This window comes from Aythya fuligula, chromosome 6 (assembly GCF_009819795.1).
Source record: "Aythya fuligula isolate bAytFul2 chromosome 6, bAytFul2.pri, whole genome shotgun sequence".
NCBI classification, from domain to species: Eukaryota; Metazoa; Chordata; class Aves; order Anseriformes; family Anatidae; genus Aythya; species Aythya fuligula.
The window spans coordinates 22,745,465-23,000,864 of record NC_045564.1 but is presented as its reverse complement, the minus strand read 5'-3'; the positions used below and the strand labels follow the sequence as shown (position 1 = coordinate 23,000,864).

The window sequence follows — 255,400 nt, the reverse complement described above, 5'->3', positions numbered from 1 at the left end:
GTCCTCGCTCCCCTGGCTGTCACAGCTCTTCCGCACCGTGCACGTCCCCACCCCTGCCACGTCCCCCCTCCCCCGGGTGCTGAGCGCCCGCTGTGCCTCCCCCAGCCTGGATGGGGTCAGGAGGGTGCCCCGTGCCCAGCACAGCCCCGGGGGGGGTGGCAGGACCCCATCAGGACCCCCCCGCCTGGTGACCCCTTCCCGTAGGACATCTCCTCCTCCCCCTCCACTGTAGCAGACACCAGCGCAGGGCAAACAGCCCCAAAATATCTCAGGAGGGGGGGGCCGGCTGGCAAAGCCCCCCTCGACACGCACACACGGCAGAGAGGGGGACCCGCGGCAGGAATTGGTGACGTCGGGGGGGAGATGGGATGGGACCTAGCCTGGCTACACCCCCAGTGCCCCAAGACCCAAGAGGGCACAGCTGTGCCGTGGCCAAAGCCATAGCTGCAGGAGGAGCCCCTCCACCACTGCGTGTGCCCGGGAGGGTGTCCAGGTCCCTGTGGGGCGGTGGCACGCGTGGCGTGGGACCCCAGCCCCAGGGAACGGCCACCCTGTGCCCACCCCGTGCTCCTGCACCAGCAGCTGGGTGCAAGCAGAAGCATCCCCGCAGCGATGCCAGGCCCCCCACCAGCACCACAGGGGGAAGGAGGGTGCCTGGGCACCGGGTGCAGGATGTGGCCCCCTCCCTGGCAGCGGGAGCGAGCCCCGGGCAGGGCGGGCACGGGCAGGGCGGCGGGAGGTGGCCGTCGGAGGTGTGCGCCACTGTTTTATAAATGTACAAAAGCTCCCTAATAAAGAGGCACAAGTAGGTCCGGAGCTGCCTGCGTGGCTGGGGGGGCACGGAGGGGTGGGGATCCTCACGCCTTCCCCAAAAAAGCTGTGCTCTGGCTGCACACCAGCACCAGGAGCTCTCACGTCGTCTCCGTGGGCCGGAGCGCAACGGGTGTGCCGTGGCAGGGCGGGCGCCCCAGCAGCACCCTGCTGGGCTCTATCAGCCCCGTGCAGGCGGTGCTGGGGGGGGAATCAGGCTCTGCCCACCCCGGGGGCTGCCAAAAGCTCCCTGGGGAGCTGGGGAGGGCAGGGGGGCTGCGGTGGGTGCTCCCCACACCGGGGCTGCAGCCCGCAGCCCTGCCCGTGGCCAGGGCTCTGCTGGAAGGTGCTGGGCATTGGGGTGCCCCCAGCAGCGGTGCTGGCTGCCCCTCAGCTCCTGGGCGTGTTATCAGCTCCAGGCACGGCCCCTATCGATGAGAGGCCGCTGCTTTCCCCGGCACTGCACTCTCACGGGGCTGACGGCTGCCTGATCCTCCGTCACCCGTCCCCCGGCTGGGGGCACGGTGCAGGTGAGGTCGGGGGCACCACGGTGGGGCCCTGGGGGTGCTGGTGGAGCCCTGAGGTGGGAGGAGGAGGATGGGGTCTGGGCTGGAAAGGGGGGCAAAGCAGGAACAGCCCTGGTGCTGCAGGGAGGGGGGCTCTCCTGCCTCCTCCAGGCCCTGCTCTGTCCCCCCGTGGCAGAGGCTGCCAGCACCGGTAGAGGTCCCCTCGGGGGCTTTGGGTCCCTCCGCCACCGTGCCCTGAGCCAGCTGCCCCTGCAGGATGTCCCCCCGGAAGGCCACCCTCATCCACACCAAGGCGGTGACGGGCAGCTCGTGCTGCGCCCTGCCCTGCAGCGAGGACGTGTCGGAGGAGCTGAGCGAGGAGGAGAGCGGCATCGCGCGGCGAGCCCAGCGCGCGGCGCTGGAGGTGCTGGAGGACGCGCTGAGGAAGGAGCGGGTGCTGATGAGGAACCTGAAGGACGTGGTGGTGCTGGCCGGGGAGGGCCAGGGGGGCGAGGGCTGGGTGGAGCGCTACGCCATGCTCACCAAGAAGCTGCTGCGCAGCCTCGTCTCGCAGCTGCAGCAGGCGGCTTTCCGCAAAAACCCCCGCCGGGCCGGCTCCTACGCCTACGTCAAGAAGAACGCCTGCGACCGCACCATCTACCTCTGCCCCCTCTTCTGGCAGGCCCCCAGCGAGCTGGAGAAGGACTCGCAGCCCGGGACGCTCATCCACGAGGCATCGCACTTCCTGGGCTTGCACGACATCACCTACGCCACGGCCAGCTTTCGGGCCGGAGGCGGCGGCGCGGCCATCTGGACCGAGCGGCGCGTGCCCCTCTTCGAGTCCCTGCGGAAGGCGCTGCTCAACGCCAACAGCATCGAGTACGAGTTCGAGATCGTGCTGAGGCACCGGCAGCCCTACCGGGCCGGGCGCTACGCCTGCTGCGGGGAGACGGCCAGGAACTCCGTCTGCGAGAACGCCCTGCCCCACGGGGGGCTCTCCTGTGGGGCCCCCGAGAGGTGAGCGCGGCCCTAGGGTGGGCGCTGCCAGCGGCGGGGGGGGACAACGGGGTGGCGGGGTGGGAAACGCATCCTGGGCACCCCCAGCCCTGCATCCTGCCCCAACCAAGGGCCAGGTCCCTATATCTCACGGGTTTTGCTCCCCTGGGACCTTACACCCTGGGCAGGTCCTGCTGATGCCACCCCATACTCACCCCCCCGCTGTCGCCCCAGCCCCGCAGCCAGCCGGAGCACCATCGGGGACACGGTGCGGCTGTCCCTGCTGCCCGCCCGGGACGCCATGCGGAGCTGCCTGCAGGACATGCGGCGCGCGGCGGAGGCCACGGAGCGGTGCCACCGGGCAGCGGCGGTGGCCAACGTCACCGGCGGGGTGCTGGGGGTGGCGGGGGGGGCCACGGCCATGGCGGGGCTGCTGCTGGCCCCCACGGCGCTGGGCACGGCGCTGCTGCTGTCGGCCGTGGGCTTCGGCGTCTCGCTGCTCGGGAGCCTCGTCGGTGCCACCGCCACTGTCAGCGACAGCCTGGGGTGCCTGGCGAGGAAGGACGGGGCGGAGGCGCTGCTGGAGGAGTTTGGGGCGCAGGCGGAGGTGTTCACGGGCAGCCGGGAGCACGTGGAGAGGACACGGAGGCTGCTGGAGGTGCTGGGGAAGGACGAGAGCCTGGACGTCATCCTGGGGGTGTTCAGGGTGGTGACGGGGCTGGGGCGCAGCGTCCTCAACGGCAGCAGCGTGGCCAGGGCCAGCGCGGCGCTGGCTGGGGCCAGCCGTGCCGTGAGCCTCGCCGGGACGGCCGCGCAGCTCCTCCTCGGCCTCTCCTTGGCCCTGGACATCTTTTTTGTCACCAAGGACTCGGCTCACCTGTCCCGCGGCGCGCGGGCAGAGCTGGCGGGGAGCATCCGCGCGGCAGCAGGCGTGCTGGAGAGGGACTTTGGCATCATCGACGAGTTCTGCCAGAAAATAAACCTCATTCTGGAGGAGCAGGAGTGAGGCCGGGCGCGAGGAAAGGCCGAGCCTCATGCCTGGCTGCTCTGGGACGGCTGCCAGCGAGGCGATGGGATGCACCCCGGGAGCCCTCTGAGAGCGTGGTGTGTGACCCAGCACGGAGCCCAGGGCGAGCTGTTCTCACCTGCCCCTATCCTGCTCCCAGGGCCAGCCCCAAAACCAATGCCGTGGTCCCAGCAGCCCCATCCATGGGCCAGGCTGCCAATAAACCCTTCCAGAAGTGCCACAAGAAGTGTCATTTGCTCTTAGTTCACCCGAGCAGGGGGTGGTTTGGGACTTGGGTAGTGCATAGCTCTAAGTACGCCAACAGCTCTAACTCGGCATGGGTAAACAGCGAGGAGACAGCAGCTCCATCCAGACCGCCTTGCCACGACTAAGTGACAGCCCAGGGTTTCTTTTCGCAGCCAACTTCCTTTGACGCTAGTTTGCTTTACATTAGCATCGGATACTCCTCCAACGTGTGATCAAACGAGGCTCCTGGGTCTGCTCTCGGGAGAATAAATGTATCTGTAACGCACCTGCATCCGCCTCGTCCCTTCTGTCCCAGATTCGCATTTAAAGGGAATTAAGGATGTGCTCGGGGAAGATCAGAAATAGAAATATTTGGGGCGAGCTAATGGTTAGCATCCGAACTGTAACAACCATGCATTAAACACATGCGTTCCCACGCCTGGTTACGGGGAAGGGAGCGAGGACACCTGCAGAGCTGAGAGATCTTTCCTCGGGCAAGGACTGCCACACAGCCCCGGGGATTTCCAGAGGGCTTGCTGAGCACTTGTTAGATAAAAGCAAGCAGGTTTAGTTAATTTTCTGGGGGATTTCTCTTTGATATGGGAATTTCATGACCAAGTGCTGAAAGCAGCTGCCCCATAAAGTGCATTTGCTGCAGTGAGCGTGCCCGTGCTGGGGACAATGAACAACCCCACTCCCCACCCCGTGAGATGTCGGGGAGCAGATCAGGGAGCAAAAAGGGGTGGAGAGGGCAGACCCAGCAGTGCTGATTCACAACAGCTCTCAGATGGGGATTTTGGCCCAGGAGCTCCCTTGGAGCTGGTCCTGGAAGGGCAGAGCAGGGCTGGTCCACGCTGTGCACCCCCTGCACATCTCTGTGCTGCGCACGCCTGGCTGCTGCCACAAGGTGGGCTGCGGGTCCTGCGCTACACAGACAGCCCTCCCGAGGGAACAATTAAACTCCCTTATAATGCTGTTTCATGAAGGCCTGCAAGCCAGTCCTGCGGGAATTTAGGGCACCAGGGATGGCACAGCACAGCCCGAGCTCTGCACCCCTGGGTACAGCCCCAGAACGAAACAACCCCTCACCCCGCAGGGTGTGCCCGAGCCCCTCACACACTCAGCAGCAGTGCCCCAGGGAAGAACCAGGCGGAGGCAGGCGTCCATCTCTCCATTTTATTAGTGTAAACACCCCCCACCCCCTCTCCCCACTATTAAATACAATCCAGGAGCACAGAGCAGCTCCTCAGTCGCTTTCTCCTTAGGAGATGCGCAGCTGAACCGCCCCTGGAGCCCCTCAGCCCGGGGAGCACAGCAGGGGCCCGAGGGGCAGCAGGGGGGCAGCACGGCCTGGGGGCACGTCCCACGGGCAGGGACGGCTCCTGTCGGAGGGCTGCGACCTCCCTTGTCCTACGGATACTGCGAAGGCCGAGGCGGCCCGGGTCAGGGTTCCCATGGGGAGCAGCTCACGGTACACGAACACGGCAGGAGCACTCCCTGCGCCCCTGGGGGCCACAGCTCCCCCCCGCCCCAGCAGCCAGGGGCGCTCAGGCAGCTGTCTCCCTGCCAAGTGGCATACGCTAAAACCAACCTCGTTATTGCTTTTTTTGGGGGCCGGTCCCACTGTTCAGGGCTGCACGGGCACAGGGAGGCAGCCCTCCCCGCAGCACAGGGCCGACGCTCCAGTCCCTTCTGCCAGAGGGTGCCAGGAGAGCCGAATGAGCACCAGGAACAGCCCTGCACTGGGGGGGGAAAGGGGAGACGTGTGTGGGATCTGCCCCAGCCCCGGCTGGTCCCTGGCGGCAGCCACAGCCCCGCTGTGGGGTCTCAGTGTCCTGCAGCAGCCGGAGGTGGAGCAGTTCGCAGGGCAAAGCAAGGGGCAGCGCGGCTCCGCTCCTCCCCGCCGGGCCAGCGGCGAGCGAGGCAGCGGCCGGCACTGCTTGGGGTGAGGACGCGGGGGTCCCAGAGCTCAGCTCGGCTCACCCCATGCTGGCAAACCCCAGCCCTGCCCGGGCAGCATTGAGGCCGCTCTCCACAGCCGCAGCGGAAGGAGGAAGACAGATTTTGGGCAGCAGGTCAGGCGGGGCGGGCAGGCAGGCTGGGCAGGGCCAGCCCCTCCGCGCCCCGGGCTCAGGTGCTGTTCCCCTGCTCCTGCTCGAAGAGCACCATGGCGAGCTGGGAGCGGGACCCGACGCCCTCCAGGCTGCTCTGCACGCAGCGGTGGTAGATCTCCTCGCTGAGCCGCGGGTTGCAGGCCTGGTGCCGGTAGCGCTGCAGCAGGGCAGGCTCCACGGCGCGGAAGACGTGCAGGTTGGAGTACTTGATGAACATGTCGTAGATGTCCAGGGTCTCCAGGATGTCCTCGTTCTCCTGCACGTCGCCGGCCATGCGGGTGCGCGCCGCCATGTAGTCGGCGTTGTAGAAGCAGGCCTCGTGGAAGACGTCGCGGTCGAAGCGCCCCGCGTCCCGCAGCAGGTCCAGCGTGGGGGGAGGCACCTGGTTGTGGTAGGCGACGGCGGGGTTGTAGCCCTGGAAGTGGATGGGGAAGAAGACCTGCCAGTTGTTGATGGTGTTCATCCGGCAGCGGTTCAGGAAGTCGACGGTGACCTCCGTGCCCACGCCCGCCACGAAGAACAGCGTGTCCACGGGGTGCTTCTTGGAGATGATGTCCATGACCTTGATCTGGGAGGGGGCGTCCGTCTTCACGCTGATCCAGGGGATCTTCACCCCGGCGTACTTGCGCTCGTACTCGGTGATCTGCGCCTTCACGGGGGCAAAGATGTCGTTCTGGGTCACCTGCTGGGCCTCGAAGGGGTCGTAGATGAAGAGGAAGGTGAGCACGGCGTTCTCGTTGCTCTCGAAGGCGGCTGCGGCGTAGGTCTCCAGGAAGCGCGCGGCGTGGTCGCGGTCGTGCGCCGTGAGCGGCAGGATGACGTTGATGCGGCTGGCCTCCGTCACGTAGGGCATGGGGATGATCTCCACCTCGCTGAGGGGCCGCACCAGGTGCACGCGCTTGGTGACGGAGCGGCTGTGCCCCTTCTGCGTCACCACCTCCACCTGCAGGTCCAGCGTGTACTCCATGCCGCGCGTGGGGTCGAAGCGCCGGTACCCGTTCACCAGCTGCTGCTTGCGGACGTGCAGCACCGGCTGGTACTTGCGGTTCAGCTCCTCCATGGCCGTGGCCACCACGTCGGCCACGTCCGCCAGGTCCACACCCTGCAGCTCGCACTTGGGGGAGCCGTCCACGCAAGCGTAGACCTGATCCTCTGTGAAGTAGTCCCAGCGCAGGACCTCGAAGCGGGTTTTGGGCTGGAACGGGGGAGGGATGCCCACAGGCCACGTGGCGCTGTGGTCCCCGTCGGCGGACAGGCTGCTGGCGTTCTGGATTTCCAGCTGCAAGGAGAGACACAGAGGAGTTAGAGAGAAGTGTGCATAGAAGCATGCACAGCACGCCACCTTCAGCAGCAGGATCTGCACCTTGTCCCAGCCCGTGCCACCTCTACCAGCAGACCTCAGCACCCTGCCAGCTCCAGCACCCTCAATCGCCCTAGCCCCAGCACCCATCTGGGCCCAAAGCTGCTCTCTTGACACCACTGCAGCCACAGAAGCTGAGCTGATCACACCGCAGAGCAGCTGCAGGTCAGAAAGCCCTCACACTAGAGCAGAAAGCTGGGTGATGCCAGGAAGTGATGGCAGGAAGAGCCCAGATCCTCCCAACCAAGCCCCATCTCACCTGGAGCTGCTCTATCTCCAGGTACGTCCTCTCCAGCTCCACCTGGGCAAAGTACTTGTGCAGCCGGTACATCTGGACAGGATCCAGCACAGGGTGGACGGTGAAGGCGCTCTGGAAACGGTGGTCGGTCTCATGCTCGGGGTTCACATTCTTCCCCAGCTCAAAGTATTGGTAAAGCAGGCCCTGCGTCAGCACGGGGAGAGAGGTTACGGCCAACCCAGACCCACAACCCCACCCCGACACAAGCAAGCACGGCAAGCCCCAAGGAAAGCAGCACACGAGGGCTGGTCCCATGGCCCTGGGGAGTGGGCAGCACCCGTGAGACGCTGCCAGGGGGCTCTGCTCCGTGACAGCAAGGAAAGGGAGAGCGGCAGCCCGTGCCAGGCTGAGCAGGCAGGGATCAGGCTCTCAGAGCCCATCTCCGTCACAGGACCCACCTCGTGCTCCTCAGTGCAGCTGACGGCCGTGTGGTCGATGATGCAGCGCCCCAGCCACTCGTCGGGCCGGGAGCTGAGGATGTCGTTGCGGCAGGACTCCAGGTGGGGCTGCAGGCGCAGGAGGAGGCTGCGGGACAGCAGGTACCCGAAGCCCCCGTAGCAGTAGCGCCCGTCGGTGTCCCCGCCGATGAACTCCTCGGGGCGGCCCAGGTAGAGGAGGGTGTCGATGCTGAGGTGTGCGACCAGGCGGTTGATGCGGTGCGCCTCGGTGTAGGTGTCGTCCTGCACCAGGAAGAACCAGTCGAAGTCGTTGACGTAGTGCTCCAGCAGGTACCTGACGGTCTGGTACATGTTCCAGATGGGCCGCTCGTCGCCGTGGGTCACCACCGTCATGCCGTGGGGCACCTTGCGGCCCCGCGTGCCCGTGAAGTACACCAGGCGCTCCAGGCGGTGGGCCAGCGTGCGGTTCACGGCCACCGCCAGCGTGCCCAGCGTGCTCTTGGAGGTCAGCACGCCCACCAACAGCCGCTGCCGCATCCCCAGCTCCGTGCTGATGTACCGGGTCCTGCGGGAGGGACAGCACCCCTGAGCCCCCGCGGCGCCGGGCGCGAGGCTCCGACGGGGGAGCGTGGCCGCAGCCCAGCTGCTGGCACCGGGAGGGCGCAGCCGCCCCCAGCTGCCGCGCTCACAATGACTTCCAGGTTTAATTCTTCCAGCCGGCCCCGAGGCAGGAAGCGACCCCCCCCCGGCTCCCACGCTGCCTCGGCTCACACACTGGCCCCATTCAGCCCCACGGCTCCCCCCCCGTCCGCCCACCCCCCGGCGGGGACAAGGAGGCCCTTTCACCGCCCGCGCCGTGCCATCGGCGGGGTGAGGGCTGGGGACACGCCACCGCAGGGACGCGGCCCTACAAGGGCTGGGCGTCGTGCAGAGCGTGCTGCGCCCGGCCCCGCAACCTTTGCACTGCGGGGATGAGGCGCCCCAGCGGTGGTGGGCAGGGGGAGGCAGCGGGAGGCGGTCACGGGGAAAGGGTCACGGGGAAAGGGTCACGGGGAAAGGGTCACGGGAGGGGGAGAAGGGGAGAGGTTGTGAGGAGAGGTTATGGAGAAGGGGGCATGGGGAAGGGTCACAGGGAGGAGGACACGGGGAAAGGGTTATGGGCAAGGGTCACAGGGAGGAAGATACGGGGAGAAGTTATGAGGAAGGGTCACAGGAAAGGGTTACAGGCAAGGGTCACAGGGGGAGGTCATGGGGAAGGGTCATAGGAAAGGGGCCATGGGAAGACGCTATGGGGAAGCGGTCATGGGGAGGGGTTATGGAAAAGGGTCACGGGGAAACGGGCTATGGGGAAGGGTTAAGGGGAAAGAGGCCATGGGGAAAGGTTATGGGGAAGGGTCCTGGAGAAGGGTCACAGGGAAGAGGACACAGGGAGGGGTCCTGGGGCACTGCTGTAGCTCAGGTCCCCCGAGGAGCCCCCCAGCAGCCCCCAGGGGGATGACCCGAGGGCAGCAGCCCCCCGGCAGCTGCAGCTCGCCCCCAGCGCCCCCATTCCCGCCCCCTGTCCCCGTCCCCGTCCCGGTCCCGGTCCCGCCCCGCACCTGACGGCCTTCTTGGCGGCCCTGCCGGGGCTGGGCGGTCTGTACGGCACGACGCGCGGCTCCCAGCTCTCGGCGCCCAGCCCGGCGGGCACGGCGTTGGGCCTGCGGGCCGCGTTGCCGTTGTGCCTCCCGCCGTCCTGCGGGCCGCCCACGGGGCCCAGCGGCGAGCCGGCGGCGGCTGAGGAGGAGGAGGAGGAGGAGGCTGAGGCTGAGGCGGCGGCGGAGCGCGGGCGGGCGTCGGTGCGCGGCGGCGCCCCGCAGGGCTCCTCCACCCAGGTGACGCTGAGCAGGCTGAGCGTGAAGCCCAGCGACACGCCGATGGCCACCGGGCCCGCGGGGCGCAGCAGCGACAGCAGCAGGGACAGGCGCATGGCGGGGGCGGCGCGGGACGGGGACCGGGGACGGGGACCTGGGACCGGGACCGGGGCCGGGACCGGGGGGCGGCTCCCGCGGGCGCTGGCGGCGCCGCCGTCCGACGTGTCACCCCCGCGCCCCGCCCCGCCGCGTCACCGCCGCCCGCCGCCAATGGGAGGCGCCCGCCCGCAGCGCGTCACGGAGCGCGGGGAGGGGGGGGGAAGGGGATGGCGGTTGCTAGGAGACAGAGGCGGTTGCACGGCCTGCGCGGGGGGCGCGCGGAGGCACAGAGCCACACAGACACACAGGGACAGGCACAGTTAGATAGGGTGCACGGCACCCCGGGAGCCCCCAGTCCAGCCTCTGACCTAACACCGACCGGTCTGACACTAAATCGTATCACTGAGCTCTACAGCTACACGTCTTTTAAAGACCTCCAGGTTTAAAGACCAGCGCTGCACTGCACAGCCCAGCCCAATGCCTAACAAACCTTTCCATAAAAAAGTTCTTCCTAAAGTCCAACCTGAACACCCAACATCCAACCTGACCTCTAGTGTCCAAACTCACCACCTAACGTCCAACCTCACCACCTAATGTCCAACCTTACCACCTAACATCCACCTTCACCATCCAACATCCACCCTCACCACCTAATATCCACCCTCACCACCTAACAGTCCAACCTCACCATTTAATGTCCAACCTGACCACCTAATGTCCAACCTCACCACCTAATTAGAAGTTAGGAAGAACTTCTTTATCGAAAGGGTTGTTAGGCATTGGAACAGGCTGCCCACGGAAGTGGTGGAGTCACCATCCCTGGAAGTCTTCAAAAGACGTTTAGATGTAGAGCTTAGGGATATGGTTTAGTGGGGACTGCTAGCGTTAGGTTAGAGGTTGGATTCGATGATCTTGAGGTCTCTTCCAACCTAGAAATTCTGTGATAATGCCCATCCTTACCACCTAACATCCAACCTCACCACCCAACATCCACCCTGACCACCTAATGTCCAACCTGACCACCTAACGTCCAACCTCACCACCTAACGTCCACTCTCACCACCTAATGCCCAACCTCACCACCTAATGTCCAACCTGACCACCTAATGTCCACCCTCACCAGGCACACGGGACAACAGACCAACCCCACCTCACTGCAGCCTCCTTTAAGGTACCTGTGGACCACAATAAGGTCGCCCCTGAGCCTCCTCCTCTCCAGGCTGAACAACCGCATTGCCCAAGTGCAGCTCGTTTCACGGGCCTGGTTCCCCTGAATAGCAGGAGGCAGAGGCAGCCACATGGAGAGCAGCTTAACAAAGAGCACATCAAAAACACAAACAGTGGGAGCACGGCAGGGCTGGGAGATGCCAAGAGGGAAGAGATGCAGAAATGAGCAGAGATTTTCCATGGGAAACGGCCAGAAAGCAAGCGTGGTTGTAAACAGCCAGAGTTGCCTTTGTTTTCTGTACACAAGGAAGCGCAATAGAAATAGATACTTTTGATTTCCTTCCCAGATTAAAATAGCTAATATCGATTGCCTTACACGAACCCTGATAATTTTACACTTGTGATGGGAAAAGGGGAGCAGGGAGGGGTCATTCTGAAAGTGTTGCTGCTGATCTGGGCTTGCAGGTAGGGGCCAGGAGCACGAAGCCTTCACAAACAGGACTCTGAGTTAGGAAAGCTGAATGGAGACAAAGCCACAGGCACGGCAAGGCTCGTGCCAGCTGACAAGTCTTGGGGCAGCCTCCCCTGCCCTCGCAGCCTTCCAGCCGTGCTCTCCCTGCAGCTCCAGGCTCCGTCTCTCCCCACACACCAGGCAGTGGCCGAGGTAAGGGACCCAAGCACGGCCCCGAGGAGCTCTTGGGGGGAAGCAGCCCCCAGGCAGCTTTGCCGTTCCTCTGGCAGCCCCTGCAGCCCCCGCCAGCTGCAGCTCCGCGCTTTGTCTCGGGCTGGCACGGGGCTGCGGGGGGCTGCCAGGGAACGGCTGTCGCTGCCAAGAGCCTGCTCCCTGCCAGGAGGGGCCGTGCCCGGGGGTCTCAGAGCCACAGCCGGGAGATGCAAGCCCAGGGGGGTTCTGTCCCTGCAGAGCCCCGTGCTCTGCCATTTACACCCTGTGCCTGCCTCTGCCGGGCTCTTGCAGGGGCGGGCAGCCTCCGGATGTGCACCTAACCTGCTTTGTTAAACGCCCTGTGTGTCAAATTCCCCATGGCCCTGGGCCAGGCCACCTTGTACTGTGGGGCCATGTGTGCCCTGCACCTACTATGGACGTCCATAGTGTGTCTTTCCCTGCACGCCCCAGGTACCGTACCCCTGCAGTTTTCACACCCCAGCCCTGCACTGTGCCCCCTGTGCTCAGCACCGCTCTGTCCCCTTAGCACGGAGCCTAGGGCCCACAGCCTGTGCAGCCACCTCCCACCATCACAGCATCACAGGACGGGTTGGGTTGCAAGGGGCCTTAAAGACCATTCAGTTCCAACCCCCTGCCATTGGTTAGGGATGCCACCTACTAGATCAGGCTGCTCAAGGACTCATCCAACATGGCCTTGAACACCTCCAGCGATGGGGCACCTGGTGCTTCTCTGCTTCTCTTGCTCACTGCTTCTCTTGGGGCAGCCTGCCCCAGTGCCTCATCACCCCGAGTGCAGAATTCCCTCCTAGCCTCTAACCTAGACCTCTTGCCTTTTAGTGTAAGGCCACGAGGCGCACCCTGCGCAGCGCACAGAGCAGCACAAGCAGCACCACGCCGTGCACACAGCATGGCGACACTCCCCAGCACGTGTCCTGGGGCATATCCCACTACCCACCCCATCACCCACCCCATCACCCACCCCACTGCCCACCCCATTCACCCCCACGGGCCAAGCCCCGCCCCCTCCCGCAAGCCCCGCCCCCTTCCTCCAAGCCCCGCCCCCTTTCCTCCAAGCCCCGCCCCCTCTCCCCAAGCCCCGCCCCGTGACGTCAGGCGGAGCTGTCCGCTCAGCACCATGCGCGGGGCCGGGGCCCGGGGCCGAGAGCGCCGCGCACCGCGGGGCCGCCGCCGCTGCGGGGCCGGGAGCGGAGGTGCGGGGCTGGGGGGGGGGGCGGGCGGGAGGGGGGCGGCGGGGAGCGGGGACCGGGCACGGGCGGCGGCCCCCGGGCTGGGAGCGGCCCCCGGGGGGGCGGCGGCGGCGGGAGGGCGGCCCCCGGGGGGGGTGCGCTGGGCGCCGGGGCGGTGCCGGTGCCCCCGGGGGTGCCGCCGGGCGGGGCGGTGCAGCCGGGCCGGGGGCTGGCGGCGGCCCCGGGGCCGAACAAAGAGCGGGGCGGAGCGGGGCGGCGCGGGGCGGCCCGGCAGCCCTTGCGGCCCTGGCGGAGCGACGCCGCGCCCAGCACAACGGGGGGCCGGCAGCGGGGAGGGGGCGGCGGGGGGCGCGCGTGGGGACCCCCGTGGGCACCCCCGTGGGGACCCCCGGGAGCGGGGCCGGGGGGCAGCCCCCCCGCCCGTGGTGCCCGCGGCAGCCGGAGCCCGGTGCCGGGCTAAATTGGGATGGGGACGCTTTTGGGGTGCCCCCCCGTGGGGTGCCCACGCGTGGGAATTGGGGCTGGATGGGGCTGCGTGGCCCCCAGTAGGGCGGGGGGCACTGGGCTGTGTGGCACGGCCGGGGGGGAGCCGAACAGGGACAGGCGTGGGGCAGCGAGGCCCTAGCAGGGGGCTGCGGGGGGCTGGGGGCTGCACGGCGGGGGCACGGCGCTGTAGGGGCAGCGGGGGCAGCGTGGGGGCCCGTGGGGTGGCAGCAGGTGGGCGAGCGCTGCCGGCGCCAATGAGCAGGCGCTGGGCTCCCCTAGCAACACTGCCCGCGCCAATGGGCGCCGCAGCCGCTGCAGTGCTGCCTGCATCGCTGCCTGCGCCCCGACCCCCGGGGGCACGGCCACGCGTGGGTCAGGGGGCGCGGGGCTGCCTGCCCTCCTCCTGCCCCGCACCGCGCCATCGGGCGTCGCGCCCGGGCTCAGCGGTTAAAGTCCAATCCTGCTTAGCGTCCTCCCCCGGGATGGAGAGAGGGGCTTAGGCAGCCCCCCTGATCCCCCCGGGATTAGGCGCTGTGCTCAGCCCTCCCTCGCAGCCTGCTCCGGGAGGGTTTGCCCTGCCCTGCCTGGCCCGACCGTGGTTTATCCCCAAATAAAGGGGCTGGTGGAAGTGGGATCCAGTGGTGCAAGGATGGGGTGAGAGGGCAGCAAGGAAATGTGCCCGATTGCTGCCCTGGGGAGGAGGCGACATGCACAGAGAGGAACAAAGTGGAGCCTCGGGGGGATTAAAGCACAGGGCGCAAGGCTGGCGGCAGCACTGGCAGCTGGGGCTGCTGCTGGAGAGCCCGAGCCCGTGCCGGCCCCACAAAGAGATGACAGAGAGGCACTGAAGTCACCGCAGGTCCTGCGTGGGAGGGCGTCCTCGCCTCGTCGTGAGCTGCCCGTGTTCAGGGCAGGGGGGGAGACGTGGCGTAATTGCAGCCTGTGCCCTCTTCCCGGGCCCTTCCCAGTAACTTGGTGGGGTGGTTGCTGTTGTGGCCGGCCCCGAGCTGGCTGCTGTAACGTGGCACTCGGAAGGACGGAGCTGGCGCGGGGACAAGTGGTGACATTAGGCTGATCCCAAACAAACCGAGCCTGGAAGCGCGCCAGGGGAACAAAGAGATGCTGGAGCGGCCTCCAGGTGGGAGCGGGCAGACAGCAGGCTTAATTGGGCTTAGGCTGGAGCTGGATCAGTCTTTGCGAGGGATTATGACCCCTCCGTCTGTGGAGGCACTGCGGGGGCCCCCGGGTCCTCCTGCTCAGTGTCCTGGCACGGCTGTGGGCAGCGTGGCTGTGGTGTGCCCACGCTGGGGGAAGCCCTGGGGCTATGTGGGAGCGGTGCGTGGGGTCGTGGGGAAGGGGCAGCAGCTCCCCGTGGGCCCCCGCAGGTCGGCGTGGGAGGGCTGGGTCTGGTGCGGGGACCTGCTGTTCTCTGAGGACGCTAGGAGCTGGAGCGGGGATGAAAAATAGCCAGAAATATGATTAGGGGATTGGTGAAAATGCCTTAGAGTACAAGCGTTAAGAGCTCAATCTGTTTGGCCTATAAAAATAGAAGATTGAGGGGTGACTTAATTACTGAGCATAATTACTTCGCAGGCAGAAAATACCAGGTAGTAAAAGTCTCTCTCATCTAGCAGGGAGAGGACACGCGGGAGCCGGGGGCAGGAAATGGGAGCTGCGGGCGGGTTACGAGGCGCAGCACGCGAGCCACAAAGCTCCCCGGGGACGGGCACGGCCTCCCGGGGACGCAGCATCCTTGCAGCCACCTTCTGGGCGATGGCCAGCTCCTGCTCGGCGCCAGGGCGGCAGCACGGCCCCGCTGCTGTTCCCAGCTCCCTTTCTCCCCAGCCCAGTGAGCGCTTGCCAGCGGTGCCCACATCCCCTTTCTCCCCCTCTCTCTCTCCAGCTGGAGCCGGTGCCAGGGCGCAGCGTTGCCCGCAAGCCATGGGGCAGGAGCGGAGGTTTTGACGCCATCCCCAAGAGTTCCCAGAGCCATGACTGCAACCGTGCAGACGCTGCGCTTCAAGCTGCTGCCGCCGCACGACACGGGCCAGGAGTGGGCGCACAGCTGCCAGCAGGAGATCGAGCGTCGCTACCAGGTGGTGCCCTCGGTGGTGTGCGCCATGTGCTGCCTCTTCGGCATCATCTACTGCTTCTTCGGTGAGCCGCCGGGGCGAGCAGAGAGCGGGGCGAGGGGCGGAAAGGCGATATTTGCCCTCGTGGTCCCCGTGGAGGCGGTGGGGCGCGGGGCTGGCCGTGGCCCCGCTGACGGTGGGGGTCTCTCCGCAGGGTACCGCTGCTTCAAGGCCGTCATGTTCCTGACGGGGCTGATGTTCGGCTCCATCATCATCTTCATGCTGTGCTACAAGGAGCGGGTGCTGGACACGCAGCTGAGCGTGGAGGCGTCGGTGGGCATCGGGCTGGGCATCGGGGTGCTGTGCGGGCTGGTCACCATGCTGGTGCGCAGCGTCGGCCTCTTCATGGTGGGGCTGCTGCTGGGGCTGCTGCTGGCGGTGGCCACGCTGGTGGTGATGGAGCAGTTCTACCACCCGCCCACCGTCTGGATCCCCATCGCGCTGCTGCTGGGCGTGGGGATGCTCTTCGCCGTGCTCACCCTGCAGTGGCAGCGCTTCTTCACCACCCTCTCCACCGCCGTCTTCGGCAGCGCCATCATGACCGTCACCGTCGACTACTTCATCGAGCTCTTCCTCCTGGTGCAGTACATCTACGAGCGCATCAAGGTGGCCCCCGCGCGCCCCGTGTGCTGGTACAGCTGGGTCATCCTGGGCGTCTGGCCGCTGCTCACCACGCTGGGCGTCCTGGTCCAGTGGAAGGTCACGGCCGAGGGCTACTCTCACACTGAAGGTGCGCAGGGGACGGGGCGGGGAGTAAAAACGGCGACGGGGAGGGGCTGGACGCGGTGTTTTGGGATGCAGCGCTGACCGCCCCCCTTGCCCCGCAGTGATCATCAGCCGGCAGCAGCGCCGCGTGCAGCTGATGCGCATCAAGCAGCGGGAGGACCGAAAGGAGAAGAAGAAGAAGCGGCGGCCCCACCACCCGCCGCCACACCAGCACAAGGCACACCCGCCCGAGCCCGCCTACCGCCGCAAGCCCAACCCCGTGCGCCGCTTCGATGGGGACGTGCTCTCCCCAGTGAGTCCCGCGCCCAGGGTAGAGATCTCCCCGGGCCTCGGCCGCCCCTTCCTTCTCCACGCGGGTGGGCTGGGGCGCAAGGGGAGAGGTGCCCAAGGGCCAGCAGCGTGTGCTGGGCTGGGGGCGCTGGGTTTGGGGGCTGGCAGAGCTTGGGGTGGGCTGGGGTGGCGCGGGATGGAGCGGGCCGGGAGCAGAGCCCCCTGACCTTCTCTTCTGCCCCCTCTCCCACGCAGAGCTACATCCAGAGTTTCCGGGAGCGGCAGACGGGCCCGTCCCTCACCAGCCTGATGGCCAGCTCCCACGCCGTGGTGGACCTGGACTATGACTGCAGCTCCACCGTGCCCCTCACCACGGGCTCCGGCCCCGCTGTGCGGGTATAAGCCAACCCGGTGACCTCGAGCGACACCAGCACCCCAGCCCGCTCCCGCAGACCCCAGGGACACGCGGGGCTGCTCCTTCGGCCTCGGGCGGCCGTGTGCGGCCCCGGGGTAGTGGAGGCTGCGGACGGAGACCCTTGTCGGGGCAGCGTGGGACTTGGCTAGGCGAGCCCAGGATGCCCGCGGGTCCAGCGGTGCTGGGGACACCCTTGGGCAGGGACTGAGCCCAAGGACTGGGGACACGAGCACCCGCGGACTCGTGGGGCGCGGTGCGAGCGGCTCTGCTGCGCCTTTCTCCATGGCCCAGGCTCGTCCTGCACCCTCACACCTCCCTCCCCATACTCGAGCCCCCCGTCCCCCAGAGCAGCTCCCCGTGCCTGTTCCCTCCCCGTCGTGCCCCCACAGCAACTCCCCAAGTGCCTGTGCCCCGCGTCTCTGTCTCAGAGAGCGCCTCTCCGAGCCCTCGCCCCGAGTGACCCCCGAGCATGTGCGCCCCATCCCACCCCAGCCCCAAGAGCAGCCCCCGGGCAGCGCTCCCCAAAACCTGCCTCCTTAGGGCCCCCCTGCCCTAGCCACCCTTCCTGCCCCCAGAGCAGCTTTGCCTGCCCCTCCTCGCTTTTCCTGGGCTGGACCAGGGCAGTCCTGGGGCAGCAGCTGCCTGGGCCCAGCGGTCCCCGTGGGGATGGTGCCGTGGGGTGGAGGCACCGGGCAGCAGGCAGCACCCATCCGGCATGAACTGCGCTGGTGGGGCACCACGTACATCTCCCTCAAAGGTTTTGGTGGGAGACAGGACGAGGGATGCAGCTTTTGGGTGAGGCCGGGCTGCCTCAGGGACCCCCACAGCACCAGAGGCCATCGTGGTGCTGCTGGCGACTGGATTTTGTAGCGGCTGGGGGGGCCTGGGGGCAGCACCTCTGCGGGGCAGGGCAGGAGCCCCTGCCCAGAGCGCTGCTGCGGACAGAGGCTCCTGCCTTGTACATACTTCTCTTGCTGTGATTTGTATTAATTTATTACGGAGTGAGCCAGGACTTCCCCGCAGGCAGGACGGCAGTGGGACCAGAGCAGGGTGCCCCCCCCACCCCGGGGTGCTGTCTCATCCCCGGCTGCTGCCCCAGGAGCTGCATGTTTCTGCCACACCGTGTCCGCAGCGCCGCGCCGCCGTCCCCCTTCCCAGCCTCTTTTGTAAATGTGCCAAACGCTGCTGAGGCCACGGCCGCACAGTAAAGAGCCTTTCGGAGCCGGCGTGCCACGGTGGGGGCTGCGCCGGGGGGCAGGGGGGAGAGGGACCCCGAGGCCTGTGCCCCGTGGGGACCTGCTACCTGGCTGTGCTGGTCTGGGACCCAGCGCTGGGGAGGAAGAAGCCACGTCAGGAAAAAAAAGGCTGTTTAATGCAGAGCCATGGGGCCGGAGCAGGATGGAGATGGTCTCCCTGTGTCTGTGCCTCCCGGGGGAAATGCGACCCTGTCTCCCAGCACTGCCATCTGTCCGCCCATCTGCACGCAGCCCCCGCGCTGCATCCCGGCTCCTAGCTCCCTGCGGGCACAGAGCCAGTCAGCATCCGTGGGGGTAGTGGGCACACACGGGGTGTCCCAACAAGGCACCACGCCAGGCATCAGCCCCTCCAAGCGACGGTGGGTGAGGGCAGGGTGCCAGGGGTGGGCACAGGAGCCAGGGAGGCCGTGGGGTCACTGCTGGGGGCTCCCAGTGTGACCCTGTCCCCGTGGGGCCCCCTCCCCGCTCACCCTCCACGAGGAGCCGCGCGGTGGAGCGGTCATCGAAGGCGTCGCAGGTGTACGAGTCCTCGTCCTCGGGGCCCACGCGGTGGATGATGAGCGTGCGGTAGCAGTCCAGGTTGCAGATCTCGTACTTGTCCCCGGCAAAGATCTCGGTGTCCCCGCGCAGCCAGCGCACGCGGCCCCGGGCGTGCGACACGGTGCACTCCAGCGTCGCCTTGTGCCGCGCCAGCACCGTCTTGTCCCGCAGCGGCTTCACGATCCTGATGGGCAGCGCTGGCGTGCGGGGCAGGGACATCAGTACGGGGACCCCACGGGGCAGGGACATCAGCACGGGGACCCCACGGGCCGACCATGTCACCACCACGGCGCTGGAGCCCAGCCACCCCGCGCACACTCTACCTTCCACCTGCAGGCTGGCCTCCGAGGCGGCCGTCCTGGCCACAAAACGGATGCGTCCCGCGTCCTCAGGGCGCACGGCGCAGAGCAGCAAGAAGTGCCGGGGCCCTGCGGGGGGTGGAGATGGGCACCGCAGTAAGCAGGGTGCTGGGACCCTGCCCGGCCCTACAATCCACACCAAGCGGAGCTCTCCCAGCCCCAAAACGGGGCACGCAGGCTGCCCGGTGCGGGGTGCATGCGGCACCTTCTTGCCGTATCTTCACCGTGCTGGACACCTTGATCTTCTCCCCGTCGCGGAACCACTCGCCTGCCACGTCCCCGTGGGACACCTCACACGTGAAGACGGCATTGTCACCCTCCCGCAGCCGGGCGTCCTGCAGCTCCTGCACCACACGCACCTGGTGCTCTGCGGGACAGGGGCAGGGTGCTGGGACCGGGCGGGCAGCCAGCACCTTGGAGGAGAGAGGGTGCCCAGGGGCCGTACCGTGGACGTGCAGTGTGGCGGAGGCCTGGCAGTCACCCGCATCGCAGGTGTAGACCCCGGCGTCGGGCAGCTCGCAGCAGCTGAGCTGCAGGAGGCGGCGCCGACCCACCGAGTAGATGCGGCAGTGGGGCCCCGGCCGCAGCTCCCTGCCGTCCTGTCAAGGGGTCAAGGAGTGTCAGGAGGGCTGTGTGTCCCCCCTGCCCTGCCCACAGCCCCAGCTGGGGGATGAGGGTGCTGCTGTCAGCCTGGACAGGGTGGTTGTGGGCGCTCACCTTGAGCCACTTCACCTCGGCGGTGGGGCGAGACAGCTCGCACTCAAAGGTGGCGACCCCCGACTCCGGGACCCCCTGATCCCACGGGAGCTTCAGCATGGTGATGGGAGGCTCTGAGGGGAGAGGACACAGGGTGGAGTGCTCCAGGGGAGAAAGGTTTTGGCTTTGGGGTGCAGGGATGTGGAGCGGTGCCTGGGGATCTCATCGTAGGGCTTCCAGGCACCGCTATGGGCAAGCTCCCCACGTGCCCGGAGTGTCCCTGCTGAGCGCTGCCACCTCCCCAGCTGGAGGACAGGCAGTGCTGTGTCCCCGTGTCCCCCAGTGCCGTACCCCTCACGATCAGGCGGGCGCTGCAGCGCAGGGTGTCGGTGGTGAAGGTGATGGTGCCCGAGTCCTGCAGCGTGAGCCCCTCCAGCGTCAGGCTGTGCGTGCAGCCCGTGGCACTGATCCGGCACGTGCTGCTGGGCTTCACCCGCACGCCGCCCCGTGCCCACACCCCGGCCACGCCGGTATGGGACAGCTCCAGGAGGAAGGTGGCCGTCTCCTTCTCGAAGGTCTCCACGTCTGCCAGAGGCCTCCGGATTGACACCTTCCGGGCTGCGAGGGACCACGCTGATGAGCGGTGCTCACCCATGCCCCTGATCCTCCATCTCCCAGTCCTTGCTGGAGCAAGCCCCACATCCAGCTGCCTTCCCTCTGCCCATCCCTCTGCCCACCTCCCTGTCCGAGCACAGCCCTTCCCTGCAGCATCCCTGCAGCAGGAGGTGCCCCCATCCCCGTCCCCGTCCCCGCGGGGCCCGGCGGCACTCACGCTCCACGCTGAGCTTGGCCTGCGTGCGGTCGTGCAGGCTCTCGCAGCGGTAGGTGCCGCGGTCGGAGGGGCTGACGCTGCGGATGGTGAGGGTGCGCCGGCGCCCTGATTCCTGCAGCTGGTGCTTGCCGCTGGGCTGGAGGAGGACGCCCTGCTTCAGCCACTGCACCTCGGCCGCCTCGTGGCTCACCTCCACCTCCAGGCACGCGTCCTGCTCCTCCTCCGCCACCACGTCCTGCAGCTTCTGCACGAACAGCACCTGCGCCTCTGCAGGGACAAGGTGCGGGCACGGGGTCAGCGTGCGGCCCCGGGGCTGCCCATGTGGGTCCGTCCCTTCATCCCCTTCACGCTCACCTTGCACGCTCAGCCGGGCCGTGCTCAGCAGCCCCTCGGCGTTGGCCGTCACGGTGGCCGCGTCGGCCGGCTGGCAGCGCCGGATGGTGAGGCTGTGGCACAGCCCGCTCCTGGCCACCAGCAGCCGCTCGCTGGGGACCACGGGCTGCCCGTTCAGCTGCCACGCCACGGCCACGTCCTCGGGGGACACCATGCACTTGAAGGTGGCGTCGTCCCCCTCCAGCACCGTCAGGCTGTGCAGCTCCGCGATGATCTCCACCACCCTGGGCACTGCAGCGGGGGCGTCAGGGCAGGTGCCCCCCGGCACAGGGCGGGTGCAGGAGTTTTGGGGGTCCCCATGCAGGGGGCTGGTGCTCACCCTGCACCGTCAGCGTGGCCAGAGTCCGGTCATCATTGGACTCGCAGCAGTACTCGCCGGCGTCCTCGGGCCCCAAACGGCTCAGCACCAGCGAGCGCTCTCGCCCCTGCACCCTGATCTCCCGGCGGGTGTCGGGTGCCAGCGGCCGCCCGTCCTTCAGCCACACCACGTCGCCCCTGGCCTTGCACAGCTCACACCACAGCACCACCGTCTCGCCCTGCCGCGCGCGCACGTCCGAGAGGCCGCGCAGGAACTTCACCTGCAGCTCTGCACAGCCGGGCCCATGCATCAGCAGGAGGGTCCCCACCCTGCACCGTGGTGCGTCCCCCCCAGCGATGCTCACCCCTGACACTGACGTCGAACTGCATCTGGTCATTAGGGGACAGGCAGGTGTAGACACCGGCATCCTCCTTGGCCACGTTGCAGAGGACCAGGCTGTGCACGCGGCCGTCCTGCCGCAGCTGGCAGCGCTCGCCGGCCACCACGTGCTGCTGGGGACCCAGCCAGGTGACATCGGCTCGCTCCTTGGACACCACGGCGGAGAGCACGGCGCTGCCGCCCTCCAGCACCAGCAGCTTCTCCCGCTCCTCCTGCTTGTTCACGAACAGCACGGGCGCCTCTGTGACAGGGAGCAGGGGCTCAGCTTGGTGTTGGGACAAGGAACACCATTCCTGCCCCCTCAGGGGACACCTTTGCAGGCTTACCCTTGACGTGCAGCGTGAAGTTCACCTCGTCGTCACCAGCATCGCAGAGGAAGACGCCGGCGTCGCCCAGCTCCGCTTGCTTGATGGTGAGGCTGCGTGCAGGGCCCTCGCTGCACACCAGCAGCCGCCCGCCTGAGCGCAGCGTCTGCCCGTCCTTCTGCCACCGCGCCGCCGCCGTCTCCGGGGACAGCCGGGCCACCAGCGTGACGCTGTCCCCCTCCAGCACCTCCAGCGGGCTCTGCGCCTCCTCCTTGTTCAGGATGCGCACGGGCTGTGCTGTGGAGAGCAGGGGACGTGGCACGGGTCAGGGGTGACCAGCGCAGGGACAGGGCAGTGCTGCTGATGGTGGGGACTGCTGAAGTGCCACAGCACGTCACCACAGAGCAGGGGCAGTGGGGTGACAGTGCCAGCAGCTGTGGGGTGCCTGAGACACTGGGGGTTGCTGTGGGTCACAGCGGGGCTGACTGGGGGTGTCTGTGGCAGGCTGGCCACGTCTGGCAGCTAAGCTCCCCCCAGCAACGGGGCCCCAGGCAGGAATGCTGACAGAGCCCGCTCCTGCATCCCCCCCTGCACAGGCAGCCCAGCTGCTGGGTCGGGGCCATTAATTTCCACCCCCTCCCCAGCCCAAGCGCCTTGTTGGGATCAGGGATACCTGCCTGCGCCACCCCCCTCCCACCCGCACGGCCCGCTATCCCCAGCTGATAAAGTCTGGGGCTGAGCTCAGCCCTTGGCAGCCAGAGCAGGAGGAGAGGCGCCTGGGAGCCGGCCAAGGATAAATTTAACCAGCGCCTGCCTGGGGAGCCAGGAGGTACGCGTCTGACGGCCCTGACATGCCCCTTCCTCGCCGACAGCTCCAGCAGGACTTGGGGACAGGGCTCCCCCCGTCCCCTGGTGCTGCTACCCTGTCCCCTGCCACCAGCAGCAGGTCACAGAGCTGTCCCCTCCCCTCTCCGGCACTGGGTTAACCTCAGGAGCACCCGGGGAGCGAGGGACACCCGCCCTCTCACCTGCCACCTCCACGCTCGTCACCATGCGGTCGCTGGCAGCGTCGCAGACATAGCACCCCGAGTCCCCGGGCTGTGCCGCCCGCACCGTGAGCTCCCGCAGCACCCCGCGGGACACCGCCTGCACCCGCTCCCCCAGCTGCACCTCCCGGCCGTCCCGCAGCCAGCGCACGGCGGCATCGGGCCGGGACAGCTCGCAGGCCAGCACCAGGTCCTCCCCGGCCACCAGGCAGCGGTGCTCCGTGGCGCCCGTGTTCCCCACGATGGTCACCGGCGGCTCTGGGGCTGGAGAGAGACGCGGTGTGACACCGGGAGCTCCGGCTGCAGGGTGACGTTGCGGGGTCGGGGCAGAGGAAGGCTCCCTGCGCCTCATCCTGAGCATTCAGCCTCTGCCAGCACCCAGTGCACCCTTGGGAGGACCCACTGCAGCCGTGGGTGGTGCCGTCCCGCGAGGGAGCTCCCCCTCACCTTCCACAGAGACGCAGAAGGTGATGCTGTCGTCACGGGTGTCGCAGAGGTACTCCCCCGCATCCCCACCCGTGGCACCCAGGATGACGAGCGAGCGGCGCGCCCCGTCCTCCTCCAGCCGCACGTGCCCCGTGTCCTGCAGCTTCTCCCCGTCCTTGTACCACTTCACCTCCCCGTGGGCGTGCGAGAGGAGCACCTCCAGCACCAGGTCCTCCATGGCCCGGCAGCGCCGGCGGGTCAGCAGCGCGTCCCTCTCCAGAATCCTGACGGGGGGGGCTGCGGCACCGCTCAGCACCACAGCTACCATTAACCACGGCCAGGAGCCCCTCGTGCGAGGCCTGGCCCGTGGGGAGCTGTGCCAGGGGGCTGCCCACGGCCAGGGTGCTGAGGGGAGGACCCCACCACCCACCACCACAGCCCCCCGAATCCATGGGTGCATGGCACCCCATGTGCACACGCCCAGCTCCCATGCCCCAGCCCCTCGCTCACCAGACACTTGGACGGTGAAGGTGACCGTGTCATCGCCAGCATCACACACGTATCTGCCGGAGTGCTCGGCTCGAGCAGCGGGGATGAGCAGGCGCCGCTGGGCGCCCTCCTCCTCCAGCACCAGGCTGCCCCCAGCCTCCAGCCTGACGCCCTCCTTGGCCCAGTGCACGGGCGCGTCCGCGCGGGACAGCTCGCAGGCCAGCGTCACCGTGTCCCCCGGGGAGGCCTTCACAACGGGGGGAGGTCTCCGCGGCTGCAGGATCATCACCGGGGGCTCTGCAAGCACAGCGGCACCCACAGCTCCAGGCAGGAGCCGGTCAGCCTCAGCCGGGCTGGGAAGGGCTCCCTGCTCCCTGCTCCCCACTGACCTGACACCTTGACGTCGAAGGAGACGGCCTCGTCCTTGCTCTCGCAGATGTACTCGCCCGTGTCCTCCGCGCTGCTCCTGGGGATGAGGAGGCAGCGCCGGGCGCCCTCCGCCAGCAGCCGCAGGTTGTGGGACTCGTCCACCTCCAGCCCGTCCTTGAACCAGCGCACGGGGGCGTCGGGCACGGACAGCTCGCACCGCAGCTCCACGCGCCCCGGCGCCTGCACCGCCAGCTCCAGCGAGCGCTGCGCGGGGTGCAGGATCCTGACTCGTGGCTCTGGCAGGGCACAAAGAAAGGGTGAGAGCTGCTCGCCATGCTGCTACTCCCACTGCTTACCCTCACCTGTGTCCCCATCCCCGGAGCTGTGCAGGTGCTGGTCACAGCCTCTCCGCCCAGCACATGGGGACAGAGCCGCTGGAGGCCAGGAGCAAAGGGCACATGTTGCAGCCCAGCTTCCCCTTCCTATGGCATCCCAGCTGTGCCACCAACCTGCCACCACAACGTGGTAGGACACAGAGGTGTCCCCAGCTTCACAGATGAACTCTCCTGTGTCCTGCAGCTGGGCGCAGGGCAGCACCAGCCGGCACCGTGGCCCCTCGCGCTCCAGCACCAGGCTCTCGCCCTCCTCCACCTCCTGCCCGTCCTTGTACCAGCACACTGGGACCTCAGCACGGGACAGCTGGCACCACAGCTCCACGCGCTGCCCGGCCGTGTAGGCGTGGGGGGCCCCCTCGTTGGAGCTGACGATCCTCACCGGCGCCTCTGCCCGGGGACAGGGGGCTCAGTGCGCTGACAAGGCAGTGCGTGAGCCCCATGCCCCATGTCACCCCCAGCAGCTCACCGATCACAGTCACCCTGAAGCTGGTGGCATCGTCCCCGGCATCGCAGGTGTACGTCCCCGAGTCCGACAGCGCGGCGGTGGGGATGTGCAGCCTCCTCAGGCATCCCTCCGACTGGATGGCCACGGTCTCGGAGGGCTCCACGGCCTCGCCATCCTTCAGCCAGCGCACGGGGGCTCCCTCCGGGGACACCTCGCACCCCAGCAGCACCGGCAGCCCCGCCGGCACCTCCTGGAGCCGCTGGGCTTTGGGCACCGGGGCGATGCGGGCTGGTGGGGCTGGGGGAACCAAGAGGATTGGGGCTGGGGCTGAGTCCCCATGCCTGGCCCACAAACAGGGTGGGCTGTGGGGGCTCTGGGTTGCTCCAGCAGGAGATGGAGCAGCCGGACCTGCCGAGGAGCTGCAGCTGCTGCATCCTGCAGTGGGACAGCAGGGAGACAGTGCAGACAATAAAGGGGGAAGCAAGGGCAGGAGGAGAAGGGCAGGGTGCCCCTGTGCCGCGCACCCACCTGCCACAGTGATGGTGTAGAAGACGGAGTCGCCACCCACGTCGCAGACAAACTCTCCCGCGTCCTGCGGCCGGGCACAGGGCAGCACCAGCCGGCACCGTGTCCCCTCGCGCTCCAGCACCAGGCTCTCGCCCTCCTCCACCTCCTCCCCGTCCTTGTACCAGCACACCGTGGCCTCGGCACGGGACAGCTGGCACCACAGCTCCACGCGCTGCCCGGCCGTGTAGGCGTGGGGGAAACCCTCGTTGGAGCTGACGATCCTCACCGGCGCCTCTGCCCGGGGACAGGGGGCTCAGCACGGGGCGATCAACCCGAGCTGACGGTGGGGCAATGCAACCCCCTGCGTGGGGCAATGGCTTCGCCTGCTCACTGCTTTTAAAGCTGGAAGCCACCACCTGATCCATGTCCTGCATGGCACAAGCGTTGTGCTGCCCTGCCCCGGGGCTCCCTCTGCTCTCACCCCTCTGGCACCCCAGCTCCCAGCCTGGCTGTAAATCCCTGCGTGGTGCCAATCCCCATCCCTCCTGCTCACCCAGGACACCCTGCTGAGAAGCCTTCAGGAGGTCAGGATGCGGCCCCTGTGTGGCCACGGGTGCTCCCACCACCACGTCCCCAGTTGCAGCGGGCTGTATTTGGCCAGGGCCGTACCGCAGGCGCTCAGCACAGCCGCAGGCGGCACGGGGCACGGCTGGCACTAAAGCACCCGGCACAGCGACCTGCCCTTGTCCCGGCCCCGTGCTGGATGTCCTATCTGCCACCATCTGAGGGGTTTTTGGCCCCGTCAGGGCTCGGTGCCGGCACTCGGCAGCGCACCACAGGGCAGCAGTGGCAGGCGGCCAGCTCGCAGGGGCCGACCTGCACCACGCCGAGCCCGCATCCGCCCCGAGCCCCGATCAAACGCCCCGCGGCTCCCTGCCCAGAGGGGCTGCTAAAAGCCATCACGTCGCTGGGGACATTGAACCTGAAACCCCCCGACCTCCTGCTTGGGCCCGCTATTTCCCCATGCCCCCAGAGCCCTCTCAGAGCAGCGGGCGGTGTTAATCCCTTGGGAAGCGGGCAGCGAGCCCACGGCGGGGCCAGGCGGAGTGAGACGGGCTGAGAGCTCCAGCACGGGGACCAGAGGTGGAAATGGGGCCCACAAACAAAAGCCTCTGAAGCTGAGGAAGCACAGCCACGGTGCAAATCCACCCACAGCCACCTCCTGGAGGGCTCCACATGAAGCCCTACTTGAAGGAGGAGGGGGCGATGCCCCAGCCACACTGATGGTCCCAGGGACCCCCAGCACCTGGCAGCCACCAGAAAACCCGGAGCTGGTGGGGCTGTGGGCAGCTGGGCTCGTGCGCTGCAGCAGCCCGGGGGATAGCTGGGATGCCTGGGGGAGTCCAAGCGTGCCACAGCAGCAGCACCACTGCCCCCAGCCAAACCTGCCCCCGTGCCAGAGCGGGCACAGCCCCAGGCTGCGGCACCCCTCGCGCCCCGCTGACACTGGTACCCGTTACCCGGTGACCCAGCTTCGAGCTAACCGAGCCGGGCTCCCTAAGACCCTTTGAGCCTGAGGCATGCCAAGCTGCCGGGCTGAAAGGCCGAGCTGCAGCAGCTGGTGCTTCCCCTCCCTGGCCTTACGGGAGCTGAACTCCCCATGCACCAAAATGCTGCGGCACGGACGGTGCCTCCTGCATCCCAAGCACTCCAGCCACTGCCTGTCCTTTCCGTGGGTGATTTTGTCTCCATCATGCTAAAATCCCTTCCTTCTTCCCCCTCCCAGCAGCTACCATTTTGCTGTTTCTCCCAGCCTCTCCTATCACCCGTCACACCGTGCACCTCCATCCCCTGCCATGAACTTCCCCCTGCAGCCACCTCCTGCTGTTGCGGAGTGCTTTTATCTCTGCCCTCAGACTGCCCTGCCACCAGGCTTTCCCTCTGCCCCCGTGCCCTTCCTGCGTCTGCAGGATTGTGTGTTTTGGGGCCAGCAACAGGAAGCCTTTCACTCCTTTTCGGGTTTCATTATCTTTTACCATCTGAGCCGCCACCCACCCGTGCCAGCACCCCCCCTGCGGCCGGGGGAGCCGCTGCGTGGTGCCGGCCCCGCGTGCAGGCAGCAGACCCGGCCGGATCGCCAGTATCCAAGCAACCACTAATTTTTAGGTCAGCAATTAACGCTGTCCGTCAGCTCAGCCTCCAGCTGCGAGTCACCCCACGCCAGGTGCCGGTGCTCCTACCCACTATTTTTAGGCCCTTGAGGGAGGTTTTGTTTACCGGGCAGCAAACGCCCCAGCGCGGGGATGCTGGGTGCCAGCCCGCAGGGCTGCAGGGTGACCGGTAAGCTGCCCGGTTTGCTGCCAGTCCCGGTGGTTTTACACACCAAAGCTGCCACAGAGCCCCCTGCCCAATGGGTGTGCTGCTGAACATGCACCAGGAGCATCTCTGACATGCCACCAACATCTTTCCCCTTTGGTTCTGGCCATGCACCACCCCGGGATGTGTCCCCACGCACCCACCTGCCACGGTGATGGTGTAGAAGACGGAGTCGCCGCCCGCATCGCAGACGAACTCTCCCGCGTCCTGCGGCCGGGCGCAGGGCAGCACCAGCCGGCACCGTGTCCCCTCGCGCTCCAGCACCAGGCTCTCGCCCTCCTCCACCTCCTCCCCGTCCTTGTACCAGCACACCGGGGCCTCGGCACGGGACAGCTGGCACCACAGCTCCACGCGCTGCCCGGCCGTGTAGGCGTGGGGGAAACCCTCGTTGGAGCTGACGATCCTCACCGGCGCCTCTGCCCAGGGACAGGGGGCTCAGTGTGGGCACTCAAAGTGTGCCACATGTGCCAAGTGCTGCTGTGGTGGCAGCTCCCAGCCCTGCCACCAGGACCCCGGGGGATAAGGAGAGGGGCAGGACACATGAAGTCACACCCAAGCTCATGCCCGCGGTGCCCAGCTCACCCGTCACGGTCACCACGAAGCTCACGGCGTCGTCCCCGGTGTCGCAGGTGTAGGTGCCGGCGTCTGCAGGGGTGGCCGAGCGGATGAGCAGCCTCCGCACGCAGCCCTCCTGCTGCATGGCGATAACACCGTCCAGGGGCACGGCCTCGCCGTCCTTCAGCCAGCGGACGGGGGCTCCCTCCGGGGACACCTCGCACTCCAGCAGCACCGGCAGCCCTGCCGGCAGCTCCTGGAGCCGCTGGGCTTCAGGTACCGGGGCAATGCGGGCTGGCGGGGCTGGGAGCCAGTGCAGAGGATAAAAACATTAGGGGCAGCTCCCCACCTGCTGCTCTTTCACTCACAGGACCCCAGGGTGAGTGCCTGCTCACCTTGCACGTGCAGCGTGGCCGAGTCCCGCACACTGCCGGCCACGAAGGTGACCGTGGCATCGCTCTCGGCCAGCTGTGCTCCCCGGATCAGCAGCGAGTGCTCCATCCTGCAGTGCTGCACGCCGTACCGGCCACCCTCCTCCTCCCCCAGCCTCACGCCATTCAGGAACCAGGCGCCCTGCACCGAGGCCGACAGCTCCAGGGAGAAGCGTGCGTCCTCGCCGTCCCGCACCCACGCGTCCTGCAAGCCCCTCTCCAGGCGAGCCGCGGGGGCTGCAGCACAGCAGGAGCTCAGCTCCGGCAGCCTGCCAGCAGCCATCACCCACACACAGCTCCCACGCTGCGGGACGCGGGGCACCCCACAGCCCCAAAAGGGTCCCCAAGGGGCTCTGCGCCCTCACCGAGATGCACGGATCCGGGGAACTCCACGGGGCCGCTGCGGCCGTGCCTGTTGACGGCGCAGACGCGGAAGCAGTAGTCGGCCTCGCGGGGCACGCTGTCGCCCAGCACCTGCACCCGGCCGGCCAGCTCGGTGGTGAGGCACTGCACCCACTCACCGCCCGCCGCCTCCCGGCGCTCCAGGACGTAGGTGCTGGGCGGGCGGTGGTGCACGTCGGGCGCGGGGCACCACGTCAGCAGGGCCGCGTTGCTCTGCTCCGTGCTCATCTGGGCCGCCACCGGCGCGCTGGGGGGGTCGCGCTTCACACCTGCAACACACGGCCTGCGTTGGCTGCAGGGGGGCTCCCAGGCAGCATTTTTCACTGGGGTGTGCTCCAGTGCAGCACAGGGGCGCTGATGGGGCTCTGCAGCCTGCCAACGAGTCTAGAGCCATGCTCAAAACCTTGTCCCCAAAGTGCCACCGCAGCCATCCCACCTCTCCCCCGTGTCAGCCCCCGGTGCATGGAGGGTGCGGGGCTGTTCCATGCAGCCTGGCCCTTACACTTGACGCGGAGCTGGGAGGACGTCTGCGACTCCCCGATGGTGAAGGAGATGACGCCGGCGTCCTCGCGGGTGACGTGCACCAGCACCAGGAGGTGCGTCCTGCCGAAGCTCTTCAGCACGATGCGGGGTGTCTCGTGCAGCTGCAGCCCATTGTGGCTCCAGCAGATCCCCTCCACCGCCTCCCGCGTCTCCACGCAGAAAGCCGCGTTCTCCCCCTCCATCACGTCCAGCTTCCGCGGCAGCCTCTTCACAATCACCCCTAGGAGAAGAGACGTGTGAGGACGCTGGGGAGCGGGCTGGGCTGGCTGGAGAGCAAGGAGCAGGGCTGGGACTGAGGAGGAGGTGGTGGAAAACAGTCACCTCGGACGGAGACCTCTGCGATGCTGCGCCCCTTGTCCTTCATCTGGCAGAGGTAGATGCCGTCGTCGTCGGTGCGGGCGTCGCGGATGGTCAGGCGCCGCACCACGCCGTGGTCCTCCATCACATACTTGTGGCTGGGCTGCAGCTCCCGGTCCTCCAGGAACCAGGCGGTGGGGATGGTCTCCAGCGGCACGTGGCACTCCAGCACCGCGTCCTCCCGCTCCGACACCTCCACGTCCTCCAGCTGCACCTGGAACCGCACCCGGTGCTCTGCCGCCGGGAGAGACGGGCGCTGAGCACCCTCCTGACCACCTCCCTGGGCACCAGGCACCACCGCCACCAGCCTGCCCACCCCCGGGAGGCTGCGCCCACGTCCTGCTCGCCGAGTGTGAGCACCCACGTGTGCAGGGCCCCCGCATTCCTCCCGTGTCAGGAGCACGGCTGCGGGGGTGGCAGACGGCAGACCCCTGCTCCCGACAGCTATTTTGGGTCGCAGCAGCTGGGGAGGAGGAATTTGGTATGGGGAGCACCCGGAGCCTCAGGAAGCAAAGCCTCCCCGTGCTGAAGCACAGCATGGACTGGGGAAACAAAAGGATGCCACCACCGGCACCTCGGCAGCGAGTTGTTGGGGCTGCAGGAGCGGGCACCCAGCACGGTGCGGGGAGCAGGGCAGTGCTGGGCACAAGGGAGGTGCGGGGCAGGGATGGTCCCATAGCCACGGTCCCACAGCCCCATCTGGGAGGGACTCCACGGTGCTGCGTGCTCCCCAGGTGCCCCGGCACACACAGATGCCTGCCCGGCAAACCCTGACCCCACAAACCCATCCCAGGGCGCGCACCTACCCTTCACCCGGAGCTGCACGGCGCTGAGGGTCTGCCCGGCCGTGTTGGAGGCGGTGCAGATGTACAGCCCCTGGTCCTGGGGCTTGCAGTACAGCACCTTCAGGATGAAGTAGCCCTCCCGGTCCTCGTAGATGAGGTGCCGGCGGCTCGGGGCCAGGGCCTTGCCGTCCTTCTGCCAGATGATCTCCGGCTTGGGCTTGCCGGTGACGTAGCAGCGAAACTTGGCGTGCTTCCCTGCGCTCACAGCGAACGCCTTGGCCCCCGGCACCCCGTTGGGCACCGGAGCCCAGGTGTCAGACCCCGTGTGCCGGTGCCGCCGCGACTGTGGCTCGGCCAGCAGCTGGGGGCCGTTGGAGGGGGAGCCCCCGGGGGTCCCATCCGTCGCCCGTGGCTCCACCAGGAGCACGGCCGCAGCCAGGGCCTCCTGGGAGCCGCTGCGTGCCCGGCACACGTAGACCCCCGCGTCCGGGGGCCGGGCACCGAACAGCTTGAGGAAGTGCCAGTCCTCCGGCGCCTGCCCCACCGCGAAGTGGCTGCTCTCGAAGAGGTCGCCGAGCTTGTGCCCGTCCTTCTCCCACTCCAGCAGCGGGCAGGGCTGCCCGGACACCCGGCAGGAGAAGGTCACGTCCTCCCCCCGGCACACCCGCAGCGACGAGGGCCCGACCAGGAAGGTGGGTGCCTGGCTGCCCGGGCAGCCTTCCTCCTCCTCATCCTCCTCATCCTCCTCCTGCTGCGACTCCCCCGCCTCCACTTTGAGCGTGGCCGCGGCGTAGGTCTCGCCAACGCTGTTCTTGGCCTTGCAGACGTAGAGGCCGCTGTCCTGGGGCGTGACCCGGGACACCAGCAGGCTGTACACGTTCCCCTCGGCCTCCACGTGGAAGCGTCCCGAGGGCTCGATCGGGGCCTTGTCCTTCTCCCAGAGGATGCTCGGGCGGGGCTCGCCCATGATCTGGCACCTCAGGACGGCGTCGGCGCCGCTTTGCACCGTGAAGGCGCGCGGGTAGGCCAGGAACCGGGGGGCTCCCCCAAGCCCCTCCATCGCCGGCTCAAGGCAGGAGGGCAGCGGGCAGCATCAGCCTGGGGGCGCAGAGAGCAGGGAGGGGGCTCAGGCTGCGGCAGAGGGACCGGCGTGGAGCATTGTGGAGCCACTGAGCCCAGGGGCAGAGAGGGGACCCTGCCCAGAGGGGCGCAGGCAGCCGCTCGCTGCGCCCTGGGGTGCTGGGGATGGGGACGGCCGAGGAAGGACTGGCCCAGCACGAGCCCGTCCCCACCCGCTGGGGCATTCCTGCAGTATCGGGTGGTGGCAGGGCCGCATTCCTGCAGCATCTGGGCTGGCTCAGCACACAGGTGCTGATAAGGGGCTGTCATGGGGCTGGAGGCATCCGGCCACATCCGTGCGCTTCCCACCGGGCTCAGTGGGGCAGGGGAGCTGGGGCTCCCCGGGAAGAGGTGGTCCCACGGGCAGGATCCCCACCGGGGGTGGCCAAGGCCAGGACTGGACAAAATCCATTGCTCGAGCCCCGGGGGCACAGGGGATGGCCGGAGGGACGGGCCCTGCTTTCAGAGGGCACTGCCTCTGCCCCCAGCGCTGCAGGTAGCCGTGTCCACCGGCACAGGGCAGCGTGCTCGGTGCCTCCCCGGGGCAAGCATGCACTTTGGCCTCTGTCTGCACCACGGCCAAGCCGGGCAGAAGCCTCCATGCCTCCCTCGGGGAGAGCAGGAGCAAAGAGAAACCCAAATATTCCCTGGCTGGGCCAAAGGTGAAGGTAGGACAGAGCCCGTCCCCGAGGGCCAGCTTCTGCCCCAAGCCCTACCCCGGTGGGTGCACCCACGCAGACACATCCCTGCCACCTCCCCCTGACCCACAGGCCACCCCCTGGCAGCCCCCCGAGGCAGACACAGGCAGCCCCGATGGCTCGGTGGCTCCTCTCCCCCCTCAGCCACCCCTTCCCCAGTCACCCCGCCACCCCCTGCCCCGCGCACACCTCGCTCCAACGCCTCTTCCCCCGCCGGCACCCTGCTCCTGCCGCTTCCCCAGCTCCGCTGCCCGGCGTCAACACGCAGGGAGCAAGCGTTACGAATGCCTGCAGCTGCTGTCCCCAAAAATACCCTCTGATGACACGCCGGGTTGATAAGGCTGAGCCTGCTCCATTCAGCGCCTCGGCAGGGCAGGGCCGGCCTATGTATAGCAGCGGGCAGCAGGGCGCCGCAGCACGGAGGCTGTGGGGTGCAGCACCCCCATCTGGGTGTGGGCTCAGCCTGGGGCAGCCGGCAGCGCGTTGGATGGGGCGCACGGCGTGGGGACGGGATGTGCCGTGCAGGGTGTGGGACGCACGGCTGGCAGGCTGCAGCCGGGGTGTGTGGGTGCAGACCCGAGGCCGTCCCTGCTGTCCCCGTGCCCTGGTGGTGCCGCAGCCCCCCGCCCTGCCACCTCAGGGTGTCCGAGCCACCCGCAGCAGCAGGGTGCCCAGCCTGCCTCCCCCGTGTGCCTCCCCACGCTGGGGCCTCACGGGGCTGTGCGCACCATCACCCTGCCCAAAATGCACTCTCAGCCTCCTGCTGTGTCCCCCCAAAAACACAAATCTGTATCTCCCCCAGCCCGGGGGCACCCAGCAGCAGGAGCTGCAGGGCTGGTGCAGGCACCCCATCCCTCCCAGCCTGCCCCCCCAGCAGCATCCCCCCTGCACCCCCCTGCTCCGGCGCCGTGCCCCCCCGCCCCCCCAGACCACACTGTCCTTGCAGTCCTCGCATTCCAGACGTCTCAGCGCTCTCGCTGCCCAGAGATAATATTCAGGGCGAGCAGACGTTTGCGTCAGTGTCAGATACGTCTCAATGCCACCCTGCCCCGGGCGGAGCGCGGCGGGCAGATGGGCTGTGCTGGCAGGCAGCGCCCCACGGCAGAGCCCCCCGAGCCCCCCGGCCATGCTGCTCCTCCTGCACCTGCTGCCCGCCGTGCTGCCCCCCGCCGCCCTGGCCAGCTGCAGCGGGGCCGGCGCCGAGCGGCAGCTCGTCCTGGCCAAGGTGCGGGCGCGGGTGCTGGAGCACCTGAGCCCCCCCGTCCTGCAGGAGGAGCCCCAGAAGGAGGCGAGGAGGCTGCACCGCAGGGACGTGCTGGACAACGCCGAGGTGCAGCCCGAGGAGCCGGAGGACACGTCGCAGGTGATCCTCTTCCCTTCCACAGGTGAGCCCTGCTGGGATGGAGAGGGTGGAGGCGTGCTGCGCTGGGGCATGGGGTGGGACGCTTGGGAATGGGGCAGGATGTAGGGAGATGGGGTGGGATGCTAAGGGATGGGGCAAGATGCTGAAGGATGGAGCAAGGTGCCCAGGGACAGGGCAGGACACTGGCAGAGGGGGCAGGGTTGGGGTGTAGGACAGGATGCTGTGGGATGGGGACATGTTAACAGCATTTGACGGCACAGGGGGCTCAGAGACCTCCCTCTGCAGCTCAGCCAACCCCATTCCTGTCATGCACAGCCCCAGCTGCTCCGGGGGGCTGAATCCCCCTGCCCCTAGGCTATGGGGTTCAGGGTGCCACAGCCATGAGGCTGGCAGCACGGCAGGGCTGAGCAGAGCCAGGCAGAGCCATGCCGCAGGGCTGGGGCTGCAGCAGGGCTGCTGGGTGGCACTAGGTGCCAGCTGCACGGTGCCAGCAGCAGGGCACCCCCCGCAACACCCCCGGATCCCTCCACGCCCCATCCCCTGCTCCAGGCACGGCGCCCTGAGCCGTTTTCTCTCCCCACAGACGTGCCGTGTGAGCCCATGCAGCCGGACAAGCTACTGGAGGAAGAAGGGATCTTCACCTACCTCTTCCAGCCCTCGGCGCACGCCCTGAGCCGCACGGTGACCTCCGCCCAGCTCTGGTTTTACACCGGCCCCTCGGCCGCCCCCAACCACTCCGCCCCCGCCGTGCTGACCCTCTCCCCGCGGGGCCGGGTGCCGGTGGCGGCCACGGTGTCCCAGACGCCCGAGCACTGGACAGTGTTTGACTTCTCCCCCGCCGCGCTGCCCCACCTGGTGCAGCCGCTCTTCGTGCTCCTGGTGCGCTGCCCCGGCTGTCCCTGCCTGGCCGACGGGGACAAGATGCCCTTCCTGGTGGCCACCACACGTGCCAAGGGTGGCCAAAGAGCTCGCCGCTCCGCCGTGCCCTGGTCCCCGGCCGCCCTCAGCCTGCTGCAGCGCCCGTCCGAGGACGTGGCCGCCCACACCAACTGCCGCCGGGCGTCCCTCAACATCTCCTTCGAGGAGCTGGGCTGGGACAAGTGGATCGTGCACCCCAGCAGCTTCGTTTTCCACTACTGCCACGGGAGCTGCGCCGAGGGCCACGGGCTGAGCCACCGGCTGGGCGTGCAGCTCTGCTGCGCCGCGCTGCCCGGCACCATGCGCTCACTGCGCGTCCGCACCACCTCCGACGGCGGCTACTCCTTCAAGTACGAGACCGTGCCCAACATCCTGGCCCAGGACTGCACCTGCGTCTAGTGCCCGGCACCCCACATGGGGCTCCCCCTGTCCCCAGGCCCCCTGCAGCCCTGCCCCAGCCCCAGATGATGATCCCATCCCAGGGGATGGAGGAGTCGCTTGCCTGGGAGCTGCACGGCCCGGGGGAGGGATGAGAAGGAGCCGGAGGGGAGGTTTCAGGGGAGGTTTCGGCGGTGCCACCCTCACCTGCACCAGCCAGGGTTTCGTGGCTCCAGGCTGCCCTGGGTGTGTTGGTGCTGCCAGCCCTGCCCCGGGGCTGTGCCCAGCCTGCAGCAAGCTGGGGCACGGGGCTCAGGGCTGACAGCGCCTTCTGCAGAGCTGCCGGCACGATGCGTGCCCCACAGAGGCAGCCTTGTTTCTGTCCCCACCCCGAAATAAAAGACTGAGGCTGCAGGAGCGTGTCCCTGCTGCTGCAGCAGAGCACAGCCACAGGGATGGGGTGGGATGGGATGGGATGGGATGGGATGGGATGGGATGGGATGGGATGGGATGGGATGGGATGGGATGGGATGGGATGGGATGGGATGGGATGGGATGGGATGGGTGTGCTCGCACAGGTGGCAAGGCCAGCGGCACACAGTGCTGCGAGCCAGCCCGCTGCCAGCGGCACAGCCTGTCTGTGAGATCAGTGGGATGAGTGAATAAACCTGTTTTTACAAAAACGGCCTCAAAATGCCAGCTTCCACAAGAAATGGCAGTGTGTGGTTACACAGCGGGATGCAAACTGCCTGGAGGCTTTAGGCTGGAGGGGACAGGCGAGCTGCAGGCATCCAGCACACAGCAGCAGGGAATGGTCTGCTGAGAGGGGTCCGGCTCCAACCCAGTGTCCCAGGGAGGGAACAGGGTGAGCTGGCCAAAAACAGGGCTCAGGGTGGCTGGTGGGAACCCGGGGTTTACCCAGCCGTGGGGCAGGATCCCTCCCCCTCTGGCTGCGGCAGAGCGGGGTGCTCGAGGAACCCCCTGCCCCAGCTGTGCAGCACGGGCTGCTGGAGCAATCCCGCAGGCCACGCCAGCACAGGCTGCCCCAGCCGAAGCCGCCCCCGCACAGCTGGAGCAACTGAGTCAGCCCAGGCCAAGCGGGGCCGGCCGGGACCCACCACGGCCCCCTGCGCCCCTTCCCTCCCCTCGGCGGCGTCAGCCGGCCCGCCCCAGCCCAGCTGCGTAGGATCCCCTTCCCACCCCTTCCTCCCAGAGGACCGGATGCAGAAGTTCAGTACAAAACGTCTCCAGCCTTTACTGAATATAGATATTAAAAAAAAAAAAAAAAAAAAAAAAAAGTCACAATCATCCAAGTACAAAACGACGCTACAAAATGACCGTGCTGAGATGATGAGAAATGCCCAACGGGCTCCCTGCCGCCCCCGGCTCGGGCACTGCACAGCCCCGCCGTGGGACGGGGATCCAGCCCCACAGAGGGCCCCCAGCCCCACAGCAGGAGGGGATCGGCTTTGGTCCAAAGAGCTGCTGGCAGGGAAGCGGAGGAGACGGGAAGGCCGGCCCCTGCCCTCTGCACACACATTCCCGGCAGGACAGCCCCAGCCACTCGTACGTACCGATGTGTGAGGGTGTCCCACGGCTCTGCCCCCGCAGGGACAGCGTGGGCTCCCCCGGAGGGAAACCCCTGCACCTAAAAACTTCCTCACCCCCTGGAAAGAGCAGCCGGGAAGGGGAAAGGCAAGGAGGAGGCAGAGAGGGACATTTGTGTCCCCACCACACCTTCCAGTAGTGGTGCCACCAGGACATGTCCCTTCCATCAGGGAACGTTCCCGCTGCCACCTCTGCTTCCAGCCCCATGCCCTGCCCCGTGGGGTGGCCCGGCCAGCCGGACCCCGGGTGCAGCCCCCACGCCGCAGGGATCAGTGCTGCTGCCGTGGCCTGCACTGCTCAGCAGCAGATGATGGCGAGCACAGGGGGCACAGGGGAGACACACGTAGGAGATGGGGCACGGGAGAGGGAAAAGGGGGAGAAATGGGAGACAGGGAGGGGAGGTGCAGGCCTAGAGTGGGTTTCGCTAAGGGAGTATAAAAATGCCAGGGTGCACGCTGCTGAGTTTATAAAAATGTACAAAAATAAGATATTCCCTTTGTTAAAAAAATTAAGAACAGTGAAGGAAGGTTCCCCAAGCCCCAGTCCCCATAGCTGCCTGCTGGGACAGGGATGCCCCAGCCCCACGGGACAGATGCACGTCGCTGTCCCGATCCAGCAGCCGCATCCGACCGTCCGATCCCGCCGTCCTCCGCGCTCACAGCCCTGCGGGAACAAGAGGAGGGTTAGCAGCCGTGCCTGGGGGTGCCCCGCCACCCCGCAGCTCCATCCCATCCCGTCCCGTCCCGTCCCCTCCGGCTCACCCGTGGTCCTCTCGCAGACGCTGCCGCCCTTCTCGTGGGCCAGGTTGAGGCGGTTCTGCTCGGCGGCGATGCCGTTGGCCTCGGGGCTGCTGCTGCGAGAGGGGCTGGGGGGCTGCGGGGGCGGCTGGAGGTGGAAAGCCATCTCCAGGTGCTCCTGTGCCATGCGCAGGTGCTTGCGCAGCCGCTCCAGCTCGTGCTCGGGGGGAGCGCCGGCCAGGGCGAAGCGCTCCGCCGCCGAGTTGGCCAGGTTCTCCCTGTAGTCCAGCTTGCCGTTGGGCAGGGGGGACTTCAGCGTCTCCTTCTTCAGCGAGTGGTAGGTGGGGGGCGCGCTGGGGGCTTTCTTGGCGTACTGCGGCGTGGGGCTGCCGCCGGGCGGGTGCGGGGGGCCGGCGGTCTGGCCAAGCGCGTCGCGGATGCGCCCCACGCCGAGGTGCAGGAGCTCGCAGAGGTTGAGGAAGAGGCAGAGCCCGCTGACCGCGTACATGATGAGCAGGAAGATGGTCTTCTCGGTGGGGCGGGAGACGAAGCAGTCGACGGTGTGCGGGCAGGGGCTGCGGCTGCAGACGTAGGACGGGCTCACCTCGAAGCGGTACAGCAGGTACTGCCCGAAGAGGAACGCCATCTCCAGCAGCGAGCGGCACAGCAGGTGCAGCACGTAGGCGCGCATCAGCCCGTCCTGCTTGATGCGACGCCGGCCGTCGTGCTTCTCCCCGCCCTCCGTGCTCTTCTCCTTCTCCACCTCGATCTCCTCGAAGATCATGGGGTCCTCTTCGTTATCGTCCTCCGCCTCCTCGTAGTCCCGCCCGGCCCCCCGCCGCACCACCGGCATGCGTCCCCGCAGGGCCACCGGCGCCCGGCGCCGCGAGGACTCGGGCATGCGGGCGATGCGGTGCATGGCGAAGCCCAGGTAGAGCACCGAGGGGGTGGCCACCATGATGATCTGGAAGATCCAGAAGCGAACGTGGGAGAGTGGGGCGAAGGCGTCGTAGCACACGTTCTCGCAGCCGGGCTGCTGCGTGTTGCAGACAAACTTGCTCTGCTCGTCGTAGTAGATGGACTCGCCCCCCACGGCCGTCAGCACGATCCGGAAGACGATGAGGACGCTGAGCCAGATCTTGCCCACGAAAGTCGAGTGGTTGTTGATCTCCTCCAGGAGCCGCGTCAGGAAGCTCCAGCTCATCCTGACCAGGCAGTTGGCTCAAACCCTGCAGGAAAGGACAGGCAATGTGGCACGGAACAAACCACAGCACACCTCATCCAGCCCTCCTGAACCGGCGTCCTTCACCGTGGCACTGACACCCCTTCCCCTTCCCCTGCCCACCAGCAGCATCCGGGCGGCGCTGAGCGGGGAGCACCCGGCAGCACCCAGCGCCTCCTCCCCGTGCTGCCGCCAGCCAGGGGAGTAGGGGAAAAGCCAGGACAGGACGCTCACCGGCCCTTACAGGACACATCTGGGGGAAGAGTCAGCATGGCCAGGATAAATGAGGGAGCCTGGCCAGGAGGCGGGCGAGGGGCAGCTGCCCCCACCCCATCCCGCTTGCCACCTGCTCCCGGGCAGGTCCCCGGGCGTGCCGCACCCTGTGGCACGGGCAGGGCGAGGGACGCAGAGCGCGGGGAAGGAGGGCGATGGCACAGGGCAGCACGGGGCGCCCGGGGAATTGCAAAAAGTCCCAGAGAAGCCACTGGCAGCAGGGATCGGGGAGGAAATCTGGAGGAAGGCAAGCCAAAGGCGTGAGAGGAGGCACCCGCCGCCCCATAGCAGCGCGCTGGGCTGATGCAAGGGAGGCAGGTGGCAGGGCGGCTGGGGGCAGCAGCAGGGGGGCAGCAGCAGAGGGGCAGCAGCAGAGGGGCAGCAGCAGAGGGGCAGCAGAGGGGACGTGTCCCCAGCCCCGGCCAGCCCCTCTCCCCGCAGCAGCCCGCTGCCTCCATTGTTCTGCTCCCCGCCCTCCGCCACAGCCGGGGGGCTGCGTGGCCGCGCGCGGCGCCCTCCCCAGGGCGCCCCCAGCCCAAGCCCTCGCCCCTCGCCCCTCGCCCCCTCTCGCTGCCCCCTGCCCCCCCAGCCCCCCGCCGCCCCACTCACGGCGCCGCGGGCCGAGCGCGCACAAAGCGGCGGCGCTGCCGCCTCCCGCCGAACAAAGGGGCCCGGGGCCGCCCCGCCCCGCGCCCGCCCGCCCGCCGCCGCTCCGGGCCCCCCCCCCGCCGGCCCTGCCCGTGGGGAGCCGGAGGGCTGCGGGCAGGCAGCACGGGGGCTCCGCCATGGGGCACGGCGTGCACGGGGACCCCCGGCTCTCCAGAGGTTGCGGGGTGCTTACCTCCCCCCCCCCCAGCCACCTCCCCGCTTTGAGGCACCCCATGCACCCCGCACCTCGTGCTTGGTCTCCCCTGCCCAAATTGTCCCCCCGAGGTTTTTGTCAGGCTGGGGATCCCCGCGTCCCGGGCAGAGCAGCCCCGCTCCTTGTGCAAGCCGGGGAGGCTGCGTGAGGTTGTGAAAGGGCACTTCTCCCTGCTGGAGCACGCTTTTGGGGTTATTTTGGGCCCGCTGAGTAACAGTGGCCTTGTCACTTCCGTGCCCTAAGTCAGCAAGAGCCACGGCAGCACAGCCCCAGGCACGGGGAGAAGGGGGAAAACACAATCCAGGGATGTGGGGAAACACCGCAGGTTGAGAGGGACCCGCAGGCAGCGCCTGCCCCCATGGTTGTGGCCTTGTTGGTGCCACAGGCACCTGCTGATGAGGCTCCCAAAGCCACGGTCACTGCACCACAGGGAGCTGCTGGCTGCCAGGGCGGGCTGGGAATGCCCCAAGGCCAGCGCCAGCCCTGCCTCATGCCAGGGATCACCGTGTCTGCCTCCACAGCCATCGGCTTCACAGCCCTCTCCCTGCGGCGGTGTCACCAGGCCTTAGCCTCGTTGTGTGCTTGTGGCAACAGAGCCAGAGGCATCGCCCATTCCCCCAGGGCAGAGGGCAAAACCACAAGAGCCCAGGAAGGCAGCGGGTGAAGGGCGCTGCCCACCGCATCCCTCCCCACATCAGCTGAGGCTGACAGGGCCGGGCCCCCCTCGGGCAGGAAGGATGTGTGAGAGCGGGGTCCGGCTCACGAGGAAGCAGGAGCTCAGTCACCGACCACAAAACCAGGATCAGCCCCAAGCCACCACATCTGCAGGACAAAGCCTGCCCTTGGAGCAAGTGCACGGCCTGCAGAGCCATTGGGGTGATAGTGGCTGGGGGGGAGCGCAGAGGAGGCTGTGAGCACAGGGATAAGGAGAGCTCCAGCCATGGGGACAGCGCCTGCCGCTGCGAGAAGCCCCAAGGCTCATGGAAACGACACCGTGCTGGGTGCTCAGCCAGGCGGAGGCACCCTCTGGGACTCGGCCACCACCAGGCCGTGCCTCGGGGTGCCCAGCATCACCAGCAGCCTCGTTTCCCCGTCTCGGCCCTGCTGTGACAGCCTCTGCTCCTGCTGGTGGGGCAGCTGCCCCTGTGTTTGCTGCGGGTGGGAGAGGAGCCCGCCTGTCTGGCGGTGGCGCGGGGCGAGCCAGCTCCGCCTGCTTGGCACCATGCTGCACGCATCCTGTCCCAGCGGCAAATACGCTCTTCCCAGATTAGACAGCACTGGCACTGGGACAGGGAGCAGACGGCTCCATTAGGGATTGTTTGTCCTGATACGGGACAGCCCCACAACCCCTTTAGTAGCCTTTTGATAAGGAGTGGAGGCATGCTCCATCAGAGAGGCACAAAGGGCAATGAACAGCCTCCACGCCACAAGCTGGTGCTGAGGGAAGGCTGAGACCATTCGAAATACGTCTCCTTCCCTTTCTTCTGGCTTTATTATGAAGCACAACAGCGGGTATATGGCACCATGCTCACCTGCCAGGCTCTCCTCCCTGGTTCTGGGCACTGCCGGCACCCCACGGCAATCACGCCAAGCTCGCAATCCCAGAACATCCCGAGCTGTAGGGGACCCACAGGGATGATCGAGTCCAGCTCCTGGACTTACACTTGCTGCTGTCCCCCTGCCCTACAAGCTGTAGGGCAGCCCCACGGGAAGGGGCCTGCCAGCAGCGGGGCACGCGTGCCTTTTGCTGTCACATCTCCCTATCCTGCAGGGGCTGGAGCTGAGGCTGGCAGGGAGGGCCTGCTGGAAGCAAACAGCCAGTCCCTCCTGTCACGCAGCTTGATAAGGAACAAGGCTACTTGAGATAGATAGAGCATGAGGAGCTGACAGGCAACCCACAGGATACATATGCTCATGGCACAGCTGCTTTAGAGGGCAGAGAGCAGGAAGTAATTCTGTGAGCCTCTAAGTGCCTAAAGACTCAGACCCACGGCTGAGGCATCATCCTTATCAAGGTAAGGCAGGACCAGTTGTAACCCCAGGGAAGCAGGGTGGTAGCTCCAGGCTAGCAGCAATGGCCAGCCTATAGCCTGAGCCTCGTGGCTCCCTGCAGCCTGTTTCCACAGAGCCCTGGAGTCCGGCAGCAAGGAACAGAGGCCACCCCTGGTCCTGGGCACCCCTCCGGAGCAGCCTGCTCCAGGTGGGGAAAAGCAGAGATTCAGGCAGTGCTAGCGGCTGAGTACTGGAGCCAAGTACACACAGAAAAGGAGATAGGGAGGGTGGGAAGAAAACTGGTGTCTAAGATGAGGGACTGCGTGCTCAGAGCTGTGACAAGCAGCAGATGTCTGCAACTGGTTCACCAGATGTCACACCTTTTGCAAACCTTGGCTCACCGGCACAGCCCCTCTTCTCACACAAAGCTGGAGCGCAGGAGGACGTGGGGCAAGCCCCTGCACACACCCCGTGGGTGCAGTGAGAGCAGTTATCCCACCACTAGTTACAGCCTTGCAGAGACAAGGCAAAGAGCAGGAGCAAATAGGAGCAGTTACCTCTATGGTAAAACAAAGAAATAGCTTGAGAAGAGCTACGGGCAGGCAAACAGCTGAAACCTTTGGTTCTGGCAATGCATGCTTTGTCAGGCCCCTCAACACGTGCCCAGGTGCAGCTCCGAGGATGGAAAAAGCAAGCTGGGGGTGAGCTGTGTCAGATCAGCTGGCACAGAGGAGATGTCAACAAGCTGGTCCAGTAACTCCAATTTTCACTCTTGCCCTTTTTGAAAAATGCAATTATGGAAGGGGAAGTGTGTGCTTACACCAGCTCCTTAAATGGCAAGATGAAGGCAGAAGAATCTTACTGGTCTTTACTGGCTCAGCTCTGAGACTCCTTGCCCCAGACAAAGCGCTAGGTGCTGGCAGTGCTTTCACTGAGCTCACTGCTTCCCAGCCTGAGATCACTCCAAAGGAACGGAGAGCAGCAGCCATATGCCCATTTAGGAAGCGGGGACACAACGGAATGTGTTGTGACATCTGCCTCAAGACAGTATAGATCTTGTCAACCCCGTCTATAGAAGGCTAGATAAAAACATCAGCCACTGTGAGCCCTCAGCAATTTAACTGCTTCTCGAAGTGACAGGAGAAAGCCTAGTAATAAGGAGATTCCAAGAAAGCGCCCAACAGTGCGCTGTGAGGTAGCCCTTAGACCACTACAAAGTAGAGAAACTGAACTTCCCCCTCCCCTAAGGCTCTGAGGATGGTATAGCTGGGCGGGTTGCAGCCTTGTCCCTCGACCAGCCCCAGAACTGTCTCCTGAAGTAGATGATGATGCATGACCAGAGGACTTAGCGCGCTGCAGGGGCAGGTATTCACACCTCCACAGCCACGGCTGCAACAGCTCCTGCAAGAGGCATGCCTCTGAGATTTGGTACAGCCAGTAAGCAACCTGCTGGGGTGGGAGCACAAAGATAATAACCACCCTAAGGAGGATGGGGGGAATGGCTGTGGGATCTTAGGGACTGCTTGAGGCTGCTGTACAGCTAGTATGCAAGACATTACAAGGACAGTATAGTGAGACAAGGCAGCGAGACAAGAAAAAACCATGGTGATTCAATAAATATAACCTTTTATTACAATAGAAAAAAGTAAAACTCATGTTTAAAATAGACTCTTGCTTTTGGACTGCTCAGAAAAGCCTAAGCCTCACTTTTACCTGCCAGTGCCCACGAGGGTCCTGACCCCTCAGCGATGAGCAACACGACTGTGCTGTGAGCTGCACAGCTCCTCCCTCCCCCGTGACAGTGAAGGACTACAGCAGCAGACTGAGCCATGCCCTGCCACGCAGGTGTGGGCTCTCTGTGGGGTTACCAGTACAATGTGCCTTATCCCTTTGTGCAATAGGCTCCTGATTGAAGCAGGCAGCTTTAGGGAAGCTGTGGATAAGAGGGCAGGGGGAGAAAGAAAAAGAAAGAAAGTATTAGCAGCAGATAATGGCAGCTGTTCTGAGACAGCTAGGAAGGCAGCAAATACACCTGCTGCAGAGACCGCAGTGTGCAACTGCCTCTGCCCTGCTGATTGCCTGAGTACCACCGAACATGCTCTGGCTCGGCTCCCTTCTTCCTCCAGTCACCTTTCGGACTATCCTGAAGGAAACTAGCAGACACCACCAGGTTAAAACCTTGTAGCTTGCAGCGTTACAGGGAACACCCTCCACCACCTCCTTCCACGGCCAGCCCAGTGGCAGTGAGTGACTGTACAAAGCCTGGACCATCGTGTGCTCACCTCCTCCTCACCAGAAAGGGCCAGGGGCAAGAGTAGGTTAGAAGGCAGAGGCCACAGGACAGCAAGGTCAGATGGGAGGGGAGACATTTGTGCGGCACTGCCAGCACAGCAGCGCTTCTGGCTCCAGGTCCTGCCTGCCTACAGCGGGCAGGCTCACTCCAGGCCCTCATACACAGCCCTCCGCAGCTCGATAGAGAACATCTCCTCCCAGGGCCCACGGATCCACTCCACCAGCTCTACCAGGAGCTCAGGGCACTCGGTGCGGATGTGCCACGTGCTCTCCACCTTCAGCACCTGGAAAGGAGGAAAGAGACAGAGGTGGATGAGCAGGGCCCAGACTCAAAAGGCACTGATCAGCCCCAAGCTGCCACTCCCCAGTGCCACAGCCAGCTCTTCCCAGTTTTTTTTCCCAGTTTTTAAGTGATATCCTCCTCTCCCTCTGCTGCCAGATGTGAGAGCATCCCTACATAACTTCTGCACATCAGCATTTCTCTGTGCTCCCCTGCCTCCGTGGTGCAAGGCCCTGGGTTAGGATGGGAGATGACAGCCCCAACATGCTCTTGGCAGGAACAGGATCTGAGCACAACCCAGCCCTCAATGTCTCGTGTGCCCCATGACCTCCTTTTGGTTACCTCATCATACAGCATCAGCTTGATGTCACAAGGACACAGGCGATAGGTTATGACATTGCTGATACTGCTGATCGGCTGCTTCTCCTTCAAGTGGATATTGCTCCTGGAAGGCATTTCTGCCTCACGATCTGCATCCAAAGGAGGCTGCACCTGCCACTGGTGATTCTCCTCCAGCAGAAACAACATGCTTCGGGTGCTCAGCAGGGTCACAGGGAAAGCAGATGCCCCTAAAAGGATACAAGGGAATATGAGAGGCTTTGCTTGGAGCCTGAGTCACCATAAAACAAGCTTTGCTTTCCATTCCTTCCCTGGGGAAACCCTTTTCAGCAACAGTAACTGGGTGACCAGCTTAATGCAATTTCTAGACTAAAGGCAGAGAGCAGGGTAGTAAATAGATGTACCTGGGCTTGACCAAGCTCATTCCTCGAGCATACATATGAAAGACCATCACCCAGCCAGCTTTTTCTAGGCAATATCCACATATGAGGCAGGAAAAGGAACTCAAGTCCTTTGACCTCATAAACAACACCACTATTCCTTATTTAAGTCAGCAGCTCCAGCTAAAAGGCCACCCTTTTTGGCCTTGATTTGCCTGGCTGCAGATCTGATGGACAGAACACAGCATAAATAAAGTTTAAGATGTGTTCCATCTCGGTAGTAAGTACAGCAGAAAGCAGGAGAGTTTTGATAAACTAGAGGGAGCATAAATATCCAGCTGACTTCAGTGGATGCAAATAAGAAGCACTAGAATAAGTCAACAGCACAGAAGTAGGGAACCACTAGCTGAGGTCACAGGGATCACAAGCTGCTACAGCAACATGTTGTTTTTCTTGACACATCTCACTCTTGGGAATTAGCAGGAATATCAGAGATGGCATGTTTAATTAGTCCTGTCTACTTGGCAGCGAGGCCTCAGCTGGAACTGTGTCCGGTTCTGGGTGCTGTACTCTAAAAAAGGAGAAAAACGTACTTTAAGCTCTCCCTCCCACCCTCAGATACCACATTTGGACCTCAGCAAAACCTGGCACAGAACTTGGTGGACTCCAGCAGGCTCTTCTTGTCCTGCTGGCGAGGGGTTCAGACACCTGCTTCTGTTCTCCCAAAACAGGGACCCTTTCAGCTCCCACACACTAACCAGCTATGTGTGACCCCTCAAGCTCGTGGCAATAACACAGCCCCTGGATCACTTCCAGCTTCTCAGAAGCTGTTCTGAGTTTTCACCAAACCTGGTGTTCAAGACCAAATGTCTGTGAGACTCTGTCCTGTGTCTCAACGCTAAAAAAACCCTTACCCATGCCCCTGCCCCATCTCGCTGATGGAGCCATGTTCACTCTATACTAAGAGCTCAAGCATGTAAGCAGAGAGCACAGTGTGGGAAATCTGGCCACGGAGATCTCCTGTACCTTGGATCAGGTATGCCAGCAGGTAGAAGAAGCAAGTGCCATCTGCAGCTGCAGAACCTGTGGTCTTGGAGTCCAGCAGAGGCCTGGAGGAGATACAACAGTGGGGCACTCAAGGAAGAGCATTGTTCCCAGTCTAGGTTTGCTGTGAGCTACTTTTTGCTGTCTACTCGAGGAAAGGAGGGACCCATCTCTCACAGTTTTTCCAAAATACCTCTCTCCCCTCGTATTTTCTCTGCCCACCACCTTGCTAACTAGGAACATAATGCTCCCCACAAAGAGGGAGAGAGCCCTGTGGCTCCCCCTTTTGCCCCTTCTGTTGTGTTCTGCTCAGGTTCCTCCATGCGAGCTGGAGTTGCAGCCCCTGTGCAGCAGGCACCTGAGCCGGCTGCCATGAACCTAGCTCCCAGGCCTGGCTGCCACTCGAGCGGTGCCTCCTGCTGCCCTGTTCCGAGCACTGCATTTCCCTGCTGGGGCTGGACACGCGCCCTTTTCCATCCAACCCCCCACCCCAGAGGCTGCTCTTACCAGAGCCAATGTTGTGGATTCATTTCCACAGTGGGGATTTCCTTCACCTTATTGCTGTGCTTGGCAGGCAGCTCTTGTATGAGACCTAAAGAGGGGTAGAAGGCAGATGACTTATTGCAAGCCCACGGGCAGTACATAACAGCTCAGGAAAGTTCTTCAAGTTTATAAGAGAGATATTGGAAGGTATGATGCCAGCGGGGTCCTCCCCCAACTTCTTTCTGAGCTGGCAAGAAATGAATTTGCCATGTACATGCAGCTACAGATCTCCTAGTAGCTCTTCTAGAGAAAAATCCTCACCCTCCCCTCTGCTACAGCCCTACTCTTACATGTCAGGGTCTGCAGAAACTGGTCACAGCAGCTTTGGTTCCGGATCAGCAGGTTGTAGGAGGCTTTGGGGTTCTCAAACTCTATTCGCAAGCTCTGGTGGCAGAGTCCCACTTCCAGATGGGAAACATCGGACAGGTAGTGAGAGTCGTTCTTCTTCAGCCACTCCGCAGGTTGTCCCCTAAGCACAGAGCACAGCCCTCAGCTGCAGCAGGCTGCCCCATCTCCCACCTCGGATTGCAGCAGGGGGGTTTAACCAGCAGAGCCTTCGCATGTAATCACACCTGCAGGGTAAAGCCAGCAAAGGCTGGCACCACCCAGCGCTCACAGCCTTGCTGCAGGGTCTCACTGCCACTGCTCTCCTCACCTGATAACCCCAGTGACTTCCAGCACATAGATCCTGAGGTCAGAGGCAACCAGGATGGAGAGGAACTCTCCTTGTCGGCCGAACTTCACCATGGCCACCTAGAGCACAGAGAAGGCAGTGACAGTGCTGGCCTGCTCCTTGCCTGCCCACCCACGGACAAGACTGACCCAGGCATGCTGCAGCCCCCTTCAGACTCCAGTCTCCAGATGCCACCCCCGAGCAGAACGTGCAGGGTGGCGAGAACAGCCAAGGAGCAGGGCCGTAGGATTGGTGCTGCAGGAGCTCACCTTGAGGAAGCACTGGAACTCCTCGTCGTTCTCCTCAAAAACCTCCATGTCCAGGTACAGCTTCAGGCGGTGATCCACTGAACGGAAATCCCTCATGTTCAGGGCGCCATTTGCAGCTGAGGAGAGCAAAGGGTGGGATCAGCACGCTTCCCACTAACCAGAAGCTGCCCAAAACATACAGGCTGGCACTAGCGCAGCAGCATCACCCCTGCTACACACCCACCTCCATCAAGCCTCTCCTCTATACAAGGGGCTAGAACTAATGCTTCCCAGGCCACAGGTCTCAATACTGAAACATGAGGGGATTCCAGCATTGACATCTGCCCTTTCAGGTGCACGAGGCTTTTCATACTAATACCCAAGCAAAAGCAGTCTCTGCCTGTATGTACAGACCGCCTGTTAACTGCTATCTTACAGGACAGGTCTCACAGCCAGCACGCAGTCTCTTCTTTTGGACAAGCTTTGTCATCTGAGCTCACAAAACCCACTGGGAAGAACACAAGTGTCTGTAAAACCACTAACCACAGCCTCCTATAAACATGCTAGCCTCACACCACGCTTAGGCCAGAACCTACAATCAGAAACTGACTGCTGTTCTCCAGCAGTGATGCTCCAGCTGGCAGCCTGCTAGTGCCACAGGGACCCAAGTGACTGGTGTCACAGAGCTCCCACAGCAAGATCCAATTACTCAGTGTGAGCGATACTCGGGATTAGGAGCTGACTCAGTTTTCCCTACCTCCAGGCATGAGAGCTGAACAGAGGGGCATGAAGCACCCAGCTCACAAGAATCCATCACTGCTGTTCATGTATGATGATCTCCTCCCACACGAAGCAGGAGGCAGTGCAGCCAGCAAGCACCAGCACCCAACACCCCTAAACCCTGCACAGCTCTGACATACTCACGGGGACTGAGGTTCCACGTTTCCTCTGACTCGGAGTTCAGAGAGAGCTGGGAAGGAGTGGGCCCGCGAGAAACGCTGTAATGATAGCTCCCCATCATGCTGCCCCCGTTGGTGTCCGTGCGGCTGAGGGAGAAGTGCTGGCTCTTCATGCTCAGCTCCTTATTCCCACAGACCCCGTCCAAGCTGCGGGAAGCGGAATGGAGAGTGCCGTCGTGCTCGCCACTCAGCTCCGGGGTCCTGGTGCTGGTGCTGGTATCCACCTCCGAGCTGTCCTCCCCACCGATGTAGAACTTCCCACTCTCACTGGCCAGAGCAGGTGCTTCCTCTGGGCCCTCCTGCTGGCTGCCCCCTTCCAGGAGGGAGTTTGACAGGTCCTCACTTGTGCCATCACGGCTGGGCGGCAGGGGCGTGCTGGAGCATACCTCCGAAGGCAGGATGACCACATGGTCACTGGAACAGCTGGGACAGGTGATGGGCTCACCACCTGCTGCAGCATCTGTGGAAGATTTCAGAAGGGATACAGAAAAACACAGCATAGCTCTCATGCAACAAGATTCTCCTTTCCTCTTAACCTCTGCAAACCACAAGCAACCCCTTTCAAAGCAGATTTTTAAAGCTGGTTAGGTATAGCATGACCTAAGAAGCTTGTTGAGCAGCTCTATTCAGAACCTATATCTGACTCACCTCCTCTTGGCAAATCTATGAGAAATTCTAAATCAGTGTCAGCATCCACCCAAAACAGCCATGTTCGGAACTAGGGTGACCAGGGTGACTGCAGCTGAAACTGAAACTACCATCAGTTCTTTGACTCACCTCTTTCTTCCACTTCACATCCACAAATGCTCACACTGCCTTTGAAGCCCCAACTCACACTCAGTTAATCCAACCATTCTTAGTCACCTCCATCCCAAATTGGTTTATCCTCGGCCAGCCAACCTACAAGCCCACTGTGTCCGTTCTCCAGCTGTCCTCATCCCTCCTGACCCCAATTCCTGAAGCTCACTTCACCCACACCACAGTCTGAGCTGGATCCTGGAACTCCCACTATCTCTGGGGGAAGAAGAACATGTCCCAGGATAAAGGAAAGTGCAGCCACCAGGACAGCACCTCTACCCTCACTGCAAAGTTCTCCAATCTCAGGATACTTCCACATACCAGAAGCATCTTCCAAGCTAACACTCCTCTGACACTTCAGACAAAACCTGAGCTTTGAAAAATTCGGCAATCAGAAGATGCTTATTCAGCACTAGCAATGCCTCAGCGAAAATACCACATCTAATTTCAAACAGCCAAAGAAAAATGTGGACAAGTGGGGAAGAGTACAGAGGAGACCAGCAAGAATAACTGGATTGTATGAGGTATGAGTGACAAGCAAATTATCTAGGGAGTTGAGCTTATTTAGTCTAGTGGACAGAACACAGGACTAGCTGTGGGGGGAGAACAGCCCTCCAGTACAAAAAAAGAAATAAATCACTCCCCATAAGGGAAGCAAGAGCAAGCTCAAGATTACAGCTAGGAAGACTTAGGCTGGGGTTGTTCTTCTGACACCTAACAGCCAAAGTTGTATCTGAAGTATTGGAGCAGATTCACCAAAAACCTCCATTAGCAAAGGTGTTTTAGAACAAACTAGTCTCTGTGCCAGAACTGGCCATGGATTCAACAGGATGAGACACAATATCACCTTTAAGGCCTCTTCCAGACTTCTGCAGACCACTTGGCAGTTTCCAGCACCCCTAATTTTCTCCTAGACCCCAAGTGCCCTACAGTAGTTGGGTGGCCCTTGATTAACAGTAAGAAAGTGACTTATTCCTGCTGGTGAAGGAGGCAGGCTCTTCCCTAGCCCAGTCCCCGTGGGCTGACAGTACATTCCACACCAGGCTGTAATTCCAGTACAACCGGGGCATCACCTTCTCCTGTACGTTCTATGCTCTGCACCACAGCTGCCATCCTGGTAGCCTGCTCGGGCACTAGGGAGTATCCTTTCTCCAGGGACTACAACCTACCTTGATTTGAGGCAACTAGGGTCTCCAGGCTTTTGGTGTCTCCAACTTGTGCAGGATAAGGACCTTGCTGCCAGGGAGACAGGGACTGCAAAAACTCATGCTTGCATTTCAGGCACTGGAGCCTCATGGATCCTTTCTCCTGGTCCTGACTTTGCCGATTCTCTTCCACAGCTGGGGACAACACTTCAAGCACACACTAGAAGTAGCAAGACAGGGAAAGAGCGTTAGCAGGCAATACAACTGTCCTTCTTTGGGGACATGCAACATAGTTTGACTACTAGAACTCAGCAGCCCTTTTCCCAATGGGAGAAAACTGCAAGGTTTTCCCCTTGAGAGCACCCTTTATGCTCCAGGAAATCTACTGCTCATGGCCACGCGCACAGGGCCCCTCACAGGTCATTTGTGCAGCAAGAGATCCTGAGCTTACAAGCAAGGCATGGGCTACCTAGATAGTTACAGGAGAGTAGATGTACGTGTGCTCTAAGAACAGAGGCTCTGTGCTGGCAGACAGAATCCAGCATCTTCCAGGAAAATTGTCCACCTCCCCATGCTTCTTCCCAGCCCCTCCAACCTGCAGGCACTGCTCCGGGCAGTCATCCAGCACCACGTATTTGCGCTTCTGCCGGTCCTTGCGAATGTAGCTGAAGTGCAATGTGAGGACAGGGAAAACTCGCTCCAGGTCCTGTAGGAGACAGAAAACACCAGTTCCAGAAAGATGGCGCAGCATCCAGACTGTATTTGTTTGCAAGTGTTGGAAACGTGGACGTACAAGTACTTAATTCAGTGAGCCTGGAACAGTCCTCCCAGAAAAGCCCTGATAGCATTTGGTAAAATAGGAAAAAAAAAAAAGTTCATATGTGCTAGGTACAACTGTAAATTACAAGGCCCAGAATGAAGCACCTCAAATCAAGCCACAAACATTCAAGAGGTAGAAGGGTAGGAAGAAAAAAAAAAGTTTGAGCTTTTGGGGAACAACATTAGAGAAGCCTGTGATCAAGTTCATGCACATATTTCATATTCTTAAAACCCTACTGTGAGGAAGAAAGGTTTCTACGCTCCCTTTCTAAAAGGCCACAAAAGCAAAACAGGGCTGCTAGCAATAAAACACACATCTAGCATGGATAGAGAGCTGCCCACTGAGCTGCCAGTAGCTTTCCAAATGTCACATTAGACTCAGTGCTGTGCTGTCCAAGAAAAAGTACAATCCACAAATAGCTCTGCAAGGCCAGGACACTATCCCGGTAAGGAATGGATAGGAAAGTTCTCCTTCGTTTGATTTAGGCTCCCCTCAAGAAGTCTCTTATTCCAGTCACTGGGACAAATCTTTTTAACCCCAGCTTTGGAACAGAACTGGTGCTGACTTCTGCTGCATTATCACAGATACTGTAAGCAATACTGATGCTGTTAGGTACATACATATAGGGTGGAACAGATGATCAATCAGGCTTTGCAGGCATTAGGAAAACACATGCAGGGTACTCTAACTGAAGTCAAAATCCAAAATGTTGACCCATACAGGGAATAAGAAGCCAAAAGCTCACGCAGAGACATGACTCACCATCCTCTTCCAGTTCATCTCAGAGGTCTCTATCTTCTGCAGGCATTTCAGCTCCAGCTTGTGGAGGACTCTGGCAGCCTTCAGTTCCACCTCGATCACATGCCTAGCTGTGACCCGCAGGAAGATCCAGTCTAACTCCGGGTCCCCTTCACCTTCTATTTGGCTCACCAGCACTGGCTGGCAAAGGTCCACTGTCAAACAAGACACAGCACAAGTCAATACACACAGCAGGCCTTCAGACCTGCTTGAACAAAACCTTTAGAAGTCCCACATTGCAGGGCAGCACGATAAAGCTTCAGGGATGCCACATTCAACCCACCTATTCTACCACCACCCAAGCCCTTGCACAAGGCAGTGAAGACCCATTTACCTTCTGGCTTCTCATCTTCTTCTTCCCCCAGCATTAGCTCATCTGCCTCCTCTTTTCCTCTCAGCTCTCCTCCCCCATGCTCATCCACTTCAAGGTCTTCCTCCTTCTGAGTATCATCCACAGCAGGAGAGGATTCTTTCGGGGATTCTTGGGGTTTTACTTGCTCTGCTTCAACGTTCTCACTCTGCAAGTCTGCTGCTGCAGGTCTGCCTGAGATCTCATCCGCAGAACGGCTCCGGCAGATGACAGGTAGTTGGTCACGCTCCTCCAGTCTCTTGTACTGCAGCCAGTCAACACCGAAGCGATCTCTGAAGCTGTCCATGCGTTCCATCTCCTTCTGATGCTGTAAAACCAGGCCTGCAGAGAGAAAGCTTGGGAAGTATGAAAATAGTCACCACGCCAGAGCACCCCTCTGACTGCAGGCAGTTCAGCTGCTGTGTTACTGAGAAAGAAGACAAGCCTCACCAGCAGAGAGAGGCAAAGTCTGGGACTCATGTTCCGTGTCACTGGGCTCTGAAATGCTCGCTCTGCGCACTTTGACTTTCCCCTGGAACAAACAGGATAAGAATAGTTGGAGGGCAACAGAACAACCAAAACAGCATCTGATCACAGCCTCCTCTGACAAGCCAAAGGACTCATGGCTGTTACAGCGCAGAAGCACACCATGAAACATTTGTTACAGCACATCAAGACTGACTTTAAAGCAAGCCCCTTCCTAACACAGAGCAGTGTAGAGACTCAGTACAAAACCACATCCCACAGCATGGGGTGTTCATGGTGCTGCAGCCCCCTCACCCAACACGCCAGCTACATGGCTAAGCAGCTGTCTCAGTACCAGACCTTGCACTTCTTCCGAGGGAGCCTGACAGCCACGTTCTCTGCTGGGGACTGGCTGTCACTGAAGTCTGCAGCACAGGAACTGTCCAGAGCACTGCGGTCCAGCAAGGTCCTCTCTGAGGTAGATGTGTGGATGGACTGGGATACACTTTGCACAAGTTTTGGAAGGTGCTGCATCCAAAAGAAGAGAAAGCTGTCTACTGAGTGTGAAGGGGAGACACAGTAACCAGGACACAATTCAGGCTAGCGATTTCCCTGGCCCTCACCCCAAACTTCCACCATCTCAGCAGAAGCAGTGACAACAGATCCTACCCGGTTGATTGGACTGTTTATTGTGGCTGCTCCAATTTAACTCAACCTCTGTGTCCCTTAAAAACAGCAGATGGGATGTTGAAAAACATTTGTTTTGCTAAAATGTAATTCAAGTGTCAAGTGCCAGATAGTACGTGAAAGGGAAAGCGGCAAGGCTCCAAGTTCAGCAAGGGTACTTAGGACAGAATAAGTTACACCAACAGTCCCAGCAATTACTAGGAGTCAGCATGGACTGAGCCAAAACAAACTGCTTCATAGGGAAAAGGCAGCCAATACAGATTTTATGGGACACATGAGGATGCAAGAACCTGTCAGACTTCCCACCCCCAAAGGCAGTAAGATCAGTTTACAGCGATTGTACTTACCATTAGGTCTGAGGAAGAGAGCGGTTCTCCGTCCAAGAGGAACTGTAATTAGAGACCCATTTGCAGTCAGATTCCACTTGCCTGGCACATATTCAGGACAACATCTACTGATTCTGTTTCCCTTCAGGTCATCATAGGGTTGGGATCCTTGGCACAAAATTGCAAAGATTTCCAGAAACAGCCCTGTTCCTGCCTATCCATCGGGCCTTTACCTGTAGCTACCTAAGAGTATATAAGGCCAGAAGGGACTCTTGTGGTTTCCTGTTTACAGACCTTTTAACTCCCAGAAGCGTATCCAAGAAGGTTTGCAGAAGAGATCTGATAGATTCTTCTGCAAGAACTCAAATTGTTTTGGCAGCTACTCACTGCTTCCTCAAGGTTGGTACCCTACTTCTAATTTGAGTCTACCTAGCTTCCAGTAACTGGAGCTCACTGAAAGCTTGTTCCAATTTGGAGTTTGATGACAACGAATGTAGCAATTCGCTGCTAACATAAATGGCAGACCAGCTCTGGAACACCTCTGACCCCTTAGCAAGCCAATTTACTTTGCTAAATTGGCAGAACACTGTCTTTGCTGGCTTCATTATTTAAAATCAGATTACCAAGAACTGACTTAAGCACCAGAGCACAAAGGAAACAGTGATGACACCTAACTGAGAGCAGAGGAATGTGGGGAAGGAAAGAGGTGGTCATGGCTGTCAGTAGAGTACATAATTAGGCAAGGTAGGCTGAGACCCTGAGTTTCTTTTTGCAGAGTCCAGCCACGTAGTTACTATCTGGCAGAACACAGGAAAGTTTTGGAAGCTTCAGTGAACAAAATTGATGAAGTAGACAGGGAAGAAATCTTGAGATCTGAGGTCTTGCAAATCTGAGATCAATATTCAACTGTGCCTGCCTTGGCCAGCACACCTTACAAAAAGGTAAGGTTATTAAAATTACCCTACCTAAAACAAACAAACAAAAAACAAACAACCACACGCACCACAGAACCACTGAAACTGGTTTTCAGGTTTACAAAATTTGTTCCACTCATTTGCCCATGAACACCGGAATACCCCACACCTTCAGCAAGCACTGGCAGACGGTCCGTGGCTGATACTCACATTGGAGGAAGCTGCTCTGGGAGACAAATGTACAAGGGTTGCAGACCGGTGGTTTTGATGGAACCATAATGGGTTTCCCTCTAGGTGCAGCTGGGTGGAGGAAATAGAGAAATAGTTATTAGAAAGAAACACGCTATACCTTGATTTAATCTCCCTGGAGATTCCAGGATTTCTCTCTGCCTCAGGAAATATCTTTGTAGTGGAATGCTGATCAACCCAGGAGAGGACTAAATTTTCACAATGCTTCCTGAAATTTGTTCAGCAAATGCAGAATGAAATTAAAGTATTTTCTACTCAAGCCCCTAAATCATCACAAGCCTCTTCAATACTGACTTTGAGAAGTCTTGGGAGAACAATCCTTTGTAGGCTATTTTCCTTCACAGACACTACAGTGACTGTAGTTATCCTCCTTCAGACTTCTCCAAATGCTACAAATCCACAAAAGCATTAGGAGAGGATCCTCATTGAACTTGGTGTTAAAATTGGAAAGCGTGAAAAAAGGATGTGGGAATAAGTATACAGAAAAATGAGCAGGGGCCAGAGAAAACAAAGACTAAAATGCACGTGTCTTTCCAAGGTTCCCCATCAGCTTTCCTTGTTAAAATTAAATGCTCAAGAGTTGAATTTATCTTCCAAAACTCTCTTCTTATCACACAGTCTCTCCTCTGCACCCTTCCAGCCCACATCTCCGATCTACCAACTCACCAGGTTTTGTGCTTACTTTTTTTAGATAGTGCAGAGTGGACAATGATGCCAACTGGGCATGCTCCAGCAGCAGGTTGTAGGCCACATCCAGGTGCTGCAGATTCACCAGCTGTTCAACCCCTGCAAACAAAGCAAGAAGCCATCAGCATAATAGAAGACATGTCTTAGAAAACTTTCCCCTGTCCCTCTCCCCCAGAATTGAACCCTTGTAAAAATAGCTGTGCCCAAGATTTCAAGTTCCACTCCTCCTTGAGGAAGAGAAAGATGTCAGACTCAAGTGTTCCCCCACTGCTCGCTCACCATTAATGCTGTCAAGTTCATTGTTGCGCAAGATCAGAGTCACCAGCTTGGATCGGCTGAAGATGCCAAGGTTTGGCACTTTGGACAGGAAGTTATAAGCCAGATTGAGGTACTCAAGTTCTGTAAGGGTCTGTTTAGAGAGAAAAGCAGCACTGGATCAACCGAGACCTGAACTCGAGACAGAGCACTCGTCCCTGCCATTCTCTCCATCCCACCAAGGCCACTTAAAAATTGATTTTCTTCAGACTACTTCTGCATCAAGACTTCAATGTTCACATTTGGAGTGGTATGTCTAGAGGTGCTCTAAGTGCTTTAAAAAAAAATTGTTAGGAGCAGCTTTTCCCTTCCCCAGTAATTTTAATGATAGGGACTGGACACCCTGCCTCAGGCAAAGAGCTGAACTTGCTACCAAAAGAAGCCCTTCCCTACTTTTGGGAAGACAATGGTGAAGGACATATTGTGAGCCTTACCAACTCTGCGAAAAGCTGTTTCACAGCTTCTCTTAAAAGAGGCATATCCAGCCCAGCAGAGTCTAGATTTCAGTGCCTTTCCCCAGAGACCCAGACATCACTGTGATGGATTACCACCTCCCTAAATTAACTGACAGATTTCCAAGAGTAAGAAAAAATTGCTAGTGGCTGCCTGGATAAACCAAACAACAAATCTCAACAGTGCCTGGCTACCTCATTCTCACCTGCTGCACAGAGTACAGCAAAGCATCACCAACACTGAATAGCAGCCAAGTGATACGCACGGCGATGCGCACAGCAGAGGTGCCTGTCTCAGAGCGATGAGGCACGCTGCCTTCCCTGCCTCACCGGGACAGGGGCTGCACATACAGGGAAACAGTTTCAAGGTTGCAAGCACTAGCTCTAAATCACACGCCTGTTGGACCGTGTCTCCAATCTCCTGCGTTATACTTCGCTTAGCAGGCTCACACTGACCTAGCAGGTCAATGATCACAGCACTTCAGCAGTGTCCTCTCCCTGCAAGGAAACTGGCGCTCAGCCCCAGATACTCACCGTTAAATAGAGCTCGCAATCCTGGACCTTGTTATGACTCAAATCCAAGACTCTCAGAGCATTTAGTAATTGCTGGGGGATGAAAAGACACAAGATCAGATCCTACAAATGCCTTCACTGCAGCATGGAAACCCTGTCCTGCTGGGAGAGGCCAGCAAAATTAACATTGCTCACTCCCTCCCACCCAGACCCAGCAGCATCAGTCAAGCAGTGGCCAATTTCTGGCCGTGATCATCTCTCTTCCACCCAGTCACGCAGGAAGGATGCCCCGCTCACCAGTGAGTCATCCAAGGCAGTGATGGAGTTGTAGCTGAAGTTGACAGTATGCAGTTCCAGCCAGGGGAGAGCACAGCTCAGATCTCCACCACATGCTGAAATGATTTCCTAGGAAGAAGCGAGGAGCCGTTCCTTGGTTCGTACTGACTGTTACGGTAACAGCAGATGAACAAAGGGGAACAGCTAGTCTAGAACAGGGATGGCATATTGTGCCTCACAGACCCTGGAATGGATCAGCGACTTAGAAGTCATTGCCAAGTATTTGGAGGTGGTGGAAATTCCATGACTAGATATGCTGAAAGGAGATGCTCTTGCTTCCTACACACATGTGGCAATAGTTAACCTAATGGTTACAAGTTGGAGACTGAAAACTAAGCACAGAGACTCATCTGCACAGAGACTCATCCTAACAAAAACTTTTTCAGACCTTCATCAAAGCACCCAGCAATAAGACACACATGTTCTGGTCAAACAACTCATGCTTTGGCAGGCAGAAGAATCTCTCAAGGCACTCCCTGTCAGCAGCCACTGTTCCCCAGCAGGCAGCTGCTTCCATGCCAGACAGAAGCCCAGAGCCCCACTGCTAACACAAGCCACACTATTAGCTCTTTGTGGTTGGAGTTTCACATCTCAGAGACCTGCTGGGCACAAATGCTGGGACACAGCAATTCTCCCTTACAATCAGCTCTAATTTACGATTGCTAAGGTGCAACCAAATAAACCTTGATCAGCTGCAGGACTTTGAATGGAGAAATGGGTAAACACAGAGCAGTGAGACTTCGCAGATATGAATATTGGCTGGAGCCAGAAATCCTCAAGCAGCTAAAGAGGAGACTACCGAGCACATAATTAACCAGGGAACACTTCTACAGTATTTGAATCAGGGGTAGGACCCCAGAACGGGGAAGGGAGAAAAAAACATACAGAATATGGATTGAGAAGGTGGTTAACATGGCCCGTCTGGGTCCTACAACCCTTCAGGTAGGGAAGATAAGGGAGGCATTCTCCTGTGTAGCTCCCCACGGGCTGCAGAGACACTCACCTCCAGTGTGCTGATACATTTGCAACAGGTTAAAGACTCCAGCTGAGAATAGACAAATCGCAGACCCCGCAGGCAGTGTGGAGGGACAGACCTCAACTGCAGCAGTGATGAGAAAGTAAGGACAAAGTACATCAGCACATTACAGTGCAAGAGCAGCTGCCATCCCAGACCCATCTTTATAAGAGATCTATTTCCCTCCTGGAGCCTCCCTCCCCAGCACTCTAGCCATCGTTCACACCCAGCTTTACCCCAAGCAGGTGTTGCAGGAGTTCAGACTTCCCCTTGTAGGAAGGCCACAAAAGCCTACCCAGTTTTTAGGAGTAGAGGCATTCTGCAACCACGAAACTAAGTAAAGAACAGCCAAACAGCAAGGCTCAGAGCCCATTCAGCCTCCTGTACTTACTTCCAAATGCCGGAGGGACTTGAAAGGGAAGATCTTCACAGTAGATTGCAAAACACAGTTTGGAGCATGAATGAGCTAGAAAAATCAGAAAAGAAGGCTCTTATTAATCTCAGTTTGTGAAGCAATAGCGCTGCCTTGATGCGCCAACTGCAGCACCATGAACAGACTGCTTCTCCAGCTCAGGTGTTAACTAACAGAGCCTGTTATTTAATATCCCCTAATGCTCTCCGTGCTGCCATCTGCACTCTCGCAGTCCCACGGTTCAATAAAGGTCAAACAGAAAAGCATGCTAGCTAGCACAAGACTGCCAGACCATTCATCTCCATTTCTTCTCCTTCGCTCATGTGGCATCACCACTGTCAGAGCCACAGGGAGATCTGACAGCCGGGTTCCTCATCAGCCACCACTAACTAAATAAAGACAGATCTAGCCGCTGGAGCTATGTTTATCAAGCAGCTGAGCTGAACCAGCACAGTGGTGGGAGGTATGCACGTGCATTTCACTAAAACAAGCCAAATAAGGCAAGTCACAAGCAGATACAATGGAAAATAGAGCTGGTCTCCAAGACACAGTTAACATTAGGCTGAGGTAGCTGCAAACCTCCTCTTTGCATTTTACAGGGCAGCCACAGGCTCTTTCACCACGGGGTAGGTAAGACTGTGCTCATATGCCACAGAGCTTACGAAACCCAGCTCCTTATGCCTTCTGTGGACGCTGCATAAGCAGGGGGGGTTCAGACAAAGCGGTGATGAAGCAGGTAACGCTCCCACTGTGGAGTACAACCAGAGAGACCATCTCTGCCAGCCACACGCGCAGAAGTGACTCATCAGGTGCAGAACAGACGTCCCAAGGCCTGCTCAACGCTTCCACAGCCACAGCCACGGCAGTGATGAATCACTGCCCCGCTTCTGCCAGCACTAATGCAGCATGTTGAGCAGGGCCATTCGCAGGGGAAGGCTGTTCTGGGAAGCTCTGATGGCCAGTTTTAACAACGCGTGTGTCAGACGCCAGCCTCGCTCTGTGTCTTGACAACTTGTCTCCTTCTCTCCTCTTTCCACTGTCTGAAGAATCTGAGCAGGCTGCTACAAATTATTAGTTTCCCCAAGCAAATCGGTTCCTGCACCGCAAGGAGCAGCTTCTCCTCTATTTTGGGCATGTTACAGAAGGAGCCCATTACTTGGTTAACACGAGCACTCACCACAGCAGTCTCCTGACTGCAACATCTTCCCCTTCCTTGTCCTGTCAGGGGACCTCCACGGGCTCTGGGCCCCCACGCACAGCCTCAGCGCATTGTTTTACAATCTCCCACAACACTCAGATAGTGGTCTGGTAGAAAACACTTTTAAGGACACCGCAGGCTGCAGTGCTGAAAATTTGAAGGCCCAGCCACAGCACCTCCTGAGCACCACTGTGGGACCTCGGGGCAGGTCACTCCCCTTCTCCTCCCTGGTGCAAACCTCTAGTTTCTACTCTTCTCATGGTACCCCAGTGCCAAGCAGAATCGTGTGCAGCCTCCTAACGCATGCCAGCTTGCAGAAAGCTCCCTGAAGGATCCCTCTCTCCATGCTTCTATTCCAGGCTCCCTAAAATGAAGGAGGACAGCTTACGAGCTGTGAAACAGCTCAGATACAGTCTCAGCCTGGGCACGAGCGTGTAAAACACGAGCTATCCGCGGGGGGCCAGGGGGCTGAGCTGCTGCGCCCAAACCCCCCCGATTGTGCCCAAACCCCCCTGATTGAAGCATTCTGGGGGGCGCCCCTTCGCCTCCCGGGCCGCACCTTGAGGGATCGCGTCTTCTGCAGGACGTCGAAGAGGAACTGCGCCTGCAGCACGGCGGCCGTCTCGGCGGGGTGCGAGGGCAGCGCCACGAAGCCGCGGGCCTGCTCGCGGGGGCCCAGGAGCTGCTCCAGCAGCCGCGTCAGGAGCTGCAGGGTGCCGGCCGGCAGCGTCAGCGTGCTCGAGCCCTCCAGCACCAGGTCCCCTGCGGGCGACAACGGGACGGGAACGGGGACAGCGGGGCCGTCAGCGCCGCCGAGGGGAGGGTTTGGGGGTCGGGGGGTCGGGGGGGGGGGCGCTCACCCACCGGCGTCGCGCAGCAGCAGCGCCAGGCCGCGCACCGCCGCCTCCGCCATGGGCAGGGGCAGGGGGCAAGGGGCAGGGGGCAGGGCCCGGGGCCGTCCCGGTGCCGGTGCCGGTGCCGCCGCCGCTGCCTCCGCCGCGCTTCCGGCCCGGCCGCGCCCTTCCGCCGCGCCTGCAGCGCCGCCGCTGACATCCGGTTGCCATGGAGCCCGCCCCGGCGTCCCCCGCCCCGCCGAGGGACGGGAGGGGACGGGAGGGGAGGGGAGGGGGGCGCCGCCGCCGCCACCGGCCCCGGGGGGGGAGCCCCGCGCCGCCGCAGCCCGAGCCGCGAGCGGGGGCGGCACAAAGCGGGCGGCGGGCGGCGGGCAGCAGCAGCGCCGCCTGCCCGGGACCCGCACGGAGCTCTCCGCCTCCTCCTCCTCCTCCTCCTCCTCCTCCTCCTCCGGCGGTGCGAGGTAGGGGCCCCGCGGGGCCGTCTGTCCGTCCGTCTGTCCGGGTGTGTGTGTGTGTGTCCGTGTGTCCGGGACCCTGTGCCGCGCTGCCCCCCCGGGCTCGGCCCCTCGCTGTTTCGCTCTCGCCCCCTCCCCGTGCCGCTGTGACAGACAGACAGACAGACGGACGGAACCCGGACGGGTTCAATCTCACCCCAAAAGTTTCCGTCCCTTTCTGCCCGTGCTGTCAGCCCCCCGCACCCCACCGCTGGCTCTCCTCCTCTCCCAGCACCAGCTCCCTGCCTGGACACCCCGCAGCTAAAGGGTCCCCAGCCTGGCTGCTGGAGCTAAGGGAATAAATGAGAGGTTTCCCTGCTCACCCCTGTGTGTGGGACGGCCGGCTGCAGCTCTCTGCCCAAACTCAACCTGCCAAGGGGCACCGGGGGCTGCTGGCCTCGCCCCTGCTCAGCGGGATGGCACAGCTCCATCAGCACGCTGCTGCGAACGGGCCCCTGGGGACCAGGGGAGCCCTGCTGGATGCATGGCAGCAACATGTGGCCCTCGGGAGATCCCTTCGCTGCTGGCATCGCGGGACGTGCCTGCCTGGTTTCCTCCTGCCTGCCTTTAGCCTAGGACATGGTTCGAAACGGGTGAGTGCCGCGCTGCTTGCTGCTGCCCAAGGCTGCACTGGGAGGGGAGAGCCCCCGCAGGAATTGGCATGAGCGAGGGCAACGCACTCGTGGAGAGAGAAGGAAGGTGCGAGCGCGCACTAGCCAGCGGTCTGTGGATTTTTCCTGGTCTCCCTTCGAATCTGGCCTGCTGGTGTTATGCTTCTGTTGCTGAAAATTACTTCTAGCGGGAATGCTGAATCACGTACTCCTGACACGCGTGAGATAGAGTAGGATGGAGGTATCATTCATTCAGCTTTCTTTCGGTGTATTGGTTTTTAGCCCCCTTTTGTCTTGTGTTCTTCTTGTGACAGCCCAGGCAGCGATCCTAGCAGGCTGGGTGGTTCAGCATGATGCTTATTAGCAGAATTCTCCCTGATGTTCTTTTTAAATTTCTCTTTTAAATTTTAACCCATTTCTGAGTCTCTCTGTGTGGGTCCGCCTGAAAAAAAATAATCTTCATTTGTGTTCTACACCCCTGAGATCCTTCCAGACTGCTGGCACGTCCCCTCCCCATCTTAGTCATCCCATCTTGCGCTAGACAAATTTAGCTGCTAACCTTTCCTCATAAATCAATCCCCCTGGCCTACTGGCAATTCTTGTTGCTCTTCCCTGAACTCCTTCTGTTGCAGGTAATAGAAAATGCCAGGCTGGATCCGAGGCGATGTCTCGCCAGCCTTCCTATGACAGGTTGCACCAGGCGCTGCAGAGTAAGGGGCAAGTGGCCTCTAGTGGCCAGCCACCAAGGAGTGCACCGAATCGGCGCTCCGAACCGCAGCGCTCGGCTCTTGGCATCCTCAGAATCCCCTCAATGCTGGAAGTGATTTGTAGTGTTACCAGTCCTTAAACAGATTTCCTGACAGCAAGGCTGTGCTGCAGCTCCTGGGGGCCATCCGGCACCTTCGGGACGCCGGGTGCCCCGTGGGTAGCACGTCTGCCCTGGGAAGGGATTGCTGCCTTCGGAGGAGCATCTGTGCAGCATTTGCACGCAGGCTTAGTTTTTCCTGGGGGGGATAAATAGGGAGCCAAAGAAGCTCATGTAGTCTCAGTGTGCCCGTTAAATGTGTTATTACAGTGTTAGGATGGGAAGAGGACATAGGAGACCTTGTATGGTTCAGATCCCAACATGTGCTGGGGGCTGCCATGCCTCACCTCCTGCATCTACAGGGTGAGTAGGGATGGGGGAAAACCCCCGCACACCACATAGTCCCCCTGAAATCTCAAAGCGGGTCCCAAGGGCTTCCTTGTTTTACTGCTAGTACAGCTGTCTCGCTTTTAGCTGCTCAGCAGAGTCATTAGAGTGACATATTTTCAGCATGTTTGAGAATACGCCGCTTGGTTGGGTAAAGAGAGACTAAGCGTTGAATTTTCCAACCCTTTTAACTTCATTTAGGCAGTCAGGCTGGAGCTGTAAACTCAGCGTCATGTTTTGCAGAGACCATGCCAGAAGAGCTCGTCGCATCCAGCAGATCTCCTGCCTGTGGGTTTCCTCCCACCCCGATCTTGAATACCCCTGTCAGCCTTTGCGTAGCTTCAGAGCAACCTGCGGCCAACCTGAAACAACGCACATTGTTTTCCAACAGTGCCGGTAGTTTGCAGTTTCTGTTCAAGGTCCCATAAGATGCATTAGTGGCACAGAGGTGGAGCTGAGCGTTGGTATTTTTTATTGTTAAATTACCATTATCATTTTGCTAGTTTTTAGGGATTCTGCCACTAGCAGAACTGCCTTCCAAAGCTGTGAAGTAGTAGTACTTGTAGCATGTTTTTGCCGGCAGTTGTCTCTTCTGTGGCTGTGGCTGTGGATGTTATGTTCCTCGCAAATCCCCAGCCCCTTTTTTTTAATGCACACGATGCCTTGGCCCTGAGGGACTGCAGAGCCAGGGTCCACCTGCCAGCTCTTCTCACTGTAATAAAGCGTTCCCTTCCTTCAGTTTCAAATTTGCTGCTGTTTGATTTCATGGAATGATACCCTTTTTCTGAGTTAAAAGCGAAAGGAAATAAAAGACATGTATTACCCTTCTCCCTATCTTGTCTCCTACCAAAAAAGCAGCTCAGTCTCCTCTTACAGCTCATTTCCAGACCTTTCTCCTTTTTCTGTTTTTTTCTCTCTGAACCCTTTTGCTCCATCTGTCTTGGAAAACAGAGTGGAAACCTGAAGATTACACCTTAAAGTAGAAGCCTTAACAGATCTGCAGAGTGAATTGGGTATTTTCATTGTTTCACCCTGTTCCTTATGGTTTGGACTCTCCATTTCCTTGTCTTGGCAGCGTATTTCTCTTGAGCTGCTCAGGTCTCATAGAAGGGTTCAGTTACTGTAGATTTCAGTCCGGTGTATTTGAGGAATTTCATCCACTAAGTTTTGCCTTTTTCACGATAATTAGGATGGTAACGTTCAAAGGGAGGAAAAGAACAGCAAAAATCTCAGGTTATTCACCATAAGTTTTAATTGTCCTATCCCCATCCACGTAGCTGTGTTAGTGCCTCCAGTATTCCTCATGTTTAATAAAATTTGGTCCTTTCACGCTTTTTCTCCCTGTCTGGTACTGAGCAAACATTGCATGTGGAGTCCTCCTGATACCACAGGAAGGAACTGTTGTCATTCATGCCTGCAAGGCCTGGGTGTGCAGCCCCAAAATCGCGCTCTAGCTGTTTGCAGCCCTATCCTATTGCAGCATGTCACTTGTAGCTGTACCGCTTCTGGCACTGCTCGATAGTTTGTTCATTTGCATGACTGCATCCTGAGATAGCTGCTAAATCTATAAAAATGGTTTGAGAGAAGGTGGCTTGGACCGAGAGAACGTGCTTCATCAGTGATGACATTAGCTCCTCAAGAAGTTGCCTTAGAGATGGCCCCAGAATTTTTTGGCTTCATAAATGTGTGCCTTTGGGTAGGCAGGATAAGCAGAGCCTGCAGTAGCACCTTCTGAAGATCTTCCAAGGTAGGAGGAGGGGTGATGAAGTGGCCTTACTGGTGTCACCTTTAGACCATCTGTTTTAGTGTTGTGTCTTGAACAGGGCCCCTGCGAGGTACTTCAGATGAGATGGTAAGAAGTGCTTTAGCAGATCTCCAGGCTGTGGCCTGCACTTCTCTACTACTTCTTCCAAAGCTTCATAGCTACAGAATAGCTTGCTCTGAAAGATGTGCTTTGTAATAAATATGACTTGGTACCCAGAGAGATGCCCAAGCTGTCCTCTAATTTTGCAGTATTTTTCCCCCTAATGACATCAATGACAAAAATCTTCTCTTTTGCCAGTTTTCTATTAATTTGTATTCTTCCCTTGCAGTTTTAACGAATGTCCCTTTTCTTGCTCCATGAAATGAGAACACTTTGCTTAGCCATCCCTCCCCAAACTGCTGTGGATGTGCGTGCACCTTCTGTCTGCCTCCGTATGAGTTCAGATGAGTTTTCAGAGGCCCAGATCTCCCCCGTGCCAGTCTCTGAACCATCTCCAGCTCTCCCTGATGTGACAGCAGACGAGGCAGCCCATGCTGAGCTCAGCCTGCCCTGTTGCTGTAGATGTGACATGACTAGAGCTGTTTCTGTGTTACTCTCAATCCCATTCCTGATGAACTGTGGAACCTCGTTGCCTCCTTCCCTTGCAATTGAACGCTGAGCAGAGCGCTCCCTCGGGCTGCCCACGGGGTTATTGGTCCCTTAACCACGCTGGTGCAGGCAGTGCACATCTCTGCAGTCCGGGTGGGCCTCTTCCCCTGTAACACTTATTGCTTTGTGTCTGTTGTATGAATGCAGAACTGTTTGTCCTCGTGCCGTCTCTCTGCCCTGCATGGATCTTTCTGAGGCTCCTCGTGGCTGTTTTGGGGCCTGTCCGTTTTTAAGGCTATGTGGCACAGGACTGCTCCGTGCTGCCTGCTGCTGGCATGCCCCCTCAGCACCTTGCCTTTCCCATTTTACCCTTGCCCGCTGCTCAGCCACACTCCAGCTTTGCCCAGATGTTCTGGTAGGGAGGTGACTGAGCAGGAAACCTTCCCTTCCCTGGCACAGCACGGCTCGGAGCAGCGCCTCGTTCGGAGGAGGACAGGGAGGTGTCAGGGCCTCCCCTGGCCTTGACCTGGCAGAGCTGGCACCAAAGCAGCATGGTCCGTGCCATTCCCACCCCCTCACCGCACCGTGCTGAGGGACAGCCCTGTCCTGGTGGTGCTGGGGAGGTTCCCCAAGGTGGCCTCTCTGGGTTAGGAGCCACGGGGGCTGAGGGCAGTGGGTGGCAGTCTCCCACGACATTCCCTTGTCCTGCCCTCTCTCCACAGGTTATGCCACTCTCCAGGTTTGCTGGGTGCCTGCCGGTGAAAGAGAAGGGTTGATATTTTGCCCAGGCCCTTAGGTCCTGAACCAAAATGGCAGCTGGAGAGTCCCCTCCCATAGGAGAAGTCTTCATCGACCTGCAGCAGGTGAGGTGGGAATCCAGCGGCAGCGGTGCCGTGTCTGCCCCGGGAACCGCGCTGCTGCCAGGCCGTGCGTGGGACCCGCGTCCTGGCAGCCTGCAGCAGCACAGAGCCTCCGCTCGCTGCGGCTGTGTCGGCACCAAGGGTGCCCCGAGGCTGCCCACAAGGCCAGATCTGCTCTGCTGTGGTCAGGAAGGCCAGAGGGTGCCTTCGGGTGCTGATGGGTGCAGTAGGCGAGTGGTAGGAGCCTCTGGGAGCACATGGTGCCTGCAGCTCCATGATGCTCCATGCAGCTCCATGGTGCTCCAGCCAGACGGTCTCTGTGAGGAGCTGGGCAGCTCTCAGTTAGACTCTCCCTGTTTTTACCATGTTTGGGACACCCGTGCTGAGGTGGGCAGTGAAGCAGCCTCATCCCCACGTGCACAGATATGTCCGAGGTACAGACCTGAGAGCGCTGTATCTGGCACCGCTCACCCATGGGCCCTGCCTCCATCCCCAGCCCACTCCCCAGCTCGTTTTTATTCTTGCCTCTCCCTCTCACACCTCCTTCGTTACCCAGGCCCCACCACAGCCACTGCTGAGTGCCCGGTGCTCCCTTCCCACAGCCGGCCTGCAGAGACGCTCGGTGCCCCCGCAGCACCCAGCCTGGCCGTGGAGGGACGTGGGGGGAGGCAGAACGCGGCCCAGGCCGCCTTGCTCCCTCTTTCCGCCCAGCACAGGCAGATTTGTCACAGTTGGGCCTCCTCCTGTTTCCATGGAAACGCAGGAGTCCACAACAGCTCAGCACTGGCATTTCGGCTCTATTGACGGAAAATTTTACCAGCTGCAGCTGCTCAGGAGGCAGAAAGGACAGGAGTCACCTGGCGATGCTCTTCTCAGAGCATCTCTACCAGCAAAAGGCAGAGGAGTGCCTGCAGCCTGAAACGTGAGGCTTCTCAGGCAGAAAAGCCTGAAGAAGGCATGCTAAAGGAAACACGGGAGCCCCAGGATTGCAGGAGAGGTGGGGGATGTACAGGGTGGTCAGTGCCCCAAGGGCAGCTCACCAGAGCAGTAAGAGCAGCTTTGAAATCTGCCTCCCCGGAGCAGGGATGCCGTTTCCCAGAGAGAAATCTCAAGAGGGAGGGCTGTCAGACTGAGCAAAGGGAAGGCCGGAGGGTAGCAGTAAGGTGTGAGGAAAGAGAAATCCCAGCTAAAAGAAAGCTGCATGCCTCAGCTGGTAGCTCAGAGGCTTGCTGATCTGTTCTGACTCTTGACTCTCAGTGGAGCTGTGCCCATAAATGAGTAACTGTTCCCCAGCCCTGTGGTGTGATGCCCACTGCTCTTCAGCAAGCTCAACCCCATTTGCAGGACCCAGAGGACTGTAGGAGTCTGCAGTGTTTGATTGTTATCTGGTGATTTCTGTGCAGGGCAGAGATCATGCAGAGAAAGCCTCTCCTGGTGCCGAGGACGATGAGGACTTGGATAAGACCTTGTCAGTCGAGAGATTTGGGGACCTGATAAGCAAGTCAGCATCAAGCAATCTGGAGAAGCAGAGACGCAGCTACAGTGAGAGAGATTTTGAATGTACGTAGGTCTGAACCACCATACCCACTGCCACCCTCACTGCTAACCCTTGCTCAGCCTCACGTGCTCTGCAGCCTTGTGCTGGGGTCCCTGCAGACCCTTCCTCCCTTCAGAGCAATCCCTGAATGCTATGTACACCCAGTGCCCACTGCCTCATCCCAGTCTGCTCCCAACCAGTGTCCCTTGTCCCTGGAGGCACAGCTACTGCCCAGCCCAGGTGACAGCATTGCTCAGGCCTGGGTGCTCGCTCACCTCCCCACCCAGTGTCAAGCACCTCTGCAGCCACTTCCACCAAACTCAAGTTTCCAGTTTGAAACTATTTTTCTTCCATATGGCTGCAAAGAAACATCCAAACGTGGCTAGGAGCCAGGCTGTCCTCCCCAATCTGAAAGCAGATGGCTCCAGTCAGACATGCCTGTGTATTTCTAAATAGCAACCACGAAACCATCAGGTTTATCTGCTCAAAGAAAGGACAGAAAAATAAAAACGGAGTGTGAGTTTAAAATGCTGTAGCTGTCTCCCCTGAAATCCTCTGATCAGCACATTTATTCCACCAACCACCCTTCCATGAAGGTGGCAACAGTGAAAGTCACTCTGGCTGTAAAATGAGAGTGTGCCCGCAAGAGCAGCCATAAGCTACTGCCTGCTGTAGACTGGTTGCATTAGCTTGTAGTAACAGTAACGGGCAGGAAGAGGAGTACCCCAGCCAGCAGGCTGTTTGTATGGAAGGCGAGTAGCAATGGCTGGGTCAGTTTCCCAGTCTCCGGCTCTCCACAATCAGATGCTGCTTATTTTACAACTTAACTGTGATAGGATGCAACCTCAGGAACATTTTGTCCTTAGGACATCACCAGGCTGCTTGCTGCTTGGCCACTTCTTTCCAGTCGGTGCTGTAGAAGTTTGCTAGTAGAAGTCTACTACTATAATGCACCCCAGCTGCTACTTTCTGCTTGTGCCATTTCTCCACAGAGGCTACACTAAAACAGCACTTTGCACCGAAGCACACAGTCACTCGCACACGTGGCTGCAAGGTGCTGATAGCTTTGCTGCAGGTTGAATACCTGGACTGTGCTGCTGGGACTTACCTGCTCTGGAGCTCTGCCTGTGGGCACAGCTGTGCGAATTGGCTCAGAGTACACAGATGATCTGCTTGAGCATGCATGGCAGAAGCTTCTTGGAAAATTTGCCTACAGGCTTGTACTGTTTTGCTTTTTTTTTTTTTTTTTTTTCTCAATAGAAGTATCCTCTCTTTGTCAGAATCAAGCTTGTTTTCCTTTGAGCTCCTGATGTGTCCCTGTTATCTAGGACTGTGTCAAACCTGGCTATTGGAAATTTTATGCACTTTGTATTCATGAAGTGGGAAGATCTGGTTAGGCCATTAGACTTTGGAAGATATTCTACGAACCCATAGAAGTGAATGCTCCTTGGGTTTAGAAATGTTTCCTGCCACTCTCAAAGCCAGGAATCACTAACATGATCCAAAATGCAGACGTTTCTGTCTTGGGCTTATGCAGTCAATCCAGGAGTGAATGAGCTGTGTCTTCAGCAGCAGCTTTGCTGTAGGAACAACGTATGCACAGCTGGGGCCTTCCTTGCTTCTTGCTACATTAGAAATTAATGCCTGAGCTACCCATGGCAGGCAGAGCAGCGCTAGGCAGCACAGTAGCAGGACAGGAGTGCCAAAACCTGCCAGTGAAAAGGGTACATCTAAAGGGTACATTTAAGTCAAAGAACTAAAGAATGCTTTGGAAGAAAAAGAGTTTATAAAGAGACCAAACTCTTCCCACTTTGCATGTATGGCCATTCCCAATCTCTTCTAATCTTGCCACAAGGCTCTCCTGCTGAACCAGGGGTGTGTGTGAAATATTCCGTCTGTTCCCAAGGGGGGAAACAAGGGAGAAAAGACTTGAGAAACCAAAGGAAAGGAAACATGACACCAGAACAATGAACCTGCCTGGCTCTCCCAGGGAGAAGGTTACAGCTTCCATTGAAAACGTCCTTTGAAGGTAGTTTTCACTATAAACAGATTTTGCTGCCATGTCACAGGAAAGCTGGGAAGGAACCAAATCAAAACAGACTGGAAACAATTCCTCAGGAAGAGCTGCTGAGCAAAGCCCCCTTGCAAAGCGGCTGGTGCCCCCGTGATTTCAGCTGCTCCGGGTGCAGCCCCAGGGTCTGTGCATCCTGCAGGCTGTCTATGGGAGGCTTTGTGCCTGCAGATAGACCAGGCAGAAATGGCTTTCTATCTCTTGCAGGGAGGTGCTGAGCTTACCCTGCTCCCTGCATGGTTCATTATCATTGTTTTTGAGTGATGGCTCAGAAATGCCATTAATTTCTTCTCGCTGTGTAATTCCCACGACACCCAGGTCAACTCTGTATGAATTTCTCTTTGTAGATTAGTTTGACGAAAAGTCCTTCTGCCCTGTTTTTTACCCTGGTTTATAAAGAGAACCTCCTAACTGAACCTGCATTTCAGGGGCTGATAGGCACAAGCCCCCCCCAGAACCTGGGACTTGGATTTATGTTGCATCTGCGCTAAAAGACTTGGTCTGTAATTCCTGTCAAAGCCTGCCAGTGAAATAAGGCACATCTATTTAAGCTGAACTAAAGAACACTATGCAGGAAAGAAATGTTTGTAAATGGCCCAAACTCTGCTTATTTGATAAAGTGAGAAGTATTTCCCTGTGTTTAGGAAGGGGGTAGTGTCCCTGGCAGGTCCCTGCAGCTCTGCCTAGCCGTGCGAATGGCTTTCAGCAGCCCTGGGAGAGTCCTGCCTTGCCCAGGGCGGTGGAGCTGGGTTGGGGAGGTTTGGCACTGCATGAGGGCTGCCTCCATGGCCACGCCAGGCTGGATGCATCAGCCTGCCACATCGCTGAAAGAGCTTTGCTGTGTCCCTGCGGGCTGGTGGCTCTCCTTGCCCTTCCTGGCCCTTGATCTCCAGACCATGCTGTTTCCTGGAGGGGCGTCTGGCAGGTTCCTCCCAGCCTTTTCCTGCCCCTGACTCTCTTTTTCTCTCTCAGTCCACCGCCAAACCTCGCACCACATCCATCATCTCCTTTCCACTCACCTCCCTTCTGCCCTCAAGTACCAAAAGAGGCCCCCCCGTGCCAGCAGGAGGAAAAAAAGGAGAAAGAAAAAGAAGAAAACCTCGGTACCCCCCTCAGAGGTCACCCCCACCATCCAGGAAGTGGACGAGGAAGGGGGAGAAGAGGAGGAAGAAGAGGAAGAAGAAGAGGAAGAAGGAGAGTCTGAGGCGGAGGAGGCCCAGGAGAAAGAGATCTCTGCAGAGTCTGAGGGCGAAGCTCGTGGGAAGGACACGTCCCCTAAGCTGGAGCCCCCAAGCAAACCAAAGGCAAGGCTAGGGCATCCCTGCCTGGGTGGGTGTGGGAGCCTGGGGGCTGTGGAGGGAAGGTCAATAAAGGGTTTGTGGTCAAGGGAGTGAGCTGCTTGGGTGGAAGAGTTTGTAGAGGAGAGCCCCAAAGCTGTGGGATATTGTGGGAAGAGTGGTTCTGTCCCTGCCTAGCAGAGATGGGCACCAGGGGACAATGACAGGTAAGTCTTTGCCCAGGGTGGATGCTGGGGAGGGTGCGCATGGCCATTTTGGGGTGTCAGACATGGGGGAAGATCAGTGTGTCTGTTCCTGGGTGTACCAGATGGGGGGCTTAATATGGCCAGTCCCCGGGTGTGTGTGGCACATGGGGGATGTTGGAGTGGCCTTTACTAGTCTGTGGGGACACAGGGAGGATCTGTGTGCCAAGGGCTGTGCCAAGGGCTGCCTGGGCTGGCTCATGCTCTCAGGGCTGTTGTCTCCGCAGTTCACCATCGGCAGCGATGAGGACGAGTCCGGCAGCGCTCTGGCCCCAGCGCAGTTCCACGTGGAGGAGGAGTGTGGCATCCTGTCCCCCGCGCCGTGCTTCACCGACCTGCAGCTGGACAAGAGCTCTGCCTCCCTCCCCAGGTAGCAGAGCGCAGCTGAGCTGCTGCCACCCTGCACGGGCTGGGGGGTCACTGCTCTGCCCCTGGGGTAGCACGGGGAGGTGTGTGGCTGTGCCCAGCCTCTGCTCTCCTGCTGAACCACAGGGGCCCCATGGCTCAGTGGCTGCAGCAACACTGCTGCTCCCCAGCAGGATGGTCACTTCCTGGGATCTCTTTAGCCCTATGGGATCCCCAGGATGTGGGTTTAGGGGCACTGGGCTGTGCATGTGGTGTGTTCTTTCTCCCAGCTAGCTCATGCTGACCTGCAAGCTCAAAAACCGGGTAAGGACCATGAGGTCCTCGTCCCCTGCCAAGGGGCAGAGCCTGTCGCCACTCCCCCTGTTTGCTACCATCAGTCTCTTTGGTCCCTGCAGCCTCCCGGGGCCTCGGGAACGTCTGTCCCGAGGGTGGGAGAAGCGCAAGCCTTGGGGCCAGGTGGCGAGTGGGCAGCGAGTTACCTACGACTTGAAGGAGAGAATGTGCATCGGCAGCATGACCACGCTGGAGAGCGCAGCATACCAGCGTGTCCCCACGGATGAGGCTGAGGCCCAGATGCTGGCATCCGCTGACTTGGACGGCATGAAAAGTGAGGCTCTGTGGTACCACAGTGCGCGTGTTCCTTGCACCTCTCTGCTTTGCCCTCTTTCCTGACAGCTCCAGGCATGGTCATCAGCCTTCCCCAAGAACCTGGTCCTCATCTCCCTGTTCCTCAGCCCCTGCTTTTCTAGCTCTGACTCCTCTCTGTCAGTTTTGCCAGAGCACCAGTGCCCGTGTTTCCACATGAGCCCAGCACCTCTCCTCCCACCCAAGCCACAGGTGCCGGCCCTCCTCCACCCACCCCGCTGCCCTCTCCGTTTCAGGGCTCCCTGCGCTTCCCTGAGACCCAGCTCTCTCCTTCCCTGACACACTTTCCCAGTTACCAGCCCTCCGTGTGTCACGCCAGCTCTTACACGGCAGACACCCGATGTGAGGAGCCTCCCCTCTCCTCCGCGCCGCTCACCGAGAGGCGGCTGCCCCTTCCCAAGCGCCTCCGAGGGGCCTGCCCCCGTGCGCGCGTGAGGGCAGACAGCAGAGACGTCATGGAAATGCACGCTCCGGGCCCGAGGACATGGAGAATTCAATAGGTTGCTCTGCAGGCTGGAGAGGGAGGGAGACACCAGAGGGGAGTGAGGGAGAGGAGCGGTGCTGCGCGCGGAGCCGGGCTGTCCCTGGGCAGCCAGCGACAGACCCCACGGCACAGCGAGGATCCCGCTCCCGAGGAGCCACTGGGGCAGCCCCCGCAGAAACATCCCTGGGTGGAAATATCCTTTCCAGGACCTGGTCAGTCTGCAGGGGCTGCTGCAGCCAGCACCTTCATGCCCCGTGCCCAGGGGAGCGAGGCACCGGGGCTGGCCCCAGGGCTCCGGTGAAGCCCTCCCGGGGCAGCTCGCCTTCTGCGCTTCAGCCTGGCTACCCCAGCCCCTGCTCTGAAGGTGAGTGGCTCATGGCGCCTGACCCCTGACCTTCGCAAGGACAAAATGACAACCCCGCAGAAGGGAGAGGAGGCAGCGAGGGAATCGGAAGGGGGCAGCAGCCCTGAGGTAGCAATGAGCACCTGCATTCGCAACTCGCTCGGCTATGAAGACTTGGATGAATTTGCCTTCAATTTTGAAGACTATGATTTATGGGAGGCCATCAGAAACCATCTGGGCTACCCAGGCGGGGAGCCCACCTGTAAGTACCAGAGCAGTGACCCCTGGTTGCAGCTGTAGAGCCCCGATCTAAGTATCCCCCACCCTGTGTTTGCTGTCTGCTGCCCCCTCTGTGTCAGGTTTGTCTCCTGGTTTAGAGAAGGGATTGTCTGCCCCGCTGCATGCAGCCCTGTGCCTGGGGATGCTGGAGGAGCTGTCTGTGTGTGTGTCTGAGGTCTGTACAGATCCATTTCATAGTGTTGAGGTGCTTCCCTGTGTGTATCTTGCTCGAGTAGTTCTGGAGGCAGCTGCATCTTTAGTTTGTGCTTCTCGGGATGTAGCCCATGCTGTGGCCAGAGGAGAAGCTGCTATGCATAAGAACAGAGAAATTTTCCTTCCATCTGTGGCACAGAGTGACAATGAGCTGTTGCTCTTTGCTGGAATTTGAGCTGGGCCACAGATCCGAGAGAAGCAGAAGGTATCAGGTTCTCAGCTCTGCACTGGGGAGGACATAAACTAGTGCCTGTGTCTGCAGGCTTGAGTGTTGTTTGTGAAATCAGCTAATGGCAGGCTGGCTGGGGTGCCTGGAAAGGGGAAAGGAGGAAGGAAGTGAGAGTGAGAAAAGCAGGGAAGGAGAGAATAGGAATCCCAAGAGCAACGAGCACCTTTCTGTTCTCTGCATCTGTTTCCTTACCCGTGCAGCCCTTGTGAAAAACTGGCTCTCTGAGCCATCCCAGGGACTGCACAGGAACCAGAGCCTCACTGCACCTTTCTTTTCCTTTCTTTTCTCAGCAGGCAGTGGTCACTCGCAGTTAAAAGGCAGCTTTGTGTGTCACCTTGGGAGTGACACCATTCACAGTCGTAGCTCTGTGGCAGCTGCCCAAATGTCCTCATCTAGATCGTGCTCTGATTTTTCAAGGCATTGTACAAGTGCGCAAGGGAAGGTGACATGGCCCCAGAACTAGCTCGCTTGCAGGCGTTGCAAGCAGGAGTGGGGAGGCAGAGTGCAACACGGACTCAGGAGGCTTGGTTCAGTTTCTGGCTCTGCCACAGCGTGCCATTATGATCTTAGGCAAAATATTTAACTTGCCATTCCTCCCAGTCCCAGCATCATTTTCTCTGTCTCAGCTAGTCCATCTTTATAAGCCTTGCAGCCTCTGGGGAAGAAACGTCTGGCTGTGTGCTTGTACAGGGACCGGCAAGTGGGGATTTGCCTCTGGCTACGTCTGGTACTTGTTACTGTAAAGTCACAGACAATTCAATAGGAGCAAAGTTCAAAACACAAACCTGGAGCAAATTGTCACTGTCAGCTGTCCCAGGCTGAGCAAGCTATGCATTAAAAGTGGGAGAAATTGCCCCAATTTCACCCAAGAAACAATGGCAGCTCTTGGGAAGGTGGAAGGGGCAGATTGCTTCTAGAAGGTGTGATATGCATCACTTATGAAGGGGGGATATTGGGCTTGCTAACAGTTAGCACATTCATTGATTGCTACAGCTAATGCTGCAGGTGCTCGAAATAGGATGTGCTGCCCAGTCAACTCTTAATTATTTCTGCACAATAAATCCACACTGTGAATTAATCCCGCAGAGATACGGCAGAGACAGAGAGAGCAGACACAACAATGTCAGGTCTGTACAGAGGCAGCTCGTGTCCAGCTAATGCCGCTTGCTCAGCTACTTGCTACGTGGCAGTTGCTCTTCCAGGATCATCTCTGACTGAGGAGGAACAGATTCTGCAGGGCAGAGTCCTTGTTGGACCTGAGCCGGTCTCTTTATACTCCTTTTAGTTACTGGAGCATGGGGGCACTGTGCGGGGACACCTGGGTGGTAACAAAGATTAGCTGGGGTCCAGCTGGCTCTGTTACCTTGAACTCAGCACCAGCCAGGACAGATTTGGGTTCTGTGCCAAGCCATTTGGGGAGTCTGTATTGCATTTCCCTAGTATCTGCTCTATTCGTGTTTTTCCACGGTGCAGTGCATGCTGACATCTGAATGATGGAGAAGTGACAGGTCTTCAGTCTGCTATTTCTGCTTTAGGTGGTCTGTGTTAGGGGAAAAAATACATCCTGTCTTGGCTGAGTATGCGTGCAAACAGCACCCAGGAAAGTTGTCTTGCTCCTGCTCTCTATGTTGTAGTTGCTTCTCCCCCTGTCCTGGGGTCCACAGAGCTGATTCCTGGTCCCAGGCCCCCATACAGGACTGACAGCATGCCTCTTGTCACAGCCTCCAGAGATGCGTGGCAGGTTGCAGGTTTGTTCTTTCTCTGATGCTAGCTGGCACCTGAAGCACAGAGAGCTTGCATCTTCACAGCTCCTCTCGTGTCTTACTTAGCTTCCTTTTCACAGTGACACAGGTATTCTATAGACACAACTGGCGTGGCCCAACCTCATCCTCACACACCTGTGTGTGTCTGCACAGGTCTGTCCTGCCTCTGTCTTCACCTTCCCACTTAGACATGCTCTGCTACCTGTCTGCACGCACTTGGCCATATAGCTGTAATACACATCCCACATGCATGTACATACTTCAGGGTTGGTGGTGTTAGTGTGTCTCTGTATATCCATATTTACTCACAATCGTACTGTCCCACTCCAGCTAAAACTGGGAAAGCTGTGGCAAGGACAATAGCTCTTTTCCAGAAGCCAGCACAAGGCTTTTTATATGTTGATATATGGGACTTTTTATGTGTTGAGTAACATTTTGTTTAGTCTAACTTTAACTATTCCAAGCGATAGGGTTTCAGTCTCTTCTTCCTTGAGGTGATGCTCTAGCTTACCATTGAGGCAAATAGGAAATGTTCACCCTTGCTGTGATGCTGGGCCAGCAAGTTGCTCTCTAGTACTGATACACCTACCCTAATGCCTCGTTCTGGTCTTTCTGCTTGTGGACGGAGGGTAGAGGAAGGAGGAAAGTGGGAGCTAACACATGGGTTGAAGGCATTCTGCTGAGTTGGATGGGCTAGGACTGATTCTGGAGGAAGACATTAACCAGTGGACAGTAACACTTGTCATCTTCAGATTTATCTGGAGGAGAAGATACTTGGTCAGCCTGAGAAATCTGACTGGTGGAAGCCAACGTGGCAAGATCATCTTCTGGAAGAGACTGTGGGAGATGCTGTGTGGGAGGGTGACACACCAGGCTGTTGTAGTGGAGCCACCGTGAGAATCATGCTCCATAAACTGTCCTCAGACACTGTCACTGTCTCGTGCTCTGCTCATGGGGAGCTACTGGAGCTAGCTATGGCAAGAGCCGTACGTGGTGAGAGGGAGCTGCACTGGACAGTTTGGTTTCAAGCAAGGAGGGAAGAGCTATTCTCTGGGAACATCACCCTTGGATGTCAGTCCAAGATTGTACCCTGAGTAAGGACCCCAGGCTTCAGGCTCTCACTTGAACATGACATTCGTTTGGGGGAAGTGGCTGTGGAGCACGCAGGAACTACGAAATCTATGCATAAGTCTGAGGAAGCCCCCCCAGATGCACAGCTCCCAGAAACGTTTGTGTCAGTGGGCGGTTATTGGCTCCTATTGACATTGCAGTGCAGTAAGTGGAGCAGGGAGGAGTCCAGCTGACAGCAGGACTTGCATCAGCAGGGCAGCCAGTGGGTGAAAATCCCCTGAGGCTCACTATTGATTCATTTTATATTTAATTTAGCAACCCAGATTTCCAAGAAGCAAAGCCCTTGTTACGCCTGGCCTGGTGCTGGGCTGTTTCTTTCCATGCCATAGATGCACAGATACCTTCCTGCAACGTCAAGGAGAGCGTGTGGCCTTCGAGCCCAATGCTTTGCACTACTTCTCATGCCCAGAGAGCTCATGGTCTGTATGTTCTGTAGGTACTTGCTCAAGCATCTTGTCCAAGCACTGTTTCTCTGGCATTGCAGATGGGGCTGGCCAGATCTTGGTGAGCGCTGGCTAGCTAATAGCCCTGGTGTAGCTTGGTGGTGGGTCTGTAAGTGCAGCCTCTCTGGAGGCTTCAGGAGGCTGTGATTCAGCCAGCCAAGCCCTGTAACACAGACCTTTCACGGGGCACTGCAGCAGCACCGTGGATCGTCTGCAAACAGTGATAGCTGGAGTTAGTTGCACAGCCTACATGCCAGTCCCGGGTCTGCTCTGTTACACTGCAGTCTCACCACACAATTAAATAAAACGGCCATCGATATTTCCACGCGTCTCCCAGACCAGCAGCTAAATCTCCTTCCCTTTCACTGTCCTTTATGCTTGCTGAGCACCAAGCCTTTTTCCAGGGGGAGAAATGAGCCCCAGCCAGCTGCCTGTCCGTGCTGTCGGGGTGCAGAGCTGTGCGGTCAAGGCTTCGGACTGCTTTTTGTTGGGGCAATGTGGGGAGGGTTCGCCCACCGCTCATGCAGGTACCGTGGATAAGCTTTTGCAGTGATGCCCACAGCCTGGGAGGAAACCTCCTTCTGAAGGCATCAGGAACAGCTGGACGTAGGCAGGTGAGACAGGAAAGATCTTCAAAGGCCTGGAGGGTGATGGTGAGTGCTCCAGCTGCCAGGGCTCTGCTGGTGTAATCTGATGGGAGGAGGGTGGGCTGGGATGTGGTTCTGTGCCAGGCAGTGTGTTTCCACTAGACACACCGGTGGGCTTTTCTCCTTTCCCTTGTGCTCAGGCCACCGTTTTGAAGATAACCCTGGTGTGAGGAGGCATCTGATGAAGAAACCGTCTCGGAGCCAGATCACCAGGACAAGCAAAAAATTAGCATCAACCCCATCTGTCAAGAAAAAGAAGAAGAAGAAGAAGTTGGATAGAAAGCCTCATGAGGTATCCATGTGGTGTCCTCCCACACTTGTTCAGAAGCCATAAATCAGGATGAGAAACAGGCATTTTATAAAGTGACAAATGTAGTTTCATTATAATTATTTTTTACATGGCCTTGGGAGTAACATTTCAAGCTCTTATCCATTGTCGTGAGGGCTGAAAAAGTACTTTTTCAATAAAAGTTGAGATTTCTCTGAAATCACAGAGCCTCAACTTTAGGAAAGACATTAAAAAAAAAAAAACAGTCAGAGAAATGGTAGTGCTGTTTTGGAAGTCGGCAGCACAGTGATTTCACCATCTCTGGTAAAGAAAGTTAGTAGAGGAAACCTGGGGGAAAACTTATTCTAGCCAAGAAGCAGGCAAAGGAAAAAGATGTGAGTTTTGGTAGAGAGGGGTCTAGGGTTGCACCATTCTCTCTCTTCTGCCTGTGTCATCTTGAAGCTTTCTGCTTCTCCATGTGCTGATGGAAGCTCTTGCTCTGCTGCCAGTGATATTTGTCCCGTCTGTTTCCGTTCTCCAGCCCTCTGGTTAACTAAGGCAGGTTTACCCAGGCATTGCTATAGACCAAGCAGCACACTGAGGACAAAGCTGAGGCTTTCCACATACTGCTCATAGAACTCTGCGTCAGGGAAGTCTCACATCCTTGCTGTAATCCCTGCCAGGTTTTTGTGGAGCTGAACGAGCTGGTGGTGGATAAGAACCAGGAGATGCACTGGAGGGAGACAGCCCGCTGGATCAAGTTTGAGGAGGATGTGGAGGAGGACACAGCAAGGTGGGGGAAACCCCACGTGGCTTCACTGTCCTTCCGCAGCCTGCTGGAGCTCAGGAAGACAATTGCCCATGGTGAGTCAGGAACTGCTTTGTGCCACCAGCCAGGGTTTGTGCATTGCTCTGGGACAGGCTGTGCTGGGCAGCTTCTGTTGCCAGTCACTGAAGACATGCCAGCAGTGTCTCTGCCCATGCTCCTTGTAGGGTGTGGGGAGACAGACAGTCCTGCACCCCATTCTCCAGGGTAGCCCGAGGATGTCCATGTTGGTTCCTTGCTCTGTTTTGCTGCTCTCAGGCACATGGCAGCTGCAACACCCAGTTGTGTGTGGGCTGGAGATCTTTTGTGTGAGAAGGCAAGACCTGTCAGGGTGATTGAGGGGGAGCTACCAGAGCTACCAGTGCTTCTGGGCATGGGTAATTCACCGGAGGGAGACATTTTCTCCCTGGAGAGCAGAGAGAGATCCCCTTGGGATGAGAGTCTGGAGTCAGAGCCCACGCAGTCTGCTGCACGCGTACATCCCACTGAGTGGGATGTCTTGCTGTTTGTATATCGGCATGGTGTTTGTGCTATTTCAGTGAAAAGTGCTCACATCCCACAGGTGATGGGGCGGCAAGTTTTTCTGAAAGCTCTCAGCATGCCAAGACAGAAGCTTGTGGTTTCTCTTGGTCCAAAGGTTTACGTGGAGGACATGGGGCACTTGGGCTTGGGGCATTTCTCAGCTGAGAGCATTAAAATCTGTACCCCAGACAAAGCCTGGCTCCTAGTGTCCCCACAAACACGCGTTTCTCAAGAGCACAGACCAAAATGCCCTGGGGAATGTCCTCAAAATGCCCTCAGACCAGGTGGATGGTCTGAGGCCCCTGCCCTGTGTGCTGGCACTGAGACTGGCTGCAGAGGGGAAGCAAGAAGGGCTGAGAGGTGCCTCCAGTGCGAGGAGGGCCTGGTGCTAGGGGGGCTGTTGCGGGATGGCTGTGTCCCCAGAGCACGTGTGCAGCAGGGAGTGCTGCACACTAGGAGCAGGGCTCTTCCCCTCCTGCTGGCAGGTGCCGTCCTTCTCGACCTGGAGCAGACCACGCTGCCTGGCATCGCTCACCTCATGGTGGAGACCATGATCATCTCCGACCAGATCAGGGCGGAGGACCGAGCCAACGTGCTGCGTGCCCTGCTGCTCAAGCACAGGTGGGTGAGACACAGACAAGGGCTGCGGGAGGCTCAAGGCTTTATCTGCAAGCCCCAGGCAGCGAGGGAGGCTGGTGAGGATCTGGCTGTACCTCAGATAGCTGGATCACTGCCATGGCGGGGCGGGTGGTGGGATAGGGCAGGGAGACTATCTGGAGCTGGATAATGAGGCTGTGCCACTCCGTCCCCCAGCCACCCGAATGATGAGAAAGAGGGCTTCTTTCCAAGGAACCACTCCAGCTCCAGCATGAACTCCATTGTGGGGAACCACCACCACAACCACACCACGGACACCTGTGTGCCCCTCATGGGGGAGGAGCGCATTGAGATGGCTGACCCCAAGGCCCATGAGACCGAGTGCAAGGAGGTAAGAGAGATGTGAGGGGTTACCACTCTTATTATCCAAGCACACCCTAAGGTCACCCTTTGGCCTGTGATGGCACACAGCAACTCCTGATGCCCACTTCTAGGCCCTGTCACAGGAGGTCTTATCATTGCAAGGGCTGAGCTCCCCTGGATCACCTGGAGCGCTGGAAATCAGGTCACTGCGTTATGATTTTGGGACCTAATTATAGACTCACACTGTATGTGAATGTCTGCTGGAGCTTGCGATGGCAGCAACAGCCCTGGCGTTTGCAGGATGACCTTTCACTGCAAGGAAGCCCTATTAATATAGGGAAACCAAGGCACAGGGGCACTGTCCTTACTTGTTTGTGTTCTCCCCGGCAGAAAAACCTGCATCTCCATAACTCTGAGGGGCACCGTAAATACCTGAAGCTGATGGAGAAGATTCCTGAAGATGCAGAGGCCACAGTGGTTCTCGTGGGTAAGAGGCAATACATGGACTCCCCTGACACCAAGAGACCAGTTCAGGGCCCAGCTGTGGGTGCTCTCTCTCCTGATCTGTATGTGAACATCTAGTACATGTTCGCAAAATTTAAGTGAGAAGGGAGCCTTGTATGCTCTCTTCTGTAGAGATAATGCACATTTTGTTTGTAGTAGATGTAAAGGGTGACTGAGTAGTTTTTTCTGAAATTAAGAAGTACTGAACGTGAAGAGGTTGGTAGACACTGCTGTTGGGGACTGGTTTCCAGTTTAAAGGAGAAAGTTTAGCCACCTCACCAAAACATCCCATTTTGCAGCTCAGAAGTGGATAAACAGTGACTGACTGCCAGCCCTGCAGTAGGGCCTTGTGTTGTCTTCTGACCATTGCTGCCCCCAGCCTGGCTAGCTCATTACACCTTGCTAGCACCTAGGTCCTGCCCCTGGCTAGTTTTGGTTGTTGGCTGTATGTTGGCTGTATGTGCCAAGGAACTTGGAGTTTTTGGGAGCAGGGCCCAGCAGCTGGCAAGGCATCTGGTATCTGCCATATCACTGCCTAAATATATTTTTCTATACAAATGAGGGCTGTGGGCAGGCAGCCTCGAGCGTCAGTGGGTTTAGTGCCTTCTGACCACAAGACTAGTCCTTTTCAGCACTTTGCTGGCATTAACGTCTGAGCAAACAGAACTATGCTACAGGCACAGTAAATGTCAGTGCCTGTCTAGGAGATAGAAAACTTGGGCAAAGAGACTTGGCCGCTTAACCAAGCTGATGCTAAACCATGATGAGGCCAGATCAGTTTGATAAATGCACTTTGAATACTCGGATAACTACACACTGGTCATTTCTGTATCTTGGGATTCTCATGGCTGTTCAGATGGCCCAGATTTGCAAGTCTAACACAGAACACAGCTCTTTGCTGGACACAGATGGCAGAAAGATCAGTAATAATGCCAGAGAAATAGAAGTACTCAATAAACATTTGTGTTCAGTATCAGAAGGAAGCGGCTGGTATGCTGGAGGATGCGGGACTGCTTCCCAATCTGTTAGGTACCGAGAAGGCTGCCAAACACACTCATGAGACACGGACATCATCAAACAAACTGTAATTTGTACCTATGAGTCTTTAGAGAACTGGCTCATTTTTCATCCGAAAAAGGTCTAGGAATGCAGGGAACACACAAGAAAAACAGAATAAAGCTAACGGTGTCAGTGCTCAAGAAACAAAGTACAGTGATTCAGTACCTATAGGTTGTTTAACCTAACGTCCCTCTCGGCCAAAATAATGGCAGAGCTAATATGGGATTCAATTAATAAGGAGCTAAAGGATAAGAATGTAATTATTGCCAAGCAGTGAGGTTTATGGGAAATAGGTCATGTCAAGCAAACCTGATTTCATTCTTTGATGAAATTAGAAGTTTGTGTGATAAAACTAACTGCCTACACGTAAGAGGCTTCCTTCCATAAGGCAGTGGCTTAGTGGAAAACAACCTTCTGATTTAAAATCAGCCCCTTATAATGTAAGTAGAGCCTGTGTGTAGGATAGAGAATGTGCTAACTGGGAGAGCTAAAGAGAGTAAAGAGAGTGGTATTGCTGGGGAACAATCAGTGAACAAGGGACTTCGAGCAGTCCTCAGCATGAAGCTTGGTGTCCTTTCAGTGGTCTGGAAACAAGTACGGGACTGCAGGGCTCATGGGAACCTCCTACATTGCTGTTTCCACTGTTCAAGGCAGCCCAGTACAGCTCACCCCAATGATTAACTGTGCTCAAAACATTGCCTCCCGGTAGGTTGTGTGCAGTTCCTGGAGCAGCCAACTATGGCCTTTGTCCGACTAAATGAGGCCGTCTTCCTGGAATCTGTCTTGGAGGTCCCAATCCCTGTCAGATTCATCTTTGTGCTGCTGGGACCGAGCCAAGCCAACATGGATTACCATGAAATTGGCCGGTCGATCTCCACCCTCATGTCCGACAAGGTGAGGAGCTGACCAGCGACAATGCTGACACAATGCGAGGGAGCTTCAGTGGTTCCTCAGAAGTCAGTCCTGGGACAGGAGTGCTGCTGAGATGCTGTGCAAAGGCCCGGGTGGGAAAGACAGGCCTGAGCAGCTAGGATTTTTAAGAGTAGCCTGGCTAAACCAAGGTAGGGTGCTCCAGTACAGAGGGAAGAGAAGGGTAGATGTTTGGCTGGAACAGAGCGTGCTAGACTGGGAGGTGAAGAAAGGGGGGTATGCATAAAAGCAGGAGCAAAGGGCTGCCCAAGGTTAGAAAAGGAGACGTGTTCAGTTCACATTTCACAAACAGAGGAGGGGAGGCTGAGTGGTGTCTGTGACCATGACATCTGGCCTAGGCAACACTGACAAGAAGGCCTAACAATGCCTGGGAACTGTTTATCAAGAGTTTTGCCAGAGCTTTCTAAGTCCCATGGCTGCGGCGTCCATGCAGAGGAGCACATCAATGCAGGAGAGATGAGGAGGCGGAAAGGTTTTTCTGCCAGGCACAGACACTGCTAGAAGTTCCCCATCTGGCTAGATGGCAGGAAAGTGAAATTTATTATCCTGGTAAGGAATTAAAGACAAAGAAAAGATAATCTGAGCATCTGCTGCATACATCCAAGATGGAGGAGTCAGAGGTTCACAGGGACTTTCTGGCTGGTGCCATGCAACTTTAACCAAATAAGAAACTGCCACTCCTGGCATCAGTGCAGACCTCTCCCTGAAACGGGGACTGAAAGGTCCACTCAGAGCAGGTGGGTTGTGGGCTACAAGGGCCCCCAGCTGAAAGATCCCTCCCCAGGAGTCAGTTGAGACTGTGCTTAGAGCCAGAAGAGGTGAGCTGCCATATTCCAGCTTCAGTGCTATGTTTGTGGGCTAATCTCCTCATCTGAGCCCTGCTGCTCTGTAGCTGGAGCAGGGGAGTCAGCTGCTGCAACTGAGGCTGGCTGTAGCAAGGTTACTCGGTGGCTGGCGCCGTGAAGGGAGCCCGGTATCATTTACAGCTGGAAGCCGTGGCTCCAGGGAGTCTGTGCACTGCAGAGACCTTAGCTGTCGCCTACCTGCTTTACAGACAGGCTGCTCACTTGTTCATCTTCTTCTAGCCCTTTCACTGCAGCGATATGCAGGAGGCAATGCAGTACTTCTGCCCAGTTGCCAGCTACCTCCCCTACTACCTGTAGTAGCGCTGTCTCCTCAGAGACCCTCCTTGTCATCTTGTCCTTGCTGCCAGGAGCATCTCCATTTTTTTCTGCCTGGTTTCACGGGCACTGCTTCCCTCATGCTGTACACTCCCATTTTGCCTTCCTCTCCCATATTTTGTATCCTTATGTCCAAGTCTCCCAAGAGTCTCCTATGCTTGCTCCTCACTTACATGTCTCACACTCTGCTTCTTGTACTTTATCTGCAGTGTGTTAGGACTCCACCAGCTTGTCCCTCAAAACCAATCCAAGTTCAGACTAAGAGGACATCTATCTGTTGCATAGCCCCAGTTTTGAGCTGCAGGGACAGGGGACACCTGAAGTCTTTTGTCTCTGTGGTGCCTGGCTTCTGAAATATTACTGAGCTGGGCTCTGTACATACAGAGCTTGTAAGGAGGAGGATTTGGCCAAGTACAGCAAGTGGCCTGGAGTAAACACTGTCACAGGCTGGCAAAGTATAGCAGCTAACCTAGGGAATGAGGCACCAGGATAGCTGGGAAGCACAGATCTGGTGTTGTTCGATGGAGAGGTCACAGGAGGGGAGCCCTGTGGCCTGGTGGAACACGTAGCTACCAGGGATGGGCTAGAGCAGTAGGGCCTGGGGGAGAAAAGCAAGGAGGTCACTGGGAAGGATTTATAGGGAAGGGAGGATATATAGGGAAATGTCAATAGGTGGAGCAGTGGGAGGGAATGTGGGTCACCGCGTGGCAGCAGTGAAACAAGCAGTGGGTGGAGGGAGTGGGATGTTATTGAAGGGTCACAGCAAGCATTGTGATTCCAGTTGGTAGGTAGCTGAGTGCAGTCTTGCTCTTAGCCTTCTCCCTTCCTTTCTCTGTCCCTCTCAGCACTTCCACGAGGCTGCGTACATGGCAGATGACCGTCAAGACCTCCTCAACGCAATCAATGAGTTCTTGGACTGCAGCATTGTCATCCCCCCGTCAGAGGTGGAGGGCAAAGACTTGCTCAAATCCATTGCCACCTTCCAGAAGTTGCTGCTAAGGAAGAGGAAGGAAAGGGAGCAGAAGTCCATGAAAGAGGGGGATGTCCAGGAAGCCAAAGGTCTCTCCACTCAAATTTGGGCAAAAGAATTTGTGCCTAGTGCCCTCCGTGCCCCAGTGGGCCCTCCCCTCACAAAGCCTGGCAGAGGGGTGAGCGGGGCCTGGCTCCAGCAGTGGGCAGCATTGGTGGGGGGCAGCAGAGAGGGGGGCCAAGGGGAGGCAGGACAGTGGCTGGGGGCAGCTAGAGGCGATGGGATGTGCAGTCACAGGGGGCCCAGCAGGTTAGCGCTGCAGGAGAAAGGTCTCCGTGGGGTATGGAGAAAGGGCAGCCCAAGGGTGGCCCCGAATTCCCTCGCTCAAGCCCTGCCCTCCATGCACCTCCAGAGCTGTGTGAAGTGAAAGCTGAGGAAGAGGAGGAGGAAGCTGAGGACGACCCTTTGAAGCGGACTGGAATATTTTTTGGAGGTCTGGTTCGGGACATAAAGCGCAGGTACCCCAAATACCTCAGTGACATCAGAGACGCCTTGCACAGCCAGTGTCTCGCGGCCGTTCTCTTCATCTACTTTGCTGCTCTCTCTCCTGCCATCACCTTCGGGGGACTCCTAGGTAATGGGCCTGCTTTCTGGTCTGCTCTTTGCACGCTGGAACACTGGCTGTGTCTGTGTGATGCTGTGCTGGGGTGGGCTTCGGTGCCGCTTGCTGAGGGAGCGCAGCGGTGCTGCGCTGTGGCCGCTGCCTTGTCCCCTCGCTGCTGCTCGGCCTCTCCAGCCTCGGCTCACTGCCCCTCTCTGAGTGCTCTCCAGGCAGGCTGTGCTGTTCCAGCCAGAGGAGCCCAGGGCTGGAGGCAGGCACTGGGAGCCATCACCCAAGGCTCCCTGGTCTCCGTCTGCACTCCCTGCCCGGCGCAGGGGACCTCTGACCGGTGGGACAGGGACCTGCCTCCTCTGTGTGGAGTCTACAGACTACCTGTCTATGGAGACAGCGCCTGTGTCTGTCTGTGACACTCACATACTGTTCTCTTTCCCAGGAGAGAAAACTGAGGGTCTCATGGGGGTCTCCGAGCTGATAATCTCCACCTCGGTTTTAGGGATCCTCTTCTCCCTGCTTGGAGCCCAGCCGCTCCTGGTCATTGGCTTCTCAGGGCCTCTGCTGGTGTTTGAAGAAGCTTTTTACAAGGTACTTGTGAAGCAGTGTCCGTGCTTGGCACCCATTCGTTCTGCCCATGTGCTGCAGAGGGCAGCCAGCATTTCTCAGCTCTCCCAAGGGACTGTGTTACTGTGGACACCCTGTGTCCTACCAGGCTGTCCTCAGTTCAGCTGGGGCTGGCCTTATCTATGCTGACCCCTTCCAGGTTACACTGCTGGGATTTCTGTCTCCCGTTGCTGTATCCTACAGGCTGACCCTGTTGAGGTGTGACAATGGTGACAGCACTCCTTTACCCGCTGACTGCCAGAGAAGCTTTGTCCCCCAGCCCTGTGCTGCAGCCCAGTGGGCACTTGGAGCTGCTTCCTAAAATACTGCTCCGCCATCCTTCCTTGTTCTTGAGGCTTCGTCTGAAGACAGTTTCAGAACTGTTATCCATACCCAGATTTTCTTGTATGGGAACCCAAAAACATTCAGTGTGTCGCTCATTTTGGAAATCCCATGCACATTCTGCCTCTCAGGATGAGCCCAAGGGTGCATGCAGATACCTTGGTCAGGCAGGATGGACATGTTTTTTTTTCTCTAGAAGCATGATCTCTTCACTGTTAAAGTATCCTTGTGTCACCTTACCTCTAAACAGTGGGTTTAATCCTTCTTTTTTCTGGCTGCTGACATGTCTGGGTGTATAAAGCATGTTTTTTCCTACAGCTAGGTTTTCATCTTGGGGTGTCAAGAGTTTAGAGCTGGTGATGCCATTGTGCAGTGGGGATTTCTCTTCTGTTCTGTAACCTCACTTTCCATTGATGGGTTTTGCTTTGTCCAGTCATGGTGTACAAAAGTGTACCTCTGTACGCCTGCTTGGGGTGAGCTTGCTGGTGTTAATAAAAGGTCTGCAGCTTTACCTGTGATTCCAGCCTTGAATTCGCGGTCTCTGTGTTGGTTGCCTGTGGAGATGAGGATGCCTTTTTCCAGGAGTCTGGTCGATCTTAATGGGGAGGAGATGAGGGAGGCAGCCTGAGGAGGTGTGAGTAACTCGTTGCCCTTTCCATTTCAGTTCTGCCAGACACAAGGCATTGAGTATCTGACAGGCAGAGTGTGGATTGGTTTTTGGCTCATCGTCTTCATCTTCATTATTGTGGCAGCTGAGGGAAGCTTCTTGGTGCGCTACATCTCGCCCTTCACCCAGGAAATCTTTGCTTTCCTCATCTCCCTCATCTTCATCTATGAGACCTTCTACAAACTGTACAAGGTGAACCTTCCCCGGGGGGATGGGCTGCCATGTCTCTTGGGCCCCCATTTGGGTACCTTCTACGCACCCCTGTCCCCAACAGCGACAGTGTCCCCTGCCCCTTCTTGTGGTGACAGTGCCTTCTGCTTCTCTCACCTGCCCAGGTGTTTGCAGAACATCCTCTGCTGAAGTTTTACCCACCGAACGTGCAGAGCAGCCTGAATGCCAGCATGCTTTCTGCAGATGCGATGTCACTGGGAATCAGGATGCAGCCCAACACTGCCCTCCTCTCCCTCATCCTCATGCTGGGCACCTTCTTCATTGCCTTCTTCATGCGCAAGTTCAAGAACAGCCGTTTCTTAGGAGGAAAGGTGAGAGGTTTGTGGGACCCAGATGTTAGGAATAAGGGACATGCCAAATAAATAATGCTTCTTACTGCAGCCTTTTGTTCTTCAGAGTGTTTGCTTGGTGAAAATTTGAATGAATTTGACCACAGTACTCTGTCCCATTTGTGTCTTATCCAGCCCTGTATGATCACAACTGCACCCTGGAGTGTTACTTTACTCCATGTGATGCTGGTGCTATTAGGGACCATCTGACAAAGAAACACCAACAGTCTTTTAAATACTATGCAGAAGGGATGGTAATCTGACTTAGGCTGTGGATGAGAGCTGGCTGTTGATGATGGTATCTGCACTGTCCTGCTCCAGTGAGCTTTTCTGAAAAATCCCCTGGGCCCAGGGAAAGCTCATTTGGCTGGATACAAGTCTGTTAAACTAGAATACAGGAGAAAGCTTACAACTGGGTGTAAGGAGACCAACCTTTGCCCTTTGACACCGAGAGTGTTTGTTCTGCAGGCTCGGCGGATCATTGGAGACTTCGGGATCCCCATCTCAATCCTGGTCATGGTGCTGGTGGATTACACCATCACAGACACGTACACGCAGGTAGGTGCCAGCGCTGCCCTCGGAGCCCCTCCTCCAGCACAGCCAGTGATCCGTGCCACACCGAAGCATGCTCTTGTGCAACTGGGGATTTATATTTCCTGCCTAGTTAGTCATAACAGTGCAAAGCAAACAGAGACGCTCCCCTTGTCCTTACTCCCACGCTGAAAGGAAGCTCCAAGGGTCTTGCTGAGACAGAGACCAGAGCTACAGGGACCGGAGTGCCCCTGACAGCCCTCTGATATTCCTGCGGTTGGTAGGGGAGGTTTTAGAGGATCAAAGTTAAACAATGCAGTTAATTCCATGTTTGTAACTCTAAAAACTTGTTTTCATTCAACAAGACGTAATCAATTTATTCACACTAAAAGGGGTGGCATATAGAGTATTTTCAGTGGTGTACAGTCAAGTTTTCAGTACTCCCATGTGTATGCTCCTCTTAACGATAGGCTACTAAGCATTTTGATCATTTTATCTCAAGCACAGTGATCTCTTTCCTAGTTTGTGCACAAACTTAGTTATCAAACATACCCATCTCATAGGTTTCCTTTTTTTCCCCTTTTTAATAGATGCATAGTTTTATCCTTTTGTTTTGCTATTTCTGTCAACTAACGCTAGGGAGAGGGTGAAAGGTAACTCCTGTTCAGCAAGACAGCCCAAGGCTTAATGGATTCCAAATGCATTCTTTTTCATTTAAATCTCAATGTAAAATCTGGTTTTATCAGACGTTGGTGAAATCATACACTTTGTTACATCCTTTTCATACCATTCTACACTTCAACAATTAATATCAGAAGCATTATCATTTCACTATCAACTCAGCATATGTACATGGCTTTCTGAGAAAACAGTACTTAGTTGCACAGCTTAGCTCAAGTACAAGCATTCCAGAAATATTATTCATACTTATGCTGATTAACATAAATGCAAATCATAAACTCTCGCTGCAGTGTTCGTGCTGACAGTTAGCAAGAACTGCTGTAAAGCAGGGCAGAGCCAAGACTTTAAATGCTAGTGAACGCAGGGTTGGGGCCATGTACAAATAGGAGTCTGTGTGGTCTCTGATGAGAGCACAAACATGATATTCCCACTGAACATGATAAGAGTGAGGACATTTCCAGAGAATGTGTCTAGTTCTGGGGTCCCCGGTGCAAAAACAATATTGAAAAATGTCTCCAAAAAGGCTTAGTGTCTGGAAAACCACCTCAGAGAAGAGTGACCAGTTCAGGGCACTTGGATGCTCCAAGTAGAGGTCAAGGAGCATTTTAAACATGGTCTGCAAGCCCTGACATGGGGGTGAGGTTTTTGAGGGAAGATGTTGATCTTTTGGACAAAACCCAAGTGAATTCCTGTAGCTGAAAGAGGAAATGAGGCCCTTGTTAGAAAGAGGGGACATGGGATTTTTTTTACGCTGAAGGGGATTATCCATGAGAAAGTCCAGCTTGGGTCAGGGTTGCTGTCCCATCATCTGAAGCTTCAGACCAGGGAGGCCGGGAGGATCAAGGCCAGACCCGTGTGAGGCTGTGGGCATGTGAGTATTGATGAATAACTGCTCGGTTTTGCGGCTACACCACCAGAAGTTGAATGTCCCGTCTGGCCTGTCGGTCACATCTCCTCACAAGCGTGGTTGGTTCATTCACCCCATGGGCAGCAGTGGGACCTTTCCGTTGTGGATGATGTTTGCCTCTGCCATTCCTGCCCTTCTGGTCTTCATCCTTATCTTCATGGAGACGCAGATCACTACGTGAGTACCTCCCCTGCCAATACCAACCATCGCTCACCTCCAGGCAGGCAGGGCTGGGATGGGTGCTGGTGCCATTGGTGTGGAGGTGTGCCTCATATCCCGGTGGGACAGCAAGGGCAGGACCCTGCCCATTTCAGACCACATCTTCTTGGGTTCTTCCACTGTCTCGTGGCTCTCCTCCTGGGATACAGTGTGGTGGAGACCTGCCTCAGACAAGCACAGGACAAAACCTCTAATCTGAGGTTGCCATCTGCCATCTCCTGGCCATCTCCTTGTTGTCCCCACATGTGCCCTGTTCAGGGAATAATCATTGTCCCAGTTGCGAGGCTGTCCATGGGCACTGGACGCTTCCTGTGATGTATGTAGGTTGTGCCTGGCTGACACAAACTCTTGTTCCTCCCAGGCTGATTGTGAGCAAAAAGGAGAGGAAGCTACTGAAAGGCTCTGGCTTCCACCTGGACCTGCTGCTCATTGGCACGATGGGGGGGCTCTGTGCCCTCTTTGGGCTGCCCTGGCTGACCGCAGCAACCGTGCGCTCCGTCACCCACGTCAACGCCCTGACAGTCATGAGCAAGGCCATTGCACCAGGGGAGAAGCCCAAGATTGAGGAGGTGAAGGAGCAGCGTGTGACAGGAGTGCTTATTGCCGCCCTCGTCGGTGAGCCTCTGCTTGGGGGAAGGAGTGAGGGGGGGTCAGGGCCAGACACTCAGATCTCACCCTGGCTGTGTCCCTGCCCCACAGACCACATTTCACTTTGCCCACTTGCTGCAGGACTGCCCCTGCTGACCCTCACACCAGCTCCCCTCTGGAAGCCTTGGGTAACTGACCCCACAGTCTGTCATTCTCCACACCCCCTCCAGCCAGACTCCTCTGAACCCGTGCACCCCAGGACAGACAGAGAGGAGGTGGGGGAGGGCTGGGTGCATGAGAAGAGCCATGCCCTGAGCTCTGTCTCTGCAGGCCTGTCCATTGTGATGGGGAACATGCTGCGGCAGATCCCGCTGGCTGTGCTCTTTGGCATCTTCCTCTACATGGGGGTTACGTCCCTCACCGGCATCCAGCTCTACGAGCGACTGCTCCTGATCTTCATGCCATCCAAGCACCACCCTGACCACATCTACGTTGTTAAGGTGAGCGAAGACAGGCTGCAGGAGAGCAGAGAAGGAAGAGGCAGGTGAGAGAGGATGCTGGTGATGCTTAGTTTGGTGACCCCCGAGGGGTGATGTGCTGCAAGGTTGTGTCCAGAAGTAGTGCAGGATGCACATGGAGGTGATAAAATGCTAGGATAGCATGCTGACAGGCTGCACACAGAAGTGTGTTGCCAGGATATTGGATGGACAGAGTGTTCACAGGGGTAATGCATTGCTTAAATGGCTGTAGGGGCGCTACACTGATGGATAGGCTGCACAAATGCTGATGTGCTACAGGGTTCTGCCTTGCTGTCGTGTACAAACAGGTAGAATGCACAGCACAGTGTTGCGTTACTGTCCTGTGCCATGTAAAAGGGTTGTGTTCGGCCAGTTGGGCCTTTGTTAACCTGTGCGGGAGGAAAATGTGTTCTCAGACTGGATTTACCTCCCTAGGTAAAGACCTGGAGAATGAATCTCTTCACCTGCATCCAACTGGCCTGCATTGTGCTGCTTTGGGTGGTGAAATCGACAGTGGCGTCCCTGGCCTTCCCCTTCGTCCTGATCATGACAGTGCCGTTGCGACGCTTCGTGCTGCCCCGCTTCTTCCACGACAGGGAGCTCAAAGCCGTAAGCAGATAACTGTCCTCGCACTCTTGCTTGCAACACTGTTGTGAGGAGATCCTTGGCCAGCAAAGCTTTGCCTTTCCCTGCTGTTGTCTGGTGGTCTTTGTTCAACGGCAGTTAGGTGGGCTGGTGGCTTCCTCAGAGCTTGTAGCCCTGGGAATGGAACATGGGGTGGATGGGCAGCCTAGGGTAAGGAAACAGAGGATCCTGCCACACAGTAGGAGTTTTCTTTTCCATTCTCCTCCTCATTTGTGGCTACTTCATCAAGGAGACCCCCTATTTCCCCACTGAGGCAGCAGCAGGGACAGCCTAGCAACACACCAGTGCCTGCAGCTGCTTGGCAGAGGAGCACGTAACCACAGAGCCAGCACCTTTGGTGCTGGCAGCTCCCTGGGTGCTGCCAAACTCCTGAGTTCCTGTTGGTGAGCAGCCTGGAGCAGCACCCCAAAATGCTGTGTGCCTGGGTGTTGCTGGCAGGGCAGGAGGCAGGAGCTTCTGTGCTGGACCAGCGAGCAGGCACTGTCAGAATAAAATGCTGACAGCATTGGGCATTGGGCTGGGGAAGCATGTGTGGGCATGAGGGGTAGAAAAGACAGGCCTTTGGGGAGGGAAAGAAGCAAGAGCTTTGCTCTTCCCAGAAAAGAGAGCTGCCTGGCTCGCTGCACGCTGTTCCCTCGGCACCAGGTGTGCCCCGTGCTGGGGGCTGCTGTGGCCCTCAAAGCCCTGTCTCTGTCTCTCCCCAGTTGGACTCCGAGGATGCGGAACCAAACTTCGACGAGGACGGCCGGGATGAGTACAACGAGCTGCACATGCCTGTGTGAGCTGGGGCCTGCCGTCCCCACGCACGGGACAGCTGCTCACGCCTGCTCGTCACTCCCAAGGACTAACTGGAGACTTGCCGTGAGCTGTGCAGCCTTGCCTGGACCAATGGCTGTTCCATAGCCCCCGGGAGGCAGCCCTGGCTCCTGCTGCCCCATCACTCGCTCGGCAGAAGCTGTGAGTCTCTCTCTTTTCGGACCTGGTGGGCCGAGAGATGCCTCTCACACCCCGAAGCGGTGTGGTTGCAGAGTGCCCGTGGGTCAGGGGGCTGCCCACTCCCTGCTGGAGGCAGCCCGTGCTCAGTCTGCAGGCGGTGAAGGGGAGCCCTGCCAGCTGGTCCCACTGTGTCCCACTCCACTCCCACGAAGCTTGGGTGTCGCAGCACCACACACCATCGAGCAGGCACGGGGACAGGCCAGTGGATGGCCAGCGGGCTCCTCGCAGGCTGGGCAGTGAGAGCAGCCTCCATGCTCAGCTGGGCAGATGCCTTCCTCCTGCTCCCTCTGCCTTCACAGCCAAACTGCCATCCCATGCACCCTCCTGAGCCTGGGGCTCCCTGGGAGGCGCTGCCACCTCAGTGTGTGCCCCAGTACACAGGCGAGGAGGGACCAGTGCTCTTCTTCGGCCAGCACAGCTCCCCCTGCACCGGTGGGACAGGCACTTTCTGGGCCCCGATGTCTTGCAGATGAGGGGTGCTCTGCAGGCCCCATCCTCTAGGCCTTCATCTGCCTAGTCACCCTCCCACAGGACTCGTTTCCACTCTTGTTTGGCATGCAGGAGGCTGATCATTTCCTCCTAACTTTCACAACACTCTTCTCAAAAGGAAAACAGCATGGGGAGGGGATGAGCAGGTACCCTTCAGGCTGCCTTGGCTATGTGCCCTGTTGCAGGGACCAAGGAGTCCTGTGCCATTCTGCACATTTAAAAAGGTTACAGGGGTCCGAGTAAAAATTCCTCACAGGGTTACATCCCAGTTCCTGATTCCCAGCTCCCCGTCCTTGAGCACAAACCACATTTAAGAAGCTATACAAGAGATTTAGTGCTGGAGCACAAAACCGTCCTGTGGTTCCCCTCTTCTTCCCTGCGCAGTGATCCACCAGGGCTGGCTCCCTGCAGCCCTGCAGTGAAGTCACTGAGCACCATGGCCCCATTTCTGCTGACATGCTGGGGTGACTTGTCATCTCCAGGGGTCCCCGCTGACCGGGAAGGAGCAGCATTCAGTGTGCCCAGCACTCAGCACCCTGGTCACCTCCAGGCAGCTCTGAGGGATGTCTCCTGGGGTCTCCTGGACCAGCAGCCTCCATTCAGAGCTGCCCTGGACACCACTGGCAGTGCTGCTTGGGGCCAAGGCAGAGGTAGCAGCCACCCTGGCTGCAGCTAGCAGCTCTGGCATGTGGGCAGCTCTGAGGGTAGTGCCCAAGGAGATGGGCAGCCCAGCTTCTCCCTCCAGCACTCACTGGCCATTGGATTTGGGATAAGCCACTGCCCTGGTTCCTGTTTATCAGCATGGCTCCTGCAGGAGAAGGTGGGTGCATTGCTGCCGGGAGGGTCCCACATCTCCCCAGGAGGCTGCAGAAATACCTGCCAGGTATTTCTGCCCCCAGCAGCTGGCTCCTGCCCCGCAGCCTGGCCCACCGCAGGGCCCGGGGCGGAGAGACGAGCGTCTCTGTGTGTCTGTGGCCGTGTGTGTCCTGTCCTCCCTGTGTAGTGTAGGAGGCCTGTTGTCGCTGCGTGTTGTGACTCCTCTGACTGTAGTGGAAACAGCTACACCAATAAACTCTTCACAGGAACCACGTCTGGCTCTGTTCCCCAATGAACTGGGCAGCTCTGCAGGGTGTAACAGCAGGGGTGGGTTGGGACCGAGCGAAGCGGGGCAAGGGGCTGGAGAGCAGGAAGCAGGGGGGTCTTTTCCCTAACCATTTGTTTATTTGTTGTTTTTCTTTAGCACCAGAATCAGTAACTAGAAGTTTGGTAACTGGGAATAAATCAAATTGAAGTTCCCTGACAAAAAATTGTTTCTTGCCTGCACCAGCAGGCAGTGAGGGAACAAGGCTGGCTGGAGCAGGGGGTATCACAGCACCACCCGCACAGAGGTAGGCTCTGCACCATCACCCAGTGGCTGGTTACTGCACGAAACCAGGCTGGCAAAGTTGGAGACCTCATGCTGGCCAGTGGAAACAGTGGTCAAGAGCCCCCTGTTTAACCAGGAACGTTCACCCGTGCCTGCGTGCATCCGTACGTGCGTGTGCCTGCACACTCAGCACGTGCCCGTTTCTTTACCCAGCCTGTAGGCACGTGCTGAATACAGAGGAAACATCTCAGTAAATACATGTTCCCTCCACGTTTTCTTCCCAGACGGGAGCCAAACCAGGTGGACAGCACACAGGCCTGACCCAGCACCCTTCTGCATCTCCCCGAGCTGCTGGCTGCTCCTGCCGTGGGGTCCGTGTGGCACTGGGTCAGACATCCTCCAGCCACACTCAGCCTGGGGCAGGTGCTGCAGTGGGGCACAGGAGATGTCCCCCACTTCCCTCAGTCAGGGTCACTGGTTGTTCCTGGGGCTCGTGGCAGAGGGCTGAGCTTGCCCAGGTGCAGGGGTGGTGGCCACCCTGCTCCTGGGCTGGTCCCACAGCGGGACAGCCAGTGCCTGGCCCCGTAGCACCCTCTCCAGGTCCCAGCAGCACTGCTGAACGTGCAGAAGAGGAGGGAGGCAGTATGAGTGCCCAGCTACAGCACGTGCAGTGTGGTCAGATGCAGCCTGGAGCATTCATGAGCTCTGCCTGCAGGCTGCTCCACCTGCATGCTCCCCGCCGCCTTCCTCAGCTGTGCTCAGGGAAGCACAGAAGAAGGGTGGGCTCGGGGGGTACCCTCACTTTGCAGGACCAGCGCAGGAGGCTGCTGGGTGCTGCCATAAGCAGGAGGTTATTTTGCCAGACCACCGAATGCCCGTGTAGGAGAGGAGAGGAGCCGAGGGGCTGCCCCAGCCCAGCCCTGGGGGATGCCCTGCAATGTGCAAACTCCCTGGCAGGGGCTCGGTGCTGGCCCAGGGCCGCACTCTGACAGTGGGCTTCTCCCACCTCTGCTGTCTGAGAGGTTTATCTTTACAGAAGTCAGCACCCACCCTTGTCTGGAGAAATCCTAAAAATAGGAAGTCCACTCCCAAAATTATCACGTGAATTATTTTAAACCATTGTGTGTTTGGGCAAACTATTTGTGTTTCTGTTTCTGCCAGCTGGGTTCAATACGCTTGAGCTCTCTTCTCTGGCTATTTTTACTCTCTGCAGCCAGGAGGGGCTGACACATCTCTGTTAGGAGATAGCATTGGCACCATCACACGGCCCTGCTGTTGGGAAATTGCTGGTCAAGACCAGCCCCTTGGCAAAGCTTGGAGCCAATGCCAGTGGAAAAGTTTCCCCTTCCCCCTGGATCTCTGTAGGTCCTTGCCTTGGCCCCTCAAACTTCATAAATGAAACCTGAAAAATCACAAAAAGCCTGTCACACTTCACTTGGACCCCATACAACCCTGTCACAGTGCCAGCCCCCCGCTCTGCCCCCTTTCTGCCCTCCATCCACCAAAAAAATGGACTCACCAGCCCCAGGACAGGCTCCGGGGACAGAAGGAAGGGCTGAGCCGGGAGGCACTGCCCTCACAGCACGGCCACAAACCTGCCTCCCCATGGGAATGGCAGGCTGGGACCTGTCCCCGGCCTTCCCCAGAGCTGGCTGCCGTCCCCACGGGCATTGCCCCAGGGCTGCAGGGGAGGGATACTGCTGCCTCCTTCGCATGGTCGTGGCCAAGGGGGACCCGTGGCAGGCTCTCGTCCCAGCCCAGGAGGAGGAGGATGGAGCCGCCGTGCCAGGGCAGCGCAGGGAGGGGAACCAGGAATGATTTTGCAGGCTGAGGCCACACAGGAGAGATCAGGAAGAGGAAATGTCCTGAGCGCAGGCTACCAGCAGGCCTCAGCGGCGATGCCAAGACACCACGTAACCTCCCTGCTTGCCTGCCTGGGTTCATCATGCAGCTAGAGACAAAGACAGAGCTGCCCGTGCCTGGTGGAACGGCCTCGCCTGCGAAACCGCTGCACGGCAGCTGGCTGACACACTTTCTGTAGCACGAACCCCGCAGTAATGGTATCTGCGAGCACAGCCCCGCTCACACACACAGCCAGGCAGCGTCGGCGAGGCTGCTACAGAGCCAGCTGTGACCTCCGCTGCAACACGCCATTAGCAGCAAGGCTGGGCCAGGGTCACACAAAAGCAGGGCAGGCTTAATAGGAGAGGAAATTAGGTGGATGTGCTTGGCTGGCCTCATCCCCGCGTGTTCCGACTGTAATTAAAGCCTTGTGCAGCGCGGCTCCCTCATGCCATGATCTCGCCGCCGGGGCTGCATTTCTCATGACCCAGCTGGAAAAGCCACAAGCGAATATGCTTTGGCCCCGGGCAGCCCTGCACTGGCACGGCGAGAGGTGTGGTAGGGACCCTCAGCCAGGGCAAGCACGGGAAGGGCAGGGCCCCGTCTGCGGGGGAAGCTGGAGCCCCCTGCTTATGGATTTGGCCTGTCACAGCTAATGCTGGCCCCGGGGAGCTGCTCCTGTGCACACTCCTGCTCTCAGGGGGAGCAGGTGCCGCAGTGCTGGCTGTTGCCCTGTGAGAGCCTCTCCAGGTGGCCTTAATCACATTCCTCTGGAGCAGGGACACATCTGGCACGAACATGATCCTGTCCCCAGGGAGCCCGGGCTAATTCCTGCTGCACAGCCCCAGTGCTGCCCCGGGCAGCGAGAGCTTCGCTGCAGCCTTGATTGCCACCAGCCTCACCTTGCTGGGGACAGGGCTGGCTTGTGAGCGGGGGGAGAGGGAGGGAGGAGGGGGAAGTGCCATTTGCAGGAGTCATCTTTTAAGTCATTTTTCAAATGACTGTGAAAGCAGAGCTGGGAGGAGGCCAGGGCTGCAGGGACAGCGTGTGCTCTGCTCTGAGTCCCCTTCTCGCAAGGGGACGAGGTTGATTTTTGGCTGCTGCTTCTCTGTAGTCCCCCCCACTTCGGAGAAGCCTCTCCTGGGTTTTTGGCAAGGGGGGATCCCCTGACGAAGCAGCAGGGCCGCAACAGTGATGATGCACATCTGTGCCAGCACAACTCTGAGGAACCATCAGGGAGGTGTCACCCGTGGCCATGGTGTCACAGCTGTCCCCTCACAGGCTGCAGGACAACGAGCCCCGCAGATGCTCACTGCCCACAGCGGGGCCACTTTGGCCTACCTGCCCCCAGCCGTGTGCCAGACCCGTGGCAAAGGAAACCGGGACATTGTCTGGTGTCCAGGAGGAATTCCTGCCTCTGCTTGTTCCTGCCAGCCTCCCGCCAGCTCCCCTCGGTGCGGAGCCCAGCAGGAAGCTGACTCACGGGCTGCTGCCTCCGCGGCTGGGTGCGGGGCTCTGCCGCTGCAGCTCCGCAGCCCCGGGCCGTGCACCAGCCCGTGGTGGCTGCAGGGGACCTGCCATCGCCCCACGCTGCCCCTGATGTGGCCAGGGGTCGGTGATGAGTTGGCGTGTGGCCACTCATCAAAGTGCTGCAGGTGGTCACATCCACCCCTCCCTGGCGAGCAGCACTGAGGGAGAGTTAGGAGGCTGGGCAGATGTCCCAGGTGGGCCACAGGGATGTAGGGCTAAAGATTTAATCCCGTAGCTGAAAGGAGCAGATATCAGGCATGAGCTTCTCATCAAGATTCTTGAAACCTTTCCCACCAGGCAGATGAAACACTGTGCTCACAGCACCAGTTATCTCTGCTGCCTTCAGAGAACCTGGCATTTATGGCCTGGGCAGTTTGGAAAGCGACTTTGTTCTGAGGACCAGGCTGAGCCACCGGCTTTATTCTTCTTCACATGTCACTCAGACAGTGGTTAATACTGAAGATCTTCCCTTTTAAAAGGTGGGTTCCTTACCCACCTCACTGTCTGATCTCTCTTGGCATGGACTATGAGTGTCACACTTCGATAGCCTCGGGGACAGGAACCGTGGCCAAAGCTTCCCCACTGGAGAAGTCCGAGAGGGGACTTCTGGAGATGTAGGAGGAAGGAGGAGACCCTTGGCAGCTAGGCAGAAGAGGTAAAGGCCGTGTGTGTGCTCCCTGCTTCTGCCACAGCTGTGAGGGGTCTGCCAGCCCACTGAGCACCCAGAGGAGAAGCAGGGCAGCCAGCATCGCCTGCGGAAGCAGCGGCAGCGGAGGAGGAGCTGACTCCCGCTGGGGAAGGCTGGCGGAGGCACAAACAGCCCGATGACAAGTGCCTGGCCACAGAGGGGACTGTCAAGGACAAGTCAGCGTGCAGTCGATCCAATCCCCACTGCTAACAGGGTAATTGGCCTTGAGGACAGGAGTATTAGATGTGAGATAAGGAGCGGGGTTGGGCTTCTGGCACTGCCTTGCATAAGACGGGGAAAGTGGTGTAGATTCAGCTAATCCCGCACGAGCACGAAGGAGGTTGGATGGTCATGCCCAGCAAGGTGTCAAAGTGGAAGGACACAGAGCCAGTGACTCATGGCACAGGAAACCTCACCGAGAGTCCTGATAGCGAAGGCACAGCTGGGTGGCGAGGGCAGTCAGCGCAGGCTGTAGTGGCCTGGTGTGGCAGAGGCTGGGCAAGGTACTGCCACCTCCCTCAGAGCCTCCGCTGTCTTTTAAGTAGGTTTAAAAGCACATTACTCACCAGGAAAATGATAATAAAGGAAAAAAAAAAAAAAAAAAAAAAAAAAAAAAGCCTTGTTCCCCTCCTCAGTTAGGTCTCCTTCCTTCTTCCAGAAAAACAAACTAACTTCTTCCCACTGCAAGGAACACGTCCGCACACCCCACCACCCACCCCTTCCCCAGACCAGGTTCCCCGCCGCGCTTTTGGGACCCACCACCCAGCCCCTGCCATTGCAGCACCCCAACCCCAAAGCGCCCTCGGGACAGCCGCTGGGGACCCCTCCCGACCCTATTCCCACCTGCCCGTCGCCCCCGGCCCCCTGCCCCTCTCCGGGGCGAGCTGCCCCCGGAGCAACCCCCCCTCGCTCCGCTGCCCCCGGCCCGGTGTCCCCGGCCCCCCTCCGGTGCCGGCTGCCCGGGGCGGGGCGGAGGGGGCGGCCCCGGCCTCCCCCCGCTCCCCGCAAGGCGGAGCCAGCGCGGCACGGGGCCGGCGAGCGGCGGCGGGACGCGGCCAGCCCAGCCCAGCCCAGCCCGGCACGGCACGGCACGGCTCGGCTCGGCACGGCTCAGCACAGCACGGCACGGCTCGGCACAGCACGGCGATGCAGCGCTGAGATGGACGCCTCTCTCCGCCAGGTGGGCGCCGGGGGCACAGCGGTGGGATGCTGACGCCGCAGGGAGCGGCTCGGCGGGGGCGCGGGGAGGATGCTGCCCGCGGCAGCGGAGCCCAAGTTTCACTTTTATTATTATTATTATTTTTTTAAATTTTAATCAGCGCTCGGACGTGGCGTGCGGGGCTCCCCAGCACCGCCCGGGCCCTGCGTGGGGTCCGGGAGCCCACGCGTGGGCTGGGGGAGCCGGAGCCCGAGGGATGCGCGGCTCCAGCCGCTCGTGCTGCGGGCTCGGTGCGTGTCGCACCATAGTCATGGCTGCCCGGAGACGCTCGCATGCTGCTTTAATCCCCCGGGGCGACTTAAAGGTCCGGAGCCTGCTCCTGCCTGCGTCTGCATGTCACGGCTCGGCTCGCCGCGCGTGGCACCGGGCCAGAGCCGAGGCCGGCGAGGAGCCGGGGAGCGTGCGGCGTGAGGGTGCGCCCACCTCCAGCCTCTGCCTCACCGGGGCTGCTGCCCAGTCACCTTCACACCAGTGGGCTCCTCCGGAGCCAGGCTGGTCCCCATAAGACATGGGCTGTGGTCCTGTGAGTGCCTGTAGCGCTCCTTCCTCCGGTGCTCTGCAGCAGCATGCGGGGCATCCATCGCGCCTTCGGGAGATGGAGGTGCGCAGCCCTAATGCACGTGGCTGGTGCCATGTGTGCCCCAGCCCTCCTGAAATGCTCTCTGCCTCTTTGCTCGACAAGCTGCCAGCCTGGCCTGGTGCTGCCTTTGGTTGTGAGGGTGTCTCCTGCGAGGCTGGGGGCAGCCTGTGCTGGCCCTGTTGGCGACAGCGTCCGTGGTGGCTCTGTGGGGTCATGGGACCATCCTGAGGTCTGCGGCTTAGCTCTGAAAATATCACATTTGGGGCCTTGGGGCTGGGGCTGTCAGGCATCCCCTCTCTGGTCCCCATTGGTTTCCAGCCCATTAAACCCAGTGTCTGGCCCCTGCCTTGCCCTGGGTGCGCCGGGGGAACTCCAGCCCCTGCGGAGCAGCTAATGGGCCGGGGCCTGACCCTCCCCCAGGAAGCGCTGGCCTTATCGCAGCAGATGTTTTCCCAGATCTGGGAAGGAAGGAGCCGCTGCCCCTGGGCTGCACGGCAGGGGCTGCCCCGGGGCCAGCGCAGCGGATAGCCCAGGATCGTTTCAGCCATTAACTGATTAACCTGCTGCTCCTGGCAGCCTGGATCTAATCAGATAGAGGCCAGGGTTTCCCAAAGGGCCATTTCACCAGAGCCTTTGTGGCCACCCCTCTGTCACTGGGAACCGGGAATAGCCACCGAGGAGCTTGAAGTGCCTGGCAGAAAAGGGCAGTGGCAGAGAGGATGCCCGGAGGTGTGTGTCTGCAGCAGCACCCAGCAAGGCACTCTGCGCTTTGTCCAGCTCCGCACATCGAGGCGTGATTCTGCCCTTACCTGGTGAAACAGGGATTTCCTGGATAGGTCTGGGGGCAGTCCTGAAGCCCAGACTTTCTAGGACTTTTATTACATCTCCTGTAAGTCACGGGCTCAAACCCTGGTGCAGCAAGGTGGCCAGGGCTGGAGAACCAGGGCGAGCACACGTGGGAAAGCGTCGAGCCTTGCAGGAAAGGCGGTGGGGGTGAGAGCAGGGATCGTGGCTCCACTGGAGCAGGAATGTTTGGCATCTGCTGCACCCCGGCCACTCTTCCTCCTTCTCCATGGGGGTTCTTGGTGGGAGGGCAGCGCCTGAGCAGAAGGGAGTTGCTCCACCTCTTTCTGCTGCAGCAGAAGCCAAGATTGTCCCGGGGGATGAATGTCATCCCTCACAATGGATAGCTCAACCCCCAGCACGTTGCTGGTCTGGCTTCAGCAGGCTCCCACCCTGTGCTGCCAGCGTTCAGACAGCATGCGGGGCCACGCAACTGGTGTCTGGGGTTAGGTGTGGATGCTGCGTGTCTTCCCGGCTTCCCTGGTTCCCCTCTTGACTTGGCGGAGACCAGGACAGTTCTTGTGCTTTGAAGTCCACCTATGATAATCGGCTTGATGATGGGTTCAGCCCATGTGTCCTGGCTGTGGGGGTGCTTTGGGCAGGTTGTGCCAGCATGGCACCGCCGCAGGACTTCCCACGGGCTGTGCCCTCCCCTGACTGCAACCCACAGACAGTGAGCTGGTGGGATGCGTGCTGCCATGGCTTGTCCCTGCTGTGCCCTGGCATGGAAACCCTTCATCCCCGCACGTGGCAGAGCACAGAGCTCTGGACGCACGCCTGCCATCAGATGCCTGGCGCTCAGGGAGGAGGGGCCCCGGAGGGAAGGGCTGCGGCCAGCCGTGCCGGGTGGTGCTTTCCCTGCATGTCTGGAGCATGGGCAGGATGTGGGGTGACACAGAGGATGTGACTCGCTCTCCAGTCTCCCCAAGGAGCAGGAGTGCCATGACCAGGGTTAAAGGAGATGCTGCTCCCATCCTGTCCCTCTCTGAGGCCCTTTCTGCTCTCCTGTGACCAGCAGCATGGCCCCATGTCAGGCTGAACCAGGCAGCAGCATCTGGAGGAGTCACAGATGCCGTTGTCCTGTCATAGGCCTAGACATGCTGGCATTTGTAAGGGTTAAACATGTTTCCTCATGGCTCTTCTGGTGAAATGCAGCACATTTAATCCATGTTGTAGAACAAATCCGCCAAAGTCCTTAAGCTTTCTAAGGTGGGGGCAGAAAGGCAGGGGGATCCTGTGCTGATGTCCTGCAGGGCTGTGGCGGTCTCTGCTCTCCTCCCAACAGCAGGCATGGTCCTCACTCACTGACCCTGTCCTCCCCCAGGGGTGTATGGGGACCAGCCCCAGGGCCAAGCCCATGGAGGAGCAGCCTGTCTGGAGCACAGGGGCTGCCCAACTCACAACCATGTGCGCATCTGAGCCACCTCCACGGCCCCAAACTGTGCGAGGTGTCTGGCCAGGCAGCCTGGAGAATCCTTCCGCAGCCCCTTGTCTGCAGCACAGGGAAATAAATGCTCCAGCTGACTTTGATGATGCTGACCATGAGTGATGTGCTGTCTTCCCAGATAATGGTGAGATGAGGGCCTGTGTGTTAACAACTGTTGGCTTAGGGAAATGCCAGCTTGGGAAGGAGCGATAGGCAGAACGTCTGCAGCAGCAGGGCTGCTCTGTGGGGGAGAAATCCCACTGAGCCTCTCCTCCCCTGAGGACCACACGCCTCACCATGCTCCCTGATAGCTTAGCAAGAGTACTGTGACCTCCCAGAAAAGAGGATCTCAAGAGACTGGGAAGAGGAGAAATGCTGACCACTACAAATGTAATGCTCGAGGGTCACCAAGTAAATATGACACAGAGCAACCCCTCTCTGGTCAGTCTGTGCGGTTCAGCAAAAGAGAAGTATGGCTGTCCTTGAAGATACCCATGGGACCGCCTCAGCACGGATGTCCTGCATGCAGAGTCCCCCATCCCAGCTGCGCCTGCCCCAGACCTCCCAGAGCTGTCAGGAGGTAGAGGTGGGACAGAAGGACCCCCTGCCCTGTTCAGGAGCAGCAATTGCAGTTTGGGTGCAGGGGGGCCCACACGAAGCAGGCTGCCTGCCAACCCTCCTCGTGCCATGCCGCTTTCGCTTCTCGCCTCCCGTGGCTGTACCACCATAACGGTGAACCTTTCGCAACATCTTATTTCCCATTTTACTTTAAGGAAAATGGGCAAGCTATTTAAATGGGATCATTAAGATTGAAACTTCTGCCACACGAGTCTGGGTGAAGTGAACCAGTGGCGAGGCCTCTTGCAGATGCAGGGATCGGTGTCTTTGAGGAGGAGGTGGAAATTTGGGCCCTGGCATTAGGACTTAGTCCTGCTCATTCCCCTTACTTGCATATTGAACCAATGATTAAGATTTGGCTGAATCACGCTTTCTGGAAAGTCTTCTTATTTCTGGAGGATCCCCCGCTTTTTGCAGTTTCTTCAAGCGGTTACACAACCTGGGTTTAAAATAAATCCTGGTTCATTTCTGAAGTGTCTGGCAGCCACATCCATTTTTGGGTCCTGCTTCTGCTTCGTGAGAGCTGTTCCATCCCAAATATCTCTTCAGCCTGCAAGAAATCATCCTCAGGCCCCCGGCTGCCTTTGTGCTGGTGCTGCAGGGGCAGCGGGAGCGCAGCAGTGCCGCAGGGGTCTGCAAGCAGGAGGGGGCTGAGCGTGCAGGGAGCGAGGCGAGGGCTGCAGCCCGTGCTGGGCCACATGCTGCTCTCATCCCCATGCTATCAGCGTCTGGGCTAGATAGGGCAGCCCTGGCTCTGGCTAATCTACATAATGACGTTAACATTTTCACAAGTGCTTTTGCATTACAAGGGATCTGTCTGAAGAGCAGAAATGACTGAATTTTTTAGATGCTCTCTGAAAGGGTTCTTTCTCACACCTCAAAGCCTAAGTAAGCAGTAAACTTCCTTGCTCCTGTTTATCCACCCAAGACACGCATCAGCTCTTGTTGCAACCAAATGTCCTGGGAGTTTCTGTGCAGCAATTCACAATCCTCTTTGGGTCTGTGACTTTCCAGTAGACATTCCTCTCTTTGAAGTGTTCTTGCATTCCTTCTCCCCTGAATCTGACCTTTCCGTTTGGCTGTATTTTAATCCCATTTTGTCCAAACAAGCGTGGAATCCACGCTGCTCTGATGGTCTCATCCTTGTGAACACTTACTGATCTACCAGATGTTGGCATCTGCCAGCTTTAGCAGCACTGCTTTTGGTTTTACATCCTTGATGAGAACACAGAATAGTATTGGCCCTGTCCCTGCAGAGTTTTGTTAGGAACTCCCTCACTCAGTAATGATTTTCCCCATTCATAACTACTGCTTTGATGAACCTTTGCTTTTTTTTTTTTTTGCTTTTTCACCTGTTTGCTCTTCAGGACCTGTCTCCTATCAGAACACTGCTTTATGAGAGTCTATTACTGTCCAGTTTATCTCTTATGCTTGTATGCTAATAAAAGAATGAAGACATCTGTTTGACTAGCCATCTTTCCACATGCTGACTGGCACTGGAAAATGATGGACACTACACTACCATTACATTGAAAATGCTGGGGGCAAAAAACTCTTTATCTTCCCTGGGGTTGTCAGGTTAAGCAACCCATGGCTACTTGGGATAATCCTGCCAGAGCCCTCATTTAGGCTGTGACCCTTCCGGTCTCATGGAATTTCCTCTTCATTGCCAGGCTTATCAAAAATGAATATCAGCTGCTGAGAAACTTTATTACTCAGATCTCTGGGAATGCTTGGACCTGTTGATTTTTAAAGCGTTTTGTGTCCTTTCAATTTACTAGAATATGGGAAAGTTCATCAGCATCTCAATGTGATGCAAGAGGGGTGCTTTCCAGGGCTGCCTATTAAAAACTTGTGCATGTCTCCATTGTTACTCACAATGCTCTCATCCCCATCTAGTAACTGAATACTGCCACCAGTGCATGCTGTTTTCCCCAGTGATTTTAGAAGAGAAAGTAGAGAAGCTCAGACTCTGCTGTCTTTTCTGTTTCCCAACATCTTACTTATATGGGCTGTTTCCCTTTTTTTTATTTTATTTTTTTTCACTTCCACCCTTATTTCAGATTGGCTGAAAGTGCATCCCAGTTCAGAGGCACTCCACTTGCTTTTTTCATGGTGTTTGAGGCAAGGACACCAAGGACGATCAAACACCAGGAAAATGTCTCACGTGAAGAGTTTGAAACACCCGAGAATACTTTATTAGTGAGATGACAAATAGGGAGAGACATGGCAAAAGAGCAGAAAATAATGGATGAGACAGAGAAGGTGGATTGGGATCCTCTGTTCTTCCACTTCTAACCAGGAGAAAAGGGGATTTTCTGCTTCATGGGAATGAGACTGATTTAAAAACTGTGCTTTTCCATATAATCTATGACTAGCCGGTACAACTCTGCATGGCAGGGAATCACAGGAGTCAAGGATGTGGCAAGATGCAGAAAGGTATTGGCCATCATCCCGATTTATGCTTAACAGAAACTGCTGAAGAAATAGTTTCAGGGCCCTCATCTGAGAGTTTTACAAAATGCATTGCACAGACGCTGGGGCTGGCTTCTTTTTGACAGGCTGCTGTGTCCTCGTGAGGCCCTGAGCTCTCCTCTGTGGATCTTGAATGCCACGAGAGTGCTGCAAGAGTGCTTCAGTGTTGAGTGGGTTTTGGAGAGAAGGTGACACTGTCACCGTCTCCAGCTTCACACGGCAGCTGTGCTGTCATCCGCAGCAGGATGGGCAGAAACCACCCCTTCTGACCTTCCTCTGGTTTAGATAAAAACTGCCTTCCTGCTTAAGTGTCACATCTGGGCGTAGGCACTGCCACGCTGAGACGAGTGGTCACTCCACGGCCCCTTTGCCTTCGGCACCCACAGACTCACCGACCTGCAGCAGGTGCTGTGGCACTGGCGTGATTACAGGGAAAGCTGCAAGACCCTGGTGGGCCTTGGGCACAGCTATGCTGGGGACAAGTGGGAAACCTCAGTCCAGCTGCAGCTGTGAAGCTGTTGGTCAAATTGTCTCGTGGCGAGGAGCCGGTGTGCTTGCTGCAGCGGGTGGCTGCTCTTGCCTTGAAGGAGCAGGCGCATCCTGGGGGATATCTGAGGCAGGGAGACGTGCAGGAGGAGAGAGGCAGTGCAGCAGCCAAACTGGGGGAGGAGGGAGGCGCAGAGCAGATGGGAGGGGGTGGCGAGAGGGGTGGCAATCGGTGCATGTACATAAGTGACCAGAAGTGACGAACTGCTCTGAGAGGATTTAAGACATGCAACCTTTTCCTGATAACGCAGAGCTGTTATTCTGCAGATCGGCTGGCACGCTGAGGGCTTTTCCCCTTAATTAGTAAGGAGCAGGGCTGATAACTGAACTTGCCTGAGCCAGGGGCTGAGCTGGGTCTTGGCCCCACGAGCTGTGCTCGGCCCCAGGAGCTGTGCTGGCCATGGATCTCCCTGAGCCCCATGGGTACAGCCTGTGGGGCTGCAACCACGGCACATTCCCAGGTGAGATCCAGTCCCTCCTAGCGTCACAGCAGGTCATCCTTGTGCCTCACAAGAAGTAAATTATTTTTTGTTGTTATTTTTGCTCTTCCCAGCCGCTCCATGTCGGCTGCTGCTGGCTCGGCCATTCCTGCTTCTGTCTCTCTCCACCTGTGGTTTCCTGGGCTGCCCCAGGCCCCCAGAGGCACCGCTCTTGCTGGTCACACCTAACCTAGGGACTGTCTAGGTGACTTCATGTCAGACTGACACAAGAAACGCCGCAGGGTTTCTGCATCCCTTCCCATATGGATCTAGGGTGTCACAGACTCCCCCTCCCCACCAGTCTTGTGTCCATTAGCTAAGTCTCTTTATTTCTGTCCTATCACTTATTCATGATCATCTAGATCAATCTGTTGAAAAGTGCATTTATTGAAACCCGAGCCTGGCTTTGTCTGCATGGCACGGGCCTTTCCAGCCCAAGTGCTGCTGCCTGGCTTTCAACCACAAAGCCCACTGAGGCCAGGAAGAGAGCTGACTTTGCACAATGCTGCTTCCAAGCCTAGGAGCATATGGATCTGTCGGCAGGGAAAACACAAGGCTTGGATATCTAATACCTACTGAACAGCCTCAGGACAAAGGTATGCGTATACACAATGACAGATATGGCTGAAAAACTTACAGCACCCACAGTGGTGTTTATCTTGGACTCACAGTGCAGGAGAGTCCTTTTCTGAGACATCCCTGCCCCTTGCAGAATGGCTGATGGAGGAATTGGCCCAAACCAAGGCCCTGCAAGGGCTGGTCTCTAATAATATATCTCTGCAGATAGGTCTGAAGGCTGAGAGCCTTGTTCTTTCACAAAGACAACATCACAAAAACATGCCATAATGGAAACAAGCTGGGCAGTTGTCTGCATGATTCGTTCTCTGGAGAATATCTTTCAGCCAAAAGCATTTTTCCTCTTTGAGTAACTCCTGGACCATTGATAAACCCACCTGATGCACCCCTGCCAAGCACATTGCTCCTGGGAGCTGCACAGATTTGTGCACAAGGAGGGAGGATCGTGCGCAAGGATTTCCAAGTCAAGGACCCCAAAGTGCCAGGTGCTCTAAGAACAAAAAAATGTTGTCCTAGAGTTCATTGTCCTCAGTAAAAGACAACACTGTGAGCGTGAGACAGGGCTGATGAAACAGTGCTCTTGGTATGCAAGCAACTTTATTTTCTAAATTATAACTCCCTGTTATGGTGTCAGTTTTCAGGATTGTGCTTTGCTATGCACTTTGTGGTAAGGCCAGATCGTGGACAGATTGTCACTGAGACCGTAGGAATGAGGATGCTGGTCTCTGAGTTTGTTTAATATCCAAGTGACCTCTTGGTACAGGAACTCTGGTATGTTACTACTTTATTCTTTCTTTCAGTAGCTGCTGTCCTTGCACTGTTTGAGGGTGTTGGGGTAATTTGACAAAGTCCTACTTAAAAGAGGAATCAGGAGGGGAAGAGCTATTCTCATTATAAAAGGAACTCAAATATCTTTAGTATTTTACCAGTTTTATTCATTTGAAAACAGTTACACAAAATCATCACTCTATTCCTTAGCTCTCCATTAATGTATTCTTTTCAAATCAGTGATTGCTTGTCGCTTCGTTCTTTGTGATATTGTCTTGTTTCTGGATGCAGGTAAGAATTTCTCTATCCCAGTCAAAAAACTGAGCTTTTTCCATCTTGTGCTTGGAGAGCAGGGTTTTTCCCATCATTTGTATTGCCTGCGGAAGCTGGGACCCGCCCGACCCCAGCAGATTGCTGTTCTGCTTTGCTTCTCTTGCTTCTCCCATGGAAGCTTAGTCTTGCTGCCTGGCAGTTCTTAAGTTTTCTGCTCAATTTAATCCTTTCAACTGATCAATGAAATGCATGGTACTGGGGGAGAGGGGAACGATGTGAGGGCAGTTTCTTTGGTGTCACCATCTGTTTCTGTATTTAGTCAGGGCTCCTTGGGGAATTTCATGTTTAGAAAAAAAGGGCTGAGGGAAGGACATGCACTAAAACAAACTCAGTCTTTCAGGAAATGGGTGTTATGCTGGGCAGAAGTTAGAATAATTTGCTCTGTGGTTCCTAGTCAGGCCGTCTCAGCATGATGTTCCTTCTGGAAACAAAATAAATGGGTGCAGTGCACTTCTACTGGGCAGAGGCAATTGCTGTTGTGAAAACTGCTGAAACATCAAAGTGGACTGAAGTAAGTCCTGGGCAGCTGAAATACCCTAGTGCCTGGGAGTTTCATCGCTTTGCCTTCTGCTCTTGGGCAGCATGCTGGAGAAGGATCTCCCATAAGTTTGTAGAACATGATGCAATGCTGTACAAGAGAAGTAGGTCTTCTGCTTCTGGGAGTATTTCTTACTATATTTGTATGTGGACTTCTGCTGGGAAAGGGAACTGAGTTAGTCTGGACCTTCTGATAATTTCTAGGAGTCAAAGATAGAGGGATCACACTGTCTGTCTCCCTCCTTCTCACCTCTAAATGATACCTAATAAAAAATCAGAGTTGGTGCCTGTGGAGCACCTTCTGTGTAGCTGATCATCAGCTGCCTATTCCTCCAAACTAGTTTCTGAGTTTAGGGACTGGGAAGTGTGTGTAACCTGGGTTCCCTTTGTCTGCAGGTGTGCACGAGGTCTTGCAAGGAAGGCATGCTGCTAATGCTGTGTGTGTGTGCAGGGGAGGGTGTGGGTCTAGCTCCTGACTAATGGAGCTCCCAGCTGTGATTGTGTGGGTTAGTGGTGTCTGCAGGCTGTTGAGAGTGCACTGTTGAGAATGTGCTACTTATATTAGAAAAGGTTTTCTTTCATCTTGCTCTTTATTGGGAACTCCGGGAACATATTTTCAGGTTTTTGATGATGATTCTTTGCTCTTGATATTGTGATGGTAGCTAGGAGCCTTTAGTGAAAACAATGTGAACAGCAACATGTATTAGTGGAGGATGTTTGTGAAGAGTCTGAATACGATTTGGGACATGGATGATTTCTAACCACCAGTGTCTTGCCTGGGTACTTCAGGACACCGTCTCAAGCATCACAAGTTTCAGAAAATATAAGAGGATGTTGCGAAGATCTCTAACAGTCCCTCGAATTCCTTATTCAATGAATTGCTTGCTATCTCTCTGCGATCTTGAAACTCGAATCTGTAACATTAAGAAAACACTTCTCTATTTCAATTGCTCACTGGTTATGAGGGCAGAGCTTCACACACAATTCTCGCATTGGCATACATCCTTGAACCGGTGTTTTTCATTCATCTAGTGATGTGAAATCAGTCTGCCTGCTGTGGGAAATCTAGAAGAGAACATCACAGTGAAGCTAGAATTATGCCAGCTTCCTTAACGTCATTAAAACCAGTTCCTTACCTGGGAGGGCCGGAGGTTGTAGGTATATCTTCTAGAGAAAGGAAAATCCAGGGTCTTAAAGTATTAAAAGTGACCAAAGTAGTTAAAAATAGTAAAATAAACCAGTAAGAATAAACTATTGTTCCACATTCTGTCTAATGTAATATGGAAATCATATCATATCTCTTCAAATATAATAAGCCTATAAACAAGGAGGTAATGGTGCTGACATGTTTAAGAGGGCTTTCATAATCAATATCGTAGGGTTATAAAACAAATTAGGAAGAAAGTAGGTTTATGAATCGATTGAAAAAAGCGGGATGTCCTTAATATTCCTGAACAGTTCAGCACTTTGGCTTTTTCTGAATACCTAGCTAAGCAGAGTTTGATTTCTATGGGAAGACAGAACATATTGGTTTGCGATAACTGAAGAGCAGTTTGATGCTGTGCCTAATTCTGCATAATGCAGACTGTATCTGGTGGGGCAGCTTGTTCTTCTTGCATTTTATCTCTTTTTTCTAGGTGCTGACTGGCTGCTTACTTGCACAACACCATTTTGGGCATGATTCTGGTGAAAGCTCCATCAAAAAAGCTAAAGTAATTTTGGTCTTCGTGACCTTTTTATTACCTAGCCCAAATAAACATGTAAAGTTTAAGATCATCTGCATGGTTACAGAGGTGTCTTGGTGCGGCCACAGGGCAGTGATGACTACTAGGAGGCCACGTGGCTGTGTTTCTATGTAACTAGAAAGTTTTCAGATGAAACTCACACACTTTTTCCTGTATGTCAGTTGGCATCCATTAAAGTTGTATTTTGAGCCCCTTTTTTCTATTACTTTATCCAAGGACTTCTTATCCACAAGCCTAGTTTCTAATACTTTTTTTTTAGCAGTAATTCTTAAATCTATTTCTTGACTTAAGATCCATGCAATTCATACAGCTTTGCCTTTGCAGCAGCTGCTGCAGATGGAATTTACATTTGGTATGGTGAGCCCCAGACTTTGATCTCTGCTCACATCCTGACACCTTCCCCTGGACCTTCCCCTCCGCCCAGGTTTTCACAGCAAAGCCATTCACCCATCCTTTCCTGTGACACAGCCTGGCTTTGTGTATTGAGGTCTTGAAACACAAGGCTGAGAATCAGCTTCGACTGGACATAAATACGTGTTACCAGAAGTTTGCCTTTGTGCTCAGGGTTGTCTGGGGAGACACTGAGCAATTTAAGATATTGTGGTGTGTGTGTGAGACTATACACGTCAGGGCCATCACATGTACATCAGTGTATATATACATCAGAAAAACACTCAAATTGTGTCACTTACCCAAGGAAACTCTTGCAAGAGAGGAAAGCAGAAAGCTCTGTGAAATCTGCTTAGCTTTGGCTGATGGTTTCTGAGAGCATTTTGACCTACAATGACGTGTGGGTGTATGAAATTGTAAACAGGCTTTATTTACATTTTCTATTATTATTATAGCATGACTTTTGATGACCTGCTATTCTAAGTTGAAAAATGTTTAGACAGTCTAACCCACTACTCTGTGTTTGTATCTTTCCAGTACTTTCTATAAAAACTGCTGTTTCCTTATGTTGGTTTCTTCACGAAGCTCATTAAAGCTGCTTTTTGTTCCTCTCATGTTATATTGAAGAAGTTCAAACTAGCTTCCCTGAAAACTTAAATAGGACTCACTTAAAAATTGTAAGCAGCTGCAGTTTGGAAGTAGCCTTAGAACACTGCAGCTTCCTCCAGCTCTGCTTGGGTGTTCACACCCCACGTGCAGACCTTGCAGTTCTTTCTAATGGGAGGTTTTCTGATTTTTGCAGGGTGCCAGGGTATGGCTGCGGGAGCAGGACCAGCTGCAGCCATGCACTGTTGGCTCATGTGCCGATGGAAACGTGCTCTTCACCTCAGATTATGGCACGGTAAGTGGAGGTTTGCATGAGGCTGTAGCCTACGCCAAGTTGCAAGATGGAGTTCATGATCTTGCATATTTATGTTAAAAGGAAATGTATCCGTTCAAGTGCTGCCACTGCCTGAAAAGTATCCCAACTCTATTATAAACAATGCCAAACGTCTAACTAAGCTTAGAAAGAAGATTGGTCTCCCTTTCTTCTCTTCATTTGTCCACCCACCTCCCTTTGCATGGCTGTTCTTGTGCCATCTGTGATGAAGCTGCATTAATGGTGCCATCATATCGGCAAAAGGCTCCTAGGAAGGATGCAGCCCCACCAGGTAATCAACCCTTTCTGCTACGATTAAATTCTTCCAAGCCATGTGGCTGTAAGGGCTGTTCTGTTCAGCTCTGCCTGCTCTCCGCCAGCAATGGGGAACAAACCTCTTCCCTGCCCTATTTCCAGCCCTGTGCTCCTTGCAATTCCCTGGTGTGCCTGCTGCAGTGCTCGTGGAGTTCTGTTGGTAGGAAGTGACCCCTAGGGACTGTCCTAATCCTCGGTGAGTCAGCTCGGTTTGCTAACCCTGGGAAAACTATTAACTGCCATCACCAAGGGTTTTTTTCTTAGTCAAATTCGGCTGTGTGCTTTATGGCTTATGCAGGAAAAAGCACACGGTGGTGGCTCTAGGGCTTTCTCTAGTCAGTGCCCTCCACAGACCTGTCCTGTGTGCTTCCCTTGCCTTCCTTCTTTATTGCTTATTACTTGGTAACTCTAGGAGGGATCGTCTGTCTTATCCCTGCTGAAAACTCAGATGAAAACATCTTCATTTGGGTTTGGACTGGATGAGCCAGTTGATCTCTAAATCTAGTGTCCTCGTGCTTGCTCTGGCCCAGCTTCCCTGTGGCTCTGAGGTAAGGTGTCCAGTCTTACACTTCAGGGCTTTTGCCATTTGTTTTTATTTCTTTAAAAACTTCTCAAGCAACAAATCCATCAGAAATGTGACTTCCTGGAAGGAAAGGAGGAGCCGACGTTTATGAAACACAAGAGATTGGAAACTGCATTGGAGACAGACCAGCCCAAAGCTTTATGAATAAACATAACAGATGCTGGGTGGGAGCTTTGCTTGTGTGCTCAGGGTCACACTAGTGGGTGAATTTGGGGTTGAGGAGGAAAACTTCATCACTGGGGAGAAAGCAGAAATCTTTGGCTGCGTTGTGAAGTATCCATGAGGTATTTGAGGGCTTGTTTAGTTAGAAGACTAAAAGGTATTTTTCTTCCCAAATTAATAAGGAACTGCTTGTTAATGCCTATAATTTTCCGTTTAAACATTAGCTGTTTTTGGAAAAGGGGGATTCCAGAGGCAGCTCTGCTGAGAGATCAGTTTGTCTGTGCCTTCTCACTTGCTTCAGGGAAAATCAGCCAGGGGAATCAGCTCAGTAGTGCAAACCACTGAAGCCAGCCTTGGCTTACCATACCTGAGGCAGGATGGTGGGGAGGGTGCTCCTCTGAACTGTGCTCCAGGCTGATGGAGGAGTCCAGACCTGAGTGGGGGAGTAGTGAAGGCCTCTTTCCTGGCCTGGGAAAGGGCCTGGCTGGCCAGTCAGTGCAGCACCCTGCAAGCTCTAAGGGTGGAGAGTCATCGTGTCTGGGTCACGTTTGTGCCTCTGAAACGTCAGAGCTCCTCTTGGGGAAAACCCCTTTGGCGCAACAATGGGCAGAACAAAAAAACACGTCTCCTGTCCCCGGGACCCTGAATGATCCCTGGTGATACGGAGACAGGAAACGTGTCCACCCTGGAAGCCAGAGGACAGGCTAAAAGCCAGCCCTCTCCCAGTGCTAGGGAAGACCTGGAAGCTCTTCCCCATGCCACATGCCTCTGACAGGCATGGAGAAAACCCCTCCAATATCCTAATGGGGCTGGAGGACCCAGCTTCCACCTGAGGAAGCGTGAGCAGTGTTTCTGTCCAGAGGGTACCAGAGCTAATGAGCACTCCTCTTGCTGTGGCTTTGCTACAGTCCTACCAGAGCACCTGTGCAACTGTGGATTTTGGACCAGATTCTTCTTTAGGGAGGGATGATGTATAATCACTATCAAAAGCCTCAAGACAGGGTTAATAGATGATGATCTAGTCCTGACTAATCATTTAGCCTTGTGTTCAAGGCTGTGTTACTCTTCAGGGTCCCATTTTCTTCTTTTTTTCTACAGGAGGAAGTAAACAAGCTCTGACCCATCACACAATTATTGTTCAGACATAGCAGCCTCTTGGCACAGGTGCTGCCAAACGTCTGCTATCTTTTGAGACACTTGTGCACTCAGCTTTTTCCCTAGACATTTTTTTATTGTTTCTTGTCTGGCCCAAATAGCCACAAGTGCTGACGGTGTGGTGGTAAATGAGTAATTGCCAGGCAGATCGCATCATACCATTTTGGACTTGTCCCCTTCCAAAATCCGTCCAAGTCAGCAGAGGGAAGAGAGGCAGGGAGGTTTGCTGGCTCATGCTCTGAAAGTGCTGTAGTGGTTTTTCTCCTGACGTACCTTTGTAGCTTGTACTGTTCCCCAAATTTCTCTGTCCCACTCTGCCAACCTGCTCCCCTATTTCTCCCATGGAAGCGTATGCAGTGTCTGCTCCAAAGACAAAGATCCTGCAGCAGGTTATCCCTCTGCTGCTCCATCAGCGGTGCGGGTAGGGTGCTGTAAGGGGCACTGTCTGGGCGCCTGCATGGTGCTGCTGCCGTGAGCTCCCTGCCGCAGCTCCAGCTCTGGCGAGGTGGCTGGGAGGGGGCAGGGTGACCTGATTCTGTCTGCAGCTTCCAGCTGCCGGGCTGGCCTCTCCTTAGCAGCTACAGCAGCCCGAGGACTGCAAGGGAGCAGGCAGGAGAAAGCACTGAGATCCATGCTATACACCGTGGGCTCCCTCTCTGTGGGGTCCGTCAGGTCCTTTGGTGGCACCTGGTGAGCTGAGAAGCAGGGATGAAGATGAAATAGAGCCTGGTGCCTCAGAAGGGAAAGAAAAGCCCAAGTTACTTTGGAAAGGTTACTGCGGGCCAGTTTGCTTCTCCTCCAGGCTGCCTGTGTGAAGTGTCCCATCTGCACAGCTTGGGTCTGGCTATCTAGCGCAGCCTGGGAGGATGGGTGGGAGATGGCACACGGTTGAATCCAAGAGTGGGAAGCAACTGAAATAGCATTGTGAAATGCCAGCGTCGTGCCTGAGGAGGAGGAAATGAGGGCTGGGATGTGGCTATGGTGGAGGGGAACAGCAATTTAGTCTCAGCTGTGTGAACGGGGGTGAAGAAGATGACCCGATAGCTGAAGAGTGGGTTATTGAGGAGGAGGAAGCTCTAGCAGGAAGAAGGTTGCAGCAATTGAGGCAGGAAGATTGCAACTGTGTTGACAGAGGAGAAGACACTTCCCAGAGCAGTGACAGAAGTTAATAGATGTCATTGTACAAACACTTCGAAAGCCACGTCACATATGTCCATGCCAGCATGCACACAGGATGTCACTCCTTTGGCTTCTCAGCTGCTTTGCCCGCTTTCCTTTGCCCTCAACACAATATCCTCTCCCTCTCCCAGACACTGTCTGCTCCAGGGCCAAACCTGGAACATGAATAATCTTTGCCTAGACCATGCTACATACAGAGACGTGATCCCCCTGTGCTTCTTTGAAAGACCATTCTTGGTCTCCTGGGAGCAGCTGCCACCACTGCCCACAAGCATGAGCACGGTGTGTGCTACGTGCCTAGTCTGGTGCACCTCATGGGGCCCTGCTCCTGCTAAGGGGACTTCAGCAGAAATCAGGTAGCCCTGTATTGGTCTGTTCCTGGCAGCACTGAAGGTGAAAGAACAACCCAGTAGCAAAGGAAGGGTGTGTGCTCCATGGGTTCTGTCCAAGGAGCTCAAATAGGTAGGAACAAGAATAGAAGAACTACTAATATAAAAATAGGGAGCGGATCTGTGCCTTATTCATTTCCTTTTCCAGTGCTGAAGGATAAAGCTGTGGAAAAGCACTTGTTTCTGGTAGGAAATCAGACTGTATGGCCAGGTGGCATGCTCTTATTTGTCCTTCTCCCCATTCCTCCAGGTGTTCCAGTGCCCCAAGGCCTCCCTTTCCAGAGAAAAGGTCTTGCCAATGCACCAGACCAGCATCGATGGGGTAGAAGACATGTCCATGCTGGGAGATCTGCATGAAGCTGCCATCCTGCTTAACCTGCACCAGCGCTACCAGCAGGGTAACATCTATGTAAGTGCTTGACTGGGCCACATCTCTTCAGGATGATGATTTTTGTTTACCTTTGGGGCTGCCACCTTTCATGGGAAATACTGATTTTAGCATTGTTTCCTGAGCATTGTTTCGTGTGGATAAAAGGGGAGTTTTTTTCTGCTTTGTGCCTTGCCAGCTCCATCAGCCCTGTGAGATCCTACCCCTACCAGAGAGGCCTCTTTGCGTATGTAGAAGAACTTCCCAAACATGAACAAAAATCCTAGAAGCTCTAGGATCTGTGGTAATTGTGCAGTTCCGTATCCTCCATGAACATCCGTGTTTTACCAGCTGGTGTTCATGTTCCCCAGGTTCCCTGTCGGTGCAGTTCAGAGGTTACAGATGGCCAAGTAGACTGGGAAGTGCAGTGGACGTACATGTATGCTGTTGTTGAGATACCCTCCTGATTTGGACAAAGAGCCCAACTAAACTAGGAAAGCAAACCTGTTGCCTACTTCTTCTGCTTGTAGAAGCAGTTATGTCTTTTTTGAGTTGCACAGTGAATACCCAGAGCATGTCCTGATTCCCTCTTGGGTCCTCAGGAAGGAGATAAGTGGCAGGGGAGGGACGTGTGAAGGAAAGCACACCGGGGGTGAGGCTGCTGGGGTGGCAGTGTGCTCTGGTGAGGCTTGGAGAGGACAAGGAGGAAATATTGTGAAGACTGCCTTGGCCTTCTTTACCCTTATCTTGCCTGTCCATCCTGTATGTGTACCCAGAGTTTTTCAGATTATGACAGGAAAAATGTAAATCTGTGTTGCGTGGCAACTGTTACCAAGGCAACCGAACCCTATGCACCTGTATTCCAGGAAATGATCAATAAAGTGACCCGGTTTCTGAAACATCTCCCGCAGTGGGATGTGGAAGATGCTGTGCATCCTTTCTGGTTTCTGCAGACCCGTGCCTGCTGTCTCTCAGCACAGCCCCCATGTGCACACACTGTTGGGGCAGAGCCTTCCTGCTCTGCCTGGCCAGTGCTTGGCACCCGCAGTGTGTCTGTGCAGCTCTTTGCCAGTGAACCTGGCCACCCTTTTGGGTGTCCATCTCCCGTTTGCTGTCCCTCACGCTTTGCAATGTGAGGCAGGGCTGTCTCCCTTCTCAGTCAGTGCCCTGTGCCAGAAATGCCACACCACGTGCTCTGTGGCCGTGTCACAGGACCCTCTCTCTGTAAGCCTCTAGCACTGCTCTGTCACTGCTGCTCCTCTTCCAGCTCCATGCCTCCGCCAGCCGTGTGTAAAGGTGTTAATGTTCAGGTGTCATGACATTTTTCACCTGTGCCTAGTGTATGCATCTCAGCTGCACGCCTCAGATCTGAGTGTCCGGGAGGTTGACAAAGGGCCTGACTTCTGGAACACCTCAGTGAAGGACTGCAAGCCCCTCCTTGAGTTGGACTATATCTGGTGTGTGGTTGTGCACTGCCTGACCTGGCGGGCACCAAACCTGACACGTGCGATGCATTTCTGTGGTGCAGACATTAACGCTGCAGTCACCCCATCACTGGCTGTTAGTTTTGCCATAGCGCTGCTGTGTGCGGTTTTCAGCTAAGCAGAAGTTGAGAATGTCAGCTGTAGTGCCACCTAATGATTTGCAGTGATCTGTCAATACCAGAAATGAATGTCTGAGTTTATTTAATACCTTCCTCAACACTCTCAACAGATTGAATGTAGTAGGCTAAGGCTGCAGGTAAAGCTGTACTGAGTGGAGTTATGCCTATCAGTCAGGGCCAAAAATACCTCAAAGAAAATCACAGAGATCAGAAAAAAGGTGAGAAATATAATCATTTTCTGGAAAACAAAAGTACTGAAGGAATGGGTATCCTGGAAACACCAGTATTAACATAATAATTATAAATTATTAATAATAATAGTAATTTGGGCAATGATAATATTAATTAATTAGGGTAATAATAATAATTAGAGGATGTCAAATTGATATCTTTTGTTCTCCAAAGACATTTTTTTCAGGCTCTACCAAGCTGTTTCAGAAAATTATGTGAGCACAGCAACAGCCTGCAGCATTTAGCAATCCCCTTTCATTACTGCATTTCCTGAATCCTTTAAAAAAGTATATCCAACATAATGTTAGTGATGTATAAATGAGCCAGGAACTGGACCATCACATTTTGTGCTGTTTCTAGCTCTGCCATGTCTAACCACTCTTGTAGGACTTGAGATGTAGACAAGCCAAGCATGGCATGTCCTGCTCTGCAGAGTTCCCTGGGGAAGATCACTCCTTGCTAGTACAGTGGCCAGTATGTACCTGGTTGATGCACAAATGCTACTGCTGTTATAAATTGTGAACAGAAGTAATCTATAAGGGGCTTCAGGTAATAAAGAGTGCAACTGGGAAATGGAAAAGTTTCCTAGAAACACCTTTGAGAGATGGCTGCAGTGGAAGTTCTGGGAAGGGCTGCGGCATGTTCCATGGGAGAGGTGAAAATAGAGTGGGAAGTGCAGAGTAAAACATGTGAGAGCAAAAAGCTCTGTGAAGGTTTGGGAGAAGAGTTAGGATGGATTTCTGGACATCTCTGTTATGCAGTCTCCACACAGTATCTGTTGCTCAGCTGGTTGTACAGTGCTCTTTCCTAATCCATTTTCTCTTTCTCAGTGCTTTCCCATTTCCTCCCACTTTTCTTGCAAAGATCATCTGCTTGCTTACTGCTTCTATTGCCAATTAATTTTATTTCTGCCTACAAAGTTCCGTATGAGATGATCTTCAAGACTTGTTCCATGCTAGTCTGCGCATACGGGTACTGCTGATAATGCAGTTAGGTCTAGGTGATGTTTTTTCCCTGATGATCCGTGATTGCTGCTTTAATAAATGACTCATATAGTTTGGTGATTACAGCATCTTATCAGTCTGGCTTCTGGCTTCGGAGCGTAGCATTGCAGTATGTCCCCAGATTTCATTTGGAAGGGAGAATGCTTGTGTCTTTCTCAACACCACGTGTTCCATTTACAGCTTATCCAGTAGATGCATGCAAATCCCTATATCCATATGTGGTGACTGATAGTTCATGTTTTGGACATAAGACTAGATCTTGCCCCTGGCTTTTACCTAATGCAGCTCTCTAAGGGTTTCCTCTGACGCCTCTGCTGAGGTGGGTGTTCCTGGAGCAGAGCAGCCCAAGGTGTGGGAGCCCTGTGAAGGAGGCCAGCATACCAGCATTGGGGTTTAAGCTGGACTTTAACCATATTACAAATTCATTGTTAAGGAGAGAGGTGGCACCATTGCTCTGAACTGCAGCTCTGAGAATAACTGGATTTGAGCTGGTTGGCTGCACTGAAAAAGTCATGCCCTAAAAAGCAGAATGAATTTCCTTCTGAGTTCACAAAATAGAATGTTTGAAATTAGATATTAGGCTTTGGGTATTTTATTTTACATCTTGTAAACTCTTCTTAAACTGGGAGATTTTCAAAATAAATATTTTTCAAAATAGAGGGTTTAGAAAATGTAACAGTGTTTTTGTCCTCAAATCCTTGGGCTTCAGCTGTCAATTTTGATTTGGCTTTACCACTTGATTTAAGCTGCTCCAAACAGTACGTTTCAGCAGATGAATGATACGCTTTAGTGGCTCTTTGCATGTGTGTGTCTCCGTGTCCCCTCCTTGTCCAGGAACTGCTTGAACCCAGCCAAGCCCCCTCCACTTGGGATCCTGGAAAGGGTCCTTGAAGGTGTCTTCTGACCCTCCTTCAATCCCAGCTGTACTTTTCAGCTTCAAGCATATTGTAAGGTAGCTGGGTATGAAGATGGCTTCATGTTTTTGAATTGTTTAAGCATAATTTAGCAAAGACAAAAGACTAAGACCATTTTATTATCAAATGGTGAAACTCAAACTGCCCCATCCATACCCAGTGATGCAGCCCCTGCACTGGGGTTTGACATTTTTTGCCGAACTGGGGAAGCCCAGTTTCCTCACTCAGGCTTTATCCCTTCACCATGAGTTGTTTCAGGACCAGGTTTGTTGTCTTTTTTTTTTTTTTCTTCTTTTTTTTTCTTCTTTTTTTTTTTTTTTCTGGAGCTTTATTTCTTTGCTGTGTTTTGTTTTCTCCCCTTAGACAAACATTGGCTCCATCCTGGCATCAGTAAATCCTTACAAGCCCATCCCTGGTCTGTACAGTGTGGATGCCATAGACCTGTACAGACAGCACCGCCTGGGTGAGCTGCCTCCCCATATCTTCGCCACCGCTAACGAGTGCTACTGCTGCTTGTGGAAGCGCCATGACAGCCAGTGTGTTCTGATAAGGTCAGAAATGGGAGAACCAGCTACTCCCTGACTGCATGATGTGCCTCGCTCCCGCTGCTCCATGTGCTATGACTTGTGCCTAAATACCCGCACCACCCTACCCTTTGCCTCTCCCCTGCCTGCTGCAGAGGCCGTGCTGTGTGTTTCTTCCTGGAGATCACCTCTCTGCTGTGGGTGGGATGGTTGTTAGCTCAGTCTGTCCTGGAGCTGTGAGTGGAACATATGTCTTTTCCTCAACAGCGGAGAAAGTGGAGCCGGAAAGACTGAGAGCACCAAGCTGCTGCTGAAGTTCCTGTCAGCCATGAGCCAGACCTCCCTCGGGGCCCCAGCCTCTGAGAAGAGCACGCACGTGGAAGAAGCCATCCTGGAGAGCAGGTGTGCTTCACCTCCGTACCGCGGGTCTCCACAGCTGCTGGTGTGCAGGGCTGGGCCGAATGTGGGCTGGGATGGTCGTGCAGCTAAATGGAGGTTCATCAGGGAGGTGTGGAGGTTGTGGCCTCGCTGGGATGTCACCAGTAGCAGTGTGGTGTGTATGGCAGCTGGAAAATTAATATTCCAGCCGAAGCTAGGATGTCTCCATCCTTCGGTCACTCCCTTGCCATGCCCACCCTCAAGCTTGCCATCAAGGCACGGTGCTGCCCTCCACCCAGGTCTCAGGCCCATGTCTCTCATGGCACATCACCCCGCTGTGTGGGTAACCTCCCTCCCTGCAGCATGGTGAATAAAGCTGGAAACCTTTGAACCGTGTGTGTAAAAAAAAGGAAAGGTGGAAAAAAAGTTCTTAAGGGCTATACAGTCACGAGTCAAGACCTGCAAAATCTGCTTTGGGGAGAGTGGCTTAAAAGGCTGAAGCCTGCTTAGCGGTTAAGTGGTAACTTGACTGTGATCCAGAAAGCTTACCTCGGGAGGTGGTTCCCCAGCCTGCAAGACCCCACCGCTGCAAGGTGAATTAGCGCAGGAACTCGCGGCCTGTTTTGTATATGCCTTGTGAGCCATTCCAACATGAGTGATGAGTGTGGAGGACTGATTTGTTACCTCCTCCCTGCGGACAAGAAGGCAGAGGGCTATCCCAGGGCTGCTGCCACTCCTCACAACCCCACCTAGTCCCATGGTGGTTCAGCTCCTCCTAGCAGCTGCCACCAGCCTCCAACATCCATGTGCCTTCTTCCGCCACATGCCCCAAAAGGCTTCTTCATCTATGCACCTGAGCTCACAGCCAAACTAAACTATAGAGATACTTCCTTGTGTTTTGCTTGTCTAATTTAGCATGATTTAGAGCTGTAAAGATTGGCTGGCTGGTTAATGCACTCTCACTGCAACTGCGGTGTTCGTATAATCCTGTCCTCCTCTCTTCTGGTTGTTCCCATTAGTTTCTGTTGATTTGTGGTGTTAGTGAGCACAGCGGAATGTTCCTGTGCAATACCATTATTTACATACTAGTTCCAGAGGCACAGGTCTTGGGTTTCAAACACTCCAGGGCAAGGAACTTGCCTCCTCCTGATCCATGCCCGCAGATTTCTGTGATTGGATTTTCTATAGTTGCAATATATCATAACAGAGAAAATTAGTTTCTATGTTTTTGTTTGTTTAAAGTGTTTGGGAGAAATTATGAAAATACTGCCTGAAGTTTCTTAAAGGTTGTTGGTCCTTTCCCATAACCACATTTCTCATGCAGCTAACACTTGCAAAGCCTGAAACTTTCAGCATTTTTTGTGGTACCCGTAGTTGTAATTACTTGTGTTATAATCTGTTGTAATTATTACATTTTGAATAATCCTGTATCTAGCCCTCTCTTCAAGCGGAACCACACAGTAGATAGATGGAGACATTTAAAAAGCCAGTCTTTATCACGGTAACAACTGCAGTCATTTTTGTTACAAATTGTGTATGTTTTAGAATTTAGCATGACCACATACAGGCCATGCTTGTAGGATCTCCCAGACTCCTTGCTTGTCAGGCCTTCAGGTTATTTTAGAATTGGCTAAATTTCAAACATGAATATTTTAATCCTGCATTTGATGTGTCAGTTTGAATGGGATTAGGCTTTTTCCCTGGTGCTGCTCTGCGGAATAAGAACCAAACTGCATTTTAACTCACCATTTTCCATTTGTATGCTACCTCCTGAAGACTGGAAGGTGACCAAGAGACAAAGTTATTCAGCTGATCACCATTTTTTTTCCCCTGCAACTTCTTTATTTACTCTCTTAGAATGAAGTTTTCAAATATATGATGTGTATATATGCCCTCTGCTTGGAAATCATGTGGCTTGTAACAACCTAACCAAGTTTTTAAGTAACAAGAAAAGTTTGTGTTCCAGTACCAGACAAATCAGTTTAGTACTATGTTTGTTTGGTAGTTTGAAAATGTTTATTTGTAATTTTAAGAGATGGCTTATATTGTCTTCTCTTACAAAGAAGGAAGCAGAAACGAAAAAAGCATGTGCTTTAAAGCTACAGAATACTTGCCTTAAATGACATTTCTGAAAATCCTGAAAAAAATACAAGCCCATTTCATGGGATGCTGCTGTGTTAAGCACACAACCCAGCCGGGTTTTGCCACCTTTCATTTTCGAATCTGCTTTTCTGGGGAATGCCCTGGACAGCATGAACACCAGCTGCCCACACTGATCAGGGACTGATTTAATTAGCTCCAATCCCAAAGGTTTAAAATTTGTCTAGCAGTGTGTTAAATTGCTTTTGCCATCCTTCCTTGCCCTTGAGCTCTTCCTGCTTGTCCAGTCTGATGCTGCAACAAATTAATCTCACGTGGCAGTGCATGCTGTGCAAATGGCAAAAGGCCGGGCATGGGCTTTGTTGTAACGGTATCACGTCACCAGTCATGTCTTCATTGCCTTGTTCCTTGCAGCCCTATTCTGGAGGCCTTTGGAAATGCCAAGACAGTTTATAACAACAACTCCAGTCGCTTTGGCAAGTTCATCCAGCTGCACTTCTCTCAACACGGACACATCCAGGGAGGACGAGTAACTGACTGTATCCTTTTCTTCAGTGGACCACACGGCTGGAGTGAGTGAACATGAGGAGGAACTCAGGGTGGATCAGGAAATCCCTCAGCAGCATTACTCAAAGTCAGTTTATGAATGTGGGTAAATCTGCAACCTAAAGGAGAAAGAAGTGTTTGTTTTGTGGCTGTGTGGCTCCTAACTCTGGAAAATCCTTGTTTATGCAATAGGTGGGAACAGTTTTCCTTTTAACGATTTGCTGCCTAGGAAGATCCCTCATGTTTACTGCACCCTGGTTTTCCCAGAAGATCATTCCCTTATGTTCTGCCAATGAATTCATGGTTTAGGAAAGTGAAACCAAGCCAAGAGTCAGTGTATCCAGTGGAATACTTGGATGCAAAGAACAACAGGAATTCAGAGGGCCAATTGCAGCTCCTTGTTTTGGGCTGCCCATCTCCAGTGGACCTTGAAATCCTGATCAAGGACAAGAAAGAGTCAAATTATGTTGTGCTATGACCACTTTCTTCCTTGTTTGCCCATGTACCCCTCTCCCAAGGGCTATGACACATCTTTTGTCTACATGAGGCAGCTAAATTTGCCCTGGCTACATGTATTGATGTTGATGTTCAAAGCCGCCGATCACTGCAAACCACACCAATTTCCACTGGAGTAGCAGCCAGATGAATTTACTACTGCCGTAAACAACAGGCTGGGATTGTTTGGTCTCTGCTCTTTGTGTTGTCGGCAGATGAAAGATAGCTGTCTCTTGCAGAAGCAGTGAGAACTGATGCAAGACTTGCTGTATGAAACACAGACTTTCAGATTAGAGTGCTCTCTCTAATCTCTCTAGGCGGCCCTAATGTGCCTCATCCTTTGTTAGGTTACCCCACCATTGTGCAGGTCCTATGCTCTATCTGACCCTGCCCTTTTAAATGTCTCTTTGCCACATAATACCTTTGTGGACAAGGAATAGGGAGGAGTATTTATGTACCATTTGAATGTTTTTTCCTTAACATGTTGTTCAGATTTACTGGAAAAGGTGGGTGTCACCTCTACTGGCTGCTGGGTGAGCCCTCTCCTAATATCCCTGGTGGAGCAGCGCCAGCTCTTCTTCTGGTTGCTGCCTCCATCCCAGGGATGGAGAACAGACCGTAGCTCTTCAAGTGTTACTACCACAGCTGACCCAAGTGAGGAAGAGGGTGGTGGAGGAACAAGAGGTTCTGTATCTATTAAAGCGTGTTCTCCTGCCTGTGGTAAACACTGGACACAGAGAAAATACAAGAAAAAGGTGTTTGCTGAGGGGAAAGAGAGAGAGCAAGTACCTGGACTCAATTCTGTAGAGAGGCTTATGGGATTACAACTCCAAATGCCATCAATTCTGCTCTGATTTAGTTTTCTTTGGACTCAGGAACTCACTGAGGAGCAGGGCCAGAGCTGGCAAGCTGCAGTTTCACCATGAGCACACTCTCTCAGTGAGTTACATGCTTAGATACACAGCTGTGCCAGACAAGATTTTGATGTACAACTTATTTAGACAGCACCATCGCTAAGCTGGAAGAAGCCCCTCTTGTGCATTGACCATAGAGATTTACCTGTATCTCAGTCCTCTCTTTTCCTTTGAGACCACAAGTGCAATCTCTTTCTACTGGCTATGCCTGTGTTCTTTGTTTCAGAACAGAGTGGTACACCAGAACCCTGGAGAGAGGAATTACCACATCTTTTATGCTCTGCTGGCTGGCGTGAGCGGGGAGATGAAAGGTAACTTAATTTTCTGGGATAGTGCTCTTTCCTCTCTCCAGTCCAGCGTGTGAAGCCTTGGCAGGTATAAGTCAATTAGAGCACGGATATTTTGGGTACTTGATACATAACTTTTTCCTGAAGTCTGTGTGGTGATTTCATGGAAAATACAGAAAAGAGAGTTGAGAGGAAGAGGCTGAAGATGACAGAAATACTGCATGAGTAAAGATGCCTCTTCAGGAACTCTGAAATGGAGGGCAAAGTCTGTGCAAAGTGAAGAGGGGGTATAGAGATCAAATAATAAAACTGGCTACAGGCAAAGAAAAGGTGAAGAGTCTTGATTCAGATGCTAAAGAGAGCTGTTTGATGAGTTCAAGGGTTGGTCTGACAGGCATGTTTTTGCAACAAACCGTCAGCACAGGTAGTAAGAGAGAGAAGAGACCAGGGTTGCAGTGGCATCACTAGAGTCAAAACACATCTAGTATCTGAACAAAGGGTCTATAGTTCTGTACATGGAGAAGGGAGAGGAGGGTCTGGAGGAGGGCATGTGGGGAAAGCAGCAGGTGCAAGATGTGGAAGAATCCTTTTTCTAGTGCAGCACGCCTTTACACACACTTTCATGAACCTGCCCCTGGCACCGCTGAACACTGATGGTCTGCTGAGGAGGTCAAATAGACAGGCAGGAATGTGTTAATCTGCACTCAGGCTTGGGGGGGGACAGGGGAATTTCTCAATGCCTTTATTCTGTGTGTGCCAGAATAATCAGATGGAAGAACATGGAGTAGAAGGGAATATGGCTTCAGTCCTAGGAAGTTCATGCAGGAATGGCTGTGTGGCTCAATTCATATATCCATCTCTACTGCAAAGGGAAATAGTGGGGCTGTGGTTAGTACCAGATACTCAGGAAAAGCATACAAAAAAAAAAGTTCTGTTCTTCAGCAGATCTCTGCAGGCCTCTGCTATTCTTCCCCATCTCCCTTTCTAAGCTGGTGTCCCAGACTGCTTCTCTTCCCCCATCTGTAATGCATTCCTACTTCTTGATCACCCTTTTCTCCTTTCTCCATAGATCTTCTAGTTCTCCTCTGTTCTTTCTGAATTGAGAAATCAAACCTGCAGATAGTTTTCAAGATATGATTGTGCCAAAGATACACACAGAGACCTAAACCAGTTTTTATGTTTTGCTCTGTGTTCCTTCTGTGTAGTTTTTAGTAATCAGTTTTTGATTGCTGAGATGTTTTCAGAAATCTTACTGTGACTCTCTGAACTGTTTCAAGTGGTGATACCTAATTTAGAGGTCCTTGTATGTGTATATAGTTAAGACTACTTTTCTGTACACTTAACAATATTGAATTTCATCTTCCTTTTTTTTTGCGGAATCACTTCAGGATTGAAAGATTTTTCTGCGGCTCTGCAGTCAGCTTGGGATTTGATTGTTCTAAATCATTTTGTATAAACAACTGCAAGCTTTGTTACTGCACACCTTCCTCTTCCCCTTCCCAAGTGCATTCACTGTCTAGGTGTGCCTTTTGAGGCATATGAAGTCTGTTCAGATGAACTCCCCCTGTGATGAATATACCTATTGTTTTCGAGGACTAAGATCATAGAAAGAAAGCACTGAATGCTAAATAAATTGTTGTCTTTCCCTGCCTCCTTCTCCTCTGTTGCAGAGAGCCTCTCCCTCTCTGAGCCAGAGACTTACCGTTACTTGAACCAGTCTGGCTGTGTGAGTGATGAGAACCTGAATGACATAGAGATGTTCAGCAAGGTCATGGTGAGTCCTGTTCTAACACGTCCTCAGCTCCTTAGGCACAATCTCATGGACTAAGTGTGCTTCAGGGTCTAGATTTCACAGGCAGAATTTATTTGCCCTAAGCCAAAATTTGGTGTTCAATGAGCTTCAAACTCAGGTGTACCCATTCCTGGTTAAAACAAGACTAGACAAATGTTTCTAGTGCACAGAAATGGGAGAGTTTGGGAAACAGTCAAAGTTGAATAATAATTTAGAACGACAGAGCCTTTGGAGAGCATGAACCTCACCCCCACCCCATAATGATTTTTGAGAGCCCTATAGGTGGCCTGAACCAGGAAAACTCACAATGACCATTAAAAGAGGAACACTTTGCCCTAAAGGTAGTGTTCTCCAGAAATGTTTTAGTTATGTCAGCTGTATAAATGGAATATTCTGCCATTTCACACAGATATCAAAACATCCATAATTCTACAAGAGGTTATGGACTTAGCAGGATGGATATGCAATTCGTGTTTTGTTTGATAAGTGGTGTGTTATCAGCCTAAGGGTTCTAATAAGGTAGGAAAAATGAGATACACAAGGTGAGAAGAAGCAGCTTAAGATTTCAATAACTCTTGCTTAGATGTGATTTAAAGGAAAGGAATATATCCTATACAGCAGCTGTTTCAATTTTAGCATGGCCTTTATACTTCAGATGAGGAGAGAGCTCAGGGCATGCGTGTGGTTCTTGCATTGTACTGTGGCTGTACCTACAGCCAACACTGTGTGTATGGTTTTGCATAGACTGCTATGAAGGTGGTGGACTTCAGCACAGAAGAGATCCGAGACATCTTCAAACTTCTTTCTGGCACACTTCATCTGGGAAATGTTGAGTTCATGACAGCTGGTGGAGCCCAGATTACAACAAAAGCAGGTAAATGAGACCCTTGCAACTTGGTCGACCCCACAAAGCCCTGTAAGGCCTACAGCAAAGTTCACTCCACAGTCCTCTCCCCCTAGCCTGGTCAGCAGTGCCTTTGCTAGCAGATTCCCTGTAATTTAACCCCACAAAAATATTGCCACAGGACGCATGGCTTTAGAGCACCAAAATGTTTTAGTTGGGCTATGATCCATTTGTTCTGGATACTCTCAGGCTGAGTCCACAGTCTCATGGTTTCTCTTTTGCATTGAAAGAGCAGGAAGAAGCAGGAACAGGGAGGAGTTTTAGATAAGACTGTTACAAACCCTCCTCTGAAGCATCGCTAGTGTGCACTCTGTTACAGAGGACCAATCTGAGCTGGTCTGGTAAAGTCTGTCTAGACAGACAGAAGTAACAGAAGTAATAACTATGTATCACAAATGCTTTCAGTCTCAAGTTAATTTCCTCTCTTCAGGACATCCAAGTTTAGCAATCCCAAGCTCCGGCTGCGCTATTGTGCCTTTAGGAAAGCATACCTTCCTATTTAATAAATACTTTGCTGGTGCTGAGCTTTACGCAGTGTTTTGTTCTTCCTGTTGACAGCAGAAAGGCTGACCTATACAAGTATCTGTCTGTGGCCCCCAATGAATGCTGACCCTACCTTAGACTGGGTATGTAGGCTTACAGCATCAGGAATGCCAAGGGGAATTAAGTAAATGGGATCTTCCTGCTGGAATTTAGTTGCTTGACTTAGAGGAGTCCCTGGGATTTCAACAGTGAGCTGCAGAACATGCATCCCTCACAAGTGAAGGATAAAAAAGTGTTTCCATCTTTCTTATTAGTGCTGAACATTGCCAGTGACCTCCTGGGCTTAGATGCCTTCCAGCTTTCTGAAGTACTGACTCAGAGGTCCATGATTCTGCGTGGGGAAGAGATCAGCTCTCCTCTAACTGTGGAACAGGTAAGCATCCTACTATATGCTTCTGTCACTTCTACATTTCCAGGACTTTACCATCCACTCAGGTTTAGGGTTTCCTGTTACGTTCCTGCTCAGTGCTGATCTGTGTCCTCCAGGCTTTCGCCCTTAACAGTAGTTAGGATCCCAGCATTGCCTCTTCTGCTTTTTAGGCTTCACAGGGCAGGAGGAGTTCATTTGTAAAAGGCAGTGCACAATATTGGTTTTAGGTCACCTTCAGTCACCAGGAATTGGCCATGCTCATATTGTGCGGTGTGTGCATCAGATGCTTTGTGGTAATTGCATGTATGCATCCTTTCACCTTGCAGAACTCCCAGTTTATGCTGCATTGACTGCAAGGTAAAAGCTTACACAGAGTTACCACAAAACATCTGGCAGATGTTAGGTTGTTACTCCACAGCAGCTTGTTTGTGTATCTACAGGAGCAGAAGAGGACTAAACAGGCCTGTATGTATGCTCATTTCCGAACCTGTACAGCCTTTGGGGGCCAGTCCTACTCATCTGTTGCATTTCTCTGTGGTTCATTGCACTGTTGTCCCTACTAACTGTAACTTGTGATGTTGCTGATCACTTGAGGGCACTCTTGGTGTTTTAGGTCCATGCACAGATAACTGTGGAACATCATCCTATGTCATTAAGAAGATGCAAGACACTGGGAAGCAAGGGATAATATAGCTAGGATGGAATAAACATGATGTTATAGGAAAATAAACATCTGTGATGGAAAGCTTGGGCTGGCATGGACAGCAGAGAGTTATCATTCCAACCCTTACGCTAACAGAGAAACCAGTGTTTTCAGGCTCCCTCTGACAGATGTCAGTCTAACTATTCTTAAGGTCTCCTATTGAAGGAGTTTCATGGCCTCTTTAAGTATCCTTGCTCAAGCTACAGTGGAGACTAGCTGAAAAGTTATCCTGAGATTTAGATTACCTTTGGCATCCCAGCCATCAACTTTAAAAGCTTCAGTTTATGTGAAGTTTTTCACTTGGTATTGTCTTTTCTAAGCTAAACAATCCAATTCCCCCAGTTGCCTCATACGTAATTTTCTAAATCTCTTTTTCCACTGTCCTTGTTTCCACACATCTTTCAAGAACTGGCATGCACTTCTCGGACATCATATTCAAGCCGAAGTCTCAGCAGTGCCCATTTCAGCAGAGTAGTCACTTCTTTTCTTGTTTTGAATACAACTGCTAATATATCACAAGCTGAGCTTTGTCTTTAAGAAATGCCATGTTTTTGTCATAGTCCATGCAATGCTGTTGCATGACAATTATGTTTTTGCCTAGAGTCTGGAGTCAATACCCTCAATATCTAGTACCATGGTTCCTCTTCTCCACTGTCTGTCCTAGATAAACCACACCTTTCCATAGCAGCACGCAGGGATGGATAACAAATAATGCCAGAGATGTTCCATGCAGTCCAGAGCAAGAGCGTGCAGGTGTAAGTTTTACTGGAGTCTCCTTGAGCAGAGCTTTCCCTGAAAGCAAGGCCATTCCCGACATTCTTGCTTGTTGGACCCCTGCAGCCCAGTGACGCCCGGTACTAAGACTGGAAGAAAGCTATTACAGCAAGTGGATGCTACAGCCCAGGTGTCATCTCTAGGTGGGCCTGTTGCACCAAACAGCAGCCGTGTAGGGTTGTACAGGCCTGTAGCCCTCGAGTACTGTGCCCACCTCTTCCCACTTGCTGTTGCTGGAATGCAGCGATAGAGCTGCCAAGGATTTCTCCTTCTGTAACGGGCTGGTTGCCCATCCGAGCTTTGACATTTCAGTGGGTTGAATGGATGAACTGGCCTGAGGGCGGGCAGGGCTGGGAGGATGAAAGGAGCCTTTGAAAATCTCATCTGAGCCATGCTGTGGGGGAAGAAGCTTTGCTTACAGCTGGATGAGGAGGTCCCATTCCTGGGACATGAGCCCAACTTACTGTGCAGTCAGAGGCATGGCCCCGAGGGCCTTCTCCCTCCTGACTAGTAAGGCAGACCAACTGATGGAGAGAAGAAATACCCAGAAAAGTCATGCATGACTGTGCTTTGAAATGTGCTGTGGAGAAGGGAGGTTGCTAGGTCTTGGGTTGCTGGAGGAAAGTACCAGTGAGACTTGGTAAAAAGGAGGATCTTGATGGCTGAGCCTCAGAAGCAAGCTGAGCAGGGTTGGGAGGATTTGGAGGTGGCTGGCCTGTGCCTTTAGTGAAGCAGAACAGGAGAGGTGGCATTATTCAGGCTTGCAAAGCTGGAGAGGAAGAGGGTATGTTTAGAAGTCCTCTGACATTGCTGCCCAGGGCTACTGAAGGAATTACCTTGGTGTCATGGCTGAGAGTATACAGGCAATAACTGATCTAGATACCAACATTTATTTAAGAATTTATGAGATTAGAGCTTTTACCCCACTCGATTACTTGATTATTTCACTCACCACCACCCCCAGCATTATGTTCATCAAATGTCTTTTCCCAGTAGGGAGAGTACTGCTTGTCCAGGAGGGTGAGGCAGGCAGCTGTGCTGGCCCAGGCTGTGCAGCTCCTCATGTTACCCATCTCAGAAACTACCAGTCCAGATCCCTGGGCATACCCTGGCTTTTGTCTTCAGGCATCTCTGATCTCCATGGTATTTCACCCCATCCAGAATCTTCCAGTCAAGATCTTTGTCTTTCCTGGCCCCCTTCTTCTTTTTAGGAACACTTATTTTTGACCTCCTCTTCTTTTCTGAACCACAAATCCTGGTTTCCCAACCTCAGTAGTCTGTGGGCAGAAGCAGAGCATATGATCAGCCTCTTAATTTGCGGTTCTGTCTCATGTCTCTCTGTTAATCAGAGGATATGGGGCATGACACTTTTGTTTAGTCCAAGTGTTATCAGAATGTACAACCAGCCCATTCCAGTTACTTCTGCTTGAGAGTTCAAAAGTTCAATTCTGGACATTCACTGCAACACTTACATAGGAACAATTATCCGCTGCCAGTTAGTGTTCACAATTTAAGCTTTTTTTTTCAACCTATGACTCTTGGTAATGATCACTGCATGAGATGTAGGGCCAGCTCCAGAAAGGTGTCTCAGCCCACCCTGTTCTGGGGCAAGTGTCCTGCTGATGGCCACCTTCCAGGAAGATGATGCTCTTTGCAGGGAAGTTCTGGAAAGGCACCAGCTAACTTCATGACGGAACTCTCTATTAGGATCCTGTCCTGCCAGATTTTGAAAAATTGAGCTGACACCCATCACACTGCTGTATAAGGAGTACTGAACTATTTTGCCTGTCACTGCAAATGCTGGCTCAGGTGGTGCAAAGGACTGCTATGGGCTCTTCGTTGTAAGGTATTTTGCCACCTACCTTCCCCCAGTACCTGTACCAAAATATATCAGTGATTTTGCTACTTCCTTCAGCCTCTCAAGTTCAGTTACCTGAAGGTCAGTGACAATAGTATATCTGCACATGGCTGGGCTATTTGCAAATTTGAATGTTGACTGTACATATAACTATTGCACTGTGCATAACAAATAAGAGATGCTGAGGCATCTAAAAGGAGTGGAGGGACCTGAAGTCCCATAGAGATTCCTGGTGCACCTTATGCTTTCTGTTCTCCCTGTGCCTCATTTTTTCCTCTCTGCATTTACAGGCAGCAGACTCCAGGGACTCCCTCTCTATGGCACTGTATTCTCAGTGTTTCTCATGGCTCATTAACAAGATTAATACGAAGATCAAAGGCAAGGAAAACTTTAAGTCTGTGGGCATCCTGGATATCTTTGGCTTCGAGAACTTTCAGGTCAGGATTTTATCTTTTGCAGGGCGTGTTGGATTTGGAGAGGGCAGTGGATGTAGGGAGGAAGTTTTTAGGTTTGTATCTTGTGTAGGATAGCATAGGGCATTCTGGGACTTCTCCACTGCTCTCTCCCCCTGAGAGTGGCAAAATCTACTTAGCTGCCCATTTCTGGTAGCTTTAATTGTGTAGAGTGATGTTCAAGGTCTGGTTTGTGACGCAGACCTGAAGCAGACATGCTGCGGTAGGTAATATTGATATTTATGGAACTATGTTTCTTTCTTCTTAAGAAGAAGAGAAATGTGATTGTTCTTATCATTATTTACCACCATATAGACCTCCTGCATTAGGCTAGCATGAGCTACAAAAACTATTCTCCTGATGTGCCTTCCATACTGTTCTTCTCATGTCCATCTAACAATCCTTGTCTCTGTGCTCTGTGGCTTTATTGCAGGCCTGGCACCTTCCCTGTAGCTGTGGCAGAAGATCATTTATAGCCCAGGGACTATAGACCCATGTTAAGTTTTATAATCTTTGTTTCTTCTCACAGGTGAATCGTTTTGAGCAGTTTAACATTAACTATGCAAATGAGAAGCTGCAGGAATATTTCAACAAACACATCTTCTCCTTGGAGCAGCTGGAGTACAACAGGTGAGGGGGCCTCCCAAACTCCTCTACCTATTGCATGAGGAACAACCTTATTTTGTTTATTTGTTTTGATCATGGCTGTTAGCTTCATGTAATGACTCCCACTTCTTGAGTTAAAAGAGAGCAAACCATTAGCCTCTATCCATTCTGTTTGTATCACAACTTATGTTATTGACCGCCATTATGCCATGCCCCCACAATGTGTAGTTTTGCAAAATAACAACAAAACAGACCTTCACAATTTTGAAATTTCAAACATCTTATTCTAGATTTTCTTCTCTTTCTAAGCTGAACAGGAAGATCTTGGGCTCTAACACATTAGAACGCATGGTCACTTGCCTGATTACTAACTTGTGATGATTTACCTAAGGTGAAGGTATTGTTATGCAGATGCATTCTTGGTGTGTAGAAAGTAAAGTCCCTAATAGTAGATAGGTATCTGGCAGCTCTTTCTGTTCTAGAGTCCTATGCTATGAAAATGCCTCTTTTACTGAGCAAGGAGATTTAAATCACTGTTGTCTGAGCTTAAAGAGCATGGGACTTCCTGCACAGCTGATTCTCTTTTCTCTTTTTTTTTAAAGTACCTGGGATGCTCTAGATTATCTCAGCTTCTAGAGAAGCCTGCTAGAGAAATACTTCAGTTCTTGTTCTGAAACAAAAGCCTTTATGTTTGTGAATGAAGCAATTGAGTCGGGTCAGTGAGGGCAAATGAGAGCAGCTTTGTAAAGAGAGAAACTGAATAGGCAATTCATGAAATTCTAAAGATTACAAAACTGCAAGACTATTTATGTACTCACTTCTCAGGCCAATTCCACCATTGCAGGAAGCTTGTATTAAGAATGGTATCACTGCAACAAAAGATTTTTTCCTGATGATTACATAGGAGTTTAAATTCTGTGTCTGAACTTTGGAAAGGATGAGAGAATTTTATTATTAACTACTCTTCAATTATTGTAGGGTAATGTGATTAAAGCTCACATTTCACAGTAGTAGCTTCATGTCCTCAGGTTTAATAAATAGCTCCATGTATTTTGTCACTCAATTAAATAAGGGGTCTGTGGCACTAGAGGCAACTTGACTCGTGATTTCATTTGTTTCAGATAATGCTGCTTCCTTCAGTTCTGGAAGGACTTCTTACTCTCAGAAGTGATCCGGGAGGCCTTTTTGTAAAAATATATGGCCTCTCTGACACCCATCATTGCAAAGATTTAAAACATTGTGTACTGGTATTTTTTGTCATTAAGGGCATAAGATATTCTGTTCCCTTTGGAGGATAGATGCTTCTTTCCATTCTTTAGAAATGATTCTAGTTTGCTGCTCCCAGCTGTTGGCCACAAGTTTCTGAATGCTTTGAACCTGAACATACAATGTCTAGGCTAAAGGGTTTGTAGGGAACAGCTCCACTGTCTTCAGAGCATTAGCCTTTACCTGAAAGGAATCTGTATCAGTGTCAGTAAGCAGCTTCACACGTAGCTGTAGTTTTCCTTGGATTCCTGAGCACGAGTTACTCAAAGGCTTTCTGGATTCATGGGTCAGCAGTTGACTCTTGGACTCTTGTGTAGCAAATGGTCCAACATCACCACCACTTGGGCTGATGTTCATCTCTCCTGAACTAGCAGGAAGAGCTTTCCATCACCTAGAAAAAAGGGAAGCACCAGAAACTGAGAGCAACTACAATTTCTCACTGCTTGGTGTGGAATTTGCTCAATGACTGTAAGATGAGCATCAGTCTAAATCACCAGGATGGATAAAAAAGGCTGTCTCCTACTTATATCTCCTTGGATTAGCAGTGCCTTGTATATCCTATTTTCTTTCCTCAGGCATGGCGGAGCCCAATTCCTGCAAACCCTCTTCAGTCCTGGGAAAGCCATTCTCAGCCTATTCTGTTCTCAGTGCTCATGGGGGTATTGGATCTTGCTTTTCATGTTTGATTTTGATCTGTTTGTTCCTGACTTTCAGGGAAGGGATAAACTGGGAAGCCATTGACTGGATGGATAATGCAGAGTGCCTGGACCTTATTGAGAAGGTGAGCAATTATCTGGGACAGTTTCCAGGGACCACAACGGTGACTGCTGATTGTCTTGGGGCCTTCCCTGTGGTCTCCTGGTTTTAAAAACAGGTGGTTGCTTAGATCCTCTTTCCCTCATGACCTGGCAAAAGTATGAGCTGTTCTACCCCTAGTCTCAGCTCAAGAAAGCGTATCTGTGCTTGCGAGTGAAAGCAAGCTTAGGGAGGGTGTCATAATTTAAGATAGGGAGCATGGTTTAAGTAAAACCTTAATGTGATTTTCTAATAAATTCTTCGCTTCTGTTCTGCTTGCTGAACATGTTTACTAGCCAGAGTTCTGCTTTCAACTCAAGCTTTGCTGGTTTATAACCACGGGTTATTGCTCAATATGCCGTCCAAATCTCTAGTTCTTGGCTTGTTGCTGCGTAGTTAGAGCTTTTGCTGTCTGTAAAATCTTGTCTCTTGTTTGGCTGTAGAAACTGGGTCTATTGGCTTTAGTGAATGAAGAGAGTCGATTCCCCAAAGGCACAGACAACACCCTTTTGGAAAAACTTCACAGCCAGCATATGGTAAGTAAGAAAATAACCCGGCAGGCAAATGATCAGTATGTTAGCCCCATCAGCATTTCAAAGCTGAAAGTGAAGTTTTTGTTGATGTAAAATATGTTCTTTGTGCAGGAAATTTGAAATGCCCTAGGCTCGAGTCTGCAAGTATTTAATAAGGCTACATTGAACAAAAGTAGTATGTGAAGAAACTTGCAGATAGTCTCTTGCACAGAGAGAGAGGGAGCGTGCGTACTGCAGGCTGCAGGTAGAGGAGATTTGAATTTGTGGCTTGGGATGAAGGTCAGGTTCTGCTGGTCTGTGATGGGACATGAGGCAGCACCCCAGGCACAGGATGTGGGTGCACAGTGTGGTTGGTTTCTTCTGCCAGCTGACTCACAGGAGCCAGCTCCAGAGCACATCAAATCTGCCTCCTGGGGCTGGGGACAGATTTGGCTTCATGTTTTTTAATGGAAACTCTTATTGTTCCTAATTAATTATATTCTTTCCTACTCTTTCTTGTATTCTGGACATGGGAGTAGAAGGGCTTTTTCATATTGGTCTGAAAGTTACCCTGGGAATACAAAAAACACAGTGAGATCACTACAGCAGTCCCTTACCCTGTCTCCAGTACAGGCACTGATCCTCACAGTAAATAGACTGAAAACAAAGCAAGTTAAACCCCGTAGCAGGCACTTAAGGAATAAGTTACTACTTTAGCAAGGACAGAATCAGCTAATACATTACCTAGTCTGCTAATTAAGGTTTCATTGAAGCCTGAAAACATATAAATTTGTAGCCTTTATCAGACATTTAAAAAAAATTGGAATAGATGCAGATATTCTCATTTTTCAAATGTACATCTAACTCTGCTAGTAATACTCATGGCTGCAAATTGAATATAATGGCAACTTCTATTTATTCAAAGTTATGCAGAAATATTTCCTTTCTTTAGGCTTAAGTGGATGCCTTCAATTTAGTCCATTGTGGTTTTCCCTTGTATTAAAGGTCAAGGTATATAAGAATGCCTGATTTACCTTTTTTATTGTTGTCGGTATTTTATATATTTTAATGCCACTTATTGATATTTTTAATACATCCCTCATTTTGTATTTTCTTTGTGAAATGTCCCAACCTCTTCAGTTTGTCTCCAGATGGAGAAATTTCAAAGCTCCTCTTTCTTTCTGCTGTTTGTCTCTGAACTCCTCTAGGTGTTTTCTCTATTCTTTTCTGAGATAAATATTCAAACCAGAAAGCAGTTCCCTTGGCAAGAAGGTACCTGTGGTTTATTGTACAGCAGCATGAGACTGTCAGTATTATTTTGCATTCCTTTATGCCCCACAACATTTCGACTGCTATTTTTGGTGATTTTTTGTTCATTGAGTAGCCTTCTCATTAAGCTGTTCATAGTGTCACTTCTGTCTGCTTTGAGGAGATAGCAGTTAACGTGGAACCCCAGGGAGCATAGGAGAGATAGAAGATACTGAGGAGTTGGAGTGCAGGGAGGAAAGGTGAAGTAGACAGTAGTCTAGTGTTTGTGGTTTTTGAAGGCAAAGTGTTCTTCATACCACTCGAGTCTCTAGTGCAGTCTGGAGGAGCTCTGGAAGGCATCCACTTACTGTTGCTGGAAAGCCTGATGGACCTTAAAGGAAAACAAGCTGTCTTCTCTGTGTTTGTTTGTTTTTGTTTTTGTTTGTTTGTTTGTTTGTTTGTTTTTTGTGGATCACAAAATGCTTAAGGAAGAAAAGCGTGACAGCTGGCATTTAAGAAAATATGACCTCTGGGTCATATTGATGAAGAGCAACAGGGGCTCCGGGAGAAGGAACAAGGAGTGGGTGAACCATATGGGCTTGGTAGGTGGGGACTGGGCAAGTATTTGGAAGTGAAGTCCACTTTGGGTTACTAATTAGACAGACTTCATGAAAATAATCAGAGTTGTAGATAGCAAGAGAACAAACATATCATGCACTTGGCTTTTTCTTACTCTACCTTACATAGTCACTGCTGGAGGCAGGGTACTCAGCTGGATCATTCATTGATCTCAAGTAGCATGGCTGTTCTTGCATATTTAAGGGTTCTTATATAAAATAAAGAAAGAAAATAAAGGGAGAGATTAGAACAGTTAGTAAGAGAAAGTAAAAAATTATATGGAAAAAGAGGAAGAGAGGTGCAAAGAAAGATGGAAAACAGGAAAACAGGAGATTGGTATGGTACTTGCTTTGACAAAGAAAAGGTGTGTAGGTGTTCTGCAAAGCTGCCATCTTCCCTGCATCCTGATCCCGTGTACTGCCCCACGTGGTTTGTGTGGAGCCCAGTCTTCATGGGTGTCAGACATGCAAGAATTAACATTTCATCCATGGCATGCCTGCCCAACCTTGATTCTGCAAACCCTTGCTCACATGAGGAATGCCTTGAAGGACTGGATTTTTCCATCTTGTTGGAATAACATATTTGCAATATAGCTGCAGATAACTGCTGCACATGTGGTCAGGCTCTGCAACAACTAAGGTCCTTGCCATCCCAGCATTGCCATAGTCATGGCCGAGTTTCTGGCTGAGACAATGTATTCTTACGGTGCCATTATAAGAAGCCTTTTTTTCCCTTTGATTTCAGAGCAACCATTACTATGTGAAGCCTCGGGTGACAGACCATCAGTTTGGCATAAGGCATTATGCAGGGGAGGTAGGTGTTCGCGGTGTATCCGTGAGATGCTTGCACTTGGGCTTGAGGTCATGGAGCGTTTAGATTCCCAAAGTCAAGAATCTCTCTGAGCTGTGTGTGTGCTCTGATCTTAGTGCCCAATACCAGAGCACAGGAGGAGCAATGGGCTCAAAATAGCATATCATTCTTCAGCAGTATATTCTCCAACTTGGACATTTGTTTTTCTGAGGTAACTTTTTCTTTGGGGGATGAGAAACTCCTCCTTTGTTCTGTTATTCATGTTTTCTTTTCTTGGATGTTCACAAACAAACAAAACTCAAAATAAAAATCGCAAGGACACTTTCATTGTTGGGGAGGAGGAGAAATGGTTACATGCCTACTGCAAAAAGGAGAAAGTCTACAAGGTTAAATGCTGCTCTTTGTTATTGAGGGGATGGAACAGATGGAGGTGTGTCAAGGGAAGACACCTGCACCCTAAAGAAGGGTGAATCTTCTCCTAGACTCTCATCTGCTGAGCAGTGGTAGTTGGGAACTCAGGGCACTACATGGCACAGTTCGTATTTCCCGCTCACACCTCACAGAGGATTTCCCCACACTGTGACTGCAGGCATATTTCTGCAGCTCTTCCACTTAGCTCCTGGCTTTGAGTATTTTGTTTTTTTTTATTGATGGCTAAAAGCCACTTTCTTGTTAGTAACTGCTGAGCGCTGGAACTCTTTGACCCCCAAAATTAGGATCCTGGCACATGCCCACAGTGTTACTGTGAAGCACTGCTGGAGGTTTTGTATATTGGCATGTTAATGTAGAAGTGCTTAATGATTTGTACTGCTCTGTTCCAGCGGCTCTGTCTGTATTGCAGGTACTCTATGATGTGAGAGGTTTTCTGGAGAAAAACAGAGACACCTTTCGAGATGACATTTTAAACATGCTGAAAGACAGCAGGTGTGTATGTCTCCATTATGCTTGTGAAGAGGCCACAACTGCTGGGCTGGACTAAGGCACATTCATGTAATAACCAGGTCAAGGGAAACAGTTGTTTTGTCTGAACATCAGGCATCGTTCTTCACTATTCTTCTCCTTGTGCTTAAGTGCCCTGACAAAAGAAAGGAGAGCTGGAGAAGACAGATGAGGCACAGATGAATGATTTATCACTACTTTTGTCCCAGTTTTGAAAAGAGCAATGAAAGTAAGACAGAAATTCCCACAGGCAATTCTGGTTGTCTCCCTCTTTTCTTCTCCCTTTCCTCTTTTTCCTTCTGTCTCCCTGTCCCAGCAATCGCACATTTGCACCTGAACGAGTCAGGGCTCTTTGTTATATTGCCAAATGCTTGCCTTTGCACAGACTGCTTGGTTTCCATCCTGCTTGTTAGTGGAGAGCTTCCATGGTGTGCTTCATCCTTATCCTGATCCAAACTGAGCCATCACCGTGGAACCAGCTGCGGTCCTAGTATTATACCCCAGTGCCCCTGCAATGTGACCTAGAGAAATGAGCTGACTTACACCTTGATCAAGGTCTACAAGGCAGAGATGGCACGTATTAAAAAGGGAGAGGTGTTAAATGACATGGTGGGTTCCAGAAGTTTTTGCGTTGCAGCTCCACCACATGCTTTATACCACAGTTCATATATTTACTGCCTTTGGGCTCCAGCCTGATGGGGCTGTTACAGAATTGCATTTGCCCAGAAGGCAGCTGAAGAGTTTGCACTTGACACAACCTGAGCGCTGAGAGGACGAGCTGCTCTTAGCTGCCTTACTCAGACAGTGGCATCTGGGTAATATTTTACACAGGGCTTGAAGCCAGAATTGTGGTCGTCATTGTCCAGCATTACCAGAAGGGCTCAGGCTATTTCAACAAGCTAGAAAAGGAAATTCTGCTACAAACAGTCATAACAATAAATCATGATGTAGATTTCGTAAGAACCAGCACCACTGTCTAAGGAGAGACAAAATGGCATAGAAGATCCCACAGAGATGGCCTACACTGTGGGTAGCTCCAGAAGGCCTCTGGCCACAGAAGGACTGTGCTTGCAAGTGCAGGGGCAGGGTTTGGGCACCACGGCTGATAAGCTACAAGAGCTAGCTCTGGATGAGGGTTACAGCATGCAGTCTAGCTGGAATGCCTTCAAGGCAGTTTTGCTTGGGGGCATATAGCTAGAGGGAGGTGTACAGGCCAGTGCAGAATGGAGATCTTCCTTTGTGTAATATCCTATTCTACAGCCTGAGATGGGTCTCTGGCTTTGCAGCCAACTGTGGCACACAAGGCAGCTCATGTGGTCTGAGGAGACAGATGGAAAGTATTAATTTCCTCACTGAATCACCCAGCTGAACAGCTTCCTGCAGACACTCTGGCAGCAGGAGTAAAAATGAGGTGTTTTGCACTGCGATGGGGGCAATACCTAAGAATGAAAGCCATCTTCTCACGGGTGGTCGGTGTCTTGCATCTTCTTTAATTCTTTTATTTACCCTTAGGCTGGACTTCATCTATGACCTTTTTGAAAGAGTCTGCAGCCGTAGCAGTGAAGAGACACTGAAGATGGGCACCCAGAGGCGCAGACCGACTGTCAGTTCCCAGTTCAGGGTAGGATGTTTTCCAAGAGAGCAGCAGGCTGCTGGGGAAGAGCAGATGGGTAAAGCAAAGCCTGCGGCCAAGAGGAGTCATTCATCCTCATTTTGTGTCCAGCACTGGAAATGTGCAGGAATGTGGTACAGCTAAAAAAAGACAGTGCCACTGCCTGAAGGATTTCTCTGTATGGTGTAAGATGTGAGATGTTAAGATTGGGCACAGTAGCAAGAGGAAAAGAATATCAATAATATTTTGTTAAGTATCTGAAGCTTTTGATGTTCTTTGATCATTTATGTTGGTCTGGTGTTTCAGTTAGGCATATGTGTCCTATTTAGGCCACATCTTTTACAAGCATAGTGGCAATTACAATAAAACCTTGTGGGGGATTTCATAACCCCAGGATTATACCTGCAGGTATGAATTTCCTCCATTAAGATTGTCTGCAAACTTATGTTAATGTCACAGTTTTAGAGTCCTATATTAAAAGCTTGAAAGACATGTAAAAATCATTCAAATTGGCTATAAAGCTTAGAGAGCAGGGATGGCTATGTACACAGTGTTGCAATAAACTAACTGGGGGTATGTTTCAGACAGGAAGAAATCTCCTGGGTTACTGAGAGCACGCTCACTGTGTTGCAGCATTAAGACTTATAGTATAATAATAGGTTATAATGCAATATGTGAGTTATAAAACCCATAAGAAAAAGAAATCTCATGAATGAATCTATCTGCATTTTTAAAACAAGTTAAATAGTTGGAAAGAATCATGATCAGATACTCCTTGTTCCAGCTCTGAAAAACATTTTTCAGACAGAGATAGGATTTATTGTTTTATTACTTTTATTTTAGAACAGCTTTACTCTTTTACTTGATGAAAATAATGTAAAAAAACAGGTTTTTGTAGGCAGAGTCAATGGAACACATCAGGAGCGTGAGGGCTGCATCAAGACTGTATTGCGTCAAAAGTAGCACTTTTCTCTCCTATAGTGACTCAGCCCTTGGGTTTTGTCTTACTGCTTTTTAGGATTCTCTTCATTCACTGATGGCAACGCTGAGCACTTCCAACCCATTCTTCATCCGCTGCATCAAACCAAATACAGAAAAGGCAAGTCTTTCGTCCAGCAAAATGTGTACATGCAGTACAGGTGCCCATGAGTGCTTGCACAAATGCCTGCCTGACAGGTGCCTCTGTGCAGATCCAAAACCAGGAATACAAGCAGCTTGCCCTTCTCATCTGTTTTCCGTTCTAGTTGTTTTATTGTTTAGGAAAAATATGCTCTTCTGTAAGTAACCAGATTTAAAAAAAAAGCAAAAAAGCTGAATATGATATAGCCTTTCCCACCTCCTTCTGTGCTTACAAAACCTAGAAGATGAACCAGGCTTGTGTTGAAACCAAAGCTGTGGTAGAAGAAGCAATCACTCCTGCTTGTGTTGCCTGCACACGATTTGTTCTGGAATGCAGGGTTTGTGCAGTAGGAAGTGTCTCCTGCAGCTCCCTGGCTCTGAGGCAGAGGAGATGGATGCTTCATGAGCAAGTCAGAGTGCGTAGAGACAGGCTGGCTCCCGCTTGTGCTGTGAACCGTGGCAGGAGGACATGCTGCTGACTAGACTGGGTGGAGAGCCCTAAGCTGATCATTTTCTTTGTGTGTTTTGAAACTGTACGCTATGGCAGAGAAAAGCCTGCTGGGGCTTTGTGCCAGAAAAAAACATATCTGTAGTTTGTCTTCATTTTTGGCAGTAGAAGGCTGATAGGGTCTTCTACATGACTGCAAAGATAACTGAGTCAGGGTTCTGCATTTTGTATGTGTTAATATCATTGCTCTACTGCCATGATCTGACAATGACAGCACTCTGCAGACTGCTTTTTTCTGGCATCTGCCCGACTCCCTTTTGTCATCCCTTTTGTTGTACCGTGGAGAGTCATGAGGTTGCTTTCCCCTTGAGCCAAACTTTTCCCTCTTCACTTGTCACACCCAAGGGTTGGCTTCCTACAGAGAAATGGACATACAACCTGTGTTTGCCTGTGCTCAGAGAAACCATTCAAGTCAGCAAAGAACTAATACCAAGATGAACACTTTGGCTCTCTTCTGATGTGTTTTTGAATGTGGATCATAATGCAGGCACCCAACCTCTTCAATCCAGATGTGGTTCTGAACCAGCTGCGGTACTCAGGGATGCTGGAGACAGTCAAGGTCCGGAGAGCAGGTTTCCCTATACGGCGCCTTTTCCAGGACTTCCTCAGCAGGTAATTGCTAGTATTGTACCAAAAGCTGTAACGGTGCCAAGGTATACAATTTTATATGTTTGTTCCCTCTATAACTGCCATTACTGATATGGATCATTTATGTGATGTTTTTCTAACCATGTCCTTATTGACCGTATCACAGACTGACTTGGATGTTCTTTTGGAGACTGCTTGCCTTTAGGGTAAAAGTAAGAATGGAAAAAATAGCCAGACAGCCCACACTGTTTGTAGTTTTGCCATAGATTTGCTTGTGTGATGCTGTGAAATCCAGATGGTCATAGCATGTAAAAGGACAGTATCATGCCCTTTAATCTGGAAGGCTGAAGCAAATGTTAATGGGCAATATAATTGATGATTAATATTGGGAAGAGTAATTATTTCTGTTATTTATCTGCACCAAAAGGATTTCTTGAAGTTTAAGGTTAGAAGAAAGTATCTTGGAGCATTACATTACCCTATTCTGAACAAAGTAAATTGTGAATGATGAAAGCATATGTTTCAGAAAGACAGTTTTCTTTATTGAAAAATGAAGTTGAGTTTATCTTTTATTACTGGGATTGCAACGATAATAGCCAATGTGATAACAGATAAAAGTTGGGGAATGGAGGTTCCCAAATTGTGAAGAAGGGAGGTCCCAGCTGGGATTTCTCTCCCAGAGGGAGAAGGACCAATGAGAAAAAGATTACTGAGCCTGTGTGATGTGGTGAAGGTGTGCGGGCTACTGTCACACATAATCTCATGATATTCTGTTTGATTCTTAGGTACAAGATGCTTGTGAAGGTACCAAGTTCTTCAGACAACAGCAAGGCTGTATGTGCAGGCTTTCTTCAGATCTATGACAGCAGCAAGAAAGAATGGCAGTTGGGTAAAACCAAGGTACTTCATCAGTGTGACTTTGTATGAGAAATATCAGGCTATGGCTTTGTTCCAGCTGCAAGGGGATGCAGTTGTATCTGGTGAGACTTGGATCAGTAGAAAGGACGGAGTAGTGATGACCCCGTTAGACACATAGGCATTGGTCTGTGCCACTGACCAATCTCAAATATTTCCCATGTTATGTGCCTAGAGATGTAGAAGGCTTTCTGGTTTTGTCTAAACTCTCTCTCACTGATCCAACCAGATCGATTTGGTTGTGTCTGATCCAATTTAAGGATCCCAGGCAAGATGTCATTGTATGCAACTGCAATGTGTGCCGTTAATTAACTCTTGCCTCTTTTGCCTGATATTTCGCTCTGCTTGGCTACGTGAAGTTCTTGCAGGAGGCAGTGAGCTGCTGCCTGGTTTATATCTAAGCTAGGAAGAGGTAGCTAGACCACCAAATGTGTGGTCTAGCTTAGCTGATGGTTGTGCAGTTAGCACAGATACTAGCATACGTTCTCTGGAAAAAGGTATCCAAATGCTTCTTCCTACTTGCATAACTCAGATTTTCCTTCTGTTTTCATGAATGCCTAACACTTCTCTCTTGCCTGGTGCAGCCTGCAAGTTGTTGTTATTTTTTTTCTCCAGACATCTAGCTGGAAATATACCGTTATCTTTCATGTGATAGGGAGGGAGCTGATTCAGTCTGTGTTTTTTTTCAAGCTTTGAGACAGCTTCATAAAGAAAGGGGTGTGAGCTTTGTGAGGTACATTGCTCTAGAAATCTAGGAGTAGGGAATTGTATCTATCACAACTTTACACATACTCCAATAAATTCTTTGAAGAATAGATAGATAGATGGTGTCCAGTGCAGACAGCATTTCTAAGCAATGGGTATGCAGTCCATATCCAAAGCAGGTGGTGGTCTGGTTTCTAAGGCCTTCCTTTGTATGACTGCACTGATGTTCAAGAGAGAAGGTTTTATCAAGTAGCAGTATTTCCAGCCTGTGATTCAAGTGTTCTCCATCTTTGATCTGTGAATCTGTTCTCTCCACACTGATCCCTGCAAACCAGGAACCATTTCTGTCATTCCTGTCCCTAGATAACCCACATTGCTTGGGTGCCTGCCAGTCTCACAGAATTTTAGGGTTAAGGCCTGTGTGGCATGTGTGTGTGTTGCAGAGCTCTAGAAGAGGGGTGGTTAGAGCTAGTAAACAGGGAAATGGAAGTTTCTTTGTCAAGAGATGGAATGTATATTGCTGGGCTACGGCAAGGGCAGCAGGGAAATGCATGTGAGGACTGATGTTTAGAGCATAAAGGGTTGTAAGTGTAGCTGGAGTCCATGGATGGTGACAACCAGGAAATCCAGGCTGCTTTGAGCCCCTGGCAGCAACAGGGTCTCTTTTCTCCTCAGTTCCCATTGTGCATTTTGAACATCTGAGTCCATCTGACTCTTTCCATTCATGCATTGAGCTGCACAGATAAATTCTTTTGGAAAAGCAATATAGGTGGTAAATTATGGCAAAAAATGTGATTGTGTTTTACCAAAACAGTGGACATACTATAATGTAGTTTTTTGAATGATTCTCTCCTATAAACTAAAAATTGTCTGTATGGGGCATGTTAGTGAACAGCAGTCTCTCTGCTAGTGCTCTGGTTGCTGTTGTGTCTGAATGCTGTGGGAAGAAAGGAATGATTAAGAATGGCACTCTTTACATCTCTTTATTTTTTTATGGCTGAGAAGGAAAACTGAAGGGAGTCTGGAAGCAGTTGAGCTATCTCATTTGGTTGTTGAAGTTCCTTTATATGTGGCATGATTTGGATTAGAGGTGCATATCCTGGTAGAGGGGAGCAGTTTTATTTATTCTAATGTATACATCACTCCAAGGCTGTCCTGGCCTATTCCTCCCTTGCTGCCACCTCTCAGCATCCTGACAGTCTGGGCAGCCCACAGCTGCTCAAGGTGCTGTTGCCATTGCCCTGCCATTTCATTCTTCAGGTGAGTTGCTTGATGTGCTTTGTGAAGCACTTGATGAAGAAAAGAGACCTGATTTTTCCAGAGGCTTTCAGGTAAGGGTGAAGTGAAGCTGCCAGCTAAGGGGCACATAGTGTAGGTTATTATCCTGGAGAGGAAGTTCCTGCATGTCCTTGCTACCACTTTTGCTGCTACAGGTGCAACTCTGGTACCAGCTAGCCATTCCCAGCACCAGGTAAGAACCAGCCTGGGAGTACAGAGTCAGGAACAGCTACTGCAGAAAGATGTGATGGGCCAATGGGGATGTAACCTAGGAAGAAGTACAAGGGGTGGGTGAAGAGCAAGGCTTATAGAAGGGGGAATACTTCCTGCAAAATGAATGGAAGGATAATTATATCCCTAGCAATTGTTTGTAGGAGGAAGGAAAAGACTCTGTGAATTAGTACTGGGGATTGTGAAGCTTGGGAAAGGAAATGGGGGAGGAAGGGCAGGATGATCTTTGTGTTTTTCATTAAGAATAGAGCAGCTGCTGTGCTGGCAATTGTCAAATTAGTGTTTATGAAAAGTATTACTGTATAGAAGGCAGGTTTTATCCGGTGGCATGGCAGAGGTGAGGGCTTGCATGCAGACAGGCAGTGTGACGACGGCTTGTACCAAGGTGCCCTCATCTTCACCAGGGATGTGCTGGGATGGAGCATATCAACTCCTTCCACATCAGCAGCTTCTGTGTCCCTTTCCTCTGTGCACTTGGACCTTCTGCCGTATTTGCCTATACCCTCAACACAAATTTCCTAAGGCTGTTTGATGCAGTAATCCTTGCTGTTTGAATGCATTCATTTTCACATTTCAACCTGCTGTTTTGCAGGGCCTGCTTGAAAGAGGAGGATTTTGTAGACTAATTGGCACCCAGGTCACAGTGACCCACTTCCTGCTTTCCCAGTGTTTTCCCCTAAGAATCATATGATCCCACTTATGTACACATGGGTGCACGCGTGGCTACATTTGTGCCTGCTGATCTACACCCAGCTTTCAATGTATGTTTGCTGTTGCACTGACAGCGCATGCAGGCATTGAGGTTGTGTGAGGAGCACTGGTGCTGCACTGTTAAACTTAGCCAGTGTATAATATGAGCAGATATGATAGAAATAGCCTGTAGGTTTTGTCTAATCATTCCCTCCTCAGATGAAAGTGATCTCATGTTTTCAGAAAGTAACCATGAACTGTGACATAGAAATAGCGACATTCACAGTTATTGCCACAAAGCATAAAAATATTTTTGGATTCAAATTAATTTCACTTTTCCTTGCTATCTACAAGGAGGCTAAAAAAACACCCTTGGGATGCCATTAGCTTATAGACAGCTATTGTATTTATGTTGTATGCTATTTGAGATTAACATCTCAATCTATAAGCATATACAGAAAACCCATGGTTAGGGTAAGGTCTTGAACTCTGCATACTTCAAAGTTGTTTTTCCCCCCTCCTTACTGGCACAATAAAGTCTATGTTTGCTAGCAAAATACTGCTAGACTGAGTATTTTTGCAATTTGATGAAGATAATGGACTATGACAATGTTTTGCTAGCTGCCTTCTTGAAATGGGTGACTGCTGCTTGGTTCTGGAATGTAATGGAAAGAGCAATCCCTGCCTCAAAGAAGCCTTTAAAAGATTGTTGAGTTGACAGAGGGAGTGGATGTACAACTTGCAGGGAAGGATGCCAACTTCATGGTTGGCAGTACCTTGATAATGAACGTTCTTTTAAGGCTACCCACAGTTACGTAGTCATTACAAAACAGCTCGTTCCTGTGGGCCATCTTAACAGAAATGGCTCCCCAGGAAAAACTGGAGTGCAGGGAAGTCAGTGGCAAGGGGTGCTAATGCAGGGAGAGATTTCAGTACGTGGTGGTCATGGTTGAGGCTAAAAAGTGATGAGGCCAAAAGCAGTGATGGAGAGGAAAGTGCTCAGAGATATAAGAGGAGGTAAGTGGGGAAAGGGAGATTTAATGCAGAACACTGGACTAAATGTTCAAACCTCTGGACATCTCTGGCCTCTCAGCATAGCCATGCAGAACCAATAAATCCGTAAGGAGTTTCCACCCAGTAATGCAGTCGTGCAGACTGACAAGTGTCAGCCTGCAGCCCGTGTTTGTGACAGAGCGTTGGTAAGTGGGGCAGCACTCCTCTAGTGGAGCCTGTTCTGGTGCTGGCCTTGGCAGTGGCTTAGCCAGCAGCAGGCAGCCGGGCACACAGGCACACGGCAGTAGCTGCTGTGCCTGCAGCCTGCATGGACACACCGTGGCCAACTTTAATCTAGGCTAACGCTGCTAACAGCACACCCACCGTGCAGGCTGCAGACCTTCTCAAAAGGCAAAGCATGTATTTCAGCAGCTCGTGCTGAATTCTGTGTTAACATAACGCGAGCCGGCTGATTTAAATTAGCTCAGATATGTCAGCACAATTCCTGTAAACATGCCCTTATCTTGCTTGTATCTCGGTCCTTTTGTCTCCGAGATAGCACTGCCATCCCTCACGCAAGCATTTAGCGCTGAGAGGAGGTTTGAAATTCAGGCAGTGGGAGATGCTGGAGAATTAAAACACTGGACACTGAAGTGCAACCTTCAGTACTTGGAGACCTCTCCCGTGGGGGCTCTGTTCCCTCTAATGCATGCTGTAGTGCTGAACTTCAGCAAGGACAATCTCCACTTTCTGGAGACTTTCTGGAGGTCGGTGGAGGGCTTCAGCTTGCACCCAGAGCCGGGGGGAGTGGGGTACATTCAACATTGCCCCTCGACAGGGCTTTTAGCTTTCCAGCTGTCCTACCCTGTTGGGACTGCTGCTAAGATTGCTCCCTGGAGTCTGGAAAGCTCAGCATTTTTCCTTTCCTCGCCATGTGGAGGAGTTTCTTTGCAAAGAACTTAAGCGGGGAAGCAGGTACCCGTGCCTGCTGCGGGGCGGTACCAGGGCGTGCAGGGAAGGAGTTAATACCAGGCACGGGCTCTCCTCCTCCTCCTCCTCTCTCCCTCCTTCCTCTGCTCCCTCCCTCGCTCTCTTTTAAGTCTTGACCACGGAGGGAGGGCGGGAGGGAGGCGGGGGCCAGGGCTGGGTGCTGGGTGCGGGGCTCGCACCGCTCAACTTTCCCCGCAGCAGCCGGGGTGCAGCAGCGGCTGCGGGCAGCCGGAGAGGAGCGCAGCCGGGGATGCAACCTCCAGGCTCTCCCGGGACTGACTTCTTTCCTCTCTTTGTGTTTATTGAAACTCCTCCCCGCGGCGTCAGGTTTTCCTGAAGGAAGCTCTCGAGCAGAAGCTGGAGAAGGATCGGGAAGAGGAGTTGAGGAAAGCTGCTGTAGTCATCCGGGCCCACGTCTTGGGCTACATGGCAAGGTCAGTGCTGGGGGCTGCCCCACCGTCCCTCTGCTTGCCCGCCTGGGTCGCCCCGAGCCCCTCTCCAGTCCCCTCTCATCGCTCCCTTCTCTCTGCCTTCAGCTGCCCTCCCTGCCCGCACCGCTTCTGCAGAGACCCCTGTGCCTTCGCCAGCTCTTCTTGAAGCCTTGCACCCTCCCTCCCTGCTGCTGCTGATGCTTCGGGGACTTCTGCATTCACTGCTCGGCTCCGATGCCACCTTTCCCTTGCCTTCAGGGCTCTCCTGGCTGGGTCCCACCTACGCTTTGGGTCCCCTCTTTTTCCTTATGCCTGTCAACTCTGCTTTCTGCTCCTGCAAATCGCTTGCTCTCTCTCACAGCTCTGGCTTTGCTCGAAGTCTTTCCTAGCCCTGCCTGCCCGCCTCGTGATCTCCCTCTCCTTTTAATTAACTCTTCAGAATTGGTTTTTGGCCAGCTTTGCACCAGTAATCTCGTCTCGCCGCTCCCTTTTGCACCTGACTGGGGAGGGCTGGGAGAACCAACTGCAGACAAAGCACCCCTCCTCTGCCCCTCCAGTCGGGGCAACAGCTGACTCCTTAATGGCTGTGGCATGCACACTTAATCCCAGTAAGATGCTCTTTCCTGGCTGGTCTCTGCTCCAGACACCTGTCAGTCAGGGGTGCAAGGAGGTGAAATCCTGGCCAGTTCAACTCTCCCAGCAAGCACTCTTATTAGAGTCCCAGTTACACCAGGTAGCTCACATATTTTTTTTTATTTTTTTTTTCACTGGGAAATGCTTGCAGGGGTTGTGCCCTGCCTTGCCAATGTGGAATATCAGCAAAACACATGCTTGGTCTCAGGGGCTTCTACTCATTTATTTATTTCCCCTTAGGAAGACAAATGAGCTAGCTCTGTTGTTTGTACATGAGATTGCAAGTTCTTTGTGTCAGGGCCTCTGCTCTATATTACTTTGCGTCTAGCATTTGGAGAGAGGGGTAGGGATTAGCACAGAAAAATTGATTTTTCTGGGAAACATCACTGCAAGCAAACTGGATTATTGCTTTGCTGAGTTCCTGGGAAGGTAGCTGCTGCCCAGCGGGGCTGTGTCGGAGGCAGAGGTGCAGCAGTGCTCCTCTTGGGTAGAGATCTTATGGTCCTCCAGCCTGTACAGATCTGGATTCCTTGTCCCACACATTGGTCTTCCATGTCTCCTCTCTAGAACAAGCTGTGCTTGTGCAGCCTGAGTGGAAATCCTCACAAGCAGCTGGATGCAACTGGGCTTTGCAGGGGAGGATAGCAGGGAGTGAAGAAAGCGCTAGGGAGGGAGACTGGAAAACATTCCTGTAAAGAATTTCCAGTTGCATTGCACCTGTATTGGAGAAGGTCCAGCATGAGGGAGTTCATCTGGGCCAGTGATGTATGGTCTGTGCAGAGCTGGACACAGGGCAAAAGTTACCAGCATCCCCTGCCTTGGGCTTGGTACCATTTCTTTTACTATTGCAAGGACAAGTGTATTTAAATTTGCTAAATCTCATGTCAAGTGGTTGGCAAAGAAGGGTATATACGCCACAGGAAATATTTTACTAGTTTTTCCCCCTTTGTAAACTTGTTCTGTGAACCTGGAGGACCAGTCCTGAGGGGCATAAGGCTTGCTTTGCTCTCAGTCCCCATAGCCATCTCTGAATGGTCACTAAAAAAGTAAGAAGAGAGAAACAAGCCCGTGCGAATGACCTCATTTTTGTTGTAGCTCTGAGCTGCAGGTAACAGCCTCACCAGCTAAGCACACACAACCGTTCCCAGGCTTGCAGGATCTGTGAGGAATAGCAGGTATAAATTTGGCTGTGCCCCTGGATCCTTCGGGACCTTATTGCTCGGGGGAAGAAGACAGTAGGAAATGGCTCCATATTTGTTGTGGTCTCTAGCCCTTGGAGGCATAACTGCTAACTGCAGCTCAACAGAATAATTAACTAAATTCCAAATGCAGCACTGCAGCCACCGTGCTTGCCCTTGTGATGCACGGTCAGGATGTCTCCAGCTCCCCAGCACGGGCTGGAGATTGAACTTCTGTGGGCAGTGCAAGAGAGTAAGTGGAGGGCTGAACAAGGGGAATAAAATTCATGGCTTGCGTGCAGCAGCTCCAGATGAAGGGCGTCTGCGAGCTTTGCTGTGGTCATGAGGAATGAGGGGGCACTTCAGCCTGGCAGATAAGCAGGCCGAGCCGGCCTGTAGCTGGGCAGGGCTTGGCACATGTTGCACTGGACAGAGTTTCTGGCAGATGCATTTTGTAGAAGTCAGTGTGCCCTTTTTGATGCACTTGTATGTGCCTTGGCAGAGAGGGCCTGTGCAGCTGTTCACGCCCCATGTGCAGGGCACCGGGAGGACAGAGGGAGCTGGGGTGAGAGGACTGCAGCCAAGGAGCAATTCTTGTTAAAACCTCCCAATTCTTATCATCTCTCCCCTTTCCTCTTCTTTTCTCCATGTTTCCTCCCTTTGACTTAATACTTACGGAAAAAAAATTATGACCTCTGTGTACTATTGCTATTAGCATCTGTCTCCTGATTTTCTTGACTAGGCTGATATATCTGATGTGCAGGGAGGTGGCAAGCTGTCAGCATGGGTCCCTGTTGCCATCTGAAGAGGGTGTGATTGCTAGGGAGGGGATTTTGAGGTGTGCCTTTCCCTCGGGGCTGCAGAAGGTCTGTGGGAAGGATATGTGAGAATACTCCGTAATCTCCAGCATGCTTTCTACAACTACTAAGACCATAAAGGACTACTGTACCCTGCTGTCCCGAGCCCCTGTGTAGCACAGGCCCATCTCTGCAAAATTCTGCTTTGGAGTAAAGAAGATTTTGATTCAAATAGTACCAATGCCCATTTCCTTGCAGCAAGGTATTAAGGTATCTGAATATCCTCAATTGTTTTAAAAAATGTAGGCTTATTTCCAGCCTGAATAGACTTCAGTTTCACGTCAATTAAATCATGTTATGTCCCCTGCCAGATAACTAGAAACACCACCCAAAAATGGCTCTCATGTGAGTACTTTGCTGGGATTAAGCCATTCCTTAGCCTTCTGTTTCCTAAAGTAATGAAATGAGTGCCTTAAATCTCACTTTCAGCAAGCCGGGACTTCTGGTTTCAGTTCTGCTTTGTCAGAAATCACTGGATGGTCCAACATAGTTCTTGAAATGGAAGTGCTAGCACTGAACACAGGATTGAAGTAACAGCACAGTCTCCTTCAGCACAATATTTCTGCTTGCAAGTGTAACAGTCCCAGGCTCATTTTTCTATAGCATTGTGTTGGGAATTTGCATTCAGCTGATGATCCCTGTGAACCATAAATCTCTCTTTGACTTGCTGCTTCCTAACATAGTTTCACATCAGGTGTGCTTGGCCTTTGGTTCCTTGATTCAAGACCTTACGTTTGGCTCTTTTGGATTGTTTAATGTTTGCTTGAATCTAGCTTACAAATTGATTCAGATCGCTGTGTAATAGTAACCCCTTTGTTATTTGCCTGGTTTGCTATCATGTACAAACTTCTACCAGTGGCTTTTTTTTTTTTTTCCAGGTCCTTGATAAAAGCATTTAGCAATGCAGAGGCAAGAAGTGACTTTTATAGAGTACAAAAATACTGATTGATGATTCTTTTATTTTGGGTCCTACCATTTTTTTGTTGTTGTTTTGTTTTAAAAATGCTGCCGAGTTGATTTTTATATCATTACTGTTCAAGGAAAATGCTGTGCAATTTAAGTACGTACTTTATGGGAGTGCATTACAATGTTAAATTCAGCAATACTGTGTTTTCCCCTAGACAATACCAGATTAATGTGACCAGATCTTTCTGCCTCATTTTCACATTTTTTTCTGGAGTTTTTCTGTTTTTGACTACTTAAAAGATGAAGCAAACTGTGACTTTGTTCTCATATAGTAAGGCTTTTTGTATGTTTTTATATCATAAAACCACATTGAGTGATTATACTAATAGCACAGTAAATGTGTGTATGTGCAGTGTGAGTAGACTTTTGGCCAGTGGGCCTTCTCTTGTTGTTGTGAAATATCTGTTCTTCATTCTCAAAGTCTTCACAAAAGTAGGTGCCCAGGGAAACAAACCAGTGGTAGGCGTGGGACTGAGAATATCAAGGAGAATGCAGTTCATAGGTAGTAGCAGTGGAGGAAGAGAAGTTGTCATTCCTGAGCAATATTGCTCCAGGTTCCTTTTTCTGTGGATGTGATAGCACCGGTCAGCACGTTAGGGCACAAGAAATGCAAAGCATGTGGCATGTGTTGCTTCATGTTACATTAAGTGTCTGGTTCTCTTTCTAGGAAGAAGTACCAAAAGGTGCTAGCCAGTGTTGTTATAATCCAAAAGAACTACCGAGCGTACTTCTGGAAGCAGAGCCTGCTGCGACTGAAGGCGTCTGCAGTGGTCCTGCAGAAGCACTGGCGTGGCCAGCAGGCTCGCAGCCTCTACCGGCACCTGCGGCAGCAGGAACTCAGGCGGCAGCAGGAAGCAGAGGAGAGAAGGCGGCGAGAGGAGGAAGAACAGATCAGAAGAGAGGAAGAGGAAAGACAATGGCAAGAAGAGGAGGAGCGTAGGAGGAAACAGGAGGAGGAAGAGGTGAAGGAAAGGTACAAGATGGTCTCTCACACTCATTGTTCCCTAACGCTAAAGCTGCTGAGGTGTAGGAGCAGGTCTATGGCCTTGGCAGGACAAAAATGTGGGACAATAATTGCCTGCGACAGAGTCAAAGTGCCAGGGGAATTGTCAAGGTGGGCTGCACATAGCTCAGAATAGGAAAGCAGGGTGGAAAAGGAGCATCCCACTTCCTTTAGGAAAGCGTATTCCAGTGTATTTTTATCTGTGTTTAGTGATTTTCTGCTTTGAAACGTACTTTAGAAAGGCAGGTCTTCCAAAATGTGGAGGGACTAGCCCAGTGAGAAGGTACCAGAATTCCTGGGTCTTGGTGTGTCCAGTAGGCTGGGTCAGAGTGGAAGATGAGCAGTGCACCTGTGCTGCCATTGCAGCTCTTACACTCATGAGAACACACCTGCGCCCCATGTGCTGCTGCTCTGCTCCTCTCTTTAGGGACACAGATGTGTCAGGAGGAGAAAGGAAAAGCTGACTTGACAAAAAGAGGCGATCTGTGAGCAGTGCCAGCACACCCATTGAGAATCTTGCACCTCATAGATTATTTACTGCTCACTCCTTGGTTACCTGCATCCTATCCAAACTGGGTGTCTCCTGATAATCTTTTGTTTTAAGCGTACAACTTCAACTATGGGATAAATATATGCATTTTAACAAATAAATCCTGTGTTATTTCAAGCATAATATAAATAATTATTTATGTTTCTTATGATGGACTTTAGTCACATACTTCTTCTGAGGTTGGATCTTGGCAAACTGAGATTTGTGATAACAATCAGAAAACTCTGTTAGGAGCATGTCAGAAGGAAAAAAGATTGCCTACAGTTTCACAGGAGACAGTAGGGTAACATATGTGCTGGGAAAAGACATGGAGTCAGTGACCCCAGTGATGAATGGTTTGGTCAAAGAATTTATTGAACATCAGTAAAGGCTCCATTTTATCAATGTGTCAATTTTCAACAGCAGCCTCATCACCAATGCAAAACTACAAGTTCAGAATGGCAGTACCTACCTTACAGGGATCAAATGCCACAGATGCTCTCTTGGGTCTGAAGTCCTCTTATTACTATGTAGAGCTATTCCATACCTATCTTTAGATAAAAGGATTTATTTAGCTCATTATTATTATTTCTTCCCCAGCCCTCTATTTCCTTGTCACAAAGAAGTGTTTGAGCCAGCATCATTATAAAGAAATGTCAGTGTTTCTAGGAATCAGGAGAGCTCTTCATTTTGCTTTCACTTTCTACTTGGTCTCAAATGACTTGATGCAGAGTGAGTACCTGAAAAAGGTACTAGGGGACCAGCTTGTCTAAATCCTGAACTTCCACTGGACCTCAAAAACAAGGTGGAAGTCCACAAAAATTGCAAATTGGCTCATCTACTGAGAACAAACAAAAATAAAAATAAAAAGCACACATGCAGAGGCAAAATCAGAAGGACCAGGATGCAAACTAAAAGTTGACATGCAGTTATTGTGCATACGTTGTTCGTAAAAGGGAGACAAGGAGCAATTTGGTCTACTCTTCAACAGGAAGAACAAATTATGATGTTGAGAAAACTGAAGTATTTGATGCCATTTTTATCTTCCCAAAAGGCTTAGCTGCTGGACAGTAAACACAATTAGCACAGATCTGCAAGAATTCAGAACCTAGCAGGGAAAGAAGCAGTTAGTGAATGCTCATATAAATCAGATTACAAAGAAGTCATCCAGACTTGTTGAAATTAATATTTGGGTACTTTGAGAAGTACTGGGTGAAGCAGTTTGAATCAGTAGCTACTCTGTTTCTCCTGTTTTGTGGATAGCAATGGAGTTTCCATAAAACTGGAAAAGTCTAAACATAATGACCTCTTTTTAAAATAGGGAAGTGAAAGAAATGGAATTTTGGACCAGTCAGTCTAACCTCAATTTCAGGGAGATATTGAAACAAATAATGAAACAAACCTTTTTAAGTGCTTGATAAAGGAGGTAAGAGCCAAAGTAGGTTTGTGAAGAGCAAACAGCATTAAAGTTATCTGTTTCCTTCTGTGGTAGCTTATGACATATCTTGTAGATAGAGAAAAGCCACAGAGGGTAGGTATCTTGACTTCAGTAAAGGCTTTGACGTTGTGACAATACTCTTAAGACACTATAAGGAAGGTGGTTTAGATAAAAGTAGGTGAAACAAGACTAGAACTTGTTTTTTAACTGCATTGTATTATAGCATTTTAATTAGTAAACAGTAGTGGTTACTTGTTAAATAGGAGAGCACTGTTAAATGGGATTCTTCCAGGGTCTGTGCTGGCTATGGTTCTAGTGCAATGCTTTCATAATGAGTTGGATGAGGAAATACGAGTATCTTTATTAAATTTGCAGATAAAACCATCTGGTGAGGGTCTGCAAATGTATAGCTAAACAGGATTACCATTCAAATAATTTTGGCAAATTAAAGAAGTGGTCTGGAAAACATTGAATAGCATTCAGTACTGGCATATGCAGATCTACAGCTAGGAATAATCAAATGCACAGAGAGAGGAGTAGGAACAACTAGTTCAACAGCAGGAAGAAGGTCTGAAGGTTAATTTGAGTTTTAGTCACTGGTGTCATGCTGTAGTGAGAGGAGAAAGCAAATGCCATAGATAAACAAGATTGTTTCTGTAAGATATGGGGTGATTCTTCTGTTCCTCTTGGCACTGCTAAGGCTTCAGCTGGAATACTGTTCCTCGTTTTGGGTATCACATTTCAGGATGACTGTGGATCACTTGCAGATGGATGGAAAGCTGCAAGAAATATCAGAGGTTTAAAATATGTGAGGAACAGTTGAAGGAATTAGTGTGTAGATTGTAGTTGGTATTTCTGATTTCTTTTAAAATGTCTCTGCCTCTTGCACCCACAAACAATTTAAGGCAGTTTTTCAGCTCATGACTACTCTTAGAGATCTTTCAGTAAAGTTGGAGCCATCTGGATCCCACTTATGTCAGCTTTCATTTATAAATATTTTGTAGATTTATTTGTGTGTGTGAGAGAGAGTGCAAGAGTGAGAGCTTTAAGGACTTTGTGACTTGCAGCTGCAATTTAGAATTTGGCTGGAAAAAGCCGTAGGGCCTGGGAAATAAATACTCTTGCCTCCTGTCCTGCATGAGACTGAATTGTAGATTTGCAAGTTACCACTGCCAGTCTGAATTTAGCTACGCAGTGGTTGCTACGGGCAGAGTCTTCCATCCAGCCACATCCCATCCCCACCCCATTTGCATGACCTTGGCATTTGTCTGTCTGCTACATTTGTCTGTTCAGTTGCTTGTAGTGTACTTGCTATGGAGAACCTCGTCCTGGTGAAAGCTTCCCCTTGGAGTACAATCTTTTTGATCTGGGCGGAGATGCAGCACCGTGGGATAGTTTTTTCCTCTACTCGTGTTTACTAACAAACTCTGACTCTGACGGCCTTTACTAGTAAGTTAGGTTTTTGCATACCGCTGAGAAGTTAGGCAAGCTGGAGCACCCAGCTCTTCAGAATAGAAAGTCTTTAGCTTAGCCATTTAACAAATTACTAAAATCTGTTTTTGTTTTTGTTTTCCTAGGTTTAATATAGTAAATGCAAAACAAAACACAAATTCAGTGCTGGCATTGCAATAATTCTGCTTTGTTTAAAAAAAGTTTCCTGAAATCTGTCAATTATACATGTAAAACCTCATTTAATATCTGTAGATGTACAGTGCTTCCCACTGTGTTAAGAGGATTAAGTTTACATTTAACATGAATCTAAACGATCTGACTTTCTGTCACTATTTCCAATGCCCTTCTTCCTGTGTTCCAACTAATCCAATTTCCTGATTGATCCAAAAGTTAAGTGCGTAGGGAAAATCTGTTGTATCCACAAATGTCATGCAAACCACAGAGAAATTGATTTTTACTAAACTGTAAAAGCTTTGAAATCAGTAAATTAGACCAGGTACTTTTTTAACCTTATCCATGCAGGGGTGGCGTGTCTGTGTAATTCTAAAAGGCTTACCTAGGAAAACCAGGTCTGTCTCTGACTATCATGTCTTGTTTGTTTGTTTTTCAGAGAAAAGGAGCAACTGAATGCTCTACTCCAGGTGACTCAGGTGAGTTTAGGAGTTATTCCTTCCATATGGCTTCTCTGAGTATCTATAAAGGGTCCTTCATTGCCCACTCTTCACATGAAGCTAATATCTATATTATGGCAACATTTCTTATAAAATGGCTTTGTTCACTCAAAACCTGCAGGTGTCTGGCTTTGACAGAGGTGCCTAGAGCTAACAAGGTTGTTTGGTAGGGTTTTTGTTTGTTTGTTTTTCTTTTTTTTCCCCGAGGTTCATGTACCAGCTTGCATGGTTCCTATTTGAAAGTTTCAGTGTTGAACATGCAGCATCATTTTTTTTATCTCTACTGCTTGGGCTTATTGCATGACCTTGTGATGTGCTACACTGTGACACAATCTGTTTTGTTGGATTGTTGCCTATAACAGCCCAAATAAGAGTGCAGACGATAGCTACCATGGCTAAAATAACCCCCTGGTAACTGATCTAATTGTTAGTACTTGATATATCAAAGAGCAGACCACCGACCCTGAGGTGTGTGAAAACAGCTGGGTGTCATCTTACTCCTTTGCCCAGAGCATTTGTTCCCCACTTTCAGTCCAGCTCTGCTCAGGAAAGATGACAGATTAGTATACAAAAATTTATTTCTCCACAAGTCAGAGTTGAGTGGAGAACAAGCAATAGAGCAATCCTAAAGAAAATATGAGTTGTGACGTGATGGGGCCAATTCATTGTCTACATTGTCATATTTCGATTGGTCAGTATATTATATCCTTTTAGAATATATTTATTTATCTATTTATTTATTTATTTATTCTGTGTGTGTCTTTTTTAAACATCCTCAGTGGAAGGGAGGATGCCTTATCTTATAGCTAAACCGCAGTGCAAGCTACCAGTATCTCCCATCTTCCAATTATTGTGTACTTGTGAGAGGTTTCCTCAGCTATTTCAGTGTGGAGAATAGAAGAAGAAAGAGACTACAGCACACAGCTAGCTATTATCCATCCAGTGATGCTTAAGAATGCCAAGAAATTCAGAATAGAGTTTGGGTCATGTTGGAGAGGGCACAGCCCTGCTTCATTGCAAAAAATCCTTTCCAGAGCAAAATTCTGGTGGTCAGACCCCCAACTCAGGAAGCAATGAAATCCCCAAATCTTTTCATGATGTATCTGGGAAATGTACAGTTCTTTAGCAGATTATGCACATACATACTCATACATAGTTGCTTTCTCCTATATATGTGTGAGATAGTTCAAAAGGAAAGGATGATTCTATCAAAATTCTAGTGTACAGAGAGCTGTAACATGAGCAGCCAACAGAGGGGCTCTTCTAAAAATTCAGTGATCCCAGTGAGCTACTTTGCACGATTCAGAAACAAGATAGGTTGCTGGAAGAATTGAGGTACCTGAAGATCAGTTGTTCTACCTTTAGCGTTTACACTGTGGGTGATCACAGATGCCAGACAGAGAAGGAAAGGATGCTTAGGGTCATATTTTTTAGATGGAAAGTACAGAGCAAGCACAAGAGACAGGAAAAACGAAAGGTCCAATGGAGGAACACAGGTTAATGAAACTGCTTTAATACTATTACAAATTCTTTAAGGTTGAAGCAGTAAAGACTGAGGAAGTCAATATTCCCCTGCAAGAAGAAGAAAGACGTCAGATGGAGGAGATCTTAAGGCTGGAGAAGGAGATTGAGAAGTTGCAGCAACAGAAAGAGGATCACATGTCTATCATCTGTGAAAACACCAGGAATGAAATCAATCGGCAGCGGGAAGAAGAGATCCAGAGGCTAGAAAAGGAGGCATCTAGGGTTGCCCAGGAGTTTCTGGAGCTGCTGGATTTTGGCAATCTGGATGAAAGTGTGCAGAATTTAGAGCGCTCACTTTCTAGTGAGGGAACACTCAATGTTGACTGCAGCCTGGTAGCACCACTGGCTGAGGAAGAGGTGGATGAGGGGTTTCATGCTGATGATGAAGGACGGCCAACTTCCAGTTTGGTGGCTGTGACTCAACGTGACATGAGAAACAGTGATAACTACTTGGAGAAAGATGTGGACACAAGAGTTTTGCTTCTCCAGAGGGATGTGGGAGAGGTTGTCCCTGCTCCAAGACAACCTGTGGAAAGAACCACTAGCCCCAAGGAGCAGAGTGCCCTACGTGACCCAGCAGAAAGCAGTTATGGCACTGTCTCAGATACACTGAGGAGTAACAGCGGAGAGGTGGGAGAGCCGATTTACAATTCCCCCCAAGATGTGGAGTCTGACTATGACCATGAGGAGTTTGATGGCTGTGGAGACACAGGCAGTGCCTCAGCCGAGCCTCTGAATGGCGAGGAAAGTCTGAGAAACTCCCATGGCACCAGCCTGGACTCCAACCGTGGCAGCCTGGACTCGGTAAGAATCTGCCTCCATTCATTTTTCTGGACGTTAGTGTGACTTTGTTGATATTTATAACATCTTTGCCTTTTTACTGCATGCCTGCTTGCTCTGTGTATAGTTACTGATATAAATCTCTCTTACATCAGTAAACAGCATGAAAAAAGGTAAGAGTGATAGGCTGAAGGCCAGCAGGCTTTTGACTGTCCAGTGTCACTGGTACACAACCTAGTACAGAGGTACCTAGGCTATCCTAGATTGTTTCCATCACCAGGTATTAGAGTAGCATCATCTAGGAAGACTGAAAGCAGGCAACTAACATCTTGTAGGTTTGTGTCCTACCTCAGAGAGATTTCACTGAAAGCTTGGGCTACTTCTGTGGACAATCACAAGAGAAAATGGGAAAGGCTGGGGTTTAATTTGTTCCCATTACTAAAATTCTCTTGTCCTAGTCCTAGTGTTCAAAGTCAAGGGTTTATTTTCAGCTGGTGTATACAGGATAAGCTATTCTAAGGCTAGAAGGAATAACTGTGCTGATTCTGGTGTGTCCTGGTGGGCACAAACACCACTTTGCTTTCTGTTCCTGCAGCAGGGGTGATGGCAGGTAGTAAAGCTGGGCTATTAGCCTTGTACTTGAAGCATCTTGGCTCAAATTCCACACAGGGCCCTGAGCTTTGTGCGTGCCCTCGGGCTAGCTGTTTAATAATGCCACAGTAAATCCCCCAGTAGACCAGCATGTCAGATGAGCCCACAAATGATTGAAAGGAGTTCAGGTGTGAAGCCTATGATAGCCATAAAAATACCTCAGATAAATGATGTCTCTGTGCGTAGGAGCTCAAACTACAAAATACCTTTTAGAAAATTATTGATCTTTTTTTAAGGAATTCAATTTATTTCCTTTGCTTTTCTTCTCCAGTGGCAGATTTTGACTCTTGAAAAGTTGCATGTTTTTTTCTGTTTGCATTTCCCTAATGTCAGCTGCCAGCCATCAGAATTTTTTATGATGTGATTTGCTTGAATAAATGTATCTTCTCTGTGGGCAGATACTCACAGATCACTGTCAAGTAATCCTTCAAGTCACGAATCACCCTGTCACAGTGTTTATTACAGTCTTGGCCAATTTCTACCATTCTTCCTAAAATTTAAATGGACATAGGGGATTTTATTGGGCTCCTCAGTGAGTAAGACTCACAAAAAATGGAGATGCTTCTATGTCATGGCACGAGCCACAGGAAGAGATACCTGCAGCTGGCTTAGGATTGCATCAGGAGCTGCTGATTCAAGACTACCTGCTTTTTCAAACTTAATGTCAAGAGAGGGAAAACAAATAAGTGAAAGAGGAATAAGACAAAAGAGGAGGGCAAATGGATCACAGAGAGGCAGGTCAGAAAGGGAAAAATGAAAAGAAACAACATGCATTTGGAGAAGGAAAAGGACTAAGGAACTGCCTCCATATTAAGTTAATGAAGCTGATCATAGGAAGGTGTATTTAAGGCAAAGGAAAAGATAGCATAATTTGGGATTTCATGTGTGACATATGGCTAAGTGCAATTATCTAGTTGGAGAGCAAGGATGAGTAAACATTGTATTGTTATTTCAGCAATTTAGATCTTTGTTTTTAGGGTTCAGTTATTCTGGAATGTGCTTTTTTTCTAGTAAACCCAAAGCAAGGCATTTCCTTGCAAGGGTTAGGTCAGTATTCCATCTTGTCCAGCATGCTGGCCTGTCTGCCAGAAAAATCCTCTAGAAAGAAAAATTGTCTCTTAACCCCATTAAATTAGATTTTGGACTATATGCTCTGCCCTGAAATAGGAAGGTTTGCTTCTGCAGGTAACTGGAGCTTTCTAGTCATGTCCACTGCTGAATGTCACTCTCCTTTCTGGTATGAAAATTCCATGCTCTCTGGAGACTCTTGCTTTAGGCATTAATGAGTAATCTGCCAAGCCTTTAATTTTACTCTATTGCTTTTTTTGTGAAGGGAGTATGTGTAGTTTTGCACCTTCTGCTCATGTGATTTCTGCAGTCTTGTTACTTTGTTCCAGTTGTCCTGTGGGACCCAAGTAGCCAGGATTTCTTCTTTTCCTTTTAGTTTCTGGACAGCGAAGAGGAAGTGGATGTTTACATAGATACAGATGAAGAGTTTTGTAATGGACGAGTCACCATCTTCAATGGCTCAGGACCACCCTATTTTCACAGCTATCTCTACATGAAGGGTAAGCAGCTTTAGCCAAAACTGTGGAAGGACAGGATCCAGAAAACCTTCTTTCCTCTTCTGTTTCTTCAGAGTCACTATCTTCCTTTGCTCTTACTTCTCTGTTCACTCTTTTTTCTCCCCCCTCTTATTTCCAGCAAATAAAACAAAGGGCTAGGAGGTGGATGTCAGGGAATTAGACTGAACATCTTTTGCTCTGAGATATGCCCACTTGGTGTGGGCTTATATGACCCATTTTGAACTACAAGACTGAAGACAATACGAAAATATTTGAGTAAAGCATATATTTCTGTATTTTGTGTATGTTTCACTGGTTCTATTTTTCCTCTTTCCAAACTTTAGTACAGTGTTCTTTCTCTCCCTCAGCTCCCTCGTTGCACATAGGAACTGCAGGGGCAACTGAGTGCCCAAGAAGCAGGATCAAAATGGAGAAATGGCCACTGCTGCGTGTCTGATGAGATCTTGCTCCCTTGCTTTGCAGGAGGCCTCATGAACCCGTGGAGGCGGCGCTGGTGTGTCCTGAAGAATGAAGCCTTCATGTGGTTCCGCACCAAGCAGGAGGCACTGAAGTCAGGCTGGCTCTACAAAAAAGGCGGAGGCATGTCGACGCTTTCACGCCGCAACTGGAAACGCCGTTGGTTTGTGCTTCGAGAATCCAAGCTGATGTACTTTGAGAATGACAGTGAGGAAAAGTTGAAGGGGACAATTGATATCAGAAGGGCAAAGTGAGTGAGGAGTTAATTCTTTTGACCCCTAGTATTTGCTCTAAATTGAAAATGAAGTGACCGGTGCAGCCAGTTCATCCCTCTACAGGTCTCCAGTAGGGCTAGAAGAATCAGAAACATAAGGGAAGGAAAAGACGATTAGAGCTTCCAGTTCTACTCTGGAGGGAGTCTGGAATTATTTGGTAGTCCTTCTTCCAGTCTTGCATTTCATAGTCTGGCAGAAGCTCTTTCAAAGCCATGGATGGAGCCAGACCAGGAGGAGCTAATTAAGTACATACCACATGCATCCTTCCCTACCCTGGTTCCATCTGTTTCTTGGACTCCCCAGGCATTTCACTGTGATGGTATGAAGCACGCAGCGGGATTTGAATTTGGCAGCATGTGCTATGCCTTTTCCTGAGCCTTGAATGTTCTTTTTGCCACTGTAGCCAATTCCTTAGCTCCTGCTGAAGGAAAGGAGAGACTAGTCACCTCTTGGCATTCTGTGGCCCTGTAAAGTGCCAAAAAAAAGTGGCACACCCCACTTTGTAAACAGCCCTCTATATCAACCTCCCAGTTCTCTCTTCTATCCAGTCTGCTGGTGGCTTAAAGAAAATCCATTTAATTCCTTAAGTTTTGGTTTTATAGTAGGTTAACTGTACAGATCTATATAAGGGGATCCTAAAAGTTATAATGGAATGTAATGCAAAGGAATTTTGTATTTCTATCAAAGTTACAATCTATCTGAAACAAGTTATTCCTGTAAAAGGTTTTCAGCATATGTCTTGTAATTTGCTGTATTCCAGGGAAATTGTGGACATTCATGAGAAGGAGAATGCCCTGGACATTGTGACAGAAGACAGAGTTTATCACATTGTGGCAGAGTCACCAGAAGATGCCAGGTATAAGAGCGAGTTTTGTTAAGTTTGTTCATTCAGTCTAGATCTGACCCAGCCGCTCATGGGGGAGACTGGGGAACACAACCACTTTCCTTTTGCTGAAGAGAAGTGGGGATTCATTCCTGAGTGTCACCTACTGGAAGGTACACCCCTGCTTTGGGGACTCCTTGTTGCAGCTACTGAGATGGTGGTTCAGCCTAACAGTCACAGGACTACCACCTTCTGCACGTGGCTGTGAGCATGCTGAATTCAAGGGTTACTTCAGGAGACACACAAAACCTTAACATAAACTGGAACTTCTAATAGCTGATTTATTTATTAAATGGAATCTTGAATCAAACAAAAAGTCTATTCATGTTGCCTGTAAATGATTGCAAGAGCAGCTGGGTTTTATCCAGGAGACAGAGAAAAGGCTGCGGCTTATCAGAGTCTGTAATGTCATCCGATAAAATCTTCCCAGTGCAAAGCAAACAAATGACTCATGTCCTTCCTTCTTGGCGTCCTGGCCAGGCAGTAGGAATCAGTTGTTTAAGGGCAGGTTGGACAACCTGTTTGGCCTATAGAAAGCCAAGTTAAGAGGTTACTAACCCTGTCTGCTTATGTCTTCCGCACCATTCTCCCACTCTTACCAAAGCTCTTGCTAGTGTAACTGTTTCCCTTATCTAGTTTAATCTGATTCTGTGAAGTTATGTAGGGTATGTTATTCATTTGGTGTAAGGGGAGGAAGGGATAAAGTGTTTGGACACAAATAAATTAACAGAAGTAGACTACAGAGCAACCACATAAATGAGAAACAAGCAAATTCAAGGGGCAGTAGCCAAAGAAAGAGTATCTCCTTAACTCAGAACCTCCACAGTTGGAATAGTTATGCCCTAAGATACCATTACAAAATTGCTAGGACAAGCATAACCCAAATGTGGCCTCTGTCTGTGCCACAGCAGTCTCTGTTCTGGGGGAGAAGAAAGCACTAACACTTGCAGAGGACAGATGTTGTACAGTCTCCAGTTTGAGAATCCTCCACAAAGTCTAGATGTTTGCTGATCTCACTGGAAGCTGCAGATAAGAATCTGCTTGTTCTGCAACAGAGATTCAGCCTCCAGATATGCCTGTAATGAGAAGCCCTTTCACAGACAAATAGCTTCACTCCAAATGAACTTATAAAAACCCCATGATTAATAGAGAGCCATATGACTCTCGAGTTTATGAGTGGATCAGACAGAGACTAGTCAGGAAGGCTCCCAGGAGTCTCTAGGACTGAGTCCCCAAAGATTCCAACTGACCCTGTCTTTACAACTGCTATATGCTCTTATTCTGCTGACACATGCTCCCCAGTGAGTCCACCGCCTGCCTATGGTTTCTTGAATAGCAAGTAGAAAACTGGATTTTGTGGGAGCAGCTGTCAGTGGGTTGGAGAACGTGCACAGAATTTTCATGGATAAATAGGGAGGAAGGAAGATATTAGGGTATGGCGTGATCAGCCCAAGAGATGTTTTGCAGCATAGTCTGCAGGAAATTGTGAATGAAGAAATTTTCCCACTGGCAGCTTTCCAGGCTCCTTGATGATATTCCAGAGCTAGTTTCAGTACCCAAATCTTAACTTTGAGTCTGTTTTGATTGCCAGCGGTTGGTTTAATGTCCTGAGCCGAGTACACAGCGCTACGGCACAGCAGCTGAGGGAAATGCAAGATGAACAGGCCAATCCAAAGAATGCTGTGGTGAGTTACTGTGCAACCAGTCTGTGGGCATGTTCAGAGCCATCTGTGTTTAACTATTTTGTGCATGTTTTTCTAGGACATGCAGTGCTGTAGTTCGTGAGCAGTATAAGAAAGTTACACATTTTTTTAAAAAGAAACAGCAAAGCTGATAGAAAAGAGGGTAAGAAGTGAAGATCATAGTGCCTGTGGTGGGTGTCAACATGATCAACATTGGCTCTCTTCTTTGGTTTGCCTCTTGCAGATATTTTTTTTTGTTTGATGGGATTATGGGACTAGTCTGTGTCAGTTTGCCAGACAGAAGATAAACAGCTGAGAAGAACAATTTATTTATGGATTTACTAGTATTGAGATGTAGAGGCAGAGGGTATTTCAGACCGTAATAATGATCTCTGAAAATGCATAGCTCTCTTTATTGCAGTTCTCTAGAGTCCTTGCACACCTTTTCATGTTGTCTAGGGAGCAGAGCTGACTCACTCATGCCTTTCTAATATGCTCATTCCTACTCAAGTTATTGGAATTCAGAAGAATGTTTTCAGGTTCAATACTATTCACTAAGGAGAATGTCTGTAATTTAAGGTGCAAACAATTCCTGTTACCTGTCTCTTTCACTATACAGGGAACCCTGGATGTTGGGCTTATTGACTCTGTCTGTGCCTCAGACAACCCTGACAGGTATGTACAGCAATGTGGCCATCTCTCTGATTGGAAATTCCCTGACTCATTTTTGTAGGTATGTCCCGGTTAGTTTACATTTGTTTAAACTCCTAAGAATTTAACTCACAAAGAAACTCAGCTAAAAGTACTTAGTTTCTTCCAAGTTATGCTACTTCCCAGGCACAAAGGTCACAAGTGTATTGTCTTTGAGTGAAAGTTTCAGTACACATTTCCATCTGAAGAGTGTGAACAATGTAATCTAAATGTCAAGAAATTATAGTTTTATCTACTATTAACACTAAATAAAAATGTCCAGCAAGAGTAGTACTTCCAGTTTTTCAACAGAGCAATTTCAAGCTAATCTTGTAAATTTAAGGAAAAAAATAAAACAACACATTAAAAAAAAAAAAAAACACAAAACAACACATTAAAAAAAAAAAAAAACACAAAACAACACATTAAAAAACAACAACACAAAACAACATGGAATGAATTTTAAAATCTTTTTTAAGAATTTAAGAAATCTTTGTGATGCAGCAAAGCACAGGCCTTTAGTTAACAGATAAGTTAGCTTCAGATAAGAGATTATGGAGCATTTCATATCACTTTACATTAACATTTAATTATTTCCTACACTGTTAACAGGTTCAGCCAGGGCCAAGCTTCTCACTGCAGTACTGAACTAAAATGTTAGCTACTAAGCTATTTACTTCTGTGTTCTGTTTGTTGTTGTTGTTGTTTTCTCTCACAGATTGCGGGGACTTTGTGGTTACTAGTTTAGAAAATGCATATTTTGGTAGCAAACTAAGATTTCTTTGAAGCAAGTGTTTTGCCCAGCCTGGACTCCTCAGAGTTAATCTGTGTCCCACTAAAAAAAAATAAAAATAAAAGAGCACAAATAGTAAGCTGAACAGGCAGAATTTCTTCATGAATCTGCTGAGGTACACTCTTCTGGAGTGTCAGTGTTTGAGTTATGTTAAACAAATTCTGAGGAGAATGCTTATTTTTCAACCATATTTTTATGCATCTTAGTTTTATTTTCCGTAGCTTTTTTTGTTAGGATCAGCTCATCCTTCCTAAAACCAATCTCAGACCCATTTTCACTGTCACTGCTGGGAACTACATTTGCTACTGCATTACTGGTTTTAATAAGTATGAGCAGAACAGCTCTACTAGCCTAGCCCAGTGGTACTAGCACTAGCTCAACCCAATCAGAGGGTAGAGCAAAGTCCTGTGCTCTACCCAGGATATTTTACAGCTGGGCATTAGCTAATGAATGCGTTGTAGTCTTTGGAAATAGCTCTTGGAAAGTGTTTAATTCTATTTGTCTGGACTCTGCATTCATCAGTTTGCAGACCAACTGCGCAGGGGATGCTCTTGGGAGTTTCTTCACTTCTCTGTAGTTTGTATTCCAAGAATCTTTCTGCATTGCCTATGGAAAGGCAAAGGACATGGCTTTGGGTGTGCTGTGATTTTAGATATTTGTATGACTTTGACTGATTTCTGATGCTTTTATTTTCTGGCAGACCAAACTCTTTTGTGATCATCACAGCAAATCGAGTGATACACTGCAACAGCGACACCCCTGAGGAGATGCACCACTGGATCTCCCTGCTGCAGAAACCAAAAGGCGAATCTAAGGTTGATGGCCAGGAATTCCTTGTGAGAGGTAAAAGGAAATGCATGCAGTTATGACATGTGAAACTCATCTTCTGTTTGTGATTTGAGTGGGAGGTTTCAGTGTAGCTAATCCAAGCCAGTGTTCAGCTGCTTCCAAAACACAGCCATTGCCTGCCCCCTCCACCTTCCTGCCTGCTGTTGGCTGCCTCCTGTGCTCTGCTGGCACTGACTCTTGTCTGACTCCACATCAGGTGGGTTCAGAAAGATAAAACTTGAAAAATAAGTATTTCTTTATACGTTTATTTTTCTGGTGTTAGTTCCATAGCTTGTTTCAACATGTTGTCGAGCAAATGCCAGCAGGGAATAGGAGGGAGCATGGCTGTTGCTTGGGAGCAGCTGGCTTAGACCAACTATGACATGACACTGCAGCTTTTGTTTTCAGAAAGCTCTGTTTCTTCTGACACCTGTCATGTTGAGAGGGTGGGAGAGAGATCTTTGTAGGATTGCTGCTCTCCTCAGCTGAACAAACTAACCTGATTCTGATAGACATAGTGAAGTGAGAATAATTCTCTAAGGCTGAGCAAAAGATTTATATTCTGTCTCTAGTTAGACCTCAGCTGGACATAGAGGCACTGATGCATGAGTAATGTTTGTGCATATAATACAAAATATTCTCCCTTTTTTCTCAAATATTTTTAAATTTCCTCAGTACTTTTAGCTCATTACATGTTCTCTAATATACAAAGACACTCGGGTCTCAATCTGTGGAAAGCAAACATTTGAGCAAATTGCCCTACATCTTCCAGAAAATATCTATGATGGAATACATGTAAAGGTCTGAGAGTGGTCATGTCAAGGCAGGAGTAGAGGAAGAAGAGAGTCACCAAGAAGTGGCATAAGCCTTCTATAATCCTGGTCTTAAACATTTCAAGGAGATTGTCTGATAACCTATGTTAACGTTGGCAGGTGAATTCCCTTAAATTCAAAATACTTAATTGCAAGGCAACAGCTCCTTTTATTTCATTTTGTTCATTAAAGAAAAAAGTCTAAATATTCCTTTGCAAAGTCAGTGTATGCACTTCATGGTAAAACAGATGGCTATTTGAGAGGCTATTTGAGAACCACAAAGTCTGTCTCTTTATTTTTCCTTTACATGCAACCTCTAGGCTCAGTCCCACGTTCTTCAGACTTTTTGTCTTGTGGGTGGACATTGCTTTTTTCAGCTTTGAATAGAAAACTATCTATTCAACAGGTTTAGTAACACTGAGTGTAATTTTGTCTTTTATAGAACTGAATTGTTTTTTCTTCTTTTTCTTCTCCACCCCCACCCCACCTGTGAGGAATCTAAAATGAGAGAGAAAGTATTTTTCCTGATCACGGGAAGAAGACACATGTAATGCTTACAGATCATTCTACTACAAAATGTACCACCAAACCTTTTCCATGCAGGTTTGGTTAGGCATTTGGCATCTCTTTGGTAGAAATGAATTGTAAATGATTTATTCAGATGGCTGTGACTTGTGAGAGAAGCATCCTGGACAGAGAATGCCCTTATGGTGATGTCAAACTAAACCACAGCTCAATGAGAAAAACATACATAGGGCTGAAAAATAGAACAGTTCCATGAAAAAACTGTCTAATTTCTTAGAGTGACTGTGCAGGATACTGCTATAGCCAATAAAGCAGAACTGGCAGGTCCCAGTACGAAGTTTTTGCAGAGAGTTTGAGTTCTGCTCCCAGAGTTAGAGAGTCACCAGGAAGAGACAAGGTTGCTGTTGTGGTGAATGACAACCACTGACATGTCTGTGTTCCTCCCTTAGGTTGGCTCCATAAAGAGGTTCAGAGCAGCAACAAGATGTCCTCTCTGAAGATGAAGAAACGCTGGTTTGTGCTGACAAACACTGCACTTGATTACTACAAGTCATCCGAGCGCACAGCTGCCAAGCTTGGCACACTTGTGCTCAACAGCCTCTGCTCCGTGGTGCAGCCCGATGAGAGGGTCTTTAAAGACACAGGTAAGAAGAGGAGCAAACAGTCATCAGCAGGCATTGCATGGGTGGAGTTGCCTGAAGAGGGGAGGGTGCAGGAAGGTAATGGTGTGTCTTGCTGAGATACGGTCTTGAGGACTGTGGTTGCAAACTTCTTCCCCACACAAACCACAGGAGACTTGCAAAGGACTAGAGAACAGTGTGAAAGTGATGGCAGTTCCCTCACACCTGACAGAGATGCACAGTTCTTATATTTTTTCACTGAGTAGTGTCGCTCTTTATCTAAATGTTTTCCAAATGCATCCAAGTTCTTCATGCTCACATGTAACAGCACTAAGTAACTGCCATGATACAGCATGACCTATGTTTCTCTCTCTCGGATCGATGTTATTCCCTTAAATAACAATAACGTCATACACCTTAGTCTTTTTTGTAGCACTCAGCCTGCTAGAACCAAAAGATGACAAGGGCCTACGTTTGCTTTCTGTGCAGTGTGACACTGTTCTGGGAAGGCAGGGTCTGCCACAGTTCTCCATTGCTTGCACCTTGAGTTTGGGATGGAAATGAGCTTACGAGGCAAGGGGTAAACCCCCCTGACAAAGAAGGTGAAGCTTAGAACAAAATTTGAAATACTGGATTTTTGAGTACTGGAGTTGCTTGGGATATTTTTTAAAAGCTCTGGAAGCAAACTGCTAGCAGTGGGATACTGTGGTGTGTTTAGTCAAGTGAAATGAGGAAGTTTCTTCTGCTCACTTACAATAAATCCTCCACATTTATGATCTCAACAGACACCTAGGGCTACCTATAGTGGAATGAATTGTCATCGTCCTGACCTTTTCTCTCAGTTTGTCAACTACATGATTTTTAAAATTTATGAGAATTGGTTTGGCAGTGTGACTGGGTGCTGCGTGTAGGCTGGTCACTTTCTGAGCGATTAATAGCACAGTGTAGCCGAAACCCTGACTGTGAAAGTGAGCTGCCTGGTTGGCAGGGAAGTATTTATGTTACAGTGTGAGCTACTTGTGTCTTGGAAAGCTGTGCTTGTGCCAAAACCTGGATTGGGACTTTCCTGCTGGTAAGTCCATTTTGGGAATGGGGAATGTTATTGTTTACCCAGTCCATTTTAACCATACATAGCGTATGTAACAGAGTAGCAAGGGTTTTCCTCAGACAGGTGTTACAGACAAAAAGAGAAGGTAAAATGGAAGCAACTTTCACCTTCTAGCTTCTTTGTGTCTCTACAGGCTACTGGAACATAATTGTCCATGGGCGAAAGCACTCCTACAGGCTGTACACAAAGCTGCTGAACGAAGCCATGCGCTGGGCCTCTGCCATCCAAGGTGTCATTGACAGCAAAGTGCCCATAGAAACACCTACACAGCAACTCATTCGTGACATCAGGGTAGGTACCATCATGCTGATTCCCTTGTGGCAACAAACGAGGTTGCTGTCATGGGGCAACAAAAAAGTAAAAGAAACCTAAATGACTGTATAACTAAATAATCAAATTTTATTTTGAATCAGCTTGCTAACTGATCTGCTTGAGTCTAGGTTATAACTGATGTGCAATTACAAATTGCATTTATACCAACAAGTATGTGCAAGTCTCCGCTTCATCCTTTCTTTTCCCTAAGCATCCTCTGAACACATATATAGAAACTCTAGCAAATTAAATATATAATCAGAAGACAGACCAAGGCATATATCATAAGCAACTTGCTGAGGGATTGAACAGTACTAATAAAAAGGCATCTAAGACAAAGGGCTTGCCAGTAAATTGGTAGGACCAGTCAATGGAGGTGAAAAAGAAATGTGTAATAATGGTAACACATCTGAAAAACTGAATTAATTCTCTGCATAACTAATGACTACAGAGTGCAGGGAAACTCCAGTATTGCAGCCTGCCTCTAAAAGGGATGAGTTTGAGAAACTTGCCAGCTGAGGTGTCAGTTAGAGGGATTGTGGAACATATCAATAAAACAGAGGGTGAAATATAGCCAAGATCTATTGGCAATAACTCTACAGCTCTAAAGGAACTGAAACATGAAGTTACTGAATTACTACTGGCTGTAGAATGTAACCCTAGGCTACATGCTCCTAACGTTGAAGAAATGGGAGGCAGCTAATGTGACTAAGCTATACGAAAGGATTCAGGAGGGATCCGGGGAAATACAAACCAGCCATACTTGGCATATCTCCTAAAGGTCTCTGAGGGGATCAGCAAGCATGTGGATAATGGTGATCCTGGTCATAAAGTTTGCTTTAATTTCCAAAAAGCTTTGATAACTCTGTTAGCAAAGAAGGAAGGAGGAGGAATCATGCTGTATGTGCCTGTTAAATGCTTGCAGTAGGCACGAGCCACAAGCTGCATTTGGAATCAAGGCCCTGTGCTTGGTAACCCAGTATGGCTATTCTTACATTTTATTTTCAGAAATAATATACAGAGTAATTTCTATGTGTAAATTATTCTTTAGTCACCTCATCCCTCGATGGACCTTCCAGAATGTCAAAAAAGGTGGTTGATTTGACTCTAAATGTATAAAGACATCTTAGGAATGACTGTCCTCATTTGAGGATTTTGTTTTTTCCAGGAAAACAGCACAAACTTTGAAGTAGTGGAACAGACATACAGGAGGAACCCAATCTTGCGGTACACCCAGCACCCTTTGCATTCTCCCTTGCTCCCATTACCATATGGAGATGTTAGTGTCAACTGTAAGTATTTTACCCATATGACAAAATACTCTCTCATTTTAAGGATCAGTGAGGAGCCTGAGCAGCACAAAAGTGGTATATAAGCTCTCTGTGTAGGTGAAGTTCATCTGGGGCAGTGTTTCCCACAGGGTTCAGAGAGAGGGATTAGTCCCTTTCTTTTCACAGAAAAAGGGAGAATATAGTTTATCATCCATCTGGGGGATGTGCAGCCTGTCTTTGTGAGTTGCAACTGGGTTAAATAGTTCTAGTGTAAATCTTACAACAGGATTAAAACATGCAACTGGCAGCGGGATCGTATTTGTAGAGAAGCTACAAATGAATCATTTCTTCAAATACTTCAGGAACAGGAAAGAACTAGACTGTCTAATAGGCCCCCAGAAAACCAGTGTGAGAAAAAATTGAAGTCATAGCAGAAGTATGACGACTCTGTGTGTGTGTGTGTATCAACACAGAGACACCTTATGTGGGGAAATGTTATTTCTGGTAGGAAACTCTTCCTCTGCGAGATGCATCAAAGGATGCCAATTGAAGTGTCAGTAGCAGAGGTTATGTAGCAAGTCAATAGATCAGTAGAACAAGCTGACAGGACCAACTGGTCACCTACGCAGAGGAGCTTAGGAGAGCAGTAGCTGAATTATTAATAACAACAAGCAATATCTCTCTCTTTAAAAATAACAAATTCTTTTGTACTACGCATTCAGTATTGTAAGGTTCCCAAAGTGTCTTAGGAGCACAAACATAACAAACAAGAGAGACTAAACAATATACAATGTGCACATTTGTGGTAGAGGCAGACAGCAGGGAAGCAGGAAGGTCAATGCCTGGCTCTTTAAGAGGTCTATAATAGCTTCCATGACCTCCCAGAGATGCCAGATGGTTTGTTTTTGACCATATGGGATGAAGCAATATTGGAGTTGCTCTGCAGGTAGAGGAAACTGCCTGTAATTTGCCATGTTCTGAGCATGGTTTGAGGAAGTCATCAAACTTACCTTGGGGGTGGAGACGGAAGGACTCAACATAAAAGAATGGTGCCCAAAAGACCAGGCAAGAGTCTTTCCTGTTCTGTGGATGCTAAATTTTGCCTGTTGTTCAAAAACTTTTTTTTTGGGGGGAAGTAAAATAGATAAGAATAGGTTGGCAGTTTGGATCAGTTTGTCACTATTGTTTTTTTCCTTTAACTGAACTAGATTTCAACACTAATTTCCTTTAAAAACATTATTCTCCTTTTCTGTACAGGATATCCAAAAATGGATTTGCAGTGGTGACAAGTTAGATGTTGGCAAATACTAATTAAAACTGCATTTGCACATATAAAGGGGAAGCTTTAATGAATTTTGAGTAGAAATTTAGTTTGAAGAGATGAGCTAATGTAGATTCTCAGGTTCTGTTCTTCCATCACAGACTATACTATAGTTGTTTGTCCTACTGCTGGGCCTGTAGGAAATGGGGGAGATTCTTACCTGATGTCACCTTTATGATCATTCCTCAGTGCAACAAGAGAAGGGTTACAGCAGCTTACAGGATGAAGCAGTGAAGATCTTTAACTCCCTTCAGGAGATCGAGACAGTGTCTGACCCCATACCAATTATCCAAGGCATTCTGCAGACCTGCCATGATCTAAAGCCCCTTCGTGATGAAGTGTATTGTCAGCTCATCAAACAAACTAATCACATGCCACATCCCAACAGTACTGGGAACCTGCACCACTGGCAGCTGATGTCATGTATGAGCTGCACTTTTCTGCCGAGTAGAGGAATCCTTCGTTACCTCAAGTTCCACCTGAGAAGGTAAAAGCCCTTTTCATTTGCATTGTTTCCTTTGTCCCTACTTATCTTCCACTGCCTGGTGTACCTGTGTGTCTCACCCTCCACCTGTGCACATATCTTTCTGTGGTGTTGCAGCCTCCCACCTTTGTGCACAAATCTTGCTACCAGCTGTTCTGGTGTATTCAAACCCTGTCCCCCTTGCTACCCATCTGTTGTGTCAAAAGGATGTGGAAAGTAAGGCTACCTACCCAGAATACCATGAAACTGTGTTAAAGTGGATTTACAGCTGATCACCTACTGCTTACTAATGTCCTTATAAACATTCTCAGCCTGCAGGAAAGGTGAGAAACACACTTAATATTCACTGAAGTAGGTACTACCTTGCAGCAACCACAGACAAAATGTGTGTACTGTGGAGTAGCAGATATACCCTAAATCCAATTTACTGTTTTTCAGTGTTTGTTTGCTCAACGAAGCATGTAAGGCTTATAATTTGTATTTCTAATCTGCTTTAACCTCCAATTTTCATGAACCAAATTGTTTACATTCTTCCCAATTTATGTTCAGCATCTAGAGCAACTTTCTAAAGAGGTCTGCATTGGAACTAAGCTGCAGTCGTGTAGCCTCACTCCATTCATTAATGATAAAAAAGGGTTATAAAGTCTATTTGATTCCTTCCAAATGAGGAGAGAGTTGAAATCCAGCAAGTAAAAAGAGATAATTCAGAATAAATTTTAAAAGCTTATATTTGACTCCATACTTTTTAATCTCAATTTTGTGAATTCAGATAGTTAATCCTCCTATCTTCAGCCAGTACTAAATTCTTGGAAGTTTGAACTGCTAATTTCATATAGCGCTGAGAAATGCCACTGAAGTGACTTTGGAGTGACTAGTGAAAGCAGGTTCTATAGTTTGGGAAATAACTGGGCTTATTCTTGTGGTGTTTGTGTTTGACATCTCTACTGAATTCCCTGCCTACAATATTCCAAGTTACATGGCAATAAGCTTGTTTTCTGTTTCACTGTGTAATGGCTTTTTTTGCTTCTCTTTACAATTAGGGTAAAAGATCTCTTTCCAGGCTCAGAAATAGACAGATATGCACAATTCATCAGTGATTCTCTGAAGAGAACAAAGACAAGGGAGTTTGTACCGTCCCAGGAGGAAATACAGGCTCTTCTCACCCGTGAAGAAATGACCACAACAGTATACTGCCATGGCGGTGGCTCCTGTAAAATCACCATCAATTCCCACACGAGCGCTGGGGAGGTAATGCATTTACTAAATAACCAGATCTAAGCACACCTCTGTGTCTAGGTACTGAGCCTGCTGAAGGGACTCCTTTTCCCCATTCATCTCCAATTTTTCAGGGTTTAGGGAATATATTGCTGTATATTGTTTCCTTGGAACAAGATTTGAGCACTGTCAGACCATGGTCTGATGTAGATTGGTAGTTCTTATGACCTTATGACCACACTGGCTTCCATCACCCCATCCAGCTCTCAGCAGTGTATCTCCATTCTGTTCTTTTCTGCGGCTGGTCCATCTGCACGGCCAGTGATTCCGCTAGCTCAGAAACACAAAATATTTGTTTATTTTCCTATTTTTTCCCCCCAATAAGCTAACTTCAGAAAGTGTGTAATGCCTACCCTGTGATCTGTCTCTGATTTTTGCAGGTGGTTGAAAAGTTGATCCGAGGCTTAGCAATGGAGGACAGCCGCAATATGTTTGCTCTCTTCGAACATAATCAGCAGGTGGACCGTGCTGTTGAGAGTCGAGTGATTGTGGCTGATATCTTGGCCAAGTTCGAAAGGTAGAAGAATGTTTCGTAGAACCTTTACTTTAACTCCTAGTTGGTTAAGTGAGAGTACCATCAGTTAGTTTTATCCAAAGCAGCTGCAGAGTTTCAAGCATTCACTTTGGTGTGAACTTCTCTTCGGTAAGGTTCAAGTGCTCTTTTTTTTCTATGTGGAAAACTATGTTCACATCTGTTTTGATAAGAAAGAAGCATTACTTATCACGCTTGTCAGGACAGAATTAGTAGTGCCTTTATCAAATAGTAATGGTTTCCTACCAGAGCTCAGAGAAGGGTTAAGTCATTTAATTGTCTTGATCATTCTCTTTCTCTGAAAGGGGATACTGTCTCCTGGCTTGTTTGTGGTAGGACAAGTGAATTATTACATAATGTCAATGTATTTAGAAGTACTAAGGGCTATCTGCAGATTGGAACAGCTTATAAAATGAAGCACCATCAAACCAAGGTATTTTCTTGCATAGTTACTTGTGTCATTGTGATGAATGGGGTGTGTTAATTTGGGCTACACAAGCAAATACCATCTGTAAGATCCTTGACCAGCCAAGGAAGTGGTATATAATGAAAGCGTTAAGAAATGACACTGGTGCTGCTTTTCACATTTTTGGAACTGTAAGATTGTAGCTGCCAGTGTTTGCTTTGATGTTTTTCTAGACATTTCTGAGCTGCAAACAGTGACTGTTCCTTGCAGAGTTTATGAATGTGAACCCTACTTAGGGACCATCTCAGCAATATAAGTTTCAATGCCTCTTCCTTTGAAGTAATTGGCTTCATCACCACTAGTCAGACATGAAAATTAATCTATTTGGATAAATGATTCAGGGTACTCAGCTCAGTGCCCTCTACGAAAATGTCTTTATATCAACTAGCTTTGATAACATCTTGTCAATTTACCTCATAATAGCTTCATCAGAAGAGAGAGCAAAGATTTAAGTGGGCATAGAAAAGCAGCTCTAATTTCTTACTGTGGACTGTGATTTTGTGGCTAGGCATATAAAGAAAGCAGTAATTTGTAGAGAAAGCTGCCATTGTCTTATTTTATATTGGTTCTGAAGACGAAAATAAAATTGTTATAAATGGTGGCAAGATTGATGCTTTTCACAGTCACAAGACTACACAGAAACAATATGTTAAAAATGGGAAGCGCTTTGTGTCCTCCCCATAACTCTTGCATTTATATAGAACTATTGATCAATTTTTTTTTATCAATTGTATCTGATAAGAACTTTGGGTCCTGCTGAAAGCAGGTGACTCAGAGAAGAAAATTGAATCCACCGGAAAAGTCTGTTGCACAAAGATTGCCCTGATAAATGGGGTAGTTCTGTATGCTTTTTGTTTTAGAAATCCAGAGGAACTTTTATTTCATGAGCACTGTGGACATCCCAGTACCATGGTTCTTCTGGTTACTATTTTTTTTCCCCCTCTCTCATTCTCTTTCCTGTCGTACAGACTTGCTGGCTCTGAGGAAGAAGAGGAAGAAGGACAATGGCAGCTATATTTTAAACTTTACTGCTTCTTGGATATCGAGAATGTTCCCAAAGATGGAGTGGAGTTTGCTTTCATGTTTGAGCAGGTAAGCTGGCAGTGGGAGAATGATTTAGTTTCCAGGGTAGCAGAAGTACACCAGAGTATACAGAAAACTGGTTTAGCTTTACATTAGAAGTGTGAATGCTGGTCTGAACAGAAGAGTTTATTGTCTCAGACTTTTGCCTGGAATCTAACAAGCAGGTACGCAGAGAAATTCTCAAAGGAATAGGAGTATTAGAACAAAAGCAAGAAAAATTAACAGGCTTTCAAAAACTGAAGCACCAATTATAATAAAATGCTTTTAGAATTCATCTTTAATTTTGAAAGATACGGAAATGTAGATAATAATTTAAGATGATTCTGTAAAATAGTTGCTTACAGAGTGCAAGTGTAAAGAAAATTGAAAAATCTAGCTGTTTGCTAGATCCAACTTACAAAAACAGTCAAACCTTGGGTTGTTATGGAAATTTACAAAGAAAATTATCTTTCAGGCAATTTCTTCTGATTAACAGGCACCAGAATATAGTACTATTGCAAAAAGACAAGAGAATGGTGTTGACAATAGTTTGCTGACTAATTTTTTATTTAAGTCACTATAGTTTGTAGCAACGTGATGCTTGTTAGGCCAGAGATCACACTGGTATGAAATAACCCCACAATTAGGGATGCAAAAGTAAACTGAGTAGAGTAGCCAGCTGTGTGATTCAGCCCATCTTTGTTACTTCTAATGAACACTTTGATCTTGCCTCAGAATATGATATCTGTTGAAATTTAATTAATATGTGTTAAAGGGGTCAGTGTTATGAAGATTGAAACTGGCTGTTGATCAAGTTGTTGGCATGTACATCACACAGACAATTGTTCCCCGAGAGGACTTTCTTGAAATGAAGGTTAAAGTGTTGTCTAGGAAACAGTCAGGAACAGGACACAGTGCTCTGTGGAAACTCAGTTGTACCAAACTCTGAATTGACAAGGCTTTCAGTCTAGACAGCTTTCACTAGCAAAGGTTAGTAGAAAAAAGTAACAGGAGGAGAGCAGGAGTTATTGAGGTGTGTGATGGATGAAGTAAAAAAAAAAATGTATATATATATATAATAATACATTTTGGAGGAGGTGAAAGTTGCTGGTGTGCAATGAGGCCGAGGTTGAATGTCTCGAGTTTATTATATCCAACTTTATCTGTATTTGAATATTATCTCCACACAGGAGCTGCAGCTGGTAGAGTACTAAACAAACTGTCTCAATTTCTGGCTCTCCTATCTGTTACAGACCTAAAGAGTCTGTTAAAGACCTAAAGGTCCTTCTGAGATCTCCTTTCTGTCCAAGCTTGCAGAAAGACACATTCACCCCCAAGTCTGCTCATCCACCAGTTACAGACTTTGAATTCTTTATTATAATGTGTGCTTTGACCTCCTGAATTCGGTCTTTTCTGCAGGGATTGGCTTAGAATATCTACATGGACCCAGATGTCAATAGTGTGTTTCTGCCTTATAATGATTTGTTGTGTTTTTTTTGTTTGTTTGTTTGTTTTTGTTTGTAGGCTCACGAAAGCCTCATAGATGGTCATTTTCCTGCACCAGAGGACACCCTGCAGCGCCTAGCAGCACTACGGCTCCAGTACCTTCATGGGGATTATTCTAAAATAAGTTGGACCCTTGATGGGATCTATCCAGTTAACAGACTAAAATCCAAAATACTGCACTCAACAAAGAGCAGTGGCACCACCAGTCATACTCTGGAGAGGAGGCGGACCAGCTTTCTTGAAGGGACATTGAAACGTAGCTTCAAGACAGGCTCTGTAAAGAAGCAGAAGGTAGAAGAGGAGCAAATGATGGAGATGTGGGTGAAGGAAGAGCTGTCAGCTGCTCGTGCAAGCATAGCACAGAAATGGACCAAGTTGCAGGGTCTCTCTCAGCATCAGGCCATGGTGAAATACATGTCCATCGTAAAGGAGTGGCCAGGTTATGGGTCAACCCTCTTTGACGTTGAGGTGAGAGATGTATAACCTCATTTAATGACTGCCAAGGAGAGGCATCAGCCTGTAGAACAGATACAGCTATGTATATTATATTGCTCAGCAGCAGAAGGGAATTTCAGGAATTGGCTGCATTTTGTCATAATAAGCTGAGAGTAAGCCTGTAGTAATACATATACAAAAAGGTGTGATGCAGAAAGCAGTAGATTTGGGGAAACTTTTCTGGGCTTAAGAAGGTGGTAGCTAGTAGAAGTGGAAGTAAAATGAAGCCATATTGTCCTTCACAGCAAAAAGCACAACTCTGTTCTGTAGCAATGTGACCACTCAAACTGGGTCAGTTAGACCACTGGGATTAGCCTGCTACTGCAGGAATCCACAGCTTCAGTATTTTTCATTTCTGTTGCTGCCCAGATGGATTACCATGGGACGTTGCTTGCCCTTACTCTATCATCTGTAAAATAATGAGGAGAATCTTAACTTGCTAAATCTCTTTAAAATCTGATGAGAATTGTTAAGTACTACAATTATTTGTTACTCAAATGATATTTATGCGCAGCCATGTCACTTCTATATCTTTGCAGAGGAGTGCCTACAAGATTCCTTCTGTAGACATACTATTTTTTATATTGGGCTGGAGAAATTAAATATCCTACAGGAGCCAGAAAAGGAGAGCTTTTCCTTGAATCAAAGATGATTTGATACTCCACTGCATTTAAGCAAAATTTTGTGTTTCTGTTTCTGCAGTGCAAGGAAGGTGGATTTCCAAATGATCTTTGGCTTGGAGTCAGCACAGAGAATGTGTCTGTCTACAAGCGCGGGGACCCTAAACCACTAGAAACTTTCCAGTATGAGCACATTGTTTTCTTTGGAGCTCCACAACCTAACACCTTCAAAATTACAGTGGATGAGAGAGAAATGTTCTTTGAAACGTCCCAGGTATGTGAAAGCACAAGACATGTTATATTTGCTGTTTTACTAGCACTCCAGTAAAGCCCTAATTTCTAAGGACAAGACAAGGTTATAGGCAAGAACTTCTGCTGAAGGGACAGGACAGGCAAAGAAAAAGATGAAGGGACCCTAAACCTAGAGAGTCAAGGTGTCTATCTTGAATACAGAGATATACATAAAAAAGAATGATGGTTAAAAAGTGAAGGAGGTTGAGTGTCTCCCATGGCACTCGGAATTTCAAATTTTGGGTGCTCATGAGTGTGCATCCTGTCAGTTAATTCATTCCCTTCCAGTTTATAAATGTGGAGTTCACAAAATCAGAAAATAAAGATGTTTAGTAGCATTAAAGGTGCTTTTCTTTGAGCTACAAGACAGAACACAAACTTGTCAAGTACTAAAAGGTGCTGCTGTAAGATCACAGCTCTCTCCCACCAGAATCACAGTCCCAACTGGTGTATTAGCTCTATCCTGAACGTACCTCAGAGGAAACTTAGGTCTTTTTATGCACAGTGTGCACAACTAAGAACATGCTAGAGTAATCTAGAGAAGCACATATATGTTTCAAAAATGCTTGCAAATATGACAATGAATTCTGCTGTTTATGAGTAAAAAATACTCCCCTCAGTCAGTCTGCCACTGTATTTCACTTGATGTCTTCCCATTCTTGTGTTGGGAAAGACTGGAACCAGTCATTCTCAATTTGTCTTTCCCAGGCAGCCCAGGATTTTGTAGAGTTCTGCCATATCCTTCTGTCAGCTTTTTTCCATATTGAAACATCCCATTCTTTTTAACATTTATTTGTAAAGACGCCATTGCATACCTGTTACTGACCTTGTTTTCATTTCCTGTATCTTTTCTGTGTATAGAGGTAATGACTCAACTCTTTCATGCTTATCCTTACTGTCATATTCACGTTAACATTACATGCAAAATTTACAGTGCCGTGAGTTCGGACAAGGGGAAACTTTTTCTGCAAAATGTCTGGTATACATCAGTGGAAGTAGGTTTTTGATGTGCTTATCCTGTTATTGTGTTCTTTTTCTAGGTGGGTGAGATAATAAAGATCATGAAAGCATACATCAACATGATAGTGAAGAAACGCTGCAGCGTCAAGTCAGCCACCAGTGTGGACAGTCACGCTAGCGTCTGGACTAGGTGATATGAACGAACTGCCATGAGAGAGAGGCAGTTGTTTAATGATTGGTATTTGCAACTTGCCAGCACAAGTGTAGCAAAGATGTTTTTAAGAACTCTACTTGACTGACTACTGTATTTAAGAGCTGAAGTGGCATCTGCAGTACCATAGGATTTGCACTTCTGCCTAAAGACATTGAACAGTAACAACTGTTGTTGTTGAATATTAACGGCCCAAAACTTGTTTTCCCTTGCTTGTCTGATGAACAATGTACCTTAAAGAAGCAAAGTCAGAAGCATCCTCCTTCTGCCTGTCCCCTCTGCTGCTTTCACAAGTACCTGTCATACTGGCAGAAAAAAATCACAAGAATCTGCACTACAGGAGGCAGAGTTAAGCTTCCTTAAGAATTTCCAACATGCAAACATCTGGGATCAGGGGATCACAGCACAGTCTGCTAGGAGAATATTTGTTTTTTTATTTATTTTGTAGGTAGCTCCGAAATAAGTCACTCTGGAATTTTCTCTTCAGGATATACTAATGATGTCATCTGGTCTTAAAAGAAAATATCTTTTTTGTAATTGAAGCCAAACAGTCCAATAAAGAGGTCAAACCCTACACGAGAGACCATTAAACAAACAAACAAAAACACCTGAGGAGAGTTGTTACCTTCTAACAGAAGTTCACAGGTACATGACTGTAAAAAATGGCACTTTAAGTAAAAATTCTAAATACTCAAACATAGAAGAAAAGTCCAGGGGAATAGTACCACTGAAATATATCATCAGGTACCATTTTGGTAATTCTAAGTAGCACCTGTTACCTAAGAATTAATGATTGCCTTTTCACAGCCCAGAAGGCAAGATTGATGTAGTTGCATTACTAGAAAAGCTGTTCCTGACAAATTCCAAGTTTCAGATGGAGGTCAGACGTTTTTATGGCCAGCAGCCTACCTGCGTTAAGTTCCTTATTTCACTAGATGGGATTTTAGGATGACGGAAACCCCTGAACATTAGCTTTAAATGAACAGTTTCATACTGAGTGAAGAGATGCCTAGATATATTCTTATAGGCAATAATTTAATTCCTTTGTACTACTGTAAGCAGATGCCAAGTCCTTCATTCTCTGCTGAGTTTTAATTGGAACTGCTCCCATCACCAAATCTCAATATCCTCTTCCAGTCTCTCTTAGGTCCCTAGACATCAGCAAATATATATATATATATATATATAAAAATGCTTCTTGGAGGTTTTTATAGCCATTTGCAATTTGAAGAAGCAACTTTTTTTTTTCCTTCTCAGTGAAAGATGACAGTCATCTTCAGTCTCCTGATTTCATTGTTTAAAACAATATTTGGTATTGTTAGACGCATCACAAATTGGTTGCATTGGCAATCAAGAAACCTTGTGGCTAGGCCGTCATTTTCTACAACCCCTGTCATGTCAAGTCCTGAAATGCAAAGGCCCATTCAGTTTCCTAATGAAACTATAGAGCTGTGTGTGTGATGTGGACCTTGTTGCAGGATTGTTTAAAATCAGATGTTTGTATTTCTGAAGAAGTGTCAGCTTAAGGCCTGTTAGCTATAAAATAGAAATTTCATAGACAAGAAAACTAGGAGTCAGTATGCAACAGGTTCAGTTTAAATTAATCTTCAAGTTGTGCCATTTCACTAATACTGTCATGTAACACTACAGTTTTGAGGCTGACAATGCAAGAAAAAACACAGTGCATAATCTGTGCTTTTCTCACACAATACACTGCAGCATGTGCAAACACCCTGTCCACCTGCCACACATCCAGCCTAAGAGGATAGCCACTACTATATATTGTACTTTCAACTGGAGTTTTGCCTTAAATAGCTTTACTGAAGGATCGTACAAACATCCACTTTTTATCACAAAGAATAAAAAGATGGCCAGGTCGCAAGTGAGAGAGAACAGGAATGCAGAGGCAACCTGAAAAGTAACACTTTGTATTGGTCCGTACACTGACTAGATCTCTTTATGTATCAGAATAGCCTTGATTATCCCTGTCCTAACTCTGCACTATTTCTGTTCTGGCTCTTGGGTTGCTGCAGGCAGCTTGAACCCACTTGGGAATGTAACTCCCGTTAGTATTTGTTGTAATTTTGCTCATTTCTATTACAGAATTCCTTCTGCTGTCTTTTTTAATTTGTAACTGGCTTTACAAGATGAAAGTTTAATAAATTATTGGATTGCACAGGCTGTATTCACTCTCAGACATTGTGTGCTCATGTTAAGGTGTTTACTCAGTGATCTAATACTCAGAACTTGTAAGTAAAAAGGAGGTATCAATGTTATGAGTGGGTAATAGCCCTTCTCTCGGGAGGGAAATTTGCCTCTGTGGCAAATAACAGAATGCAATTTGCCACTACAAGGTGTGAGGTTTGTTTCCAGGTTCTGCTGCTCACTCAGGGGCTGGTTTTCACCCAAGGGCACATCACTGAAGCAGTAAATCTGCATAGGAACAGCTGAGCCGTCAGCAATACAGACTATGCTCTAGCAAACCACAGGTTTGGAAGTCCACAGGTATGGAAACAATGCAGTGATGCACAGTCCCCATCAACGTGCCCTTATACATCCGTTGGCCAGGTGCTCTGAGAGCCCTCTGGGACCCTGGAAATCACTCTATGCAAGGGGAGGTTTAGGTTGGAAATTAGGTGACATTTTTCCTCAGGAAGAGTAGTCAGACATTGGAATGGGTTGCCCAGGGAGGTGGTGGAATCACCATCCCTGGGGATGTTCAAGGAAAGGATGGACCTGGTGATTAGCGACATGGTTTGGTGGATGACATTGGTAGTAGGGTGATGGTTGGACCAGATGATCTTGGGGGTCTTTTCCAACCTTCATGATTCTAGGATTCTGTGAATTTTACTACCAACGGTTCACAGATTTTCAGTTTTTTCATGTTTAACACCTTGTATAGTCTTTACAGCTCCTTACTTTAGATGGGAACTGCCTCTGTTTACTTCATCAGTTGCTTTTCTTTCCTCAGCTGTTGCACATACCTGCCTGTAATTGCCCAACCACTTGGTCTCTCCTTTCTGCTTAGTAAGCCCCAAACACAGGCAGCTCCCCCTTGTTTGGGCGGGTGTTGGGGACAGTGCCAGAACCGAACACGCACCTCTTATCCCACAACCCTCCCTGGAACACCCCATACACGCTAAAACCCCTTTAGGCAGCCCCAGGCCCGTCATTTCACTCCTCAGCCAGGCAACCACTGTACACCCCCTGCGCCTGCGCGGCGCCTGCCGCCATTTTGGGCGCTGCCTCAGCGGCCCGCCCAGGGGCCGTCCCTCGGCCGAGGCGGCCCCCGGGGGAGTCCCGCAGCCCCCGGGCGTTCCTCGGGTTCCTCGTCCCGGCTCCCCGCGGTGGGGTTGCGGGGCTGCTCGTCCTGCGCCTCTCAGGCTGGTGGCTGCGGGTGGTGCTTCCCGGTCTCCTTCCCCGGCAGCTGGTTTGCAGGCTTCTGTGCCCGGTGGTGAGTTTATCTGGCGGTGCGCTCGCCAGTGGTGCCCTAGTGGTGTTTGTCGGGTAACTCGGAGCTTTTCTGTCTGCCAGTGCTGGTGCTTACACGTTAACCCTACGCCACAGCTTAAGTAGTACTATACTTTCTCAAGTACTTGTATCTAGGGTGTCTGCAGGTGGCTAGTCACAGCTCTGGAGGCTGCAGGCACAGCCAGGTGTTCAGCGTAAGGCAGAGGCTGTAGGGGGCTGTGCGAGGTGGATGGGCAAAACCTGTGAGGGACAGGGCAACAGGCACAGCACAGAAGAAGTGTGAAGCACAACAGCAGCCGCAGGAGATAAGACACAGCAGAAAGTTCAGGAGCTCAGCCCCTTTCCTCAAAGTAGCTCCTGAGCCAAGTCCTGGGTAAATGTGCCCGTGTATTACCTGTATACATGTAACTTACACTCTCCCTTGCAACACAGTGCCCCAGTGCGCATACCATGCTTGGGAAAATAAAGGCCAATGAAGCAGCAGGCAGTGCAGATGCTAACAGGGATGTCATTCAGCCATGCACAGTCATGCAGGCGTATTTGTGAGTTCATCTGAATCAATGGCTTTGTAAGGTTAATCTGAATAGGCATACAATGCTTGCTGCGTTTTACAGAGTATAAGAAGTGTTGCATTTTTGCTTAAACATTCATTCTATATCGTCTGTTAAAGGGGAACAATGACACAGGGCATATGGAAAGATAAGCTAAGAGAAAGCAGGAGTAGAAAGAGCTCTCTTAGAATTAATGCAAGTGCCCTGAGATACAGCATGCAGGAAAAGATCTTTGTTCTCACAAAAAAAAAAATATGCACGTTAAGGGGCCAATATAATGAAGAAAGCACATTTTGGAATAATTATTTTCTATCACTGAAATGCCACTTTCTTAAAAGTTACCATAGAGAAAATTATTATATTTATGCTGAGCAAAGCTACCAACCAGCCATCGTTCTGATTGCATTTCTTTCTGCACTGCAAATAGAAATCCAGGACTTGCAGTCTGTGTTGCATTACCATGTAATCACAACAAGTATATGTACCTCATCTGGTATTTCCCTAACCCTGCCCCCCCCAAGTTCTGTCAAAAAGCTTAGTTACTGGCAGATATTACAATAGTAGGCATAGGCATTTTCAATGTGAAAATACGATAAAGGGATTAAAACAAGATAGTGGCGTTAATGCTATGCAGCATTTGCAAGTTAATTTCATATCAATAGTGAAATCATGTTTTGTAGTGCTTTCTCAATTGCCAGTTTAAAAACTCTTCGGATCTAAATGGGAGAAGTCCATTGCAGTGACAACTGAATTTGTCTTTTGTGTACCTGATTGCCTGCTTTTCCTAAGCTTAGTTCTTTAATTTTGCTCATAGTTCTCTATCAAAGTCCGTTACATAAGTTGGTCAATAAGAACTTGCATTTTCTTGACAACAGAATGAATTGCGGCTTTTCGGTACTTAATGGGGACTTATAAAAAAGATGGAGAGCAACTCTTTGCTCGGTCAGATATTGACAGGACAAGGGGGAACTAAGAGGGGAGATTATGATTAGAGATCAGGAGGAATTTCTTCACTCAGATGGTGGTGAGGCACTGGAGCAGGTTGCCCAGAGGTTGTGGATGCCTCATCCCTTGAAGTGTTCAAGACTGGGTTGGATGAGGCCCTGAGCAACCTGATTGAGTGGGTGGCGTCCCTGCCCACGACAGGGGGTTGGAATTGGATGATCCTTAAGGTCCCTTCCAACCCAAACCAGTCTGATTCTATGAATCAGACAAACTTTTATGAATATGGGGGTTACACTGTGCTCCATACACGGAGCAACAACGCCTGCATAAAGCGTCCAAACTGTAATTCTGACTTTCAGCAACACATATTGTAAATGTGGTCTTTATTTGCAACCACCAAATATATATATGTGTGTGTATATATATATGTGTGTATATATATGTATATATGTATAATCACTGACAGGCCATGCAATTTATTTCTGCCATTCAGAAATGTTTGGATGTGTAACATATGTCCAGAGCAATGAGCAGATGGTACATTTGGTTTAAAAAATAAGAAGGAAAAAAAAATGATAGAAAGTGCAATAAATGTATCAGAGCCAGTGTTCGTGCATAAGCATTTGTGGTTGATAGCTGCATGAGTTAAGTTACTGACACAGAAACTGTGTTAAAGTGAAAATGATGGTTGGTCCAGTGTCAGGTGCAGTTTAACCTTTCTGTGACAGAGGATTTGGTGAGAGATGCTTCAGAGACTGCAAAAATCAGGAATAGTAACCAAAGCTGCTGCTCCATTTGCTATGGGTCTTTCCATAGGAGTAAGGTCTTCAGTTGTAACAGGACTGTGATGTGCATGTCAGGTCATAGGTGTGCAAAAACCTTTGTGCATTTAGCTGAAGCTGTATCGTTTTTGTGTTGAACTACCGCAGTCCAGCAGACAGTCTGTGCTTTAAGATGTCTTCCCACTTCCACCGCTGTGTGACCTGGGGAATATACTTTGTTTTTGTGTTTCTGTTTCCCTGCTCGTCCTTTGTCTTCAGTTCTTACATTAATTCTTTTGAGGCAATTGACCATGTTCATAGTCGTGCATAACAGGGTGTTTCTCCCAGCAAGGCACTGCCTGTAGCTAGTAACATTGCCCTCTGGCCAGATGTGGGATTTTAGGGGTCTGGAATTCAGAGTTTCAGGTGATACTTAAAATGAACACAGCTCATGCTTAAATTGCAACTGTCACAAGGTTGGAGGTATTTTAACTTTGCCTCCATTTTATGGGGAATTATGCTAGGAGCCCTTATAAACTGCATTAGAGCTAAGCTGTTCTAAGAAAGCTAAGCTGTCTCATTTAGTGACTCTACTGAGCTGTACCTTGATTTAAAAACAAAGGCACAGAGGAATGTTGCCTTTCTGGGCAAACCTTATCCGTGTAAAAACTATCTGTTTTAATTGTGATCACAGCTCCTGTGCTATGTGCTTTTTTTATGCAGTGATTAATAAGCTGTACCTTAGCTCTGATAACTGCTTCCATGGAAATAAAACCAGTGTAAGCAGTTTAGTGTTTTATTTAACTTTATTCTTTCAGTAACAATACTGCTAAATAATTTTCCTATATATTTCAAATAAAGTGGGTTATTCAGCTGCACTAAGGCAGTTGTGCTTGTTCAAATAAGAATCACCAGTGATGAGACAACTTGGGTATGATAAAACAAACACGAGAAGAGGGGCCTTGCAAAATTATTTACATCATCCATAAGAATAAAATATACAAATATTTGGTTTTATTATAAAAAGGATATAGTCATTTGTTGGGTAATTAGGATTTTATCACTAATTTCAATTTCAGACTCGCACCTAAAAATTTTCAAAGTATAAACACCTATAAAACTAGTAAATCTGAAAACATGAATTTGTAAATATTTTTCCCCAATTATTATTGTTGTTAGAAAAGGACAATAAAACACCACTTTTAAAGTTTGTTAACTTAGAAATTGTTTGGCAAAGCATTTATGCTTATAAGCTAAAACAAGATGACAGGCACCAGGGTTTATGTTTCACACTTCTGGAACCAAGGAGGCTTAAGAAGGGAGGTGGGGATTATTTTCATTACATAGTAACTAGCATCAAGAAAGAAGAAAGAAAACGTCCACAATTGTGCCTAAGTACCAAAACAATGAAAGTGCTTATTTCTTCATCAGCAAACTAAAACAATGTTTCCTTTACTATGCCCCTTCACTCTATTTTAACAGGCTCTAAAGTGATATCTACAGAAAGTTCTCTATTTCTCAGTACAGATGATAAACACCTGCTTATCAAAATAGTGCAAAAAGGAACAAAGAAAAGTGCTGTCAACGTAAGTAAACCGCAGGGAAAAAAACGCAGCTGAATGTTATGACCTTGCAATGTTGCTTTAGAGAAATCAGTAGTACGCTTTTTCAGCATGTCAGACCAAATGTATTCCTATTTCCCATATCACACCATCATTAGATGGGGAATGGATTTGGTCTTTTGCATATACTCCTTCATAAAAGTAGCCGTGTCTGTTCTGACTTTCGTACTGCACGGTTAAGAAGTCTAATGACTTCCGAAACAGTCAAATCACTAGAATAACATTTACAATGCTGTCTTCCCTTTTTCCCTTTATAACTTTCTTCGGAGTGCATAGAAAAGGCCACAGTGACACATTCCATACAAAAATCAAGTTTAAGTTTTATGTAAAATACTCAAGTATTTTTAGCATTTACATACGCAACTTAATTTACCATACATTCTTTCTCACTCCTTCCTTATATCTTTATCTTATTTCTTGGACAGACAACAGATATTTCACCTTATATAGTAAAGCATTTAACCCTAGTATAAACAAGAGCATTACTGGAGGTACAATGTCAGGAGCATCTTGTTACAGAACGTGGAACACCATCACTGCAAACTCCTGTCCTCAGGTGTCACAGTGCAACAGATCATAAAATGGAGGTCTTTTCCCTGTTTTATCCACAAGAAAATCACTCGGGTCTAACTCCAGAGTAGTTTGAAGACAAGCTAGAGTGTGATAAATCTTCCTCTAAATACTACTCTAGGTGCAGTTTTCTTAATGTTTGTCTTAATCAATGCTTAGCTCTAGATACTGATTTTCACTGTAAACATTTCTGTTATTTGTGCTTTTAAAACTTTGTGAAAGGACTTGTAAAAAGAAACTGAATAATTTACTTGACAGTTATATCACAGGATAAAACACAACATTGATGCCTTTGCTTTTATAAGGCTAAGGTTTTTAATTATGTCTTGAGTTTTGCTTGTGCTTGCAGTTAGCCCTTAGCGGGTAGTTTTGCTACTCCTGCTACCTTTGGGGGATAAGATTAGTTACTTGCCAGCTTGCCAGTCTCAGACTTTTAAAATATTCTACATTTATTTAATTTACTCGTAGATAGCATGGCTTTAGTGCAGGGTATTCCCTATAATTCTTTGCTCAAAATGTGCATTCTGCATTCTAAGATTCTTATCTCACCATTATAACATGGTTTTTTTCATGACTTCAAGGGGAAAAAGTAGCAGTATGATCTTCCTCCACTACAACAAGAAAATTTAAAGTCTAGTTGGATGGGAAAGAATGCTTAGTTGTCTTATAACTCCTTTCTCCCCTACTATATCAAAATTTGTAATAGCTTTCTAGAAAAGTTGCTACACAAAAATGGCTTGTCTCCTATTTATAGTCTTTGTGCTAGCTGCTACAGGGTAAATCCAGTGCTAGCTATCAAAATGTTACATCATTTGGCCTGAAGTTATTGAGTGAAAATTGTACAAAAGTGACAGAATTCATGTAGCAATTTTACATGCATTCAATACGGTGATGTTGCATAAGTACTATTGGCACAAATTATTTCATTAAAAAACGTTTTCCAGTAAAGAGAAGGAAAATAATACTCTAAATTAAAATATATTACAGAACTCCAGAACCCTTGTACCTTAAACTGAGGCCAAATGTAAATGGGCTTGAAGAAAAATTGCACGCTTGTATAAAAGAATTTAGCCCCCATGAATAGCCTTATTACTTTTTCAAAAAGAAGTAACAAAACATCAAGTAGTTCATTCCTTGTGGCTTCACACAGTGAAGTTCATGCTAAATTGCCTAGAAGGAACAGGTTCTCAATAGCTATCTTTTGTGAACACATCATCAGTTTCATCATCATTCATCCCTCTTTGGTAACGTACTGAAGAGAAGGCACTCCAGTGAAGACGCTTCTTTTTGTAGAGAAACCACACTAATCCGACAGCGAAGACTAGGATAATTAACAGGGCAAATGCTACAGCCACCCCAGTATGATTAGAACCTGTAACAGAGCAAAAAAAATGTTGTTACTTAAAGAGTTTTGGTAAGAATATTGCTTTCATGGGGTTGGTGCTTAGGTAGTTATACACTAATACCGTATGCATTTATGTAGGAGTCATTTAGCTGGAGTAAAGGCAAACTGTTTCAACGTATTAATAGACTTCACCTTATCAACTGGAAGTTAGGTTCTCATGTGAATCAGTATTTGTCTATTTTGATTAATCTGCTTAATGCTCAAGTGATTGCTTCCTTTTCTGGACAGAGCAGAATGTGAGGAATTAACACAAGGCCTGAGTTTTTTGTTTGTTTGATTTTGTGTTTTTTTCTGGAGCTGTGCGACCATTTTCAGAAGCTTCCTCCTTGAAACACAATCCTCCTTGAAAACAATCTGCAGTACCTGTTTACCCAGCTTCTCTTACAAGCAGAAGTCTTTCTGTACCTACCTGTATGGACTCGCCCATGAAAGACACCCTCTGGTAAGAACTAAAAACACAGGAACTACTCTATGCTGTCTCTTAAGTGCGAATTTCAATTCTCTCCCTTACCCTATTATAAGTGGACAGTGGGAGCTGGGAGAAGTAAATTTCTGAAGAATTTGTCCTTTGTTTCTCATCAGTATACTGTCTTAGCTGAATGTAGTTTTATGACAGAACAGTCACAGAAGGCTCTTGTTTAAGGCAGAGCTACTTGATAGGTTCTTGTGAGGTTTGCACTTTTTTTTTTTTTTTTTTAAGAGACTTCCCCCACCACAAAAAGAATATCCTGAATGTAGTCATTACAGTGTTAAGTCTCTGCTAAAAATCAATTTTTCCATACCTAAAGGAGCTTTACAAACCACTCTGCTTTGGCTACGACTGCAGTCAACTTTGGACCATGTGCCAGTTGTGGACAGGATAACACTGCATTTTTCATTCAGTTCTGTGCTTTTGTTTTCCCAGTTGGCGTAATTAACTGATGAGCCATCAAGCCAGTACAGGGACTGATCTGTTGAGAAAAATTTGCTTAGTTAGGTCACCAAAATATCCCTTAACGTTACAATGAATGTAGCTCACAAGCTATTGAACTATTATTTTACACTGCTAAAAGAATCAGAGCTGAGAATATCTATTCTGTATATTTAAAGCAATAATTATGAACACATCACTTTTAACCACACCTCTTCTCCAGACCCGATTTGGACAGAAGCAACAGCACCACGAAGCATCAGTGAGAGCGTTGGAGAAAATGAACGTCACCGATTCCTGACTATCTCAGGTGAGCAACAGGAAGAGACTTAACACATGACAAAGTCCAAAGGGCTGTGCCCTGCTAAGTGAGGGATGCCAACCTCAGACAGGAGTTACTGTAGGCTACCACTACTACAAACTGTATTCTTATTTGAGGATTTATACATTTTTATTTACCATATGAAACACTCATGTTCATACATGGTTGCTGCTTCTTACCCTTAGAGTTCTGAGTCAGTCCAAGCCATACTTTCTTGGTGATGAGATCATTCTCCTTTATGTGTGTGCTCACAAATGCATTTTCTTCAGCATCTCCTATGGTCAGAAGTGTTGCTGAAGGATCTAAGGGGAAGAGGAAAATGGTCAGAATTGTAACTTTAGAAATTTCCATTGTGCTCGTACATTAAGCTTCCTGGGGGAACAATTACGTCAAGAAAAAAAAATAATGGTCTGGGCTTCTGTGATTAATTGAAGTAACCTGCAAAAGAAAGACAAACCCTCCACGCCCTAAAATACAGTGTAGTGCTACACTAGATAGCTTCAGATGACTCGTTATTCAAGCAGGTCATATGAAATAAAATGCAGTTAACTTACTGCAGATATGGACTACCTACATGGAAGATATCAAACGGTATATCACTGATTCAGAATTTCTAGTCTTGTTCAAGTGATAATCCCTTTTGTAAAAGGCTCAGCATCTTGTTGAATCGAGTTATTTTCTAAATCACTCGTACCTCATTTTTTTTTTTTTTTATATACAGTGTTAAATTAAGGAGTAAGAGGAAGGAAAAGGTACACTGGAGTTGAGACCCAGTGTACCCATTCTTTACCATTATATGCAAATATAAGCCAGAAGCTTAATTTAGGGAAAGATTACTTTCTCTTTGAGCCACCAGGGCAGGCTGAGTAGAAAGGTGAATTCAAAACTGGGTCTATTTGCACCTTTTTTTTCCCTCCTACATAGTGGGTTTAACATTATATCATATGATTACAGAAGTTGCGACAGTCACTACCTTCTAAACTAAGGTGATCAAAGATTCTGTACATGCAGTTGCTTAACATTGTCTTTTGTGATACAATCCCCACATAGCTTATCAAACAGGAGAGAGATTCCTTTAATTTGACAGAAAAAGTGTTTTTTAGTAACATCTATAATGTATATTATCTATAATCTTTGGACTATTTGATAGGGATATCTGCAGGCAACTAATGAAAGCATATGTGTAGGAAAGCACTGCTAAAAGCACTAACTTTATTTCTAAAAAAAGTTATTTGTATAAAATAAAAATTTTCTTTCAAACTGTAAACCTTAAGTTTCTGAATCCTCCATGAATGAATATCTGCATTTTCTTTGCAGATATCCATGTGCCAACCAAATTGTCAGCACACTACAGAGTTTTATCAAGGGCCTTAATCAGATGTTCAAAGGTAAAGCTACCTATTAGTTTTCCTAAATAAAAGAAGGATAGCTGAAAAGCTGAAGCATAGCCAGTGTATGGCTTTCATTCTTGTTTTTAATTCTTTTGGTATAATAGACTAATTACAGATTGTAATGTGATAAAGAGTCTACACATACTCAGTTTCTGGCAGACTTTCTTAGCATCTTCCGCATTATATACTGAAAAATTGTAGAACGCCATGTCAAATGCGTAACAATGATCCTTATACTGTATCCACTGTAGTGTTCCACTAATTTGCGGGCATCCTGGGGCTTGGCTCGCCTGCTTTTGCTGTAATTGTCTCTCTGGAAAGATAAAGATATCAATGTTATTTCTGCTGCAGGAGTTTATGCAGTTTCTTTGTTGTAGTAACATGAAAGTATTAACAAGGACTACTGCTCCTACCAACATTCATTATTCAATCAGTATATTAATATTAGTATATTAATAAATAATCATATATTATACATAATTATATAATGTATTATTACATATAATAGTAATATATTTATATATAATGTAATATATATTAATGTATGGTATATAATATGTTACATTATATATAATAATCTGTAATCTATAGTATGATATATGTATAAAATATAATATATATAATATAATATTATAATGCATTGATATACTAATATAATAATATTATTAGTATGTAATTCTTCAAGTCTAATAGAATTGTTTAAAAATGGACATAAGACAAGTCCCAAAGACTTGGGAACCTTTTTTCCCTTGCCTTTTATGGTGTTTTGAAGTTTGGTTTATGTTTGATATAGATTTGATTAAGAAAAAGATCAACACTTAAGTGTTTGTCAGAGGTGACCAGGAGAAGACAAGGATTGTTTTAGGTTTTTACCTCTAGAGAATGAGTCTCCAACATTCTATCATCCCTGCTAGACTCTTAAAAAAAAAAACATATGGTCTTTCAGCCTTTGTTTCTATCTCTAATTAAAACATGTAAAAGTAGAATACAGAAGATAACTACATAAAATGTTGGAAAGTAACACTTACTGTTTGGAGGGCTATAGCAAATGGCACCTTCAGCAACATTTGTACATTTTGTACGGTTCCAAGATCCTTTAGTATCCAACAGAACACAGTTCTCAGTAGCATTCGAGTTTTCTAATTCCCATGGATAGTAGTCAAAGTCAGTTCCATCTGACCATTCAAAATTAGCTTTACTTCCCTAATTAAAGAAAGAAAACTACAATTTTTAAGCTGCAGTACATGGTTGTGGTTTAAATCTTGTCAGTCATTAATAAGTCACATAGCAATAGTTATCACTTGATGAGTGATAAATTAAAATTCAGATACCTCATTCTCTCAATCCAAGCAATTCTTAACATAGGAATCCTACCAGTTTGTGCAAACTGCGAAACCATAGCACCTTTCCAAGTTTAAACCCGCAGTGTGCCTTGTAATATTCTGCAGGGAATGTTTTACTTAATGTAATTCTGCTGTTCCATTTAAGCAGTCTGTCTTCCTTTCTGTGGAGATTACTAGACATGTTGCAAACTGCTGAACCGCTGGCATGGCTGCAGTGCATAAAGCAGGCCAGGCTCAGCAATGGTTTGCAGTGTCAGCTCAAACTGTAGATACAGCGATGGAAACTCTTGACAATGAAGAGACAGTTATGAGAAGCGGAGGACCCGTTCACAATCAAAGGAGGAGCAGAAGTGGGAAAGGTAAGCATAGAAAACACACTTCTGCACTCTCTGCAGAGGACTATCCTGCCAACCAACTACCACTACAAGTTCTGGAGGCAGATTTGGGGAGTACTGTGGGAAATGGGGTTGGGACCATGTGCTTTTGCTCTCAGGACAAGCAGACAGAAAAGGAATATGATCTGTAGCTTGGCCTTCTCGAAGAAGGGATGCATAACTTGCTAGAGAGCCAATTCCTGAATGGCCTTGAAGAACCAGTCCTGACCTGCACTAAACATGCTCCATTCAGCCTTGCTTGATTGTATTATTTTAAAGTTTCAAAGATTCAGAAAAAATAGCAGCAGTGTCTCTACATACACTGAAATTTAATATGCTTTAATATATGTTACATGGAAATGGAGCTTCTAAGGATCTGGAAGAGAAATATGGGAAAATATTTGATGTCATATACAGGATAGTATTTACAAAGTCTTACTGAGGTTACCAACAGTACATACTTACATCGTGAATTGACAACCCAAGCCACAGAGGATAGCCATCCTGCTTGACAATATCTTCCAGAAATAACTGTTCTGATTCACTGTGTACACTTGCTAGATCACTTCTATTTTGTTTGCATTCTCTCAGTGCCTCATACCACGTTAATTTTTTTTGAAGGATCCTGTATGTTCTGTTTCCATGTGGAATAGACTCAGGCAGTCGAGGTTTGTGCTGCTGGGGTCCTATTTCAAAGAAAAACAAGACAAACTGTACACTTCATTAATACTACTAAGAACATATGTAAAGTATTAAAATTAATCTGTAACAATGCAAGACGAGTTATTTTTTTTTTCAGTGCAAGCCACTTAATGTCATGTAAAATATCTTTCTCTATTTTGAACATTACAAGCAGCCAATGACGGAGTACAGCAAACACATTCAGTCTGCTCAGAATATTGCAGTAGTTATGCACAGACTGACCCTATACCAACAGGAGCCCGTAAGAGCAGTGCCACATGGTTAAATGGGAGCAAAACCAAAGCCTTATACAGAAGGTGCTGCAGGACCAGAACTTAAATTATGAGCCTCATCCAACACTCCATAAATTATACATGAATCTTCTCTACAACTTACCCCTTTCAATTTTACAGGCAAGAATACTGTACACATTATAGTGATGAGCATGCCAACTTTGAGAATAATTATAAATATCCCAGAAACCATCAAGATTTACACCAGCAAAAAAATTGTTCTTCTTTATGGTAGGTCTTCCCAGCCTCCAGTTATTGTAAGCCAGATGAGTTTCATCATACCACTTCAGAACTTTGTCTGTGAAAAATATTGCATATTTATCAAACTGTTGTCATTATGCGTACAAATACCATTTAGCTTTTAATGACATTAACAGATAGATATTCACTTTGGAAAAAAATCAGTGATGCTCTAAGTTACTCTAAATTAGTTCTGTATACAATGCTAAATACATTAGTATTACTCATCCAGGCCCTTTTACATCCTGCTTTCCAGGAAATCAAATCTAGATGAAACAGAACATACTGGATCTAATTATCACTCAAACAGAAACCATGTCCATAACTATTTTCTTCTAGAAGATAAATACAAATATAAATCATTATTATATGTTTGTATTTGGTTTGAGTTTGCTATATGCTGAAACATGCAAGAAACATGCACTTAATGCTGCAAACCATCTCCAATCTAGTTATTACAAAAAAAAAAAAAAAAAAGACAACTTACCACTGTCGTCATAAATTACACCCAGCCAGACCCACATAGCCAGTCCGCTGAATGAATGAAGCTGCTCAGTAACAAAGTTATTCTCTTCTTCATCTCGAACACTCAGAACAAATGCTTCTGGATCTGTTGATTTTTTTTTTTAATTACTTTCTTACAGATTCACCTTTCAGTTACAACAAAGTATTTTTCACTGCTATTATTAACTACTAAAGATAGGTTAAAAATACATAAAAGCAAGACAAAAGAACCAAATGAATAGTGGGAAAACAATTCTCAAAGACGTTATCAATAGCGCTTCCCCTGGTTTTGTGGCTAAGACTCATCTCCAGAAATTTTTATGGGTTCTACCATCTGTAAAATTTTATTTTCCCTTTACTATTTCTCCCTTTATTATTTTAGTAAATAAACGGGTGTATAGAACACAAAGCTATCAGCAATCGTTCACAATGTTCTTAATACTTTTTATCTAGTAGGCAGATTAAGAAAAAGACTGAATTGAAATCAATTAATGAAAAATCAGTTTATGTAAGTACGCATGTCTTTGAAATGCTAAAAGAATTACTTAATATAAGAGGGAAGTCGCTCCTAAGCGTACACTTTGATCAGGATGAACAGGAAAAGCCCATATGCTTTTCTGAATTTGGCTATTCTCTGCCTGTTTACTTTGTTCACTTCACTGTTCCACAGAAAAAAAAAAAAAAAAGTACTTGTGACTGTAAAGACAGAACGTTGCCAAGGGGATAACAATTACCCAAACCATTTAAAATTTGCATATTTTAAATAAAAAATGTGTTTTCAATTTTTCAGAGATCTCAGAATTCAGCAGTTCCTAGTTATCTCCCTCTCAAACACATGGCCTTGCACTTTTAATCAGAGTAGCATGAGCACAAACAGCATCAGGCAGTGCAACACTAATACACATATCCAACTGCACAGCCTTCCTAAACCCTCACTTTGCTGTCTTTTTAAGACAGTGACTCAGATCTAAAACTAATCTCCCTCAATCTGGTATGCCCTTAGATACCTGTAATATAAAGAAGTACTTACTCATTTTCTTGCATAAATGATGAGCTTCTTGAGACTTCAGTTCTTGCCATCTATTTTTTGTTATCATAAAAGTGTAGCAGTTGTTTCTAAATGATATCCAGGGTGTATTTTTAATCTTATGTGGACACTTAACTTGTGTAACTTGTTCTTTTTCATTCTTCTCTAAATAAGGAAAAACATTATTAAAACAATTTTACACACCACAGTACATTTTCAGGTACTATTTTAAAACAAGCAAGACAAAAGTGTTGCCCTCTGGATGTGTAATGTGTTACTGTTTTCAATTGTGACAGTGATGTTTGGGTTTTCTGTTGTTGTTTTGTTTTTAAGTAACTAAGCAGTAAGCATTACAAAAGAGTACAAACCCTTACAGCTTGCACAACTGTTAGGTTATATAGGTTTAAGAATAAAATCACTACATAAAAATGCTAAGCATGAACGAGTAACTAAAAGCTCTTACTGCCTTTTGTATGAAGGTAGATCACCATAACAAATAATCTATTCCATAGCTGGCAATACAGCCTAGTTCTATGACTTTGTTTAATACTTGATAAGTGAGAAGAACTCTTCTTGTAGTTGATTAGAGTGGAAGCACCACTTAATTAAAGATGTCATAATCTCAAGTATATACTTTACTGTGACTCAGTATGTACAACAATAGTTTTAACTGTCTTCTCGCTATTAATGTTCTCCTAGAAGAAATCTGTGATAATCTGAGATGTTTTTCTCTTTGAGAAAGGAGTCATGCTACATATGCATCCCCCCCAAAAAAGCTGTCCTGCTATAATAGATGTATATTTAGAACAGTTTATGTGAACTGAAGATGACTTTAATTTGCACCTTTCAATTCAGTGTCTACCTGCTGTCTTTCTCCTCCATATAGTCAGGTATAGTCAGGTATCTCTTACTCTTTTTAGACTTGAATAACTAAAGAGGTCTCAATATTAAGATGTTTATAGTACAGAGGTAGCTCAGTCATCTTCCACATGCAAGTGGGAGAGATTAGTATGCAATGGTATTAAAGTAATGATACAAAGGTAGAATCAGTTAACAATATAAAAGGTATAGTCTACCCCAAAGCACTTACGCTGAGTTTGTTTTTATGTAGCCTGTGGATTAATATCAACAGGTGCATACTACCCTATTTTAAACAAGCTAGTCTGAAGGAATGTAATTTTAAAAAGTTTTAATTTTGAAGTTACAATCTGAAATTTTCAAATATGCTTCACCATGAAAAAAATGCACCTTTTGGAAGTATTTTGCTTGCATACGTACTTTCTGATGAGTAGCATATAACACCTCTGTTTGCAGAGGAACAGTCAGAAGTTTTCCAGAAGCCATCAATATCCAAAAACACACATTCTTCACTTGTTTCTTCATCATCATCAGACCAGCGACTAAAACTAACGTGCTTCCCATCCAACCAGCCGTAATGTTTTCCACCCTAGCATTGTACAAGTAAAATTGATCAGCTTACATAGTAAATAAAAATAAAATATATATAATATGCATATATAAGGTACAGAAAACAAGATAACACATTTGCATTGGCCAAAGTGCGCTAAACAGATGGCATTCAGTGTCTCTCTCTGGTGTGAACTGTTAAATGTTCTGCTACTCTTTCAATTTGATCTGTTCACAATATAACAAGCTTTGTTGTTTTAAGTTTTGCAGTTGCAAGAATATGAAACAGCTGAAATGAATGACAAATTATCAAGTGTTAATGTTTAACTTCTATGCTTATGGAAGAAGGCCAGGCAATGAGATGTCCAAATTACATCATTTGCACATGTAAATCAGTGGCAGGTCTAATTATCTGGTCTTGGAAAACTGATAATATCTGAAAACAAAGTTTCTCCACAGAGAGTTGAAAGTAGTCTATCAAGTATTTAACTAATTTAATAAATAAGATACGTTTCTGCCCTGGAGGATGCAGGAGGAATAAGAAAAGTCCACATGCAACAACCTTGGTACCCTTTAAGAACCTTACATTTTAAAGTTTTCCTCAGGAAATCTCCTTGACTATTTGTAATTTAATGTATTTTGTATCTTTTCTTTTGCATGTAGGATTCCAGCACTGGAATAAAAAGTTTTGTTGATCAATTTCATTAGAATTGCCTTTCATGTGACTTTTTAATTGTGCCCGAACAACCAAGCATTCCAATATTCAAAAGCTAGTGCATATCTGAGCTGTATGCACCAAAATTAATCATTTGATTGTCACATCAAATTATTAGGTTTTAATATTAGGTTAATATTCAAAGGAGGAAGGAAAAAAGGTTGTTCTGGTCTCTTCATCTTCATTAAGACTAAATGCTTATTTCCTTTTAAAAAATATTCTCCATGAAGTATACACTGAAATTTCTATTTTGTTTCCTGCTTTGCCTTGAATACTCAGTAGCCAATTACTGACATAGGAAGATCGTAACACCATAGATGCCAAGTGAGCACCAACCTTTGCAGGTAAGGCTTTTTTCAAACCAGTTTTAACTTTTTTCTTGCAATTATCAAGACTTGTGTTCAGCAAAAAGATAACCCTGCAAGCAAGCCCAGACCTGTTCATTAACAGCTAAGAGTGCTTTCAGTCCACACTGAAGATCGCCAGGAGGTCCTCTGGCTAATAAAGGCAGAACAGTCAAGCAGTACCTCCTGCACTGACTTTTCCAGAGATTTTAAAAACAAACACACACAGCCACAGAAGAAGAAAAAAAATGCATCTCATTGTCTCCCTCAAACTCAAAGCAGAAGTACAAATAACATGAAATAACAACAGAGTTTAACATAAACTATATAAATCTATCTCCAGAAGTATTCAATTATTCATTCCGGATTTCATTTGCCACTTCTAGTTTCTCCTGTTTAGAGCAGAATTTGAGTTGACTTTTTACAGTGGTAGTGTAAACAGTGCTGATAATACTAAAAGACTATATTATTCGTTCATTAACAAAATAGACAAAAGGTAGTATAGTGACCTGTGTTGATGCTACCCCTACAATATGTCCCTTTTTCCTATAATCTTTTAAAACAATTGTCTCCTCTTCATCAGTCTATTCCGCAGAGTCCAACAACTGACTATGTAACTCAGAGAACAGAAGATTTAGAACATTAATCTTGAGACCCTCTGGATGATTATCACTAAATGAAAAGTTACCCCAGAAATTAATGTGTTACTGCATTTTTTTAATCTCAGTTTCTGTTTCATACAACTCTAAAGATTACTTTAAGCTACATTCTGAATGGAAAATAAAACTTACATCTCTGCTGAAGAGCCCAATCCACAGCGGTTGATTATGAAGGGCAGCCTGAACAGCCAGAAAAGCCTGCTGGAACTGATCTGTGATGCTAACCAGCTGCATCTTGCGATTTATGCATGCAGCCATTGCATCATCCCAGGACAAATTCTTCAGAATTACTTCATATTGAACGTTTTGATAGCTGAATGTTTCATTAAGGACTTGCTCTGTCTGATTATCAGCAGCTCCTATGCCTAAATAAGAAATACAGTTATTAGATGGTTAAACAATGGAATATATTCTAAATTCCCAATTTCTCTGTAACAAACAGAAAAAAAAACACTGTTTATATTCCCCTGGAAAAAATATCAAAAATACTTTCTTAGGAAGTAGATTATGCTAATGATTTTAGTTAGGAACAAATATCTTTTACACTTTAGACAGAGAATATATAACAGCAAAAAAAGCAGGAAGGGCTATTTTCAGCCACTCTATTTTTATCTCTCTCTTAACTTGGCTTCACACTTTTTTTGTACCAGCTATTTTTATTTAACTGCTAAATAGTGTTAAAAATTTAATTTATTGAAGAAAAATCATACTCCACAGCTTCAATCAGATACAGCAGTGGGAGAAAATGACTGCTCTCTGCTGCAAGATAGCGACTGCTATACTTGATTCATTTATCTCTGTGGAGCCTGTGAATTTATGCTTATGCAAATCCAATGGGCCATAAAACTTGTCTATACAGATCTCACAGTGTACAGCACAGTCCCAGAGTTTCTTACTGCCATCCACACGCATATTGGGAATTGATTTTGTTTCCATATGCACTTAATTAATTATAGAAAATCCACGTTGAATAGGGAAGGGTGTAATTTACCATTTGTGTTCTTAGCACTGAGCCTCGCCAGTTATCAGCATCATTCTGAAGGCAGACAGCTCAGTGATGCGTTGCAATTGTAGTTAATAAAATATGCAAACATTCCCTTGGGTGGTAAATTAAAGCATGCAAAGCTAGTAACTCCCCCAAATTTATACATAATAAATAAATACATCTTTCCCCAAAAAAGGCAGAAGAAACTTGACATGGAAACATAAGAAGGCTTGCTGAGAGAGGAAAAAACACTACAAATAATAATGTAAAAATGGCTAATTGGTAGTCTGACAGAGCCATTTTTCAAAACACAAGAACAGAGAAAAATAAATATATATCTGGTATTTATGCACTATTTCCAGCTTTCAGTAGACCATAAAAGCAAGAAGGCTGAAATGGACTATTAGAATGAAGTTGCTTATGTCTGCTGCTAAATGCTTTCACTTGATATACAGCTAGCAAAAAGAGAACCATTGGACCAGAAGAGTAACCACATATCAAAGGGTACCAAACTGAAAACAAGTTAGTAAGGGGCAGAACAGTAAAAGTTCATTTCTGAGAGAGAAAAGACGTAATTGCTGATGGTGAATGTCTCAAGAAGTTGTGCAAATAACAAATCATACCAAGACTTCTTAGAAATCTGAGTTGTCTTTTTCTCTAGGATAAAGCTCAAGGCAACTTGGACAGGTCTCAGCTATCCCTGCAACCTTCTGAGATCCCTTTCCACACAAATCACCTTAAGACCCATATCCCCAGTGACCGGGATACATACTCTGACAGTCCCAAACCCTTTCTCATTACATCTTCTACAGTTCTGGCTAGGAGGAAATGCTTACTATTTTAGTTAACTCAGACATAGATACACCGATCTATGCAGATCAACTTTCTATTAATAAAAATCTAATTTTCCGTTTTTTTTTTTTGTTTGTTTGTTTGTTTTTAATGACTACATCTCTCCCAGCTAGACTTCAAATTTGGACACTTGGAATTTCCAAAATGTTTGGCACTGGAATAAAGAATATTTTTATGTTAAATAAGGGGGATAAGCTTGCTTTGCCTATTTGAGAAAGAAGAAAAAGAAGGTGGTGAATATTTTCTTGGGTGTTTTTTACACAGCTTTTTTTTTTCCTAAGAAGATAGCAAGTTAGTTACTTAAGAGGGTTAATTACATAGAAGTACATACTCAAAAGTGGGTATGCTGAATATTAGCCCATAGCAGTAATTAAATGCAAGAGTAGATATATTTGTTTGATCTAGTTCCAGTAATTTGTGCCGAGCAACCTACATGGCTGTATCGGAATATTATTTTTAATTCAGATTAGGAAACCCTACTCATGCCAATAAATCTATGAAGCTAGGGAAAGCCACATCACTGCAGATTATCACTCTTCATGTAAGCCCTCAAGGTTTGCTCTGGGGAGTCCAATTTCAACTTCAAGAGCACATGATACCTCCTATTCTGATAGTGCTAAAAGCACAGGAGACGTTTAAATATGGTGAGAATATTGTGAGATTCCTCCCCAGGACTTCCATCTTCCACAGTTCCAAGGGGAAAGAAGGAGTCACTTGTTCTAGCTATTGATGTACATGACATCTATACCCCCAGAATGTTAAAGCTCCTATATGCTGAAGCATGGTTTCAGTGAAACCACACAGTCAGTACCTCTCAGGAAAACAGATACCTTCTGAAATGTTCTTTGAAAAACAAACGGGAAAATTCTGAATAGCTGATAAAATTTGTCCCACATCATCGCCCTTTCACACTATGCTTTTCCAAAACGAACCTGCTCAGTGTCTACAAGAATCTTGCTCTTCAAGTGCAATGATTTACATGTATTAAGAGGTCTTCTGGCATACGCATCTTAACAGCAGACTCTGGCTCTAATTTATTTAAATTATTTTGACTCTGCAGACTTACCTGTAGGCCGCTGGCATATACCCAAGAAATGCCTGTCAGCGCAAGCAGTGAAATTCCATGTTCCAACATACTGAGACTTGGGATCATTGAGGATTACACCACATTGATTGTTAAATTCTTCATCAAAAAGCTGAAAGTCATAGACACACTTATCAGACAAAAATAAAGTATAAACATACTCGCGTAGAGAAAGTGAAAGAACATGAGGCTAGGAGAACTTGATCTGTCTGAACTTGTTTAAGAAGTTTCAAAGGAGTGGTGCAATGCAGCTTGCCTATTTTACAAACACTACCAGGTGCTTAGACTCAAAAAGAATTCATAAGCTAAATATGGGGGAAGAACATTAAATGAAAAAAATTAACACTTAAAATCTTGTTCGTGGGTGTGATTCCATTATACTTATTATGCTTCGCCTTGGTAGAGCAGCATGCTAAATACCGATGCATGATGGTTTACAGATGCTAAGTATAACTGAACTAATAATTATTGATGGCATCTTTTTGATGACTGTTTTTATGTAGTCTTTAAATTGCAGATAGCAATTACAGAAGTCTTTAAATAGTTGTGGTTTTTTGTTTGTTTGTTTGTTTGTTTTTCTTCACCTTTCAGTGTTTCATGTATCAGTTCAGAAGACATCATACAAATAAAGGTCCAAATAAACAGAATTCCATTACTTTCAGTCACCTTGTCTGCTAATTAAAATCACCACTTGAGGGATCTGGTCTTTTTTTTTTTTTTTTTCCCCCCTTTTACTTTTGAAAGTATTCCAACTTTCATTTTTCAATAGTCAAGAGAAGTTTAGTAGTCAAAAGTCAGAACTTACATCCAGAGGAATTTTCCTTAGTCTTCCTGTCAGGAGTGGGTGAAAATTACTATACAACAGCTTACTCCCATCTATCCATTTGTTTTCTCTTGTGCTGAACAAAAACTGCAAGCCAATCCAAATATCTTTTGGCATTTCAGGAAGCAAGGATGTTATAAAATCTGTTGGACAAAACAGTAAACATGTACACATTGTGGTTCAGACAACACCTGAAAAAACACTTTGCATAAATAAGGTAACCCCCACTTTTATCAGCTTCATTTTCCTAGTCCTTTAAGATTCCCAAATGCTCATCATTGCCTTCTTTCATAATCAACCCCAAAGGCATTGTCTTTTATCTGAATGGAGTAGTCTATTGTTATTTGTCCTACAAATTTTCAGCTGAGGAGCAAGGAGTATATTTAACTTGTTTTTGCCTTCAGTGCTTTGTACCCTTGCAATTACACAAATTTCAGAACCTGCTTTTCCACAAGTCTGCATGATCTTCTATTGTCTCCCTGCAGAGAGAACTTGAGTTCTCTCCTTCCCTCTCCAAACTGATGAAGGAAGTCATAGCTCCACCTTCCTCTCCTACTGACATACCCCATAAGGCAGAATCATTTCTTAGGTTCTAGCAGAGTTTGCCTACCCCATCATCAGAGGAAGTAAGACTGGACAAAGGAAGCAAGGATTAGATGGAAAAAAAAAAATCAGACAAGGAAATCTTAAACCAGAGCCCTCTTACCAAACATTCTGGAATGAAACAATGGCCTTCAGTGAACCCCCCCAGGCACCAAAGGCATTCACTCAGTTTATCTAGATCAGGAAGACAAACTGAAGCTATGTAATTAGCTGCTGCTGACATGTCTTAACTACTGGCCACATGCGAGCCTCAGCCTATTTTCTAAGCGATACAAATCCGTGGAAGATTTACATGTCAGAACTAGCCACCCTCCTAACACCAATGGGACCAGCCCACAGAAAGAGGTAAGCTCATTTACAATTGCACCTTTATTCCATGTACATGGACTTCAGTACTGGCGGGAGGAATGGCAAGGGACAAATAAAAACTGCAGTCTTCACAGTACAAAGTCTACAATCTCAGTTGTTTTTAACAAGCAAAGCAAAACATGGAAAATTTTCATTCAGCAGTGACCCTTCTCTCCTTGTTCTTTAATGCAAGGTTTTACTTTTTTTTTTCCCCCCAACTGAATTTCCATGTTTCTAGCAGCACAGACAACAATAGACAACACATTTTTAAGCAGTCTTGGATTTTTAGAATGCTCCTAGTATGCCTGTAGATAAACAAGTGATTTTATGTTCTTGTTCTTAAGCAGAACTATATTGAGTTTGGAAGAGAAGCTGCACAGTGAAAGTGCCCCCAGTTTACCATACCTTGCTCAGCTTGATTTGAGATAGATGGAAGTGAACCTCCAAAAGTTATACACTTTTCATTAGCTGCATTAAATGTTAAATATTCAGATTTCATCTTTAGAAAACACTGCAAAATAAACATAAGAAAAGGGTTTTTTCATACCTAAGAAACAACTCATAAGAAAATGTTTCTAAATCAGCCTTAAAATCTCACTTCATTTCCTGTAATAAAATGTAACTATTTTTCTCAAAAGTATGGGAACCATTACTAGCTAGTAGAATAGCTAAATACAAAAATTATTAATAATCGCACTGGGTAGCTCATCATTCACAGCAGAGGATTAGAATTCAATAACTTTTAATCAGCTATATCAGGATCGTGTACTGTTTTAAGAATGCGAATTCAGATATGTTAATTGAAGTCAGACTGGGATGGCCAAGAACCTTTTACTGTAACGCATTATCTTTTGCGAGAAACTAGATAGGAATTCAAAAGCTATATTCTGCAACGACTTGAAGTAAATTTGCAAGTCTTGGCACAATGCAATGTGCAGATTTGATGCACACTCCTTCTTATGTACAGGGAACAGCAACAGGTCACATAATAGGAATCAGTCTACGACTTCAAATGACTACCTTGAAACCTAGTACTAAAGTTTACTATAGTATGGCTTTTGATTTCTGTTGGTTCATTCTTAAAAATTTCCTCTAATTCCTAAGCAAGTTAAATCCTTAAGGTGACTTAGGAAGCAGAAATCTCATCCTTTCCTTTCTAATAATTTTTTTCTTCAAAGCAGAGCACGAGATTAGATAATAAAAACAAAGTTCTTGGATCTAAGTGTATGGTGAGGGGAAAATGAAAATCCTGAAGGTTACTGCTTTAAAATTTAAAAGCCATCAAAAACGAACAGAGAAGTAGAGGAGATGATTTTAATCACTGCATGTAGTTTTCAAAAGCCACCTTCCAGTTCATTCCAGAACACACTGGATACTTCCTTGCCTCTTTCAGCAGGGCTCTCCAGCTTAGTGGACTATTAAAAATAAGTAATGATAATTGATCAGTGTTTTTTCTGTACCTTATTCCGAAACCGAAGCCAATCCTTAGGGCAACCTCCTGTGACTGGGCGGTAACTGGGATCATGTTTCTCCAGTAAGGAGGCATTATTTTTCTCACAAATGAAGGGCAGTTTCATGTTACAGTTAACTGGATAGTCTGCAAAAATGTAAGTTTTAAAAAACAGTTATGATAATTTCTGTCATGCTCTAATTGCCACACATATTTTGACATGATGAAACGCACAGCAAAGTCCTTTTCAGTGCAACTACAGGGAAGTATGATCCAACATAAAGCTTTAAATGCAACAGGAGAGCAAGAGACAAATGTAAATGATTATATCAGACAATAATATATCATTCCTAAAGGTACAGATTCTGATGTTTCTTCCAGCAGCTACACTTAACATAAGTAGAGGTAACTTCAACAAACAAAAGATGAAATTAAAATATTTTGAATATGAGGACATTTTCTAGCATAGAGGATGTGTAATCTAAAGTCCACTAAAGCCAAAAGAAATTCTGAGTCTGTCCTGTAGTGTTTTACATGATTCCAGAATTAACTGGACTGTCTTCCTAGTAAAGTTGAATTTTTGGCAGAATAATGGGGGAAACGTGCTTTAAAGTGGAAATGATAATAGACATATTTAGTCTCTACAAGGTACAAAATTTTCCCAATGTAAAGCAATGTTGAAAATAGAAAAGAAGGCTCAAGTAACACCAGATAGCATTTAAATTACTTCACGTACCTTTTCCATTATGACTCCACTACTTAATAATTTGCATCTCCAGCTACATATTCAGTTGCAGGTATTCAGTCAAACTACTCTAACACCACTCAATTTCCAGAGCTCATAATATGTTGCATACACACAAAGAAGACCAGTGAAACAGATTTCACATAAATTAATTTATGTCACAGGAGTGACAATCAAACCATAAAAAAAAATTGTCATATGAATTCAGGTTTGCCTCTGGACATCAAGAAATATTATAATAGCTTCTACTATAAAGAAATAAATTATTCAAAATTGAATCAGATAATCATCAAGAAGCCATTCACTTCTAACTAAGCATCAGTGTGCATTTTTTTTTTTTTTTAAACATAACAATGACAGAGAGGGGAGAAAAATTGAAAACAGCCATACCTCTGTACCAGTTCTTTCTAGAAACATACCAGCAATCCCTCAGGAATCGATCATGGAAGCGTGGAAATAACTGTAAACTGGATACAAACATTTCAGAGTCAATCTCCAATCCAGTGTGATCTTCAGGTGGAAACTCTGATAGCAACAGAGCCAGTACATACAAAAATTTGGGCTGGTAATTGTTTCTAGGAGATGCCCTACAACACTGGAAAGGACAGAGGGGGAGAAACTAGACTAGGAACAAACATGTGGTAGGTTCAATAGTTATATACCATGCCCAAATTAACTATGTTAAGGAGATGTGCACTACAAGGGTAGATTACTCATCGCATGCTGCAGTTGCTAGCACACTGTGAAGACAAGCGAGGATAATGGTCAACAGCCCACATTTATCCTTTCTAAAATGTTTTTGAAGTAGTATATCACTACAGTATTTTGGCAAATTAAGATTTTTGCTTATAAGAAGCTCATGATCCTTTGCTGAAGCCACAGACAGCACAATGCAAGGTTTGCTGTGAGGCATCCCAGCTCTACGGGAGTACAGTATTAGCAATCCAAGACTTTCACATTACCTAACTAGGAGAAAGGTGTCAAACTGATTTCACATTTCCTGTTCTCAGATATTCTCACCTATCCTCAAAACCAACACTTTTTTTTTTTTCCAGAATCTTTTTCAGTTCCTCAATTATTAACAAGAAAAAACTGGGCCTAAAATCCAATAAAATTATTTTAAAGATCAATTGAATTCATTAGCTATTAGGGCCCTGTATATTAATGATTCACATGACAAGACTAAGATGTCAAAGCCCAACAACCTGAAATCTATAGGACTGGAGAGACTTAGAAGAATTGGATTATGAGTTAAGTTGTTCCTTTTCATCCAAGTCTATTAATTTACACATGTACACATACAGTTGTGTATAAATCATTGATGTTGATGCTTTGTAATGGGAACAGAACCCAAGCATTGGCAACTCATTAGAATATTTCAACAATATCTTGAAATATACTTACTTTTTAAGTATATATACATACTGTGCTAACTATGACTTGCACCACATAGTTCTCCTACTCTCTCTGCTCTAGGTACTCTGTTGTCTATGCTTAGTATTGTCAGAGTAGGTGCAGGTCCATGTAAACAGATGTGGAGAACAGTGTTCACCAAACAGCGCTGTACTGTTTCCTAGCTTAGTTCCAATTTATCTCATCTCTTCAGGATGATACAGAAGTGATCTTTTACAAGTTTGGGGATGAAACATTTTCCTTTAGAAACTGTTCTACTTAACTATATGCCTAAAAATGGCATGAAAAAAGTTTACAATAATAGATTATTCTACATACGGTGAATGATAGCTGTAGCCATAATCAATAAACTTCAGCCACCACTTTTGTTCGCTGTTTGATAACTGTGGGGAAAAAAAGAACAAAATGGTATTTTACAATCCATAGAGACTGATCTCCAGACTCCATCATCAATAAATCAGTAACAAAATTAATTTGATTTAAAATGATTTTTTTTTAATAGTGCAGATTTACAATTATTCAAGAATAGGAAAAGATACAGTTCAAGATGCATATGCCAGATAAACAGACGCCTACATCTAATATAAGAAAAGACACTTTCCACACTGTTGCATAAAGCTATAAGAAATCTTGCATCAGTTTCATAAGTGCATACTACACGCATCATTCCTGCAAAATTCATAGCAGCAACACTACCGGGCAACCAGAACATCACTGCAAGCTGACCAAAGCTGATGTGGTTCCACAGAATATCCGAGGACGTCCCTCAGAATAATCTCATTCCTCCAGTAGACAGCTCAAAAATTAATAGTTTATAAAACGCTAGAGATTTTGCAGGTTAGATTCTCAATTTCTCCTGCTTTCTCCTTTCTCCTTCCAGATAATTTCTCATTCTCAGGATAAATTTCATTAAGAGACTTTGCAAACTGCTAATTTCATGTTTTTGTAAGATTCCTTAGAAGAACGCACTCATGCTATGAACACCACAAACCCCTTTCACAGCGAAGTCTATGAGGCCAGCATGCATTCTCTCCTCAGTTAAAAAAATAAATAAATAAAATACATGCTACCCCATACATAAAATTAACAGCTGGGGCAATTGTTAGTCAAGTATTTGCAGAAAATGTGGAGCTTACATGATGGTCCTGTTATGGCATTTTCTATCCATTTGGAGATTTATTTTTTTTCAGTTGCTGAGGTTATTTTTACATTTAAACATTCTTTTACAAGACTGACATTGTATTCTCTTTCAATTCATATTTTGGATTTAAAAACAATTAAAAGCTATTAAGGCCAATAGGATAAAGAAAGAAATTAAGGACTAACATTTTCTTGTATTGGAAAAACCGGCAACAGTATTTCCCTGTAGTGAAAAGTATCTGTTAGATAAACTTCCTTACCTTTTCTATTTGAGATAGTATTGTCCTGAGTTTTGGGTAAGACTCCACAGAGGCTAGATCGCTATCATTTTTTTGACAGTAGGAAATAGCTTCTTGGAAGCTCAGGTTTTTATCTGGTACAAACCATAGCTCCGCACCATCAACAACAAGTGGGGCTCCATGAATTCCAATTTCATCTATACAGAAGAAGTATCACACGCATAAGAAATCAATTCTGAAAAACTCTTTTTCTGAATGTAATGAGAAATTTCAATTTGACACTAGAAAAAAACACACTTATTCTTGCATTTGGATCTCTCTCAGAATCAAATCCTATCAGTCATGACCTTTGCTGTCACCAAAAAGATATTACAGCAGTAATATAACAAAACTAATAAAAGATATACAGTAGTAACAACTATATACATAAAGTGTTAGAATTCACAAAAAGTCCATTTACCTGGTACATACCACTCAGGTGTCTTTGGAGTGCTACCTGTTCAGAGGAAAAAAAAGAACAGTCACTTCAAGTTCACCTTATAACGAGACAAATAATGGTCACAAACAATGGAAGCGATAGGTTATGCTTCTGGGTATGCATGATGGGGGGCAGAGGAGGAAGGAGAAAATTCATGCATAGATAAAATAGTCTAAAACAAGCTGATTCAAAACTAATGGGTGTATTCCATACCTCAGTCTTAAATATGTGTGCTTTTTATTTATTTTTTTGTTTCCCTCTATAAGAATTTGCATTTTCACCTCTGTCTCACAACAATGAGAAGCTTGTACACTAACTTTATAGTACACTAACTGTACCAGAAGAACAAGCAAGAGGCTCATTCACCTAAAGTAGAAGCAGACTGTATAGCCAATATGCCTATAGTTACAAATATCACTTGGCTTATATCACCTCACCTACTGAGAAACCACTTTATGGCAAAAGAAAGAAAATGTGAACAGTGATACTGCATCCGCCTCCTCATGGTCATTTTTTGATAAATCTATGAATACTTTAGGTGCATGTCAGTTTGTGTATCACATAGGCAAGGCATCTCAAATACTGACTTCTAATGGTTCATAGAGAAAACAATAAAACATGGGTTGCAAAGCTTCTGCTATTGTGCAATAATGACCGCTCAGTGACAGATACCTTCTTTTCACTACTGAAACATAAAGAATACCAAGAAAAGTGATGAATTTCTGAGACTTATAACCCTAGTTCTTGGTCATATTTCTTTGCTGCCTAGTTCATATCTTCTAATTTGATAATGAGCAATATTTCAAATATGCTTACCTCCTCTCAACTAGTTAGATGTATTTCACAAAAGCTGTTAACACAAAGGAACTAAAAACCCAACACTAAACTCTTTTTTATGAAATGTGAGTGAATGCAGTTTACCTTTTGTAATCTGGCAGACCCATTCGAGTTTAGCTTCACAATCAAAAGGCTTGACATAAAATTCCAGGTCTCTGCCCTCATGGAAATAAAATCTCCAAAATGATCGCCGTGAAAATTGAAAAGTCTGTATAAAAACAGGAACAGAAAAATCAGTTAATAGAGTATGGGCCTCTGTAATGTGAAATGAAACTGTATGAAATATCTTCAACAAAGTCAGTAGGTGTTATTGTGGCATCAGCCCCATACAACTTGAAAAAATGAACAGATACAACTGTAACTCTTTAAACTGTAATTCTACATGCTAGCCAAGATTGTGAAGCAATTGTGTAAGCGGCTTAAGGTCATTCTAGGTATACAAGTCTATTCTTGCAATGTTGTTTCTTCGCTATTTTGTAGCACACACAATCTCATCTATGCTTATTATTGAATTATCTGCTGGAACTTCTTTCCCTGAAATAAATTTTAATTTCTCCTCAAAAGAAACACTCATCTGAATCCAGCATAGGAATAATCTTTCTTATCTAAGATTATTACAATCAGCTTTAAGATCTGACTTCACTCTTGCTGATCTCTCCAATAAGGAGAATTTTGTATCATTTAGTGAAGGAACACATGCCTAGACCTAGCAGATAGGGGAGGGAGGTTGCTATATTCACAGTGCTATATTCAGAGTGCTATCCTCTCATCTGATGCTTCTATCAGCCTAATGTTAAAGATGACAGCTCCTCAGCCTGGGGTCACAAACACAAGAGAAGATATTGAAGACTAATGGCTGTGAAGAGAAGCAAGGGGATACAACTATCCTTTTAGCAGAATTGGTTCCAATTTGGTTAATAGAAAGGAGAGTATTAGAATTATCTTACAAAAACTCTCAGGTAACGCTTCAGAAAAGTTAAAGGCCATTTTACAACTCATGCCATCAAGACTGAAATAAGCAACGAAGAACATAATTCACTAGAGGCATGACATTTTGAATTAAAACCTGACACAGCAGTTACAGTCTATTTCACAAAGCAAACACAAGCATAAATACTCTATCCTGGCTACTGCATCCCTCTACTTTATGTTTCAATGATTTTCTTAATTTGCAGTTCAGAAAAACAAATCTAGATCTTGAAACTTGTAGAGTTGTGTTTTTTGTTTTTGTTTTTTACTCCATTTTACGTTCTTAAGTGTCACTTATAACATTCAACAGATATATAGCATGCCAATATGTAATCGAGAACTGAATTATCATTAAAAATATTTTGTAGATCAGAAGTCTTATGACAGGTCATCATTAGCATAGCAGTCAGTTTGTTAAAACCACTTAAATAAGGGAAATGCAATATGAGCTGTAGATTAATAAAGAGAACACTAGCAACTTTTTACCATACAAAGAAAACATCTCAGCAGTCAACCTAAATCCAATATATAGCTGGCAGGAATATTTTTTCCAAGTACTTTCATGTATAAATAAGCATGCTGTTATTAAAAACCTTTCAAACTAACCTTTAAAGCAGCACAATCTCTTGTGTTATATTCATCTTCCAGAAAATCACGTGGCATAATAATACTAGTTACCTACAGGACAGACAGGAGGAAAAAACAATTACTTCACAACTATTTTTGCTAAAATAGTCCCCAAAGGTAACCATTTAAACTTGTGATCTCATTAAATTTATCACTATTAAAACACATATTAAAAGGCAGTAACAAGATCAAAGAGTTTTGAATCTGTGTACCTGTTATTATAGAGAGAAAAAAAATAAATAAAATATCTTACAATTTCAGACAAATAAATCACTTGCAGTTAAGAAGTTATTTTTGGAGAAGCCTGCTCTATCGAGAAGATGAGCTCATACCCCCATCACCCCTCCCTTTGCCATGGCATGAAGACATCTTGTTCTCTCTGCTAGCTCTTAGATTTTTATTATTTTATTTTCATTAAAGTATTTTAATGTGATAGAGACAGAGATCAGGTTAACCTTATTAAAGTTATGCTTTTAATTGGAAATCTGCCTGGATGGTAGCTCTTAAGTGCACAATCTTCTGAATTACTCATCTGTTGAAGGATCTGCCATATCTTAATTAGAGGATTTATCAATTTATTTTCAATTCAGCCCAAGCTAAAACAAATGAGGACATGACATTTCTTGGTTAACTTACGGGTTTATCATCGCTCCATTGCCAGGTTCCCAAAGAATCTGGACTCCTCTTATTCATTCCAATCCATACCCATCTGTCATTGCTGTAAATAAACAAAGTAAAATCTTAAGCCAAATATATGGTTCAGCACATTTAATAGAAAAACTGACCTAAGTCATTGCGTTACTTAGGTTTGAGCAGCAAAGCCAAGAGTTTACTCCTGCAAATTGTAGCAGGTCAAAGAGGAAAACAGGCCTAGAGTCAAGGTCCTCTTCCGCGCTTGTAATAGGATTTGTAGGTTAATTTTCTGCGTGGGCAGGGACAAAAGACTAAATCATGTAATTCCTTCATTCACTGCATCAGTTGTCTCTTGATATGCTCTTCTTCCAGAATCACACACTATTTATTTGGCTTGCTTCTCCTTGTCTGTCTCCAGGTCACCTCTCATCAGCTCAAATATACTCTTCCTCAAACTACGTGAAAACTTCTGCCTACACAAAGTAACTGACTTTGCATTTCCTGTATGCTTATCAGTAATATAAACAAAGCACAGGTACGTATTTCAACCGTGCACCTTCATAAAAGAGGCCCGTAACACCACTGACCTCAACACTTCCTTAAAAGAAAGGTGATAGATATTTCCTCCACTGTACCGGATTACAGTCAGAACTGCATTTTTACTTTTACTTTTTACTTTTTTTTTTATTAGATTTTACTTTTGTTTTTCATAAGCAAGGGATTTATAAACTGAAACTTTCAGTTACGCTGCAAGACACAATTTAAGAAAAAAAAAAAATGGGGTTTACAACAGAAATACTTAGATCTGCAGTAACAACTTTGACCATACTCTTCACCACTGCTTATCCAGGATACCATGACAAAACGAAGTATGTGTCAGACTGCAAGTTTAGTTTTGTACTGCAGCCTTTACTTTTGGAAGTATCAATTTGGTTCTAGCTACTGACATTTATGACAATTTACTCCAACCCACTCCCCTGCCCAAGAAAAGTAATAGATGATATCACCTAACAGCAGCAGAGGAAAGATGCTAAGGTTTTTTTGTTTTGTTTTTAGAAGTGATATCACAGCTGATGTGAAATCATACTGCAGTGCAGCAGTGAAGAAGGCACACTCATCAACATGTTCTGACAGAGATAATGAAGCATCAATGCCACAGTACAGGGCTCCTAAGACTTTATCTAGAGTACACTCCATCAATTTATGTTGCACCAAATACGTAGAAGGATATTTGAGGCCATGCAGAATATTTGAGGCAATGAGAGTTAAGTTTATTTAAAAGAATTAAAGGTTTTCTTTTCTAGCCTTGAAGAACAAAGGGAAGAGATATAATTGTTCTTTACATCATATTAGGACACTAGGCTCCTAGGAGGAAGAACTATCTGAGGAAGAAGGACACTGTGTCTGAAGGAACCACAGATCAGAAGTAAATTTAGACTCAGCTGGAAACAGGTTTCTGACCAGAGGTCAGGGCTTGGAGAAGTCACCCAAAAACGTAGTGATGACAAACTATCTGAGTGATTTTAAGATAGAACTTGGCAACTTTATGAACATAACTTTATTACATGGAGGGATGGACTTAAACCCAGGCTTACCAGCATAAGAAATTTTAAGAAATCCCAGGGCAACGTGAAAAATTTATTTGCTAAGAGCGTGCCCCTGCCTTCCCACACACATCACCATAAAGATGCTAAACTGAGCATGAAATGGCTGACACAGCAGCACCAAGAAAATAACTGGAACAGCCTGGGAGATCTCAAGGATGTGTTTCCAAGACCTTTAGTATCAGAGTGGGGAAAAAATAAAAACAACAACAACAACAAAATCACATTCCAACAGTGGGTTCATGAAAACAGATCTGGAAGCTTGCCCTTGGGACTCAGGCCTATGACAAACAACAGCACAGCACAGACAGAGTACGTAGGCAAAGCACATGAGAACCAGGAAGGGCAATGGCATTTTACTTGGTAGGGCTCCCATTAGGAAAAAAAGAAAAAAAAAAAAAAAAGAACAGCAGCCACCAATAAATCTCACCCTTCCACACACCAGCATTGATTTCTGACATCAGTGTGATATTGTGATCACACTAGTGTGATCTTACCATACTGAACAGTCCTTTAATAAAACTAAAGAGCCTTTAAAGAGCCTAAATGTTCTACATCACTCCAGAGGGAAAACTGTAAGCCATTCCCCAGCTGTCAAGCAGCTAAGTGGCTTTTGGCAATCTGCCTTTAGGATTTTGTTGTTCTGTGATTATTCTTTCTGATTATGAATCAGACACCGCTTAACTCTCCCCTCCTGGTCGTCACCTTCAGGCTTAATGCAGTTTAAGTAATTGATCATCACAGAGTAATATCCACTAAAAAGGAAGTTTGAGACACTCATTTCAAAAGGATTTGCAGCAATAAACTGAGGAACTAGAGCAATTTTTTCCAAAGTCTTTCAACTTGTATAGGCTTTTATGTAATAAATAAAATATATAAATATAAATATAAATATAAATATAAATATAAATATAAATATAAATATAAATGGTGTGCTAGGTCAAGTCCAGCCTATCTCCCAATTTCCAATGATTAATCTGCCAACAGAACAATGTTGCCCAGCTGATCAGGCATTTGCACATTAACATACATTTTTTCCTCCTTTGGAATTGTGCAGACATGAGAATTAATAGTTCAGTAACTGCTGTGCTATTCTTGATGATACTTAACCTTAAGTAATTACTTTTGATAGCCCTCCAAAATAATACTATCACTGCATTACAAAAAAGAGTTCTACTAACCATGTAAGACAAGTATAAATTAAGACTTGCAACTGAGCTTGCAGTAAGGTATTTGCTTGTGTTTCAGTTTTCTGTGTCCTCACTGGAAAACATTTAAAAACCATCTCGTGGACTGCTATCAAAATAGATATATCACCACCAGAGTATTCTTTGAGTTACCTTCCTGGAACTGCATCTAAAACCTAGGTTATCCTGAGTTGTAACCTAAAATGTAAGTGCGATTAGTGCTTTATAACAGACTTCACATTGACTAACAATGAAAGGCCCTAACTCTGCAGCGTTTTTTCTCTCACACACAAAAAAAAAAAACAAACAAAAAAACCATAAAAGGTGCACAAGTCAATAAATGCTGTTTATATCAACGTGAATGTAATGTAAAACAGAATTTTTCTACCATCATATTCCAACTGCTGAAGTAGAAGAATTTTTTTTTGTCCCTTACGTCAGCTCCTACACAAGATTAAGAGCCTAAGTGAGGTTACAGCCTAACTCTAGATAAGAGGTAAAATATAACAAACATTCATAAGTCTGGGCCAATGCCAGAATGGCGCAATTTAAAAGGAGTGCTGCTTCTGATGGCAGTGTGCATGAAGCCCATTTGATTGCTGCTCCTCCCTCCGTAACAGGCTACTGCCACTGACCAAATCTCCATCCTACTAATCAGCCACTCCCTAGCAGAAGAGCAGAGAAGCCGCATTAACCCAATTGCTACAGCTTGCATCTCATTTTTAGATGAGGTGTTGAGAGCATGATCAGTGTTTTCTTGCAAACTCAAGTGTTCCTGAGGATTTCTAGATTCAGTGCAATTACACAAGTAGTGCTGTGCATATAAAAGGCAACTGGTTTCTCTCAAGTAAGGTGTCCTCATTGAAATGTTATTTCTAACCAATCCAAGCTGTTACTCTCTTTGCATCCAAGGTCGCTGCCACGTATAAGCTGCAAAATGCTCAGAAAAACAATCCTAGAAGAATGAAAGTAAGTTACCAGGATCCGTTCTGCTTGTATCATGTCCCTTGAAGTTAAAATATGTTATCTCATATTTCTTTCAGACAGGAAGGCTGGCAGGCAAATTTTATTTTCCTTTCCAATGGCAATTGCCTGATTTGGCTGGAACAGTTCTAGTTCTTATTTGCCTCTAAGGTGGAATCTGAGTAAAGAACAAAATGGACTAGGCAAGCTGCCCTTTTCCTGGTGAACCAAACTGACTTTTGCTAATGTTTAAAAACAAACAGTTCTCAATGAGTCACTGGAGAACTGTGCAAGGGAAAAAAAAAACAAAACCAAAAAAGCCAAGGTGTGGTCCTTCACTGAGCCAAAATAATTGCACTGAATGAATACTTCAGGTCAGACTTTGCACTGAGTAAATGCAGGACAAACTGCACACCAGTGAACTCTGGCAGCTAATCTCTCCTAACGTTATCCTAGGATGATTTATCCCAGTTACCTGAACTGTCTGTTGTTCTTGGTGAAATAATTCACTTGTTTTTCCTCTCTCCTTTATCAAATGAGCTTATTTTCAGACAAGCTACCCATCACTCTTGATCTCTAAAATGCTTCATATAATCACCACTTCTGAGTAATTAATTTGAAAGCGTAACCAACTTAAACATTTCATTACATTGCCTAAACAAGCATTATTTAAAATGCTTTATCAAGGCAATATCAAAACTGTAGTATTTCTATTCAGGAAGTTCTGCAATGTTTCAAAAGAGGTTCATCCAGACAAAATACTGTGTTCTGGTTTATATTGGATACCTGCAGTTACTGCAACTCTGACAAAGCCAATTTATTCTGTTATTTGATATATTGCCCCATATTTATATAGTGGGCTCAATATATTGCCCCTTGTTTAAGCCCTGCTAAAATAATACTGAAGTACTTGACCTTCTTTCTTTCAGGCTGTTGAGTTTCTGAAATATGGGAACTGCATAAGCATCATGTGTCAGATGGCTTTCCGGAATGACACAAATTTCCAGCTTTAAACTCCTAACCAGAAAAAGGCCATTAACTATAATTAATACTGGAGATAATCTTCAGGCTGATATCTATTTCCAAATATTTGTAGGAATAGTAGGAAAATAAAACTAGTTAATTCCTTATTCATATTTGATAGTAAATTAGGCACACTAAAACAAAATCCGTAATTGCAAAACAGCATATCAAGATCTATAGCTAAAAATAATCGCCGCACTGATTTTTATTTCAGGCACTTTAGTCACTTTAGCAAAGGAGTCACAAGTGGCTTTTAACAAGCTAAGCCATCTATTTATAGAGCGTGAGTTTGGTTTTGTCTTTTAGTAACATAAACATTAAGTAATTTTCATGACTTGTGCACTTCTAAAAAAAGGTTCACTGACTTTTCAAGAAGGCATCTCTTCAGTCATCAAATTTTAAAATTTAATCACAGCATTGTACATTGGCAGCTTCTAAAATAATCCTGATTTTGTTTGTTGATGAAATAAATTAGGATCACATAACTGGCAGCATTTGAGTTTAAGCTGGCAAAAGTTCTGAAAAACCAGGCTGCCAATCAAAAAAGCATATTACACAAGGATCTGACATCACACCAGTGCCTAATAAAGCTTTGCAGTGACAGTTCCTTTGAATAAATAAAAAGCCTTAGATTCATAAATTATGTAGCATTTCATTTGTTGATACCAGAAAACTCAACACACCCATCTAATGCCCATATAGTGTTAGTGCCGTTATGCCAAATGGGATCTCTGCCAACCAGATTGCTGGACACTACATTATTCACATTTTCAAAAAAAAAAAAAAAATAGCACCCAATTTAGTCAAGAAACATTTCATGAATAAAAATGAGACCTATTTGAAAAACTGAAATAATAACTCATCTTTAAAAAAATGTATAAGTAAAGAATAGGAGCAGCTACAGTGCAGTCGTACCAAAATTCAGCATAAAGAAGGAAACAACACAGATTTAAATTTGAGCAATAGAAGATGCTCAAAGTAAACATCTCTTTTCTTGCATTCCCTCTAGCAATGTGAAACATTTGCCCAAGCTGTACTCCCGTGACATTTTCCAGGAAGGCAGTGACATGCCAGCAGTTCAAATGCCACATCTAGCTGTTTACTATGGGAAACAGTCAGGGTACACTGTCTCACACTTGCCATTTGGGGTCAGCAGCAGCATTTACGATCTACACCCATGTGTGACTGAAATCAAAATTGTAGTCCATGGCTGTTTTGTTACCTGATTATTCTTCTCAGGATAGAATGAAGTGCCTTGATTTCTTCTGTATTAGTAAAACTAGGAAGGTGGCCTCCTAGAGCTTCACAGAACCTTTCCGCCTCTTCCCAAGTCCTGGTTCGCAGCACTCTTTCACTGTGGAAAAACTTCACAACAACCAGCCATCAGAGTAGAAAATAACACGAGTGACAACATGTTTAAAACTCTTCTCTACTACTCAGATATGGACACCTCTTGTTGGAATGAATAACGCGTATCTCCATAGGGAGAGATCTTCCATAGGGAGAGATCTTGATTTTAAACTTGACTTCTTAATTATTTTATTTCTTCCAGTTTGTTCAACAACAGCCAGACTTTGAAGTTTAGCTGACAAAATTTGTTTCAAATGCAACATATTCCATATGGCAGAATTTCTCTGTTTTTCTTTACCAGAAAGATTTTTAGAAAACAACACCCAACTCATTCCAAAACTGCAAGCCAAATTATGTTTTCAGTGATGGTGTTCTTTAAAATGTAGGGTGAACTGCAAAACCCAGTTTCCACTGACACCAAGCCCATTTGGGTGCTAAAGGTGAAAAAAGTTCTTCAGCACCTTCTTTGCTACCTGCATGTGTCAGTTTCAGACTTGGCTCATACACCTCAGCTAACATATTCACTTGATCCCCTTGACATCAGTCCAAGCCAATTCCCGTCAGCAGGATCTCTCTGCACAGACATGCTGCACTTGGTCAACAAGAGTTTTGGAGAAACTGCCAGAGCCAGCTGTCACACCCCATCGGCTGAGCAGGGACAACTATGCTGCACATCAGCAAGACCCACACATTTGGGATCCTTGCCCACAGCCTTGTTATGCGAGTTGTGTTTCCCCACTTTGCCAAATGAGCTGCGTATAGGACACAGTTCGTTGCAGGCACTGGATCTTGAAATAATGAACACACAATCCAATAAACAGCCTCAGTTTTACTTTGATTAGATTCTTAATAGTAAGAAAAAATGTGCACTTCTAAATGTGAATTTATTTAAGCCATTCCAGCTAACAGCATGACTATTTACTTCCACTGTTTATTTCAACAACAGTAAAATGCAACTGAGGCAACATTTTTTTTTTTTTTTTTTTTTTTTTTTTTTTAAGAAGTTTGAGATCCACATTCAAACCAGAGAAAATCTCATCTTCCCCATCTATACCCTTAAAAGTACAAGGGAAGGAGATTCAAAGCACCTTCCTTTCCTATTCCGGTGTCTCTCTGTGCTGAATGATGGCAATCAAGCACCCTCCATCAGTACTGGGCTCCTGAGATGGAAGCAGGAGGTGAATGCTCTCACCCCACTCAGCTCTAACATGCAGAGCTGGCCACAGATCAAGAGGGAGAGGCACACTGCATCTTTTGAAAACCAGCACAGGATGAATGCCTCCAGATTTTCTTGTGTATCAATGTAAATCAGCAAGATTTTTTCCTCCCCGTGTAATACATCCTCTTTGAAATATCCTTCAGAGCAGTCGTAAGACATAAAATGGCTAATCACATACTTGCTGCAAGACAGTAACAAACAACTAACATCCAGTAGGAATAACTTCTTACCTTGTAGCAGGCAAGGCCTGATCCATTGTGCCACCCAGGGGGACAGGGATCAGATGGCTTCGGAAGCACTTCTGGTTCCTTGGGCAGCCCAATGTATTTTTTACAGACAGAAAATGCTTTTGTGGTTTTACAGTCCTTGGTTTCCCACTTTCCAACAGACCTCCCGCTGGGCATGGCCACACATCCTCCTGAGAACTCTAAAATGTAAGCCACCAAAGAAATATTTAAAGCTATTGGTTGGTTTTCCAAAAATACAAAGATTTCTGAATGACTATTTTATTTCATCCTTGGAGCCTCCTAACATGGTGCTCCAATGCTTGCTGAATGTAAAATGATAGCATTTTTACATTTTTATTTTTTAAATTGTTATGTTTACCTGGTTGCAAGGAATTCCAGTTAGTATATGTCACAGCTTCATTTTTTTCCCCATCCACTGCACCCCAGGAATATGTTCCTGTATGGCTAATATCTTGCAAACCAGTCCAGAAGTATTTTTCTTCAACTTTGGTGTACTTTCTAATCAGACTGTTTATAAATTCTTGCTCAAATCTGAAAATTCACAGATTAATCTCAGTCAGTATTTGAAAGATATCTGAAACTACTGAGTCAATCTGAAAACCAGGCGTATTATTACATGAGTTAGTTCAAATGCTTGTCCAGGCAGTCCTGTATTCAATAAGGGGTCAGCAGGCTGGGAATTCAAATACATCTGAGAAGTCTTTATGCTGTAGGTTTGCCATGGTCACACCATGGAAAACAGTTTGTCAGTTCTTTGCAGTAGCAATTCTATGTCTATTTTTTCTGTCTTAAACCATTGCTTAGAATATGGAGGTTTGATGACTGCATCTCCAGGATCCTACTATAAAGCACATAAATAAATTACAGAAATTACTTTACCTGTTTGTTACTGTAAGATTGCACCGTGATCCAAATGAAACTTCTGTTTTATAAATCGTGTAACAGTAGTTTCCATGCATCTCCCATCCCTGGTTAAAGAACAAAAAAACACATTTAAAAACTTAACAACCTAATTTAGGTATTATCTGCAGGAGAACAGAAATCACTGCTAACATTAGTTGGTGTCCACAAGCTGACAAGCATATACAAGAAAGAAATGCAGCACATCACACACAGGGTGCAGTATTATCAACCCTCAGATTCACAGTTCTAAGAAATAATGCAACCACAGAAATAAAATACACCACTGTTTTAGCTCAACTGTGCAAAGTCTTCTGACTGCTATGTGCATTTAGAGAGAGAAACACAAGGGTGACAGCCTAGTCCTATTCAAAACAATAGGAGTTCTGATGCTGTTCCACCAACGCCAGGATTCAAACAGAGGAATAATAAAAGGGCGTTATTAGCATTTCTTTACTTCCAAAAAAAAAAAAAAAAAAAATCCTTTATACTGAAAATGTTTGAACTTACAAAAATTCTCTTATTCAAATCTTTTCGCCATAGTTACATGGAAATTTCAAGGAATATTAATGTGCTCTTTGCTACCCTACCAATGCACTGGCATCTGAACAGCACAGAAAGTTGTAACCACTGGCAGTCTCTGAAAAGACAGAGTAAGAATACCCCCAGGTTGTAAAGAAAGGAAGATATGGGGTAAATACACTTGCCTGTTGCAGGCAAGACACCACATAAAACTTAACAAAAGAATTCTGAAGTAGCTAGTGACTCCATCCCAAGATTGTTCAAAACAGAGAAGACTTCCAGACTTATTTACACTATAACATGTTACACGTAAAACAAACAAACAAAAAAAACATAAAACTTTATTCAAGTCAACAAACAAAGATGAGAGCCAAATGAAACATAGCAGAAGCCTGATCTTTTTTATTTATCTTTCTCTGCACATCCTTATGTTGCAAAGTGCTTATCCTAAATTAAAAAGGATGTTTAAAACAGAAACTAGAGAACAAATGGCATTAGTAACAACATACCCAATAAAATCAATTTGTTTTTCCAAACATATGAATTAAACACACCTCCTGAGTCCAACCTCACAGAATCACAGAATCACAGAATTTTCTAGGTTGGAAAAGACCTCAAGATCATCGAGTCCAACCTCTGACCTAACGCTAACAGTCCCCAATAAACCATAACACTTTCACCCATAAATAGAGTGGCAATACATCCAGATCCTTCTTAGGAGAATCTGAAGACACATCAAATTTGGCTCATACTATAGAAATGTTCTTTTTCAGCCAAGATGTTCCACATGCTTTATTTTACAGGCATTAAGGAAATAGGAAGTAGAGAGAATAAGTAACTTAATACAGGCTTCTGAACTAAGTGAGGGTAAAAGATATGCAGACTTTCTATTACCTCATCATATGAGCAGCTTTTATCTGATTTTGTTTCATTCAAAATCTCTCCTCTTTTCTTACACACATATTTCAATTTTTCTTCACAGGATTTGACTCTCCACTGTCCCAACTGTCAAAAGAAAAGGAAAGAGAGTATTTAAAATACTAAAATATTTCCATAGAGCAGGAGCAGAGTTTTTGGAAGGGGGAAAGCCGCAATGCCTCAGTTACTTGTACTTGCAAGAACACTGAGTGGGATACCCTGGATTACATGCATAGGAGCATGTTTTGAAGTAAGAGAGAAAACTGACAATGTGGAGATGGGATAATTCTGGATCACATCTGAAAAGGAAAGAAATAGACAAGGGGAGTGTCAGCTCTCTTGTGGATCAGAGAAGAAACAGGCACAGCTCACTGCAGAGAGCCTAAGGGCACATGAGCTTCGCTGGACAGCACAGCAAGCAATTGCTCTTCCCACTTTTCTGCTGGAACTGGGAGGATGGGATACAGCCTGCTTCTCCCAACATTCATCTTTGAGACCTTCTTTCCCCCACCCATTCCTTGCTGCTTCTGTTTTCTCCCTCCCAGCAACTTTCCTCATCCACTTCCTCTTCTCTCACCAGCATATCTCACTACCCACCCTTAAATGGGGAGGCCCAAATTGACCCTGGAAGTGACTGAAGCCAGCTTCTCCTCTCAAAAGTTGGGCCCACCTCCTTCCCAGCTCTCTGCCACAGACAAGCAAAAATAGCATAATCCAAAACTCCAAGCAACAGGGACAACTAGTTGGTCAACAGCAGTGGCAGTCTCAGAGCTGTAAGCAATTTCTTCTACTCTTTGTGGCACATAACTAAGAAGTGCTGGCTAAATAGTTTTAAGAAGTTCTCTTTTAATCAAATAGTTATCTGCACTTTAAAGATTATACCAGAAATAAAATCATTCTTTTGATTTACACCCCTTGACTTTCACACACATCAATGTTACCTCTACTATGATGGAAAAAATAAAAATAAAAAACCCAACACCTTATTCCTACCTTGCCCGAATATGACACACAGTTAGGAGTGATGTTAAAAGGAACTTTTGGTTCATTCTGATCCCAATATGTAAAATCCACAGCAGAATGATCTGACCATTTGAACAAGGTTGGTACATCTTTGTTCCTGAGACCCATCCACACTTCTTCTTTAGCATCTGTAATTTAAAATTAGGGCAACACAGAGGTTTCAGAATAATCCTTAAACTAATTGGAAAGGAGTGATAAAAAAAATAACTTTGCTGTTCTCATTCTACTTAAAAGCATAAATGCTGCATTTTTTTATTACAATGAGAAAGAAAATTTGAGACAAGCATAATTTATTTTTGAAATCATACATGATATTCATGAATGTGAGCACATTTCACAGAGAAGGTAACAAACAGGAAAAAATACAGAAGATAATGAATACACAAGAAAAGAAACTCAAACAAAAATCTTATTTTTAGAATGCAGACAAGAACATAAGACTACAAAGTACAGATCACGTTTGTTAGTTCAATGACCCAGCAGTCAAATATCCAACCCAACTATCTAAGATTCTGTTCAAATGAGAAAACTGAACAGATATTAGGCATTGGGAATTAGGCAAGCTGGCCCATTCAATATATAACTACATGAATAAAATATATTAAAACAAGAGCTAATATAGAGGGACAGGACCTGACACTCAACAACAGCCTGCGTACAGGCTCAGCATTAACACCTTCATTTAGAGCTACAAGTTCTCACTATCATATGGGGAACATGAAAAGCAGTTTGTAATTTAAGATGCACAGCACTTGGTGCATGACTTTTACAAGTATCCCAACTCACCATTATGAAGCTTTGTAACAACCAGTTCGACATCTGCCAAGGAGTGTACGCTGATGAGGTTACTCTTATTTGCTTTGCACAGTTGATCTGCTGAACTCCAAGGAACCTGGTTGTGTATCAGCATGTAGCAAAAACCATTGTGGGGAAGCCAGCCCGTATCGCATTGAGTATCCAAGTGTCTCCAGAACTCTAATAGTGAAGAGAAATTGAATTAGAGGCTTTTATTTTACATTGACTGGTTGGTATTAGGTTGGTATTTTGTTCATTTCTTAAATCTGCTAGCACCCTGAAAGCAGACAAAGTAGCAATCAGAATTTATTCACAGATAAACAGCATGACTCTCTAGGGCTGATGTTTTAAGAAAGGGTCACAATTTATTCAAGTAAATAAACATGACTGAGCAATATTATGGGGATTAGTAGCATTCTGGGGCCACAAGGTGGGCAGAAGGAGAAGGTAGTTAGTGGAAGTGAGTAAAAAGCTGGAATTCTTACTAAGCTGGTCTTAGTGTAAGTGAAAGATTCAGAAGTAATTACATGTAACATTACAAGAGCAATTAAAGGCAAAGTGAGTTACTTCATTGCAGGACAGCAGCTTCAACAAAAAGTTGCTTGTTTTGCTTCAGCAGGGGTTTGTACTTTTATAGGGCATTATTATCCATATTTAGAGCAGTACCATGAAAAAGAGCAATATTGAATAACTCAGAATGAAAGAAATGTTTAGTTTTAAATAATTCTTATTCTGAAACCTAAAATATTCAAGAATTCAGACTGTGTTTATGCATGCTGAAAAAGGTATATGTTAAAAGCTTTTCAGTTTCAAAACATAACATTCTCCAATCACAAAAATTTTGGTTTCTAATTATTAAAACAGTATACATAAATAGTGCTGCCATCATCACATACCCCAGTGAGGAGCCAGAGAACAGATGTGGATCAGTGTTAAGATTAAAAAAAAAAAAAAATCGGATTAGGTACACAATAACTAGTTTTTAAAGGATAATTTATAAATTTGAACCAGTTTTAGTTAGTTTATATAGTTTACTTTTTTTTTTTTTTTTCACCTTAATGGCACATATCTTCCCTGGAGTAGCTGGAAAGAACGTGTCATAGACAGAGACATTATATGCCACTTTCCACCTCCAGGCCACCATTTCATTCCCTTTATCCTCTAGCTCTACCCCTCATTCGAGGACAATCATCTTCCTGTGAAAGTTTCCTCATGAGAGCACCGCACTTTTGAGCCCTGGAAACTGGGTATGGCCACAGCACCAATGGACATGGACAGGCCATGGACATGGGAAGAAGAGTTGGACATCCAGATGTAGGTAAATTGCCAAAAGCGTGGCAGAAGTTATATGTCAGAGCTGGACACTGTAACAACTGAAGCACTGTATGTGTGTGTGTGTGTGTGTGTGTGTGTGTGTGTGTGTAGGGAAAAAAGAATGAGGCTTTAAACTGTTTTGATTTTCCCCATTGTGTTACCAACTGCATTTGCAAGATAAAAGTAACAGATCCAATTCAGATTACACACTGGGCAAATTACCAACTCTTGCACTCTTGATTTCCAGTGCTGGGCTTGTTTTCAGAAGATGGTATGGTCATTTAATTACTTTTATTTTAATTCAATAGAGTTTGATCCAGGTCCCAGGTAGGTCTCATTTTATGTTAATAAACTCCAACAGTGAGAGAAATGGTCTTAATGCAGTGATGGAAAGCTTTGAGGTGCAATTGCCAGTTCCAGACTTCCAGCTGCACATGAAAAAAAGCACAAGCTATGGAGAAAAACATGATGAAAAGGGCAGGACTGTGCTGGGAAATGCTTTATGTGTGAATGAGAAAGCTGTGAAAAATGAAAGCTGTTTGTGATAGATCATCTTGAGACTGAAGATAGAGAGTTTGATTCTGCTCTGCTAAAATACTCAAAGCTGCCATGAAGTGTTTTGGCAGAGATGCCTATGAAGGCTTGGGAAGGAAGAAAAAGACTGCATAAGTGAACATTACTCACATACTGACACACAGAAACAAACATGCAAGCTGTCCTACCTGGGAGGCTTGAAGCTTCATCGAATGGCTTCTTGCAAACATACGGAAGTTGAGTCCCACAGTGATAACTCTGCCACTGACCTGAGGCAGCATTCATCGCCACACAGCTAGTTCCATCCAGAGGGGACAAACTCTGCATATCTACAGACAGAAAAAAATAAAAGAGCACAAGTTATCAGTGAGCTTTTCAATGCAGTAATATATGCTGCATATTACAGCACCTTGTATTTGAAGAACATAACTTGCTTTGAATGAAGGCACCTGTTCTGCCACAGGTCCCAGAGAAACTTTTTTGTGAGAAAGTTACAGAACCCAGGTATCAAGACTTCCATTCCAACATTTAATCATCTAACTGGGAGGAATGTTCTATTTACAATACAACAAACCTTTGGCTGAGCACTTTCCCAGACTAGAAATATCTCAAGGGAGAACCCTTTTTGCAGCTCTCAGTTTCCTTTGGCAGCCTCTTTCCAGACCAACTCCAAACACAGTCCTGCACTTTCACAAATATAACCATAATTCTTACCTTAACGGACAAGGCCCCAAATCAAAAATTTTGCATAGGAGAGCTAATTTTGTAGTTCCCAGCTTCCCCTGAAGCCCCTTCCAATGGCTTCTCTCTTTTGGCTCTCTTTCTTTGAAGCCTAATGCAGACCCCACCTGTACCCCATACAAGGCACCTGTTTCCCTTTACTGAGTTTGTTCAGCCTCACACAGAGAAGTCTCAGGGTAGACCTTAGTTCTTTATGCAAGAGGAGACAGGACCAGGCTTTTTTCAGAGGTATACAGTGAAGTGACAAGAAGCAAAGGAGACAGCTTGCACATAAAAAATTCCAGGTAGATATTCCTAAGTATTTTTCATAACAAGAGTATTCAATAACTGGAATAGGTGGTCTAGAGAGGCTGCAATATCTACATCTAAGGAGACACTAAAGTGTAGCTGGACAGGCCCAAGCAACCTGATGCACAGGGCTCAGGAGCTGGACTGGGAACCATCTGAGATCCCTTCTGCCCTGTAGTTTTAACTTTTTGATGACAAGATTAGTCCATCAGCTGAAATAATACCGTGGACTTCAGAACATATTTATTACAATTTCATACCTGTACATTTAAGCTAGAATGTCTCAGTAACATTAGTCAGTCTGCTAGGACCGCAGACTGAACTATCCTACTGTATCTCAGCATCGTCTAGTCTCTAGCACTGTATTACAGTCCCAGTGTCACCACAGTTGCAGAAGATGCAGTCAATAGTGCAAGTAGCAGAAAAGTCCTTAAGCTTTCCACAAAAAAAAAAAAAAAAAAGAAAAGACTACATTTGGAAAATCTAACAGACATTTCTCTGCAAATCTTTAAAAAAGTAACAGAAACCACTTCTCTTTTCACAGAATTAATGTCACAGCCTAATGGAATAAAACTATTCTAGAAACTGAAGGAAAAGAGAATTCCATTTTAAAAAAGGTCACATTCAGCTTGAATGACAGAACAATGTTAGCTACAGTATTCCTGACTATTACTCCTCCAGGATTCTCATATATCAATATCCACACCATATTTCCGAGAATATTACAAATACATGCTGAAAATTCTGATCAAACAAGACTCTCACTGATTCTACAGGAACTTGGAAGTAATTAGAAAAGGGTTTTCAAAGGTTTTACACTTCTTTCATCTTCACCTCAGAACAACTGCAAGCAACCTTGAAGACTTCTAGGTAATGTAATTTCTTGCACAAACATCAATCATTGTAATATTTGAGAGAAGTCAATGCCATCCTGTCAGTGTGAGGAGAAATTTAGCACTTAGGGCAGCAATAGCCTTGTTTGCTAAAACGGACCTCAAAGATATCATTCAAGTTATAGATTTCCCCTAATATTCCATAAATAGAGAATTAGTGGAGAAAGATTCCCTCTCTAGAAGGAAAGGATGCCTCCTGAACTTTTAACAGAAATAGAGCAATGATTGTTTTGATTAAGTCCAATGAAAAAGAGAAGAGCAGAAAAATAAAAAAAAAAAAAAGAAGAAAAAAAGGGTAATGCTAGTTTTTGTTCTAAATATTGTTAACACCACCAGAACCATTACCTGGATGCCAGTTGACAAAACTCAAAGGCTTGTGATCTGACCACTGCCAACCTCCAGAAACGTCCAGTTGATTTAAGCCAATCCAAAAGATCTCAGCGATGTCATCTTTACCTGGATATTTATTATTATTCAAGAAAACAATTAGTATAAAATACTCAAACTTATTGATCTCCTCTAAAATAGAGATTTTATCTAAAAGGCATTGCATTAGAGGACAAAAAACATTGCTGCTATAATTGGATGTGCAACTTTTCTTGAACTGATGAGGAACTCAACCACATGCCTCTCCTCTCAGTGCCTCCAGGTGTTTGACATTTGATTTTATATTCTCAAAAGCACACTGATAGTTCCTCCAGGCCAAGCCTGAATATCAGCAAGAACAATTTCACAAGATGCTAACATGCTGCTAAAACACAAGTGTAATAAATGCGCATACACCCCAATGAACTTCCACTCTGGCCCAACTTGAGATTTTGGGGACATTACTTATATATAAGAACAAGAGCTAGCCACTGCAACAAAGTCACACAGATAAACTTAAAAGCAAACAAACAAACAAAAGAAACCCATTCTTCTAAAGTGAGATCAGCAACATAGTTTTTGTTAAACTAAGAAGAGCACCAAGGCATTTAATCACAATCAAGTTTTAATCCAGGATTTAAAGACAGAAACTAAAATGTTGTCTTCACTGATGTTACTTAACAACACTTCTTAATGTTCATACGTGAATAAATACACCTACCTTGTACATAACTTAATTCAGACGCATCTTGGATGCTGAGTAAATCTCCCCCTTGCTTTTGACATGAAATATAAGCTTCCTTCCAAGAAAGAGCAGACTGTGTATTAAACTGGTAGCAACTTTTAGCCCCCGGATCATGTTCCCAGATATCCTGACAGCCATCCTCTGTTTAAAGGAAGCAGAAGGTACTTTTAACTATGGCTATAATGAAACATCAGGAACGTTTCAGAACAAAAACTGCAATACTGAAACTTTATGTATTTTTACATTGAAATCACATACTGCAGAGTAAGTGCGTGCTGTCAACGCTGCAACAGAAATGTGACCTGTTTTTACCCAGCTTACCAGCAAGGTGTTATGGTGGAGCTGTACGTACATACGTGAAGTGACAGAATGCTTGGAGGACTATTTAAAAAAACAACACACCTGGTTGTAAGCAGATTCCCCATTTTCCATCATGAGTATAATCTTCAGATGTGGCGCACCATTTCCCACCCGTGTGTGTTTCATCCTGAATGCAGTCATGATGCCAGGTGTCATTATACAGAAAGGGGAATTCACAGGGTTTCCCATAGGAGTTCCCATCTTTGGTATAAATCTCTGTATGGGGGAAAAATAAAGTAAAAATTAATAAAGGATTAGATACAAGTTGCTTGGGCAAAAGGACACCAAATATATTGTTATTACTTCTACAGACATAGTTAATTTCAAAGCACCCAAATCACACTTGTGGATTTAAAACACAGTATCTTGTTGTTATAGATAATATGCAGCAATGCCAGAACTGAAAGAAATGAGAAGAAAATATTTTTCTGTACTTTTTCTTCTGCGTGATGCATAACACATTGGAAATGTGCTCCCCCCTTCCTGGTAAGTCAGGGACAAATACATTGTCCTGTTGAAATCCAGACAGTTCATGCAGAATACTACAGGACAAGGTTATATTAATCAACAGACACAGAAGAGGGAAAACGTGTTGCAAACTGGAGCCTACTGGGCTCTTCAGACTGGCCACTTTGAAAAAAAATATCAAATATAATGAAAATTCTCCTCTCAAATAGAGTAAAGCAAGTTTCTATCACTTCTTTCTGCACGCATTAAATTTTAGATGAGTCTGGCTTTCATGGCAAGTGAATAGACTACCAGAGTAAAACAAACATGGTTCCAAAGAGTCCAATAGGCTGCGAACTGACAGCACATGCTGAATTTGATTGTACAGCCTACCAGCTGTACAAATCCTACTTTTAAGGTAACAGAAAATTTCACATCTCTGTGAAGAGGACAGTTTCAGTTCTGATACAATGTGGTTGATATTTCATAATAGGTTGTCACAAAAATACCGGGGTGGGTTTAAACATGCTGAGAAAGCTACTTGGTAACACAACTTATCCAGCTGTGTAGATACATGTATTTTTTCCTAAAATAGTTAAGATTCAATCTTGAATATCAGTATCTCTCTACAGCAAAACATTCTATGTGATCAGTCTTTTCATATAATTAATTTTCTGAATTTATTGTCATAAATGTAGAAGAAAAAAAACAACAACTATTCTCCGTCCAAACCCCAGTACAAACTTACCATGGTAAGGATACCGACATATATCATCAGAGGAATTGTTGCTTCTCCACTGGTCTGATGCGTTTATGCTTGCAGTTACAAAGTTATTCACCAAAGTCACCTTGTACTGCGATGCACCAATGATAGAAGCATCAGCACATCGCCACCACAGCATTAGTTCTGAGTTACAATCAACCATTTTCAGGCGAGATGGTAATTTGGTGACTATATCAAGTCCCAAGCACTGCCTGGATCCCAGATGAAAAAGGCGATTCTGGGATACCCATTTCCATAAAGCTTCACTTGTCTCTTTGCAGTCATCCATCAGTATCAATGAGTTTTTAACTTGTAAGCACTTGTTCAGTCCATCATGGCGAATGGTAAAGGCATCGTTGCCTGGGTAGGAACAAATCAATATCCATGTAAGAGTATGAATCAGTATCACTTTCAGAGGAATTTCTTTTAAAAAGTTCAATCACATTCTGAGGCACACTACCAGAAAAATAGAGTGACAGCTCTTTTTACATTATACTTGGTCTCTTACTGCAGCTTACCAGTAAGTACATATTCCTGCACTTTAGCAAGTATTCTTTACTTCAGTAACAACAAAAAAAGTCTCTTCCAAAGTTATTATAAAATGAGGGGATAAAATGAGGCTGTTTTCCAAGTCCAACTCTATCAAACAAAAATCATCTTTTAATTATAACACATGCTGATTGGATCAATTCCTGATTAATTTGCAAGCTTAGTGAGTTAAGAATTTTGTCTTTGATGCAAATGCAGTAACACACCACAGGCAACATAAAATATAATTAATAATAATCCTCAGTTAGTAAGCACTTTCTTTTCTAAACTGTGTACCATGTATGACTGATAGCAAGATGGGCTCACGCTTGAACCAGCTCATGGGTGCAGCTGCATCATTACTAAAAAAACTGGCATTGCTTTTTGAGGGAGAGACTGTTCGAATGAATATTCAACTCACTGCAAAACTACACAAGAACTAAATGCAGGGCCCCTAAGATCCCAGACAAAGCATTAGGAGTATCATTTTCAAAATGATACAGAAACACTAGTTCCACTTTCAGCTGTGACTTAGCTTGTCCCTTAAAGAAAAAAAGGGCCGGCAAAGCATAACATTTAATTTTAAAGAGATATGGATCACCTCACTGATACAAGCTGATGCCTCTAACAGTATAACACCACTATGACAAGTGGCAGTAGGTTTAAGCTAGCCAGGAAAAAAAAATGGCCTAAAACTATTTCTATGCCACAGTAAAGATGGTCCCCCAGTATAAAATGTTCACTAACCAGGCTGAAAAGGACCTCTGCTGTCCCAGACCCACAAGGCTATTACCCTGCTGCTTAAATAAGGAATCTGCTGAGTAGTGTTTTGTATTTAATAGTAATGCACTGTCAATCACATTCCTACTGCGTTTTTTTTAATATGACTTCATAATAGGTTTGGCTGAACAGCAAGGAAAATATTCAGTGATGTTATTCAGTGAATTTTACCACTATTTCCCAGTATACTAGTGTATTTTCCACTGCATAAGTGCCAAATAGTCTAAATGGTACTGAGCTGGTCAAACTGTAAAGAAGAATCTCTAAGTCAGCCACCACCGAGGTGGCTTTTTCTAAGTGCACATTTTAACCAACCCTCTCTTTCATCCTCTTTATTAACTAAGTAAGATATTTTAACCAGCCAATCCTGCTTTTGTGGTACCTTTTTACCCTGTGATTTTGCAACACTTTATCTTCCTTTTGCTTCTTATTCTCCCCTCCAGACTTTCATCTCCTTTTCAGTTTCTTGCAACTTGCTCTACGCCTTCCCCCAGATCTCCCCTTTCCTCATTCTTCTTTCACTTCTTCCTGCATAACCTTCACTCTTACATCAAGAGCAAAACCACCGCTTTTTAGAATTTCCCCCTGAAAAATCCAGTCGTCACATCGGACCTCTCTTGTGCGGCGCTTTTTGAAGAGCAGTGCTTGGTGCCTCCCGTTCAGCGCCCTTACCACGAAGCTTCGCAGGGCACCTTTAGCTATAAACTCTTCCCAGGTAGCTTCACGGGGCACTTTCAGCTACAAACTCTTGCCACGAAGCTTCACAGGGCACCTTCAGCTGCAAACTTTTAGCGGGCCGCCTCACGGGACACGTCCAGCTGCACCCCTCGCCTGTCACCGCAGGGGTCGCAGGAAGGCGTGAGGTGGCAGGGCTAGGCGCAGGGCTAGGCGCAGGGCTAGGCGCAGGGCTGGCGCTGCTCGCCACCAGCCCCGAGACTTTCCCTGAGGTGCAAACTCCCGAGCTGCTCCGTGAAACACGAGCCTTGCCCCTCCGCACAGCACGCCGGACGAGCCCAGAAGCCGGTCAGCCCTCACACACACCTCAGGGGGAGGCCGGGCAGCCTCCTCACCCCCCGTGCGGAGGGAGGAAGGCCCCGTGCGGAGAGGGCAGCCCGGCTTCTCCCCTCAGCCCTCTCCCGCCCAGCAGCCGGCCCGCCGCGCACCGCAGGGCCTCCCGCAGCGCCCCGCGGCCGCGCAGCGCCGGCTCCCTCCCCCTTCAGCCCCTCAGCCCCTCAGCCCCTCAGCTGGGCTCCCGGCTTACCTGCGGGGTCCCGCCGGGCGGCGCAGCAGACGAGGAGCCAGGCGAGGCCGCAGGCGGCCAGCCCGGGTCCCGCCGGCCGCCTCATGCTCCCGCGGAGCGGCCGCGCTGAGGGGCTCGCCGTGCCCGAGCGTCGCGCCTGCCGCCGGCTGGCCCGAGCGCCGAGCGGCCGGCCCGATTGGTCCGCCCCCGCGCCGCGTCACTTGTTGCCAGGAGAAGAGAGGCTCCGGGTTTGAGGCGAAGGGAGGGGCGGGGCCGGGCCGGGCCGGGCCGGGCCGGGCGGTGGCCGCGGGGTCGGGGCCGCGGGGCCGGGCCGGGCCGGGCAGGGCAGGGCCAGGGGAGGCTGTGACGGGGGGAACGGAGTTAGCGAGGGGGCATGGAGACAAAGGGAAGGGGGCTGCAGAGAGGGGGAGCGGGAGAGAAAGCGAGGACAGGAGGCGGAAAGTGAAGGAGAACGAGGAGGGGAAAAAGAGGAAAAGTGAAAGGAAAAAGAAGCAAGGGAAAAAAAACGGGCAAAATCGAGAAAAAGGCAAGAAAAGAATCGAAAAGAAGGCCTAGCTACCTCATAGTGTTCTAAACAAGCTAACAAAAAAGTAATTAAAGTAGAAAGGAAACTAAGCGGGAATTCTAAACGGACAAAAAAGTGAAGAAAAAGTAAAGAACCACACCTAATTAACACATAGCAATTAAAGCTAAAACCAAAGCTTTACAAAGGTTAAAGGTGAAAGAGTATGTGGTAAAAGTGAAGAAATGGCAACAGAAAACAGAAGTAACAAGCAATAGCAGATGCTAAAGTAGAATAACTGAAGGTGGATACAAACACACTTTTTTTATAGGCTACCCTGCGGCCCTCGCTCCCTCCTAGCACCAGGGCCATGTGCCAGGGCCTGGTATGAGGCCCCTATGTCCCACAGCTTGTCCCCACAGCCTGTCCCCACAGCTTGTCACCCCAGCCTGTCCCCACATGCCATCCCAACAGCCTGTCCCCACAGGCTGCAGGCAGGGGTCCCTGCCCTCCTGGCCGGCAGCCGAGGGCCCCAATGTCCCCTGTGGGTCACTCTGTGGTGTGGCCATGCCTACGGGACACGTCTCCCTCCTGTAGGGACACCCCCAGCAAGGCCACTGAGTCCTCCCCTCCTGGCCGTCCCAGACCTGTGCTGGCTGTGACACTGAGGAGGGAGCAGAACAGTGGCAGGCAGCCGCGATACTTTCTAAGAGTTGGCATTTTCAAGTAGCTAGAAGCTAAAATTGCAGTGAGCTGGTCTGCTTCTGCCAGGGAAGGGAAAGAGGGAGGAGAGAAAAGGAGCAGCTGAAATAGTTATTGCTGAGAAAATTATGATGCTGAATACAGGAAGTTACAGAAACCAAAAATAAAAGCACAAAGAGACGAACAACTAGTTGGCCTGAAGGAGGAAAAGAGAAAGAAGGAGAGCTGACAAAGTATGTAAAATAAAATTGTGTCTGTTTATAGCTCTGTGTTCTGTGATTCATCGCTGACCTGGAAAGGCTGTAACCCCAGCTGTGCAAGAAAGCACTTGCAAAGTTGCAAGGAAAAAACATTTTGGCTAGAAAAATCTATTTTGATTTGGCTTAGAGGAGAAGTCATTCAGGGAGAGAAACAGATCTTCACGAAACTGGGAAGGGCAACATGCAGTCTGTTTTATGTGTTTCAGATGTGCCCATCGCATAGGAATCTGGCCACCCGGGGAAGGCAGGAGTGGAGGGTGTGCCGGACTGGGAATTGAACGGAAAGAAAGTGAACAAAACCAGGCATCTGTAAGTAAGCAACTGTTCTGTGCTGCTGGAAACCACAGAGCCAGACCTGGCTGCGAAGGCAGGAGCTATTCTTAAGATCAGAAATTGGTTTCAGGCAGCGAGGGGTCCATAGCAGCAGTAAAACTGAAGCTCCTCTACCAGAAAGTGTTTGTTTTCTGGAAGAGCAAAGCACTCACGTCTTGATGCAGAGAGTGGGAGGCAGAAATTCCCAACTGGAGGGTCTGATACAAAAGTGAGCTATTCAAACTAAAATTAAATATGCGGTGGGGTACCGCATATATTTTTTAAATAAAACATCATAATGAGAAGCACCAGGTGTGAACCCTGCATCCCCATGAATCTTTCCAAATGAGTGCTATTTCTAATGTAATAATTGACTGTCCTGGTTTTGGTGTAAAGAGTTTAACTTTGAAACCAACAGCATGCAGTACATATTTACTGAACATATACCAGCAATTTTGAAATTAACAGTATGTTGTTTACTGAACATGTATCAGCAGATACTTATGTTAATACAAGGGAGGTTCTCTTAAGACATGTAAATTTATATAGCATCTACTCTTCATTGTGTGCTTCCAATTTGATGTCCTTTTTCATTTATCTGCATATATAATACCATGCTAGATAACACAGGATCAGGCCCTGATCCTGACTCAGAAATTAAAGAATGCCAAAGGATAGTAAAGATTGCTGTTGAGCTCATTGCTGTTTCAGTTGCATGTGCATGTGTGTGCCCTACACTTACACTCTCATACATTAATATAAAAGGAGATACACAATATACATGTTTTGTAAACCTACCAAAATATATCCTTTCCCTCTGCTCCCTGCCAAGCAGCAGACAGATAAGAATATATAGACTCAGATCTCTACTACTGCTTTACTTATCCAGCACAATCCAGAAAGACTGTTTTGATGACAGAGGTTTCAAAAATAGGAAGCTATTGAAAACCACAGTGTCCATTGAGATGTATGCAGTAGTTTTGCTATTTTTTATGTCAAGAATATTAAAAAAAAATAATAATGAAAAAACACTTTTTTTTTTCTTTTTTGAGTGTCTTCTAATAAGATAAAAAAACTTACCACAGCACAATGTTCTGAAGTCTGTGGAAATGATCATCTAAAAGCTAATCAGCAAATTTGTGGCTGTTAACCCTTCAGGGCAGCATCTCTGGCTAACCAACTTTTGTGTGCTCTGATGGCATGCTGTACCCCACTACAGCAAAGGACTGTCAGTCTACCCAGCAGCCTGCACAAGGCAAAGTCCACAGTGACAGCACTGATCTCTGTAGGACACACTGATCAGGGCTAGAGGAATTAGAAGGATTTGCATGCTGGAAAGTACTTTTTGGGTGGAGCTGCATATGTGGCAGTCAAATAGCAAGGCCAAATATTCCTTGCAGCCAGATGCTCCCAAAGACTAGGAGTTGAATCCCAGGAGCTCAACCAGAAACCCAAACAACCTACCTAGAAAAAACAGCCCCCGCATCCGTTACCAGACTACCAGTTGCCACCAGTAGCTTCCAGCCTGCCTGCTTCTGACCTGAGTAGAGTCAACAGCTTCTGTTTGCATAAAGAGTTGGTGCACATCAACATTTATACAACTGCTTATCCATTTATGGTATTAGTTCTGGGTAACGCTGCTACAGGCAACTGGAGAACAGGACTTGGAAAGCCCTCTCATTCCTCTCCTTCCGTGGTACAGCATCTTTCCCTGTCCCCAAAAAGGTAAAAAGCTCCTACACATTTCTTCCTAATGAAGCCAGCTTTCAAAGGCAGTATCTCAAACAACTCTTCCTCTGCTGAACTTCCTGGGCCTCTGACCTAATAAATGTGCCTCTTGCCTGTGGAATACTATTGCCCCTCTCTTGTCACTTGTGTTTTAATTACATCAGATTTAAAAAAGGAGGATGAGAAAGTATTTCTTTAAGTTAGATGGTTGTACATGGAGTGATCACTCTGCAAACAAACAAACAAAAACAAACAAAGCAAAACAACAACAACAAAATACAACTAACCAAAGCCAAAACCAAAACAAAAAAAAAAAAAAAAGAGCTGTATTTAGGAGAGAACAGTGAGAACAGTGCAGAAAATAATATTAAAATCTGTGCATTTGTGTCATATGATAACCTATGAAAATCTTGTACAGTTTTCTGCTAATTGAAAAACTATTTTTGTGCCATAACTTATCAAAATTATGACAATGTCAAAACCTAATTTTTAAAGGATTTATCCTAGCTTTGTCAGTGAGGCTTCTGCATTTAATGTGAGCTGCACAGCAGCATACTCACAGCATAGTAGGTGAACATTGAAAATCACAAATGTTATCATGTTCCCATTAACTACAGCTCATTGCAAAGCAGCACTAACAGAAGAGCAAACTTCAAACACACCTGCAGAGAAAACATGCCAAATAGAGAACTTCGGGTACAGAAGGGACTCCACCACAGAGCTGACATTAATGCACAGCAGCCCTTCCTATTACTCTCAAGCCGATGACTTTACCTTCCCAATCAAAAACCCTTTGGAGATACCAACATTGTGACTTGTACTTGAGCCTTGTACTTCTAGCAGGGGGTTTTCTTGCTCATCAACAGATATTTTCTTCGCTTTTACGTCCATATGTTTATAACAATAGCATTACCTGCAGAAAGTGTCAACAGCTATCTACCCATAAATCTCCACCCCATCTCTTCTGCTCACCACATTAAACAGATACTTTGCCTGAGCAGCCATACTCCCTCTTTTACAGCCAGCAATTTGGCAATCTGGTTTTTCTGGCTAGGTTGAGCGCATCCCATGGCAGTGAGCACAAAGGGAATGCTGGAAAAGGATTTTCTACCTCCAGCATCTCCCCAGACTGGGAAGTCTTTGGAGATGGTATGTTCTTCCTCTCTCTGCTCCCCCCAGCAATGACTTTGAAACTGGAACATCTGAACAGGGAACAAAAGTTGTTTATTACTTTTTGCACCTTGCAACATCAGTGCTTGCAATACCCAGGCCTTCACAGAAAACACAACAAAACAGATCAGGGCTTAAAAGATTTGCAGGAGCAGAAAAAGACTTCATTCCTACCTAGGTTCTGCTGCTAAGTTTAATATTAAAACATGTCTCTGATCTTAGCAGAGTGCCTGCTAAGTCTTCAAAATACCAGCCCTGGAAACATTTAAATAATGGAATAGAAAAGCAGACAATTGCAACTTTTACCATAAGTGTAGCCAAAACCAAGTGATTCTTTTTTGACACATACATAAGTCTGGTTTAGTTGAGTTAATCCCATGTGGCCATGGAAAAATAATGAGTAAAATTGAAGGGTGAGGTGACAAGCATCCAGCAACTGATTTGGATTAAGAGAGATCATGACAAAGTTTTTAAGCAATACCTTTTGGTTTTGGTGGTGGTGGTGTTTTGTTGTTGTTGTTTGTTGTTGTTGTTGATGTTTTTGTTTGCATTAACTCCACCTGATGGTCTTTTTCTTCATGGATGCTTACTCTATTTGCTGGCTTGCTTTTTTATCTGGCTGCTGAGAAGAATTATTTTTAAACATTAAAGAATATTTAACTTTTAGCAAAAAAGGAACACAAAGAGAAATGGCATTTCTTTGTTGTAGTTTTGGATTTCCTGTTTCAGTGGAAGTGGCTTACCTTTTTAGCATGTTATGAAATCATCCTTTTGCACAGTAAGCTTAAGATGAAACTGCACACTCTGAATTTGTATGTGTCTTGTGTTTCTTTAACAATCTGAATGAATCATTAGCACAAGTTCCAAGGTTTTGAGTTTTTAGTTGTGTTTGAATGGTCTATTTTTGCTAGGAGTCCTTACATTTGGTTCTCTTAAAGTTTCATAATTAAAAAATAAATAAATAAATAGGCCTGGTGTTACTGTTTTAGAGACTGTTCTTTTTCAGTCTACACAGAAACATGGTAGGTTACTTCCAGAATTAATAAAAAGGAATTACAACACTTCATCCTAATACCAGCCGCCTTTTTCACCCAAATTTCTACAGGGCTGCCTGCAGCTCTGTCCTGCTGCATATTCAAACTCAGATTAGACAAGGTCTCCTGAAATAGTAGAAACAGGTTTGAGATATAAGACAAAAAAAAGTCACGTGGATGCATCCACTCCTCTGCATCTTGTCTGTTTACAGTGGGGGATGTCTTTCTGTGTGTGTTGGTTTGGCTCTGACTCTTGCTGGGATCTCTACATGCTCCTGGAACAACAACAACATAATAAAAGCAGTGCTTTAACATTCAGAGAAGTGCTTAAAACCCCAAAGTAAGTGGTGAATGATACTCTTTCATAGCACTTTAAGAAAGGGTTTCTGACACCTGCATTGTGGCTTTTTAATGGAAACTGTGTCTCGGTGCAGTAGTTCTACTGACAGCGTTAATGTGTTCAATCTTCTCAAAAGCTACTTTCTGTTGGTACTGTGCCAATGTAAGATTATTTTTCAAATAATGTTTGACGGATCTGGCTACTCAGATGATACTTTTGCAACACTTCTGCAATTTATTGCAGAAAAGCTTAGTTTGGAGGAACAGTTTAAAAGATAACCAGTTATAATTTGGGAAATGTTTTTAAGCAAATAAAAACTAATCCAGGTGGAAGGGATTCTAAAATTAAAGAGTGGTGTTTTGTTTTGGTTTTAATCTTTAAACATGCAAAGCAGGTGAGTTTCCTAAAAGTGCCAGAGTTTTGTTTCCTGCCTAAAAAGCCTGTGGTTTTGGTGCTCACATGACATTCTGTCATGACATTTTGGTGCTCACATGACATGACAGCTTGTCAGAGGGAAGCTGAAGATGAGACCTTCTCCAGCAGTGCTATCTCTACTATCCTGTGCGTGACCAGAAAGAAACAAGTTTTCAAAGTACAGCTAAGAGGATGGTATAAAGAGCAAAATTTCACATTAATCCGGATTTGGGAGCATATCTGGAATTAAAAGAGCTTGCGTGGAAAGGATGGGCTCACAGTGGGCTAAGCTGCTGGCATTTAAAGTCATGAAGATTGTGATTAAGCTATAAATCGAAGAGCAGCCTGTGTGGGGAACAAACAGTCCAGTATGCCATGAACAAAGCCATAGAAATTCTGCCTTTTTGACTGTAGAAGAGACTGGAGAGCAGAAACAGGGAACAGAGAACAAAGACAGTGCCTTTCAAATGGGAGGTGAGGAAGGAAATGAAACCTCCAAGTAAACATACTCTTAAACAAATGCTAAAAATCTAATGAATAAACTGAGGGAAATCAAATGTCTAGTCTTGCAGGAAGACAGTGACATACTAAATGTATTGGACATCACAGTACCAGGACATAATATACATACAGAATATGTAAGAATCACCTCTGCTGGTCATAGGGCAGGGAAATTTGCTAGTGAGCTGTTATAATCAAATCAAATGAACAAAGCAGGAACCCAGCAAGTGACACAGGCTCTGCGTGGATTGAAATGCCAGCTTAAAGCAGCTTAATAGCAATGAATCTGCAGAAACTGTGCTTTGGGTAACCGCCGTTGACTCCACCAGTACCATTTCACAGAGCAGCTGGATGAAGAAACCACAGAAGAGATGCAGACCTTCATTTGGTCGTCATTAACGTGCAAGATCTTATTCTAGATCTTCAGCTTATAGTAGCTGTTCCTGGGTTTATATTCCAAATTCCTATGGGCTTGACAAAGGTCAAGCATTCGCAGCAGCTACGCTCAGTTTTAAAAGGAACTGAGACATAGAAATGAGAAAGTTTGTGAAAAGGAAACAAAAAGGAGCAGCTAGATCCAGTAAGAACACAAAACACAGCATCGGTGCGTGGTGAAGTCTTCAGAAGTTCTGAGAGGAAGCAGACACAAAATAATGTCACCACGAGGGAGGTTATCAGAAACAAAAAGTTGAACACATCTTCCTATTACAACAACAACAACAAAACCAGGAAGGATCATAGAATCACAGAATCATCTAGGTTGGAAGAGACCTTCTAGATCACCTAGTCCAACCTCTGACCTAACACTAGCAAGTCCTCCAAAACATAACACAAAACATAAGAAAACACACTGACAGAGCAATAAAAACTGTGAACAATCAGGAATTAAAGCTAAGAAGAGCTCTGACCAAGCAGACGACCAGATTATTGGACCAAAAGACAACTGCAGAGAAAAAGAGAAGAGAGGCCAAAAACTTTGCAGAGAAGCTAAATGAAGCATTTAGGTGTATTTACTGGAATAAGCAGGTGACTCCCATAACTGAACCCTCCTTTCTGGGGGAGTCAGCAGAGCCTGCCTGAAACAGGACTGACTGGGAAGAGCTGTCATCCAAAACACGCAGAGCAACAAATCCCCAGGACTGTGTGCGGGGCACCTGAGCTTCCTCAGGGAGGGCAGTTAAGAAGGAGCAGATCTGCTAAAGACAGCAAAACCAAACCAAACCAAAACAAACAGATTTCTCTGAGCCTGGGGACTGCAGGGTAGCAGTGTGACACCAATCTCTATAATTATTCCAGAGAGAAAAAGGGGAGGCAGGATGGATAATACTAAAGGCCAGCAAACCTGACATCTGTTTCAGGCAAAGCAGTAGAAAGTGCAATAAAGGCTAGAATTAGCATGCACCTGGATAAATATGATCTGTTTGGGTGGTGCCAACACATCATCTCTAAACTTAGTATTTACCTTCTAGGCTTCCTGAGGGTTTTTTGATGAGGTCAGCAAGCATGTGGGCAAAAGCGATCCAGTTGGTATGGTCCACCAGTGATTTCTTGATCTGGATGAAAGCTCCTATTTGTGAACAAATTAGCAGATGCTCCTAAATGGAATTTGCTCTTCCCTGCTTTCTGTTGATCTGAGGGGGGGTTGCTGTAACAAAATTATTTGTACCTTACTTTTATCATTACTGCGAGTGAGACTGAAATATCTTTTGTTATTACCCACAGCTTACATGAATCTGAGGCTTGAACAAGAACTACCTGTCTGTGACTCAACACTCACACAACGAGATAAAGTTTGTGGGTGGACAGTGCATACAAATGAGTTTATAGAACTTCTGTCTGTGCTTGACACCACGGATAAATCAGGGAGAGACTATGGGAGTATTGCTATCAGCTTTTCATCACTGCACAAGTACTGCTGGTGAGCTGGTTTTGTGTACTTGATGCAGAATATGAGAGGGAGAATTTGGAAGAAGATAATACAGAACAGCACAGATCCCTTATGACTCAGATCTGCAGTGCTCTGCACATGCACTAACTGTGAATAAGAATTTAGACTAAACTTAAAAGTAGGCTTTAAGCTATAAAGCCTAATTATTCTGTATTTGGTCACTCCAGAGGCCACCTTTGATTTCTATTGTAGAAACCTTCAGTCATGTCCAAGCTCAGCCTGTTTCTGGCTTTGATTTCAAAGCCCTTTTTTTTTATTAAAAAAAAAAAAAAAAAAAACTTTCCAAACACATTTCAGTACTGACTTACCTTCCTTTGCTAAGGCTTTCAAGTAGTAAGTCTGCTCTTTATGGTGTCTTATAGAAGACTGACCTGACCTTGGAACACTTGAGTAATTTTATTTCTATTTTTCAGTGTCAAAAAAAAAAAAAAGAAAAGAAAAAGAAAAGTAATACCATATAATCACTAAAATAACTAAACAGTACTATTATCACTTTCTGATTTGTATATGTCTTCATTATTAATATGCCTAAATAAATTACAAAATTCTTTAAAAAAGAAAAAATAGTGAGAATGAATAAAGAGTTATAGTAACAAAGAAAATGCAGTTGTATATAGTGAACTATTTAATTCATGCTAAATTAAATAGCCTTAGTTCTTTATGGAGATTTTTTTTTTTTTTGCAAGTAATATGCCTATAGTACTAAAACATCAGTTGTTACCTATGTCCTACATTTCACTCTGAAGTCCATAAGTTTCTTAAAGTTTGTGCATATTTCACAGGGTTTGGCCACACAGAATAACCTGGGGCTGGATAGGCAGCATTTAAATAGGCAGTATTTAAATGCCTCAGTGTGGACCTGTGCCCCATAGTTAGGTCCCATTGCCATGCATGACTTTGCAAACATCAGAAATCTCTTTACAGCCAGTGGACCTGGAAGAATTAGATGCTGTTGTAATGAATGCAAGTAACTAAGTCAAAGAACCACAGGATCTGTAGAGGTCATCTAGTGCAACCCCTTGCTTAAAAATAAATAAACAAACAAACAAATAAATAAATAAATTTATTCTGTTTAAAAAGGACTTCCTGTATGTTGGTTTGTGCCTGTTTGCCTGTTGTATCTTGTACCTTCATTGGAGGCCACTCAGAAGAGTCTGGCTGCATCTAAGTTACTCACCCTGACTTTAGTTATTTGGGTAAATTGATAAGATCTCCCTGAGCCTTCTTTCCTCCGGGCTGAACAGTCTCTCTGAGCCACTCCTCATATGACAAATGTTCCAGTCCCTTAATCATCTTTGTGGTTTTTGCTGGGCTTGCTCCACCAAATCCCTATCTTTCTTGTATTGTGGAGTCCAGAGCTGGATCCAGCACTCCAGATGCATCTCACTAATGCTAGGCAGGGGGGAACCATCAACTCCCTCGACTTGCTGGCAACTCTTCTTCTAATGTAGCCCACGATGCTGTTGGCCTTCTTTGCCACAAGGCACATTGCTAGTTCATGTTCAGACTGGTGTTCACTAGGACTACCAGGTCATTTTCTGTAAAGTTACTTCCCAGCCATTTGGTCGCCAGCTTAGGCAGTTACCTGCATTCATTGTTTCGGTGGGGCCTTACTCCCTGTTGTAAGATTTAGCATTTCCCTTTGTTAAGCTCTGTAAGATTCCTCTTGGCTGATTTCTCTGGCTTATTGAGATCTACCTGAATGGTAGGACAACCACCTGGTGTACCAGCCACTCCCAGTGTTCAGCTGTCTGCAAACTTGCTGAGGGAGCACTCGGACCCATCATCAAGGACCATTAATGAACATGTTAAGAGGCATTGACCCCAATGTTGACCTTCTACCATTGATTATAATCTTTCAGGGCTGGCATTTCAACCAGTTTTCAATCTACCTCCCTGTCCACTTGTCTAGTCATCAGTTTGTTAATGAAGATGTTATGGCAGCTGGTGTTGAAAGCCCTGCTAAATCAACATGATTAGCATCCACTGCTCTCTGCTTGTCCACCAAGCTGATCATTTCATCACAGAAGGCTATCAGGTCTGTCAGGCATGGTTTTCCCTTCATAAATCAACACTGTTGCCTCCCAATCATTTTCAGGTCCTTAATATATTTGGAACTTGTTTGTGGAATTATTTGCTCCATCACCTTCCCAGGTATCGAGATGATGCTGACTGGCTTGTAGTTGCCCACATCCTCATTCTTCTCTCATTGATGGGAGTCATGACATTTGCTTTCTTCTAGTCCTCAGGAGACTTCTCTGATCACTGTGGCCTTTCAAAGATACTTGAGAGTGGTCTCACCATAACATCTGTCCTTTGTACTTCTGGATGCAGCCTGTCACATCTCAGGGACTTGCTTATGTCCAATTTCTTTAAATGTTCTGATCTTTTCTACTGAGGATGAATCTTCATTGCTCCCAGGGGCCTGGGATTTGCGAAATCAAATCTTATCAGTAAAGACATAAGTGAAGAATACACAGGTCTTTTCTGTCTTTTGTTACCGCCACACCATTCAGCAGCACGCCCACATTTTCCCTAGCACTGCTTTTGCTCCTGATACCCCTGTACAAGTCCTGACAGTGCAGTTATTCAGATCCTCACTTCTCCCTAAACTTTGTCAACAGATTGGTCCACTAGGGAAGCTCCCAGAAGGAGAAAGAGAAGATGCTGCTGTCCCCTTTTTAGCAAACACATGGGCAGTTTGGATACCTTTGCTATGGGAGACAAATGTAATCCCTTTATCTAAGAAGAATCTGAACACTGCATCAATCCAAGTGAATTTAGTAACTACTAGACTAAAGCAAGTTCTCGTTGGAGCAGATCCACTTTATTCAAAGCATAAAACTATTTATTAGAGCACAAAGACAAATATAGGTCTTCCTCTTCCCCACAGATGAGTACTGTTACTACTGGAGCACTGTCTCATATTCTTGTTGTGACCTGTTGAATATTTACTTGTTGGTATAAAGTCCGATGGCTAGACTATGTTCCCCCTTATGAACCTAGCCCTTGATGTAATAATCTGAAGTCTTCAGAAAGACAAAGTGCTAAAAGTATATTAATTTTAACTCTAACTCAGGCATGAATGCTGAATGCAATTCTAATCCTACCTCAAAAATAGAATGATCCAGCCATTAACTTCAGAAATGACTCCCTACGGCAACAATAACCATATTTGTTAAACCTAGCATTTATCTTTAACCTTTATTCTCACACACTTTTATAACCACAAGCACTGCCAGAGAGGACATGGCAGACATAGCAAAGCAGGAACAAGCAAAAGGCAAGCTGAGAGTCAGGAATTTAAAAGCAAAATTTAGTGGAGAGATCAAGTCAGAGTATACTTTATTCATCCAGCAAAACATGTTTAAACAGAAACATTGGGCACAAAAAGAAAGCATGAACAAACATAGTGCTAGACATCACTTTGAATTGAAGTTGACTTCATTCAGTTTAGTTTTATAAACAATACCATGGATTTTGAAAAATTGTTAATGCTGTAATATAACACCGTAACAACGCTGTAATGTAAAAAATTGTGGACAGTAATCTTGCATTTTAACTCAGTATGTTACTGAAAATACAGTTAGTTTATCCACTTCATTACACTGTCACTTTAGCTCCTTCCTCTTACTGTTATTAGCCTGAACTGAGAATAAAAGTTACTTTGAGTTTAGTTCTAAAAAAAAGAACTTTGGAAATCAAATCTTACCAAACATTTTTTGGCAGAACATGTGTCTGTCTGTCCTTAGGAGCAGGCTGGACACACCGATGGACTCAGGTGCTTCAAACTGTTACTGCAAGGGGGGGTTCCACTTGGTGATAATGTGGTGGTTTTGCAACTTACATGGTACAATCATTTCCCCTAGAAGATCTCCACAAACCATTTTTTTTTTCCTTTTTGAATATGTGGAATACCCAAAGAAAAAAAGAGGTGAGTTTGCCAAGGTGATGTGTTAGTAGCAAAGCCAGGAAACAGAGCCTGGACCTCCCCAGCTCCCAGCAGCAGGCAAACTCTTCTGAGTACCTGCCACCAAGCAGCACAACAGCAAAATGCGTGGCTTTCCCTTTCTCTTTGCCAAGTTTTTTCTGTGAAATAGACAGCTAAAGACTGGTTGATGCTTAGAGTCAATGGCTGACCACTGCTCTCATGTCATTCGGCCACTTGCTTGTTACTGCTATCGCAACTACCTAAGCAAACAAAGAGCAGTGCGTGACCACACATGTTCAGCAGTCCACCTGCTGGATTTGGTTGGTTGCTGGTTTGTTCTGTTTTCACAAGAGCAGGATTAAAGCAGCAGGACCCACAGTCTAAGGTATCTGCGACAAATGGCACCTTACCAGCAGGAGTCAGGGCTGGGCCCCTTCTGCACAAATTCCTGTCAAAACGTGTTGATTTCCCCTATGATCTTCAAATTTATGGTAACACATTAAGAACCTCATTCTTGGTCACTCTGGGATGCTTGAGCCTAATGCTTCCTGTCACAAATACTGTAAGCGATCACTTTACATAAGCAGTTCTAATTTCAATCAGTCGTGGGACAGGCAGAGCATCTTGGAAAGGGAACACTTTGTAATTACTTCAGTTCATCAGTCATAATAGCTGTCAGAGTACACACACAGACAAGTTATATCAAAGCGACTAGAGTTGCAAATAATCAGAGAATGGGCAAGCTTAGGAGGTACTTTGCTAATTACTCTATTGCCTGCTGGATCATACTTTCGCTAAGCCTGTAATACCACCTACAGCATTACCAAGTCAAAAATATGCATAGCTCTGATATTAAATTAATTGGTAAGCAACTTGGCTTTAAACAGCTTGCCAAACAATAATGAGATTTTTCTCTAACAATCAGATACCTAAAATGACTACACGCTGAATTACGGGGAACAAAACAAAAATCAGCTCAGTATCCCACATGATCTATTTGTTTTAAACAATAACACATTCTGTTGCATCTATTTTGGCACTTACTTGCTAACAGCAGATGTCTCTGTGCTGCAACCAATGTATCAAGCAAGGAAGGATCTCCAGCATGTTAAGCAAATGGTGAAAATTGTTTCTAAATTTCTTTCCTTACTCCATCCTTGTTTTTGTACCAGGGTATTTGTTTCTTTAATTCTTTTTTTTTTTCTTTTTTTCTTTCCTGCGTCCATGCCATGCTGTAATTATAGCCAAGACTGGCCACAAGTTAAACATAGAACTGCACAGGAATTTGGTGTCATGCCCAAATTTAACTCTTCCTTTCTCCTGTCCCTAAAACACCTGCAATGGGATAGAATACCTGCACGTGCTATATGGCCACCTCTGGTGAGGTTGGAGAGGAAGCATTGGAGTGAGAAGCAGTTGGAATGAGATAGAAATATATCATAGCAGAGCCTGCTGCCCAAAGACAATTGTGCTTTTTGGGTTTGTTTTACATTACTGCATTAGGTATCTAAATATTTATCACAATGTCTTCAAAATAACCTTTTCTAAAGCAGAGTACAGAGTTTGATATTCCTCTATTCTTTATACCTGTGAGGCCCCGACCCCCCTTCTTTATTACTGCAAGGTGACCAAGAGTCTCACAGTAGTCTTTTCCCCTTGTATGATTTATGTCACCAGAAATGTCTAACTTCTACTAATTCCCTGAAGTCATTCCTTAATATCAGGCTTATTTCAACCTGAGGGCTGCTGAAACAGTACAGGGAGAAAACGAAGGCTGAGTTGTTTTCCATTGTGAGGCATTCAGTCATAGATCATGAATTGTCTCCTCCCTTTCTGCTAAAAATACAAGCCATCCCGTATTTCTTTTCCAGAGATACCTAAATTATTTGTATATTTTCCCAGCATGCTTCTTATGCACATTTCAAGTTTACTCTTTTCCTTAGAGGGTTAATATTTAACAAAGTGACTTCCCCAGCTGGTTTTGTTCGAAGTGCCGTCATCCCCCTGAATTCAGTCAACATCTATCAGAAACAAAGACGTTAAACAAAACATATTATGCTCCAGTATTCTCTTGTGAAGTTTTGGCCTCCGGCCAGAAAATTTTGTTATTTTCTATGTGAGCTTTATTTTCCTTTCCCCGAGCAGCAGTTAATACGGATCAAAAGATCCATTGCTTTAAAACGCAGGCGTAAAAATAATAAACATGAGCCCTGTAACAGCACCACACCTTAGCTTGAGTCTTGTGCCTGTTGTGGGTGTCCTTGTCTTTGGCAACACTCTCTGAGGTGGGCTTGCTAAAGCTCCAGTGTTTTTTGACTTCCCATGAAGTTTCTTTCTCTCCAGAGTGAGACAGAAAGCCATGGAGCAGTGCTAGGGCTCTGGTGGGTTTCCCTTACCTCTCGGGTTTTGCAAGAAGGTGCATGGGTCTCTAGGGGCAAGACAGCTACAGCTCACTGATAAAGCCCTGAAAAAGGCACCCCAGCAGAAAGGAGCTTGGCGGAGCAACACTTGCCCCAGGAAGGTGGGGATCTCCTCAGGCCATTCCTGCACAGGATGCCCTGTACCACTTATACCGCTTCCAGAAAGTTTGAGGAATAGCCATGTCAGAATTTATTGTCTTCTCTCCTACTTTCTTTTTATTATTTATTTTTTTTTTTAGTATTTTTACATTGATTGTCAGACATTCTGGCACCTGGGTCTGTGCCTTCTCTGGAAAAAAAAAAAAAATCAAACAAAGTAAAAGAAACAACAGCAAAAAAAGGTTTCTTTTTCGTACGTATCCTTTTATTCATGTGCTCTTCATTCTGAGCCTTCGCTTGATTAAGCCCTTCGCTTCCAATGAGGGAAGTGCCGCTCACTTCCTCCATCCTGCACGTGGGTTTTCAGTGCACGGGGCAGGCTGAGCGCCCATGGCCTGCTGGCTGCTGCAGCAGATCGATTGGATGATTCAGCTGTGCTCATTTCAGACCTGGCTCTTTCTACCCTGAGGCTAACCGCAAATGTAACCAGAGGTGTTCCCAACATCCCAGCTGCATGGGATTTGTGTCCGCAGAGATCCTAAATTCTGCCTGCTGAGCACTGGCAGGGAGCAGAAAGCTTGGGCTAGAAGGCAGTGGGATGAGGCATCATCAATCACACACCAGTATTTTATTTTTTTTAAATTAATCTTGACCCAGACTGAGCTGAAAGGGACATCCAGCAGTGTTTTGAATCTATTCCCCAGCAGCGGTGCTGGATTGATTTGTTTATTTCTAAATAAAGGTTATCAAATGTAGCACTGCACACTGCTGGCGCAAGTGACCCTACCACTTCTGGTGGCTGCTTGTTGTTCAGTCCAGCTCTTCTCATGGATATCACATATTTCCTGCTGTGGTTTCAGCCAGTTGCTTCTTGTTCTAGTTATCTCTACTAGTCAGAGCAGTCTCTGTTCCCTTCACACTTCTGCTTTCACCAGGGATCAGTTCATGTGAAAGTGCCTTCTTTCCCCCGCGTTGGGCTTGGCTTTGTGCTAGACCTGAGCAAGTGGAAGAGCAGCTGAGACCCACTCTACAGCCTACCATCCAGGCAAGAATGAAGCAAAATTAGATGTAGATAGCAATACTTTAAATCATTGACCCGTACGCATTCTGGAGGGACATGGGGGGATAGATGGTATAGGAGAGGAGGGAGAGAGGAGCCCACATTGCCTTTCCTCCCATCATCTGCACCTGAAGTGTGCCTGTGACAGGTGGGGTGTGTGCTCCAGAGGGGCTCTGCCCCTGGGTCAGGGCACCCCAGGAGCAAATGGTGGTAAATCCAGTGCCTCTGCAGCCTTCCTGGGCACGGTGCGGGGCAAAGAGCTACTCCACTGTTTATTCTACAAGTATTTTAGGAGAAAGGTAGCTAATGTTTCTCTAAGTATTATATTAATCGTTCTTTCCATCTGGAAAGCCTCCAGGATTCTCTGATGCATTCCCACATTTAACTGAAAAGTACCTCATGGTTTTTACATCCACATGGTCCCATATGTACAGCTTCATCTTTGGTACTTGCTTTTAAAAGAATTTTTAAAGTAATTCAGTTTGCCTCTCAACATCCCACAGGACTAACAGGACATGATATGCAGCAGCAGGGACATTACCTTCTCTCAGATCTATTCAGAAAGAATCGTTCTGATATCTCTGAGTTTTAAACACTAGAAAATACATTTAGGTCACCTCAGCATTTAGGTAGGTATGAGGTTTCAGATACATAATAGGGAAACGTGCTAGCATCAGGAGAAACTTCCCAAAAGAAAGGAGTACAGCCAAAGCAGAATTATGCGCAGCCTGTGCAAGGACCATAACAAAGTAAGCTGCACATGACTCAGAATATTGTTTTACTTTATGTTGAACGTTTGTGCACACCCAGCTCATTGGCAGCATCCAGCGTTAGGGATCCTGGTTACATACCTGAGTGAACCTGGAAGCATCAAGCTCTGGGATGCAATCTCCAACCAAGCATCAGTGAAGCCATGCAGCCCAAAGCTGCTGATTAGGTTGAGTCTGTCTTTCCTATAGCTTTTATCAGCTCTGCGCATGCCTGCTCTTGGCTTCCAGCACGGACTTTTCAGGGGCTTCTCACCTACAACGCACACAAAGTTTATGGCAGGAGGAAGTGGCAGAGCAGCTTTCATCAGGCTATTATCAGTTTCAAAGTCCTAAGATCATGCTTTAGAACAAATGGCCTGAATAAATAGCTTCACAAAAGGAAGGTACGTGTGCGTGTGTGTGTGTGTGCAGAGTAAGTGGAACCTTTTCATTTCTTAATATGAACATCCACATGTGAAAAACCTGAAAAGGTAGAGGGAAGGTTTTAATTTCCAGATGACTGTGTCTCTGTGGTCTGAGATGCCTGCATTTGCCAGAGCAATTGCCTTCTGTTGGCTAACCCAGTTGTGGATGGCCTGGTGTAGCCAGGGGCTGGCCTCCCTGGGGAAAGCAGGCAGGTAGGTGGCCCTGTGTGGGCCTGATTCAGGGAATATCTTCTGTATTTCCCTCTGCTAGCATGCAGAGGAGCCTAACTTTTAGCCCAAGATTAATCTTGCATCTACAGGTTTAGCTGCTGTTCTACTAAAAGTAAGGTTTGAAGCATTTATTTCTGAGAACCAGAGTGGAGTTTTATCCTGTAGGCTGAGAAAAGAGCAACAACCCAGCCTACAGAAGCAAGCATCAGAAATACAGGAAATAGCAGTAGAAGCGTTTTCACTAGTATCTAAGTCTACGCTTCTGGAAACGATTGCAGTTCAGAACCAGGTTATAAATTACCGCAGTGCTACTTGCAAGCACTCCAGCACGCTGAGTCTAGCCGGTTGCCTCAGACACCCGTATTTGCTTTGTCACTGAAGGATCAAGGAGAGGAGAGCTGCAGCACAAGGAAACGAGATTATAAAAACAGGGATGGAAGTGGGACTTTATTAAAAATTTTCCTCAATGCTCTTCTTAATAGTTCAGTTTCTAAAATCAGAATCCAAATCACTGTCATGTTGTATAAAGATAAGGGGTATGGAAAGGGATCAGCAACTCCTAAGGTGTGAGCAACTTGGAGAATTAGTTGAGAAATGGAAGAAAAAAATCTGCTTGCAACAGTGCAGTGGTTACTTATGCAATGGATTTAAAGTGTCTGTTTATACTTTCATTTTCCTTTTCCTACATAAGCTAGTAAGTAAAATCCTGCATCAAAACAGTCAAGCAGTAAAGCATTAAAACAAATCCGTTTATTGTAAAGAAACCCAGCTTTAGCATTTTCAGTGAATTACCTTTCCATCAAAAGGATCAAACCCAAAACATACCACAAAGACATATTTACTGATTTCTTTAATACTCAGGAGCCCAGGTGGCTTTTTTCCACCACTCCCCAAACAAAACCAGACCCACCCACCAGCGAAAAGTCTTGCATTGCCTCCATTCTGAGCATCTTGATGCATTCCTTTCAAGTTTCTGAGAATGAGCTTTGGTATTTG

At 48.7% G+C, this 255,400-nt stretch overlaps 9 protein-coding genes and 2 long non-coding RNA genes across 13 annotated transcripts; 6 read left to right on the top strand and 5 right to left on the bottom strand.

Moving 5' to 3' along the window:
* Window positions 1-4,726: 4,726 nt before the first annotated feature.
* CHPF (chondroitin polymerizing factor) lies at window positions 4,727-9,703 on the bottom strand. The gene is made up of 4 exons (XM_032190625.1): window positions 9,333-9,703; window positions 7,735-8,299; window positions 7,298-7,480; window positions 4,727-6,957 (listed from the first exon to the last, which is right to left on the bottom strand). Exons 1-4 carry the CDS (start codon window positions 9,701-9,703, stop codon window positions 5,695-5,697), a joined length of 2,382 nt encoding a protein of 793 aa, XP_032046516.1. The 3' UTR covers window positions 4,727-5,694.
* A 3,031-nt stretch (window positions 9,704-12,734) lies between these two features.
* TMEM198 (transmembrane protein 198) lies at window positions 12,735-17,962 on the top strand. The gene is made up of 5 exons (XM_032189578.1): window positions 12,735-12,749; window positions 15,136-15,389; window positions 15,519-16,094; window positions 16,192-16,382; window positions 16,616-17,962. Exons 2-5 carry the CDS (start codon window positions 15,224-15,226, stop codon window positions 16,760-16,762), a joined length of 1,080 nt encoding a protein of 359 aa, XP_032045469.1. The 5' UTR covers window positions 12,735-12,749; window positions 15,136-15,223; the 3' UTR covers window positions 16,763-17,962.
* Window positions 17,963-18,284: 322 nt separating this feature from the next.
* Window positions 18,285-32,039, bottom strand: OBSL1 (obscurin like cytoskeletal adaptor 1). The gene is made up of 21 exons (XM_032190033.1): window positions 31,001-32,039; window positions 30,159-30,428; window positions 29,797-30,057; window positions 29,258-29,563; window positions 28,857-29,129; window positions 28,489-28,764; window positions 28,050-28,322; window positions 25,552-25,824; window positions 25,045-25,320; window positions 24,693-24,965; window positions 24,204-24,479; window positions 23,836-24,111; window positions 23,347-23,622; window positions 20,813-21,082; window positions 20,459-20,725; window positions 19,978-20,244; window positions 19,648-19,760; window positions 19,376-19,529; window positions 19,136-19,297; window positions 18,502-18,999; window positions 18,285-18,292 (listed from the first exon to the last, which is right to left on the bottom strand). Exons 1-21 carry the CDS (start codon window positions 32,037-32,039, stop codon window positions 18,285-18,287), a joined length of 6,087 nt encoding a protein of 2,028 aa, XP_032045924.1.
* Window positions 32,040-33,922: 1,883 nt separating this feature from the next.
* On the top strand, window positions 33,923-35,476 carry INHA (inhibin subunit alpha). Its single transcript, XM_032189601.1, has 2 exons — window positions 33,923-34,181; window positions 34,743-35,476. The coding sequence occupies exons 1-2, from the start codon at window positions 33,923-33,925 to the stop codon at window positions 35,474-35,476; spliced, it is 993 nt and encodes a 330-aa protein (XP_032045492.1).
* A 1,948-nt stretch (window positions 35,477-37,424) lies between these two features.
* On the bottom strand, window positions 37,425-39,022 carry LOC116490823 (gap junction gamma-1 protein-like). Its single transcript, XM_032190344.1, has 2 exons — window positions 37,825-39,022; window positions 37,425-37,726 (listed from the first exon to the last, which is right to left on the bottom strand). The coding sequence occupies exons 1-2, from the start codon at window positions 39,002-39,004 to the stop codon at window positions 37,719-37,721; spliced, it is 1,188 nt and encodes a 395-aa protein (XP_032046235.1). The 5' UTR covers window positions 39,005-39,022; the 3' UTR covers window positions 37,425-37,718.
* Window positions 39,023-43,754: 4,732 nt separating this feature from the next.
* On the bottom strand, window positions 43,755-61,310 carry STK11IP (serine/threonine kinase 11 interacting protein). The gene is made up of 24 exons (XM_032190421.1): window positions 61,251-61,310; window positions 60,946-61,148; window positions 59,168-59,242; window positions 58,765-58,860; window positions 57,723-57,830; window positions 57,447-57,518; window positions 56,425-56,554; window positions 56,141-56,244; window positions 55,420-55,509; window positions 54,317-54,358; window positions 53,643-53,810; window positions 53,268-53,349; window positions 52,803-53,159; window positions 52,433-52,623; window positions 51,446-51,556; window positions 50,875-51,070; window positions 48,873-49,367; window positions 47,970-48,085; window positions 47,683-47,780; window positions 47,318-47,496; window positions 46,992-47,076; window positions 46,467-46,549; window positions 45,064-45,290; window positions 43,755-44,725 (listed from the first exon to the last, which is right to left on the bottom strand). The coding sequence occupies exons 1-24, from the start codon at window positions 61,297-61,299 to the stop codon at window positions 44,585-44,587; spliced, it is 3,498 nt and encodes a 1,165-aa protein (XP_032046312.1). The 5' UTR covers window positions 61,300-61,310; the 3' UTR covers window positions 43,755-44,584.
* A 1,253-nt stretch (window positions 61,311-62,563) lies between these two features.
* SLC4A3 (solute carrier family 4 member 3) lies at window positions 62,564-95,095 on the top strand. Its single transcript, XM_032190347.1, has 23 exons — window positions 62,564-62,586; window positions 66,613-66,753; window positions 68,154-68,310; window positions 71,331-71,662; window positions 72,126-72,268; window positions 72,660-72,871; window positions 78,582-78,733; window positions 79,393-79,573; window positions 80,543-80,678; window positions 80,871-81,045; window positions 81,408-81,504; window positions 83,290-83,474; window positions 85,537-85,750; window positions 86,074-86,295; window positions 86,717-86,865; window positions 87,887-88,081; window positions 88,225-88,431; window positions 88,918-89,007; window positions 90,579-90,745; window positions 91,149-91,402; window positions 91,706-91,875; window positions 92,329-92,502; window positions 93,243-95,095. Exons 2-23 carry the CDS (start codon window positions 66,700-66,702, stop codon window positions 93,318-93,320), a joined length of 3,744 nt encoding a protein of 1,247 aa, XP_032046238.1. The 5' UTR covers window positions 62,564-62,586; window positions 66,613-66,699; the 3' UTR covers window positions 93,321-95,095.
* Window positions 95,096-100,555: 5,460 nt separating this feature from the next.
* Window positions 100,556-185,230, top strand: LOC116490622 (unconventional myosin-X-like). Of its 2 annotated transcripts, XM_032190000.1 has the most exons (41): window positions 100,556-100,629; window positions 112,787-112,885; window positions 116,937-117,095; window positions 121,169-121,356; window positions 121,597-121,731; window positions 124,222-124,346; window positions 125,341-125,354; window positions 125,989-126,073; window positions 127,720-127,823; window positions 128,586-128,715; window positions 129,543-129,661; window positions 133,284-133,430; window positions 133,975-134,075; window positions 136,032-136,098; window positions 136,556-136,648; window positions 139,235-139,303; window positions 140,142-140,224; window positions 141,752-141,860; window positions 142,870-142,950; window positions 143,966-144,090; window positions 144,852-144,966; window positions 150,196-150,302; window positions 154,601-154,906; window positions 158,966-159,005; window positions 160,563-161,354; window positions 163,426-163,549; window positions 164,030-164,273; window positions 165,059-165,154; window positions 166,773-166,866; window positions 167,483-167,538; window positions 169,047-169,189; window positions 170,961-171,155; window positions 172,373-172,530; window positions 173,720-173,843; window positions 175,333-175,630; window positions 176,668-176,875; window positions 177,283-177,419; window positions 178,869-178,992; window positions 180,487-180,936; window positions 181,666-181,857; window positions 182,915-185,230. In XM_032190000.1, exons 1-41 carry the CDS (start codon window positions 100,609-100,611, stop codon window positions 183,026-183,028), a joined length of 6,171 nt encoding a protein of 2,056 aa, XP_032045891.1. In that variant the 5' UTR covers window positions 100,556-100,608; the 3' UTR covers window positions 183,029-185,230. The 2 variants fall into 2 exon arrangements, with proteins under 2 accessions (XP_032045891.1, XP_032045892.1); XM_032190001.1 differs by lacking the exons at window positions 100,556-100,629; window positions 112,787-112,885; window positions 121,169-121,356 and having other exon boundaries at window positions 116,977-117,095.
* Window positions 185,231-189,560: 4,330 nt separating this feature from the next.
* LY75 (lymphocyte antigen 75) lies at window positions 189,561-236,701 on the bottom strand. Of its 2 annotated transcripts, XM_032190615.1 has the most exons (35): window positions 236,579-236,701; window positions 233,995-234,369; window positions 232,842-233,015; window positions 232,416-232,580; window positions 231,674-231,784; window positions 229,595-229,735; window positions 227,550-227,738; window positions 226,734-226,891; window positions 225,717-225,827; window positions 224,280-224,368; window positions 223,759-223,931; window positions 223,383-223,579; window positions 221,806-221,948; window positions 215,810-215,891; window positions 215,153-215,224; window positions 213,662-213,785; window positions 212,723-212,758; window positions 212,284-212,459; window positions 211,202-211,266; window positions 209,861-209,937; window positions 208,736-208,872; window positions 207,681-207,786; window positions 206,307-206,467; window positions 205,484-205,613; window positions 202,713-202,945; window positions 200,734-200,902; window positions 199,459-199,620; window positions 198,412-198,534; window positions 197,788-197,982; window positions 197,176-197,396; window positions 196,022-196,196; window positions 195,139-195,306; window positions 193,782-193,904; window positions 193,153-193,320; window positions 189,561-192,337 (listed from the first exon to the last, which is right to left on the bottom strand). In XM_032190615.1, the coding sequence occupies exons 1-35, from the start codon at window positions 236,661-236,663 to the stop codon at window positions 192,153-192,155; spliced, it is 5,199 nt and encodes a 1,732-aa protein (XP_032046506.1). In that variant the 5' UTR covers window positions 236,664-236,701; the 3' UTR covers window positions 189,561-192,152. The 2 variants fall into 2 exon arrangements, with proteins under 2 accessions (XP_032046506.1, XP_032046508.1); XM_032190617.1 differs by lacking the exons at window positions 189,561-192,337; window positions 193,153-193,320 and adding an exon at window positions 195,867-195,910 and having other exon boundaries at window positions 193,840-193,904.
* Window positions 190,299-195,332, top strand: LOC116490963. The gene is made up of 4 exons (XR_004253435.1): window positions 190,299-190,359; window positions 192,668-192,812; window positions 193,504-193,590; window positions 194,920-195,332. It is a non-coding gene; the product is annotated as an uncharacterized LOC116490963 (long non-coding RNA).
* On the top strand, window positions 196,196-202,718 carry LOC116490964. The gene is made up of 3 exons (XR_004253436.1): window positions 196,196-196,695; window positions 201,857-201,921; window positions 202,505-202,718. It is a non-coding gene; the product is annotated as an uncharacterized LOC116490964 (long non-coding RNA).
* Window positions 236,702-255,400: the final 18,699 nt, after the last annotated feature.

Bases quoted from the DNA above. Each gene is read 5' to 3' on its own strand.
- CHPF (XM_032190625.1), bottom strand. From the start codon at position 9,703: ATGCGCCTGTCCCTGCTGCTGTCGCTGCTGCGCCCCGCGGGCCCGGTG. The intron at 8,300-9,332 runs GTGCGGGGCGGG...TCCCTCCCGCAG, and splicing joins GCCGCCAAGAAGGCCGTCAG to GACCCGGTACATCAGCACGG. The intron at 6,958-7,297 runs GTGAGATGGGGC...CTCTCCTTGCAG, and splicing joins TGGAGATAGAGCAGCTCCAG to CTGGAAATCCAGAACGCCAG.
- TMEM198 (XM_032189578.1), top strand. From the start codon at position 15,224: ATGACTGCAACCGTGCAGACGCTGCGCTTCAAGCTGCTGCCGCCGCAC. The intron at 16,095-16,191 runs GTGCGCAGGGGA...CTTGCCCCGCAG, and splicing joins GGGCTACTCTCACACTGAAG to TGATCATCAGCCGGCAGCAG. The intron at 16,383-16,615 runs GTGAGTCCCGCG...TCTCCCACGCAG, and splicing joins ATGGGGACGTGCTCTCCCCA to AGCTACATCCAGAGTTTCCG.
- OBSL1 (XM_032190033.1), bottom strand. From the start codon at position 32,039: ATGGAGGGGCTTGGGGGAGCCCCCCGGTTCCTGGCCTACCCGCGCGCC. The intron at 24,966-25,044 runs GTGAGCTGCTGG...GTCCCCGGGCAG, and splicing joins CTTCAGGGTGACTGTGATCG to AGGCGCCGGTGAGGATCGTC. The intron at 20,726-20,812 runs GTGAGCGTGAAG...TTGTCCCTGCAG, and splicing joins GGCCCGGCTGAGCGTGCAAG to AGGCGCAGGTGCTGTTCGTG.
- INHA (XM_032189601.1), top strand. From the start codon at position 33,923: ATGCTGCTCCTCCTGCACCTGCTGCCCGCCGTGCTGCCCCCCGCCGCC. The intron at 34,182-34,742 runs GTGAGCCCTGCT...CTCTCCCCACAG, and splicing joins GATCCTCTTCCCTTCCACAG to ACGTGCCGTGTGAGCCCATG.
- LOC116490823 (XM_032190344.1), bottom strand. From the start codon at position 39,004: ATGAGCTGGAGCTTCCTGACGCGGCTCCTGGAGGAGATCAACAACCAC.
- STK11IP (XM_032190421.1), bottom strand. From the start codon at position 61,299: ATGGCGGAGGCGGCGGTGCGCGGCCTGGCGCTGCTGCTGCGCGACGCC. The intron at 58,861-59,167 runs GTAAGTACAGGA...TCACTGCTGCAG, and splicing joins AGTCCCTCCGGCATTTGGAA to TTGAGGTCTGTCCCTCCACA. The intron at 54,359-55,419 runs GTGAGTATCAGC...CTCTAATTACAG, and splicing joins CCAGAGCAGCTTCCTCCAAT to TTCCTCTTGGACGGAGAACC.
- SLC4A3 (XM_032190347.1), top strand. From the start codon at position 66,700: ATGGCAGCTGGAGAGTCCCCTCCCATAGGAGAAGTCTTCATCGACCTG. The intron at 72,872-78,581 runs GTGAGGCTCTGT...CCTTGTGCTCAG, and splicing joins TGACTTGGACGGCATGAAAA to GCCACCGTTTTGAAGATAAC. The intron at 91,403-91,705 runs GTGAGCCTCTGC...CTGTCTCTGCAG, and splicing joins GCTTATTGCCGCCCTCGTCG to GCCTGTCCATTGTGATGGGG.
- LOC116490622 (XM_032190000.1), top strand. From the start codon at position 100,609: ATGGACGCCTCTCTCCGCCAG. The intron at 140,225-141,751 runs GTGTGTATGTCT...ATTTACCCTTAG, and splicing joins AACATGCTGAAAGACAGCAG to GCTGGACTTCATCTATGACC. The intron at 171,156-172,372 runs GTAAGAAGAGGA...GTGTCTCTACAG, and splicing joins GAGGGTCTTTAAAGACACAG to GCTACTGGAACATAATTGTC.
- LY75 (XM_032190615.1), bottom strand. From the start codon at position 236,663: ATGAGGCGGCCGGCGGGACCCGGGCTGGCCGCCTGCGGCCTCGCCTGG. The intron at 226,892-227,549 runs GTGAGTTGGGAT...TTTAAATTACAG, and splicing joins TGTTACAAAGCTTCATAATG to ATGCTAAAGAAGAAGTGTGG. The intron at 198,535-199,458 runs GTAAGTACTTCT...AAAAATCAACAG, and splicing joins TCATTTATGCAAGAAAATGA to ATCCAGAAGCATTTGTTCTG.